The sequence below is a fragment of the Mobula hypostoma genome, chromosome 17, assembly GCF_963921235.1.
Source record: "Mobula hypostoma chromosome 17, sMobHyp1.1, whole genome shotgun sequence".
Classification (NCBI taxonomy): domain Eukaryota; kingdom Metazoa; phylum Chordata; class Chondrichthyes; order Myliobatiformes; family Myliobatidae; genus Mobula; species Mobula hypostoma.
The window spans coordinates 45,905,161-46,193,518 of NC_086113.1; the positions used below are offsets into that span (position 1 = coordinate 45,905,161).

Below are 288,358 nucleotides of genomic sequence, written 5' to 3' on the forward strand. Positions count from 1 at the left end.
GTAACACCTAAAATAACTAAAATACCTTTGGGTAACTTATCACTGCAGTGAGATCAATGAGTCACATAGCACTATCACTGCAATCTATCTACCCTTCCCTGTGTGCTCAGTGATTCACTATTTTTGAGCTCTTTTCCTCCTCTGTGGAAGAACAGCTGCAGCACAGAGGCGATTCCAAGCTATTTCCTCTTACCAAGCGCTCGTTCAGCACCTGAATTTCTCCACGTCGGTGAGCCGGCTGAAATTCGCACATTGCTGCTGCATTACCACAGCAGCCTCAGCCGTCTGGCTCTGCAGAAATTCTTGATTCCGTCGCACACAAATCTCTACCTCCTGAGCCAGCGTAACCTCATAATCCTTCTCTGTGCAAAACAAGGCAGCATGCAAGTGCTTTACACTGCTGGGCTTCCATTCTTATCCTTCATCTATAAATATCACTGCGTCCTGGAAACGTCCCCTGGGCTGTTCATTCAGCCACTCCCCTAATGCCCATACACGCACATCCGCACCCCCTTGCTCATCTGTACTTTAATATCCACCCATCGGCATCTTGGTGTTCTTTAAGCTGTCTGTCAGCATAACTAACATGCTGCAAGAACCTACTGGAGATCAAGCAATGACCCTTATGACTAGGTACTGTTATATTTGTTATGAGCACAACAATTTTATTAAATAAATTGCATCCAATACTAAACAAAGGTAATGGTCATAATCTGTTCCTTGAATCTTCAGAGGATTATACTTTGGGACACTGTGGTGTAAGTCTCTTTTCCTCCAACTTTGTCCTGTTGACTGCAGATTTCTCTTCCTTCTCTCTCTATCTCCTGCTCACAATCCTTCTCCCTATAATTCTGTACATCATACCTCTTTCTCTTTGGTCTTACATACTTTTACCAGTTTTCTGAAGCAGACGGATAGCCTGGGACTGAACCACTGTATTAACTGTATATTGTTCTATGTCCTATGTTCTAACTTTACCAGAAACACATTAAGAAGAATAGCATACCGACCTTCACACCCACACACAAAGCGCTGGAGGAACTCAGCATTTTGTGTGCATTGCTCTAGATTTCCAGTATCTGCAGAATCTCTTGTGTTTATGATTCACTGACAGACCTTGAATGTTATAATGGTTACCTTTATACATATTGTCCCTGGTCCTATCACAAAAGTTGCCTTCTGCAGCAACATGCCCTTTTGAATATTTCAATTTCTCCTTTATTCTCACTATCTCTTAATCAATGCTCTAGACCTGGTTGCTTCAAATACTATGCTTCTTAACATATTCTTGGCAGGCTTAGGCCGTTGTTCCAGGCTATCTGTTTGATTCAAACATAGCACCACTCTCTGAGTTAGTGCCCGACTTTCACATACAGCAGCTTTCAAGCTTCATTCTAATTTGCCATAATCTTTGCCGTTATCGTTATTTTTGTGATTTACCTGATTGTCATGTTTTGCAAACCTACGCCATTTTAAAACGGAGTTAATACATGTTCTATTTGCCTTAACAATCTAACCAATTTGATAATCTTACAGCATTGTTCCATTATAGAAATAATATTTAAACACTAGGACAAGTATATTAAAGCATTTCAATATTCATTTTAATTATTTCATATGACTACAAAGGTTAGTATGAATATTTTATATAAAATACTTTTACTTTAAAGGGTGCACAGGTAGGCATAGTAGCATAGTGGTTAGCACAATGCTTTACAGCACCAGCTATCTCGGGTTCAATTCCCACTACTGCCTGTAAGGAGTTTGTACGTTCTCCCCGTGACCATGGGCGTTTCCTCAGGGTGCTCTGGTTTCCTCCCGCAGTCCAAAGATGTACTGGCTGGTAGGTTTAATTGGTTCATTGTAAATTGTCCCGTGATTGGGTTAGGATTAAATCGGGGGATTGAAGGGCAGCACAGCTCAGGGGCCGGAAGGGTCTACTGTGTGTCAATAAGTAACTAAAGGTCACCATCAAAGAGACTTAGTCAGTCTCAGGAAAAAAAACTGCAGATGCACAAAACCTAAAACAAAGACAGAAAATTCTGTGAAAACTGCAGGTCAGGCAGCATCTGCAGAAAGAGAAATAGTCAGTTTTTCAGGTCTGCAACTGCGGCTCTAACAAACAGTTGTAGGCCTGAAACATTGGCTGCTTCTCTTTCTATGGACGCTGCCTGGCCCGCCGAGATTTCTGTTTCCTGTTTTACTCAGAACTCACTGTTTTTACACTGACTGGTCGGAAACAGCTGGGTAGGGTGTCTATAGCAATCTCAAAACAAATAAGAAATTTCTTTGTTCAGAGGTGGGTGAAGGTGTGGTGATTCTGACCCTAAGTATACTCAAGGCAAAGTTTAATATTCGTTTAGACGTTAGTGGAATATTAGAGGTCGAGAGCAAGAAAATGATGCTGTGGTGAAGGAACAGACGTGATTTTATTGAACGGTGGAGCCTGTCCATTCCTGCTTCCATTTCTGATGATTCCTTATGATTATGGATATATTTGCCAGTTACTCTTCCTGATGTTACTCTTCCTCTCTCACTCAAGAAGGGAGGAAGACAAAATGCAGGAGGAAACTATAGACCAGTTAGTTTACATGATGTAGAGTCATTGATTAAAGAAGATATAGCTCATAACTTAAGAAAAATTAATCATTTAATTTAACCAAACCAGGTCAACATGGTTTTGTGAACGGCGAGTTCCATTTGACAAATCTGCATGAGTTCCTTGAGCATGTAGCGGGGATAAAAAACAGAGGAGACCCTATCGGTGCGGTGTATTTGGACTTGCAAAGAGGCATTTTACAAGATGCTACATTAAAGGCTGGTCCGCAAGTTTGGAGCTTGTGGTAAAGGTGGAAATCCATTAGCATGAATTGAAAGGTAGTGATCACATAAAAAAAGAGATTTATATATAATCAATTTTTTAATACATCTGTAAAAGGAATATCAAGTTCAAGTTCAGTTTATTGTCATTCAGTTGTGTAGTGCATTCAATATTTCAGTAATATTTGAGTAATATTTTAAATATATGGTTTGATTCAGCATTCTTTGTTTGTTTACATAAGTCAATACGGATTGTATGTAAGAAGTACGTCAATAGCATACATCATTACCCGGAGATGTCATCTGTGAGAACATCATTAAAAGTAAAAGAAAAACTAAGTACACAAACATATCCTGGCTGCTGCGTTTTTCGTTCGATTAGGTTTTTGGAGTTACAAGACATAACAGTGGTGACGAATTAGTTTTAAAATTAAGCTGAGATGACTACCTACCTGTTGAAGCGCAGCATGTTTAACTTCAGAAGGGGAAAGAGACATCTGAGTTTTTAAAAAAAGGCAGAAAGCAGGTGAAATTAACAAGCAACAAGTATGGCCTCATGTTCGGGTGATAATAACAAATTAAAAAGAAGCAGAAAGAGCTAGCTACATCAGAATGATAGGCTCACTCGACTGCACAACAGATAACCAGATGATTTATAGTGAACAAATTGAGCTGTAATCTGAAGCAAATGAGATGAAAAGTGAGTGTCAGTGTTACTGAGTGCTATCGGTGAAAAAGAATACAGTTGGCTTAGACATTTAACTGTTCCAACCAAACCAGTCAAAATGAGCTTTGCTGATATCGTGAATGTAACGCAGGAACATTTAGTACCAAAATCATTGTTGATTGCAGAATGCTATAGGTTTATAGGCAGAATCAAAAGGAGGGGGAGTCCATTTCAGCTTACATGGCTAAACTGAAGAAATTGCCTGAACACTGTCAGTTCACTGATGGGCTTAATGATGCACTGAGAGTTCCTTTACTTTGTGGAATCTTTACAAGAAAGAATTCAAAAACAGCTCCTAAATGAGGTACAATTCATATTTAAAAATGCAGTTGAAATCGCAGTATCAATAGAAACAGCAGTCAGAGATGCAACTGAGTTGCAGTGAGGAATGAAAGTGAGTGTGAACAAAATTATAATGCCTACACAGAAACCATCCTGGCTGAACTAATTGCATTACCATTGTGGCAGGGGCTTACACGCACCAGTCCAATGCAGGTTTAGAGGGGAAAACTGCAGAAAATGCAAGAACGTAGGGCACATACAAAGGATTTGTCAGGCAGACAAAATAAATGGATTGTACAGAAAAGAGAAAAAGATTAAAAGTCAAGTTGCATTTTCAAAAGGAGCAATAATCTGCATGCTGTTGATGAAAAGTTTGATAATGATGAGAGTGACACTGGGTTGAGTAGCCTTGAGATTTACAATGTAAAAACTAACAGGAGACCAGCAGATCATAAATACAAGGAAGTCGGCAGATGCTGGAATTCCAAACACACACAAAATGCTGCAGAAACTCAACCAGTCAGGCAGCATCTATGGAAATAAACAAACAGTCAACGTTTCCGGCCAAGACCCTTCTTCAGGATTGAGTCTCCTTGTCTCCTTCTTCAGGAGACAAGCAATATGGCTCACATCAAGTGAACAGCAAATTAATTAAAATGGAAATGGACACTGGCTCAGCTGTTTCAGCCTTTCCAGAAAATGAGTTTGAACGGCATTTCAAAGATGCTGAACTGAAGCCTGCAGGTATCCAACTACAAACTTACACTGGAGAAAAGGTAACTCCTGTGGGAATGTCATTCGTAACAGTGAAATTCAGCAAGTAACAAGTCACATTGAGCTTCTGTGTGGTAAACACGGTGTTGATTTCTGTTCATTTGGTCTATGTAAGTATTTAGTCAGCATGCACGTGAGGGGGTAAGAGGGGTATTGTTATATAAAGATGGCAGTCCTCATGTCTTCAAAGTAGATGATGAAAGTAAAGTTGTTCAAATGAAGGAAAATCGTGTCTTTGCTGTTTGAGCGTTAACAGTGGGAGCAGAGGATGGTTTCCAGTTATAGCATTTGCTGAGAACAGGCTGGTAAAATGAAAGTAGAACATAGACTCGTGTAATGGAGCTCAAAAAGAACAGTGTCGTGCTGTCGCCTTCAGGAACCGTGAGAGGGACTGTGATGGGAATTTCGGTGGAGGACTTGAAACAAAGATGATGGCATGAAAATGCTCATAAATACACTAGACTCTGTTCTTCTGAAGGAAGAAAGGGTCAGATTTATGAGGCATATTCAGACTTCAACAAAATTTCCAGAGACAATTCTCTAAATATGTCTGATTATATTACTGATTTTGACCAGAAATATAGTCGCATGCGTCAGTACAAAATGGAGCTTCCTGGCGCTGTATTAGCTTTCAGATCGTTGGATACTGCATGTCCAGACATAAAGGACAGACAGCTGGTGTTAACTGCAAGCACAGAACTTACATTTGCATCTATGAAATCAGCACTGGAGGATTTTTGGAGAAAAAGCACTAAGACAACAGAAGGAATTAGTTTGAGTCAGGAAATGGCATCCTTTACTGAGCAGAAACAAGAATATAGCACAGTACAAAAGTAAGTTTTATTATCAGAGTAATAATAAAAGTAAGTTTTATTATTTCTGTACACGTTACCACACACAATCTTGAATTTCTTTTCTCTGCCAGCATGCTCAGCAAATCTATAGAATAATAACTATAAACAGGTTTCAATGAAAGATCAAGTAGAGCATAGAGGACAACAACTGTACAAATGCAAATATAAAAAACTAATAATAAATAACGAGAGCACGTAATAACAAGATAGAAAGTCCTTAAAGTGAGATCATTGGTTGTGGGACAACTCAATAGACGAATGTAATTATCCTCTTTTGTTCAAGAGCCTGCTGGTTGAGGGTTAGGTCCCAGAGTGACCAGACAAGAGTACCATTACCTGGCACAAATCCAATAAACAAGTATGGCAGGAGATTGAAATGTGTGACTTGTCAAAGAATTTACCAATGGGCAAGAAACTATTCGCACAAAACCAAACCGGTTAGGCTAACTAAAGAAAATAACAAATCTGAAGATATAGAAGAGTGCAATATCACTGTTTGCAAAGGAATCCCTTACTAAAGCAGAAACATTTGAGGCAAAGGTTTTGACGATTGAATCTCTAGGATCTGCTGTTATTGACACAGCATGCACAAGCACCGAGTGTGGAAGAAAATGGCTTGAAAGCTACATAGGTGAACTAACCCAGAATGAGGTGCAGAAACTGGTGAACACAGATATACCCAGTTACAAAGTAGTCAAATTTAGAGATGGAAAGATTATGCATTCTATCAAAAGAGTGAAAGTTCCTGCAAATATAGAGCAGACAAAATGTCATATCGAAATGGAGGTGGTGCCAGTAAGTATGCCAGTACTCTTGAGTAAAACTTCCCTAAACAAAGTGGGGCAGTATAGGATATGAAGAATGACCCAGCAACGACGTATCAACAGCCAGTGTCTCTTCAGCTCACTTGCTTTGCACATCAGTGTGTGAACATTCTAGATAAAGACCCCAAATGAGAAACGACAAGTGCTGCTTAAACTTCAACACTTCGACTGATAGACGTCAGAAACTACTCAGGAGCTCAAGAAACACAGATGCAGACTGCTTTTTCCATTCTAAAGCTGATCATTGACAGTTGCGAGACATGCCAAAAGTTTGGAAAGCCCAAACCCAAGCCTGTAGTTGGTCTGCCACTAGCATCTGAATACAATGAAACTGTAGCCGTAGACCCCCATGAACTGGAGCAAGGAGTGTGGTATCTCCACATCATTGATGAGTTCACACGTTTCAGTGCTGGTGGCATCATAAATATAGAGACCCTCAGAGAGAGTAGAAAACTTCATCCATTCCTGGAAAGTGTGCATGGCAAAATTTGAATTGACTTTATTTCTTACATCCTTCACATACATGAGGAATAAAAATCTTTATGTTGCTTCTCCACCTAAATGTGCCATGTGCAATCATAGTAATTTATAGCAATTTATAATAAATAGAACAGTCAATGTAACATAGAGTACACTCAAATCAGTGTGAGTTCATCAGTCTGATGGCCTGGTGGAAGAAGCTGTCCCAGAGCCTGTTGGTCCTGGCTTTTATGCTGCGGTACTGTTTCCCGGATGGTAGCAGCCGGAATAGATTGTGGATGAGGTGACTTGGGTCCCCAATGATCCTACGGGCCCTTTCTACACACCTGTCTTTGTAAATGTCCTGAACCATGGGAAGTTCACGTCTACAGATGCGCTGGGCTGTCCGCACCACTCTCTGCAGAGTCCTGTGATTAAGGGAGGTACAGTTCTCATACCAGGCAGTGATGCAGCCAGTCAGGATGTTCTCAATTGTGCCCCTGTAGAAAGTTCTTAGGATTTGGGAGCCCATACCAAACTTCTTCAACCGTCTGAGGTGAAAGAAGTACTGCTGTGCCTTTTTCACCACACAGCTGGTGCGTACAGACCATGTGAGGTCCTCGGTGATATGAATGCCGAGGAACTTAAAGCTGTTCACCCTCTCAACCCCAGATCCACTGATGACAATAGGGGTTAGTCCATCTCTATTCCTCCTGTAATCCACAACCAGCTCCTTTGTCTATGTGACATTGAGGAGAGGTTATTTTCTTGACACCACTGTGTCAGCTTGATAACTTCTTTGCTGTAGGCTGCCTCTATTATTTGAGATAAGACCAATCAATGTAGTGTCATCAGCAAATTTAATTAGCAGATCAGAGCTGTGGGTGGCAATGCAGTCATGGACATACAGGGAGTAAAGGAGGGGACTGAGGCTACATGCACACTAGACCGGATAAATCCGTAACCGAAGCTTTTTCTCTTCGTTTTGACCCTCTGTCCACACTGAAACAACATTTTCCTCCCCCGAAAATGGAGTTTTTCTAAAACGCTCTCCAGAATGTTTAAATCTGAAAATGCCGGTTGGGTGTTGTAGTGTGTATGGTTTAACCAAAGGATTTAAAAAACCTGTTGTCCCTTAAATCGGTGAAGAGACTATGGCTGTAGGAAATGTTTCCAGGGTGACCCCTCTGTGGGAGTGGGGAAGATGTCGGTGGGGCCACCAGGGGTCTGTGTAGCTATTGTAGTGGCTGTGAGGATGGTATTGTGGCGGTGAAAAGTACTGGGGGGGGGGGGCAGGGTGCCATTATATTCCTCATCATTGCAAATCCCTCTGCAACTGAGTTAGTCAGTTTTTCAATGTTTGTCGTTAGCCGGGTCATACTGTCCCTGTCGGTTGCCTCCATACGTTCCAGTATTTGTTTTTTCAGTATTAAGTCCTCCTGCACAAGAGCCAACAGCTGTCCATCGTTTGGCAATTTCCTTTTAAGTTTTTCTAGTCTGTAACTGGACAAACGCGCACCAAGTATACCATTTCCTCTTCACTTGTTTTCTGTAGATGTGTCCTGCACATGCCCAGTAGGAGGAGATCTTCCCAAATACCCATTTTAATGTGGACGGAGGTATTTTCAAAAACGCCTGGTGTGGACGCCTATCGTTTTTACACAAAACCGGCATTTTCTAAATTATCCGGTCTAGTGTGGACGTAGCCTCGTACACAGACCTGAGGGGCTCCTTAGAACTTTAACATTGAAACAAAGACAAAAGCGGCATATAGTCCTTGGAGTAATGGACTTCTGGAGTGACGCAATCAAACGCTTACTGAAATAATGTTGAAGGTAAAGAAAAGCAATGGCTGTGATTGGAACACAGCCCTGGACTGAGCCCTTAAGGTGAAAAATACCATGCACAATGTACATGGCTTTAGCCCATATCATTTGGTGTTCAGCCAGAATCCAAACCTTCCCTCTGTACTGGTTGACAGAACACCTGCTCTAGAGGGCACTACAATGAGTGAGTGGGTTGGGAAACATATTTCTGCACTGCATGCATCAAGGAAGCCTTTCACTGAAGCAGTGTTCAGCGATAATTTGAAGAGCATTGAGGGTACTGGTCCATCCTACAAATGACAAATATGACACAGGGGACAAAGTGTATTACAAAAGAGCAGACTGTACAGAATAGAAAGGTCCTGGTCAGGATGGAGTTATGGTATTCGTGAAACATTGGAGGTACATACGTGAGAGTGCATCATTCCAGACTACGTACAGCACAAACTGAAGACTGTCAGAAATCCGTGGCGAATGACACAAAAATGAAAAGCACTTACCTGGCACAAAGTCACATAGCACAGACAGTGCTGAAGAGACTGCAGCTCAGGACCCAACAGAGATGTTCAACATTGGCACAGACAGTGCTGAAGAGAGTGCAGTTGGGGACTCAACAGCGTTGCCTGAACAGAAATTATCACAAGTCTGAAAACAACATGGAAGCTTCATTCTAAAAACAGGGCAAACTGTGAGATTTGTAGACCAAAATACCAGTATCTCATACAAAGCTGAAGTCTTAGGACAAGCAGCCAAAGCCACTGGGAGAAACAAAAGTTGGCATGATTTGAATTCCCTCGAACCAGTCACAGTCAGTGGCACTGCAGGGTCAGACAACATGTCACGTGTAGACAGACTTCATATTGAATCATGTATACATCAGGCTGGACCATCTCAGAAATATCAAGATGGAGACATTCTAGCAACTAAGGAGGTGTTGTTTGACTCTGAAAAACAGAATGAACTCAATAGTTGGAGAAATAATGAAGTGTTTGAGGAAGTCAAAGGCAATGGCCAAAAGACAGTGTCTACAAGATGGGCATGCACCCTGAGAGGAACCCCAATAGGAATTACACCAAAAGCTCACCTGGTGGCTGGAGATTTTGAGGAACTGAACATAAAAGAACTCCAAAGAGACTCACCAACCTGTGCATCAGTGTTTTTTTCCAATTTCTTCTCACAGTGCTACGTCAACCCCATTCCATGGACACAAAATCCGCAAGGAATGAATCTGTCACGTGGCATTTACATTCAACCCCCGCCTGAAACCAGGAGTAAAAGAACACTATGGAAACTCAAAAAATATGTGTATGGTGCTTGCATCACTCTACTGATATAAAAAGGTCGAGGAAAAGATGTTGAAAACAGATGGAAAGATATCAGAAATGGATCCAGCATTACGGGGCTGTGAGTGGCTGAGACAATGACAGATTGATTGAAGATTCATCCACCATTTGTATGCAATGTTCTGTGCAACAGAGTCAACTGAAAGAAAGTTAAGACAGGAGAAAATCTGCGAATGCTGGAAATCCAAGCAGGTACTGGATGATGTCACAGCAGTGTTCAAGGATGGTATTGAGAAACTCAAACGTATCAAGGGTAAAGTAGTGTTAAATATAAAATGCCACAGCCAAGTTTTACAAAGTCTGTCCAGTTCCTTATACCATCCTTGATAAAATAGCCAATGAGGTAAACTGCATGGAGGTTAAACAAATTTTTTCCAAGGTTGAGTGGAGCCCATTGGCAACCCTAGTGGTCTTAGTAGCCAAGAAGGATGGGTCTGTCAGGATCTGTAGTGATCTTAAGATCACCATCAACCCAGTACTGAAAGTAGATTAATACCCTCTGCCCAGGATAGAGAATATCTTTGCAAACCTTTCTGGAGGGTAACATTTCAGCAAAGTGGACTTAGATGAGGCCTACTTCCAGATGGAGATGGAAGAAGAGTCCAAATTATTTCTCACCGTAAACACTCACAAAGGGCTTTATCGCTATAATAGGTTTATTTTTGGAGTAGCGCCTGCACCTGCACTCTGGCAGAAAACTATGGACCAGGTGCTGAAAGGCAGCCCAGGCACTCAGTGTTACCTGGACGACGTTATTATTACTGGTGAGGATGACAAGGAACATCTCTGAAACCTCAAGACAGTATTAAAAAGATTAGAAGATAATGGTCTCAGAGCATGATGAAACAAGCGTGAATTCTTTAAACCGAGCATCACTTACTCTGGTCACTTTATTGACACACAAGGATTACACAAATGTGCTGAGAAAATACAAGCTGTGGTGGATTCCCCAAGATCAAAAACATGTCATAGTTGTGGTTCCTTTTAGGATTGTCAATTACTCAAACAGATTCCAGCTAAACCTGACTCTTGTGCTTCATCCCTTGAACTCATTACGACTGAAGGGGAAGAAATAGCATTGGACAAAGCAGTGTGAGGTGATTTTCAAAAAGGTAAAGGAAACGGTGACATCAGACACTGTCCTCACACATTATCATCCACATCAATCAGTGAAGCTTGCCTGTGATGTTTCATCTTATGTTATAGGTGCAGTCATGTCGCATGCTCTGAATGATGGAAGTTAACACCCGATAGACTTTGCAATACATTCCCTTACGCTGCAGAGAAAAATTACACTCAGATTGACCTTGAGAGGCCTTCAGTCTGGTTTGAATGTAAAGAATTTCAGCGAATACCCGAATGAGAGAGAGTTTACCCTCATTACTGATCATCAACCACTGGAGTCCATTTTCAATCTACAGCAGGGAGTTCTACTAATAGCAACAGCAGGAATGCAGAGATGGCCTCTGTTACTTGGAGGACACAGTTACAAGGTTGAATTCAAGACGACAACTTATCATGAAAATGCTGATGGATTGTCCTGTTTATCTTGGAAATGGAACTAACTCCTCTTGACACGTCCTACCTAATGCAAATTGAAGGTCTCCCTATTACTGCAGAGATGATCCAAAGGGAAACCAGAAAAGACCCCACACTGTCTCAGGTCTACATGGCCTCTCAAGATGACTGAAATGTGCAGCAGAAATTCCAGTCTTCCCATCTTTATCAGCTCCAGGATGAACTTGCTCTTGATGGGTCTTGCCTTGTATAGGGATTGAGAGTCGTTGGTAAAGCAAATTGTGCAGAGGATACGGAGAGTCTGCAGAGAGGTATAGATAGATTAATTGTGTGGGCAAGGGTCTGGCAGATGGAGTACAACGTTGGTAAATACAAGGTCATCCACTTTGGAAGGGAAAATGGAAGATCAGATTATTATTTAAATGGTAAAGAATTGCAGCATACTGCTGTATAGAAGGACTTGGGAGTGCTTGTGTATGAATCACCAAAGGTTGATTTGCAGGTGCAGCAGCCTATCAAGAAGGCAAAAAGAATGTTGGCCTTCATTGCAAGAAGAATTGAATTTAAGAGCAGGCACGTTATGCTGCAACTATACAGGGTACCGGTGAGGCTGTATCTGAAGTACTGCATGCAGTTCTGGTCTCCTTACTTGAGGATGGATACACTGGCTTTGGAGGCAGTGCACAGGAAGTTCACCAGGTTGATTCCAGAGATGAGGGATTAGACTATGAGGAGGGATTGAGTCACCTGGGACTGTACTCGCTGGAATTCAGAAGAATGACAGATTTTATAAAAACATATAAAATTATGAAAGGGATAGATAAGGTAAAGGCAGGAAAGTTGTTTCCACTGGTAGGTGAGATTAGAACTAGGGGACATAGCCTCAAGATCGGGTGAGTAAATTTAGGACAGAGATGAGGAGGAACTGCTTGTCCCAGAGAGCAGTGAATCTGTGGAATTCTCTGCCCAATGAAGCAGTGGAGGCTACCTCAGTAAATATACTTAAGACAAGTTCGGATAGATTTTTGCGTAGTAGGGGAATTAAGGGCTATGAGGAAAAGGCAGGTAGGTGGAGATGGGTCCATGGTCAGATCAGCCATGATCTTATTGAATGGTAGAGCAGGCTTGATGGGCTAGATGGCCTACTCCTGCTCCTATTTCTTATGTTCGTACGTTCATCCAAGCTGAGAAGCTACGTGACAGTCGTCAAGGTGTGGTCAAAGCAAAAGAGTTGGCGAAGAATCTTGTCCGGTGGCCTGGGATAGATCAGCAGATCGAGCAGCTTGCCACGCTCTGCTTGGGATGGCAACATGCCCAGAGTCAACTCCTGCAACCACCGTGCAGGAAGCCTCGCGTGCTGAGATCGTTTCTCAGCCACAAGTCTCACCTGCCAAGCAGAGTGATCCTCCGGCCTACCCCCGTCAGGAATAACTGGACAGCATTCCATATTGAGTTGGATTTTATAGCTAAGCAGGGAGGAGTGTAACGTATTTAATATTTCAGTAATATTTGAGTAATTTTGCACATATTTTGTTTGATTATGCCTTCTTTGTTTATATAATTCATTATGGGCTATATGTAGAAAGTTCGTGAAAGGTCTACATCATTACGCCACCTCGTCCATATGTGACCACCTCAATAAAAGAAATACCAAACATACCCCGCGGGGCTCCCGTGTTTTTCCGTCAATTAGTGTTTGGAGTCACAAAGCATAACAAGCCATAAACATGTACACATCCAAGCTCCTGTTGTTTTATTTTGGAAGCACGTGGAATCAGTATTCATGTGAATCACCTTGAGCCTGGGCAGAAAGTCAGGTACTAGACATGAAAGTAGGAGGAAGGGTGAGGCTTGGTGATGTCATTGTGACCCTACAATGGGCTTTAGATTGAGTGAGTGGGTGAAAACGTGGCACGTGGAGTTCAATATGGGGAAGTGTGAGGTAATGTACTTCAGCACAGGCAGATTACATTCAAAAACACTGAAGATGAGTGAAGTACAGACAAAATAGTTAAGTAGTTAAGAGGGTAAATGGCATATTCCTGAAGTCGGATCTCAAGCCAAAACGTCGACTATCTATTCATCTCCACAGATGCTGCCTGACCTGCTGAGTCCCTCCAACAGTTTGTGTGTGTTTCTTTGGATTTCCAGCATCTGCAGACTTTCTTGTGTTTGTTTATAAATGGCATATTGACTTTTATTGCAAAAGTTTGGAGTTTAGAAATAGGGCAGATGTTGGAAGGCACAGAGTTTTAGTCACCTTACTTAAGCATGTGTCATTTGAGAAAGTCCAGAGAAGATTCAACCGCCTAATTCCCGGGACAAGAGAACTGCCCTATCAGGACTGGCTGCGCAGGTTGAGCCTGCGTGATATGGAGTTTAGAAGAATGGAGGTTGATCTTACTGAAAAGTAAAATATTTTAAACAAGAGAAAATCTGCAGATGCTGGAAATCCAAGAAACACACACAAAACGCTGGAGGAACTCAGCAGGCCAGGCAGCATCTGTGGAGAAGAGTACAGTGGATGTTTCAGTCCAAGAGGGCTCAACAGGGTCGATGTTGAGACATTTTCACTAATGGGAGGGACTCGTATGAGGGAACATTGTTTAAAGATATAGGGCAAGCTATATAAAAGCAAGGTACATTACATTTCTTCTTGCGAGATGTCATGAATCTGGAATTTTTTGCCCTGGAGTGTAGTGGAGGTTAGATCATTACCTGAAGTGGACGTAGATAAATTATTGAAAGACTGGGAGTTGAAGGCCGGGTGGATCTGGCACAGATGAGGATTATTAGCCCAGGGGAGATCAGTCATGGTCCTCCCGAAAGGCAAGGCAGGTTCCAAAAGCCTGGTGGTCCATTCCTGGTCCTATTTTCTTGCATTCTTGTGTGTGACTAGGCTATTCCACCAAAAACAGTATTTTGTGTCAACTTGTTGTAGCTCCGATGGAATCAATCTCCCCTTGATCATATTCTTAATAACCTTCTACGTCCTTTCCATGGCTAGACCCACAGACAGTGTGCTGCCTGCATCTTCAGTAAATAAATACATTTGAATCTTCAATCTTGAACCTTCAGTAAATACAAATAGCATAAACAAACAGTGAAGTAATGAAATTAGCAACATTGGGAGTCACAAAGAAGTCATGGAGCAATAAAATAATCTTGAGGCTCTGAAGTGTACCAGATGCAGTAAATGCAGAGGGCAATTCTGCCTCAGATTTAAACTCTTGTTGAAATGTTGAGGTAATAATTTCCCTCCTTGCATCCACGAATTAACCATGTCGCATGCGGCAGAATGAAGTGTGAGATACACTTTGTTTTGAACCTCCTGTAGGTAAGGTCAGTAAAATAAGATCTTTCTCACAACAATTCTCTGAAGTGGAAAATGCGCAACACTTTCCTGCCAGCGAGGCTTGTCAGCCCACATGTACAGGACCTCTGCACTCAAAGTTTCCTCCCTAGGGGATTTCCTCGGTAACAACTAAGTAAAAGAATGCACAACTATGCACAAAATTTCTGATAACAGGATTTTGCATGAACGTCTGTTGAACTTACAATAAACTCTCAGAACAGTACTCATTCTTGACACAGAGATGAATATCTACACATATTCTGCTGAAGAAGAGCTTGTTTGTCTTCCTAACATTGCTTGTATGTTCGAGGGGCTCAACGTCCTTCCTTGTGCTTTATATTCAGATTATACTTGGACGAAGCAAGCCGCTTACATTAGCTGTAGCTCGTGTACTGAGAGCACATGCGTTCAAACTTCTGTACCCAATAAAAAAAGTTGTCAAGTTAGTGAGAAACTGTCAGCTCTCTGGGTTTCTGTTTGCAGCATAAATATTAGACTGTGCTGAACAAGTTGCATTGGAAACTCCTGCTCTGAATTTGAAAAGCCATCTACTTAACCAATGAAGTAGCATCAACTCACCATCAAAGATGAACATGCATGCATCATTATTTTTGACTCTGCAGGGCCAGAAGAAAGGAGAATGGGTCCCCGAGTGCTGGAGGTGTTAGCAACTTCATTAAATTACATGGAGTTGTTGAGTCAAACAGCACAGAAACTGGCTGTTTGGCCCATGGTATTGATGCTGCCTATCTACACTTATCCCAGTTTGGTTTTTACACAGAGTGGTGGTCTGAAATGCATTGCCGAGAGTGGTGGTGGAAGCAAGCACAACAGAGGCATTTAGGAGGCTCCTAGACAGACAAGTTGTCAGCGTCCGGGCAAACGCATTCCATAGTGAAAGGGCGGCACGGTAGCGTAGTGGTTAGCACGACGCTTTGCAGTGCCAGTGACCCGGGTTCAATTCCCGCCACTGCCTGTAAGGAGTTTGTACGTTCTCCCTGTTTCCTCCGGGTGCTCCGATTTCCTCCTAACTCCCAAGTCGGTTGCTAGGTTAATTGGTCATTGTAAATTGTCCCATGATTAGACTGGGATTAAACCGGGGGATTGCTAGGCAGCACGGCTCAAAGGGCCAGAAGAGCCTATTCTGCACCATATCTCAACAAAAAAAAAATTATTGTGCAGAGGGTATGGATGTTGTGTAGGCAGAAGGAACTAGTTTAGTTAGGCACTGAATTACTAGCTTAATTAGTTTGGCATAACATTGTAGGACGGAGGACCTGTTCCTATTCTACATTCTATGTTCATATTAAGACTGAAATTATGCAAGATTTATCCTAATTTTCAAATATTTGAGGTGAGGGGAGTAAGCATGCAGTTGGAATCTGTCAGCCAATAATAAAGGGTTAAAAAGCGAATGGTGCTTGGAAGCTATCATCCTTGATTTATAATCACCTCAACGAGTTTACTACAACTGATCTCTCAATGCATTGTAAATCATGTTGGACGAGCAGGATAGACAAAGGAGAATCGGTTGATGTTGTGTACTTGGATTTTCAGAAGGCTTTTGATAAGGTACCACACATGAAGCTGCTTAACAAGTTAAGAGCCTGTGGTATTACAGGAAAGATTCTAGCCGGGATAAAGCAGTGGCTGCTTGGCAAGAGGCAAAGAGTGAGAATTAAGGGAGTCTTTTCCGCTTGGCTGCCAGCGACTAGTGGTGATCCACATGGTTCTGTGTTGGAATCGGTTCTTTTTATGTGTAATGCCCTGGTTCATAATTTTACTATTATGCTGTATGTATTTCATTTTGGCAGTTCTGTGAGAGCAGTCTGTTCTGTTTTCAGCTTGTTTGGGTTATTGCTGAAGATAGGGGATGGTGCGGAATGTGTGCCATCCAATTAGCGGGACGTTTTCGTGGTGAGGAACAGTGAGGCTGGGCTTGAGGCTTCTGTTCAGCAGGAGATGAAGAGTGAAGATACTGGGGAGAACTGGTCATAGCATACGATCCGGTGGGAGACCCGTTAGTTCGAGATGGATTGCGAGCGACGTTTGGAAGGTGTTGCGGGTGTTTGCGCTGACCGAGGGCCCAGCTCGTGAGTGACAGAGAAGTTCAAGGTGAGCTCCAAATTGTGCACATTTGACTGTTTGATTAGAATGGGCCCTTTGCTTTTCATTATTCTTTACTAACCCTTTAGTTAAGTTAAGATTCATAAATATAATTCCTTTAATCGTATGCAATGTACTGTCTGTTAATTCGTGGCACTAACTTGTAACAGTGTAGCAAATTACACAGCATCCACACTAACCGGGGCTTGGGCTGGGACGAACCATCTCAACATCATGAGTTCGTCAGGGCTTGAGAGTGTCTTCCCTAGATTTACGCAGCCATGGAAACCAGGGTGTTTCATACGTTATATGTCAATGACTTTGATGATGGAATTGATGGCTTTGTTGCAAAGTTTGTGGATGATACGAAGGTAGCTATTTTTGAGGAAGTAGAGAGGCTACAGAAGGACTTAGACAGATTAGGAGAATGAGCAAAGAAGTGACAGATGAAGTATAGTGTTGGAAAATATATGGCCATCAAGTTTGGTAGAAGAAATAAAAGGGTAGACTATTTTCTAAATGGAGAGAAAATTCAAAAATCTAAGGTGCCAAGGGACTTGAGCATCCTTGTGCAGGATTCCTTGAAGGTTAATTTGGAGGTTGAGTCTGTGGTGAGGAAGGCAAATGCAATGTTAGCATTCATTTCAAGAGAACTAGAATATAAAAGCAAGGATGTAATGTTGACTCTTTATAAAGCACTGGTGAGGTCTCACTTGAAGTATTGTGAGCAGTTTTGGGCCCCTTATCTTAGAAAGGATGTACTTGCACAGGGGAGGGTTCAAAGGAGGTTCTCGAAGATGATCCCAGGATTGAATGGCTTGTCATATGAAGAGTGTATGATGGCTCCGGGCTTGTATTCACAAGAATTCAGAATAAGGAATGACCTCATTGAGATCAATCAAAAGGTGAAAGGTTTTGATAGACAGGATGTAGAGAGGACGTTTCCTATGGTGAGAGAGTCTACAACCAGTGGACACAGCCTCAGCATAGAGGGGTGTCCTTTTATAGTAGAGATGAGGAGGATTTTCTTTAGCTAGAGAAAGGTGAATCTGTGGAATTTGTTGCCAAAGGCGGCTATATGCGTCTTTACGTACATTTAAGGCAAAGGTTGATAGATTCTAGATGCATCAGGACATGGCGGGATGCAGGGAGAAGGCAGGAGACTGGGGCTGAGAGGAAAGATAGATCAGCCAGATGAAACGGCGGAGCAGACTCGATAGGCCAAACAACCTAACTGTGTTCCTATATCTTATGGACAATGTACAATCAGAATCAGATCGATTATCACTGTTGTATGGCATAAAATTGGTTACTTTATAACAACAATACAGTGTAAAGACATAGAAGCATATAAATTATGAAAATAAATAAATAATGGCAAAAAAGCAGTGATGAGGTAGCCTTCATGGGTCATGGACCATTCAGAAATCTGGTGGCAGAGGGAAAGAAGCTGTTCCTGAGTTATTGAGAATCGTATCCTTGCACAGTCTAAAAACGTACCAGGTAGGTTAAATCGTCATTGTAAAGTGTCCTGTGATTAGGTTAGGGTTAACTGGGTTTGTCAGTGGACTGAAGAGCCTACTCTATGCTCTATCGCTAAACAAAAAAATAAAATGGGTCTTTTGGCTCCCTCATGGTGGTAATGAGAAGAGGGCCCGTCTCAGATAGTGACGGTTCGCAATGATGGATTCTGCCTTCTTGAAGCATCACTTCCTTGAAGGTATCCTCGATGTTGGGGAGGATTGTGCTCATGATCGAGCAGACTGTGTCTAGAACTCTCCACGGCCTCTTGTGATCCCATGTATTGGAGGCTCCATACCAGGCTGCAATGCAATCAGTCAAGATGCTCTCCGCCGTACATCTACAGAAATTTGTGAAAGTCCTTGATGAAATACCAAATCTCCTCAACCTCCTAATGAAGTGGAGCTGCTAACATGCATTGCTCATGATTGCATTGATGTGTTGGGCTCAGGACTGATCCTCCAAGGTACTGATGCCCAGGAGCTTGTAGATGTCTATCATTTCCATGGCTGACTGCTACAAGTCCGCAGTCAGCTCCCTGATGTTGCTGATGTTAAGTGCAAGGTTGTTGTACCGACACCAGTTAACCAGCTGATCTATCTCACTCCTGTTCACCTCCTCATCACCATCTGAGATTCTACCAACCTCAGTGGTGTAGTTGTGTATTTATAGATGGCAGTTGAGCTGTGTTTAGTGACACACTCAAGAGTGTAGAGAAAATAGAGCGGGGGGGCTAAGCATGCATCCTGGAGGTTCACCTGCATAGATAGTCAGCTCAGAGAAGATGCTATTACAGATCTTCACTGTCTGTGATCTCTCTCTATAACAGGGGCTGGGGTCCACAGACCCCTCGGTCAATGGTAGGGGTCCATGGCGTAAAAAGTTTGGGAATCCCTGCTCTATAAAAGGATCAAAGAACCAGTTGCAGAGGGGAGGACAGAGGCCGGGGATTGAAGCCTGGTTATTAGTTCTGAGGGAATGATGGAGTTGAGCATTGATTTGTAACTGATAAACAGCAGAGTAATGCATGCCTTGTGATTGTCTAGGTGCCCAAGGCAGAGTGGAGAGCCTGTGTGATTGCACATGCTATAGAACTGGTGTGGTGATAGGCGAATTGCAGCCGGTCCAAGAACTTGATCAGGCATGAGTTAATTCTTGCTGGGACCAACCTAATGAAGCTCTTCATTACAGAAGTTCTAAATCCTACCAGTCGTTACAGAAGTTCTAAATCCTATAGTCATTGAGGAAGCTCACCTTGCTCTTATTGAGCCCCCAAGTGCTTGCTATCCCTTTGAGTCAGGTGGGAATCTCAGACCACGGCAGTAAGAGGTTAAAAATGTCCTTGGACCCTCCAGTCATTTGGTCAGTCTAGATACGCTGTCAGAGCTTGACATCTTGCAAAGGTTCACCTTCTGAAGGATGTCCTGATATCAGGCTCCGAGGCAGAGATCACGGGATTGCTGGATGCTGTGGGGATTCACACAGTGTTACTAGCCCTTTCAAAGTCTGCGTAAAGGGCATTGATCTCATCAGCAAGTGAAGCACCACCCATCCACTTTTGCAGTCAGGTTTAACTTTATAGGAAGTAATGGCTTGTAAATCCTGACACAGCTATTGTGCATCTGATTGCGTTTCTAGCTTCACACGGAACTGCTTTCTCACGTCCACAATCCATCATCAGGAACCCCCACCACCAGGACGTGCTCTCTTCTCACTGCTGCCATCAGGAAGAAGGAGCAGGAGCCTCAGGACTCACACCACCAGGTTCAGGAGCAGTTATCACTCCTCAACCATCAGGCGCTTGAACCAGAAGGGATAACTTCACTCAGCTTCACTCACCCCCAACACTGAACTGTTCCCACAAACCATGCACTCACTTCCAAGGACTTTCTCATCTCCTCAATAGTTAATGCTTATTTATTTATTTATTATTTCTTTCCTTTAGTATTTGCACAGTTTGTTGTGTTTTGCACATTGTCTTTCATTAGGTATATTATGGATATTATTCTATTAAGGGTTCATTGAAACTGAATCTCAGGGTTGTATATGATGACATTTCTGTACTTTCCTTATAAATTTACTTCGAACTTTGAATAATAGCTTTCAGTAGGTCATTCTTATAAGATTCAAGATTCAGCTAATGTGTCAGGTTAAGTAAATTGGTGATTCTTCTCTAAGAAATGGTAATTTTTAAATCAAACGAGATCTTGACACCGATGGAATACTTGAGATGCAAATTACTTTAATTTTATATTGCCTGGTATGAATAGATCAATTCAAGCTTGGAATTTATTTGAAAAAATAGAAAGAGATTATGATTATATAGCTCTTTTGACACTTCTCAAAGCACTATGGCTAATTAAGTATCCCTGAAATGTGCAATTTGTGACCTTGCTCTCTTCAAATTGCTCAATACCTTTCCTGCATTTCAACACTTAAAAGTACACAATGGTCTTATAAGTATTTTGAGTGATTCTGAAATGGAAATGAAAATGTAAGCATTCTCCCTTTGTTGGACTGATCCAGCTTTCCGCTCAACTCTCTCCTTTAGTCCCCTCAACCGCACATAAACCCTAAATCGTCCATAGGATTTATTACTGACCACCTCACATTTACCTCCTTAGTCTCAGTTTAACCTATAAGTTGAATCATTGAGGAGATACCAGAGTTAGGATGACCGTAAAATTGTCACCTCTAACACACTGCAAATCACATTTAGTTTAATGTGGAAATCCCAAGACGTTGCTTCAGATCTGTGTCATGGTCTGGGCTGTTGTGTGTCGTTCCCCACCAACTGGGCAAAATCACTAAGACTGCGAAAATTTCGAGTACTTGCAAACCCTGCAGAGCACTATCAAATCTTACATTTACGTTGGTTGTTTAACCAATAATTATAATTTTTAAAAGACTTTCATCCCCCCCCCAAAAAAAATGAGGTGCGTGATAGATCCCACTATTAAAAATGGTGATAAAGAAGGCGTAAGGCGTACTTGCCGTCATTGGTCAGGGCAAAGAGTATCACTGGTATCACAACAACGAACCTGAACTCGGTGTCAGCAACACCGAAGAACTGACTGTGGACTTCAAGAAGAGGAAGTCACGATGAAGTAGGGTAGAAAGAACCTTTTATTCGGGGTAGAGATGTCAAATACTTCAGCATTTAAGGTGAATAGGGGGGAATTTCAAAGGAAATGTATGAGGAAAGGGGGGAATTTCAAAGGAAATGTATGAGGAAACACAGTTGTTTTTTTACACAGAAAACAGTAAGTGAACAGTAATAGAACCTTTTAGGAGGATTTTGATATGAATAGAGGAGTATAGTTCTAAAACGTATTTTCTGTTCGGTGGCATGTTGGAAATATTAGCTTGGAATTTTTGCTTCCTCATACACTTCACTGTCTCTGAGGATTCCCCGGCGCTCTGCGAGACTGAGGACATCATTAATGTCCAGCAGGCAACCTCTTGAAGAGACACCTGACAGAAACCAGCAGGAGAAAAGGGGAAATCCGTGCTCAGAAATCAGCCAAGCGTTGCAGACTGTTTGTTTCAGTTCATGTGGTGAGCAAGAGCTCAGAGGTTTCACCACTTGCTGCAAGAACTCATGCCATGTTCTGGCTTGTGCAAGGTGATGGTGCAGTACAGAAGATATATGGCATGCTGACCTTTATTAGTCATGTCATTGAACTGAAGAGACAGGAAGTGAAGTTGCAGCTTTAGAAAGTTCCAGTTAGGCTACAGTTGAACTATTGAATTCAATTCCGGCTGCCCATTATCGGTATAAAGTGGTGGCTTTGAAGAGGGTGCTGGAAGGTTTTACCGGGATACTGCCTGGGTTAGAGGGCACGAGATATAAGGAGAGGTTGGATAAAGTAGGGTTGTTTTCTCTGGAGTGGCGGAGAGTGAAGAGAGTCCTGATGGACGTTTATATAAAGCCATGAGAGCCATAAGGAGAGTAGACAGGTTAGTATCTTTCTCCCAGAGTCAGAACCTCTGATATTAGAGGGCAAGCAAGGTGAGAGGGCATAACTTCAAAGGAGATGTGAAGGGCGAGTCTTTCCACGGAGAATGGTGGGGCCTGAAGTGTGCTGCCAGCGGTGGTGGTGAGGGCCAACATAGTAGAGGCTCTCACTTGGGCACATAAATACCCATTGAATGGAGGGATGTGGACATTGTGCAGGTAGAAGGGATTAGTTTACTGAGGCACTTACTAGATTCATTGGCTTGGCCGGCCCAACATCATGGGCCATAGGGCCTGTTCCTGCCGTACTGATCTATGTTATACCATAAGACCATGAGGCTTAGGAACAGAATTAAGGCCATTTGGCCTGTCGTCTGCTCTGCCATTCAATCATGGATGCTTTATTACCCCTCTTAACGCCATTCCCTTGCCTTCTCCATTTGACGACCTGACTAATCAAGAACCTATCTAACTCCGTTGTAAATATACCAAAAGACTTGACCTCCACAGCCGTAGATTCATAGATTCACCATCCTCTAGCTAAAGAAATCCTCCATCAGTTCTGTTTTAAAGGGATGTCCTCCTATTCAGTGGACATGCTGTCCGGTCCTGGACTCACCCACAACAGGAAACATCCTCTCCACATCCACTCTATCTAGGCCTTTCAACATTCAATAGTTTTCAATGAGATCACCCCTCATTCTTCTAAATTCCAGTGAGTACAGGCCCAGAGCCACCAAACACCTTTCATATGTTAATCCTTTCATTCCCAGAGTCATTCTTGTGATCCTCTCCAATGCCAGCACATCCTTTCTAAGATAAAAGAGGCCCAAAATTGCTTACAATGCTCCAAGTGCTGTTTGACCAAGGCCTTAAAAAGCATCAACATTACATCCTTGTTTTTATATTCTTGTCCTCTGAAAATGAATGCTAACGTTGCGTTTGTCCTCCTTACCACTAACCCAATCTGCATGTTAACCTTACTTTTGAATCCAGCACAAGAGCTCCCACGTCCCTTTGCACCTCAGATTTTTCAATTTTCTCCCGGGTGAGAAAATTGTGTAAGCTTTGATTCCTTCTATCAAAGTGCCGGACTATACACTTCCTGACACTGTATTCCATCTGACATTTCTTTGCCCATTCTTCTAATCTGTCTAAGTCCTTCTATAGCCTCGCTTTGCGTTCTCTGTTCTTCGTTTATGTCCTATGTTCTTTCATCTACTATATCAAACTACTTTTTCACAACTTCTGTAAGGTCACCAATCATTATTGTCGTCCAGAGCAAAGATCCCAGTCTGTTCAATTACACCTCTATTTTTGTCCTTGCTCCATAAAGACTGGGGGTGCAGTGGTAATTTTATTACTAGCCTAGTAACTCAAAAGGCTGGACTAACCATCCAGCCATGAGTTCAAATTCCACCAGGGCTGCATTCAGTTAATACACTGGAATTTTGTAACTAAAAGACTAGTTGTTTGGGTGGTGCCATGGCACAGCTGTTAGTGCTGCTACCTCATACTCAAGAGACATGGGTTCAATTCTCACCTCGAATACCATTGGTATGGAGTTTGCATGTTCTCGTGGCAACAAGGCTGCTGGGTACTCTACTTTCTACTCACATCCCAAAGACAGGCTGGTTGCTACAGGAACCAGCTCTGGTGAATTACCTCACTGTAGGTGGGAGGTAAAGCATGTGGGAGAGAATAGGTTTCAGGAAACTAACTGAAAGTTGTGGGACAGATTCAATGACAACATTGACTCAAGCAAGCCAACATTGACTCACCTATGTCACAAGCAAATATGAGAAATAGCAAAGATGACCATGAAGATGTTGGATTGTGATAAAAGGCCTTCAGGTTCACTATTGTCCAACCTGCCAATATGTGACAAAGCAAATAGGACAACCTTCTTTTGGTAATGTGTTTATTCTTGTCTCATACCGAGATACAGTGAAAAACTGTTTTGCAAGCCATTCAGACAGATTCACACCAGAAGTCAAAGTTAAATCTAGCCTTATAGTCAAAGTTATAGTATGGTGTGTAGGCACGTAGCCAAGTGGTTAAGGCATTCGGCGAGCGATCTGAAGGTCGTGAGTTCGAGCCCCAGCCGAGGCAACGTGTTGTGTCCTTGAGCAAGGCACTTAACCACACAGTACTCTGCGACGACACTGGTGCCAAGCTGTATCAGCCCTTGCCCTTCCCTTAGACAACATCGGTGTCGTGGAGGGGGGAGACTTGCAGCATGGGCAACTGCCGGTCTTCCATACAACCTTGCTCAGGCCTGCGCCCTGGAGAGTGAGGACTTTCCAGGAGCAGATCCGTGGTCTCGCAAGACTAACGGATGCCCTTATTTATAATCTATTATTATAGTCAAAGTACGTATATGTCATCCCTTTTCCCTTTATTAGGGAGAGAGAGGGAGCCTGTGGTATGTCAAATACCGGGTGAATGAGTAGTCTTTGGGGTACTGCAAGTCTGTGTCTTTATTGATGCTTTGCCACACACTTGGGTGCTCGGTGGGGGGGGGGCAATGCTTTTTTGCTGGTGGGGGTGTTGGTACTTTGCTGTTGCTTATGCGGGGAGGGGGAGCTGGGGGGGTAGCTTTAGGGTTCTAACACTTAACTGTCATTCATTATTTGGGACACTCTGTTTTTGTGGATGTTTGCGAAGAAAAAGAATTTCAGGATGTGCTGTATATTATACATATTTCTCTGAAATTAAATGTACCTTTGAAACCCATATATAATCCTGAGGTTCATTTTCCTGTGGGCATCTCAGCAAATCTATAGAATCGTCACTATAACAGGATGCAAAAGACAACAAACTGTGTAAATGCAAATATAAATAAATAGCAATAAATAACGAGAGCATGAGATAGTGAGATAAAGAGTCCTTAAATTTTAATCATTAGTTGTGGGGAAACATCCCAACGATGGGTTATTGAGTGTAGTTATCCCCTTTCATTCAAGAGCCTGATGGTTGAGGGGTAGTAACTATTCTTGAACCTGATGGTGCGAGTCCTGAGGCTCTCGTACCTTCTGCCTGACGGCAGCAGTGAGAAGAGAGCACAGCCGAGGTGGTGGGGATCTCTGATGATGGATGCTGCTTTCCTATGACACCAAACGTGAGTACGTTGAGGTGGTACAAAGGGAAAATCAAATGCAGAATGCAGAACATGGTTAAAGCTTCAGGCAACAAATAAATCTTAGCTTTGGTCCCCCAGGAGTGGGAGAGGATGAATCAATGAAAGAAAGAATGCAAGTGAAATAGAAATGAAGAAAGGAAGAAACCACATCTAAAAGCAAACGAAAAGTGACTACATTGAGTCTGATTGTGAGGTAAGTAAAGAGGAATGTATCTGACTGATGTTTCCTCCACCCACACAATGAAATGTGGTTAGGTTTCACTAACTGAACCATGGGACTATGTTGCTGCTTTGTCAATCTCTCAAATGTGTAACTAGAGTGGCATTTGTAAAATGCTTCTTCAACCCACTGCTTGCCTATTCAGTCAAAGCTAACACAATGAGCATCACTGCACTCTTTATTTTATTGAAATTGACATCTTTCATTAATTTAAAGATTATGTCACAAGGCTGAAATCCTGCTGGCCAATTAGAAGCCAGTGAACTATATGATTGCAAACAGGGGCCCATGAGGATTGGTGAAACAGGTGGGCTGCACTCACCAAAGAAAGGCGTCTAATTAACAAAAGCAGAATTCATTTGAAGAAGTAAATGTTGATGCAGCTATTAGAGCCATTGTCAATTCCCCAATGATGACCATCACCCCTTTGGACAGAGAACCCTGCACCTAGTATCACTCAAGATGCAGTATATAGGGGTACACAAAATTATGAGGGGTATAGATAGGGTAAATGTACCCTTTATCAGGACTTGGCCCGAAAAGATGACTGTTTATTCATTTCCGTGGATGCTCCCTGACCTGCTGAGCTTCTCCAGCTCTTCGTGTGTTTTGCGCTGGCCTTCCACCATCCGCAAATTTTCTTGTGTTTGCTTTTCCACTGAGGTTGGGTGGGACTACGACCAGAGGTCATGGGTTAAGGGTGAAAGGTGAAAAGTTTAAGGGAAACATGAGAGGAAACTTCTTCACTCAGAGGGTCCTGAGAGTGTGGAATCAGCTGGCAGTACAAGTGGCGCATACAAGCTTGATTTCAATGTTAATGTTTGAATTTGTTGCCACGGGCAGCAGTGGAGGCCAAGTCATTGGGTGTATTTAAGGCAGAGATTGATAGGTATCTGAGTAGCCAGAGCATCAAAGGTTATGGTGAGAAGGCGGGGGAGTGGGACTAAATAGGAGAATGGATCAGCTCATGATAAAATGGCAGAGCAGACTCGATGGGCCGAATGGCCTACTTCTGCTCCTTTGTCTTATGGTCTTATTAAGGTCTTATGGTCTATGAGAAGTTTGCATAGGTATATGGATGGTAGGGGCACGGAGGGATATGGTCCCCGTGCAGATCACTGGGGGTAGGCAGCTTAAATGGTTCGGCATGGACTAGATGGGCTGAAGGGCCTGTTTCTGTGCTGTACTTCTCTATGACTCCATGACTCTATGAAATACTTCCAGTCAAGTTGGTGTCTGCGTACAATGCTCCTTCAGTCAACACATCTCCCGGATAGATCATGAAACAATATATTTCACTTCTTTTATGACTTTTACTTTTTTTTCATCTTGAATGGGATTCTGGAGCTGCTAGAGCCTGTGATTTGCTGTTTGGAGATCGTTTGGGTGTTCCAGTGCTCGGCAGGCTCTGAGCGGGTTCCGCGAGGCAGAGGCAGCATGCAGAGCCTCTTGGCGGACAGGCTGCCAGCTGATGTTCAACTCCATTTCGCCGATTAAAGTGATGAGGGAGAGTGAAGCATCGAGGCGAGTGTGGAGGGAGCATGGAGGGGAAAAGAGCTGCCACTGGGCCCAGAGAATTTTGCCCTGGTTTTCTGCATTTTGGATGTGGACTTGGACTGTAGACTTTTACCATTTTATATATTCTGTGTTTTTCACCCAATCTTTCTTGTTTTTGTGCAGAGGAGGGGGATTTGGGGGTTGATGTGCCTGTTCTGTTTTTGTTCTTTTTTTTTGTGCAGGAAGGGAGGGGATTTGGGGGGGGGGGGTGATGATCGTGCTGCCTTCCTTTTCTTTCTTTATTTCATGGCTACTTGGAGAAGAAGAATTTCAAGTTGTATACTTTGATAATAAGTGAACCTTTGAACATTTGAAATGAAATCAATGCCTGTAGATCAGCTAATCTTCTGTATATACAGCCACCCTCAGTTACTTGTACATTATATTTTATATTTACTACTGCTTTTAGATTTATATGTATTGTGTTTTTGTGTCTTTTTCTTGAGTTCCTAATGCTTACTGTGATTATTTATTCAACATCAGATCCAGAGTAACGAATATCTTACATAGAAACATAGAAAACCTACAGCACAATACAGGCCCTTCGGCCCTCAAAGTTGTGCCGAACATGTCCCTACCTTAGAAATTACTAGACTTACACATAGCCCTCTGTTTTTCTGAGTTCCATGTATCTATCCAAAAGTCTCTTAAAAGACCCTATCGTATCCGCCTCCACCACCGTTGCCGGCAGCTCATTCCACGCACTCACCACTCTCTGCGTAAAAAATTACCCCTGACATCTCCTCTGTACCTACTTCCCAGCACCTTAAACCTGTGTCCTCTTGTGGCAACCATTTCAGCCCTGGGAAAAAGCCTCTGATTATCCACATGATCAATGCCTTTCATCATCTTATACACCTCTATCAGGTCACCTCTCATCCTCTGTTGCTCCAAGGAGAAAAGGCCAAGTTCACTCAACCTGTTTTCATAAGGCATGCTCCCCAATCCAGGCAACTTCCTTGTAAATCTCTTCTGCGCCCTTTCAATGGTTTCCACATCCTTCCTGTAGTAAGGTGACCAGAACTGAGCACAGTACTCCAGGTGGGGTCTGACCAGGGTCCTATATAGCTGCAACATTACCTCTCGGCTCCTAACTTCAATTCCATGATTGATGAAGGCCAATGCACTGTTTGCCTTCTTAACCACAGAGTCAACCTGTGCAGCAGCTTTGAGCGTCCTATGGACTCGGACCCCAAGATCCCTCTGATCCTCCACACTGCCAAGAATCTTACCATTAATACTATGTTCTGCTGTCATATTTGACCTACCAAAATGAACCACTTCACACTTATCTGGGTGGAACTCCATCTGCCACTTCTCAGCCCAGTTTTGCATCCTATCAATGTCCCACTGTAACCTCCGACAGCCCTCCACACTATCCACAACACCTCCAACCTTTGTGTCATCATAAAACTTACTAACCCATCCCTCCACTTCCTCATCCAGGTTATTTATAAAAATCACGAAGAATAAGGGTCCCAGAACAGATCCCAGAGGCACATCACTGGTCACTGACCTCCATGCAGAATATGACCCGTCTACAACCACTCTTTGCCTTCTGTGGGCAAGCCACTTCTGGATCCACAAAGCATGTCCCCTTGGATCCCATGCCTCCTTACTTTCTCAATAAGCCTTGCATGGGGTACCTTATCAAATGCCCTGCCAAAATCCATTTACACTACATCTACGGCTCTACCTTCATCAACGTGTTTAGTCACGTCCTCAAAAAATTCAATCAGGTTCGTAAGGCACGATCTGCCCTTGACAAAGCCATGCTGACTATTCCTAATCATATTATACCTCTCCAAATGTTCATAAATCCTGCCTCTCAGGATCTTCTCCATCAACTTACCAACCACTGAAGTAAGACTCACTGGTCTATAATTTCCCGGGCTATCTCTACTCCCTTTCTTGAATAAGGGAACAACATCCACAACCCTCCAATCCACCGAATCTCTCCCGTCCCCATTGATGATGCAAAGATCATCGCCAGAGGCTCAGCAATCTCCTCCCTCGCCTCCCACAGTAGCCTGGGGTACATCTCATCCGGTCCCGGTGACTGATCTAACTTGATGCTTTCCAAAAGCTCCAGCACATCCTCTTTCTTAATATCTACATGCTCCTTGTTCTCCTTTACAGTGGTGCACTGAAATATAATAATAACCAGTCTTGAATCTTGTTTGATTTTCTTATATTTAGCAGGAAAACAAATCAAATAATCTGAAGCTATTGTCTTCTACCCAGCGCACCAAGCCCAGTTATCGATCTCTCCCTTCCTTTCTTTCTCAACACGACCTCTGTGCTCTGAGCTATACGCACCTTAGTTTCAGATGCCACTTCTTGAAATTCCAACGGTTGCTCACATCCACTTCCCTAATTTACACCTGTGTGTTCTACAATCCCCACAAACAACTCTGATTTTTCTTTAACACTCACAACACGCTGGAGGAACTCAGCAGGTCGGGCAGCATCCGTGGAAAAGATCGGTCGACGTTTCGGGCCGGAAGTTGTCTCCTTCCTCTGATTTTTTTTTTAACCATTTATGAAGAGGTCCATGAAGAGAGGAATTTTCCAGAGGATTTGTTGCCTTCTGGAATTTTGTTCTGTTTATTTTTGCATTTCCCAGGAGATTTTCCTGGCTACAGAGGGAATGGAAAGTGTCCAGTATGAAGTGCTGGCAGTAATGAGTGAGGGCATTGGGGTAGGGCAAGGGCAGGTTTCTTTGACCAGATAGGCTTTCAAATCCAGCCCATAGGCCGGGGTCCTCGTCCACGGGGGCACACCTGCAGCGCACCATCTCTCAGCACCACAATGCCTGACGACACTTCATGTTGAAGTCTCTGGAATCAAGTTTGGAAACTGCTTGATTGGGAAGTGAATGAACCACTCAGTGAGCTATCGATAGAACCATACTGGAGCTGTGAAACAGCAGTATAATTGTCTGTGCCTGCTTTACACCATCCCCACTACAGCAAAACCTTCTACCAGGATGAGACCACAAGTCTGAACTGGTGATGTTCCCATTACTCATTACGCCACTTCCCAGCTGGTGAAAGAACAGGAGAGTTCTCTGTCACATACAGTAATACCCTGGAGACACAAACACTCAGTCCAACAAGTGCACACACTAAACTCTGAGCAGCCTGGGAAATGTGTGGTTTTCCTCTTTATTCACATTAATTTTATCTAACCACAGCCACAAGAAATACCTGACCTCTACAGAAAATGAGATCCCCTCTCTGCTCCCAAGAAGCCATTTGCAGTTAGGGGAGATCTTATAGATTCAGAAGGATGAGAGATCTTATAGATTCAGAAGGATGAGAGGAGATTTTATAGAAACATATAAAATTATGATAGGGATAGATAAGATAGAGGCAGCAAAGTTGTTTCCATTGATAGGTGAGACTAGAACTAAGGGTCATATGCCTCAAGATTTGGGGGACTAGATTTAGGACGTAGATGAGGACGAACTGCTTTTCCCAGAGAGTGGTGAATCTGTGGAATTCTCTGCCCAATGAAGCAGTGGAGGCTACCTCAGTAAATATATTTAAGACAAGGTTGGATAGATTTTTGCGTAGTAGGAGAATTAGGGGTTATGAGGAAAAGGCAGGTAGGTGGAGATGAGTCCATGGCCAGATCAGCCATTGAATGGTGAAGCAGGCTCAACGGGCCAGATGGCCTACTCCTGCTTCTATTTCTTATGTTCTTATGTTCTTTTGAGGCCAAGGTACTACTCTAAAGAGATTAAATGTTCCTCCTGGTGGTTGTGGACAATGTTTAACCCTCAAATATCAAGGAAAGTGGTTATCTGGTTATTCACAGAGGTCTCTTGTTGGAACACATAAGTTGATAACAAAGGGGCAAGAAACTAACGCAACATCAGTGCAGAGAAAGAGACAGAATTAACTGTTCAGTTTGGTGATCATTATCAGAATTGCAGAAGAGAGAAAACAGGCGTGTTTTAAGTGATAAAGAGGGGGAGGGGTGGGGAGAACAAAGAACGCCTATAACTGGGTGCAGACCAGAGCTGTCCAGGTGATGCAAAGCTTTCGACATTGTCTGGCTAGCAGAGTGATTGGGCAGGTGGAGATAATCAAAGTACACACTGGAACTGAAGCTTTCCGCAGATCCTGTGTGAGCTGCTGGACAGTTTCACCATCTCCATATTATCACAGCTCCAACCCTGAAAAGTTAACTTTGTCTCTCCATGGATGCTACTTGACCTGCTGAGTGTTTCCAAAATTTTTGGATTTTGATTGTTTATAAACGGACCTGGTTGCAAGCACAGTTAGTTGTATCAATAAGTACACATTGAAACTCTTTGGGACTTCCTGAGAGTGTTAATAATTCAATTCAAGTTTAATTGTCATTCAACCATCTATGAATACAGCCAAATGAGACATCGTTACTCTGGGGCCAAGCTACAAAACACAGTACCAACAGTCACACACAGCATAAAGCACACATAACACATACAAGATAGCAAACGCATGTAAGATGTCAGTAAGAAACAGCCACACAAAAAAAAAGTCCAGGCCCTGATTTTAGGAATGCTGCAGAAGTCTGCAAAACAGCTTGCCTTCTGCCGAGACACTGGGGTGCAGCTCCGACTCTAGCCTTAGTGGTGCTCAGCACCAGCTCCAATGCCTCTCTCCTGAAGACTGTAAATGTCCATTTCATTTCACAAAGTCCTGTACAAAAAGATTAGTTGCAACTGATCACTGGGATGATCCCAATCAGACTTCTGTTTTCACCTTTCATGTTTACCATAAAATGGAAACAATAGCTAAGTACATTATTCAAAAGACAATTATATTGAAAAATCTCTATTACTGTTTATAATTCAGCATCACACCTGCCCGTTGGACTGAGGCCGCTGTTGTCTTGGGGCTTTTACTGACTGGCTGAGGCTGGCACTCTCATCCAGCCAATGAAGTTCCCAAGACAACAGCACTATGTTGCAGTCTCCAGAGCTGTCATATAACAGGAGTTCTTCCTGAGTTAGAATTGTTATACAATTCTGCAGAGAATTTTTCATGGAATCTTGTATAATTTAACACGAGGGAGGCCATTCATAAGGAAACCAATGACTGCATTCAAATCAGAAGAATTTCCTTTTGCATAAGGCTGGAACAACATTTATAAATTGGGCTTGATGTTCATTAGTCACCTATGTTGCCAACTTAGAGAGGGAACTTATTTCAAAATTAGCTCCATTGAATTGATGTCAAAGACAGAATCTGATAATATAGTCCATTACTTGACCAGGTATACTTCATCTATACACAGAGGAGAGCTTGATTTGTCAATTATATATGAGGTGTTCTCATTTCTCTGGACCCATCCCAAACCTGTTTAGAGCTACCCTGTCTTTCAAGGCTGCTGAAACTCAGGAGCTACCCACAGAGAAAAGGATTGAGATTAACAGATGGGCTGCAAAGAAAGGTGTCATCTTCCATTTGGGGTAAAAGATGGCATCTTTCCAGCAGCTCGCTCTGTGAAGTGCAATCTTTTTCTTCCTGGACATTCTTCCATGATCGACATCTATTTGCGGGGTCTGAGGTGACTGGCGAGGTCAATCTGGAAAGCACAGGTGAGAATTCCAGGGATGGGGTAGAACACGGGTAACACAGTGAAGCCATTGATGATGAAATTCTCCGTTACCTTCAATGTGCTAAATTGCAAAATTGCTAAATTGCAATTTGCTCAATTGCAAAAAAAAATGGATAGTTGAAGATCAAGACTACAGACACGGCACAAAATTCAAGGCCAACAGCACTGACTCCTGCTTTTATATGTTAAGTGCGATTATCCACTCTTCCTGTCATCAAATTGGCGAGTGGACATCCGGTTAAGAACTCCTGCATCAACAGAACAGCTTGCAAATGATAGCTAGAAAAATACTTCTCATCTGTTTCTCTTGGCAATAATTTCTGCCCTCTGGTTATTCCAGTGAAAACAATCATTCATTCCTTTCTTAACTAATGTGTTCAATAATTTCATACTTCTCTGCTAAATCTCTCCCTCAGCCATTCTAGGGAGAAACATCCAAATCTTTAGAGTCCTTCTTTAGACAATCAGCTTCATATGGGCTGGAACTCCTGCACTCCTGGCAGAATTGCTATAGTAAAACTAGATAGCTGAACACAGCTGGTGAATGATCCCAACCTTGGGTCTTCCCTCATTTCTCTCATGTATTGTGGCACCATGGCAATCTCGCAAACTCCGTGTCACATTGCAGCTGTTGCTAAAACCCAGTAGGATTGAGCTGACTATTCAGCTAAACCAAATCTGGCCTTGTTAAAAACTGTAGAGTAAGAAGTGACCTGATATCTTTAGTTTAAATGCAATGACTCTTCCTCTGAGGAAACAGCTTCACCTGCAGTGCCAAATTCCAGTTGTTGTGGAGACAAAGGTCTATCGTCATGAAATTTTTGGAAAGCTCTTATTGTCTGAGGAGGATGAAGTTAGTCAGTTTATTGTGTTTCCAGTTTTATCCTAATTTTTTTGTGATTAGTGCCAGCAATCACAGCAATAAGCACTCCCTGCCTTCTGTGGATCTAAAAATCTCTCCCCTCGCCCCCCACCACCAAATCCTGCTGAGACTTAATCAAATGCACACATTGAAAATGCTATTCATAGGTGTTTGTTAGCTAAAAATGTCAATTGAGGTGGAACCCAAGTACGTAGGTGGATTGAGTAACAACTCAGTCAACTGTGGAACTACCTTGAGGAAATGATTGGCTTGTTCCTACTCCGTTGTTAGTCCCCATGAGTCAAAATATCAGAACTAGAATCGGGTTTAATATCACCGGCATATGTTGTAATGTTTGTTAACCTTACAGTAGCAGTACAACGAAATATGTGATTAATAAATATAGAGAAAAAAACTGAATAACATTCAGTTTGTATATGTTTATTAAATAGTTAAGTTAAGTAATGCAAAATAAAATAGTAGTGAGGTAGTTCATGGGTTTAATGTCCAATTTGAAATCAGATGGGAGAGAGGAAGAAAATATTCTTCAACCATTGAGTGAGACAATTTGAGTTTATTGTCATATGCACAAGCACTGTGAAATGTACTTACTTATTTGCACCACTGGTGTTTAGGGCAGCAATGAAGGTCCTCCATCTCAGTCTGGCCACACAGTCGCACACGGATAAAGAAGGATTCATCATTGCTGTTTCCGTAACGAATTTTTTTGACCCTCCAAGGTTGTTAGCCCTGAGCTGATCCCCTAGTACCTGGAGGAGTGGTGGCCTCTACACTTTGACCTTTTTGGCATGAGTGACCCTACCAAGAGGCAAAGCACAAGGCCCTGACTCCAGCCAATATAACTCTCCAGGTCATTAAGGCATGCAAGCCTCCAGAAACCCAACGACAAATTTGTCTTCTTGGAAGATAGTGAAAGATAGGAACAATGGAAAACTTCCTTACAGCAGCATCACAGATATGTAGGTTCAGAGAATAGAGAACGCTCAAGGAAATTGTAATTAAATTGTATAAGACAATGAAGAAAAAAAGACAGTGGTCCACGAAAGTCAAAGTTGAGTTTGTTGTCATATACACAAGTATATTACGCCCAGATGCAGTGAAACTGCATAACAGACACATAGCATAATATCACCAATATTCTCACGCAAAGTATAAACTGAACATAAATTATACACTATTTTTGCAAAGAACTCGGTCGTGCAAGAGGCGGTCCGTGGTGCTCAGTTGCTTGGGTAGAACGAGGATCAAGAAGCTGGTGGTGGAAGAAAGTAGCTATTTTTGAACGTGGTGGTGTTGGCTTTCAGGCTTCTGTACCTCCTACCTTCGAGCCACAGTGAAAAGGGGAGATGATGTGGATGGTGGGATCTTTGATGATAGACATCGCCTACCTGAGGCAGTGCCGCCTGTTGTCAAAGTACATGTGTGTCATCATATACTACTCTGAGATTCATTCACAGTAAATACAAAGAAACACAATAGAATCAATGAAAACTATACACAAACAGAGACAGACAAACAACCAATGTGCAAAAACAACCATTTTTTAAAATAAATAAATAACTATATATACCTATAGACATAGATATATATGGGGCACAAGCCTGGGCAAGGTTGTATGGAAGACCGGCAGTTGCCCATGTTGCAAGTCTCCCCTCTCCACACCACCAATGTTGTCCAAGGGAAGGGCATTAGGACCCATACAGCTTGGCACCGGTGTCATCGCAGAGCAATGTGTGGTTAAGTGCCTTGCTCAAGGACACAACACGCTGCCTCAGCCAAGGCTCGAACTAGCGACCTTCAGATCGCTAGACGAACACCTTAACCACTTGGCCACGGGCCAACACATATAGATCTATAGAAACATAGAAAACCTACAGCACAGTACAGGCCCTTCGGCCCACAAAGCTGTGCCGAACATGTCCTTACCTTAGAAATTACCTATATATACATTAAGAACATGAGTTATAGAGTCCTTGAAAGTGAGTCCATAGGATGTAGAATCAGTTCAGTGTTGGGGTGAGTGAAGTTATCCCCCTCTGGTTCAAGAGGCTTTTGGTTGAGTGCTAATAACTGTTCCTGAACCTGGTGGTGTAGGACCTAAAGCTCCCATACCTCCTTCCTAACAGTAGCAGTGAGAAGAGAGCATGATGATGGTGTGAGTCCTTGATGATGGATGTTGCTTTGCTATGTCAGCACGACATGTAGATTTGCTCTGTGGTGGGCAGGGCTTTACCTGTGGTATACTGGGCCGCATCCACTACTTTACATAGAGTTGGGGAGAACATTTAAAACTCCAAATGGATAGCACCAGATAGCAGGATTGAACCCTGGAGTCTGGAGCTGTGTGGCAGTAGTTCTACCGGCTGTGTCTCTGGCCTGCTCCACTGGACCATCCAGCAGGATCGGAGTAAGTAACCTCTCTCACTGATTTTATTCTACTTACATCAACACGATGACAAACCTTTGTGTAAGTCTGAGCTCATTTCTGCTGCAGCTAGAATTAGGATCATTTCGAAGTATCTAGGGCACAGAAAAAGCCGGCAAGAATTTCCTGGGGTCATCTTTGATGCTGTAATTCTGCTGTGTGTGCAGCACAAACAGGATCACACTCAAGCAAAGATACATTCCGTAATATGCATAGGAACATTGGGAATAGGAGCAGGAGGAAGCCATTGAATCCCTGGTGCCTGCTCTGCCATTCAATGAGATTTTCACTTCCCTTTTGCTTCACTCTCATTTTGCTGCACTCAGCCCTTAACCTTCAATATCTAAAGAATCCAAAGGGCTCCAAATCGAATGTGACGAGAGACCCAGGCAAGGATGGTTTGGCCCCAGGTGCCGGAGTATTCGAGATTAAACGTGGACAGGCCTCTAAAGTGGATGCTAGGCGAGAATCCACAGTTGAGCCGATGACTGAGCAATGAGAACCTCAGTTCAGGTGTCCTGTAAATATTAAAGTCCCGGCCCAAAGCATTGCCGACAGCTCGCGGGGCGGGTCTGGATCTTCAAAGGGGCTGCGCAAACTATCCATATTCCGGACAGTGGGGGCGTCTAAACCCCAGAACCTGGCGCAGCCCGGTTCATAACGGCATATCGAACAACTTGTCTTGATTTACTGCTCTCTCTGGATGAAGAAAACTCTCTGCTCCGAACAGCTGACCCATGGTTCTTAATACTCCAGCCAGAGGCAACATCAAGTCTGCATCTACCCCGCAATGGTTGAAGAAGGTATTTCAAGAGCAAATAGGAACAGGCCATAAATGTGGTCTGTTAAAATAGTAAATCTGGTTTAAAGGAATAGTTATTGAATGCAGAAAACTGAATAAATGGAATGGTTTTCATGATATGTAATGAGAAGGAAATGAAAGGCCTACATTCTCTGGTTTGTGAGCCAGTGAGAATAGGCGAAAGTGGAAGAGTGGTAGCACTATCATTAAAACAGTTAGTTTGCAAATGAATACTCCACCATAAATACTGGTGGCAACAGAGACCAAGGACAAAATTGTGAATGGATTTGGAACAGAGAAAGATCCCGATCTGGAAAACAGGGACCACGAGATTAATTTTTGGATCGCTTTACTAAATAACTGGAACCAACACTTGCTGCAGTTTTTCTCCTGTTTCCCAATTCTTACTTGGTAAATCAGGATCAGTGCACAGAAACATTCTGGTGGCAGCCATTTCTCTGGGTACTACTCGCAGGCGTGGTACTTCAAATAGGCATCAGAGCTGTGCAGACACATCGGCTGGAGTGAATGGTGAAGAAAGCCGCGTTGGTAAAGGTGATTGCAAACAGGAAGTGTGCAGAGCGACATTGCAAAGCTCTGCAGTGTCAGAACCCAATACTCCTCTCAGTGTCTGCCTCATGTCACACAGCTGAATACATACTGGGCGGCAGAAGGGACACAGTACTTGTGTTTTCACTCCAATCTTCGCTGTTTACATTTAATTTCTACGGCCCGTGCTGCCAAGGTTTAGACCTTTCTATAAGTTACTACATGGGATAGCTGTGAGGCAGGTGCTGACTGCAGGCTTCAGACCAAACCGGTTGCCTCCAGGGCATATTGAGCAAATTGATGGGGCTTCCCCTTCCAATACTGCCTAACTGGGGAGGTGAGCAGAGGTTATACAGAGTTTCGGTACAAAAGAAGGAAAGGTATAGGGGAGTAACACACTCAAAATGCTGGAGGAACTCGGCAGGCCAAGCAGCATCTATGGAAGAGAGTAAAAACTCAATGTGTATAAGACGATGAGAGGCATTGATGGTGTGGATAGCCAGAGGCTTTTTCCCAGGACTGAAATGGCTAGCACGAGAGGGCATAGTTTTCTGGTGCTTGGAAGTAGGTACAGAGGAGATGTCAGGGGTAGGTTTTTTTACGCAGAGTGGTAAGTGTGTGGAATGGGCTGCCAGCGACAGTGGTGGAGGCAGTCACAATAGGGTCTTCTAAGAAGCTCCTGGATAGGTACATGGAGCTTAGAAAAATAGAGGGCTATCGGTAACCCTAGGTAATTTCTAAAGTAAGTACATGTTCAGCACAGCATTGTGGGCCAAAGGGCTTAGATGTTTAGATTTAGACTATGAGGACACGCAGTCCTCTTTTATTGTCATTTAGTAATTCATGCATTAAGAAATGATACAATTTGTTCCTCCAGAATGATATCACAGAAACACAAGGCAAACCAAGACTAAAAAAACTGACAAAAACCACATAATTATAACATATAGTTACAACAGTGCAAAGCAATACCGTAGTTTGATGAAGAACAGACCATGGGCACGTAAAAAAAAGTCTCAAAGTCTCTCGAAAGTCCCATCATCTCACGCAGACAGTTGAAGGGAAAAACTCTCCCTGCTATGAGCTTCCGGCACCGCAAACTTGCTGATGCAGCATCCTGGAAGCACCCGACCACAGTCTGACTCTGAGTCCGTCCGAAAACTTCGAGCCTCCAACCAGCCCTCCAACACTGAACACCAAGCACCATCTCTGCCGAGCACTTTGACCCCGGCCCCGGCAACAGTCAATAGGCAAAGCCAAGAATTTGGGGCCTTCCCCTCCGGAGATTCTCAATCGCACAGTAGCTGTGGCAGTGAAGCAGGCATTTCAGAAGTTTCTCCAGATGTTCCTCCATGCTTCTTCACATCTGTCTCCATCAAATCAGGAATGTGCACGGCATCCTACTTCACAAATATGATATCAATCGGAGCAGCCGCGTGCGCTGCGTTGTGCCGCCATCTTCTCCTCCCCTCCCCTACAGCTTGTATTGTGCTGTAGGTTTTCTATGTCTCTATGTTTTGTTCCAAGACCCTTAATGAGTCCTGATGAAGGGTCTCGGCCCGAACCATCGACTATCTATTTATTTTAATTGCTGCCCGATCTGCTGAGTTCCTCCAGCATTTTGAGCATGTTGCTTTTCAGTACCAGCATCGGCGGGTTTTCTCATGTTTGAAGACATAGGGGAGAGAGTTTCCAGCAGAAGGCTGTTCGGAAAGTATTTCCCATACATGAAACTAAGCAAGGAACAGCTTGCCCATTCTGTAAGGACATCCTCACTCTGCTGCAGACACAACTAGGTCTTTAGATCAGGTGTCAAGATTATTACTGCATGCTGTGCAGCTTTACTGTTATGTTAATCTGATCAACGGTGATCCGGGGAACGCTGAAGATGGGGAAATTCCCTGACAGCAATGCCACTAAATGTCAAGAGATGGTGCACTGGCTCTCCCTTATTGGAAATGGTCATTACAGGTGGTTGTCTGGCATGAGAAGGCTTTGGCATGTAGGATTAAGGAGAACCCCAAGGCGTTCTATGCGTATGTGAAGAACAGAAGGATGACAAGAATGAAGGTGGGGCCACTAAAGGATAAAGAAGGCAACATGTGCCTGGAGGCAGAGGAGGTTGGGGAGTGAATACTTTGCTTCAGTATTCACAAGTGAAAAGGACCTTGATCAGGGTGAGGTCAAAATAGAACAGGCCTGCGTGCTGGACAATGTGGAGATTAAGGAAGAAGAAGTGTTGGATCTTCTTAAAAACATCAAGGTTGATAAGTCCCCAGGGCCGGATATGATATACCCCAGGCTGCTGTGAGAAGTGAGAGATCGCTGGAGCAGTAGCTATGATCTTTGAATCCTCTTTGGCTGCAGGGGAGGTGCCGGAGGACTGGAGAATGACAAATGTAGTTCCCTTGTTTAAAAAAGGTAATAGGGAGAATCCTGGGAACTATAGACCGGCGAGTCTTACGTCGATGGTTTGCAAACTATTGGAAAGGATTCTTAAGGATAGGATCTACAAGCACTTGGAGAAGTACCGTCTACTCAAGGATAGTCAACGTGGCTTTGTGAAGGGAAGGTCATGCCTCACAAGCCTAAATGAGTTTTTTGAAGAGATAACAAAAGAAATTGAAGAGGGTAGGGCGGTAGATGTGGTCTACATGGATTTTAGTAAGGCATTTGACAAGGTCCCCCACGAGAGACTCATCCAGAAAGTCATGAGGCATGGGATCAGTGGAACCTTGGCTGTTTGGATAAAAAAATTGGCTTAAAGGAAGAAAGCAGAGGGTAGTAGTGGAAGGAAAGTATTCTGCCTGGAGGTCAGTGACTAGTGGAATGCCGCAAGGATCTGTCCTGGGACCCCTGCTCTTTGTGATTTTTATAAATGACCTGGATGAAGAGGTGGAAGGATGGGTGAGTAAGTTTGCGGACTACACGAAGACTGGACGAGTTGTGGATGGAGCTGTAGGTCGTCGAAGGCTACAAGAGGATATAAACAGGATGCAGAGTTGGGCAGAAAAGTGGCCAATCCGGATGTGTGAGGTGATGCATTTTGGAAGGACAAACCATAAGGCTGAGTACAGGGTTAATGGTCGGTTACTTGAGAGTGTGGATGAACAGAGGGACCTTGGGGTTCAAATCCATACATCCCTCAAGGTTGTTGCACAGGTTGATAGGATAATTAAGAAGGTCTATGGGATGCTAGGCTTCATTAATAGGGGGATTGAGTTCAAGAGTAGAGAGGTCATATTGCAACTCTACAAATCTCACCACACTTAGAGTATTGTGTTCAGTTCTGGTCACTTCATTATAGGAAGGATGTGGAAGCTATGGAGAGGGTGCAGAGGAGATTTACCAGGATATTGCCTGGATTGGAAAACAAGTCTTATGAGGCAAAGTTAGCAGAGCTGGGACTTCTCTCTTTGGAGCGTAGAAGGATGAGAGGGGACTTGATAGAGGTCTACAAGATTATGAAAGGCATAGATAGAGTAGATAGCCAGTACCTGTTTCCCAGGGCACGAATAGCAAACACCAGAGGGCATATGTACAAAGTTAAGGGAGGGAGGTTTAGGGGAGACATCAGAGGGTAATTTTTTTTTGCACAGAGGCTTGTGGCTGCCTGGAATGACTCGCCAGGGATGGCGGTGGAGGCTAAAACATTTAAGAGCCTCTTGGACAGGCACATGGATGAAAGAAAAATAGAAGGTTATGAGGTAGTGTGGGTTTAGTACTTTTTTAAGGGATATATGGGTCAGCACAACATCGAGGGCTGAAGGGCCTGTACGGTGCTGTAGTATTCTAGTCTGTAGTGTCTAGAGTCGCCACTTACTTCCCCACACCTGTATTGTGCTGCACGCTGGGAACGGGCTGCTTCATTTGCTGAGAAGTTGCAAATGGAATGGAACATTGTGCAATCAACAGTGAGCAGTCCCACTTCAATTATTATGAAGGAAGGTTATTGATTAAACTGCTGATGATGACTGGCCAAGGATACTGCCAGAAGAGCTCTTCAGTGAAAAGACTGACTTCAGACAGGCCGAACCATCTACTGCAACAAACAGCTGGTGGAATTCAGCAAGGCAGACAGCGTCTGTGCAGGGATGTTGACAGTCAAAGTTTCAGATCAGGCCCCTTCGTCTGGACCTGAATATTCTTCCTCTGCTCTTTCAGTCCATTTCAAGGGTCTCAAACTGAAAAGTGAGCAGTGTGTTTTAAGTTCTAGTGAGGGGTGGGGTGGAGCTGGCAGTGAGGATGTTGGTGATAGTGTGCAGACCACAAGGGGACATTGCCTGCAATTGTTAAATTGAGTGTTAAACGCCAAGGTCTCCAGCATTCCCAGAGACTGGATAAACTGGTACATCAGAGATCTTGTTTGGAGGAATAAGTGTGGAGCAGAATGAAACAAAAAACATAGAAACATAGAAAACCTACAGCACAATACAGGCCCTTCGGCCCACAACCCTGTGCCGAACATGTACTTACTTTAGAAATTACCTAGGATTACCCATAGCCCTCTATTTTTCTAAGCTCCATGTACCTATCCAGGAGTCTCTTAAAAGACCCTATCATATCCACCTCCACCACGGTCACCGGCAGCCCATTCCACGCACTCATCCTCTCTGCATAAAAAACTTAACCCTGGCAACTCCTCTGTACCTACTTCCAAGCATCTTAAAATTATGCTCTCTCGTGCGAACCAGTTCAGCCCTGGGAAAAAGCCTCTGACTATCCACATGATATAGGAGAGAATACTTCTGCTCTTCTTAAAAAAAAGCAACAGAATATTTTCCAGCTAGCTGAGAGAGAAAATTTACAGCATGCATGTATGATATCTCCAATGGTGCAGCACTGTTTCAGTTACCCAATGGAGTGTCACCCGGAATTCATCCTCAATTCACTTGAATGCTGGAGGTCCATGAGCCCGTCCTTATTAGGGACCAGAGATGGAGAGGATCAGTGGCTTTAAGTTCCTTGGCATTACCCTATCAGCGGATCTGTCCCGGGACCAGCACGTAACTGGCATCACAAAGAAGGCACGACTGTGCTGTACTTTCTTAGAGGTTTGCGTAGATTTGATGTCATCCAAAACTTAGACAAACTTCTATAGACGCACAGTGCAGAGTATCTGAGCTGGTTGCATCACAGCCTGGAACAATGCCCAGACACTGAGAACTCTACATACAGTGCTGTGCAAAAGTCTTCAACACATGTAAAAACAAATTCTGTAAAGAGAAGATGCTTTCAAAATCACAAAATTAAAAGTTTCTAAATATCAAAAACTTTACTATAAAGAGTAGTAAACAGCAAAAAAAACCCTAAATCAAATCAATAGTTGGTGTGGCCACCCCTCGCCTTTAAAACGGCTCGGAATTCTCTTAGGTATGCTGTGTGCAGTTTTACAAGAAAATCGGCTGGTATGTTGTCCTAAGCAGCTTGGAGAACTTGCCACAGCCCTTCTGCAGACTTTGGCTGTCTCGCTTGCCTCTGTCTCTCCAGGTAATCCCAGACAGCCTCAGTGAAGTTGGGATCAGGGCTCTGTGTAGACCGTGCCATTTGAAATCATATAAAAAAATCTAGGATGCTTAAGGCTTTTGCATGCTACTGTAAAGTGGAGGAAACAGCCCAGTCCATCACAGACAAAGCTGTCCCCATACAAGGAGCACTGCCATAAGAAAGTAGCATTTATCATCAAGGACCCCCACCGTCCAAGCTATGCTCTCTTCTCACTCTTACTATTCAACAGGAGGTGCAGGAGCCTTAGGCCCCATACCACCAGGTTCAGGAACAATTATTACCCTACAACCATCAGACTCCTGAACCAGTGTGGATAACTTCACTCACCTCGATGCTTAATTGACTCCACAACTTGTGGACTCACTTTCAAAGACTCTACAACTATATTTATACTATATTTATTTATTATTTGCACAATCTGTTTTCTTTTGAACATTGGTTGTTTGTCAGTCTTTGTTAAGTATAGTTTTTCATAAATTCTACTTTTTTTTCTTGTAAATGCCTGCAAGAAAATGAATCTCAAGGCAGTATATGGTGACAGAGGTTGTATACAGTACAAGAAGGGCCAGAGTCACCTCTACTTCTTGAGGAGTATGCAGGGCTCTCCTCCATACGTTCTACCAGTCGGTTGTACCAATCTTCCATTGTGGTGGTGTGCTGGGGCAATGGCATCAACATGGGTAATGCCAACAGACTCAATAAACTGATTAGAAAGGCTGGCTCTGTTATAGAAGTCAAACTGGACACACTGGAAGCTGTAGTGGACCCTTTGGAAAATCCTGGCTATTCTGGACAATCTTTCTCATCCTCTGCATGCCATCTTGGCTGAACAGAGAAGCACTTTTAGTAATAGACTAAGACAATTGTGCTGCCCCAAAGAGTGCTATATGAGGTCGTTCTTACCCTCAGCCATTAGACTCTATAGCCGGGGAAGTGATGACCCCCTCCTGTTAGACTGTTTGAGGTAACTTATTTTTTATTCTTTCTTACTTCCCTTCTAATATTTGTATAACTGTGCACTTGTAACGCTCATGTGACACAGCAATTTCCTTTGGGATCAATGAAGTAGCTATCTATTGATACATAGTTTGATCATAAATTTGCTTTGAACTTTCCATGGGGATTGAACCTTGAACCTTCTGACTTAAATGCTCTCAGCTATGGCAGCAAGAATGTTCATTTTAAGTCCGTACGTGCCAAAGTCTCGGCAAGTCAAAGTCAAAGTTGAGTTTATCAGCAACTGCACAAGGACATGTATGGGCAGGTGAAGTGAAAAATTCATTTGTAGCAAGCATCACAGGAACATAACATCAGGTACAGAACACTGTCAAGATAAACATATACTGTACATAAACTATACAAGAAATAATAAGAAAAAACAAAGTCCATTATAGTGCAAAGTAGTTATAGTGTTGCTATACAGAGGCGGTGATTAAGGTTGTGCAGGTTAGTTCAAGAACCAAATCATTGAAAAGAAGTAGCTGTTCCTTAAACTGTTAATGTGGGACTTCAGGCTTCTATACCTCCCTGTGAGAAGATGGCATGGACCATATCATGGGGATCTTTGTTGAAATGAGATCCCATTCAAAGGGGAGGTTAAACCAATTGGGTTTAGGTGCTGCAATTGGAATGCCTTTTTTAAAACAGGCCAGTAAGTGAGCACACTTCATTTCCCCAATCACAGTAAATAAACATAAGCAAGGCACCCTTTTTGAGAGGGCACAAGGAATAAGAAATTGATCTTTAAAAATAAAGGAAACTTGTACATATCAATATAATCATGTTGTTCTTGGAGTTCACTATATACACCAGCCCCTCCAATGCCTTCTGGTCCGGGAAGGGTTCAAACGCATAAACCCTCCCCAAGCTCATGTACTGTAGATACGCTGTGCAGGGGAGGAACAGCCGGGCTGAACAATCATCCAAAGACTCCGTGTCACTTTAACTTTTCCATCTCCCTCTGCACTAGAAGGCGGAGTCTAGAAATGCGATGAAGGCGACTTCTTAAGGTTAACAAAAATTTAAAGATAATCGCTTCTAGTTCTGAAAAGTTATAAGTTGCCTGGGAGTCCACAAAGTGAAGCTTTCTGAACCCCGCAGACTCCATGCAACGTTCTACCACTCTAGATCCTCGATGGCGCAAGAGAAGGCTCCCAAACAGACAGCATCTGCAGGAGGCAAGATATACTTCTGGAGGGAAGTCATGTGGGAAAGTTCAGTAGGAAGATGTCTGATGAAAAGAGCTGCAATTGGATATCAACAAGTTAAATGAGAATGCAAGATGGTTACACATGATGGAGAAAAACAGTGAAAATACTGTAAATACTAAGAAGACCAGGCAGAATCTGTGCAGAGATAAACAGTACTTTTAGAACTTAGGGCTTTTATTCCCAATAGAGAGAATAAACACAGACACAGGCCCCTCAATGTACTGAGTCTGTGCCAACCATCAACGTCTCGTTTGCAATAACCCAACACTATTTCTGTCACAATGGCGGGACATTGGGAGCAAGGGTGGACCCAAATGCAAGACACATCTTGTGAGGTTACTTAGGTTTAGTTTATTGTACGATACCAGGAGAGCAAGACAGAAGCAGGAATAGCGAACAGGATAAGGACTCAGGACTACGACTAGGCTGCGACCAAGGGTCTGGGCTGGGATTCGGAATCGGCTCCCAGAACTAGAGGAGACATGAAGAGGCTAGGGTATGGACTCCAAGCCAGAGACTGGGCAAGGACCCAGTACCTGGGTCTTGCCTCCAGCTCGGACCCCAGAACCAGGCATGGACTTGACATGGGCTAGGGAGAAGAGGAACATGGAAAACAGAGCCTCGGTCTCGGGAGAGCAGGTACATGGAATCTTGGACACATACACAGAACAGAGAGCCGGGACCCCTCCTTGGGTACAGGACATAGGGCCGGGACTCATGACCCTCCGCGGGGCAACGGCAAGACGGCCTGACTTATCCCACGGAGGTGAGGACAAGAGACGACAAGACATGGCCCCCCGCGGGACAACGGCAAGATGGCCTGACTTACCCCACGGAGGCGGGGACAGGACAAGACATGACTCCCCGCGGGGCAACGGCAAGTTGGCCTGACTTACCCCATGGAGGCGATGACAAGACAAGACAAGACCAACACGAATGAACACCAGACAGTACCTATCTAGCTCCAGTGATGGAACTAGACCGAAGTGCAGGCGGGGGCTGCAGACGAAGGCTAGAGGCGAGAGGGGCAGAGAAGGGATTCAGACAGTGGGGTAGGACAGGAATCACAGACCGCCAGGGCCAGGACATGACTCAGAACTGGGAAGCCGCCAGGACCAGGACTTGACATGGTACATGAAGTCCGCCAGGGCCAGGACTTGACATGGAACTTGAATGCTGCCCAGAGCCAGGACTTGACTTGGAGCCTCCGGGTAGTGGCGAGCTCTCGACTCGGCCCAGGAACAGTGGACAGTGGATCTTGATTCCCTCCAGCGGGTTAACTGACGGACCCACCTCGGTAAGGAAAATTTGCAGGCTCGCTTTGGTGAGGTAACTTGACAGGGTTGCTCCGGTGAGGAAAGGCGAATTACCGGCACTCGCTTTGGGCGGAGACTAGGCTTGCTCCGGCCAGATGACGTTGGCACGCCGTGACTTTGCAGACTTTGCAGACGTTCCTGCACCGAACGGCTGAAAGCTGGAGACTATAAACTACCGGTTCAGCCGAGTGTTAATTGCCTCTAATCACTAAAGTCGAGGGACACGGGAAAACAGGGAATCAACGGTCCGGATCGTAACATAAACAAGCTAAATTTAAAGGGACCCCGATCCAGACCATGACAATTTCCACTTTTTTCTCCTCACATACCTATCAACGTCCCTCACGGCAACACCCTGGGAAAGGTTTCTCTGCTAACGTAATGGTCTTTCTGTAGAAGCAGTGTTTGGGTTATGGTTAGAGATAACGGGTGCTTTGGAATGTGAGCCATTCAATGACGGGAGGGTGTTTTTGTGTTGTGTGCCTGACACCGGTGTGTGAGCTGGGTCCTTTGTTCGGCGGGACAGAAGAGGTCGTAGGACTCAACCCCGAGCGGGGCCGTGATCTGACGAAGCCCAGGGAGATCGAAGGAGGATCGGCGAAGGGGAAACCGTGAGCTCCAACTTGTGCACATTAGACTGTTTCATTAAAATGGGCCCGTTTCTTTTTTTTTCACTTTTTCTTTACTAACTCTTTAGTCAAATTAAGAATCAAAAACCTAAATCATTTAATTGCATGCAGTGTACTCTCTGTTATTTTGTGGCCCTTATTTGTAACAGGGGAACGAGTCACACAGCATCCACACAAACCAGGGTTCAATCTCCCACGTTAAACAGGGCCAGACACCGTCTTCCCTAGACTTATTTGTAACAGGGGAACGAATCACACAGCATCCACACAAACCAGGGTTCTGATAGGCTTGTGCTTCAATCTCCCACATTAAACAGGGCCAGACACCGTCTTCCCTAGACTTACGCAGCAGACTGTACTGGAGTGTTTCAACACAATGGACTTTTTTTCTTCCAATTGTATTCCTCCTTGTAAAGTTGTGCATAACATGTTTAATTTATGTTTTTTTCTTGCGAATGCTGCCGCAAGTTTTTCATTTAACAGACATTGTTGTTGTTGTTGTTGTTCGTCCTTCATAGTCAAAGATGACCATGGCTTCAAAGTCAGATGGGAGATTGGTGGCTGTGGGTCCAGAGGTGACTGATGAGGCCAATCCGGGCCCTGAAGGCTCGCCCACATGTGGGACACAAGTGGGTGGGTGCTGTCGTGGCAGTGGATGCTGCTCGGGCCTTGCGCACAGCACACTTTTGTTGCGCCTCGATGATGCACCTGACTTCAGCTGCACGGGCTTCCTGTGGTGATCTTGCTGTGCCAAGCTGGACGGTCGAGGGCAAGCGTCTCCCACGTGTTGATGACTTGGGTTTGAAGTCATGACTTGCACTCGACTTGGATTAAAGTGAGGGAGAGTTGCGCAGGTCGTCAGCCTCACTCTCTCGTCCCGGCCTATCTGGACCCAGTGGCAAGACATAGTCGAGACGGCTGGAGATAGGTCAGGATGCAGTGGATGGCCAGCAGTGTTCTGTGTGTGTCTCACTGTGCCCTCTTAGCGCTCCACGACGCATTGCTGAGAATCGCCTTTCTGCCCGTTGAACCAGTGATGGCTTCTTCCGCGCAGTCCGCCGAATCCAGGCTTCACACGCTAGGTAGACAAGCCCTGAGTGTTGTGGGTCTACGGCAGTTCTTGCGGAGTGCTCGCAAGCTTCCCTACCCATTGTTGGGCATCCTCATCCGCCTTTGCAGCCATTGGGAGATGTCTCCTCTTCCGCCCGCTCTGCCGTTGGGATGAACACACCTTTAACAGATTTAACAGACATATACTGTATCTTGCACACGACAATCAGCTTGACTTTGGTTCTACCACTCACCTGCACATGAGGGGTGATTTACAGAGGCCGATTCATCTATCACTAAGTATGTCTTTAGAATGTAGGAAGCGACCAAGGCACGTGGAAGAAACCCGTGCAGTCGCAGGGACAGCATGCAGACTCCGCACAGACAGATTCAAAAGTCGGGACTGAACCATGTGCCAACAGCTCTGTTAGTTGCCACACTGTGATCCCCAGCAGGGTTAAGAATAAATCTATTGTCAAAACTAACCCTCCCCAATGCAGCTATCAAGCTATTTTGCCCTTGCAGAATTCATAGAAATTTGAATAGATACATTAACAACTAATTCCTTTGCGTACTCCACTGATGATAAGTTACACACCTGGAGTCATAATTATACATCTTGCACAGAGGCCTACTGTTCAATGTGCTCATGCGAACCAAAATGCCTCCCTGGCATGGCTCTATTTGCCTGTATTTCAATAGGTCAATAGGTTTCAATAGGTACATTTAATGTCAGAGAAATGTATACAATATATATCCTGAAATTCTTTTTCTTCACAGACATCCACAAAAACAGAGGAGTGCCCCAAAGAATCAATGACAGTAAAGACGTTAGAACCCCAAAGCTCCCCCCCCACACACACACAAGTAGCAGTAAAGCAACAACCCCCCTCCCCCACCGGCAAAAATGCATCAGCACCCTCCACCGAGCATTCAAGCGTGCAGCAAAACATCAATAAAGACACAGAATTGCAGTACTCCAAACATTGCTCGTTCACCCAGTATTTCGACATACCACAGGCTCTCTCTCTCCCTAATAAGGGGAAAAGAGATGTCCCTATTTCACAGCGAGAGGGGACACCATAAAAAACTACTCGCTGATTTAAGATGTTAAAAGTCTGTTGCATCGCTTTTTTCAAGCTCTGCGCCCAGAGTTGACACCAAAAAGGCAAGGCTCTCTGGACACACAACCCCCGGCAGCTAACCCGCTGCTCCCGACGTTCCGTGTTCTCCTGTGACGCCTCAGTCGGGGGCATCGGCCTAGAATCAGCCCATCTCCAGAGCCATGAAAATCCAGCATCCTGAAGATGTGCTCATCTTCCGGGCTGCGTCCTTGGGATATCAAAGGGCAGCCAGTCATGAGGCCCCGAGAGCGGGTCCCATTCCTGCAAAGAACCAAAGTCGGAGTGTAACTCCCGATCAGGGTCTTCAAAAGAAGCCCCCATTTGACCAAGACTCCCCCTAAATGTTCACCATCCATGAAAATATCTAAATGTCCTTTAAACAGTATACAACCATTTCCATACTGACAGCTTGTTTCATGTACCCACTAAACTCTGTGCAAAAAATTTGCCTCTCAGGCCCCCTTTCAGCTTAAACCCATGCCCTCGAGTTTAGACTCTCCTACCATGGGAAAAAAAAGACTGTACCCATCATCCTTATCAATGCTCCTCTTGATTTTATCAACCTATGCAGGGTCACCCCTCAACTTCCTTCATCCAAGATAAACTTCTAGTCTATCCACTCTCTCCTTGTACAACAACCCCTCCAATCCCAGCAATGTCTTTGTGAGTCTTTTCTGCACCCTCTCCAGGTTGATCACAATCTTCCTATAGTTTGGCATCCAGCACAATATTCCAGGTGTGCTCTCGCCAATACAACTGTAAGATTATGCCCCAAATCTTGTGCTTAGACCTCTCTTTTAAGAGCTCAAGACTTGGGTCTTAGCACAGCGTGGCTTATGTAGGAAGAAACCAGCAGCTAGTCTCAGTTCAGTGTCTGAGACATACTGTAAGACAGTTAAAGGTGTTCATAACTTCTATATTTTCTGTCTCTTGACCTTAAAGTTAGAGTAGTTTCACTCCCCGACTTGGTGTCTTCACTAGATATATGGTTTTCCTTCAACCTATCAACATCCCCTTACAGTTTTTATATCAGCTACCCAATCTTCAAAGTTTTCTTGCTTGGTATCCTTGCTTCTATTTTGTTATGTCAATCAATAGTCTCTAGGTATCTTATTGAAAGCCCTTCCTAGGTTTCTTTAAACTATAACCGTTTTATCGTAACACAGGGGACGTGAGTAAAAACCTCTATGCAGGAAACAAACTATTCTGTTACAATTTTTTTTTTAATTTTACAGGAAATCACTGCAATTGAACACTGTTATGTTACAAACCTTAAAAAATGTGAGACAACCACAGAGATATTTTAGTATATTTTTAAACGTGCTCAGAAGAGGCTGCTCACTCTTCATGACAATAAGATGGCTCTCAAAGTTTAGCTATTAGAGTCTATTACTCTATGTTTCTGTTTGCAAGGTTACAATGCTTATAAGTTTCATTAATGTTCTTGTCCTCCCCCCCCCCCACAAACAATAAAAAAGAGGTGTACATTTTGTTGTCTGGTAGATATCCATTAGCATTGGTTGACCACTGGTCTTTGAAGGCTAGTTAACCCACAAGTCCCTGACATTTAATTGGGGAGGAATTCAGGGAAACTCAAAATACTAAGGAGGGTGAGAAAGGGGTTGGTTAGTGGTGACGTTGGGGAATCACTGGATTAATAATAGAAACCTTGATAAATATTCAGGAAAATAAATGCTTTTCTCACTAAAAGTCAGTGAAAGGCTGTCGCAAATAAGAGAGAACATTGAGTTGTTGGATTGTTGTCAAACACCATCTAGTTTACTAATGTTCTGTAGTGCACAGTGTCTTTTGTTCCTGCCTAGCACAATTTTTCCATGATTCCAGTGCTAAATAATGCAGTTAACTCTTAACTGCCATTCACCTGCTTCCAAACAATCTTTCCTGGAGTGACTAAGGATGCAGAATAAATGACAGAATGAATAATCTGTGAGATTTAGATTTCCCAGATATTAAACATAATTATATCATCAATCATAACACAGTGGTATGGACCAAGGCCAATCAAAAATTTTAAAACTGTGAATGATATTTTTTACTGGCAGAGGATAAACTTTTTAAAAAGTTATAAAATGAAAGCCAGCAGATGCAACCAAGATATAGATGAAAAGTCATCGGATGGAATGGCAGAAGAAATGAGAGCCTTATAACCTCATTCTTATTCTGATGTTTTGAAGTGCGTTTTAGAACCAATGAGAGTCTGGAGCACAATTCACTCCCCAGTGAAAAGGATAAGCGGGATTTCTTGGGAGGCAAAGAAACTACAACATTTTAAAACAGATGTTGTATTCATCTGACTAAATACTGATACACTATAGGGAACTGACAAGCAAAACCAAAACTGCTCCAAACAAGTTTGCTCCACCTGCTGAGCAAACAGTTCCCAACACTGCATCAGAACTGTTTAAAATATGTTCAAAATTAAATAGCAGGGAGACTTTTACTGTAGAATGTCCAAAAAAAAGGATTAATCTGAGTGCGATCATAACAGAGGGTAGTGGATCTGTGCATAGATTAGCTTCAGGAACACACCAGGATTACTACTGAGAAGCTTCAACCTATGATATCATGACTAAGCCATGTACTGGCAATAGAATGAAACCAGATGTTGATCACACAGCCCACAGCAGGTAGAGGCGGCTAGATCTCTATTGTCTGTTGTTTTTTTTTCGGTTACATTTAACAGCACCAGACAAATTTCACAAAGCAAGCCACTTGCAGTGCTATTCAGTTGCGCTCTTGCAGTTACATGGAAAGCCCCTAAAGATAGGCAGCAGTTGGCAGGACAGAACAGGGGACCAGGAAGTTACAAAGTGAAGGATCTGCTCAAAATGCTAGAAGGGGAAGTATCCTCATCTTGTATCTCAGATCCCCATGTCTTAGAATATTGTTTGAGTGCAATAGCTCTTCTCTAACCTTGATATCAGCCTCACATACAATTTATAACTCTGATCTTTTCAAGCACACAAGATATGGCTCAGAACACAAGCAGAATACCAGGAAATGTCTAATAATTTAGAAAACATTGAAGCAACTTAGAAAATATTGAATTGTTTGGTTGGTTTGGTAATAGCAAATGTTTCACAGTCACACATTTAAGGATTAAATATGCTCACTAGGGGCTTGGTCACTGAATTGAAGATGAAGGAAGCAATGCTGGCAGGGATCTTTTCTGTCCTCTCAGTTGGCTGTGAAGAGTAAGAATTTCAGGTTGTATACTGCATACATTCTCTGATATTAAAATTAAACTTTGAACCTTTGAATAATGAACTACATGAATGTTTTTTGGGGCTGCATTCATCCAGACAAGTGCAAAAGTATTCCACACCTAACTTATGGCATGCCAAGGGAAACATCAGGAGATGAACCACTAACTGCAAGATGCACAACTTCAGATCTGATCATGCTATATGGAAGCGACATGCCTGGTTCAGTTGAGCTTCTGGTTAATGGCAACTCTCTCTCCGGAATATTGATAATAGTGGATGCCAAGACGAAGTTGTTAGATTTTGAATTGTTGGAGATGGTCGTCCCATGGTAATTATGTGATGGGAAAGTTATTTGCTATTTGTCAGCCAAGTCCGACTGGTACTGTTTCGCAAATTGCAGATATATATGATAAGTTGTCTGATTTTTATTTCTTTGATCATTGACTTACAGAGGACCAGCTCGACTTACTTTGAGTCAGTGTTGTGCTGCTTATTCCATCTTTATACTTCATACTTTATTGTCGCCAAACAATTGATACTAGAACGTACAATCATCACAGCGATATTTGATTCTGCGCTTCCCGCTCCCTGGAGTACAAATCGATAGTAAATATTAAAAATTTAAATTATAAATCATAAATAGAAAATAGAAAAATGAAAAGTAAGGTAGTGCAAAAAAAACCCGAGAGGCAGGTCTGGATATTTGGAGGGTATGGCCCAGATCCGGGTCGGGATCCGTTCAGCAGTCTTATCACAGTTGGAAAGAAGCTGTTCCCAAATCTGGCCATATGAGTCTTCAAGCTCCTGAGCCTTCTCCCGGAGGGCAGAGGGACGAAAAGTGTGTTGGCTGGGTGGGTTATGTCCTTGATTATCCTGGCAGCACTGCTCCGACAGTGTGCGGTGTAAAGTGAGTCCAAGGACGGAAGATTGGCTTGTGTGATTTGCCGCGCCATGTTCACGATCTTCTGCAGCTTCTTTCGATCTTAGACAGGACAACTTCCATACCAGGTTGTGATGCACCCTAGAAGAATGCTTTCTACGGTGCATCTATAAAAATTAGTGAGGGTTTTAGGGGACAGGCCAAATTTCTTTAGTTTTCTCGGGAAGTAAAGGTGCTGGTGGGCCTTCTTGGCAGTGGACTCTGCTTGGTTGGACCAAGTCAGGTCATTTGTGATATTGACCCCGAGGAACTTAAAGCTTTTGACCTGTTCCACTTGCGCACCATCGATGTAAATTGGGAGCATCTCCCCATTTCTGAACCTAGTCCTTGTAATTCTTCAATCCCAAGGATTCATAAATAAGAACTCTTTTCGATCATTCCTGATTCAGGCCAGGTTCTGGCCTGGCTGAATTCTCAAGGCCTTGTACTTTTCACAAATTTTAAACAAATCTACATTTAGAGAGAACTCACGTGCATGGCGCCAGATTCATAAAAAAAACATCCTTTTATGACCCCAAGACAGTTTACAGCCAGAGGCATAGCCAATACCATAATGAAGGAAGTCCAGCTACTCATAGAGGAGGAGGAGGAGGAGTAGTAGTAGTAGTAGTAGTAGTAATAGTAATAATACTACTACGTCGACTCAGGCCTAGGGGGCCGGCGTCGGGCACGATGACGGACTCTCCACTTCTCCCTCTCCCTCATCAGTGTGTTCAGTTCATCTATATTAGCCATGCCACTGACTTCTCCGAGTGTGTTGACCCTAGTCTTGGGAGGGTGCCCAGGATTCACCCTCCCATGCTTGGGCTCCCATATGATGACTAGGCTGGCAGGTAGCTCGGGGTGGCGTAGACAATGCCCCCCTAGTTGCAGTCTTCTCACCTCGATTTTAGTAGAGAGCATCGGTAGGTCGTCATAGAGCTCGACATTCGTCATGTGCTGTTGCCAACTCACGTCAAGAGCCATCTAGAGCATTTTTGTATAGCAACCATCTAGAGACTTTCGCATAGTCTTGGTGAGTGTCCACATCTCGCATCCGTACGTGAGAATGGACTCTATGATTGCTATGAAGATCCTCTTTTTAAGCCCTCTAGTCAGGTTCAACTTCCAGATTTCCTTCATGTCGTTGATAGCCCTCCACGCCAGCGCCTTCCGTATCTTTATGTCCTTCTCTGAACTCATCATTCTTGACCTGAGGTACTTGTAGTCAAAGACTTTCTCAACGGTATCATTTACAGTCTTGAGAGTACCTTCATCACAGTTAAACATGTAATGATAACCTATTATTATAGTAAGAATAGATGGAGAAGTGAGTCAGTTTATGAAAATCAAGAGAGGCGTTAGCCAATGGTGCATTTTCTCCCCTGATTTAATGTGTACAGTGAAACAATATTACAAAAAATAAGAGACATCGTGGGAATCAAAGTTGGCGGTGAAAACATCAATAATTTCAAATATGCAGATGACACTGTGTTAATTGCAAGTACGGAGGAAGAACTCCAAAACTTAATTGATATAGTTGTTGAAGAAAGTGCAAAAATGGGTCTATCTATCAATTGCAAAAAAACAGAATGTACGGTGATATCCAAAAAGGAGGAGAATCCTATCTGCAGGCTGAGAATAAACGGGGAAGACATAAAACAAGTACAGAATTTTTGCTACTTAGGAAGCTGGGTGACATCAGATGGCAGGTGCGACATGGACATCAAAAGAAGAATAGGGATGGCAAAAGACACCTTTACGAGAATGAAGAGTATAGTGACCAATACTAAACTAGGCATGACAACCTGCCTCAGAGTACTGAAATGTTACGTTTATCCAGTTACGTTACATGGATTAGAATGTTGGACAATATCTAGTAACATGAGGAAACGAATTGAAACAGCAGAGATGTGGTTTTTGAGGAGGATGTAAAGAATATCATGGACGAAACGTATATCTAAGGAGGATGTCATGAACAGAGCAAACAAAAAAAGAGAAATAATGTATGAAATCATGAAAAGGCAACGTAACTTCATTGGAGATATGATTAGGAAAGAGGAGTTAGATTATGAGAACACTCAGTCCTCTTCTATTGTCATTTAGAAATGCATACATGCATTAAGAAATGATACAATGTTTCTCCGGAGTGATATCACAGAAAACAGGACAAACCAAAGACTAACACTGACAGAACCACATAATTATAACATATAGTTACAGCAATGAGAAGCAATACCATAATTTGATGAAGAACAAACCATGGGCATGGTAAATAAAGTCTCAAGAGCCCCCGAGTCGATCAACTCTTGAGTCCCCGATAGCTGGCGGCAAAAGGGAGAAACTCCCTGCCATAAACCTCCAGGCACTGTCAACTTGCCGATGCCTTGGAAGCAGCCGACCACAGCCGACACTGAGTCCATCCGTCCGAAAACTTCGAGCTTCCGACCAGCCTCTCCGATACAGCCTCCCGAGCGCCATCCTCTGCCAAGCGCCTTCGACCTAGCCCTGGCTGCTGAAACACACAAAGCCGAGGATTCTGGGGCCTTCTGCTCTGGAGATTCCGGTTACCACACAGTAGCAGCAGCAGCGAAGCGGGCATTTCAGAAGTTTTCCAGATGTTCCTCCATGCTCTCACATCTGTCTCCATCAAATCAGAATTGTGCACGGTCCCCTATTTGACAGATAAGAGACATCACCACCAAAGTGGCTGCACGCGCTGCCGTCGCACCGCCATCTTCTCCTCCTTTCGAGTTAGAATGCACGGTAATTATGGGAACGATTGAAGGGAAGAAAGCAAGAGCAAGACAAAGACAAATGATGATAGAAACAGCAGCCAGAGAACTACAAATGAATACCAGTGAATTGATCCACTTGACCCGAAACAGGAGTGTGTGGGCCATAGCAGTCAAAGATCAAACTGGGCATGGCACCTGATGATGATGACAATGATTATTATAGTAACAGTGCTATCCTTAACTTGGCAATTATGTCTAATAATTTATTCATTAAGATGCAAACCAATGTAAAAAATTCACCCAAGTTCTGGTTACAGCTCTGGTTATACCAGCAAATTCATCTACTGATCAAAATAACCTGAACTGATTTATTGATGGAATGGGATTTAAACTGAATTTCAGAAGCAAGTTTATTCACTGTACTATTCAGGAATACCTTGAATGATATTGTCCTTTCAATCTTTCTATTTATTACTTGATTTACTCTTTAAAATATCATTAAAAAGCTGTGTGAGCAACTGTCGCTTCTTAGAAACATAGAAAACCTACAGCACAATACAGGCCCTTCGGCCCACAGAGTTGTGTCAAACATGGCCCTACCTTAGAAATTATTAGGTTTACCTATAGCCCTCTATTTTCCTAAGCTCCATGTAATTATCCAAAACTCTCTTAAAAGACCCTATCGTATCCGCCTCCACCACCGTTGCCGGCAGCCCATTCCATGTACTCACCACTCTCTGCGTAAAAAACTTACCCCTGACATCTCCTCTGTACCTACTCCCCAGCAGCTTAAACCTGTGTCCTCTTGTGGAAGGAAAAACGAAGCAGATTAAATTCGTTTGGTGTTTTGATAAAACTTAGAACTTGATCTGATACAAGGGGGCATTTGAGGTGCTAACTCCTAGCTAGGATTTAATTTTTTACAGCTGCAATGACCTTTGCCAGGTCCCGAGCTCACTGAACAGAGGCCCTAGATCCTTCAAAAACGCAGTCAGAGTTCTTTGCATAACCGATATTGTTATCTGTTAATCAGTGATTAGCTGAAGTGCAGTGCTATTTGAGAAGGAATTTTGTACACGTAGAGCAAATTTCCTCAGTTACTAAGCATGTAACAGTATGTCTATTGCCTACCATAGTGCTTGGGATCTCCTGGTGAGTGAAGGAGATGGCAATGTGGAATGTAAATATCAGAAATAGTTTATTGGCTACGACGTAGCCCAGCATGTGCAGAGACAATTGTGTTTAAAAAAGATAGAAATAGTGGAATTCAGTGTTCATAAACAGAGAGTAGCAGCTGATGATAATCATAAAAAGAGCAGAAATGGCTGGCGACATTGGAAAGATACACACTTACCACTTACCCCAGCTGTTCTTCAATCAACCATGGGATCATTCACAACCCTCCTTCAGCTAACATTCTCTCCTCTCCTCCCCATTCTGACAGCCAGATTCCCTCTCTTCCCCATTTTTGTATGTTTATTATTTACATAAAATTTGAGTAACCCTGTATATATATACTAATGAAGCATTCTTGTTTGTTTAAATAATTCATTATGTTATATGTACAAATACATGAAAGATACATGTCATCATGCTATGACATAATACGTGTGTGTCTCACTTAAAGTAAACTCGAAGTTACACTCACATTTTAGACTCCCATGTCTTCCTTTAAATTAGTTTAATGTCTTGAAGGTATTGATCATAATATTGGTGGCAAGGTATTTTTAAAATGAACCTGAGGCGTTCGAATTAAAAAAAAATGAAGTGAGGAACAGTAAGTGAAAAACATAGCCCAGCATGTGCAGAGATAGCTGAGTTTTTAAAAAAAGACAGCAACAGAAGAATTCAGGGTTCATAAACAGTGAGTACTAGGCAATGATAATCATAAAAAGAGCAGAAATGGCTGGCTACATTGGAAAGATAGACATGTTTGATTACACACAGATAACTGGATATTATATACTGAACAAATTGAACAGTATTTTGAAGCAAATGAAGTAGCCAATGAGAAACGAGTATCAATTTCGCTCAGTTTAAAGGCATACAGTTCAAACGTAGAACATAGAACAGTACAGCACTGAACAGGCCCTTTGGCTCACAATGTTGTGCCAAACCAACTAAAAAGCAAATCAAGGACACCGAAACACTAATCCCTCCCATCTACACAATGTCCATATACCTCCATTTTCCTCACATTCATGTGCCTATCTAAATGTCTTTGACAAGCCTCTAATGCATTTGCCTCTAACACCATACCAGGCAGCACAGTCCAGGCATCCATCACTCTCTGAAAAAAAACTTACCCCTCACATCCCCTTTGAACCTACCCCCTCTCATCTTCAATGCACACCTCTGGTATATGACATTTCAACCTTGGGAAGCAGATAATCCCTGTCTACTCTGTCTATGCCTCTCATAATCTCATAAACCTCTATCAGATCTCCTCTCAGCCTCCACCACTTCAGAGAAAACCACCAAGTTTGTCCAGCCTCCCCTGATAGAACCTGCCCTCTAAACCAGGCAGCATCCTGGTAAACCTCTTCTGCACCCTCTCCAAAGCCTCAACATCCTTCCTATAGTGGGGTGACCAGAGCTGTATATATTACTCCAGATGTGACCTAATCAAAGTTTTATAAAATTGCAACATAAACTCTTGATTTCTGAAGTCAATTCTTTTACTAATAAAAACAAGCATTCCATAAGCTTTCTTAACCACCCTATTGACCTGTGTAGCCACTTTCAAGGAGCTCTGAACTTGGATCCCAAGGTCTCTCCACTCAGCAACACTGTTAAGGATCTTGCACTTAACAGTGTACTGTCTTCTTGCATTTGTCCTACCGAGGTGCGACACCTCACATTTATCTGTGTTAAACTCCATTTGTCATTTCTCTGCCCATATATGCAACTATCTATATCACGGTGTATTCTTTGTCAATCTTCTAAGCTATCCACAACTCCACCAATTTTGGTATCATCTGCAAACATGCTAACTTACCCATCTACATTTTCATCCAGGTCATTTATATACATACAAACAGCAGAGGTCCTAGCACAGACCCTTGCCGAACACCACTAATCCTCCAACTCAGATAAGTCCTTTAAACCACTACACCCAGTCTCCTATGCACAAGCCAGTTCTGGATCCAAACAGCAAATTCACCATGGATCCCTTGCATCTTAATCTTCTGGATGAGCCTCCCATGAGGGACTTTGTCAAACGTCTTAATAAAGACCATGTAGGCAATGTCCACTGCTCTACTTTCATCAATCTCTCTCACCACCTTGTCAAAAAACCCAATCAAGTTGGTAAGATGCGACCTGCCACGCACAAACCCAAGCTGGCTCTCCCGAATTATGCCACAGGTTTCCAAATGCTCATATATCCGATCCTTAAGAAATTTCTCCAGCAATTTCCCTATAATTGACATGAGACTCACTGGTCTATAGTTCCCAGGATCTTCCCTTGTTCCCTTCTTAAATAGAGGTACAACATTAGCCACTCACCAGCCCTCCAGGACCTCGCTTATGCCTAGAGAGGACAGAAAGATACTGGTCAAGGCCCCAACAATCACGTCTCTTGCCTCCTTCAATAACCTAGGGTAAATCCCATCAGGCCTTGGGGGCTTATCCACCTCTAATACTCATTAGGAGGCCCAACACTTCCTCTTCTTTGACCTCTAAACGCCCTGATGTATTTATACACTCAGTGCTGATACCTGGTCCTCCATATTCTTTTGCTTGGTAAATACTGAAGCAAAGTGCTCATTAAGTACCTCACATTCTCTGCATCCAAGCAAATGATCCCCTCTTTATCCTTGAGTGATCCCACCTTCTTCTTAGTTATCCTCTTGCTCTTGATGTATGTATAGAATGTCTTGGGATTCACCCTAATCATACTTGCCAAGGACTTTTCTTGGCCCCTCCTGGCTTTCCTAATTCCCTTCTTTAGTTCTGTTCAGGTTTCTTTATACTCCTCATGTGCTTCGTTTGATCTGCACTTCTGAAGCTTTACATACTTTCCCTTTTTCTTCTTGACTAAATTTATCACCTTCTGGACATCCAAGGTTCTCTTATCTTACCATCCCTGTCTTCTTTCTAACAAAAACATACTTTTCCTGTACTCTGTCCAATTAATCTTTAAACACCCATATAACCATATAACAATTACAACCATCTCGGCCCTTCTAGTCCGTGCCGAACGCTTACTCTCACCTAGTCCCATCTACCTGCACTCAGCCCATAACTCTCCATTCCTTTCCTGTCCATATACCTATCCAATTTTTTTTTAAATCACAAAATCGAACCTGCCTCTACCACTTCTACTGGAAGCTCATTCCACACAGCTACCATTCTCTGAGTAAAGAAGCTCCCCTTCGTATTACCCCTAAACTTTTGCCCCTTAACTCTCAACTCATGTCCACTTGTTTGAATCTCTCCTACTCTCAATGGAAAAAGCCTATCCACGTCAACTCTATCTATCCCCCTCATAATTTTAAATACTTCTATCAAGTCCCTCCTCAACCTTCTATGCTCCAAAGAATAAAGACCTAACTTGTTCAACATTTCTCTGTAACTCAGGTGCTGAAACCAAGGTAACATTCTAGTAAATCTCCTCTGTACTCTCTCTATTTTGTTGACATCTTTCCTATAATTCGGTGACCAGAACTGTACACAATACTCCACATTTGGCCTCACCAATGTAATTTTAACATTACATCCCAACTCCTATACTGAATGCTCTGATTAATAAAGGCCAGCATACCAAAAGCTTTCTTCACCACCCTATCCACATGAGATTCCACCTTCAGGGAACTATACACCATTATTCCTAGATCACTCTGTTCTACTGTGTTCCTCAATGTCCTACCATTTACCATGTATGTCCTATTTTGAATAGTCCTACCAAAATGTAGCACCTCACACTTAAGGTATGTCACCAAAGACTCTCACAAATTTATACAGATGTACCGTGGAGAACATTCCAACTGGTTGCATCACTGTCTGATCTGGAGGGGCCATTGCACAGGATCAGTAAAATCTGCAGAAAGTTGCAAACTCAGCCAGCTCTATCATGAGCACCAGCATCTTCAAAAGGTGATGTCTCAAAAAGATGGCATCCATCATTAAGGACCCTCATCAACCAGGACATGCCGTCTTCTTATGTGACCATCAAGGAAGAGGTACAGGAGTCTGATCATAAATGAGATGTCTGATGAGGACTTGCCAGAAAACAGGCGTTCCTAATTAACTTCTCACAGTTCCTGCCTAATATCCTAGAAATTTGGCCTACTCCAATTTAAAACTCTCCCTCAAGGACCATACCTATCCTTCTCTTTATCTATAGCAATTCCTTCACTGCTCACTCACTGAAAAGTCAATCACCTGGCCAGGCTCATTACCCAACACCAGGTCCAGTACAGCCCCCCCTCTCATTGGACCATCCACATATTGATTCAAGAAATCCACCTAGAAACACCTAACAAATTCTGCCCCAGTCAAAGTCCTTTGCAAAAGACGGTCCCAGTTTATATCAGTTTGCTTCAAAGTTTAACTTCTCCAACCAATCCAGCAGAAATTAGTTTTGCTGATATTGTCAAAGTTATGCAGGAACATCTAGAGCCAAACCCATTGTTGATTGCAGAATGTTTTAGGATTCATAAACAGAATCAAAAAGGAAGGAGAGTCCATTCAACGCACCCAGCTGAATTGAAGAGATTGTCTGAGCATGGTCAGTTCGGTAATGGTCTTAATGATGCACTGAGAGATCATATAGTTTGTGGAATCTTACACAAAGGCATTAAAAAACGGCTGCTAACTGAAGTGCATCTTACATTTAAAAGAACAGTTGAAATTGCTGTTTCAATGGAAAAAACAGACAGAGATACAACTGTGTTGCAGTCAGGAATGAAAGTGAGTGTGAACAAAATTTCAGCATCTAAAGAGAAACCAACCTGGCCAAACGAATTGTGTTACTGTTCTGGCAGAGGCTCACATGCACCAGATCAATGCAGGTTTAAAGATGAAACTTGCAGAAAATGCAACAAAGTAGGACACATATAAACAGCATATCAGGCAAACAAAAATAAATGGACTGTACAAAGAGAAAAAGCTAAAAGGTCAAGTTGCAGTTTCAAAAACAGCACTGATCTACATGTTGTTAATGAAAAATCTGATAATAATGAGAGTGACACAGGATTGTGTAGCTTTCAGATTTACAATATGAAAACTAATAATATGCAAGCAATATGGCTTACACCAGAAGTGAATGACGAATTAACTAAAATGGAATTGGACACTGGCTCAGCTATTCCAGTCATTCCACAAATTGAGTTTGAACGGCACTTCAAAGATACTGAATTGAAGCCTGCAGATATCCAACTAAGAACTTTATACCAGAGAAAAGATAACTCCTGAAGGAATGGCATTCATAGCAGTGAAATACAACCAACAAGTCACATTGAGCTTGTCTGTGGTAAGAACAGGAGGACCAGCATTGGAGATCAATCCACAATTTACACATCACATCCACTGCAATTAAGCCTTCTGAAAATGAATTAAGAAAGGCACTTGATGATACACAACTTTGTTGAACACCATGAATCATTGCCCACTGGAGAACAAATAGGTATTGGTGCCAACCTCGGTGTCTCAGGGTGGAAAGGATATTGGACCAAAGAAGGACCATGCTGCTCAGAGGAATCGTGAAAATGATGAAAGCAGTGGTCTGACCACAACAGTTTTTGTAGGCAACAATTCAGAGGAAACTTCTGATATGTTAATCAGGCAGTTACTTGTGAAATGTGGCTTCATTTTAATCAGAAAGAGAGCTCAAGGAGTTTCAAAAAAATTGCAAACATTCAGCTTTTGTGAGTAAAAAGAACCAGAATCTGCTCTACGTGCATTGAGGTTATTGCATGAACTTCAAGTGGGAGACAAAAAGCTGGTTGTAAAAGTAGATGTGAAAACCACAGCCCAGCTGGTTGAACGGAAGGCCAAAAAGAAAAGAGTCAATGGAAATACAAAAACAGAGGATTTGTCAGATGCTGTTGTGGATAAGGAAACGAAGAGGAGAGATCAATCATAAAGGGAGCAATAGAAGGATTAATGAAAGAATATTCCAGTGAACTAAATGGACCTTCTCAAAATCAAGATGCTCAAATTAGAAGAAGAAGGCAGGAGAAGAAAGGTGTCCTGGGCTGTTAGAACCACTTCTTCATGTTGCAGAATCAATTCCCACAACCACCACGGAGGAGACCCCAGAACATGATATTGTTTTCATGGCCACAAGTCTCGCCTGCCAACTAGAGTGATCCCCCTTGTCAGGAAAGACATTATCCCACAAGAATAAGAAATGTTTGGGCCTGAATGAGACAATTTAAAACTTACTATGCTGTGGACGTCTGTATTTGTTAGTTGTATATATAATATACTGTGTATATATTTGAGATGCATTCTCTGTTGAGTTGGAATTTATAGCAAAGCAGGGAGAAGTGTTGAAGTTACAAAACATAACACTCCTTCTGTACAATTCTCTGCTCTCCCAGCTCTCCTCTCCACCCAGAGAAGGAACAGACAAACAGGAGAGAAATAGACCATGTGCAGTTAGATGCATTTAGATTTAATTTGTTTTGTGGATAGCACAAACATCATGGGCTGGAGGGCCTATACTGTCTGTTCTACATTCTTAGATGGATGTGCAGGATTCAGGCATTGAATTGCCAACTCGTGATCTTTTGTTGACAGGATTCACAGGTGCAGGAATTCTGATCTCTCCCTCATTCCTCACAGATCCTTGTCCTTACAGAACTCTTTTTCCAGGTGCTTTCCCAATAAAAAGGTGGATGCAGGGTTAACATGGCAAGAGGGTGGACATTCTGCCTGTCAGAATCTCACCCACACCTCGCTCTTTGCACTTCCCTTTCTCCAACCTTACTTGCTGCTAACCCGAGGCATTCACACTAAAAAAACGCAATGAGTAATGGCGAGTGAGAACTGTAGCCCAGCACATGCAGAGACGGTTGAGTTTAAAAAAGACAGAAATACAATAATTCAGGGTTCATAAACAGTGAATATTAAATGATGATCATCATAAAAAGAGCAGAAGTGGAAAGACAGATGTATTTGATTACATAACAGATAACTGGATTTTGTATACTGAACAAATTGAACATTATTTCATAGAACATAGAATAGTACAGCACAATACAGGCCCTTTGGCCCACAATGTTGTGCCAACCCTCAAACCCTGCCTCCCATATAACCCCCCACTTTAAATTCCTCCATATACCTGTCTAGTAGTCTCTTAAATTTCACTAGTGTATCTGCCTCCACCACTGACTCAGGCAGTGCATTCCATGCACCAACCACTCTCTGAGTAAAAAACCTTCCTCAAATATCCCTCTTGAACTTTCCACCCCTTAGCTTAAAGCCATGTCCTCTTGTATTGAGCAGTGGTGCCCTGGGGAAGAGGTGCTGGCTATCCACTCTATCTATTCTTCTTAATATCTTGTACACCTCTATCATGTCTCCTCTCATCCTCCTTCTCTCCAAAGAGTAAAGCCCTAGCTCCCTTAATCCCTGATCATAATGCATACTCTCTAAACCAGGCAGCATCCTATTAAATCTCCTCTGTACCCTTTCCAATGCTTCCACATCCTTCCTATAGTGAGGCAACCAGAACTGGACACAGTACTCCAAGTATGGCCTAACCAGAGTTTTATAGAGCTGCATCATTACCTTGCGACTCTTAAACTCTATCCCTCAACTTATGAAAGCTAACACCCCATAAGCTTTCTTAACTACCCTATCTACCTGTGAGGTAACTTTCAGGGATCTGTGGACATATCCCTCTGCTTCTCCACGCTACCAAGTATCCTGCCATTTACCTTGTACTCTGCCTTGGAGCTTGTCCTTCCAAAGTGTACCACCTCACACTTCTCCGGGTTGAACTCCATCTGCCACTCCTCAGCCCACTCCTGCATCCTATCAATGTCTCTCTGCAACCTTTGACAATCCTCTACACTATCTACAACACCATCAACCTTTGTGTCGTCTGCAAACTTGCCAACCCACCCTTCTACCCCCACATCCAGGTCGTTAATAAAAATCACGAAAAGTAGAGGTCCCAGAGCCGATCCTTGTGGGACACAAGGAAATGAAATAGCCAATGAGAAGCGAGTATCAATTTCGCTCAGTGTACTGGGTTTAAAGGCATACAGTTCAAACGTAGAACTTGGAACGGTACAGCACAGGAACAGGCCATTCGGCCCACAACGGCATGCTGAACCAGCTAATATGCAAATCAGAAACATCCAAACACTAATCCCTCCTAACTACACAGTGTCCAAATCCCTCCATCTTCCTTACACCCATGTGCCTGTCCAAACATCTCTTAAAAGCCTCTAATGTATTTGCCTCTAACGCCGTACCAGGCAGAGCATTCCAGGCATCCATTGCTCTCCAGTAAAAAACTTACCCCTCACATCCTGTTTGAACCTACCCCCTCTCATCTTCAATGCATGCCCTCTGGTATGAGACAAATCCTGGTCCCTACACAGAACTCTCTCTTCCCAGGTGCTAAAAAGGTGGATGCAGGATTAGCCTGGCAAGAGGGTGGTCTTTCAGCCTGTCTGTCAGAATCCCACCCACACCTCGCTCTTTGCACTTCCCTCTCTCCAGCCTTACTCGCTGCTAATTAGAAGGAAGAAAATGGTCTGAGAATTTTTTTTACTGTGGGGAGGGTTTGAAATGTAGCATTTAACCTTCACGCTCCCGCACTAACAAAACGACTCGTTTTTGCTGGCAGAGGCGCTGCTATTCTGTCCCGTACACACTTGGTACGCGCTCTCTCTCTCTCCCTCCTGTACTGTAATTGCTTCTTGCCCAGTGAATCCACCCCGATGATTGATTGGAGGAGTCTATTTTTCTCTCGCTAGAAGCCCAACCCACCTTCTGAGTTTGAAGTTTCCTGTTCCCTTAAAATGCATAAACCAGTGACTCATCGGCGGATTTTGACTAAGACAGGAGCGAACTTAGTGTCGCGACAAGGCGGCTCAAAAAACAACTTCACAAACTTTTTGTTAGCTATTCGCTTCATCACTATCAACCATTCCCGAACGGGATTATTAGACTACGAGACTGATGGATTCCCTTTGGGTCTTCCCTTTTTTTACAGCATTGGAGTTTTCCGGCGTTCTCCGAGTTTGCGGTAAGTTTGCTTTGGGCACTACAGGGTCCTCGGGGCTGTGGAACGCCGGTCGCAGCGCTCACGGTCCAGGCTGGAGCAAAGCTCAAGAGGTGGGAGAGCGGAGCGGCACCGGGCTGAATTTGACAGCCATCAAGTGCAGCCTGTAAACACAGCAGGGCGTAGCCCCACTTAGTCTCTGGGTGAGGGGGATGGAGCCGGCTTCAGTCCGGACACTTAGATTGGTGCAAGGGGCAACCCCTGCCCTGAGCTGGAAATGTGCACCAGCGTGGTGATGCCTGTTGGGGGCGGAACTGAGCAATGGAGTGTGTGTGAAAGTGTGTGAGTGTGTGTGTAAGGGGGCATTTGTAAAGGCGGGCTGCATTCAACAGCAGAATTGTAAAAGTGGTTGAGTAATCTTGTTCAGTAGTTAAGATGGTCTGGGTTACTTTGCTGTATTAATGTGTTGTTTTAATAATCGTGTGTGCTATAGTGAAGGCATCTAGGACCAGAGGGCACAGCGTCAGAAAAGGATGTCCCTTTGGAAAAGAGACAAGGAGAAATTTCTTTAGCTAGAGGCTGGCGAATCTGTGAAATTCATTGTCATGGACAGCTGTGAGGGCTAAGTCACTGGCTACACCCAGAGTAGGGGTTAATAGGTTATTGATTAGTAAAGGGGTCAAAAGTTGCATGGAGATGGCAGGAGAATGGGGTTGAAGGAGCTAATAAATCAGCCATGATGTTATGGCAGAACAGACTCGATGGGCAGAATGGTCTCATTCTACCCCCCATGTCTTATGGTTGCACTTATTGGCACAGTTGTAATGCTGAGCTGGTTTTGGATTTGTAGTAGAAGTGCACACTGCTTTCCTATCCACACTTTAAAGGTGAACTGTGTTTATTGTGCGCTGTGTAAATGTAGGCTGTGTTGCACTTTGCCTATTAACCAAAGCGGACTGTGTGGGTGCAGTAGTAAATGTGTTATTGCAAGAATTAAAATAGGCAGTTTATTTGGGCTATTATAAACATGGGCTGTGTGCATTGGTGCAGGAGTGAGGGTGGGCTGGATGTATTTTTAAAGGAACTTTTTGGGCCATGTTTGTTTTATTGTGGAAGTGTGCAATACCAAAGATGGGAAGTATATTAGATCAGTAGCCGAGGTGGGATGTGTGTTACTGCAGCTGCAACAGTGACCTGCACATAAAACCACTCCTGCGAAGACACCCTGCCCCTGATTCAATGGTATAGGGCAGGGAGGCTGTTGTTTCAATATCGCTTTGCTTATGGGGTGGGCATTTTTGTAAGGCTGGTCTGTTTTGAGCAGTCAGATTTCTAGAATAGTTTTCAAGGTTCATCTAGGTGACTACTGCAAGGCTTTGCATTCTTGCACTGCCTCAGTGATTTTTTTTTTGAGGTTGAACTTATGCCTTGTATATAAATCAGAAATGGAAATTGAAACGAGAGCAAAACAATTTGTGTGTTTGCATTTCATTAATTTATTCTCAAACATAATTGTATTTTTCTAACTGTGTACTCTGCCTCCAAACAACCAATTTGGAAGGGTTACAATTTTACCACAGAAAGTATATTCTTCCCAAAAATAAATGTTGGATGAGATGATCACTGACAAAGGCATTTAATTTGGAATACACTCGCACACTTTAGGTTATGTATCCTGTGCAAAGCAAAATAACCAAGTGAGGAAATAAGTTTATTCCAGAGATCTGACATAGAAGGGAATGAAATGTGGTTTTCCTTCCAATACTTGGAAAACTGGAAGAAGTTTACAATTCATTTTTAAAAAATCCGCTCTTCAATGAAAATCTACATTGGATCCATTTAAGGCAATCAAAATCAAAAGTCCAATCAATTCTAGTTTGTGTTTTTAAAGTAAATGAAGAGAATTTATAGCTGCATGTCAAGCACAATGATGTCTTTGTAGATTGAAGTTTTTTGTGCGATCAGAGAACTTTTCCAATGTTTGAACTTCTCGTTTACTGCGATCCGGATATGTGTGTCAGGAGTAAGCGTGGTTAGGTTTGACTTCATCTGGGTCAAGAGCAACTCTGCTCCAGTCAAGCGCCTCTATTTCTGTCACAAACAGGAGAAAATCTGCAGATGAACATAGAACATGGAATAGTATACACAGTACAGGCCCTTCGGCCCACAATGTTGTGCCGACCCTCAAACCCTGCCTCCCATATAAGCCCCCACCTTAAATTCCTCCATATACCTGTCTAGCAGTCTCTTAAACTTCACTAGTGTATCTACCTCCACCACTGACTCAGGCAGTGCATTCCATGCACCAACCACTCTCTGAGTAAAAAACCTTCCTCAAATATCCCTCTTGAACTTTCCACCCCTTAGCTTAAAGCCATGTCCTCTTGTATTGAGCAGTGGTGCCCTGGGGAAGAGGTGCTGGCTATCCACTCGATCTATTCCTCTTATTATCTTGTATACCTCTATCATGTCTCCTCTCATCCTCCTTCTCTCCAAAGAGTAAAGCTCTAGCTCCCTTAATCTCTGATCATAATGCATACTCTCTAAACCAGGCAGCATCCTGGTAAATCTCCTCTGTACCCTTTCCAATGCTTCCACATCCTTCCTATAGTGAAGGAAATCCAAGCAACGCACACAAAATGCTGGAGGAACTCAGCAGGCCAGGAGGCATTGATGGAGAAGATGCTGCCTGGCCTGCTGAGTTCCTCGGGCATTTTGTGTGTGTTCCATGTATTTCTGTGTTCATCTGCAGTTTTCTCCACCTGCTTGTAAACCCCACTGCCTACCTTCACGCCTGTTCATTGTGATCCCTATTTTAAGAGCTCTCATCACTTTGTTGCTCTTCTGCTCTGTATTTTCTGCCACCCTCCTCTGCACCGAAGCCCCAATATCTCCTTTTCCAACCTCTTGACCTTTATTCCATTGGCTGTCTTCAGCAGCCTGTGCTTCCCTAGGGCAAAAGGAACTGCCTTCACTGGGGTTTGCTTTGCATCAGTATTTTGCCCTGAATGAGGATTATCATTCACTTTGGGTTGCGTTCACAAGCAACCTGGCTCCAAGAAATCGGGGGCCCTACTGCCCCCACCATCCAAAGGCTATCGAACGCTTCAAAGTACTTTTCGACTTTCTCTCAAACCACTTGTTGACTATCGATCAACTTTTGCCCGGTCCCATTGTTGTGAAGCACCTTATCACATTAATGAGAAGGTGTATTAGTAAGAGTGTTTGTTGGTGTGGGGTATCCCAGTGACTGCAGTCTCCTAAATTGTTGTTTCTTCCACGCAGTTGTTGCAATGGTAATCCCCAAGTAAGTGCTAAGACCAGCGAAGCTTAGATTGGTGCCTTGAACATAACAGGTTAAGGACAGATTTAATACATTCAATCATCATTATGACACACAGAATGAATAGAAAGAAATTGTATTCAATTTCAAAGCAAAAGAAGTGCAGAAACATTAATTGCTAGGGGAAATGGGTAACTGACAATCTGCTCACTGGCGTGTATTCGATATTTGTAAGACTTTTGGGGTAAAGTAAGGGAGGTGGGTTAAAAGAAAAATCAGCACAATGGCCCGAATGTGATTAGGTGTTGATAGACATCTTTCAGGATTACTGAAGGAGAACCAAAATTGTCCCTTTCAGCATGTTTACTGAGGGGGTAGGAAAAAAGTCTTGTATATTTTTGAGAGCCAAGCACTGCTTCAGAATAAAACAAGAGCTGTCTTGTACTGGCTGAGGAGTCACAGTTCACTTGACACCCTGATTCACAAAGACGTTTTGGTTTTGACATGTGGACACATATTAACATTGATGTCCCATGGAACACCAGTCTGCTGGTTTACACTGGTGCATGGTCTGTGGTTAACAGGGAGCTGTTCGTACTTCCACATTGTAGGTCTCTGAGGCATTTAGCTGTATGGAACCTCCTCCATTTCTTCCAAGTTGCTTTAATGTTGGGGCCTTCAGTGGGAGTGGGAACAGGACCCCCCCCCACGCATACACAATAAGAAAAAAATTAACAGCTGTTTCAGCCACAGTCCTTTAGCCAGCTGTCTCAGTTGTCAAAGCAGCATTCAAAGATATTGACATCTTAAATTCAAATCATAAAATTCTCAAAAGCAGAGCACTTTAAAATCTAAACATCTAGATTTAGAACGTGCTTAATTTCAGACATGCCTTGTTTCCTTGCCTAAGTAAGTTTAGTTTGTCTGTAACGGACTTGAGCAGATACCCAGCCAGCGAAGGGCAGAGATTCCTGCAGCATGCTGTCCCTTGTTAGAAATTGTGTGGAAAAGGTGACATTATCCCGCAAAATTCGAGCCATTTCCTTTTGAGAAGTCGTGTTGTACAATGCACCATAGTTCAAAATTGTGCACGCTTTCTTCCTTTTTCTTTAACCTCTGGAGGTCCAGTACAAACGTCAGGGCCCTCTGTGCTCCTCTGATTCTGGTCTCTTGCTTAGATTTTAATCAACCTCCCAGTGGTGGTTGCTCTCTGTTGTTTAGGCTCACTCCGAAAGAATTCTCTGTGTAGTTGTCGCCTTACGAAAGTTCTTCCTAAAAACTGCCTTGGACTAAGTTTTAATCACCTAATCTGGTGTTCTCTGTTAAATGTTGTTCCCATCAGGGTCTTGTCATGTTTTCCAATCCCAGTGTAAGTTGTCACTCTGACATAATGCCTTTTCCAAAACTGCCTTTCCAATGGCTCCACTCTGGAAAGCACTATAGGGCTATTAAAACAAAAACTTCATGCCATCTTAAAAGTTTCTTTCCCCAACCGTTCTAGTTAGCCCCCTCGCCCTCTCTTTCTGTTACCCCTGTTGCACTGCACCTTAAACACTTTAAACCACTTTTGTAATTCCATTTAAATTGTACATACTTTCTGGTATTTGTGGTTGTGCTCATTTTATTCCATATCTGTATTTCTAATTTTGTAGTTAAAAAAATCCTTGTTCTTTATAATTATTGAATGTCATTTTTTTTTGCTGACTTGTTTTTTTTTGTGTGGCATATCGTGCCAATCACCACAGCAATTTCCTGATGTATACAGCAAACAAAGTTAATCTGTGTCTTTAATGTGTTTGAAATTTAGTCAGAGAAGGCAGCAGTGCCCCCTTAAGACAGATATCCTGAAGGAGAGAGGCAGGTGAGCAGGTTCAGTCTGGGAGCTTCTTTATTTGACTTTTTTATAAATAAAAACACGTAATTATTCTTTTGGACATGGGCCCATTTTTTCAGAACAATCCTTATTGCCCTTGCAAAATGGTGTTACAGTTGAGTAGTTTGATAGGCCATTTCTCAGAATAGATAACCATATTGCTGTGGGACTTGAGTTGTGTTTTAAGTTTAAAAAGACCAACAGATTCCCCCTTCCCTATGGGCTCTGGTGAACCAGTTTGAATCTTGACAGTACAATATCTTTACAGCTGCTTTAAATGCTGCTTATTTTTAATTTCAAACTTATTTTAAATTTTGGATTCAAATTCATAATTGCCAGGGAAGTTGTATTATTAGCCCAGGACTCTGGATTGCTTGTCCAGTAACCTGAGATCCAATTCAATGACATGCCACCGCTCGATTTCCCACTGTCTGGCCTTCAGTCGGCCTGGTACAGCTGCCACTAGCAAGCCATTGCAAACCATGTCCATGGAGATGATGGATGATCGGTAACTATGTATGTATTTTAATACTTCACATTGTCCCTATTTTTTTCAGACCCGTCTGTCCTGTTGCATGTATACTCCAGCTGAAATGCTGCCAATCCCACCCACCCAACCCCTAACTTCTGCATTTCCCAGGCAGCCTAAGGGACAACGGTAGACACCATCAGTCCAGAAATGCGTCCCTCGCTCAGGGTAGGGGGAATTAGCACTGCTATTCATCAGCATAATAAACAGCAGTACCAGTAGTTCTCCTGCTAATTGTTGGTTCCACAGCAGGCCCTTTCTCTGTACCTCTTCTTAGCATAATCAACTGGTCCACATGATAGCCCATTGACATTTTAACCTTTCTAGATGTTTATCCTGAACTTACTAGAACTGTTTCTGCATTCCCACGTGCAATATCTTCTCTATTGGATCATTTCATTAAACAACAAAGTCTGTCTCCACTCCATCTGAAGGCAGTGCAATCCAGATTCCAACATGCCCATATTTTAAAAAAAACAATTCCCTCATATCACTATAATTCTATTATTTATTTCACACCCGGAAAGTCTATTCCTCGACCTCCCACTATGTACTGTGTACAGACCATGCATCCGTTTATATGGACCAGAAGACTATAAAATACAGGAGCAGAACTGGGCCATTTGGCCCATTGGGTCTGCTCCGCCATTTCATCATGGCTGATCCACTTTCCCTCTCAGCTCCAATCTCCTGCCTTCTCCCTTTCACTCCCTGGACATACTTCGATTAAGTATCCCCTTGCCCTTCTCTGTGAAGAAAACAGTTCTGGTCTCAGATGCTGAGGAACTACATTTCCGTAAGTCTTCAGAGAAGCCTCCCTAATGCCTTAATATTTTCACTATAATGTGGCAACCAGCATTGAACATGATGCTCTATTTGGGGTGGGGTGGCAATGCGACTTTCCTGCTTTTGTAGTCTGGGCTGCAATTAATAGATTGTGTTAACCGTTCTCTCAATGTGCTCTGCCACATTCGTTGACTTGTGTGTCCAACCTCCAGGTCTTTCTTTTCCTGTGCTCCGTGTGCACCGCTGAAGTTAAGACCTGATCCAATGGAAGGATTCAATAAAGTAGACAATGCTTATGGGAATGCAAAAATCGAGGAGTTCCAGTGAGTGGGTCAGGATAAACCCACAGAAAGTTTACGACGGCCTTGGGATTATCATGTGGACCAGTCGATTAGCTGGTGTTTGGAGGTGGAGAGAGGTGGGAGCTGAATGAGCAATTGAAGAAATAGTTTTGAAGAATAAGCAATTGAAGATGGCTTTGAGGAGGTATCTATGATGGATTAGAGGGCTGAAAGACCTGTTTGTATTGCATTTGTATAACGCTATTGCAGCACCAGCGATCGCCAATAAGGGTTCAAATCCTGCCACTGCCCGTAAAGGGTTTGTACGTGGGATTCCTCTCGGTGCTTTAGTTTCCTCTCGGGTTCCAAGACATACCGGTTGGGGTTAGTGAGCTGTGGGCAGGCTATGTTCGCACTTGAAGTGTAGTGACACTTGCGGGCTACCCAGTACAATACTTAACGATTGGATTTGACGCAAACGATGCATTTCACTGTAAATGTTCCAATGTACATGTGACAAATAACGTGAATCCTATCCATTGGTGATGCCAGGAGGGTGCCAGTAAAACGATATACCAATCCCAATTGCGCTTAGTTTCACACAAAGCAGGCCTCAAAGCCTGTATAGTACTTGGAAAATCAAAATAACTTATAAAGGAAATTGAAATCTTTTTTTTTATATACGAAAAGAGGACACCTTCTGGAAAACCTGGGTGTAGTCTAAAAACTACTTATAATCAACATGGGCACACATCAAGGATGAGTACTTGGCCTACTTTTCTACTGTGCCGACGTTCAGCGCTGTGTCCCGAGGGACATCGCAATAACGATCTACATTTCGGCAGAATCTCGGAGGGTGACGAGGAGGCGTACAGGAGTGAGATAGATCAGCTGGCTGAGTGGAGTGGCAACAACAACCTCGCCCACGGTGGCAGTAAGACCAAGGTGTTGACTGTGAGCTTCAGAAAGGGAAGGTCGGGAGAAGACTCAGTAGTTCTTATTGAGGGGTCAGTGGTGGAAAAGGGGAGCAGCTTCAGGTTCCCCGGGTGTCGCCATCGCTGAAGATCTATCTTGGGGCCCAACATATTGATACAACCATGGAGAAGTCACACCAGCAGCTGTATTTCATTAGGAGTTTGGGGAGACTTGTTATGCGTCCAAAGACTCTTGACAAATTTCCACAGATGTACTGAAAATCATTCTGATGTGGAGGCAGCAGTGCTCAGAACTGGAGGAATCTACGGAGGGTTATAATCTCAGCCAGCTTCGTCATGGCCACTAGCTTCCCTACAATCAAGGACATCTTCAGAAGACGGCCTCAAGAAGGTGGCATCGGTCATGAAGGGTCCTCACCATCCAGGACGTGCCCTCTCTTGCCGTTACTGCAGAGGGCCTGAAGATGCACACTCAGCACTTTAGGAACAGCTGCTTCCCCACTGCCAACAGATTTCTGAACGGTCCCTGAACACTGCGTTACTATCTTGCTCTCTTTGCACCATTTCTCAATATTGTAATTTATAGTAATTTTTATGCACTGTACTGTTGCCACAAAAGAACAAATTTCACACAATATGTCAGTGATAATAAAACCTAATTAATTCCGTTACTGGAAAACCAGTTTCTCCTTTATTTACTCAAAAAAGCTTCCGATTGATTTTTTAAAAATCATTTGCTGTGCTGTTAATCACTGCGAGTAATGACTGAAAATACCTCCCGCTTTTGTTTACATGTTTATTTTGCCTGGTTATTGTGTGATTTGAAGAGTCTTCCATAAGTAAATCATTCTTGTTTAACAGAAGCTGTAATATTCTCCAGTGAATACCCTGTTTATTCGACCGTGCTCCAGTTAATATTTTATAATTGTATCTAAACCACTCTAAGTTAATGAGTATTTAGCAATTCATAATTTTGTCCATGTCTAGTCATTCTTTGGTGTGAATGACATGGACATGCATCATACGATGTGTGGAGTCCTGTTCCAATCCCTGTGTAGGCTCTGCATCTTTTTTGATCGTTCCATTTGCATCAAAATAACACGATAACATCTAAAGGGTCAAAAGTTGAAGTAAATTTTATTTTCAGAGTACATATATGTCACCACATTCAACTGCGAGATTCGTTTTCCTGCAGGCAAACTCAGCAAGTCTATAGAACAATAACCATAATAGGATTCAAGAAAAGATCAAATTGTAGAAGGCGACGAACTGGGCAAATGCAAATATAAATAACAAGAATATAAAATAAAGAGTACTTAAAATGAGATTATTGGTTGTGGGAGCAACTCAATTGATGGGCAAGGGAGTGTAATTATCCCCTTTGTTCAAGAGCCTGATGGTTGAGGGGTGGTGGCTGTTCTTTTCACCTGGTGGTGCGGGTTCTGAGGCTCTTGTATCTTCTACCTGATGGCATCAGTGAGAAAAGAGCATGGCCTGGGTGGTTGATGATGGATGCTGCTTTCCTTCAACAGTTTTTAATGTAGATGTTCTCAATGGTTGGGAGGGCTTTACCCGTGGTGTACCGGGCTGAATCCACTACCTTTTGTAGTATTTTTCCATTCAAAGGCAGTGGTGATCCCATACCAGGCCGTGTGGCAGCCAGTCGATATACTCTCCACAACACATCTATAGAATTTTGTCAAAGTTTTATATGTCATACTGAATTTCTGCAAATTCCTAAGGAAGTGGAGGCGCTGTTGTGCTTTCTTCGCAATTGCACTCACATGCTGGGTCCTGGACTGGTCCAGTGAAATGGTAACACCCAGGAATTACCATTCATTACAGGTCATTATAACTTTAAATTTCTTAATAAAGCTATCGTTCCTGATGTTGGGTTTCACTTGACCTAAGACCAGCATTAAAGCTGAACCTTTTAACCAAATTGAGTAAAAAGCCTAAAACTATAGATGCTGAAAATCCTGAAGTGGAATGAGAAAGTGATGGAAATACTTGGCATGTCAGGCAGCATATGTCCAGAGAGAGATGTTCTTCCAGGAGGTTTTCAATGCATCCTTGCTACATTTCTTTGTTTACCTTTGCTGTGACAAAGTTTGTATCTGTTTTGAATCTTCTACTGAGGGAGTGCTACATTCACTTTGCTTCAGAAAGCTTGTCCTTGTGGTATGGGCTACTTTGAGGTTGTTGCCTTCCGTTGCAATATGGATCAAGCCAGGTCTGAGCTGGAATATTCAAGTACCTGCATCTCTAGTGAGCCTTCTGGGTGTGGAAACATTTATCTTACTGACTTATTGATCTTCCTGATTTTATCTGTGCACCTGTGACAGCACATGCAGAGGATGACTCTTGCTTGAACTTAAAAGCAAGGAAAAATTCAGACTGAGGATAAATATACCATTCCAGGTGGATTTGAGTCGCCCTGTACGCTTATTAAATCTCAGTTATCCAGTCACCTCTGTGGGCGGTATACTTTTACTGTGATTAAATACAAGAGATTCTGCAGATGCTGGAAATCCGGAGCAACACAGACAAAATGCTGGAAGAACTCTGCAGGTCAGACAGCATCTGTGGAAATGAATAAACAATCAATATTTCAAGCTGAGACTCTTCAGGACTGCTAAGGAAGGGGGACGAAACTTTCTTTCCAGTCCTGATGAAGGGTCTCGACCTGAAACATCGACAGTTTATTCATTTCCTCAGATATTTCACTGTGACCCATTTTCTACAAATTAGATAAGGATTGGCTTAGCCCTGACAATTAGCATTTTGCCAGTGTCGGCTGGTGATTGTTGGTGCAGTATGGGTTCTGTGCAAGAGTGCTTCATTAGCAGCGTGGGGTGGGTGGGCAGCACAGAATACCACAGACATGGGGGGGAGGAAAAGGAAGTAAGTTGTGGACGCAGAAAGCTTCCAAGAGGGTTTCCATCAGAGTTTACTGCCAGAATTTGTTTCTTTGACCAGCATTCTCCTAGTTGGTGCTTTTGTGAGTGTCCAGATAAAAGGAAAGGTTTTGGTCGTACCAAGGATGGAATTGTCAAGTCAGTCTTGATAGTTTTGCATTCAGCATTTTCTTTCAGATCTTCTAGAAGTGTATTTGATGACAAATACGAAAGTTATTCCATGTCCAGTAATCACAAACTGTGGCTCAGAAACTTCAAATATTTGGGAGACGTTACAAGATGTTTAGTTCATAAATGAAAACTGTTCGAAATAATAGAACCACAATTTATTTGTGCAACTGTCTAGATTCAGCGTGTTGCCCACACGTGTAGATGGAGGTGACTGCTGGGTCTCCATTCCACTGCTGTTTTTTTCACCCAGTGTGTTCCTATGTGCCCTTAGATATGTATATTTAAAACAATAGATGAATTGTACCTTCCAGTGATACTTCATTAGCCTCCAGCCTTCCATCTTCCACTGTTGATTCACTTTGAACTTTGATACAGTCTCACTTGCCCATCATTTGTACTTGTTAACAACGTGGACTCCTGGTTCACCAAAGAATTTGCCTTCAAGTTTGCTCAGGCCCTGCTCTGCTCTCTCTTTGTGACTTTGTCTGACTCTTTAAGTTTCTGAGGTTTTTAGGTTTCTCTGGCACATTTCCTGCACCTCAGTGCCAGTGACACTGGTAGAACTGAAACTCAAATGCTTTGTCTAAAGATGTTCAGCTCGCTCTGTTCTCTGCTTAAAATATTTCTCGAACAAAGTTTCTGTCACATGGCCTAATGTGTCCTATTTCAGCTTAGTGATGGCTTCTTGTCTGCGTCCCTTTTGAAGCATCATTTGGACGCTGTCGGTGACAATTACCACAGTCCAAATTAAGATTTTTAAGCACTCTGCAATAAATGAATTGGTAGTATAGACCTTCCTAATTAGAACTGTTGCTTCATCTATTCAGGGATGAGACGCTTGGTTAACATAGAACATAGAACAGTACAGCACTGTACAGGCCCTTTGGCCCACAATGTTGTGCCGACCCTCAAACCCTGCTTCCCATATAACCCCCCACCTTAAGTTCCTCTATACCTGTCTAGCAGTCTCTTCAACTTCACTAGTGTATCTGCCTCTACCACTGACTCAGGCAGTGCATTCCACGCACCAATCACTCTCTGAGTAAAAAACCTTCCTCTAATATCCCCCTTGAACTTCCCACCCCTTACCTTAAAGCCATGTCCTCGTGTATTGAGCAGTGGTGCCCTGGGAAGAGGCGCTGGCTGTCCACTCTATCTATTCCTCTTATTATCTTGTATACCTCTATCATGTCTCCTCTCATCCTCCTCTCCAAAGAGTAAAGCCCTAGCTCCCTTAATCTCTGATCATAATGCATGCTGTCTAAACCAGGCAGCATCCTGGTAAATCTCCTCTGTACCCTTTCCAATGCTTCCACATCCTTCCTATAGTGAGGTGACCATAACTGGACAAAGTACTCCAAGTGTGGCTTAACCAGTGTTTTATAAAGTTGCATCATTACCCCGCGACTCTTAAACTCTATCCCTCGACATGTGAAAGCTAACACCTCATAAGCTTTCTTCACTACCCTATCTACCTGTGAGGCAATTTTCAGGGATCTGTGGACATGTACCCCGAGATCCCTATGCTCCTCCACACTTCCAGGTATTCTGCCATTTACTTTGTACTCTGCCTTGGAGTTTGTCCTTCCAAAGTGTACCACTTCACACTTCTCTGGGTTGAACTCCATCTGCCACTTCTCTGCCCACTTCTGCATCCTATCAATGTCTCTCTGCAATCTTCGACAATCCTCTACACTATCCACAACACCACCAACGTTTGTGTCATCTGCAAACTTGCCAACCCACCCTTCTACCCCCACATCCAGGTCGTTAATAAAAATCACGAAAAGTAGAGGTCCCAGCACCGATCCTTGTGGGACACCACTAGTCGCAACCCTCCATTCTGAATGTACTCCCTCCACCACGACCCTCTGCTTTCTGCAGGCAAGCCAATTCTGAATCCACATAGCCAAACTTCGCTGGATCCCATGCCTTCTGACTTTCTGAATAAGCCTACCATGTGAAACCTTGTCAAATGCCTTACTAAAATCCATGTAGGTCACATCCACTGCACTACCCTCATCTATATGCCTGGTCACCTCCTCAAAGAACTCTATCAGGCTTGTTGGACACAATCTGCCCTAAAATATTTTTCCTTTGGGGTATTTAAACAAGCTTCATTATTGCAATGGATTAGCAATGAGTTTTATTAGAAAGTGCAGTTTAACTTGTCACTTCATTGAAACAGGTTCTTTGTGTATTGAGTCACTCTGAACCAGGTGATCAATCTTGATGGTAGCACCAAAGAGAAGATGAGAGGTCAGCAAAGGTGAAGAGAGAGGTGATTTTAAAAAAGGAAAAGTTCAGGAGACAAATAAATGGTCCTAATTGATAATCTGATATTGAAGGACATTGTTCCAGGAATCACTATTATAATTCTGCCTTTATTACAGCAATTTGGCTTTTGAAGGACATGTATATGAGTTTTTAATAATCTGTTAGATTTGAGAGTTAAAGACTTAAAAATATCTGAAGAGCCAATATTTCTGTCCAGTTGTGATGCCCCTTCAGCTGGTTAACCCAGCCATACAGAACCATGGTGCATGAAAACGTGCCACAATCAGTGACGTACAATCAGAATTGCGTTTAATATCACCGGCATGTGTCGTAAAAAGTGTCACCCTTGCGGGAATGGTGCCTGGAGAGGATGGCCCCAGCTCTGGAGCCCTGACCCCACCTTTAGCCCCGTTATCCTGGAGGTCTTTAGAAGGTGACTGGCTGGCTGCTTATCGGCCCACGTGTTACACTTTAATCACCACATAACGTTTGCAGGCCGGTCACTGAGATTGCCCCACGCTTGTTATAGCATAATCCCAGAATTCATCTGCACTTCCTAGAGACGCCAGGCCAGAGATGGAAGGGTGCCAATTCTATACTTATCACAGTATTTATTAACTCTCCAGAACCGAGCGTAGGTTAGATGAAGAGGCAGAGAAGCAGTAATAATAGGTTTTCTTGGTTTTTTTAAATGGGCATCATTTCCACTGTTCTTTAAATAGTCTGTGCTCTTGCCTCAATGTAGTAGATAAATCCACTTTTTATAACTTTTTGAGTTTAAAGTTGGCAATCAATGGCATGAAAAGTGAGTCAGTGGCATTTAAATTGCAAGACCAGACAGCATTCTGTGGTGAGCCTGCTGAATAAATTGGAGAGTTTCTGGGAGCAAGAGGCTGGTGTGGTTCAATAGGAATGTCCTGCTGACTGAATTTGTGCCTTGTCAGTGCTGTCAGCGTACAAGTCAATTTAGATACAAATGTGGATAAAGGTCCTTCAGCCCCCTAGAGTCATACTAGCCTGTTTACACTAATTCCACTTTATTCTCCCCACGTTACCACCAACATCTCTCCGGTTCTGCCAATCAGTTGCACACGAGGGGCATTTCACAGCAAGTCTAACATTTAGTCTGTGCCCACTTGAGGTATACTGGGTTCTAGCTCATTTTCTTTGTTTTCATTCATTCTCTCTTCCCCCCCCCCCACCAAACTAGCTGTCTCTTAAATCTCCCCTCAATGCGGCCGCCCCTCCCCCCGCAAAACATTCTTTCCAAACCCTGAGCTGACTACCACATGTGGAAAGTGCCAGTGCAGAATACAGTCCTGCTGTACCCTGTGAGTCACATACACATCCTTCCCGGGCTTGACAGGATTGCCTTTTCACAAAACTAACACACACAGAGCACTGGAGGAGCTCGGCAGGTCAGGCAGCATCTGTGGAAATGAGTAAACAGTCGATATTTTGGACCGAGACCCTTCAGGACTGGGAATGGGGGAGATGCCAAAATAATAAGCCGGGGGGAGAGGGGAAAGAGGCTAGCTGGAAGATGACGGGTGCAGCTAGGTGGGTGGGAAAGGTAAAGGGCTGGAGAAGGAAGATCAGAGTGGGTGGGGGTGGAAATTTGCTCAGCGGAAGGAGAAATCGATATTCATGCCATCAGGTTGGAGGGTCCCCAGAAGGAATGTAAGGTGTTGCTCCTCCACCTTGAGGGTGGCCTCATCTTGGCACAAGAGGAGGCCACGGAGCGACACGTCGGAATGGGAATGGGAATTATGGTGTTTGGCCACCGAGAAGTCCCGTTTATGGTAGATGTTGTGGAGGTGCTTGACAAAGCCATCCCCCAATTTACGACCTTTCACTTCTTCTCACCTGCCTATTACTTACCCCTGGGTCCCTTTCTCCTGTTGTGCACTCCCTTCTCCCATCAGATTTTCACCTACTACCTGACCCGCCCAGTCCCTCCAGCTTTTTGTATGTGTTACTTTGGATTTCCAGTATCTACAGACTTCCTCGCGTTTGGGTGTTTTTCACAAAATCGGAGGTTTTTCTTGTTATTTCCACCCTTGCTTGCCTTGCCTCTTTACCAGCATTCTTGTAACATGCAGAAAAAGTGGGAAGAGCTCAGCAGGTCAGGCAGCATTAGACATGGGAGCAGAACAAAGTCCTTCAACCCATCGAGTCTGCCGTTCCACTGTGGTTGATTTATCATCCCTCTCAACTCCATTCTCCTGCCTTCTCCGTCTATGGAAAGGAATAAAGAGTCGGTGGTTTGGGCCGAGACCCTTCATCAAGGGCTCCGTTTCTTTATATTCATTTCCATGGATGCTGCCTGACCTGCTGAGTTCCTCCGGCATTTTGTGCGTGTTACTCTGGATTTTTGGCAAATGCAGAATCTTTTGTGTTTACTCTTTCTTCCTTGCTGGTCTGATGGTGGTTTTCATTGCTTCACTGACACACAGTATGGTGTGACATTTGTTATTTTGCTGCAGCAGTACAGTGCAGGTCTTAAAAATTAACATGAGTTGCAAAAAAAAAATTGCAGAAGATGCAAGGGTGTTCATCAGCTGTTCAGAAATCTGATGGTGAGGGAAGAACATGTTCCTGGAATTTTGAATGTTAAGTTATCTTGTGCTTTCTCTTCCCACTTGCCCTATTTTCAGATGTTTTACCAAGTTTATTTCTGCCTGCGCTGCCAATTTGCATAAAGTCGGCACCAGTAAGTTGGCTGAAGAGACCCAAAGCACTTTTTTCCCCACATCTATCTCTGGGCAGTCACTTATTGATGGAGACGGGGTTCGGTGGATAATTAGATCAGGCTTGCAGTTTGGCCTCCCTTTTGAATGCCATATGTTGTGTTTTGATTTGCTGCTTTATTGAGGTGGCACAGTCTTGCCGCTGGTACAGCTGCTCTCTTGCGACGTTGAAGACTCGGGTTACATCCTCACCCCGGCTACCATTATGTAGTCTGTATGTTCTCCCTGTGCTGGCATGGGTTTCCTCTGGGCTCTCCAGGTTTTCTCCTGCATCTCAGAGGTGTGTTTGCTTGGAGGCTGGATTGCCTTAGTTGGTAGAATTGTGGGGAGTGAGGTTGGTGATGAGAATGTGTGGAGATTAGTGTAAGTGGATAGTTGATCAATGCAGACACAATCTGCTCAAGGCTGTATCTCCCTATGCAGTGGAAACTGTTCATGTAAGTTCATGACTGCAAATTTTTTTAATATAAATAGGTTACTGTAGCACCACCACAGGCAGGAGGATTTCATTACAATGCAACCAGGCAACTGGGGCATGGGAATTCATATTGTGAGATGCCAAGAGTGGCAAGACCAGATACTAAGTTTTGAGCTGTCCATTAATTATGCAAGGCCTCTTAATTTCTTATAATTGGACACAAGCTAAGGAATAATTCTCTTGTTGGATTGACCTATGACAGTAACAATAACTTTGTCTGAAAATGGATGTGACTTCAAATGGCCAATTATGGAATTCAGATTTGTTTTTAACCTTTTTTTTGAGGTGTAATTAATCCCATTAAATACTTGAAGAGAAAAACGGTGTGTTTACAAATTGCCTCTTTGCAATCTCAATACATTTTACAGTTTTGTCATTTGGTTGTTGTCAGTTCTCTTCCTTGTTTTTAAAGCTCTCAATTGTCCACATCACATAATCACTTTCTTTTATAATCTTGCACAAGCTCTCGGGTCATCTTCTGCCGGTCCCTTAATTTTACACAATCTGTCTTGAAAGATAATTAGCAGGTCAGCTTTTTTGAACTATGCTCCAAAGCTGTGGAACTCAGTAACTAAAACTATAAGGGATGCCGTCTCAGTTAACGCTTTTAAACACCAGCTCAAAATCTATTTATTTAACCTTGCTTTTAATGAACATCTTTTGTCTTTTATTTTTATGTTTTATTTTTATTTTATTTTCATGTTTGCACTTCATCCCATCGTAAAACACGTTGAACTATATCAAAGTTCGTGGGGTGACATGGTAGGGTAGTGGTTAGCACAACGTTTTATGGTACAGGTGACGGGGTTCAATTTCCACTACTGTCTGTAAGAAGTTTGTATGTTTCCTCTGCGTACTGTGTTTTCCTCCCACAGTCCAAAGGCGTTGGTTGGTCATGGTAAATTGTCTTGCGATTAGGTTCAGATTAAGTCGGGCAATTGCTGGGCAGCGTGGCTGAAAGGGCCTATTTCGCACTGTATCTCAATAAAATAAAACTTTTAATAATTTGTATGAAAAGTGCTCTATAAGTAAATTGTTGATGTACTTTGCCCTCCAGATTTTTGCCCACTCACTTAACCCATCTGTCTGTAGCCTTTGTACAATTTGTTCTTCGGCTGAATTTAGTGTCATCACCAAACTTGGTATGCTGAACGCGATTCTCCTCTTGCAATTTGTTCATATTCATGAACAATTACCAGAGGTTCGAGGAATCGATGTTCATGCAAACAGGTTACGGGTTACCCAGACGGAATATCTCTGAGTTCCTCCAGCATTTTGTGTGTGTTGTTCGGATTTGCAACTGTCCCTTTATTGAAGTAATGAAGCAAACCTTTAATAGTCATACGGCTATGTCAGGAGCAGCCCTTGTAGTAATTATCGTTGGTCATTAACAAAATCAGGAGATGGCAGATTTTCAAGAATTTGCAGGAGTAGTTGTAGACACATGACTGCAGATGCTGGGATCTGGAGCAAAGAGCAACAAAAATATCTGTAGCAAAGGGACTTGGTGAAGCAGTGCCTGTGGAGGCAAAGGGATGGGTTGGTGATTTGGGTCAGGACGGGGTGGGGTGAGGCAGAGGCTGGCAGGCGATAGGTGGAATTTGGTGAGGAGTGAGTAGATGAGCAGATGGGGTGAGGTAGATGTGGGCGAGGGTAGTTGACACACGAGATTGCAAAGGTTGTCATCTTGAGCAAAAGGGAATAAAAAACTACTGGAGGAACTTGCTGACTCCGGTTTTATGTACATTGGCAGCTTGGTTCCTGTTTAAAGTGCAAATTTCAACCAACTTTATTTTGCAGAGTTATTTTGTTTATTACCTTCTAGGTATTTTTTTTACTCTGCTGACTTCCCCACAAGGATATGCATGAACAAATCTGTGGTTCGGCACCTGGCAATGGGCTGGTTTCCAGCTCGAGATGCATGGAATGGGCTCTTGTGAAAGTAACTAAAATATGTATGAGTGCGGGTATATATATATATATATATATATAGCCACAAGGCATTCATTCCACTGCTGTGTTGAAGCTAGTTAGTGCTCTCCTCGCCCTTCCTGGAATCTGTGCTGGCTTGTTTGCCGATTGCTGACTCTGCTCAAACAAGAGACGGCTTCAGTAATCTCTTTTGAGTGGCACTGGGAATGCAAGCAGAACAGAATGGACTCGTTTGTCCGTCTCTGCCTAAAGTCCTAGGGCCTGTAATGAAGTAGGCACTGTTCTTTCCCCAGTAACGGCCTTCCTGCCCACCTCCCTGCCTCCCCGCCTCGAACGTGCAGGCGCTTTTGGGGAAGGTACTGATCAGTCGGAGAAGGTGAGATGGGGAGGCCTCTGTGCTGCTGCTGGCAACAGTTGGTCAAAGGGAAATGACTTCAGTTCCAGGCATCATCAAACTGTCTGTTCCTTTAAAAGAGTTAACCCATCAACCACTCCTTCTGAGCTGGAGTAAGCACCGTCTGATGTTAATCCAGGCCAGAGCAGTGCCAAACCCCAGATTCAATTGCCTGAGGTGAGTAGGGGAGCATTCTACTTTTTTCATCTCAAATTGGCATGGGATTTCATCTGCTTTTGTTTTACTGCATACAGGCAGGGGGCATTGAGTGATATTTAACCTTTGTGCTGCAAGTGGTCCAGGCAATGGCCATCCCAATAAGAGTCTAACCCCGTAAACTTGCCTCCAAGAGGACCACAGCTTGTTGTAATTTGGAGGTCTACGTGCCTCAGTGACCTGGAGATCTATGATGGCTGGTGTCGGGGCCTTGTGTTTCAGCTCTTGATAGGGTCAGCCAAGCCAAACAGATCAAAGGGTAGAGGCCAGGCTAAGAGTGATCCAGCGGTCCTCCGGGTTCAGGGGTTCAGCTCGGGGCTAGCAAACCTGACTAGTCAAAGAAATGGTTGCAGAAACAGCAGTGAGGAACCCTTCGATACCAACAGAGATGGAGGATCTTCACTGCTGCCCTAAATGCCTGCGGTGTAATGGGCAGAAAGTGCATAACCTTGGCAATGATATGAACAGCATGCCGGCGTAGTGATTAGCACAACGCTTTATACTACCAGCAATTCCTACTGTTGCCTGTAAGGAGTTTGTACATTCTCCCCGTGACAATGTGAATTTCCTCCAGGTGCTCAGGTTTCCTTTCTCAGTCCGAAGACCGACCAGCTGGTAGGTTGGTTGGTCATTGGAGGTGGAACCGTGATGAGGCGAGGGTTAAATCAGGGGTTGCTGGATGGTGTGGCTCGAAGGGCTGGAAGGTCCTATTCCACACTGTATCTCAATCAATAAAATTTAAAAATAATGCCATTGAATATCAAGGCCCCATTTTCACTATTTTTGAAGTCGTCGCTGATCAGAAGCTTGACTAGATCAACCAAAGAAATACCTTGGCAACAAGAGCAAGGCAGAGGTGGGGAATCCTTTGGCGACTAACTAATTTCCTGACCCCTCCACGCCCTTGCGTCATCTCACGGGCACAAACTCTCCAATTGCAAAATTTCCTCCTCTTTCTGAAGGTTGATGCCATCTAGGAGAGAACAGCCTTTCAGCCACTGTGGACATCAATAACAAATCAGGCGTGATGGAGTGGCAGAGCAAACTCGTTCGGCTGAAAGGCCAATTCTGCTCCTATGTCTTGTGGTCTTGTGATTTTCTCCATCAAGGGTGAGCAAAGGCTGCAGTGTGTCCATCTACAAGATGTGTAGCAGTTTCTTCAAGGACAATGAGCAACACGGCCATGTCAGGTCGTTATAGAGCCTTCTGCTGTGAAGGCACATTTGATGGTTGGTGTTCAAGAACACAGAGGAAGCTAAGGAACTGGGCAGATCGAAATAACATTTGAATTGTATTCATATCAGCCTAGACCCCTGGGTGCACTTTCACTTTCATATCTGAGACTACATTGAGTTTGTGCTGCATAGATTTGAGCACCTTAAACGAGGCTAGTATAATGTAGCTGAAAGGCCTCGATAGAGTGGATGTGGAGAGGATGTCCCCCACAGTGGAGAGTCTAAGACAGAGCCTCAGAGTAGAGAGGCGTCCTTTTAGAACGGAGATGAGGAGAAATTTCTTCAGCCAAGGAGTGGTGAATCTTGCTGTGAGCAGCTGTGGAGGTCAAGTCATTGGGTATATTTAAGGCAGAGGTTGACAGATTCTCGATTAGTTAGTACGTGCAGGGATCCAGGGAGAAGGCAGGAGATTGGGGCTGAGAGGGAAAATGGATCAGCCATGATGAAATGGTGGAGCAGACTCGATGGACCTTATGTCCTAATTCTGCTCCTGCATCTTATGGCCTTGTGTACAGCTGCACCATCGAAGATGCTTTATTTACTGATGAGATATTCAAACCAGACCTTGTTTAAACTTGGAACTAAACGTAAGAGATTATGGCATTATTCAAAGCAGAGTATGTTAATTTTTTGGTGACATGGATGATACGTTTCCTTCTATCAATGATACTTTTGTTATTATTACATCACCACGTGTGGAAAAATGATAAATCGAAACAGAAGCTGCAGGTGGCGGGAATCTGAACTAAAAACAGTTCAGGGCGACATCTCTGGAAGAAGCAACTTGGTTACTTTACTTTATACTTTATTGTCGCCAAACAATTGATACTAGAGCGTACGATCATCACAGTGATATTAGATTCTGCTCTTCATGCTCCCTGGAGTACAAATCGTTTCAGGTTAACTTTCAGGTTGAAGATGAAGAAACATTAATCCTATTTCTCTTTCCACACATGCTGTCTGAGCTGAGCTGTCTGAGGAGAGTTTTGGCACTTCCTGTTTTTTATTTCAATTCCCCCGTGCACGTTGACTGCAATGTTCCCATGTTGCAGTCGTGAAGACGCAAAAGTATTTTGATTGACAGTGAAGAACTTGAGGCCACCCTGAACTTATGAGAAGGTCTGTTAGAAAATATTTCCAACAAATGTTGGAGATCCAAGCAATGTGCACGAAATGCTGCAGGAACTCGGCAGGCCAGGCATCATCAATGGAAAAGAGTAAACAGTCGACGTTTCGGGCTGAGACCCTTTGTCAGGAAAATGTTTCTGTTCCTTCCTCTTGCTTGTGCTCTCTTGTAGGTAGTTGTGTGAAGACCCATTGAAGTATTTTGTGGATGTTACACTTATTGAGGAGTTGCAAATAACTTGCAGGAACTGTGATCTGTTGGAAGAGAATTTGCTTGGAATGGAGGAAATGTCAATGAATAGGAAAGATTTGGAGGGATTTGGGACTATCTCAGTTAGTAACTTGGCTGGCATGTTTTATGTGTTGTATAACTCTGCAACTCTGATCTAATTTAACCCTAAATCTGCAATTACAACACTTTTAAGTATTGTACGAACCACTCAGGGTTCATGAATTTCGTTGGGCTGTTTTACCCATTGGGGTCTGGGTTTCTCTGAAGGAAAGCTGTGCTTTATATTGTTACACAAGTTGGAGTGGTCTCCAGTTAATCCTGACCGATAATCCTTGCATGTTCAGTTGGTGAACAGGAAAGAGGACTGAACAGTTCACACAATCAGCAGAAGTATATCTACCCACCGTTCCAACACGCTGCACGCTCAGCTATCTGCCCGCTGGTTGAAGCTTAATCTCGTGTGCTAAGTACTCGAGGCTTCACACTATGTGGCCAAGGAAGCAGCATCATCTTGAATCACAAAACCAACTTCTGGTTTGGATCTCAGCAGGTCAGCAAAGGACCACGCGGAATGAGTGCAAGTCACGAGAATTGACTTGACCACTGAACCCTTGTCTATTAAACGGCACTGGGAATTGAGCTGTGGGAAGGTCTGGACTGTCGAATACATCAACTGCACTTGTAGTTTAGCACTGCACAATAGGATTATGACACAATGTGTACTCGTAGGATGATTACTGTCATAAGGCAGTGTGAAATAAGGTCCCCAACTGAGTAAAAACGGTGACCAAGAACTAAGATATCACAGAATCTTTTGCAGACCTCTGTCACTTGTCTTTTAGTGGATGAAACCCAAAAAAATATAGTGGAGAATTCCCAGTATCTCCAAGGTCATTTAAAGGGTACCTTGAAAGAAGCCAAACTCTATGACTCGAGCAGATATTCCTGTATATCAGCAGTGAATGAACTGCCCTTGGATCCTGCTTCTTTCATTGAGATTATCTAAAGAATCACTGCAGCATTTTTGGATCTGGGGGTGATATTTTCCAGTCAAAGTGACTCCAGTAAAGATGTATGTGATTTAAGCACGTAGATGTAGGTGACAGTGCGACTTTACTTAACTATGCTTCCAACCTTTTTTAAAAATTACTCCGAAACAGACTCGTGAATATGTTTTGCTGTCCTTCATAATAATTGTGCGTAACCGGGCTTTAAAAAAATACACAGTTGAAATAGTGCAGATCCTGTGGCAGGAGTATGAATAAACAATAACTGCAACTCTGTTGGTTAAAACTCTGACCAGCTCTAACTTTTGATAATTGTGCCATGGTGTGATTACAGCATTGAGCCTTGTACACTGTTGAGGCTTTGGCCTCTTGGTAGTAAAGTTTAACCCATCTTTGCCCGAGGCAAACTGTGAAGCATTGACTCTAATTGTTTCTGAATTTTAGAAATCTGTATTTTATCCAGCTCTTGTAATTGTTTGTATGAATAACCTAATTACACAAGTAGTGTGGGTTAAAAGCATTCCAGCCACTGAGGGCTTTATGAATCTACTCAACTGAGAACAGAAAATATAAGCTGATAATATTCACTTTTTCCCACTCCTTTTCCCTCTCTCACATTATCTCCTTCCCCACCCATGGCTTCCTTCTGGTGCTCCTCCCATCTTTTTCTTCCTTCCACGGCCTTCTCTCTCTTTCACCAATCAACTACTTCCCAGCTCTTTACTTCATCCCCCCCCCCCTCCAAGTTTCACCTATCACCTGGTGTTTCTCTGCCTCCCCACTGCCACACTTAAATCTGCTCCTCAACTTTCTTTTTCCAGTCCTGCCTGAAATGTTTCGGCCTGAAATGTCGACTGTACTTTCTTTTTGCATAGGTGCTGCCTGGCCTGCTGAGTTCCTCCAGCTGTGTGTGTGTGTCAGATTTCCAGCCTCTGCAGACTTTCTCTTGTTTGTGAGCTGATAACATCAGCAATGTTTTACCCACCACATTGATAAGAGGGGGAAAATGCACATCTGCCTGCCTTATAACAGGTGAAAGGCATTTCTCATTTTGTATAAAGATCCAACTGGAAGAGTATTTTACCAGTGGAGAAAGGGATGCTATTGCCTCCTATCATCTAATATGATAAACATAACATTCATTGCTTAAACTTGCTCAGTTTGCTGGAGGCATAGCCTCCAGATTCGGGGGAGTAGATTTGGGATGGAGATGAGGAGGAACTGCTTTTCCCAGAGAGTTGTGAATCTGTGGAATTCTCTGCCCAATGAAGCAGTGGAGGCTACCTCAGTAAATATACTTAAGACAAGGTTGGATAGATTTTTTGCATAGTAGGGGAATTAAGAGTTATGGGGGAATGGCAGGTGGGTGGAGATGAGGTCCTGGCCAGATCAGCCATGATCATATTGAATAGTAGAGCAGGCTTGATGGGCCCGATGGCCAACTCCTGCTCTTATTTCTTATGACTTTTTTCCCTGGATTTTCATCCATGGCCTTGACTCGTAGTATCTCTGTAATCCTTGCCTGTTGGTCACTGTCAAATTTAATTATTCATGACCCATGATTTCCCTTGCGCCTGGCTCTTTTACCCTCCTTTCAGGCATTCTGTAAATCCCTCCCCTCTGACCAAAATCTGCCCAAAATTTTCTACGTCTCTATTAAATTTGGCTTGATAAAACTCCTGTGATGCTCCTTGGGTTATCTTGTTACATTGAACGCTTGTGTGAAAACGAGTTGATCTAGCAGTTTCGACATTCAGAGTATGCCAAAGGCACAGGGGCCATGATTTTTTTTTAGTTAGAGCCGTGCAGACTGACATTCAATACGGTATTGGCAAACTGAGCTCTGTTGTGAAAGGATGTAATACCACTGGAATAACTCAGTGAGACCTAGCCTAAATAAAGGTTGCATTTTTAAATTGATGACAAGTCTCTTATTTGAAAGTGGGGTTTTGGTTTGGGGGTGAGGGAGGGAATAGAATCTAAGTTTGCCATTGTGCTGGAGGTGAATGAGTCATGATGCCTTCACGGCATTGGAGTGCCAGGACACAGACACAGTTTTGAAAAGCAACACACATCAAAGTTGCTGGTGAATGCAGCAGGCCAGGCAGCATCTATAGGAAGAGGTACAGTCGACGTTTCAGGCCGAGACCCTTCGTCAGGACTAACTGAAGGAAGAGCTAGTAAGAGATTTGAAAGTGGTAGGGGGAGGGGAGCACTTGAACACTTCTGTTTTTAAATTACCACCAGAAATTGATTATGCTACTCCATATCTAGAATTCTTTTTCTATAAAGTTATTGCAAATCTTCTTTATCACTTTTTTTTAAAAAGCTGATTATTGAAAAATTATGGTAAATTTATATAAAGTGGATATCTTTCATGGATTTTGGCTGTGTTAGTGAAACAGAATTATCAGTCTAAAATGTATCAAACATTTTTTTTAAAAGTTTAATACGGTTCCAAAATTCTATCCGGTTGCTTTGTGGCACGGGAAATGTGCATTCTGAGCAGGCACCAATTTAGGATTAGTAATTGCACCAGTTATTTAGACTCGGGGTGAATCTGTAACCGAAAAGCATTGATTTAAGATAATTTGTTAAAGAATTTGTTCTGGAGAATATTTAGTTTCAGTTGACTTGTTGGGAGTTGTAATGCATTGTCTGAAGAGATGTTGTAACTACATTCAGTACAGATTTTTAAAAAAGTATTGGCTGCAGCAGACAGGCTAATGTTGTTAACTTTGATTATTAGAAGGCACATGAGGATGCTAAACAAGGTGAGAGCCCGTGGTATCACAGGAACAATGCTAGCATGGATAGAAGATTAGCTAACTGGTAGGAGCCAAAGAGAGAATAAAGGGGCTCTTTTCTGGTTGGCTGGTGACTAGTGTTGTTCTGCAGGGATCAGTGTTGGGACTGCTGCTTTTTATTTTATGTCAATGATCCAGAAGACAATTGATGACTTTGTGGCCAGGTTTGCAGACGATACAAAGGTGGGTGGAGGGGTAGGTAGTGTTGAGGAAGCAGGGAGTCTGCAGAAGGACAGATTAAGAGAATGGGCAAAGAAGTGGCAGATGGAATTGTGTGGGGAAGAGTATGATCATGCGCTAAAATAGAAGGAGCAAGGCGCAGACTATTTTCTCAATGGGGAGAAAATTCAGAGATGGGGACTTGGAAATCCTCGTGCAGGATTCCCTGTGGGTTAATTTGCAGGTTGAGTCTGTGGTAAGGAAGGCAATTTGAGCACTTGTTTCAAGAGGACTAAAGAGCAAGGATGTGATGTTGAGGCTTGATAAGGCAATGTTCAGACTACATTTAGAGTACTGTGAGCAGTTTAGGGCCCCTGATCCTAAGAAAAGTTGTGCTGGCATTGGGGAGGGTCCAGAGGAGGTTCATGAGAATGATCTTGGGAGGGAAAGGGTTAACACTTGAGGAGCTTTTGATGGTCCTGGGCCTACACTTGCTGGAGTTTAGAAGAATGGATGGTGAGGCTCTCATTGAAACCTATTGAAAGGCCTAGATAGCGTGGATATGGAGAGGATGTTTCCTATAATGGGGCGGTCTAGGATCAGAGGGCACAGTCTCAGAATAGAAGAGTGTCGCTTTAGATGAGAGATAAGGAGCAATTTCTTTAGCCAGAGGGTGTTGAATCTGTGGAATACATTGCCACAGACGGCTGTGGAGAACACCATTGGGTATATTTAAAGTGGAGGTTGATAGGTTCTTGATTAGTAAGGATGTCAAAGCTTACAGGGAGAAGTCAGGAGAATTGGGTTGAGAGGGATAGTAAGTCTGCCATATTGGACTCAATGGGCTGAATGGCTAATTCTGCTCCTCTGTTTTATGGCCTGTCTTGAGCAGGACAAATTTGCATAACGTAGGAGAGAGGGATTGTTTCAAACCCAGCTCAGACACCTCCTTCATTGCATCTATAAAACTATTCCTCCCAGATTTAAGCAATTAGATTTGTATAATGTGGGTTCCCCCATTATTTTTAGCAAGAAAGGGCTGACTTATTCTGAAAGATTAATTTTTGTTACTTCCTTTTCTCTTTTCCAGGGAAACAGAAAGACAGTCCTTTCAGTAACATGTTGCATTTCAACGAACTTTGCCGGTTCTGTGACATGGAACCTACCAATTGCACCAATACTGGCTCCTGCATAAGTAACTGCAACAAGAGCTCCATCTGCGAGAGCAGGGATGAAGTGTGTGTCTCAATCTGGTAATGTCTCCCCTTTCACCCTTTCTTCTTGCTTTCTGACTTTTCTGTAGTGAGAACTTTCATCACTGAGGTGTTACTTGAATTCCAGCTTTCAGATCTCTGATAACCAGTGATTGAAATAGTAGATACACACAGTGTGCTGGAGGAAGCTTGGCAGGTTAGGCAGCATCTAATGGGAATAAATAGTCAAAGGTCTGAGCTGAGACCCTTCATTCACGAGTCCTGATGAAGGCTGTCGGCCCAAAATCTCAACTGCTTATTCCTGTCCATAGAAGCTGCCTGACCCGCTGAGCTCCTCCAGCACAATGCCAAATCAAAAAAATTCAAATTAAATCGATTTCAAGTTCAGGTATAATTATCATCCAACCATACATGGACACCGCCAAACGAAACAGCATTCCTCTGGGGCCAGGATGTAAAAACATACACAGCACATTCAAAATAGCATATTCAGAATTGTGTGTTGCTCTAGACTTTCAGCATCTGCAATACCTCATGTCTGTTGAAACAGAAGACGTGGCCTCTTTTTTTCTCTCTCCCATTGCTGTTTGAGGATGCTCAAAGTATTCCCCATATTCCCAAGATTGCAAAAATATTTAATTGCCTGTAAAGAGTTTTAAGCAACATAAATGGCAGCTCCTTCCTTGGGAATTATTATTAGTCTCCAGTAGGAGGTAATTATTGGATACTGCTTGCCAAGTGATCTTCAATGGTAAGGCTAAGGCAAGATGCAAGTCGTAATTGGAGATTTATTCATCCCTTCTTAATTGTTATTTGATTAATTGATCAAAAATGGTGAAAGAGCAGAAACTATCATGTCATTCTAGGGAAAAAATATTTTAATTGCATAAAAGCCTGCAGACCTTTTGAGATTAAATGAGCTGCAACGCCAGTGTCATATTATATTGATTATCCCTCAATCTTCCAAACTCAAATGAACATAAAGAGAAGTATTTAAAGCTGTAACAGATTCCTAGAGGGTAAATCCAAAGATACACTCCCTTCCAGTGCTAGAATCCACAACCAGGGCGATAATGATAAACTGAGTGTAACTTGGAGTGAAGTTTTCCCCGCACGTGTTAGAAGAAATTTGCAATCCTATGTCTTGTCTTTCACCTCAGTACCATTTGTCTGTATCTCCTCCATACTAGTTGGTGACTTAAAGTCTATCATTATGGAGAACTCTCCTAGAACCAGCATTCATTGCCGTTCAGGGGAGGCGGTATGCAATTTCTATAACTTCCTTGAAGTTTTTCCAGCGGTCCCTTTGGAGTGCCTGATTTTAATTTGAACATTATAGCCTTTATTATGGCTACTTCCAGCAGATTTGTTTTCATGGACAGGCTCGAAGGGCCGAATGGCCTACTCCTGCACCTATTTTCTATGTTTCTATATTAAAGTGAAACCCAAGACCTGTAGAGATCATTGGCAAGACCTGGAAAGTAATTGTATCGAGCTTCACAATACTTGCACATTGGATCTCTTTTCGTGTTTGGCTTGACCTATTTTAAAGGCTTCTGCTTTCCCTTGACCTGCAGGAGGAAGCAAGATGCCAATGTGACTATAGAAACTCTGTGCCACAATCCAGCATACCCTCTGTATGGACACGTGCTGGATGACTACAATAATACAAGATGTGAGATGAAAGAAAAGAAGGCTCGGGGTTCTGTGTTCTACATTTGCTCGTGCTCAAAGGAGGCAGAATGTAATGACAAGCTGATATTCACAGATGGTGAGTTGCATCAGATAATGAAATGTTTGGTGATGTGATTTGGAATTTTGTTCCTTCTTCAGTCTCGCAGCTTTTGGAGATCTCCACATCTCTTTCCACTTTGCATACCCAGTGTTTCCATTTCAACTTCTGGAATTCATGCTTTGAAATGCCTGGGGCTACACTCTCTGGAATTCCTTTACAAAACCTACTGCCTCTCTACCTCTGTCAACCTCTTAAAACATTCTGTTCCAGGCCTTGGATGTTTTATTTCACCCAAATCTGTCGTCTTCATCACCCCCACCCCCCCAAAGTTAGTTGTTTCAATATTGCCAGCAGTGTCTTCAGTTGGTCAGAACCATGACCTTGAATTTCATCTGAACCTTTTTCAGGAAGGATATTTGTTTAAAAACCTCTTTGACAATGCATTTGTTTATGCCATTTCCTAAAGTAGTCTGTGGAAATTCTGTTCAGTAACATTCCTGTGCAGTGGCTCAGAATGTTTTGCTATCTTAGAGATGGAATATATTCTATTATATTTCCTTTGGTCCTGGGTATAAATCAATTTAATTGTTTGGGTTTCGGGTTTTGGATGGCAGTCTGCACCTCCTTTTGTCACTGTATTGGTTGTCAGAAAACCTGGAAGCCTTTCTATAGGTTTTAATCTTGCTTACAGCACCAGATGTAAATTAACTGACAAATTTATGTAACAACACAATCGATTTTATTGCGATCTGATACCTTGAGACTGTGAATGCTTCTGACTGCCAACCCCTCCTTGGTACTTGCCTTTGTTTGCAGGTAGCTATGAGCTTAAGTTATTGTCACAAAAGGAAAGAATACTCAAGTTATCAGCTTGAATCTTTTTATTTGGAGGTCCCATGAATTTGTTAGAAAGCGATGCTACTTTAACTTGGGAGTGAAGGCACCTTGACCTGGGGTTCCAGCAGACATTGGGTTATGTTGTAAGCCTATGTGTAACTGAGAATGAAAATGGGTTTTCTGCTCAGGTCAGACATTGTCTTGGAGATTTTGTTAACTGAGTGATCAATAGTAAAAAAATTGGGAGCAGTAGTTGAATAGTTCACTCTTTAGGTTCCTTCACCATTCAATGAAAGCTTGGCTGGTATAAATATTCTCATTCTATCCCAATACCCCTTGATGTCTTTTAATGTCTAGAAATTTGTCTCCTTATGTTAGCTCAGTAGCATTTTTCCCCTCAGATTCACCATCCCTTGTGGGAAATAATTCCTTCTTGAAAACAAAACCATTAGACTCGAGGACAGCTTTTATCTCACTGTTATCAGACTCTTGGTTGGATTTCTCATCTGTGAAAGATGAACTCTTGAACTTCTCACCGAAGCCCTCACATTTTGCTTGTCTACCAGCACTGCACGTTCCCTGTAACTGCAACATGATATTCTGCATTCTGCTTTGTTTTGACTACCTTCATGTCATTTTTTTTAATGGCATGATCTTTATGCAGTCTATCACTAACCTTGGTACACGTGACAACAATTAAATCAATACCAATGTCTGCCCTCCTCATCAGCGACTTCAGTCTTTGGTTTCTGTAGTATCCACCAGCCTACTGACCAGGGAAAACATTCCCCCCGCCCCCTGTATTTAGTCTGTCTAATTCTGTCAAAACTTTGTTAATTTCAATGACATCTCTTATTCCTCTAAGGTAGTGGATTCAGCCCAGTACATCACAGGTAAAGCCCTCCCAACCATTGAGCACATTTACATGAAACGTTACTGTAGAAAGACAGTATCCATCATCAAAAATCCTTACCACCCAGGCCACACTCTTTTCTCACTGGTGCCATCAGGTAGAAGGTATAAGAGCCTCAGGACTCTCACCCCCAGGTTCAAGAACAGTTACTACCCCATAACCATCAGGCTCCTGTTGAAAAGGTGATAACCACACTCATTTGCCCATCCATTGAGGTGTTCCGACAACCATATCCCACTTAAAGAAATCCTTATCTTGCTGTTTCATATTCTCCTTATTTATTGCAATTTATTTTCATTTGCACAGTTTGTTGTCTTCTGCACTCGAACTGATCTTTCATTGATCCTGTTATTGTTAGTATTCTATAGATGTGCTCAGTATGCCTGCTGGAAAATGAATCTCGTGGTTGTATATGGTGACATACATGTGCTTTGATAATAAAGTTTAATTAGAACTTTAAACTCGAGTGAATATAGGGCCATTCAACCAATATCATTTTAACAATGTTGCTATCTCCAGAATCAATTTGAGGCTTTGTACTGCATTATAGCAAATATCTCATCCTTTGAGTTAAGAAGACTAAAGCAGTACACAATATTACAATGTCCCTGAAGGATCCGAGCTAGTTACGATGACACTTATTTCCAAAATGATGACTGTAAATTTATTATCAAAGGACATATAAATCACCATATACAACCCCGAGATTCATTTTCTTGTGGGCATACTCAGTAAACCTAAAGAATAATAACATTACAAAATCAGTACAAGGCCGCCCAACTTAGCAGTTCAGCCAGAGTGCAGAAGATGACAAACTGTGTGCGAGTAAAAAAAGAAAGAAATAATAAATAAATAAATAAACAAACAAACAAACAAACAAGCAATGAATACCAAGAACATGGGATGAAGAGTCCTTGAAAGGGAGTCCATAGGTTGTGGGAACTTTTCAATGATGGGGCAGGTGAAGTTGAATGATGTTGATAAGTCTGATGATTGAGGGGTAATGAATGTTCCTGAACCTGGTGGCATGAGGCCTGAGGCTCCTGTACCACCTTCCTGATGGCAGCGGTGAGAAGAGAGCATGTCCTGGGTAGTGATGATGGAGCCAGCTTTCCTGTGACAGGGTTCCATGTAGCTGTGCTCAATGGTGGGGAGGGCTTTGCACGTGAAGGATTGGGACACATCCACCACTCTTTGTCTGATTTTTTTCTATTTAAAGACATTGCATTTTCCACACCAGGCTGTGATGCAGCCAGACAATATACTCTCCACTACACATCTATAGAAGTTTGTCAAAGTTTTAGAAGTCATGCCGAATCTCCACAAACTCCTAAACTGGAGGTGCTGCCGTGCTTTCTTCATAATTGCCCTTATTGCCCTTGCATGCTGGGCCCTGGCTAAGTCCTCTGAAATAACAACACAGAGGAATTTAAAGTTGCTGACCCTCTCCTCCTCTAATTCTCCAATGTGGACTGGCTTGTGGACACCCCCGCCCCCTCCAGTTTCCTCCTCCTGAATTCAATAATCAGCTCCTTGGTCTTGCTGACATTGAGTGGGAGGTTGTTGTCATGGCACCAGCCAACCAAATTTTCAATCTCCCTACTGTATGCTGATTCATCGCCACCTTTGATTCGGCCTATGACAGTGGTGTCAGCAACAAGGTTAAGTATGGCATTGGAGCTGTGCTTAGCCACACAGTTGTAAGTGTAAAGTGAGTCGAGCAGGGGGCTAAGCACACAGCCTTGTGGTGCACCTGTGCTGACGGAGATTGTAGAGATGTTACCAGTCTGAGTGAGACCTATTGCACATCTTGATCTACTGAGCCAAACCATTTTTTTCCCTAATGCTCTGATTTTACAAGGAAGGCCACCCGACTTTTTTAGATGTCATTCCAAAATATCAAAGATCCTTCAGCATTCTTCTCCCTTCCTTAGTCGCCTTGTAGCCATGATTCTGTGATTGGAGTTGTATCAGTTTACAATCTATCTTCATTCTCATGTTCAGGTACAGCAAATTTCATTGTTGTCTCAAACATTTTTTAACAAAGTTTTTTGTAGCCATATTTGCCTTATTCCATTTTTTTTTATTTCTGAAGCCTATGTATTGGTGCAGTCCTTTCTTTGTGTTCTCTATCCATTCCTGGTGTAATTTGGTTATCTTTATCCAAATTACTCTCCTACTCTGCCTGCTTTCGCTTTCTTTTCAGCGTTCTAGATTCCCCTCTGCCGATCTCTTCCTGGTGGAGGTGACCATTGTTAACAGGACTGATAACTGGGGGCATTTCTAAAGGGGAGAAGAACAGGAGCTCGACACCAGGTTCATAGAATTTGAGAGCTGTTGGTGTGTCGGGCCATGCTATTCGTGTTGGTGCCACTTCTCCAAGCACAAGGTTCCCCCCACACCGTACTTCTCCCGTTTCTCTTTCAGTCCTGTAAATCCTTTCCTGTGCTCTCCCTATCTCGTTTGAAAGCTGCAGTTGAATCTGCCTGCATTGCCAGCCCTGCTAGTGCATTCTGGACTCCAAATACACTGCGTTTTGTTTCAGAAAGAGTTCACCTAATCTACTTTTTGGTTCTTTTTGCCTTTATGCCCTGGGAATAAGTTCTCTCCATTCACCCTGTATCAGATCCCCTCTCAACTCCTCTGCTACAAGGGCAGTTCCAGTTACTCCACTCTTTCTCCAGGTGACTAAGTTCATCTCTGGAATCATTCCTGTTGGGATTCTCCTGCACCCTGTCTAACCCTTTCACCTTTCCTAAAGAGTTGTTTCTGCAACAGGATACAGTACTCTGTGGTTAACCTAGCGTTCACCATGCTCTCATGCTATGCCTGTCTGTATAAAACCCAAGATCCCATGTGTTTTGTTTTTAATAAAAAACCAGAACTATTTTCTCTCCCATCAGGCACCCGTCTGCCCTCTTCTTACAGCCTGCCTGTATCTTGTTGAAGCCCATTAATATCCTCCAATCGGAGGCCGGGATTTAAACAGTTTGTTTTCTGCCTTTATTTCCTGGGAGAGAGACTGAATTGGTGGCTAGAACTTGATGGTTTGTGGTGGGGAATTGAAGGCAAAAGTCACTGGCTCCCCAGTGTTGAGGGAAATTCCTTCTCGTCCAGTGCTGGATGTGGGACAAGCAATCTGGCCAATCGGACATTGGGATTACAGTTGGCTGCGACCCGTGGGAAGGCCATTACTAAACGTTGGCAATCCCAGGAACAGACTCAAAGTGGAAGGAGGCTGCTTTCTGTCAATTTAACTCCTCAAAGGCCAGTTTTGTTTTTAAAATGCCCCAAAGTGAGGTGGAAGGCACTGGTTAATCGCCATTTGACAATCCCAGCTGTCCTCCCTCTTCCTAAGTGAAAACAGACTCTGCAGCTTGTGTTGCGCACTGCATCTGTGGTTGGAGGCAAATCGTACGTCTGATCTCAGACATGTGGTTTCCTGTCTGTGTTTAAATTTACTAGCACATCAAAGCCTGCTACCACTCGACCATGTTTACAAGCAGATAATACTGTCTCTCATTTATTGTGGGCTGACTGATGTCCAACTCCAGTGTCTCAAAAGTTGGCTCTTTCTGAACTTTTTTATTGGCTCCTTTAAAGTACAGACTGAACTTGTTATCTGTTGTGCACAAGTTGAAACTCAGTAAGCTGCTTCTCAGTTCAAGATATTTCTTTTCACTCGACCAGCCATTCCTGCTCTCTGTCCACTATTGTCCCCATATAAATAACACTGCTGTGTAGCATTTTCGTATTTATCAATTATTATCACCAGCTCTTTTCCTTCCTCACCCCCTCCCCCCTGCCAATTTATACCTAACCTTAATCACAACCACAACTTAAAAGCTCTTGCTGCATTTACCAGCACAATAGATTTTAGAGAAAGTTGCATCCAATATAAAGATGTAGCACATAACAAGGACGATGGTCACAGTCTGTTCCTCAAAGCTCCCAAGGCTCACCTTCAGAAACTGTTTCTTTCCCCCTTCCCACTGTGTGTCTGTTGCCTTGGCCTCAGTCTGGTCACAATAGCCTTGCTCAATTTTGGTCCTAGTTCCACATCAAACAAATGTCTGTCGGACTTTTTAAAAGTCTGATTCTTTCGGGAAGTCTGTGGTGCTTTGTCTGAACTTCCTCAGCCCCCTGCACTGGAATGTATTGCAAAGCACGTTCACCCTCTTCTGGAAACCAATAAACAGTCTGACTTAAAATAAGCTCAGTTTCATTTGCTTCTGACAGTTTGTTCTGCTGTGCTTTAAATTGACAATAGGCAGCAACCCAGGCTGACTTGAAAGCTCTGGGCTATTTTCCCACACCTTTTGCCTGTTGCCAAAATAAGTCAAGCCTCGTGAATAGGGCCAGGGAGTGGTTTAGGAATGCATCCTCCAAAGACTCCCAGCATTTGCGCACAAATCCTACAAACCTAGCTGGCCCCCTTTTTGGCAAAGAGTTTGGGCCAGCCCTTTTTTTTAACAGTGAGGTGTGTGTTATTTACACAGCTGTCCAAACACGCTTGCCTGAAGTGTATCTGTTGTGACCAAATATTACTGTTGCTAAAAGGTTGGGGCTGATGCATCAAGGACATTTTCTACCATCATTGCCTAGCCTTGGCTCAGTGCTGTCCCATTTGCCTTTTGAGTAAACGCATGGTTTCAAGGTCTCCTCTCGACCATACCGCCCAAGTTTGCTTCCATCGCAATACAGAGGGAGTCCCGTGTAACCAATGGTGTCATTGTACGAAACTCTGTCTGTCATGTACCTCTACAGCACTATTTTGAAGAGCAAGACTTTTCTTGTCAGTAGTGTGGCTGCTACTCCTGAAACAGCATCTCTGACTGAGCAGATGATCTGTATTTTTTTATCACATTACTGTTTCTGGGACCTTTCCCTGTGTGAACTGCTCACTTGCTTCCAAAGGTGCACTAGTGAAGACAATTGAAAGGTTTGCTTGCACATTTTGCAGGGCTCTAGATTTTAGTAAAATCCTGCCAATCTGAAGTTGGAGACTCTTTGCCTCCCTGAGCAAGCCTACTTAGTCTAGCATTTGGTTCCTTGGTGCTTAAGGCAAAGTGATGCTCAACTGTTGTTACTACCACTCTTTGCTCTTGGGTGACCTGCTCTGCACCCAATGCACCTATTGTGAAATTCCCACTTGTGTTCTAATCCTCGCCCCCCCCCCCCCGTAATGGGTGTGTTTAAAAGCGAAAGACAGAACTTGAATCACAAGCACCCAGAGTCATAGTGTTATACATCATGGAAACAAGCTCTTTGTCCCAACATGTTGCTGCTAAACAAGCTGCCTTCCTGAGTGAATCGCATTTGCCAGCACGGCCCATGTCCCCCTCCTGTCCGGACAGCAATAAGTGCTGTAGTTGCACCTGCCACTAAAACGCTCCCTGTCCCCACAACCCTCTGGGTATGTTATTTTTTTTTAAATTGCCCCACTCATGTTTTAGGATCCCCTGGCCTGGGAAAATTACTGTAATTATGACCCTTGTGATTTTATGAACATCTAAAAGGTCACCTCTCAGCCTCCTTTAGTTTTAGGGAAAACAGGTATAGTGTTTAACTCGAGTCCTCCAGACCCTTTTCTGCACCCTCTCTCGTTTAATCATGTCATTCCTATGGTGTGGCTGTCAGATCTACACACAATACTCGAAGTACGTTCTCACCCATCTCTTGTAGAGCTGTGACTTGATTTCACCCAAATCTTGTACTCACTGCCTCAAATGGTGAAGATAAGTGTGCCATACACCTTCTTCATTGCCCTGTCTGACCGTGTTATCACTTTCAAGGAACTACCTACATGTCCTCCGTTCTCTCTCCTATACAACACTGCCCAAGGCCCTGCCATTCACTGTGTGCATCCATCCCTGATATTATCACTTTGCACTTGTCAGAGGTGAATTCTATCTGCCATTTGCTTTTGCCCACTTTCCCGGTTGGTTTGGATCCTTTTGCAATCTTAGACAGCCTTCTTCACTGTCCACTACACCACCTATATTGGTGTCACTGCAAAGGTATTAACCGTACCATCTGTATTCTTGTCCATATAGTTAATAGATGTGGCAAACAGGGGATCCAGCATTAATCCCTGCAGCCTACCACTGGTCCAGACCTCCAATCATAAAAAAAAACAGACCTCTACCACAGCAACACAAACAAAATGCTGGAAGAACTCAGTTTGGGCAGGCAGCATCTGTGGAAATAAACAGTCGACGTTTCAGGCCGAGACCCTTCCTAACATAAGAAATCGGAGCAGGAGTCGGCCATCTGGCCTGTTGATCCTGCTCTGCCATTCAATAAGATCATGGCTGATCTGGCCATGGACTTACCTCCACCTGCCTGCCTTTTCCCCATAACCTTTAATTCCCCTACTATGCAAAAATCGCTCCGGAGTCCGGCTGGTGGCACAGTGTCATCAGCGCCAGACTTCGGAGCGAAGGTTCCCGAGTTCAAATCCAGTCAGGCCGCTCCCAGGCACGCTTTCCATCCGTGCCGGGTTGAGTATCGAGCTTGCAACTCGGCCTCGTAAAAAAAAAAAGACTGCGCTGTGAGAAGGATGTGGGGGACCACTCACAGAATCTTTCCTTTAAGACAACCACTTGAAAAAGTGGTCGCCGAGGCTCTGGCAGAGTATGGCACACAAAAAAAAATGCAAAAATCTATCCAACCTTGTTTTAACTATATTTACTGAGGTAGCCTCCATTGCTTCATTGGGCAGAAAATTCCACAGATTCACCACCATCTGAGAAAAGCAGTTCCTCCTCATCTCCATCTGTTCCCCTCTATACACTGCGCTCGTTATATCCTCAAAGAACTCCAGTAAGTTTGTCGAACAGGACCTGCCTTTACTGAATCCATGCTGCATTTGCCTGATGGATCCATTTCTTTCCAGATGCTTCGTTATTTCTTTTTTAATGATAGCTTCAAGCTTTTTCCCAACTACAGATGTTAAACTAATAGTTACCTATAGTTACCTACCTTTTTCCTACATCCTTTTTTGAACTGTGGCGTGACATTCACTGTCTTCCAATCTGCTGGGACCTGCCCAGAGTCCAGAGAATTGTGGTAAATTATCACCAAAGCCTCTACTATAACTTTGACCCATTTCTTTCAGTAGCCTGGGATGCATTCCATCAGGACCAGGAGACTTGTCTATCTTCAGCCCACAAATTTGGTCAGCACTACCTATTAAGTGAATGCTATTGTATCGAGGTCCTCACCTCCCATCGTATCCATAACATCTCTCTTTGGCATGTTAGTCGTGTCCTCCACCGTGAAGACCGACCCAAAATAGTCATTCAAAGCCTCTGCCATTTCCTCATTACCCAATATCAATTCCCCCTCTCCTCCTCTAAGGAACCTATGTTCACTTTAGCCACCATTTTCCACTTTATATAATTATAAAAACTTCTACTATCCGTTTTTATATTTTGTGCTAGCTTACTTTCAGAATCTATCTTTCCTTTCTTTATTGCTGGCTTAGTGGTTCTTAGAATTGATTTTAAGATTCTCCTGTTTGTTTATAAAGCCCTAAATGGGCTGCCCCCCCCCATCACAGACCTTCTAACCCCTTATTCTACTTCCTGGTCCCTCAGGTCAGCTGACTTGGGGCTCCTGGCTGTCCCATGATCTAAACTTAAGCTTGGGTGACCGTGCCTTTGTGCTATTGTAGCCCCTAGACTGTGGAACAGCATTCCCCTCCCTATCAGATCTGACCCCTCCATCGACTCTTTTAAATCCAGGCTCAAAACTTACTCTTATTCACTAGTGTTTGAATCCTCCTGATGTGGCTGATTTTTGACTTGTGCCTCGGCCCTGGTGTTTGTTTCTTTTGTGCCTATAAGCTGTTTGCCTTGTTGGTTATGTCTGTGTTTTTTGTATTTGTGATTTTAGCTATCTGCTCTGATCTGTACAGCACTTTGGTCAACGTGGGTAGTTTTTAAATGTGCTACATAAATAAATTTGACTTGACTTTGTCGCTTTTTAAAGTTTTCCCAAACTTCCAGTTTCCCACTACTCTTGGCGACTTTGTATGCCCGAGCTTTTAGTTTGATGCCTTCCTTTATTTCCTTAGTTATCCATGGCTGGCTCTGCCCATCCTTTACTGTCCTTGCTTTTAACTGGAATATACTCTTGTTGAACACCATGAAAAATCTCTTTGAAAGTCTTCCACTGTTCCTCAACCATCCCACCATATAGCCTGTGTTCCCAGTCTACACTAACCAAATCCTCCCGCATCCCATTGTAGTCTCCATTGTTTAGGCATAATACACTGATTTTAAATTGAACTATTGCACCCTCCTTTTGTATGAGAAACTCAATCATACTGTGATCACTCTTTCCAAGAGGGTCCCTAACTACAAGATCACTAATTTTACCTGTGTCATTACTTAAGACCAGATCCAAGATAACACGTTCCCTTGTTGGTTCAGTAACATGCTGTTCAAAGATGTTACAGAACTGAGACATGAAAACATAGAAAACCTACAGCACAATACAGGTCCTTCAGCCCACAAAGCTGTGCTGAACATATCCTTACCTAAGAAATTACCTAGAGTTACCCATAACCTTCTGACTCCTTCCTCCAAGCCAATCTTGCATTCAGTTGGTTAGCCCCCCCTGGATCACAGATGTTCGAAATGTTCAGACCAGCCTATCATGTGCGACCTTGTCAACAGCCTTGTAGACACATAAGTTGTTCTACTATTATCAGTCACCTCTTCAAAAAAAAACACACACACACAATCATGGCACTGTCACTCGTGCACAATGCAATGCTGACTATCCTAGTCAATCCTTGCCTTTCCAAATGCGGGTAGAATGCCTTCCAGTAAGTTATCTGTCACTGATGTTGGACTCTCAGGCTGGTGGTTCTGTGGTTTGTGCTTACAGTCCTTAAATACAGACAGAACTATACTCCCATGTCTTTTTGGTCAGGATAAGAGCATGGGGGACTGTTACAGGATATCTGCTTCACAGCAGGTGAGCTGAGGACTCCATTCCAAATGTGTAATAAATTAGACTCGGTTCCTGATAGTAGCCCATGAGAGATTACTACCAGGAGTAAATAATTTGCTGCAGACAGTGTTATTTTTCACTGTTCTCATTAATTTGCAGACAGCATTCACCCGTGTTGGCCCATCAAGTATAAATACAAAAGTAAGGTGTTTTTTTTAAATAAGTAATGGTTCACTGGCAAAGTACAAATCAGGTGGAAAACATGCAAGGCTTTATGCACTGCTTACAGCTCTGGAGAGGATATTGCAATCTCTGTGCTGCGCTTGTGTTACAGTATCTATTGCAGTTATCTGCCTGGGCTGTTTAAGAATCAGTCATTCCTTTAAGCCTTCTTGATTTGCATAAGACAGAGGAGCAGGTTTGAGCTGTTTGGCCAATCGAGTCTGCCCCAGCATTCCATCATCATTGATTTATTTGCCCTCTTAACTCCACTCTCTTGCCTTCTCCCTGTAACTCCTGATGCCCTTACTAATAACCTACTGTATCAACCTTCACTTTAAATACACACAATGACTTGAACTTCACAACCGTGGCAAATAAAAATTGCACACACTTGCCACCCTCTGACTAAAGAAATCCCTCCTGATCTCTGTTCTAAAGGGATGTTCTTCTTTTCTGAGGCTGTGCTCTCTGATCCTAAACTCTCCCATTATTGGAGACATTCTCCTCACCCCTACTCTGTCTGGGCCTTTCAATATTCGATATGTTTCAATGAGAATTCCCAGCCCCCATTCTTCTTAACTCCAGTGAGTACATGCCCAGAGGAATCTAACGCTAATCATACATTTGCAAGCAAAAGTTTGTGAACCTTCTGCAATTACCTGCATTAATTACTCATAAAATGTGGTCTGATCTTCATTTAAGTCACAATAATAGACAAATACAATCTGCCTAAACTAGTAACACAAACAATTGTACTTTTCATATCTTTATTGAACACATTGTTTAATCATTCACAGTCCAGGCTGGGGTACTGCAAGTCTGTGTCTTTGCTGTTGCTTTGCTGCACGCTTGAGTGCTCGGTGGTGGGCGCCGATACCTTTTTTTTTTGCTAGTGGGGGAGGGGGGATCTTTGCTTGCTGCCACTTGTGCGTGGGAGGGAGGGGAGCTGGGGGGGGTGCGATTTTGGGGTTTCAACATTTAACTGTCATTCATTCTTTGGGGCACTCCTCTGTTTTCGTGGATGGTTGCAAAGAAAAAGCATTTCAGGATGTATATTGTATACATTTCTCTGACATTAAATGTACCTTTTGAAACATATGTGAACCCTTGTATTTAATAATTGGTAGAACCTCCTTTAGCAGCAATAACCTCCACCAAAAGTTGCCTGTAGCTGCTGATCAGACTTGCACAATGGCAAGGAAGAATTTTTAGACCATTTCTCCATACAAAACTGTTCCAGTTAATCAATATTTCTGGGATACGTTGCATGAACATCCCCCTTCAGGTCATGGCAGGGCATCTCAAGTGGGTTAAGGTCTGGACCCTGACTTGGCCATTCCAAAACACACATTTTCTTCATTTTAAACCATTCTGCTGTTGATTTACTCTTGTCTTTTGGATCATTGTCTTTTTGCATCATCCAACTTCTACAAACGTTTGTATTAAGCTTCAGGTGACAGACTGCTACCCTGACATTCTCTTGTAAAATGTCTTGATGCAATTTTGAATTAATTGTTCCCTCAGTAATTGCAAGCTGTCCAGGCCCTGAGGCAGCAAAGCAGCCCCAAACCATGATGCTCCTTCCACCATGCTTCACAGTTGGGATGAGGTTTTGCTGTTGGTGTGCAGTGCCCTTTTCCCTCCAAGCGTAGCAATGTGCATTTCTGCCAAGAAGTTCAACTTTTGTCTCATCTGTCCACAGAATATTGTCCCAGAAGCATTGTGGAACATCCAGGTGATATTTTGCAGACTTGAGATGTGCAGCAATGTTTTTTTTTAGAGAGCAGTGGTTTCCTCCATGGTGTCCTTCCATAAACATCATTCTTGTTCAGTGTTTTTCTTATAGTGGACACATGAACAGACTTCAGCAAGTTCTAGAGATTTCTGCAGGTCTTTTGCTGTTAGCCTTGGGCTCTTTTTCACCTCCTTCAGCTCTTGTGCTCTTGGTGTGATCTTTGCAGGATGCCCACTTTAGGGAGAGTAGCAACAGTACTGAATTTCCTCCATTTGTAGACAATTTCTCTTACTGTGGACTGATAAATGCTCGGGTCTTTAGAAATGCTTTTGTAGCCTTCTCCAGCTTCATGCATCTCTACAGTTCTTCAAAGGTCCTCTGAAAATTGTTTTGATCAAGGCTTGGTGCATATAAACAGATATTTCTTGAAGGGTAGGCTCTGCCAATAACCTGACTTAGTGCGTCTTTTTTATAGGGCAGGGCACCTCTACAACCCACACCTCCAATCTCATCTCATTCATTGGAACACCTGACTCCAAATAGCTTTTGTAGAAGAGGTTCACATACTTTTTCGAAACTAGGCTGTGATTGCTTAAATGGTGTGCTCAGTATTGATGAGAAGAAGTACAACTGGTTGTGTTACTAGTTTAGACAGAGTGTGTTTGTCTATTACTGTGACTTGGATGAAGATCAGACCACCTTTGATGAGTAATTAATGCAGAAAACCAGCTAATTGCAAAGGGTTCACAAACTTTATCTTGTAACTGTACATTAACCCTGTTATCTTTCCTGTGATGCCATGAGTTCTTGTTTAGCAGCCTTAAGTGCGACACCTTGTCAAAAGCCTTCTGAAAAAACAAATAACCAACATCCACTGACTCTCCTTTGCCTATCCTGCCTGTTATTTCCTCAAAGAATTCCAACAGATTTGTCAGGAAAGATTTCCCCTTGAGGAAACCATGCTGACCACAGCTCATTTTATCATGTGCCTCCAAGTACCTCTACTTCATCCTAAATAAAGGACTTTAACATTTTACCAGCCACCGACGTTGGGCTACCTGGCCTATAATTTCCTGTCTTTTGTTTCCCTCCCTTCTTAAAGAGTGGAGTGGCATCTGCAATTTTCCCTTCTTCTGGAACCATTCCAGAATCTAGTGATTCTTGAAAGATCATTACTAATGCCTCCGTAATCTCCTAAACTACCTTTTTGAGAGCCCTAGAATGAGCGCTATTTGGTCCACATGATGTCTACCTTCAGACCTTTCAGCTTCCCAAGCACCTTCTCCTTATTATTAGTGATTACACTCACCCCGTCCCCGACACTCGAATTTCTGGCACACTGCTAGAATCCTCCTCAATGAAGACTGCCGCAAAATACTCCTTCAGTTCATCTGTTATTTCTTTGTCCCTTCAGTACTACCCTACCAGTGCCATTTTCCAGCTGTCTGATGCCCATTCTTGTCTTTCTTTAACTCTTTATATCTGGGGGGGGGGGGGGGAGAAAAACTTCTGGTGTCCTCAGTAGTATATATTATTGGCTAGATTACCTTCTGATTTCAGCTTTTCTGTCGTTATGGTCTTTTGGTTCCCTTCTGGCTTTTAAAAGCTTCTCAATCCTCTCGCACTCCTGTGAATTTTTGCTATTTTACTTTTATACTGGCTTTGACTTCCCTTGTTAGCCATGGTTGCCCCATCGTTCCTTTTCGGAAGCTGCTGCTTCTTTGGGGTGAACAGATCCATAACTTGTACTACTGTTCGAAACTCTGAAAGTCCTTTGTGATTCATGTAGTACCTACATTTGTCCTGTGAAGCATAGTTGGTTTGATTCCTGGACTGTTTAGCTCCATTGAAGGTTGAACACTCTGAGCAGTGAGAGTGGTGAGAGTTGCTGAGTACACACGTAGTCCTTCCCACACACTTTTACAGGAAATGCTTTCCTCTTTGTTGTACCTTCTTGGGCCCATAGGATCTCCCAGGCACCTTGCACTCAATGAGGTCCCTTTTATAGATGATAGAGAAAGGTACCTACACTGCATGCAGCCAGATGTTGCGAGTAGAAATGTGATAATGATCTGATAACATGGATTAGATGCTGGCTGATACAAGAATGAGGGCTTGAGGATTGAGAGGCTTTTAAAAGAATGAGACCCTTGACCTTTGAAATACTCCAGCGAAATCTTTTCACTTTAGACAAGCATTTAAAACCTCAACTGAAAGAAACTCCTTCTGACTGCCCAGCACTCCCACTTTGCCATGTGGGAATCTTCTCCCAAATTATGTATCCATGCCTTTTTGGCTGAGATCTTAAACCCATAACTTTCTGACCTCAAAGCAACATGGTGGCCCATGAAGACAATGGATGCAGAAGAGCGATTGATGAGATGTAATGGTTCCTTAAGTTCAGGGGAGCTAGTTGGGATAAGCTCCCACTACCCATTAAATGCGCCTAATGGTGTATGTCTCAAACAGCCTCTGACAACCAAGTCCAGTTCCTGGCCTTCACATGCGGCTTAGCTACTAAGCCCGGGGGAACCATTTCTACTGACAGGAGAAGGGGCAAATGCGGGCTGTTAGCATCTTAAAACCAGTTGCCTCAGGCTGATGGGGCTCGTCAGCCATGGTTGGCATCTCGTCTAGGAAAGGGGAAAGCTCTGATCTCAAAGCTCTGCTGCCTTGCGGTTATACCCACCTGTGGGGATGGCTGCAGGAGTAAACCCAGAGGAAAAATCCTGAGCAGCAGTCCCTGAGGCAGTCCTACAAAGAGTACTGCTCCGACAGGCAACTCCTGCGACGCCGCCAGTGCCAAACTATACCGGTTTCTGTCGTTCCCTTGGATTCTTCAGCTGTGTGGGGAGCGGGAGCCTGCTGCATGGGCAACAAGTTGCTCTTCATGTCAACTGGCCTGGCCTGCGTGTGGACTGTGTATCACGTGGACAGCTAAAATGCCATAGCCATGATTGACCCCCAACTAACGGGCCTCATAATCTTTCCCGAAACCAACTTCATATTATAGACTGAACAAAGTTCCGAAAGGTTATTGGAAAATTTAACAGTTAAGTAGGCGCTGACGTGTTCATCTGTGTTAACTGTCAACATTTAAAGGTAAACAGGGAAAAACCATCACTCTCCTAAAAAGGAAGTAAAGTTTCCCCTTCTCTATCCCTAAAGAGCCCAGGGATTAACCAGTTAGTGGTCAGTTGCTGACAGCAGCTAGAATGCTCCACTGATTCTTTTCTGCTCGAGTGCTCCAGAGCTGGTCAATATTGATAAACTCGGATCCATTCATAAGATGTGTGATTTGTTCTTTCTTTTGATATATTGTTTCTTCAGGGGAGATTACCCAGAAGTGGGATGGTTAAATTCTGGGCTGTGGTTTCTGTTTTTAATATTCAATTCAAGAGGGTGATTTTGAGAACTGATTGTGGTGCCTGTGTTTTCTTACAATTTTGCTGGTATCCGTCTACTTTAGATATCCCAGTGGATGTGGAATCTATCACCAAAGTGATCCTTGTCACTCTCATCCCACTGCTCGTCATTGCTTTCGTGGTGACCCTTGGTTATTACTTGTACCGGGTCCAGAGACAGAAGGCCCTGAACAGAGAGTGGGCAAAGGATCAGAAGGTCAAGAAAGCGGGTCATCGGATCCGGGGGCCGATTGACCGGAGCGAAGGGTGCGCCATCCGCCTGGACGACGACCAGTCTGACATCAGCTCCACCTGCGCCAATAACATCAACCACAACACTGAACTGCTGCCCCTGGAGCTGGACGGCATCGTGGGCAAGGGCCGCTTCGCTGAGGTCTACAAGGCCAAGCTACGACAGAGCACCTCCGAGCAGTTCGAGACTGTGGCCGCGAAGATCTTCCACTTCGATGAATACGTGTCCTGGAAGAACGAGAAGGAGATCTTCTCTGATGCCAACCTGAAGCACGAGAACGTGCTGCAGTTCCTGACGGCAGAGGAGCGGGATACAGAAATGGGCAAGCAGTACTGGCTGATCACCGCCTATCACCCCCAGGGCAACCTGCAGGACTACTTGATGAGGCACGTTGTCAGCTGGGAGGATCTGTGCCTGCTGGGAGGGTCGCTGGCCAAGGGGATCGCCCACTTGCACAGTGAATACACCCCCTGTGGCCGGCCGAAGATTCCCATTGCCCACCGGGACCTCAAAAGCTCCAACATTCTGGTGAAGAACGACATGACCTGCTGCCTTTGCGACTTTGGCCTGTCCTTGCGGTTGGAGTCGTCTCTGTCAATAGATGACTTGGCTAACAGCGGGCAGGTAAGTTCAAGTTTTTATCTCTTCAAACTATCAGGTATCTCTGCTCTGAATCTTCACAATAGACAATAGGTGCAGGGGTAGGCCATTCGGCCCTTTGAGCCAGCACCGCCATTCACCGTGATCATGGCTGATCATCCACAATCAGTATCCAGTTCCTGCCTTATCCCCATAACCTTTGATTCCACTATCTTTAAGAGCTCTATCCATCTTTCTTGAAAACATCCAGAGACTTGGGCTCCACAGCCTTCTGGGGCAAAGAATTCCACATATCCACCACTCTCTGGGTGAAAAACCTCCCTACCAATGCCCTAATACCTCAGATACGATTCTATCAAATGAGTTTTAATTGTGCTCCTGCAAAACACATTAAAATGCAAGGCTGGCTTGTAACTGGCTCATTGCTGTTGGATTAATTAACAAACACTTTCCATTAGGTTTCTATTATTTTTGTTATTTGGAATTCAGTCTAACTGCAAAGCTGTCGGGAGCCTGATTCCACACTGTAGTTTATACCCTGTACAATTTAGAGATACAGTTACAGTACTAATCCTGTCCGTAATTCTACAGCATTAATCCTCTCCATTAACCTCCTGTTCTAATACAACAGGAGTAACTCTGTCCCTACTGTCAGTTGAAAACCTTGTGGACCAGGAGTAATCTTGTCCATAACCTCAAAGCCTAAATCAGCAGGACTCCACAACCATTCCTTGCCGTTCTAATCCTGCCCCTAGTCCCAAACTGCTTTATTCTGCTGTTTGTGGGATTCTTGGCTTGGAATGCTTTGAGCTTGTAGTTTTCAGGTTGCTGGCTTTGCCTTGGTTCATTTTGTCCCTTGGCCACAGTGGAAGGTCACCTGTTTCTCCCCATCCACATAGCTTTGCACTTGCAATACCCCGTCATCGGTATCTGCCATTTTGCGCTCGCTTCTGAGCCACAATGCTGACTGAAATGTATCCTGCACCTAATCTAAGCTACTACTGCAGTTCTTGGGCCTGCCTATTTTTAGACTTGTCATTAGCTCCTCCGGAAGGATTTGGCATGTGTTAATTAGGAGCCTGACACCTGCAGATAAACTTTGGGAAAAGTTGTGTTGAGCAAAGCAGGTGTTTGAACCTGTCCAGGGTTCTTCAACAGTTCCTGTAGTCTCTAAGGAAAAGTCAGCTTTAAAAATAAATTTAGGCAAACTTCCTGTGGAAATAGGTGAATAGGTGGAAATAGCATCCTTCCACCCAACACCCCCCCCCCCCCCCCGGTCAAATGATCACAGAAACAAAAACTTCTGATTCTTTGTGTGTGTGAGATCTCTGTTCCATCTGTTTTTTTTCATTTACGTCATCACCATCAAATTTCCTTTCCTGTACCAACTCTGTTACGTGCCAATAAGGACAGGGGCTCCTTCCTTCACGCTCCTGCAGTACCCATTTTTGTGACTGACTAAATCACTGGAGAAACTGGTGGACATGAAAGACTTTTTTCCATCATGACAGACATTCTCTCGGCAAAGTCTTCCCAAACTTGTGGTACATCAAGGTTTTATACTCTTAAAGACAATACAACTTCAATAACTTCAACGACATTATTTCCTTCAGCATTCCGTGCCTGACAAGTGGTTCAATTGAAGTACATCTTCACAGTGCAAGCACATTCTAACTGATCAGACACCTCTGAAGGTTTGAAGTCCTTTGTTGAAACAAACTAATTCACACAGATTGTCTAAAGGCCTCTGAGGGAACTAGATGCCCAGGATTAGTGTTAAGAGGGTTAACTCTCCAAAGTCACCTTCAGTCCAAGGAATGTGTACCCAGCCCATCCAGCCTTTACTTGTATATGAAGCACTTCAACCCCTGCACCCTCTCCAATGCAATCATATTCTCACCTGACCTGAATTGTACACAGTACTCTAGTCGTGGCCTAAGCGGTGTTTTATACCATGACTTCTCATGCTCTTGTGTTCTACGCTTGTTTAATGAGTATATCTTGCCTACATGCACTACTACATCTAGAGATTTCCATACTTTTCACCCAAGGTTCCTCTGTTCCTCAGTACTCCCGGAGGCCTTGCCATTCAGCGCACACTTCCGAGCCCTGTTACTCATCAGAATTAAATTCCATTAGGCATTGCTCTGCCCATCTTACCAACTGAGTGATGTCATTCTGTGTCCTGAGGCTCACCTCCCCACTATCAACTGCACTATTGATTTTTTTTTTCTTTAATCTCCTCCGTGAAATTAACTGTACCGAGATGTCTCCACACTAGAGTCAACATTCTGGCAGATCTCTTCTGCGCTCTCTCTTGAGTCTTTCAAGGGTCTGGTGTTCAGTACTGAGCACAGTATTCCATCTGGATGCAATCTGTCTTTGAGAAGGGCACTTACATCCTATGCCTCAGTAAACAGACTATAGACTAATTGCCCCTACTTAACAAGTTATCCTACCACCTACATTCAATATCATGATGCATTTTATAGTTTTCCTTATTCTTACTGAATGGACCAACCCAACTCATTTATGTGTCTCTTCCCTTCTCAAGATGTTCTTGCTATGTATGGTGTTTTTTTTTTGCAGACTTGTAAATGATATCCTGTTTTCTCGGTGTCTTGAGAGACCAAAAAGAGCAGTCATTCTCATTCTGTCAAACGCTACTATAAGTCTCCTTTCAGCCTGAGAACAGCCGTCCACCACCTCTCCTGTCCCTTGGCCAGATTCATATCCATGTTGTCACAGTCCATTTCATTCAGTTGTGCTAACGTGCCTATGGTGCTGGTGCCACGAGAAACATCTCTGAAAGCCACATGCACAGCATATTAAGCATTGCTAAAAGGCTGACTTCGTCTGGTGAGGGTTTTGCTATTTGTCACTCAATTAATGTCACTGCCTTGCGTTAATAAATGAGGGTAAGCAGGCGTTCAGCCAGCAGATCGATGCTATTTAATAGTCTTGGCGTGTGAATGAGCTGCTTGTGTTACTGGTGTGGAACTTGTCACTAGTTCAAAATTAAGTCATCCATCCTGAAGTAAGCAAGCAGGAGATCTTTCAAGCAGTTTTTAACTGTCACTGTAGATTATTTGTCCGTGTATGATTTCATTACGATGTATACATTTTCTTCAGTTATCGTTGTGACATAGAAGTAGATCTTAGAATCATAGAGCAAAGGAAGCAAGCCTTTTGGCCCATCAGCATTTTAAAACAGTTACCTCTATTGTCACACAGACTGCCTCTCCCACAAGGCTGAGGCTTTTTTCTGTTTTAAGTTACACATCCAATTAAAACAGAAAAAAGCTGCAGCCTGTGACTTATCAGTAAAGGGGGGGGAGGAAGAAATCAGATTCAATAGTAACTTTCAGAACAGAAGTTACACATCCAATTCTGTTCTGAAAGTTATGATTGAATCTGATTTCTTCCCCCCACCCCACTCCCCAGCCTTTTCTGATGGTCCATTTCAAATAACAGCAGGCCACTTGAGTTCAAAATATTCTCCTGTCCCAGCTGTGTCTGTGGCCACCTTGCCACGCTGTCCTCCATCTGTCCATGGAAACATTCCCTCCTTATGAAAACATCTCGTGATAACTTCTACCAAATCTGTCGCCAGACTTTTACTTCCTCGTTCTCTGCTTGTTGGAAAGTTGGTTCCTCTTTACTGGTGGGCAAGAATTTGAAGGGCAGGGGGGTCTGAAGAATGTCCAACATTGAAAGGATGACCAAATGGGGGTGATTGTTTAGATATATTGGGCTTGCAATATTGTCACTGAAGTGCTTAGTTACAGGAGTAAGCGTGAGTGCCATCTTGGACGTACGTACACAGGGTATACATGCCACGAAAATTAACTCTTTCAGCAGCACCTTGTATTACAAACGCAAGTTAACAAATTTAAATGAACACAAGTTATGCATGACCTGCACAAAATAAACATAATGACCTGGTACAATACTGAAGGGAGGAGAAATACAGTCCAAAGTAGTTTAAGGGTTTTTCAGGCCGGGAAGAAGCTGACTAACCTACCATCTGAACTCAGTTTTCATGCCTTGGCTCCATATCCCTTGATATGCTTTCCCAGCCAAGCTCCTCCTGCCTCAGCTCTGCCTTTGTAGATTGCTCTTTATAATCTCAGCACATTTGATGCGAGTGAAATGTTTTGAAGTGCAGTGGATTACATCAGCCACTTAATTGGAACAATGCTTAAAGAACAAAAACTGATTGAGTAAATAGTATTTATTTGGGACACTCTGAGGTTTAATTGGGCCAGGAGACTGTGCTGAACAGTTTCTAACTAGCGTCAGACGCGTGCACTTTTGGGGCCCTCAGACACTAAACTGCGCTTAGGGAGAACAGTTTTTAAATCGCATCATTTTTGTGCTCTTGCGTTCAAGAAGCAGTGATTTTTGTGATTGATAGTTGTTGAGAAATGAGCAGTAAGACAAATCAGAATTGTTTTGCTCCCTGCGGTTTCAAGCATTCAGGCTTGGAGATGCCAGAAACACTGTAGAGTGAAAATGTAACAATTTCACTCCTTCAGATTAGGAGTTACAAAGAGTTTGAAGGTATCGGCAATCATCTTGAATATGACAATGAAAATGAAGATTGGGAGGATGTAATCACTGATGGCATTGTATGAAGGCAGTCTGTTATCTACACCAAGTGTCTGCACTAATTTTGTACAATTGCATTTAGTCAAAAAAAAATGTGGCAGCATACAGGTACACTGAATGAATTCCTCAATCGATAACAATCAGGATAATTTTATAGTACTGTACAAGTCGTCATTCACTAATCCGATTACCTGTAATCCGGTTCCTTCGATAATCCACACTGATTTCAAATTTTCTGTGCAACTGTAATTTCAAATTTTCCGGGCCACTGTACCAATCTGCTGCACATTGTTTTGGTTGCGCTAGATCTGTTCATGTGTTGATGGGTTGGTCTGCCTACGACCTCAGATCAGACATGGTGGCCCGCTGAATTTAAGCATGTTACTAAGCGGAGGAAAAGAAACTAACAAGGATTCCCTCGGTAACTGCGACTGCAATGTAGTCTTTGGGGTAACTGCAAGTCTGTGTCTTTGCTATCGCTTAGCTCATGCTTGAGTGCTGGCAGTGGGTGTGCTTTACTTTTTGCCGATGGGGAGGGGGAATTTTTGCTTGCTGCCTTACGCGCTGGAGGGAGGGGAGCGGGGAGCAGGCGCGGGGAATTTAGGGGTTCTAACATTTAACTGTCATTCATTCTTTGGGACACTCCTCTGTTTTCATAGATGGTTGCGAAGAAAAAGCATTTCAGGATGTATATTGTATACATTTCTCTGACATTAAATAAACCTTTGAATTCTTTGAATCCTTTGATATTTTAAAGGTATGATGAGGCGGTTAGCTATTGCTTAATGTGATCCTTCTGTAATTCGGCATTTTCACTAATCCAGCACTCCTCAGGTCCCAATGGTGCTGGATTATAGAAGGTCGACCTGTAGTAGGATTGACAGTGTTCTAATTTGTTCTGTATTTCATTTAAATACATATTTTGTTACTCAGTTAAATGGTAGCTTTTTAAAATAAATCTTTTTAGCTAGTCCCATGAAACTTTGAGTAATTGGGCAGCCGTTTAATTGGACCAAGATGTACTGGACCTGATGTGTCCCAATTTACTGGAATCCTCTGTACTTCAAAGTCTAGTTTGTTATCATATGCACAAGTACTGTACATGTATACACAGATGTCATGAAAAACTAACTTGACAGCAGCAGGGTAGGCACATAGCATGATATAAGCAGTAGTCATAAGAAAGACATAAATTTTAAAGCTGATCACAAAGCAGCAGAGAAATCATTTGAGTTCGCAAAGCATTGCGGATGAAAATCTAACACCAGAACAAGTCTACAATGCTGATTGGTTTTTATACCTTACATAAAACCTTAAGGTAAAATACAGATAATGCACTGTAACCTTTCAATCAAAACACGTATCGTAGGTGCAGACTGAAAGCTGCCGTTGTTTATTGTTGTTTAACAGCTGATTCAGGTATTCTCCCAATGCTGTTGTGTTGCTTTTGTTAGCCTGCACACGTTCTATTTGCATTGTATTAATGGTGTGTAATAACTTTTACTGTTAAGTACATACGTGTGACTGCTTAGCACATAAATACAGAGTCAGAGTCAGAAATGATGGCAATCCCGAGCTATCTCACTACATGTTCCAAAACAGTCGAAACACTTCCAGCCCCAGGCATTTTGGATAAGGGCTACTCAACCTGTACTGCTATCTTTTGACATAAAGCAAGTTTCAGCATACAACATTTCAGCAATGATCTGAAAAGCTTCCTCACTTGTTTGAGACAGAATGTGGCAGAGCGTGGGTGGTCTGCCACCTTCCAGTTCCCTCCCTGTGAAAGAAAACCGTTGGCCCTGAACTTCCACATGAAATGAAAGGCAGATACCTGGCCTAAACTCTCCATTGGTGTGACAATTCCCCATTTAGCTGTGACCACTCCACCAAATGTCTGGAGTGGTGCCTGAACCCACAGGCTCCTGGCTAATATTTTTTTTACTGCCTCCGCTGATTTGGTGAAGCCAAGACTTCCAAAGTACTGACAGTATGGATCTCCTCATATCCCGCTGACGTGAACAATATAGTCCCCTCATGGCTGGCTTTCTCCCTATTTTGTTGCTGGCACGTTCTCCAACAGAGTGGAATATGAAACAAAGCACATAAACCTGAGCTCTAGCCTTGCAGCCCCGAGTGGCATTAACGTTACACTTAGCAGCTATGTGTCGGACCAAATCTGTCTTTTTAAAAAAAATAGCATTCATTCTGTGGATTTTAGCTAATACTTTTTAATAATGAGTCATTGACTTTCAAGTATGCTAAGCCTCTCTGTGAGCCTATGCTGCAGACCACACACCCATCCCATCCTCTTTCCCCTGCACTGGTCTCAGAAACCACTTTTGCTACAGTGTGCGGACTGTGGAAATCCCAGAGTATTGTTGTGGTGTGATTAGACTAAGTGCAGAAACAGGTTCGATCGTCATTGTATACAGGAAAAAGACCCTGTTGATTTCAACTCATTGAAGAGCAGTGGAGTTGAGAAAATATGATACCGCTAATCCCAATGATTTGGCCTCCCTCGCCCCATGCTTTCCCTCCCACTTCTTCTTTGTTGGCCTTATCACATGCCGGAATCAAAACAAAACCACATGACATGGAATCTCAGTGATGTAAAGCACCCTCTTCTCATTGTTACATCAGGCTGGAGGTGCAGAAGCCTTAAAGTCTGATACCACCAGATTCAGGAACAGCTCTTTTCCTATAACCACCTGGTTCTTGAACCCTAACTCTACCTCAACAGTGGAACACTAGATATCACCTCGTGCATTGACGTATACTTGTCTCTTTTTTTTTGCACTGAAGTTGTGCTTTAGCACAGTTTCTGCTCTCTTTTTTCAGCGCCATGTATAATTTATGTGTAATTAATGTTGTTTATATCTACAGGCTTCTGATGCTACTGTAAGTAATTTTTTCATTGTCCCATGTACTTCACCATGCCTGTGCTCATGAGAATAAACTTGACTTGACCAGTGGGTCTGTTAATGGTGTACAGAATGCAGATCCCAGACCGCAGTCCCAAGTCAGTTCTTTACTGTGGGTCATTTACTGGTGTACAGACTGTGCACTGATGGTTAGGGTGTGTACTGTTCCTCCACTGGCCCGCATGTAGTTAGTATCTGCAGCCACCGACTCTGGTCGGTATCAAGTCACAGCTCGAGAACTAATTTCTGGGCCGCAGGTCCTTTCAACCGTACCAGAACTGGAGTTGGTGATTAGGTAGTCAGGTCTGGTCCATCGCTCACTCACAACTTGGCAGATCTGTAACCTAACTCCCCATACCTAACTTCTCCCCCATGATTTTGGGTATCAAAAATAAACCAAGCCAGGAGTTGGAACTAACTGGGTCTCAGTTAGTAGGACTGTTGTGAATCTCTGCCAGCCTTTGCACGTTGAGGTGTTTTTGTTTTGGCTTCAGTCTTGAGGCAAAGAAGTTTACGTTGTCTGCTAAACTTCCAATCTAACAAAAATAGGCTCTCTCTATTTACCCTTCTGGTTTCAGTTATAATCTCAATCCAATCTGAATTTTGGGGATTATCTTCATATTTATGCATGCAATCCTTTCTCTAACTTAACCCTTTGATTTCAGGTAAAATCTACAAAATATTCATTCTAAGGGTTAAGAGAATAGATTGCATGGATAAATGTGAAGTTAATCCCTGTCTGTGGCATCCAGTGTGAATATAATGAACATCTTAAAATGTAATTTTAATGTAAGTAGTCCGGTGTTCTTAGTGTGATCCAACTAGGGCTTCATTTACATACCCTGCATCCTAAAACTCTATCCTCCCAGTACCAAGGCCATCCTGTCTCCATATGGCACAACTGAACTGAAATCTGTAATGAAAACTTGAACATTGAAAGCAATGTTGAAATGTATCAATATGTGCTGAGTTCTCCCCCAACACTCATTGACCAACACACATCGCAGATAAGCTGAAGGAATAGTCTCTTAAGCATTTTGAAATCTATATGTAATACTCTTTTTATAAAAGTATATATAATTGGTAGTCAGAATCCTACCTGGTTGACACTGATCTTTCAGCTTGAAGCTTGATCGATCTTGGCCTGTGAGGTATGGGACACTATTTTCTATGAGACAGAAGAATTTAAGGGTTTTTGTGTGTGCATGTGTGTCTCATCTAAAACCCAAATACCCAAATCTTAAGCCCTGCTCTTTTACTCTTTTTTACTTTTTAGTGGTTTTAACTAAATTTATCTTTGTATTTTCTGTGGTTTGATAACCTGTGCTCGTCTGTTTCCTGTGGCATTTCTAACAACACATCAATCTGAAAACCACGGCAGGGTAAGGACAGCAGGTTGCTCAGGTGAGATGAACATTGTCCCCCTGGCACACTTGCCTCCTGTTACATTTCAGCAATAGCACCATTCGAATCATTCTGGGCAATACCACATGGTTCTCACAGGAAGCATATATTGCATACGTGTTTTTCTTTATCAGGGCCAGATTCCTTTGACCCTTGAAGGTTCCTTCTGTAACTCCCGGTTGGGGCCCTTCAGGAGAAAGGCTGGACCTCTGATTCACAGTGCTCCGGCCTGAGCCTGGAGTTCTGTGCGTTTACTAGCTGAATGCTGTCCTAAGCATTCAAGGTCCTTGTAGCCGTCCCTTCTTAGTGGTGATGTTTTATAAGGAGCCCTGCCTGCATGCACCAATCACAACCCAGAAATGTCCCAGTGCACTGCAAATCCAATTAAGATGCAAGTATTTTCGAGTACTGATGTAAACATGGCAACTAATTTAAACACAGCAATATCCTGAAAACAACAGTGGAAGGTATCTTCAAGCAATACTTTAAGTGATATTGTTTAAAGATTAAATGTTAACTACAGCATTGATGAGAAGCGCGTCAACCCCGCTCTTCCAGAAAGCGTCAAGCGTTGCGGGTTTTTCTAGCTCAGAGAACAGTCATGATCCTGGTTTTTCAGTCTCCCTCAGGAAGTGGGTTTTGCTATTGGTTCAAAGAATTCTTTATTTCAAAGATAAACTTTAAATCATCATTTAATAGTAATACAAAAGAGGAAATAGTCCAAAACTTCTATATTTTTCATTAATAGTAGTGTTGACTTTTTCAAACCACAGTACCATTGCTACTTGTGTGGCTCCCTGAGGTGATGTGCCATTTCAGTGTTTGACGTGCTTCCCTACCCAACTCAGCCGTTCCAAGTGTTGAAGAGGAAGGAGCATAGACTGCGGTCCTTCCCCACTGAGCCATTGCTTTGGCTACACAAAGCTTCAGTGCGCATTTTCCTCGAACCTGGAATGTACCAGATGGTAGCATGCCCTAATGGACATTTCACGGTGTTGGAAATCCAAGAAGTTTTGGGTTGACCACAGGGTGTTCACAACATGACATCTTAGTTCAGGGAGCTAGTTTATCGCACTGTTCTCACAGCATTTGATATCGATAGTCATGAGGAGCCTGCCACGGTGTTGTGTAACCACATTTAATTTCAGTTGTAGTCTTTGTGAAATTATACTGCTAGTCATCTGAGTTTAACAGCTTGTGCCAATAATATCACAAAAATAGTACTGTGTAAACTCAGTTATGGTAAAGTAGAATTGAGTTTGCATTAATGGAGACGCAAAACTACTGGGAGTGTGGTAATGCCAAGAGAAACCAACTTTGGGAGAACTTTTATGCAACTTTCATGGCTGTGCTTCAGACTGAAAGGTACGACCCTGTTAATGTGGGCAGGGTTGTGGTGTCTGCATGTGAGCTTGTGAAATATAAAACTGCTTGCTCAAGCAAAAGCGTCCAGAAGCTTTGTAGGTGGGTGGGTGGGGGTGGGTATGCTTTGCCTTAGTAAGGAATTCCTTTACAAACAATGAGAAGTTGGAGAGCAACACACAGTCTGCTAGAGGAATGCAGTGGGTTAAACTTCATGGGGGGTGTGGGGGAGGAAATAAATTGTCACCGTTTCAGATTGAAACCTTGCATTATGACAACTGCTTGACCCACTGACTGTCTGTTGCTCTACATTCCTGCATTTGTAGGGTCTTGTCTCCAGTAACAAGTTGTGAGTTGGATTTTACATCGATTGAAGCTTCTTTTTGGCCAACAAATTGGGAGCCAGTTCATTCGAAGAACTGTTTGATGTCCTCCCTGTTAAAATGTATCTTTCTAGAAAGTGGACATTGCCTGTAAAAATGTGTGAAGCAGTCCATTTGACGCCTTTTCACTTCTAGTTGGTGGGCTCACCGTTGTTCGGTATAGAAGTAATGAGGCCCATTGTATCAAGTACTATAGGCAAGAACATAAGAAATAAAAGCAGGAATTGGCCAACTTGTCCCTGAAACCACCTCTACCATTTACTGAGATCACAGCTGATTCAAACATGGCTTTAGCATCACTTTTTTTTTTGCTTTCTTCCCATACCCCTTGACATCTTTGCAGTTCAAATATATTGATTGATTCGTCTTTTACAGCTTCTCAGGGTAGAGAAGACTTGAAATTCACAATCCTTCAAGACCTCTTGCTCAAAAACTGTCTTCTAGTTCATAATAGCTGCACTAGGGGAGTCTCCCTGCAACCAATTCTCATTCTTCTACCAAGTCCAATATGAAGGAGATACAGTCCCAATGAGGGGGAAAAGTATTAATTGCTGTGTTTGCTAATCACTCATCAGCTTGAGTTTCCTCTTTCCAAAACTGAATTCCTGCTGAATGTTTAATATTGATTTGTTTCACCTTTACTGTTGGACAGTTTTAAAAAAAAGACGAGGGAACTTTGGATAGCAGCATTTCATAGTAATGTCATTGTTAAGGAAGTCATTTATGGGCCAACTGAAAGAAGATTGTGACTCTGGAGAATAGATTAGATATAAAAGATTCACAGGTACATATCTAGAATTTCCTATCTAACCATATTGATAATTTAAAAATTTGAAATTCATTTTATTTTAATTCACTACCTTTCATTTTGTTTTCCTTCTTTGCTCGAGGTTCTTGGCATTCTAAAAAGTCCAATGCTGTTGCATAATAACCTTGGTCACTATCCATTGTTACTGTAATGTATTCAAATGGGGGCTTGTCACATGTCTAGACAAGAGGATTCTGAGCTGGATGCAAGAAGCCTTTGGTTTCACCACCTAAGGAAATCTTGCTCCTTAAAACAGCCTATACTGCTGAAAGAGCTTACTTAATGTATAGAAATTATACATTGACCCCGTTCAAAGTCGGCCTATTTTACTAATTGGTTTATGTATTTAGAAATACAGTGCAAAATAGGCCCTTCCGGCCCAATGAATTGTGCAGCCCAGCAACCCTAGCCCAATCATGGTAGAATCTACAATGACCAATTAACCTACTGGACTGTGGGAGGAAACCAGAGCACCTGGAGGAAACGCGCATGGTCACAGGGAGAACGTACAAACTCCTTACAGACGACGTCTGAATTGAACTCCAAGCTCTGACACCCAAAGCTGTAATAGTCGCGCTAACAGCTCCGCTACTGAAACGAACTCGAAGTCTCGGTCCAAATTGAAATCTTTCATCAGTTTCCTGCAAGCCATTGTAATTGGATACAAAGGAGCCATTTGACTTGATTTTGAAATAGTCAGCGGGAGCAGTGACATATTTATTTCAGGGAATATAACATGGACACACATCAACACCCAGGCAATGATCAGCTGTCTTACCTGGTCACCCCGGATTGAATGCCTTTCAGGCCATGACCCACACCCACACCACAAGAACGAGAACGCAGAAAGTCCTAGTGGAATGCCTCCATACAGTTAACTAGTGTCTGGTTTTGCACAACTCTCTCAATAACAGTGGATCAGGAGACCAGATTTGATGCAAGGACAAAGGAAGTTGGTCAAGGTTATGAATAAACTTTTATTTAACTGAAGACCTTGGTAGACCATAAGTTAATTTTAAATCAGGGCATTAGTCGTATTCGGTTTCCGTCCACTTCTTGTAAGTTTTATGACATTCCAATGACCAGCATGACAATTTTTACCCATTTTATGTACCTTGTAGGTTGGCACAGCCAGATATATGGCCCCTGAGGTGCTGGAGTCGCGCATTAATTTGGAGGACATTGAAGCATTTAAGCAGACGGATGTGTACTCGCTGGCACTTGTATTGTGGGAGATAGTATCGCGATGTACAGCTGTTGGCGGTGAGTGGCTTTAAAACTCTTATCGTAAAACCTCAGAGAGACTGGCATTTATAACAAAGATCATGTGTCTCCCTGTGATCTCCCCAAAAAGGAGAAGCTATCATTTGTATCAATAAAGGTTCAGTTGGTGATTCTCTTGGCTCTTTGGTAAAATATGAAATGAGAACCAACACGACTCCCTAGATCAATGTAAATCCTTTTATTATTTCCACCAGTTGAGGAATTTGGTCAGTATATTAATTATCACAGCACTTTTTGCCCCTTTGTTTGGTTAGAAAGACTGAACATTGCATTTCAGCAGATACTAATCTAAAACTGCTTTTCCAATGGCAAGTATTTCTTTGAAGCCATGAGTACCATTTTAGAAATATAGAAAATCTTCAGCACATTAGAACCATGTAACCTATTCTAGAAGCTGCCTAGAGTTTCTCTACTGCATAGCCCTCTATTTTTCTAAGCTCTATGTACCTATCTAAGAATCTCTTAAAATACCCTATTGCATCCATCTCTACCACCATCACTGGCAGTGCATTCCACACACCCACCACCCTCTGTGTGGAAAAACTTGCCTCTGACATCCCCTGTACCTACCTCCAAGCACCTTAAAACTGTGCCCTCTCGTGTTAGCCATTTCAGCCCTGGGAAAAGACCTTTGGCTATCCACACTATCAATGCCTCTCATCATCTTATACACCTCTATCAGGTCACCTCTCATCCTCCGTCACTCCAAGCAGAAAAGGCCAAGTTCATTCAACCAAGTGTTAGACAACAAGCTTATGCAATCTGTCTGTAAAAGAAGTACTGAGGGCCTATTGGATAATGACTAGAATATGGCTAAACCAAAGTCGGGGAGGGAAGGTGCTATTACTGTTCTGAGTGTGACTTGTTCACCAGACCAATAACTTGCTTTTCCCGTGTTGACTGTGCTCTTTTCCAGCCAAGTTCTATTGTTACTGATATTTGTGTACGGTGAGAAATGTTATGTTTAATCTCTTTCTAATGCAGTCACAGAATGTACATCTTTATTCCTGCGTATGCAGTATACAGACAGTGTTGGGACGTGGTGAAACTGGAATATTTAAGAATGAGAAAGATGCATTTCAAGGGAAGCTGGAGAGGTTCATGAAGGAAATGGAAGGTGGGGTTTGATTGAGCGGTATGGGAAGAAAATTGAGTGGTCCGTCTTTGTGCTGTATGTGGCACTGAAGTGTTAACTGGGTACAAAAGTGTGCAAAAATAGCACTGATTAAATGAAATCTGATGTTGTGTTGGTAGGACATGGAACAGTATAAGTCTTTCAGCCCATGATGTTGTGTTGATCTATAAACCTACTCCACAGTGAATCCATCCCCTCCATCCTATATTGCTCAGAACCATCCATTTTTTCTTTCACTCATGTGCCTATCGAAGAGTCTCTTAAATGTCCCGAATGTATTAGCCTCAATCACCACCTCCAGCAGTCACTCTAGGTACCTGCCTTGCTCCCTGTGTACTATTTTAAAAAAAAATCTACCTGTGACATCTTCCTAAACTTTCCTCCACTCAACTTAAGAAGATGTCTTCTTGTATTGGCCGTTGCTGTCCCGGGAAAAGAGTATTGACTATCCACTCTGTTTATGCTGCTTCTAATCTTTTACATCTCTATCAAGTCACCTCTCATCCTCCATTCCGAAAGGGAGAAAAGGCCTTGGCTCGCTCAACCTCTCCACACAAGACACATTCTCCAATCCAGGCAGCATCCTCGCAAATCTCCTCTGTGTCCCCTCTAATGCTTCCACACCCTTCCTGAGGCAGCCAGAACTGGACGTGGTATTGTGAAAAATTCAGGGATAAGGCTCTGGTGTCAAGGAAGCTGCTTCTGAGCAACAAATGTCAGTGGCCCGCTGTCTTAAACCGATGCTACCTTGTAAATGGAGGCGCTGACACTGCACAGAGCAAAGGCTGTAGCTATTGTTAAGTGGGGGCTTTCAGTGACTAGCCGTGACGGAACTGGAACTCTCTGCTTGGCACTGCGTTTTCACTGCTGTTTACTCAGACACTGAACATTAGAAATCTCTTACCAGGGCCACCCACTATCGTGAGTTAAGATCTCCCCTTAATCCATTTGTTCAAGTTGAATGGATTTTATTAACTGGATCTGCCTGAGGGCATTTTCCCTTTTTTAAAAAAAATATTTCTTTTTTTTACCAGATTACTATGTAGTTATCAGTCAACAAAATGTGTGCTTGTGTTTCAGTATTACACCACCTACTAAATTACATTGCAGATTATAGGTAGCTTGTGCCTACGGCTATATGGAACCAAAGGACACTTTATAACAGAAACAATTATGCTGCTAGTATTGAATCAAAATTGCCTTGATTCCAGGACTATCTCCTACGAGCAACAATAAAAAAAACACGCACACACACACACACAACGTCTGTTTCCTGTAGTTCTGGCATTGCAGCAAATAAACTTCCGTTCCTGTGATGTCTTTCTCCCTGCTGTCTTATCAACTAATCTAGTTTCAGACGCACCCGTCTGGGACATGTCCAGACATGGGGTCGGTCACTGCAATCATTTTCTTTGGTGGTTTTTTAAACTTTTCAACATTTGATTTTTTTTTTCAACATGAGGCAGTTTTAAATTGCTTATTAAATGTGTTTTTTTTTACACACACTGCTGCGTTTTATTTTTGAAACAGCAGTTGGTCCTAATAAGGAGCAAGGTGGTGTTGGCAACATGACAAGGAAAGGAGTGACTTGTCAGAGTATCTGTGCACTTAACCATTTTTGTCACTTGAGTAACTACTAGCCTGGTTTTAACAGTTCACAACATTGTGTTCAGATCCCTCCATGCAGTTGCTTCTTGCTGCCTCTATAACCTACGGCCCTCCAAGGTCCTGGCGAAGGATCTCTACCCAAAAATATCCACGCTTTATTCCCCTTCATAGATGCTGCCTGCCCTGCTGAGTTCCTCCGGCATTTTGTGTGTGTTGCTCTGCGTCCGTAGAATCTCTTGTGTTCGTGATTTTTTTGCCTCCTGCAGTCTTTGTGACCCTTCAATTCCACATACTGTGCTTGCGTGTTTCGTATTGCTCTGTCTGGGCAACCGTGCCTTCAGTCACCCAGACTGCCGAGTTCTACACCTGCTCGGGTCATGGGAATTTGGCCTTTCAGATTTTATTTTGTGGGGAAGGGAGGGGGGGAGTGAAGAAAATAAACAAATATAAAGCATATATAGAGAACAAAACTAATTTACCAAAGGTGATGATTGCAGGCTGCCAATTCACAGTGGGAGGCCACTTAAGGGATTCACTTTGATAACTGTTAGATCGGCTTTTTCAATTCATCTGTAAAATACTTGTATGCTACATTATCAGACAATTTAACGCCCACTTCAGGTTCATGAAAACAATAACTCTTTCGCTTCTGCCTACAATATGGTCAGATTTCTTTTGCCTGAAGACTGCGCCACTTAGAGCATTACTGTTGGAGAGATTACCACCCTTATGGACATTCAAAGAGGGGATAAAGGGTTTGTTGTATGGAAAAATGTGGAGTGCACTGTAATCTCTGCAGTTTTCTGGCTAAGCATTTCTACCTGACTTTCTTCCTTAAAAACTACTTTGAACGTACCTTTCAAGCTTTGTTATGAAGTTGTTTGATGGCTCTCCTGTACACTACTGTGGGAGAAGTCACTACATTGTAAACCGTGAATAAATGGGAGTTATTATTGTCGCAGATTGGTAGTGCTCTCAGAAACAGATAAACTGAAATATTTCCATGGGTTTATTTAAGAGTAACATTTTAACACTTATAAGTAACACTTTAGCCCTTTGGAATCTATAGCAGCAAGATAGCACTTCCATGACAGTATGTAAACAAGTTTTTTTTAAAAAAGAGAGGATGGCCTATAACGATAAGATCGTCCTTTAATGCAATTACTAAGGATATTGGCATAGATGACAAATTCCTGTTCATAACCCGATAACACTGTCTTCTGTTTATCAGTATACACAGGAAGACAGATGCTTCAAAATATCTTTAAATTTTAAAAAAACACACACACACTTTAAAATAATTACACGAAAAAATATTAGAACTCTTCCTCCTCTTGAACCTCTGTTGAACACCAGCAAAAATAGATTGTAGAATTTAACTGGTAAGTGTATTCTATTCGAGTGCTAGGTCCTCAACCAACCCTCTGTATCTGCTTTTTTAACTTCGTCCTTCCATTTTCTGTAGTCATCCAAACTTACTCCATTTTTGAATGTTTGATACAAGCTCCCCTTACTTTGCTTTACCCTGTTATATTTCTCCATCCTCAACATCCACGGTCTAAAACTGGAAGATTCCTCCAACTCCTTTCCTGTTTTGCAATGTGATTAGTTGGAATTTCATCCACTGCCCTTAAATGGATTCATTTATTTTAAGTTCTAATTCAGCCTGTTAATATTTCTCCAATTTGAGCCTTAACTCCTGGTCTGCATTTGCGTGCAATAAGCCCTAGAGGGTGCGTTTGGAAGAGCATAGACCTCTAGGGGGTTTGTAAGGCTCTAGAAACTAGACAGACGAGGTGGAAAATGCCAAAGAGATTTGACCAAGGATGGTCTTTTTCAAATTGAGACTTTTGGTGAAATGAGTAAAACGTATGTCGGTAGCACAGAGTTAGGGACAAGTAGGATTTAGAGAGCATTAAAATACAACCGGCAATGTTGTGGATCCAGAGTGGTTTGAGCAAGCCTTGCTGTTATGACGAACAGTGTGTTTCAAGTTTGTGTCCATGTAGGATGACTCTCTTGACGTTCTGTAGTTACAGGGAGAACGCAGGAGAATGGGGTTGCGAGGGATAAGAAGTCAGCCGCGGTTGAATGGTGGAGAAGGCTCGATGGGCCAGTAGCCTTCTGCTCCTGTATCTTGTGATCCACGGGTCTCTTGTGTCCTGTTCTGAAGACGTTCGGGTCGTATTATTGAGTCGTGCGTCATTTGTTTTGTGCCTTGCCTGTTGGTTTACCAGAAGGACGTCTCCATTTCCAGCCATCTCTCGTACTGTGGGAGATCTGCCCTGTGAGATCTCTCATATCAGTTTTGCTCTGCTAGCTTTTCCTTTTATGCTATGTTTTGTCATTGGTATCAGTTAAATGCAGCACATTTTCTGTGGCCTCTTTAACCCATGATGGTCCTCACTGAATCCAGAGTTGTGTGGTAAAGAACATGGAAATCTACAGCACATTACAGGCCCTTCGGCCCACGATGTTGTGCTGACCATGTAACTTACTGTAGAAGCTGCCTAGAATTTCCTTACCGCATAGCCCTCTATTTTTCTAAGCTCCATGTACCTATCTAAGAGTCTCTTAAAAGACCCGATTGTATCCACCTCCACCAATTACCAGCAGTGTGTTCCATGCACCCACCACTCTGTGTGTGGAAAAACTTAACCCTGATCCCCCTGTACCTACTTCCAAGCACCTTAAAACTACACTCCCCCGTGTTAGCCATTTCAACCCTGGGAAAAGGCCTCTGACTATCCACACGATCAATGCCTCTCATCATCTTGTACACCTCTGTCAGGTCACCTCTCCTCCTTCAATGCTCCAAGGAGAAGTTCACTCAACCTATTCTCATAAGGCACACTCTCCAATCCAGGCAACATCCTTGTAAGTCTCTGCACTCTCTCTCTGTAGCATCCACATCCTTCCTGTAATGAGGTGACCAGAGGATTTTAAGGAACAGACACAAAATGCTGGAGGAACTCAGCAGGCCAGGCAGCATCTCTGGAAAAGAGTATTGTTGACGTTTCAGGCCGAAACCCTTTGGCAGAACTGGGAAGGAAAAGCTGAAGAGTCGATTTAAAAGGTGGGGGGAGGGGAGAGGACACAAGGTGATAGGAGAAACCTGGGGGTGGGGGGGTAGGGATGAAGTAAAGAGCTTAGAAGTTGATGGGTGAAAGAGACAGAAGACCATGGAAAAAAGAAGAGGGGGGAGGGACACCAGAGGGTGTCGATGGGCGGGCATGGAGATGAGGTGAGAGGGGGAAAAGGGAATGGAAATGTTGAGGAGAGGGGGTGTGGGGGTCCATTACCAGATTTTAAGGAGGTTGTTCTCTATAAATTCCAAAACAACTGCTCACTAATGCACGATCCCTATTTCTCACTGAACCAGCCTTCAACAAAATAGTTGTGACTTCAGTCGCTCCCGGATCTTTGGTCTGGTATGTTATTAATGTTCAGCAGGAGGCCCGAGAGTTCCAGAAACAAACTGCAGGAACTTCATGGTCGTGAGTTCACATTTAGTCAGGTGGAGTGCTGGTGGGGGGCAAAGGGAGAGGAGGTTGATAGGGAGGGGTCTGAGTTCTATCCACTTGCTTTCCCTAAGAAAAGGACTGCAATATTTTAACACGCGTCTATTACTGGTTGAACGATGAATTAGTGGGTTTATTGTGTGAAAATACTGGATTGACTTTCTATCTACTTGGGCTTGGGATACATATTTATTAACTTGCTTCCTGTCTTATGAAAGACCACCAAGACCCTGACCGGTTAATGATATTTGGAACTTTGGGGAAAGTGGCAAAGGCTTTTCCCAATTCTGGATTCGCTTGAGCTCCCAGTAGTTCATAACCAATCTCTAAACATATACCAAGGTGTCTCTGCCAATACCTTGGGCCAGAGAAATGGTGTGGGAAGCCTGTGATATATAGCAGGCCCCTCTGCTGGAATGCAGCGGATGGTTAACAAGATATCCTGCAGATAAAATCGCTCTCTGCGGCAGATCTTCTCCTTGCCCTTTTACTGTGCCAGTCACCAGCTTCCACGCCTCCACAGGAACAGAGTTGCGCGAGGGTGAGGCTGTTCGGTAAACCTGCCCAAGGTGCGACACATGCAGCCTTACTGTCTGCTTTGGCCAAAGTACAGCTGGGAGTCAAACACAGTCGTGGAGGGCAGACGTAGGGCTTTGCGGGCAAAATGGGGAGCGAGTCATTGAGAAGCTCTTTCAAGTATCTAGCACTGGCATGATGGGCCAAATAGCCACTGACTGTGCTGTTTGATTCTTTGGGGGTAAAGTATATATCAGTCTTGTGGTTTGGGAGGCGCTTCTTCAGAGTGAATTTAAAGTGGGTGAGGTAAGGGAGTTTAATCCTCTGTTGACCTCTGGCAGGAAGGGGTGGGGATGGGGTGGGGGTGAGGGGGAAGTGGCCAGGTCAGCACTGATGGTCCAAAACAGGAGAGTTCTGCACCCAAGAAAGCTCTGTCTCTGTAGTTTTCCTTAACACATGCAATAGTGTTAGGTCCTTAAATCAGTTCCTTTACTAAAATCAAACTTTACGAGTCCAAGTGTGCCCTACCCATTCATCACATCAGTACAGAGCTAAAAGATGTTTCCCTTTTTAATGTTCCATGTCATTTTTTTGTGCTCATTCCACGCAGCCAAAGCCAATAGTTATATCTTGAAGATCACACAGCAAATGCTTCCCATGTAATCCCCTGGGTCGGCAGCAGTGTCCTTGGGAAAAGGGAGTGGAAACTGGGCCAGATCGGAGGGAGCTTACGGGAAATGGCAGCAGTCTGGGCAATCTATCTCAGCTGTTTCCTCTGGATGGAATAGTTGGAAATTACTCATCTTAATCGAGTAGAGCCAATATCGCAGTCACGAGTTGGTGACGGCCAGATTAGTGGAGCTGATGTGACCTGGAGCGCACTCTGGAGCAGAAGGTAGAGCCGTTGCCTTTTGGCTCTAGTGAGCTGAGCTCAGTCCTGCCCTCTCTGCTTGCCTGCTGGGCATTTACTTTTTCTCCCCGTGACATTGCATTCCCCCCCCCCCAGTGCTCCGGTTTCCTTGCCCCATGCCTGAGACGGGGGTTGATAGATTAATTGGCTACTGCAAATTGCCTGTAGTAGGTGGATAAGGGGAAGAATCTGTCGGACGCTGATGGGAATGGAGTAAGAATGGGTTATATGGAAAACTAAAGGGGGGATGGGATCACATCGTGATTCAGTATAAGACTCGATAGGCCTAAATGACCTCATTTTGTTTTGTAAGGAAATATGTAAAATGTGCAATTGTTCCCTATGGACTCTGTTTCAGTTGAAAGCTAACTGTGCTGTGAAAGGAACATCATTATATAAAATTGCACAACTTATTGAACTGGCAGCGGGGAAAGCGATTTCCCAACCCATGATTCATGGACCCTTTGAGCATCCCAGCTTTGGAAATGGTAGGAGCTGGGCAAGGCAATTCAGTCAGATAGTCTGCTCCACCATACTGTCAGATCAAGGTTGAAGCTTCACCCCGGCTTAACTTGGCACCCCTTGACCTGGATGCGGTGATAAGACCAAACATTGGCCTAATTCTGTTCCTTTCAGCCCACTGGGTCTGCTCTGCCATTCCATCATAGCTGAACCTGGATCCCACTCAACCCCATACATCTGCCATCTTGAGATATCCTTTGATGCCCTGACCGGTCAGGAAACAATCAGCTTCTGCCTTAAATATGCCCACGGACTTGGCCTCCACCGCAGTCTGTGGCAGAGCATTCCACAGATTCACTACTCTCTGGCTAAAAGAATTCCTCCTTACCTCTGTTCCACAAGGTTGCCCCTCAATTTTTGAAGCTGTGCCCTCTAGTTCTGGATACCCCCACATTAGGAAACATCCTGTCCACATCCACCCTATCTAGTCCTTTCAACATTCAGTAAGTTTTAATGAGATCCCCACACATTCTTCTAAATTCCAATGAGTACAAGCCCAAAGCTGCCAAACGCGCCTCATATGTTAACCCCTTCATTCCCAGAATCATCCTCGTGAACCTCCTCTGGACTCTCTCCAATGACAACAGATCCCTTCTGAGATATGGGGCCTAAAACTGTTGACAATACTCCAAGTGCAGCCTGACGGGTGTCTTATAAAGCCTCAGGATTATCTCCTTGTTTTTATATTCTATTCCCCTTGAAATACAAGGGGTGATTGATAAGTTCGTGGCCTAAGGTAGAAGGAGCCAATTTTAGGAAACCTAGCACATTTATTTTTCAACGTAGTCTCCTCCTACATTTACACACTTAGTCCAGTGGTCATGGAGCATATGGATTTTGGACCTCCAGAAAGTGTCCACAGCAGGGGTGATTGATAAGTTATACAGCTATATATTGTGAGTTATACAGCTTTCGTTACATGCACTTGCAGTTCAACTCTTTGAGTTATTATGCAGGAAGTTTGAAGTTAATAACTCAACAGGGGTGATTGATAAGTTTGTGGCCTAAGGTAGAAGGAGATGAGTTATTAACTCATGAGAGGCCCCTTATCAAAAGCCTTCTGAAAATCCAAGGAAATGACATCCACTGCCTCTCCTTTGTCCACGCTGCTTGTTATTTCCTGAAAGAACTCTAGCAGATTTGTCAGTCAAGACTTCCCTTTACAGAAACCATGTTGACTTTGACTTATTTTATCATTAGTCTCCAAGTACCCCGTAACTTCATCCTTAATAGTGAACTCCAACACTTTCCCAACCACTGAGGTTAGGCTAACTAATCTCAGGCTATAACTTCCTTCATTTTGCCTTCCTCCCTTCTTAAAGAGTGGAGTGACATTTGCAAACTTCCAGTCCTCTGGGACCATGCCAGAATCAAGTGATTCTTGAATGATCATGACCAATGCATCTGTTATCTCTTCAGCAAACTCCTTCAGGACTCTGGGATGTAATCTATCTGGTCCAGGTGACTTACCCACCTCAAGACCTTTCAGTTTGCCTTGAACTTTTTCCTTTGTAATAGCAATGGCACTCACTCCTGCTCCCTGACACTCACAGACCTCTGGCACACTGCTTGTGTCTTCCACAGTGAAGACAGATGCAAAGTACCCATTAAGTTCATCTGCCATTTCTTTGTCCCCCATTACTACCTCACCAACATTATTTTCTGGTGGCCCAATATCAACTCTCACCTCCTTTTTACTCGTTACATAACTAGAAAATCTGTTAGTACCTGCTTTATACTACTGGCTAGTTTGCCCTCATGTTTAATCCTTCCCCTATGGCTTTTTTAGTTGCCATTTGTTGGATTTTAAAAGCTTCCCGATCATTCAACATTCCACTCACTTTTGCTACCTTATATGCCCTTTCCTTGGCTTTTATGCAGTCCTTAACTTCCTCTGCCAGCCACGGTTGCCTACCCCTGCCATTTGAGAACTTCCTCCTCTGTGGGCCATATCTATCCTGCACTTTGTGAACTATTCCCAGAAACTTCAGACACCTCTGCTCTGCCGTCATCCCCGCCAGTATCCTCCAATTCACATGGGCAAGCTCCTCTCTCGTGCCTCTGTAATTCCCTTTATTCCATTGCGATACTGTTACATGTGACTTGTGCTTCTCCCTCTCAAACTGCAGTATGAATTCAATCATATTATAATCACTGTCCCCTAAGGGTTCCTTTACATTAAGCTCCCTAATAAGATCTGGGTTATTACACAACACCCAGTCTAAGGTGGCCTTTCCCCGAGTTGGTTCAAGCACAAGCTGCTCTAAAAAGCCGCCTTGTAGGCATTCAACAAATTCCCTTCCTTGCGGTCCGACACCAACCTGATTTTCCCAATCCCCTTTCATATTGAAGTTCCCCCCCCCCGTTAAAATTGTGTCATTACCCTTATTACATGCCTTTTCGAGCTCCCTTTGCAATTTCAACCCCACATCTTGGCTACTATTTGGAGGCCTATATGTGATACCCATAATGGTTTTTTTTACCCTTGCAGTTTCTTAACGCCACCCACAAAGATTCAATATTCAGCCCGAAACTTCTTGTATTATTTATTTCTAAAGATGTAATTCCATCTCTTACCAACAGAGCCACACCACCACCTATGCCTTCCTGCCTGTCCTTTCGATAGAAAGTATATCCTTTGATGTTAAGCTCCCAACTATGGATTTCTTTCAGCCACGACTCAGTGATGCCCACAATGTCATACCGACCAATCTCTAATTGCGCCACGTGTTCGTCTACCTTATTCCGAACGCAGCGCCATTTCGTTAGCTGTGTCCATCGAAGATCTTCTCTGGCTCTACCTGCTCTGCTCCAGTCATCCCTGCCATACATAACTTGTTGGAGGAGAGGGGGCCAGACAACAACCTCCCTTCCTGATTCTGCACCGAAATGGACTTGATGGTATTTCAAAATAAAGTACCACCGCCAGACAAAAATGATTACCTGTTTCCACCTTCATCTGTTGTTCAAAGTTGTAAACATTTCTTTTCCTGCAGAAGTGAAAGATTACGAGCCAGCCTTCGGTTCCAAAGTCCGGGAGCATCCGTGTGTGGAAAGCATGAAAGATGTTGTTCTCAGGGATCGGGGCAGGCCGGAGATCCCCAACAGCTGGCTTAATCACCAGGTACCCAAAACTGTTGATGTGATGAGTAAATGATCTATTAGTCAGTGGTTAATCTGCTTTTAATATTTGTGTCTACAAAGAAATGCATTCACAAAACAAGATGGTCCGTTTCAGCCCCTGCACCTTTACTAGAACAGTGACTCAGGCTGGGTTAGATAAGGACTTCAGTACCAATGGAAACTGAAAAGCAAGTGGCAGAGCAATTTTAATGCCAGACTCGGCAACAAAACCTCTTTCCACGCACCTTTGCTCGGAGATGTAGCTGGTCGTGGGGTTATGCTCTTGCAAGGTTCTGGGCTTGTCTAACTTCAGGGCCTTATGACCGATCGCTTAAGTGCAGTATGGAGAGACTGTTTCACTGTCAGAGGTGCCGAGATGACATCCCAGCTACCATCCAGGGTGAGAGAAAACGTTTGGCCCCACTTGGAGAAGATCGAGGAGCCCCCCGATCCTCTGGATGGTATTTATCCGTCAGCTCCCCTCCCAAAAACAAATTTCCTGATCATGTCTTCTCGCTGGTGGTTCTTAGCTGTGTATAAATTGACTATCTGACTGAATCCCTGAAGCCAGCACAATTTTTTAAAAAAATCACATTGGTGGTAAACCACTTGGGAGGTTTCTGAGCCTGTATAAAGGCACAGTGCAAAAAGACTTTATTCTGTGATAATACTTCTTCAGAGTCAAAAGGTTAGAGTGTTTTACAAGACCTAGAGATGGGAAAGTTTATAAGATCATAAGGCATAGGAGCAGAATTAGACTATGTGGTCCATCAAGTCTGCTGCACCATTCAATCATGGCCGATTCTCATTTTCCTCTCCTCAGCCCCACTCTCCAGCCTTCTCCCCGTAACCTTTGATGTCGTGTCCAATCAAGAACTTAACAAGCTCTGCCTAAAAAAAACACCCAATGACCTGGCCTCCACAGCTGCCTGTGGTAACAAATTCCATAAATTCGTCACCCTCTGGCTAAAGAAATTTCTCCGCATCTCTGCTTTAAATGGACACTTGTGTATCCTGAAGCTGTGCCCTCTTGTCCTAGACTCCCCCACCATGGAAAACATCCTTTTCACATCTACTCTGTCTAGGCCTACAACATTTGAAATGTTTAAGTGAGATCTACCCTCATCCTTCCAAATTCCAGCGGGTACAGACCCAGATCCACCAAACGTTCCTCATATGATAACCCTTTCATTCTCGGAATCATCCTTGTGAACCTCCCCTGAACCCTCTCCAATGCCAGCTCATCTTTTCTTGGATGAGGAGCCCAAACTGTTCACAATACCCAAGGTGAGGCCTCACCAGTGCCTTGTTACGCCTCAGCGTCACATCCCTGCTCTTGTATTCAAGACCTCTTGCAATGAATGCAAAGTTTGCATTTACCTTCCTTACCACTGACTCAACCTGCAAGCTAGCCTTCTGTGTGTTCTGCACAAGGGCTCCAAGGTCCCTATGCATCTTAGATTTTTGGATTTTCTCCCCATTTAGAAAATAGTCTGCACATTTATTTCTACTACCAAAGTGGATGATCGTGCATTTTCCAACATTGTGCTTCATACAGTACTTATGTGAAAGCTCTGTCTCTCGGGTGATACTGTGGTGCAGTGGTTAGTGCTATTACTTGCATTTCCAGGGACCCAAGTTCAATTATAACCTTGAGCACTATCTGCATGAAGCTTTCGGGCACCATCCTTGACTGCAGTGAACCCTCCAGGTCCTTGGGGCTCCCCAATCATCCCAAAGTGTGCTAACTGCTTAGTGGGCCACTAAAGATCCTCTTTTGGTATAGCTAAGTGGGCTTGAAGCCAGAAGTAAACGTAGAAACATAGAAAACCTACAGCACAATACAGGCCCTTCGGCCTACAAAGCTCTGCCGATCATGTTCTTACCATAGAACTACCTAGGGTTACCCATCGCCCTCTACTTTTCTAAGCTCCATGTATCCATCCAGGAGTTTCTTAAAAGACCCTATCGTTTCCGCCTCCACCACCGTTGCTGGCAGCCCGTTCCACGCACTCACCACTCTCTGCATTTTAAAAAAAAAAACACTTACCCCTGACATCTCCTCTGTACCTACTTCCAAGCACCTTAAAACTGTGCCCTCATGTGCTAGCCATTTCAGCCCTGGGAAAAAGCCTCTGACTATCCACATGATCAATACCTCTCATTATCTTGGACACCTCTATCAGGTCACCTCTCACCCTCCATCACTCCAAGGAGAAAAGGCCGAGTTCACTCAACCTATCCTCATAAAGCAACATCCTTGTAAATTTCCTCTGCATGCTTTCTATGGTTTCCATGTCCTTCCTGTAGTTTTCCTTAATCCTGTCCACCAAGACCTTGTCATGGCTCCTTCTGGCTCTCTTAATTTCATTCTTAAACTCCTTCCTGCTGTCCTTATAATATTCTAGATCTCTGTCAGTAACTAGTTTTTTTGAACCTTTTGTAAGCTCTTCTTTTCTTCTTGACTAGATTTACAACAGCCCTTGTACACCACGGTTCCTGTACCCTACCATCCTTTCCCTGTCTCATTGGAACATATCCACGCAAAACCCCACGCAAATATCCCCTGAGCATTTTCCACATTTCTTCTGTACATTCCCTGAGAACATCTGTTTCCAATTTATGCTTCCAAGTTCCTGCCTGATAGCCTCATATTTCCCCTTACTCCAATTAGTTTCCCTAACTTGTCTGTTCCTATCCCTCTCCAATGCTATGGTAAAGGAGGTAGAATTCTGATCACTATCTCCAAAATGCTCTCTCACTGAGAGACCTGACACCTGACCAGGTTCATTTCCCAATACCAGATCAAGTACAGCCTCTCCTCTTGTAGGCTTAACTACATATTGTGTCAAGAAACCTTACTGAACACACCTAACAAACTCCACCCCATCTAAACCCCTTGGTCTAGGGAGATGCCAATCAATATTTGGGAAATTAAAATCTCCCACCACAACAACGCTGTTATTATTACTCCTTTCCAGAATCTGTCTCCCTATCTGCTCCTCGACGTCCCTGTTACTATTGGGTAGTCTATAACAAACACCCAGTCGAGTTATTGACCCCTTCCTATTCATAACTTCCACCCAAGAGACTCTGTAGACAACCCCTCCATGACTTCCTCCTTTTCTGCAGCCGTGACACTACCTCTGATCAACAGTGCCATGCCCCCACCTCTTTTGCCTCCCTCCCCATCCTTTCTGAAACATCTAAACCCTGGCACTTGAAGTAGCCATTACTGCCCCTGTGCTATCCAAGTCTCTGTAATGGCCACAGTATCATAGCTCCAAGTACTGATCCATGCTCAAAGCTCATTCGCTTTGTTCATAATACTCCTTGCATTAAAATAAACACATCTCAAACCATTGGTTGGAGCATGTCCCTTCTCTATTACCTGCCTTTCCTCCCTCTCGCACTGTCTCCAAGCTTTCTCTATCCGTGAGCTAACTGCCCCTTCCTCCCATCACTTCAGTTCGGTTCCCACCCCCCCAGAAATTCTAGTTTAAACTCTCCTCAATAGCCTTTGCAAACCTCTCTGCCATGATGTTGGTCCCCCTCAGATTCAAGTGCAACCTGTCCTTTTTGCGCAGGTCACACCTGCCCCAGAAGAGGTCCCAATGATCCAGAAATCTGAATCCCTGACCCCTGCTCCAATCCCTCAGCCACGCATTTATCCTCCACCTCATTCTATTCCTATACTCACTGTCATGTGGCACAGGCAGTAATCCAAAGATTACTACTTTTTGAGGTCCAGCTTCTCAACTTCCTTCCTAATTCCCTGTAGTCTGCTTTCAGGACCTCCTCCCTTTTCCGACCTATGTCATTGGTACCAATATGTACCACCACCTCTGGCTGTTCTTCTTCCTACTTCAAGATATCGTGGACACGATCAGAAACATCCTGGACCCTGGCACCTGGGAGGCAAACTACCATCCGTGTTTCTTTCCTGCGTCCACAGAATCGCCTGTCTGACTCCCTAACTATGAGTCCCCTATCACTGCTGCCATCTTCTTCCTTTTCCAACTCTTCTGAGTAAGTAGATGGGCAAGTGACAGAGAACAATTTGCAGATTACTGGGGGGGGGGGGGGCGGAAAGGTCTAGGATAATGGGACTGCCAGGAATGCTCTACTGGGAGCTGGTCTTATAAACATTTCCTGAACATAGGACATAGAAATTCACAGCCCAATTAAGGCCCTTCGGCCCACAATGTTGTGCTGACCATGTAACCTACTCTAGAAACTGCTTAGAATTTCCCTAGCGCATAGCCCTCTATTTTTCTAAGCTCCACATACCTATCTAAGAGGCTCCTAAAAGACCCTATCGTATCCGCTTTCACCACTGCTGCCAGCAGCCCAATGCACACACCTACCACTCTCTGTGTGGAAAAACTTACCCCTGACGTCCCTTCGGCACCTATTTCCAAGCATCTTAAAACTATGCTCCCTCGTGTTAGCCATTTTAGCCCTGGGAAAAAGCCTTTGGCTATCCACACGATCAATGCCTCTCATCATCTTATACACCTCCATCAGGTCACCAATCATCCTCCGTCGCTCCAAGGAGAAAAGGCCACGTTCACTCAACCTATTCTTATAAGGCATGCTCCCCAATCCAGGCAACATCCTTGCAAATCTCCCCTGCACTCTCTCTCTATAGTATCCACATCCTTCCTGTAGTGAGGTGACCAGAACTGGACACAGTACACAATGAACATAATGACATTAACATGAGGAGTAATTGTCTGCTGCATTAATGAGAATAGACAGCTGTTATCGTTGGGCACCTGTCCTGCTGATCACTAAAGAGGTGAAAGTCTCTCTCTAGTTACTTCAGTTTCTTACAGCGATTCAAGACGTCGAGCATAGGCCCATGAGGCAACTGTGGTATAAATGAAACTTGCTGTGGATTTCTTCACGAAAGTCATTGGCCAAATGCTTCACCCTGCCTATTAGAATGCCAAAATGAAACCTCGGAGGAAGCTAGTTTGAGAAATAGTTTTTGATGCAAAGTAACCGGTGGTTACATGTGGTTACATGAGTTTTCATTGGAGCCAGTATATTGGGTTCAGGTAACCATTGTTCTCTCCCTCTCTCTCTCTCGTCTTTCCAAGCTCGTACAGCAGGTGTGTGAAATTATTGTGGAATGCTGGGATCACGATCCCGAAGCCCGGCTCACCGCTCAGTGCATAGTGGAACGTTTCAATGATTTGGAACAAATGGACAAGCTCTCTGGTCGGAGCTGCTCTGAGGAGAAGATTCCAGAAGACTGCACTGTCAGTGAGACCAAGCAGAACCTGAAGGCAGTCACCGTGGTGTAAGACCCTGTAGGCAGTCACCAAGGTCAGCTGACTGAGTGGGAGAAACAACCCAAAGCAAATAACAAGGAATTTGTACCAGAGGGGAGAATTTGATGTCCCGCAGAAGCAATTCTGTGCCTCTTGCTGACGGACATGTAATTCTTCACAAAGACAGTGGAACTCTGGGAGCAGGAACCAAGGCCAGAATTTCTGACTTGTTACAGCCATATTCTGATTGGTCACTGTTCAGGAAGCCAAAGATTCCATCTTGTAACCATTAATTTTGCACTTTATTAATATATGTGTGTATATATAAAGTACAGGTATATATCTTGAGGAACTTTTTTATATACAAAGTATCATAATCATGTGTGCCTGTTAGAGTTGTATGCAGCAATATGGCACTTGTAATTTCTATTCCCTCAAAAAATCATATTTTGTTCTTTCCTGCATTGGATTTTGTACAGTGTAGGAACAAATGGAAATAGGAATCAAATACCAAAAAAAACAACAGATTGCTGCTAGATGGATGAAATTAAGCAAGGGGTAGAGATCATGGAGGGAAGGGGAAGTCTCGAGGAACAAGCCCTATATATCCGGGGTGTGAAAGCGGGTGATCAGGCCTGCCGATGGCCTCTCACTGGAGAGTGGGACTGTTCAAATGTGAAATAAAACCAGACCTCGTTCCGTTGGAGAGTTGGGTTGCAATGGCATCAGCAGTTTAGCAGGGAGGACTGATTTACCTAAAGTGGTGGGAGGCAAACCTCGGCATGATGGTAGTGACATCAATGCTTCTATTTGAGTGTCTCTTAAACGTGGGTCTGGTGCGGAGTCCGGGACAAGGTTTCACCTGAAGACCCACAGCCTCAGAAGCAGCGAGCTGTAAGGTTCTAGATATGAAAGGAATCGGGTGCAGAGAGTGGAGTGGCTTTGAGGTAAAAAATTAGCTGTGATTTCATTGAGCGACGGAGCCAAGTGGTTTTGCTATTTCTTGCGCAGCCAATTGTTTGCTCTGCAGCAAGAAAATACAGCAACAAATTGGAAGCCCCAAATGCCTACTGTAGACATTAGGCAGGTGAGGTTGGGTCACTCAGACAGACGGACTGCGTTGTTTTTTTTTAATGCTACAACTGGCTTTGGCATCTCTATGCTGTGGTGGGGGTGGCGCGGGATGTGTTGGGGGGGTGGGGTTGGTGGGGTCCCTGAGCCAGACAGGACTAGATTTCAGTTCCCGCTACTTTTAAGTTTCCTGCAGTGTGCGCGCTGGGTTAGCCTGCTTTTGTTGTCCGGCTGGAGTTCGCCTGGGTACAACTGAAACCCAGAGGTGGGTAGTTGGAGGGGTTCACTGGCCACTAAATTGCTCCTGTTGTGAGGGGCGTGGGGAGAATAAGAATGGGATTACTGTAGGATTGGTGTAACAAGGTGGTGATGGTCAGTGTGCACTTACTGGGCTGATGGGCCTGGTTTCATGGCGTATCTCGCCGTGACTGTTAAGAGTTGGCCACACTGGTGTGACACTGCAAGTACCTTCCTGGGTGAAGAGCAGCAAGTAATATCCTTCAAAAACGTTGGTGAATCAGCGCAGATTTGACGGTAATCCTACAGCTTCACAAGTCACTCAGCACTGAATAGCTTTAGTGATGACTCTTTTATTTGTCACAGGTGCAGCTGGCCAGTGTTGTGGCCTGGAGGAAGCTAATGCCTTCAGGTCCACACTAAAGCACTTAGAAATTGCACGTAGAAGGGGAGGGAGAAAGCTAAGAACTAACTCCAACATCGCACCCTCACAGATATGTCGCATTGGTATTTGGTTTCATAGAGTACCCAATGATTGCTCAGTAACCAATCAGAATTGTAGGGTTTTTTTAAAAAAGTGCTCAGGTTAATGAACGTACCCAAACCTCAAATGATCTGAGATCTTCTGAAGAAGATTTTGCAGATGCTTGAAATCTTGAGCAGCAGACACAAAAATGCTGAAGGAACTCAGCAGGTCAGGAGGGGAATAATGTTTTGGGCCGAGACCCTTCATTGGGACTGGAAAGGAAGGGGACAGAAACCAGAATGAGTTAGTAGGGAGGGGAGAGAGGGAAGATGTTCATCCCAGTACATGAGGTGGTGCAATAGAGCACCTGACTTCTAGTCTTCATGAGAATGCATTCTCATTCTAATTGGCATTGGAATGTGGTTTGTATCATGTTTTACTGTATTATCTACAATTGGTCACATTTCTAAACTTTTTAACCCGGTGTATTGAACAAAAAAAAAATCCAAATTTCCCCATTTCCATAGTTCTAGTTGGCCAAGCAAAGGGTATCACCAGAAGCTGAGATGAGCATCTTAGAAAGCTAGCCCCAGTTTGGTATTATGTGGAGAATGTATAACTTTGTGAAGTATAAACAACCCATATACCAGGGCCTGTTCAGTTCTGTGATCATGTATTACTCCGCTCAAACTAATAATGTTGAAGTACTCTGGTGTGAATTGATCAACAGGTCACTAGAGCAATAATAGTCCAGTAAAACCAGTAGTTTTCTGGTGCAACCAGGTCTTAAAATAGAAAAAAAAAACTTCATTAATAAAGCATAGTCTTGATGAAGTGTCAGGATCCAAAGTAGGGATGGCCCCATTATTCTGGTCCCCACAAAACAGAGTAATATTTTTTGGAAGTTTTGCTGACAGATTCTTGTCAATCAGTAATGGATGAAAAGGGGAAAGTACTGTGCTGCTTGAAGGGGCAACATGGTAGCTTAGTGGTTAGCATACTGCTATCACAGCGCCAACGACCTGGGTTCGATTCCCGCCCGTCTTGTACTTTTTGCAGGTTTCTCCCCACGTTCCAATTGATGTGGTTGCTAAGGTAACTGGTCACATGGGTGTCAACGGTGACAACCTCTGCTTCACTGGACTATGTGAATAGCATGGGCCAATCTGGAATTGCAACTGAGGAGAGGAGAGTAATTCAGGTCTCAGTAAGAGTAAGATATGCAAGATGCTGATTGTATGTTCTCTGAATTACCAAAATTTATGGAGTAATCTCATGCAGATGGTTAAAAGATTGGATAAGGTTAAGACATTCCAACTGTGTTGGGAGAATTCAGGAAAAGCTGCTATTTGTACTAACATCAGAGCTAAGCTGTTCAGAATTATCAGGAAACACGCTGTGTACACAGAGTGGTGAAAATCAAAGGCTTGCATAAAGCTGCTGAGGTTATACCCACTGAAAACTTTTTTTTGGGTGATGGTATTAAAGGTTTAGGAATGAAGGGAAGTAAACGGGTTTCATTCCACATTCAAGGAGAGTTGATAGCACAGGCTCAATCAATTGATTGGCATTGTTGTCTTCCTATGTTTCAAAATTCAATTAAAGTTGGTTGTCTCACCTTCTGCCCAGGAATGTACAAGTTGTATTAATATTTCTTAGAACTCAAAGTTTATTTGGAACTTCACAGGTTTTTAAAAAAATATTGCAAAACATGAGCTGCACGTTCATTACACAAAACTGACCATATAAATTACCACCATTATATTGGCTTTGTGGGCCTGGGAGACAATTTCATCGTTTCGGGCATATAAGTTGCTTGAATGTATTTTTTTTAGAAAATTTGTTACTATATATAATCTTTTTATATGTTTTTGTAAATGCTGGAGTTGTCAACTTGCATTAAAACTATTTTATATAGCACTTAATATAAGTGACATTTATATAAGGAGGTAATGTTTCATAGGATAAAATTATCTAACAGCTTTTTTTGAAAGTGTTTTCAATAAAAATGGTATTAAAGGGATTTCACGTCAATGTCGGGACAAAAGCTATTGTATCCTGTTGCCTCTACATAGCAGGTTTTGTATGTTGACTGATGTATTTTTTTTTACGATCTTCAATTGTCCTAATAGGAACATGTGCTATTCATTCTTTGGTACAAGGAATCTGGTCTTCAATATCCACCTCCAAAAGTGAGGCAGAGTTAGTATGATCAAACATGCGCCATAATTTCTCATGTTGAGTGTATGCATTGGCTGCTACTTTGAACGCAACTTCATTAATCTGATAGCAATCTGTCTCTTTCCATTTGAAGCGTCAAGCTTTGGTATGAGCCATTGTAAAACACCTCGCCAAGTGACAATAATCCTGGGCCACTCAGTGGAAGGAGAACTCTCATCTTTTGTATTGATTTGCAAGCACAATTTGATAGTTTGTATGATGCTTTTCCCAACTCTGCATAAGACTGTTTCACTTCGATCCTCCATAAGCCAGTCATACAGAATGCTGCTGCTTGTGTGTCCTAATGTGTCCCATCTTGTTCTTCCATCTCCCTATGCTCATTTACCTGTGTTGCTCCTGAGTTAATCAATTTTTAAAAATTCCCATCCCAGTTTTTAAACCCCACTGTGGCCTTACTCAACTCATTCCCTGGAATCCAACAAGCTCAGTCTCATCCAGGGCAAGATGACAGCTTCGGTTGTTACTGTTGTACATCCACCATTCGTCCCCTCCATCACCGGCAGACATACTGTGACCGCACAACAGTTCCTCGCCTGGTTGACAGTAACGGCAACTCCCCAAACCTGTGTTATCTGTGACCAAAGAGGTCCATGGGGAGACCACCATCTGCAGGTCCCCCACCAAGACTTGCACCATCCTAATTTGAAAAACTGCAGCAGTTTGAGGGCAGTCAATGATGAGAAATCAATGCCTTCCTCGCCAGTGATGTCCAACTTCTCCAGTTCTGCTCTCTTTATCATCCGTAATTTAATCCTTCCACTACTTAACTTTTCTGGAATTCCCGACCTAAACTCATCTCTGTACAAATCTTACCTTTCTTTACAACATTCTCCAAATATTGACTTTGGCCCTAATATTGCAATTGACTTGGTATCAAATGTTGCTTGATAATGTTCTTGTGAAGTGCCTTGGGACATCCAGGAACTCTTGTATACCTTACTGTTGGTGGATCTTGTACTAAATACAAATTGAATCTGTAATAATGTGTATGTTGCTATGACTTGGGACTTCAGTCCATTAAAAGGAAATGAATGTAATCTGATGCAGTGCAGGGAAACAGAAACCTTTATCTGAATGATTAACAATATATTTTACTCATTTATAAAGTATAGCCAAGCTTATATGTACATGTGTGCAAAGCCACACATTTATCATCTTTGCAATGTAAAGACTAATGTAAGTATTTAATAAAGAAATTATAAAATGTTACTTTCATCTGGTTATTGACAACATTCTAAATTCCCCATTGCAGCATTTACTTGTGCATACTGTACATAGTGGGCACATGGCTAAGTGGTTAAGGCATTGGACTAGCGACCTGAAGGTCATGAGTTCGAGCCCCAGCCGAGGCAACGTGATGTGTCCTTGAGCAAGGCATTTAATCACACATTGCTCTGTGATGACACTGGTGCCAAGCTGTATGGGTCCTAATGCCCTTCCCTTGTCCAACATTGGAGTCGTGGAGAGGGGAGACTTGCAGCATGGGCAACTGCTGGTCTTCCATACAACCTTGCCCAGGCCTGTGCCCTGGAGCGTGAAGACTTTCCAGGTGCAGATCCATGGTCTCGCAAGACTAACGGATGCCTTTATTTTACTGTACATACCATCTGACACATGGACTGACTGAAGTCTCCCTTTTCTGATGTTTTTAACATCTGACGTGCCCAGAGAAATGGTAAAATTTACAGTCATTAAGCAAATTAGGAAGGGCTCTTCCAATGGCGCTGTGGCAGTTCTTGCTACTGCCTCAGAGGTCCAGCCACGACCTTGTCTTCTGGTATTTACATGCTCTCTCAACACAAGTTTCCCCAAGTGCTTTAGTTTTCTTCCACATCCTAAAGTTGAGTCTGATGGGCTTTCCTCCATCTCCCCCTTCTTCAAGCGGTGACACCCACCAACCCTCGATTGTATCCTCATCTAATCAAGCAACAACTTACAATGACCAATTAACCTACCGACCGGTACGTCTTTGGACTGTGGGAGGAAACTGGAGCACCCGGAGGAAACTCTTGCGGTCACTGGGAGAATTTACAACTCCTTACAGGCAGTGGCAGGATTAGAACCGGGGTCGCTGGTACTGTGAAGTGTCATGCTAGCCACTACACTGCCGTGCTGCCTCCTGGTGGGTGAATTAGCTGCTGCAAGTTGCCTCTGCATTGTAGGCAAGTGGGCAAAGAATCACAGGGGAGTTGATGGGCACGTTCAAGAGAACAGGTTGCAGGGGTACAGGAAACTTTGGGACTGGTGGAATTTCTGCTCAGAGCCAGCACAGGCCCAATGACTGAATGGCCTCCTATAGGGCAATAAACAATAAATCTTCTGTCAGGATTGCAAGCACCTGAACAGAGGGTCTGTGGACAGACTCTCTTTGTGGACTTCAATTCTGAAGGCTATTTGTTTTTATTGTCTGCATGAACTGTTTTTTTTCCCCTCTGCACATTGGGTGTTTGATAGTGTTTTTTAATGGGTTCTTTTGAGTTTCTTTGCTTTGTGGCTGCCTGTTAGGAGACCAATCGCAAGGTTATATAATGTATACATACTTTGATAATATACTTTGAACTGTATGAGGAACAGATTGTGTGCAGGTCAGTTTATAAAGGGGCTTTGAAGGGACTTTCAGTTGATGTCAGGACACAAGACACTTGTCAAAAGCCAATTTCTAACAGATAGAAATTGATTTGTATTAGAACGTGATTCTGCTACAGAGGTGCCATTTAACTGCTGGGCAAAAGAAGGTGACCTAGCCTTTATGATTCCACCCATAAATTAGGACATAGCTTTACCTGGTCTGAACATCTCTCAATTTAAATAGTTACTATACCATCGATAATTGTAAAAAGGATGACATTGGTATACCTCAGCAATTGCATCTGCCTTCCTCAATTGTGTAGTATGCCAGTTCTGTCTTCTATCACAATATGCAAACGGCAATAGCAAGGCACAAGGAAATGAGCAGTCTTAGCTGTTACCAAAAGTATGATAAACTTGATTGACACTGGTTTGCCCAGGTCCTGCAAGGAGGGGATGACCATTGTGGGAAGTGAAGACTTTGGACACTAGTGGCAAAATGCTATGGGTGCTGGAAGTCTGAAATGATAACAGAAAGTTTTAGAAATACTCAGCACGTCGAGCAGCATCTGTCGTGCTGGAGATATCAAGGTTTATTTTTCTCAAAATCATTCTTGGTTTCCAGGTAGAGTTAATTGTTGCCGCCTTGACTCAGTATCATGAATGTGGGAATTGGTGTTGTGAGTGGTCAGAAGTTCTTCTGGGAGCAGTTGGGAGGCCATCCCTTGTTATCGTCTATTAAAGCTATTTCTGGACAAAGGGAAACAAACAAAGCTATCTAATGACTATTTGCCACAGCCTGTTTCTGGGTGAACAATGTTATTTATGAGCCATTGTATGGAATGAGTTAAGAGCAATTGTAAGCCACTGTCTGGAAGATATGGAATAGAGGAGTTTATATATAGCTGGGGTAAAACTTAAATCTGGGATACTTCTGATGTGGAAATTTTAGATTGAATGGCATGGGAAAAGGATTGGGAGCTAGAAGTCACTGAACAGACTACCTCAAACTTTCCCATTTTGAGTTGCATGATCTTCTGGTTCATCCAGGAAGAGGAAACATTGCTGGCAAAACTACATCTAGGATATTTTTCAAACCCCCAATGATATAAAACCTACAATCGTTCTGCACATAAAAAGATGTGTGAATGTCATTTTGGTTTGCAACTTTTATTTCACTACGTTAAATACAGAATTTTGCTTTTCATTTGACATTAAAACATAAGTTATCACCTTATCTAATTCAAGTATATTTAGCTCAATATGTTGAATATAAAAAAAAGTCTAATTTCAGCGACAGTTTGATGTACTGGTTCTATTTTAAATTTAAATGGTCCAAAACACCCACAAAGTTGCGTAATGTAAAACAGTGCAGAAAACTCACTCCAACTAGTAAATCCATGGTATTTGGCATTTCACTAGAGAAGCATCATGTTGTGGACAATTGAATTATACTACAAAGATAATAGCACTGCAACATTTCTTTCGTTAAGATAAACAGTTTTGCTTTCATGGGCAATGTTGTACACTATTTTCTAGTGACAACACCTCACTGATAAAGCAGCACACTATACACTTGAAGCATTACAGAAATCAACACGACTTTCTATAAAATAAGTGCTCAGGTCTGTATTTGCTCAATTGGTAATTTTTCCAAGTTTTTAAAGCAATATTGCTCGGTCGGAGGTGGACAACAGGACAAAATGTCTGACCAATTGGATAGGGCAATCTCTGCTGACATTTAATTATGAATGGCCACCTTCTGCAAGCTGCTCATACAACTGTCACTGGCTGTCCTCATCACTTCCCCACCCTGCTGTCCACACTTACTTCCTGGCCAATTGGAAAATGAAAAGACACTGCAGGACCAAAGGAAATTTCCTTATTGGAATTTGGATGGAGTGATAAAAGATGTTCTTCAGATCTTAGTTAAAATTTTAACAAAAAAGAATGATTAGAAATCATCTAACTAGCAAAGAAAATGTAGACCAACAAGTGCTTTGCTTAACAGATTAATCAATGTTCTGTCAAAATATTATCAATATATTTTACAGGGAAAAGAAAAAAATATGGACTGATTTGTCTTTTGCCTCAAGCCTCAATACTATGAATATGCAGATAGCCATTTTATTACAACAAATCCTGATGCAAATCATCCAGCAGTAGTCACAATCTCACATCTTAACAAAAGCGTATCAGTCAATAAACAATGACAGAATAATTTTGTGTGGGAAAAACGAGTTGTTGTGTAGTTAGTTACTAATGGAGATTGTTATCTTCCAGATATCACTATCTTTCCCACTGTTATCCTGCTTTGCTTGTTCCTTTCCAAGCCAAAATGAAGTTTCTCCAGCCTCTTAAATACAACGGCTGAAAGACTTAAAGAGAGTCTATTTACCGTTACATAGAACTGAAGGTACTACCTCCAATGTAAATTATTCTGAATTAGTGTTTTGGAGCAAAGTATTACAGGAATGTTAAAACCAGATTTAAAATACCCAACAAAGTTTTAACCTAGTGTCTGAAAGCTTGTGGATCCAGGTAATTAAATCAATGAAGAGTGTCCTTTTAAATTTATTTTAGAGACACAGTGTGGGAATAGGTCCCTCTGGTTTGAGCTGCACCACCCAGAAACCCCCAAATGGACGACCTGAGTTGTAAGGAAGGATTGAATAGGTCAGGACTGTATTCTTTAGAATGGAGAAGATTGAGAGGAGATTTGATAGAGGCAACCAAAATTATGAGGGGTATAGATAGGGCAAATGCAAGCAGGCTTTTCCCACTGAGGTTGGGTGAGACTACAACCAAAGGTCATGGGTCAAGGGTGAAAGGTGAAAAGTTTAAAGGGAACATGAGGGGAAACTTCTTCACTCAGAGGATTGTGGAACGAGCTGCCAGCGCAAGTGGTGCATGCGAGCTCGATTTCAATGTTAAAGAGAAGTTTGGCTAGGTGCATGGATGGTAGGGGTATGGAAGGCTATGGTTCTGACGAAGGTCAGTTAGAGTAGGCAGTCTAAATGGTTTCGGCATGGACTAGATGGGCCAAAGGGCCTGCTTCTGTGCTGCGCTTCTCTATGACTCTATGATCAGCGAGTTAGCCAGCATCTGCAGGCAGAGCAACAAGGCTAAAGTTTAAGATTCAGTACTTCCCATCGGAAATGTGCCTGATGAAGTATCGCTATTCTGAAACATTAAATGCTGCCGTACCTGCTGAGTAGTCCCAGCATTTTCAGTTTCAGGTTCAGATTTCCAGTGTCTGCAGTATTTAGTTAACGCTGAACGGCTGACTAGACTGCTTCCGAGGGGACTGAAGCATCAGCACTTGGCCGGGAATCAGGAGTCTTGATTAAGCCAGACCAGACAACCTCAGCAAACATTAGTGAAGCTGAAGCACTTTGTTAAATTTACAGTAAGTTCTCCAGCTACTGACTCTTTTCTCCCCAAGTTGCACAGATTGCACCTCAAGCCTTTGTACCTTAGTCTACTGACTTAACTACAATCCTACTGCTGGATGTACTGTATTCACTCAAATTCCTTTCCTAGTTATTAAACTTAGTATCATGTTTTGACACTTCACTTTATTTAGTAAGAATTTTTTTTGATAAATTTAGCAACATCCATTCTGATTTTTACACTGGCAGCCATATTTGTGCTTTGAACCACACAAATAACAACCCCACCCTCACAACATCTCATGGAGTGTTGACTGTTGTACATACAAGGAAAATCCTGTCAGGAAGCATGGAACTGGATGTCTGTGGGGCAGGGAATCAGCTGCCTGAGACCAGGATTCTCAGAAATGATAATTATGTTTATAGAACAAATTCTGCACGACACACGTAAAATTTTACACTGTTTAAATTACCAGACAGCAAATACATTATTTAAAAATTTTTTTTAACCAGAGCTCAATACTCAGTTTTCTACATTAAAGAATTCAGCTCTGCAGTAAACAATGCAGCGCTCTGAAAAACATTGTTAAAAAAATGTAACTGTAATATTATAATAAATAACAATGCCTGTGGAAAATAAAAACATTGTTCAAACAAAACAAAGAACTCTTCCAAAAGTAATCAGTGTGAGGCCTTGTCTTTTCTAAGCCTGCCTTGCTATAGCTGGGAAAGTCTTTACACAGAAACAGAAACCAGCTCGAGGAGAAAGATTGCCTGGAACATTTCATCACCTTCCTTCTGACCCACCACAGTAAATGTTTTGGTATAACCTAAAGCCTTTATAATGATCTTAGCAGATCAAAAACGTGTAGCTTAGCACTAGGCAGTCAAAAACTCCTTACAGAATTACGTTAATATAGAGACTACTTTTTTTTTAAAAAGGGGGCTTTTGTCATCCTACAGAAAGCAGAAATCATCATTATGCAAACACTGTAATTCAATAATCTATCATAGCAGCACTGTTAGCCTGGAGTGCTCTTTCCATAAAATGCTACTTGAAAGCTTTGAAATATATATTCTAGGTAAAAAGCATGCAGTTCAAAACCTTCATTAGTACCATTTGCGGATTCCTAGGTAGGCACTTGGGTACCTTTGGGTGGTGGGGAGAGCCACAATGGTGTTACTTACAAAATGAAATTCTGGCCTTGGTGACCATAATAGTCCCATTTTAAGAGTTTTTTTAAACTTTGTTCTTTCAAAATATACATATGCAAAGCAAATTGCTCACTTTAAAATACCTTGTAAACTGCAGGAATAATTGCAAGAATTAAATGAAGCTAAGTTTACTTCCACTATCAGAATAACAGCACTAAACTATATGTCATATTAACTGCACACAGCTGTACCACTCAACACACACAAAATGCTGGAGAGACTCAGCAGGTCAGGCAGCATCCACGTAAATGAACAGACAGGTGGCAATTCAGGCCGAGACTAGTCCTGAGGTGCAGTCTCAGTCCAGCATTTCGTGTGTATGTTTTAGATTTCACGCATCTGCAGAGTTTCTTGTGTTTATGAACTACTTAATATTGCGCACAGTGAACTCTTAATTGTTCTTGCTGTCATTTAGCATACAGATCACAAGTTAGCACGGTTAGAGTAAGTCTTGTAACTAGCAATGCGCAATATGCGAAGCAGCAATTTTTTAAAATGTTATCAAATGCTCAACTGATATTCAGACCGAATGAACTTTTTCCCCCTGTATCAGTAATATTAGTGACTGCTTTTCCTGACTTGTGCCAACTTCTGTCCCTCTGCTGAATTAGTAGTAGGATGGAAGATGAAGATGCTTTACACCCTGAATTTTCCATACAACAAAATAAATTAGTCTTTGTCTACCCTCTCCCATGTTAACTGCAGCCTGGAAGGAAAATGCCACAGTTGGAAAGAAGGAAAAACCTGACTCTTCTTTCTTGATCCTTATTTGCCAGGTCACGGAGCTAGGGTGGGAATTTAACTTTATAAATTAATGTGAAAGCAAATGGAAGCTAAATGTTTTGTCACTGAAGCTTGGTCACTGTACAGAATTAAAATTTTGAAGTGTATCTGCAACAAGAAAGAAATTACAGTTCAAGCTTTTATGTTTATACTTTCAACTTGTTCCTTTTCGCGCCTTGTGCCATTTCCGCTAGCAGTTGACTTTTTTTTAAGAGGCTGAGTTGCTAGCTTAATGCTCAACCCAGCACAGATGGAAAGCGTGCCAGGGAGCCGGCTGGATTCAAACTCAGGACCACTTGCTTCAAAGTCTGGTGCTGATGCCACTACACCACCGGCCAGCTTCTTATGACTTTGCTTCAAAATTACTGATATTTGGAGTCAAGATAGCCCCAGCAAACAAACCATTGTTTCTGGTAATGAAGCTGAGCAAGACAAGATGTAATGCTGCAGCAAGATGTTTAGATAAGCAGTAGCCAACCTCTGAAGTCGTTTGTTTTTACTTTAAGTTTCGACACACCCAGGATGGCAAAGATATACATCATCTCTACGTCTGCTAAGACGCTTACAGTATAAGACCAGCTATCTGTAACTGAACATAAATACAAAGTACTTCACTAAGCCTCGACATTGTTCTGTAAAATAAGTTTGTGTTCTGCTGAGTGAAGGATAATTTTGTTCATGCTAAAATTGAGTACAGTACAAGTTAGTGCTTATCCATTTTCTAAGCTAAAGTCTGAATATTTTAAACTTCCTAGTAAACGTGATAACTGTAAACATATCAGCTACACCTTAAACTAAATTATAAGTCCTTCCCCAGGCTGTCGATCTCGTTGAGAATAAAGTCCATATCCTCACGGCTGACGAGGGGGCTGATGATGATTTGACGGAAGAAATTGACTTTGTCGCGATGAGGCTGGTAACCCACCATCATGCTGCCTTTCTTCATCATCCGCTCCTTAATGACTGGTGCAACCTGTAACATCGAAAGGGAATGAGTTCAGACAAAGTGCCAAGAAGTATAGTTGAGAAGGCAACATGCAAGATTACTTTCTCTGTAAGAACATGGTCATCTAGTACTTTTGTTTCTTCACAATGCAAACTCCAGGGGAGAAACACCAGGGAAAAGGATCACCAATAATTTAAACTCCAGTGAGAGCAGGTGGTCAAGAAAACCTTGGAATCATTTGAATATTGAGAAATGGGTTTTCACACCTATTATTGGATCAAACAGTGTGGAAAGAAAAAAAAACAGTTAGCCCAATGGGTCACTTTAATGGTCTGCATGAGTCTCCTCCAATTCTTCTTCACCTTCCTCAATCTGCATATCCTTTTTCAACCTTCTCATAATTTAAACAGACATACCAGCTGTTAGGTTCATTGGTCATTGTAAATAAGGCTAACATTAAATTGGGGGAATGCGGATCCACATGGCTTGAAGGGCCTATTCTGCATTGTATTTCAATAAATAAACCCTTATCCATATTAACAACACTTTTCATCACCGCTCGCTGTGGCACCAAGTCCCATGGTACAAATTAATTCCCACCTGCGTTTACTGGTGAAAGTTATATATCTGAGGTTCTTTCAAACGCTCTTTCCAATCCTTGTTAAACGAAGAAATACCAACATTTGTTAGAAAGTCCTGTGGGTTGTACTTGCAACACCCACCACTCACCAGGAAATTACACAGTAAAATGAGCCAAGTCAAAAAATTACCGCAGTATTCCCTTAGGTGCATCCGTGCTCTTATGGCATGTTAATATGCTGTATGATTATTAAACGATCTAATATAACTGTGCTAGTCACAGATACCACATGAAATATCAGATTCATTACAGGACTGTTCTCAGATTGAATAACTGTACAGCGACAGCCATTAAAAAGGAGTCACAGTGTCATTGCTGTGTCGACTATTATACCACACTGCTGTTTACTATGAATGCTGCATCCTGTCAATATCCACATGGAAATTGAGAATGAAATTAAATTAATTGCAAGTGGCACAGTTACCTAGAATTGCTAACACGCATAGTTTTTGAATAGTTATTTGTAGGATTTATAGTAGTAATTTTGATTGGAAGGACGGATGGGGCTTAACACACGTCTATATTTATTATGATTGAAGACTATATTTATCACTGAACTATGACAGTAAAATTTAAAGTACTTTAGTCAATTCATCCTTTAACAATCAGTTGGCGAAACTCCAGCAAGCGAAAGTCAGAAATTTTTAGTGCAAACACTGGTCATTCCCATTCACAATGTCACAATCTGTGAAGTACCTGGATGTATTTAACAACTCTCCATTTTCTACCTGGAGGAGAGTATTACATTCTCAAAATTCCATGTTGTGTTGAACAACTCTCCTTACCCCCTACCCCACCCCCAAAGTGTTGGCACCTCTAGAAATGTATGTTTCCCGTTAACATTAGGACTGAACATGAAAACTGGTATTAGATTAGTTCTAGATTAGTTTCAAATGCTCACAGTAACATCCATCACCAGTAGCAAACCATACCCTGGTCTGGCCTCATTTAGACTGCTGTGTTGGTTGTGCAACATTCTAAAGGGTTGGATAACAATGCCAGATGTTATCACCATTATGTGAGTTTTGCTCTGAATGCTAAGATTTCCCCAGCTTACTTTTGGACAAAGAAATACTAATTGCTAGTTAGAAATTGTTCTAGCATGCTTTTCTATACCAAGATTGCAATACAAGTAGTCATGATTTAGCATGGTGGAGCTTTATTGAAAAGATTAGATTTTAGGATGTGGCATTATATTTTCCCCTACTAAATGCAATAAGGCTGTACTAACAGTAAATCATGTTTCTTTAACCCAAGGGTGATGTTTATATAAAGCAACTTGGTGTCTACAGCTAAACAGAGCACATGGGACACTTGGATCTCATCCTGAGATTATGGAAAATGGAAAACAGTCGAGTGTAACTGTTGGTCAAAAAGTTTCTTTTGGCATCTATTATTCCTAATGTTTTTCTTTTATAACATGATGTTCACACACGTCTGTTTCTTGGGCGGTGTTCGTGTTTATATGAGCGTCAGTGTGATATGCATTACAAATTAGATTTGAACAATATAATTTTCACCCAGGAACTTTCTGCACTAAATACAAATAAACATGATCCACATCATACCTCCAAGCATGCAGTAACATCAAGTAGGTAAAGCAAGCTTTTCACTGTGAGAAAAGTAAAGCAATACCAATATACCTGAAATATAAGAGATACTTACACTCCAATGTAAAAAAAAATAGTATTTACTAAAGTGGGAATAATAATTTATTGAGATACAGGACCTTCCAGTCCTTGTGAGCCACACAGCCCAGCAACCCTAGCCTAATTACAGGAAAATTTACAAAGACCAATTAACCTACCAACCAGTAAGTCTTTGGACTGTGGGAGGAAACCAGAGCACCCAAAGGAAACCCACATGGAGATGGGGAGGACGTACAAACTCCTTACAGGCAGCAGCGGGAATTGAACCCAGGTCGCTGGTACTGTAAAGCGTTGTACTAACCTCTATGCTGCCATAGTTCAAGAAGGAAAATAAATAGTTCAATAAAACTTTAAAACCATCATTTAGCAGTGGGTATAAGACTGCTGATTTGTCTTCCTGACAGTGGTATTGGACCTGATTATTAACTAGAATGCCACTGACGAAACAATGCAACAATAAATGCAAAAGTATAATAAAAAGGAAACATTTTACAATATATTATAGAATCATAACTTATAAATAATCTGCTTTCAAAGTTGTGCGATTGTGGATACAGCTATACTGAAACCTCCATGTTTGCCCTTTTACACACTGAAGGCTACAGACACCATGCTACAGATTTGATAAGAGGTATTGACCCGAAACCTTAACTGTTTCTCTCTCCACGGATGCTGGCTGACGTGACAACACTTTTTCACTGCTAAAATTGGAAATAAGGTGGGGTTCAATTCCAGTTCCTTGTTATTTTTAAAAACAAGCCAGTCTCTCACAAGACACCACGCACACAATTTGAGGATTTGCTTTGGCCCAAACTCGTTGGGCAAATGTGTGGTAAGAATGGTGTCAGTGATAATCCTTTGTTTAATGTCCAACGTCGGTGACACCAAGGAACTGCTTCCGTGGAGCCAGATACAAATGAGAGTTACTGTACCATCACTGCTAGTGTCTCCACTGTCAACTCGCCAACTCTCTCAAGGGAGGTTGGAATGGTTCCCAGAAATAAGTAACATCTGAGGTTAGCACCAGGCACTGCTGGATCATATGCAGGAATCTGCATGTAGGTAATTCATGTGCCAAACAATACAACTTCAGTACAAGTGATGCTGTAGATTTTCCTGTCTCTGATTAGTATTTTGTTTAAGCAAAGATTTGTAATGCTTTGTCTTGGATATGTCAAGACAATGAAAATTGTTCCATGGGTTTGTAATTAGAAATCTTTTTTTTAAATGGAAACTGGCCCAGAATTTCTTAGAGCATGGTGCCTGGTGTGTCATGAATTAGATTTAAATTCACTCTTTAGCTCCAACAAATGTTGATGTATGCTCTGTGATGAATGAGAATTAATAACGTATGTGCAGTTTCCAAGTCCTCCTGAAAGCTGGGCCCAACAGTCTCATCTCCTTGACTCTTGAGATTTAAGATCGGGTGTATGACAGAGAAAGAAGGTCAATTACAATCAAAATCGATTCAGAAAGAGAAATAGAGTATGAAGCATGAAGTAAGAGAGAAAACTGTGGTAGTTTTATTAAATGCTACATTTTGAAAAGCTGGTGGAGACCAGCTCCTCACCACATTCTGTGCCCCTCAGGCTGAGTATCATAAATCACCTTATGTTGATGCAGTGAAATGTCTGTACTGCCTATCCGGTGCAAGGACATTTGTGCTACAAATACCACAAGTTCTTGACACTCGTGGGGTAGTTGACAGGGTAAGCTCAGGTGTCTGAGAAAGGCTCAAGGCAAAATGGTGCAAATCTACCACCAAGTAATTGCTCACACACAATGAACTGCATCGCTGCAGCCATCGTCTTGCGTCTGGGTCAGGAAGTCTCCACATCAAGACACACACCCAAGTCATGTGTGCTGAGAGAGTGTAGAACTGTTAAACGTGACTCCTTTCAAATGAGCCTCATGCATCTCTTCTGCTGAGTATCAAAGATCCCATGTCTCCACTCTCTCTGCTGTTTTAACTGATATTAATCCTTCAAACAACGTTACTGAAAATAGCCTAAAGTTGGTAATGGATATGGGTAAAAAAGCCAAATCAGCCAGGATCTCACTGAATGGTAGCATGTGCCCGAGGGACCAAATAGCCTATTCCTTCCTGTAAGTTCCTAAAAATAGATTTAATAGTCTTTATCATATCACTCTTTGTCTATATTTTGGCGGCTTACTTCCTAAGTTACAATTGTGACACCCACTTTAAAGCTTAATTTAGTACAAAGCAAACTGAGTAGTCCTGCAATGTGAAAAGTGTTCTCTTCCTGAAAAAACAAAACGGAGAAACTACTTTGTTCCTTTAGAGTTGTAGAACACAGCTGAACCAAAACAGGCCCTTCAGCCCATCTAGTCCATGCCACTATTCAGCCTCGTCCCACTAACCTGCACCCGGACCATAGCCTTACATACCCCACCCTTCCATGTACCTATCCAAATTTCTTTTCATTGCTGAATTCAAACCCATAAACTCTACTCCTCTGGCAGCTCGTTCCACACTCTCATCACCCCCGAGTGAAGAGCATCCCCCTCGTGTTCCCCTTAAACATTTCACCTTCCATCCTTAACCCATGACCTCCAGCTCCAATCTCCTCCAACCTCAATGGAAAAAAGCCTTCTTGCATTTACCCAATCTATATCTCTCAAAATATATATGTTTGGTCTACACTACTTTGTGTTACATAATTGCCTTAATATCTAACAACGATGCTCAGGTGACACAATATGCATTCAAAATACCAAAAAAAAAAGGAACCAAGAGTTATGAGATTATGTGTAGACCAGCGGTCCCTAACCACCGGGCCGTGGACCGGTACCAGGCTGCAAAGCATGTGCTACCGGGCTGCGAGGAAACAATATGATTTGGCGATATAAGTCAGCTGCACCTTTCCTCATTCCTTGTCAAGCCCACTGTTGAGCTTGAACGCACGTTATCCATGTCAGCGCGGGAAGGAGATCAACTCCTCGAGCTTGCAAATGACGGCGGGCTGAAAAGCATGTTTGACATAACATCTCTGCCGGCATTCTGGATCAAAGTCAAGGCTAAATATCCTGAGATAGCCACGAAAGCACTGAAAACGTTGCTTCCATTTCCAACATATCTCTGCAATGAATGCAACGAAAACTAAATTGCGGAATAGACTGGACATAAGGAACCCCCTTCGAGTATCGCTGTCTCCCATCACTCCTCGATAGGACCATCTTGTTGCAGGAAAACAAGCCCAGGGCTCCCACTGATTCAGCAATATTTTAGTGTGTTGCAATGATTTTATATGTTCATACAGGGAAAGTATGTGCTGTGTGTTTAATATCCAAACGTTACTTAAAATGTTATGATGCTATTGACTTATATAACCAAATAACAATTACAGCACAGAAACAGGCGATCTCTGCCCTTCTAGTCCGTGCTGAATGCTACCCTCACCTAGTCCCACCGACCTGCACTCAGCCCATAACCCGCCATTCCTTTCCTGTCCATATACCTGTCCAGTTTTTCTTTAAATGATAATACCGAACCTGCCTCTACCACTTCTACTGGGAGTTCGTTCAACACTTACTTCAAGCTCCCCTGATAATTGACTTATCGCTATATTCATGCGAGGAAAATATGCGCTGTGTGTTTAATATTAAATTCATTAGATAAACCCTTTTAGAAACGAAATTGAGTGTATTAGCCACTTATCACCTATATTGCGTTCGTGATTAACACCCCGCCCCCCCCCCCCAGTCAGCCGGTCCGCAAGAACATTGTCAATATGAAACCGGTCCACAGTGCGAAACAGGTTGGGGACCCCTGGTGTAGACATTAATTCAAACAAGAACCAGTCTTCAGTTGTTAATGTAAACTGTTAGCAGTAATCAGTTTAAAACATAAGACAATGGGGTTAGGTTAATTGGCCTGTACCTAACCAGGTAATATGAGCCATGTTATTTTGGGCCCACGGTGACAGAGTTCATGGAAGCTTGCAGAGCAGACACGTGTTGTCACTACACACATCAACAAGGGTCACAGGAATATTTTACCTATCAAGAATAATATACTCAGAGTCGGCCTTGACAACACTAACCTTGGGCATCTGGGTTCTTGGTCTTCAGAAGCTTTTAGACTGTCCTGTGGATAGTTTACCCCAGCAAAGATATTTGAACATTCAGGAGGAGCCTCCTATTGTAGGTTTGTAACTCAATGGAAGCATTGTTGGACTCAAAATATTTAAAGTCAATATTTGAAGTAAATTTAACTATTAAAATTGTATTAAATCACCCTTAAAGGTATAAAAGATATGATGTATTTTGAATTTGGGAGATTCTACCAAGGCAGCCTCCAGAGAATGGCTGCTTGTCACAATGAATAAAGTTTGATTTATAATGTTTTCCCCAATTTTATTTAAAAGTCATCAGTTTGAAATACTAACTCTACTTCTGTCTCTACAAAGGCTGCCTAACCTGCTGAGTATTTTCAACATTTGCTGTTTTCTTAAACTATCTTTCTATGTAAAGCCATAATTTAGAATTTTAAAAATTCATCATTTTCAGTTAAACACAGAAACAGGCCATTCGGCCCACAATGTTTAGCTGAACCAGCTAAAAGGCAAATCAAAACCACCTGAACAGTGATCCCTCCTACCTACACCATGTCCATATCCCTCCATTTTCCTTATATCCATCTGCCTATCTAAACATCTCTTAAAAGCCTCTAATGTATTTGCCTCTACCACCATACCAGGCAGCGCATTCCACCACTCTGAGTAAAAAAACTTACCCCTCACATCCCCTTTCAACCTATCTCCTTTCAGCTTCAATGCATGCCCTCTGGTATTGGACAATTCAACCCTGGAAAACTGATACTCTCTGTCCACTCTATCTAGGCCTCTCACAATCTTGTGAACCTCTATCAGATCTCCCCTCGGCCTCCGCTGCTCCAAAGAAAACAACCCAAGTTTGTTGTTGTTGAGTGGCTCGCCGAGCTGGCTTGTTAGCTCGGAGACGTTTTGTTACCCAGCTAGGCAACTTCATCAGCGCAACTTTGAATCAGACAAGCCACTCAACAACAGCATCTTCAACCTGAGCTACAAATCTTTCCCGACATCTTAAAAACCCAAGTTTATCTAGCCTCTCACGATAGCACATGCAGGCAGCATCCTGGTAAGCCTCTTCTGCACCCTCCCCAAAGCCCCAATTACTAAATATGATCCAGCAGCAACAGTGCCCAATTTGCTGTGTTTTTACAGAGTGTTTGAAGCAACAAAGGACAGAAGTCCCTCACCACAAACTCTAAATGAGAGACGTATTTTATTCTAGGGAATGGAAGTTGCATATCAATACTGTGTTCACCATAAGATGAAGGATTTCAACAGAAATTGCGATAAAGGTTAAATATCATTTAAATCTTTGTAATCAATTCCTAATGTAGCCAAATCTCTTGTGTATCAGTGTATTGTGTTCTCTTTCAGTTATACACTCAGAGGCCTCTTTATAAGGTACACCTGCTTATTTTTGGAAATAACTAATCAGCCAATCACGTGGCATCAACTCAATGCATAAAAGCACACAGACGTGGTCAAGAGGTTCAGTTGTTGTTCAGACCAAACATCAGAATGGGGAAGAAATGTGATCTATGTGACTTTAACTGTAGAATGATTGTTGGTGCCAGGTTTGAATAGCTCAGAAACTGCAGATCTCCTGGGATTTCAACATATAGCAAGAGAATGGTGCAAAAAAACAAAAGTGAACGGCTGTTTTGTGGGCAAAAACGCCTTATTAATGAGAGAGGTCAGAGGAGAATGGCCAGTCTGGATCAGCTTGACAGGAAGGCAATAACAACTCAAACATCTATGCATCATAACAATGGTGTACAGAAGAACATCCCTGAACGCACAAAACATTGAACCTCGAAGTGGATGGGCAGAAAATCATGAACATACACTCAACAGCCACTTTATTAGGTACAGGTGGCACTCAATGAAGTAGCCACATATAATGCACTATCTGATTATAGTATCATTTGGCATTATCACATTACACAGTGTCCACTGTTGCCTCTTGCCAACTGAGCCGTATTGCCTGAGATCAAATGTGCCTTTCAAATCTTAAGTATGGGGGCTGTGAACCTCAAGCTAATTGGTACTCATTTAAAAGCTGAATGCTCAGTAGTTTTTTTTTGTTGCTTAAAAAGATCATTATATTTTGGAAAAAGAACTGTTATTAAGTAAATTGGCACTTGTACATTTCAAATGAACAGATGAAATACATTTTAGGAAATTGGTCAGAGGAGAATATTTTCCTCACCTCCCTTTGCTCATACTTGTCCATTTCCATGCACTCATCTAGATTGATTTGTACCTAACAGCACACTGAACATTAAGGACCCCCACCAGCCAGGTCATGCCCTGTTCTCATTGTTACCGTCAGGAAGCAGGTACAGGAATCTGAAGGCAACACACTCAATGATTCAGGGACGGCTTCATCTGATTTCTGAGTGGACATTGAATCCAGGAACACTATCTCACTACTTATTTAATTCTGTTTTTGCACTACTTATTTAATTTAACTACTTACTGTAATTTGCAGTTTTTTTCTATTGCATTGCACTGCTGCCGCAAAGACAACCAATTTCATGACATAAGCTGCTGATATCAAACCTGATTCTGAATATGATGCTGACGTGTTTTCCAATCCCCACAATAACTGAATAATAATAATAACTGAACTGATTAACAGCTACATCGGCAGCTTTGAAAGGAAAGAAATGCACAGAACTGTAGACGCTGGAAACTGGAGCAACACAAACTGCTTGCGGAACTCAGAAATTCAGGCAGCATCTATGGAGGGAAATGGATGGTCAATATTTTTGCCAAGACACTTCACCAAGACAGAAGATTGAGGAGGGATTGCTGGTATACAAAGATGAAGAAAGAAAGGTAATTTTTTCAATAATTAATTAATAGAGGTAATCTTCCCACCTTCAACTAGCTCTTGCTGGTGTAAATTACTTTATAACAAATATGGAAGCATAAATCAGGGAAATGTACAGAGGAAATGTGGCAAACGTTCACGGGATATTTGAGTGGAGTTCTGCAAAGGTACATTCCAATGAGACAGGGAAAGGATGGTAGGGTACAGGAACCGTGGTGTACAAAGGCTGTTGTAAATCTAGTCAAGAAAAAAAGAAAAGCTTATGAAAGGTTCAAAAAACTAGGTAATGATAGAGATCTAGAAGATTATAAGGCTAGCAGGAAGGAGCTTAAGAATGAAATTAGGAGCGCCAGAAGGGGCCATGAGAAGGCCTTGGTGGACAGGATTAAGGAAAACCCCAAGGCATTCTACAAGTATGTGAAGAGCAAGAGGATAAGGCGTGAGAGAATAGGACCAATCCAGTGTGACAGTGGAAAAGTGTGTATGGAACCGGAGGAGATGGCAGAGGTACTTAATGAATACCTTGCTTCAGTATTCACTATGGAAAAGGATCTTGGCAATTGAAGGGATGACTTGCAGTGAACTGAACAGCTTGAGCATGTAGATATTGAGAAAGAGAATGTGCTGGAGTTTATGGAAAGCATCAAGTTGGATAAGTCACCGGGACCAGACGAGATGTACCCCAGGCTACTGTGGGAGGTGAGGGAGGAGATTGCTGAGCCTCTGGCAATGATCTTTGCATCATCAATGGGGAGGGGAGAGGTTCTGGAGGATTGGAGGGTTGCAGATGTTGTCCCCTTATTCAAGAAAGGGAGATAGCCCAGGAAATTATAGACCAGTAAGTTTACTTCAGTGGTTGGTAAGTTGATGGAGAAGATTCTGAGAAGCAGGATTTATGAACATTTACAGAGGCATAATATGATTAGGAATACTCAACATTGTTTTGTCAAAGGCAGGTCGTGCCTTACGAGCCTGATTGAATTTTTTGAGGATGTGACTAAACACATTGATGAAGGTAGAGCAGTAGATGTAGTGTATATGGATTTCAGCAAGGCATTTGATAAGGTACCCCATGCAAGGCTTATTGAGAAAGTAAGGAGGCATGGGATCCAAGGGGACATTGCTTTGTGGATCCAAAACTGGCTTGCCCACAAAAGGCGAAGAGTGGTTGTTGACGGGTCATATGGAGGTTGGTCGCCAGTGGTGTACCTCAGGGATCTGTTTTGGGATCCCTACCCTTCGTGATTTTTATAAATGACCTGGATGAGGAAGTGGAGGGATGGGTTAGTAAATTTGCTGATGACACAAAGGTTGGGGGTGTTGTGGATAGTGAGGAGGGCTGTCAGAGATTACCACGAGACATTGATAGGATGCAAAACTGGGCTGAGTGGTGGCAAATAGAGTTCAACCCAGATAACTGTGAAGTGGTTCATTTTGGTAGGTCAAATATGATGGCAGAATATAGAATTAATGGTAAGATTCTTGGCAGTGTGGAGGATCAGAGGGATCTTGGGGTCCGAGTCCATAGGACATTCAAAGCTGCTGCGCAGGTTAATTCTGTGGTTAAGAAGGCCTTCATCAACCATGTGATTGAGTTTAGGAGCCGAGAGGTAATGTTGCAGCTATACAGGACCCTGGTCAGACCCCACTTGGAGTACTGTGCTCAGTTTTAGTCACCTCACTGTAGGAAGGATGTGGAAACCATAGAAAGGGTGCAGAGGAGATTTACAAGGATGTTGCCTGGATTGGGGAGCATGCCTTATGAGAATAGGTTGAGTGAATTCGGCTTTTTCTCCTTGGAGCGACGGAGGATGAGAGGTGACCTGACAGAAATGTATAAGATGATGAGAGACATTGACCATGTGGATAGTCAGAGGCTCTTTCCCAGGGCCGAGATGACTAGCATGAGAGGGCATAGGTTTAAGGTGCTTGGAAGCAGACACAGAGGAGACGTCAGGGGTAAGTTATTTTATGCGGAGAACAGTGAGTGCATGGAATGGGCTGCCAGAGACGGTGGTGGAGGCGGATACGATAGGGTCTTTTAAGAGACTCCTGGATAGGTACATGGAGCTCAGAAAAATAGAGGGCTATGGGTAGCCCTAAGTAATCTCTAAAGTAAGGACATGTTTGGCACAGCTTTGTGGGCCAAAGGGCCTGTATTGTGCTGTAGGTTTTCTATGTTTCAATGTCTCTAAATAGATCACCATAAAAATGCAGTTGCTATAGTGATATAGAACTGAAAGGAAGAATGCACTGGCAAAAGTATCTATCACTGAACCAGCACTTTGTTTGTGGCATATTTATTCCTTTGATGTCACAATTAAGAACTTTTAGTCCATAAAAATCAGGTCCCCTTGCAAAATGCTCAGCAAGCACTTGAAAACAGCAGAACCAACATGTATCTTCCAGAGGTAGTACATCCCCAGGAGTTACACAGGAGTTTTCAAACACAATTGGTTTCAAAGTTTTAGGGGAATATTAAGCAGCTTAACCAAAAAGTAATTTTTAAAGAAGTTTCTGAAACATTTAGCTAAAGTGGTGGGAGTGGATCGCAATGCAGTGGTGCATTTCTCTGGCAAGATGTGGGAGACCTTGGAGACCTCCAGTGTCCCTGCTTGCTACATTGGTGAGAAGTACATCTGGGTGCAGCTCCTCACTGGCCACGCTATGGAACTGGAGCTGTTGCTGGATGACCCACCGTTCATTCAGGAGAATGAAAAGTGGAGAGGTAGGAGCTACAGAGAGGCACTCACGTCTTGGTTGCGGGAGGCAGGTAGCTGGATGGCTGTCAGGAGACGGAAGGGGAACAGGCAGGAAGTGCAGAGTACTCTTTATGGCTGTTCCTCTCAATAACAAGTGTTTTGGATACTGTTGGGGGGAGGTCCTACCATGGGAAAGCCACTGTGGCACTGAGTCTGGCTCTGTGGCTGAGAAGGGAAGGGGGAAAGAAGAAGAACAGTAGTAATACTCAGTCGCAGGACACTGCAGAGAGTGGTGTGGACAGCCCAGCGCATCTGTAGATGTGAACTTCCCACTATTCAGGACATTTACAAAGACAGGACTGTAAAAAGGGCCCGAAGGATCATTGGGGACTGAGTCACCCCAACCACAAACTGTTTCAGCTGCTACTATCCGGGAAACAGTACGGCAGCATAAAAGCCAGGACTAATAGACTCCGGGACAGCTTCTTCCACCAGGCCATCAGACTGCTTAATTTATGCTGACACAACTGTATTTCTAGGTTATGTTGTCTGTCCTGTTGTGCAGACTATTTATTATAAATTACTATAAATTGCACATTTGGTCGGAGATGTAACGTAAAGATTTTTACTCCTCACGTATGTGAAGGAAGTAAGAAATAAGGTCAATTCAATTAACAGAGGATTCAATAGTTAAGGTAATCCATGGATGATGTGACCAATCACCTGGCTGGGAGTAGAAGTACAGCGTATAGGCAGAGAATAAAGACCACAGCACCAGTGGTGAGGTCCAGGGAGGCGGAGAACCACTTACGGGACTGCTTTGAGCCAGTAGACTAGATAATATTCACGGATTCATCTTCGAGTCACCGACTTCATCAAGACCTGTGTGGATGAGCGCTGTTCCTTTTCGTGCCTTGTGTCGCAACGGGCAGCATCTCCGCCATTACGAAGCCCAGTTGCTAGCTCGGCACTCAACCCAGCACGGATGGGAAATGTGCAAGGAGCCGGCCAGATTCGAACTCAGGACCATTCGCCTCGAAGTCCGGCACTGATGCCACTACACCACAGGCAGCTATGTGGATGGATGTGTGCCTTCCAATAATATACGGGACACACCCAAACAAAAAGCCATGGATGAACGAGGAGATTAATAGTCTGTTGAGGGCTAGATCTGTGTGATCGAGAATTCTACAAGTCCAAGTACAATCTACTGACTGCCACTTTAAGGGTAAAACAATTCTGATTGAGGTTAGAGATGGAATCAGGTACGCTTCAGCTCTGGCAGCGTTTGCAGGCCTTTACCTCCCACAAAATGAAACCTAACATCATGAATAGCTGTGGTGCTTCCCTCCCTGATGAGCTCAACACCTTTTATGCATGCTTTGAAAGGGAGAATAAAACTAGATCAATGCAAATCCCTGCATCACCTGGTGACCTTGTGATCTGTGTCTTGGAGACCAACGTCAGAACGCGTTTCACGAGGGTGAACCCTTGCAAGGCATCAGGCCCTGATGATGCGCCTGGTAGGGCTCCGAAATCCTGTGCCGACTGACTGGTGGGAGTATTCAAGGACACCTTCACCACCTGCTTCAAAAGGGTGGCAATCCCATCTATGCCCACGGAGAGCGGGGTGAGCTGCCTCAAAGACCATTGCCCAGTGGCACTCACCCACTGTGATGAGAGGTTAGTCATGGCTAGAATCAGCTTCTGCATAAGCAAGGAGCTGGATCTGCTGCAATTTGCCAATCGCCACAACAGGTCCACAGCGGATGCAATCCCACTGGCTCATCACTCACCCAACAATCGTACCCTCAGTTCGCATCAAAAAGCTCCAAATCCTGAACCTCCGTACGTCCCTCTTCAACAGGATCCTTGATTTCCTCAGCGGGAGACCACAGTCTATGTGGATCGAAAATAACAACTCCTCCTCCATTGACAACACCGGCGTACCTGAAGGCTGCGTAATGAGCCCACTGCTCTACTGCCTCCACACTCACAACCGCGTGGCCGTTCAACCTCCAATTATAAACTTGCTGATGACATAGCTATTGTTGGCAGAATGTCAGATGGTGACAAGGAGGAGCTAGACGATCAGCTGGTTGAGTGGTGTCACAGCAACAACCCTGCACTCAACATCGGTAGAACCAAGGAACTGATTGTGGACTTCAGGAAGGGCAAGTCGAGGGAACACACACCAGTCCTCAGCGAGGGATGAGAAGTGGGGGAGCAGATTCAAGTTCCTGGGCGTCAGCATCTCTGGAGCTCCATCCTGGGCCCAGCATACTGATGCAGTTGCAAAGGAGGCGCGACAGCTCAGGAGTTTGAGGAGATTTGGTACGTCACCAAGGACACGAGCAAATTTCTGCAGATGTACCGTGGAGCGCACTCTGACTGGCTGCGTCACCGGCTGGTATGGAGGGAGGAGCCACCGCACAGGATCAGAAAAAGCTGCAGAAAGTTGGAAACCCAGCCGGATCCATCGTGGGTACCAGCCTCCCCAGCAACCAGAACATCTTCAAAGGACGATGCCTCAACAAGCTGACATCTGACTTCTAAATGGACAATGAACCCAAGACACTTTTATCTCTCTTTTTGCACTACTTACTTAATTTTTTATATCTGTATAAATCCATGCACTGCAATGTACCGCTGTCGCCAACTTCACAATGATACTAAATCTGATCTTGTCTCTGAGTCCCAGATAGTAGCCCCCCAGGTGCCAGGATGAGAGACGTCTCAGATCAGGTGACCACATTCTCTGAGTGGGGGAGATGAGCAGCCAGAAGTCTCGGTTCACGTTCTCAGCGAGAAAGGTAGGATGAAGAGCGAATATAGGGAGCTCGGTAGGAAGCTGAAAAAAAAGGACCACAAGGCAATAGCCTCTGGATTGCAGCCTGTGCTGCACAGGACAGTAAGGGTAAGAACAGGATGTTGATGTTGTGGGTTGAAACCCTGCATCAAGATGTACAATTGAGAGCAGAAGACCACAACGTTATGGAGGTGCAATAATACTGTCCAGGAGAACAGAGTGATACTCAAGGCCACAACAGTACTTGAAATCCAATTCAATGTTGAAGGACCAGAACAATAAAAAGACGAGATGAGTACGGATAATGACAGCAGTCCTGGGAGGACCACCGGCAGACCGTAGCAAAACCTATGGAAATCGCAGCAATCCTGTAAGATAACCGCAGTGCTGGGATCCTCACTAATAAAGCGCGACCACAGTAATACCACAGAACTACAGAAGGTTTTTAGTGCTCACAACTTATACAAAGTACACATCTCTGACGCATCATTGCCATGAGCTTTTAGACCAAATGCAATCCAAATTCCAATCACTGATTGTTTTTACTAGAACCTGTGTGGACTTGGACAGAAATTCCACTGGATTGTGGGGTTGGATGAGACCCATGAAGAGACACAAGATCCATGAGAAACGAAAAACAAACATTGAAAGAAAACACACTTTCAGACTTCCATTGACGCTACCTGACCTGTTGAGTTCCTCCAGCGTTGCTTTGGATTTCCAGCTCCTGCAGACTTCCTCATGTCGCTGTTCATTTTTTTAATATAACAAAGACTCATCATTGCCATCTGCTGGTATTGTAGTTCTTCAACCAGCAAACCAAGACCAGTCAGCTCACTCAAGGCTAGGGTTGAGAAGTATTTGTGTACCAGTAAACCTAATTAAAGTGATGATCTGACTGAGCCTGTGTAAACTTTAAGGGGTGATCTCAGGAAGTCCCCAAACCTCCCGTTAATCCCTGAAAGGCCCCAGCTTTTCCTCTAAGTCAATTGATTTTTATATTGCTGTGTAGATTATTGATGTGAGGGTATTGTGAAGCTGGAGTGAGATGGAGCAGAGCTGAGGTGGCAGGGAATGAATGTCGAAGAGGCAGAGAGAAAGGGAGATCAGGGGAAGGGAGGTGCGTTGGATGGAAGGGTGATGATGTTGGGGTGGAGAGAAGGAGGTCGGAGAGAAAATGAGGAATGGTGGGGTGATGAAGAGATAAAAGGAAAGCCAGATCAGGTGGAAGAGGTGAAGGTGAGGTGATAGTGGGGGAGGTGGCGAGGATAGGGCAGTCCAGTGGAGGTGAGGAAGAGGGATGAGGTGAGGAGAATTATTTTTGAAGAGGCAAACAAAAAAGAGATTAGATGGAAGGGGGGGTTGAGGATAGATGGGGTGGGTGGAAATGGGAGGTATGAATGATTGGGTTTGGTAGGGTTGGATGGAAATGGGGGGGTTGAGCTGGAGGGGCTAAGGTAGAAGGGTGAAACATGATGGGGCTGAGGGAGAGCAGGGATGAGATCAAAGGATGTGAGATGGAGAGGGCGAGAACAAGGAACCTGAAATGTAAGATGAGTGGGGTAGTGAGGTTGGAAGGTGAGTTAGTTGGAACAGGAGGTGGCTTTAACCTCTTTTTTAGGTCATTGGCTTGTTTTATTTATAATTTTAATCATAAAGGACTCACCTAGAATACACTGTATATCAACTAGAAAACAACATTTCCATTATTGGCTGTAACAATTTTAAAGACTTGCGGGCATTAACAGCTACATTGTCGGGCTACCTTTGACCACTATCACAGGTCCCTTGTGGCTAAGGTTGTTCTCGCAGGATTTTCTGAAATATGGGTTGGTCTCTGGGAGAGATAACATCTGGCGGAACCTGAACACCTGAAGCAATGTTCAATGAGCTGGAACACACATCTGGATACTTATGCAGTAGCAGATCTCCACAACACTTGTGACACCTGCCTCATCATTACCTAGGAGTCCTACCTTTATCAGGACCCAGGCAGTCCAGCCTGGTGCAAACGGCTCATCTTAACAGGGATTTCCTCCAATGCAACGTTTAACTGTGTGGCAGGTCATCTACAATGCCTTAGATCTCATAATTTACAGAATTTTGCAGTGACAAGTCCTTGAACAAAGCCTTGCTGTCCACTAGACTTCTTCAAGCTGCCAGTTTAAGCATGTCAGCCTCTAATCATTTTGTGCATTTTCACTGGGTTACTCAACTTTGTCTAAAATTCATTTCTAGAGTCTGAAGGAGAGAATAGCAAAGCTTAAAACATGTTTTAGCTGGATTCCTTGCGATGGTTTCTAATTGACAACCTCAAAATAGATAGCTTGTATTTGAGAAAGTAGAAAAGAAGGTCCGGTTCACTCACAATTATGGAGGTAATTTTGGCCATGAGCTGGATCAGGGCCACCCATTAAATACATATTATGGTTTTTATTGCCATTAAGTTCAATTGAAATGAAGATCAGTGATGATAAGTAAGAGGCAACTAATCTGATGTGATCTATTTTATACCACCTGCTGCTGAAATGCACTCCTTTTTCACTCTGATGATCTCTAAGTCACCGGAGTCAATGTTTTCTGAAACCCCTTGTGCAAAGAAGCCAATCCGGCCAATCAAATTCTTTGAAGACGCTGCCACTTTAACAGCCCCACCTCACATGAAATTATGCCAGCCTTAGTATTTATGATAGATATAAAATGATGTCTGAGTACAATTAAGGTCTAGAAGACTTGATTATGCATAACCACTCACGCTGTGAAGTTTCTTCCAGAAATCCTGGTCCTCAGGGACACCCCTAAGACTGGGTGGTATGTACCAAAAGCAGACGTTTGTGTATTCCGGCTAAAGATGCAACAGGACAAATATGAAGTGAGTGATTTGCTCAGCAACAAAACATAATATTAAAAAAAACATAATTCAAGGTGTTTTTTAAAATCGCACAAATGGGTCTTAAAACTATAGGAGCATTCCAAACCTCATAAATAAAAACCATTTGGAAACAGAGGAAAAGCTTCAATGTTCCATGGGCAAAAGCTGCTGCCTTTTGTGTTGTTGTGGTATTTCAAAGATATTTATCTCCATGGAATTAGATTGAGAAAATGTCCTTTCCAAATCACATGAGCATACATTTTACCTTGTTAAAAATTCCCTCTTCCTAAAGAGGCGATTAAAATGGATCTACAGTAGTTTATGCTCATAAAAGTGAAGATGGCCACCAGAGCTTAATCCAGCCGGCATGAATGGAAAGTAAAGTTGGGGGTGGGGCGTCTCATGGGCAGCTGATCAACGCTCTGCTTCGTACTGACCTGTTCAATTTAAAATATCCCACTCAAAGTTTGAACAAGCTTAAATAGTGCAGTCAAGGTTTCCGTTTCTGCCAGGTGATAACACACTAAAACCCAGCCCTGTTACCAGTAATAGTCACCAGAAGATGTTTAGGAGCGAGGGATGCTTTATTCTGCTTTCCTCCCACTGTGCCGCCTCATTCCAGCTCCAAGTCTTTAGTGAGCTGAGGGTTCTCCTCAATTTCAGGCTGGCCTCTAACAATATCTGCTTCTGAGATGACAGCAATAACTGCAGGAAAGCGTGGCAGTGCAGCAAGTAAGAGCTGTTACTACACAGCTTCAGTGACCTGGGTTTAGACTTGACCTCGTGATCCGTCTGTGCAGTTTGCTTGTTTAACCTGTGATTGCACAGATTTCCCTTCCCCCGTGTCTCCTCCCACATTACCAACACCGACAGCATGGTAGGTTGAAATTACTGCAAGCTTCCCCAAGAATGTAGATAGTGGTGGAAATTTGGCTGGGGAGTTGTGGTGGGAAGAGTTGATGTTGAATGAGTTGAGGAGGTGAGATTCCTCTGGAAGCTGGCACAGACCTGATAGGATGAATGACCACCGGTGTGGTCAGGAAATATACAAATAGTTATTTCCCTAAACAGAGATAAATTAATAATAGCTCCATGGGGACAATTTCCACGGGAGAAATCAAAGTTGAGGATTAGAATAACATTGCCTACCTCCAAAATCAACCTGAATTCATTCCTCTTCTTAATTTCATCAGCCAAATACCTGCAGAAAGAATCAAATGATTATTTTCCAAGGTCAGAATGTATCACTATTAACTTACTGACATTAGACTGCACTTGCAAATATCATACACAAGAGAAAACTCAGCTAGTCCAGTACCGGATTGAAACAGAAACTGATCTATGAATGGAATCTCCTGTACTCATTTTGCAAGCCGGAATTCTTAATGGCAGCCTCTATGTTCCAACCCATTCTGATCTAGTGCAAATTGTTCCCTAGCCCTACCTTTCCAGGCTCACAACTGGTATTCAAAAGATTTATCGCAAACAGTGCAAAAACTATCACAATTTAGGTTAAAAGGATGCAGGTATATGCACTGTGGACATTTAGACCACCAGTTTCATAAATGTGGAAGTCCTGCTGTGTAGTTCCCAACACCCAAGGTGAATATTCAAACTAGCAACTCTTTTCATTGACCACACAGATGCAGGCTCAACTTGTGAAATGAATCTGCCTTGCCATCTCTAACACTGCATTCAACTCTGTATCACATCAAGAGTTGCAGAGCCTTTTTCAATCTGTCCTAATTACCACTTATTTTTTAAATTCTGTGTACTCTCATTACAACTCATCTTATTATCTGTATTTGTGCCATCCGCAAATCTGGTTGCTTCCTTCCTCTTCAATAGATGTTGCAAATAGTTCTTGTTCTAGCATTGACCCTTGAGTAGCTCGCTAGTCAAAGGCTGCCAACCCAAAAATGAATGCCTTGTCCCTGCGCACTGCTAGTCAGTCATCTGTCCATGTCAATGCATTATCTCCAGCACCGTGCATTCTGAGACACACCCTTTTGGAAGGTATCTTCTGTTAGTCCAAACACAATCTATCTACCAGTTTCCCTCCATCTACTCCTGTCAAGGCATCCCCAAAAATTCTAAATTTGCAAGACACAATGCCCTCTCCATTGCAACACTAATTCTGCTCAATTGGAGTATGATTTTCTAAATGTGCTGCTATAAATTCCTTAATAATTGATTCCAACAATCTTTCAACTACAGATGTTAAAGTAATTGGCCTAAGTTACCCACTTTATATAACATATTATAAAATTATACATAATGTATCCAATATCCTGATAGCCACTTCTTTTATGATCCCAGGATACAAGCTGTCCTGCCTAGGGAACTTACTAGCCTCATCAATTCAAGTAACACCAACTTTGAGTAATAGCAATCATTCACTCTTGAAGGTCCTCCACTAGTCTTGAAGTCCTACTCTAAAATTACACAAACCGGTCCATTATTATCAATATCCTCGCCGAAAACCTACCACTGAAATCTAAATTATAGTCAGTTTATTCCAATGTGTAGGTCACAGTTTTCACATACCTGACACCAGGTTCCCAAAACAGATAACCTACCAAAAAAAAACCAGCAGAAGCTGGAAATCCAAGCAACCAGCATGCGCACACACACACACACACACACACACACACACAATGCTGGAGGAACTCAGCAGGCCAGGCAGCATCCATGGAAAAAGAGTACAGTTGACATTTCCATACGTGCTGCTTGATCTGCTGAGTTCCTACAGCCTTGGGTGTGTGTTGCTTGAGTCAACCATGAGCTCTGTAATGGCAAGAGGTTATCAGGCGAACAGAATAAGCAACTCAAATACATTCTCAAAGCTTTTCTATAAAGTGTAACACTTCGCCTGACCTGTGAGAATGCCATGAACACCTAAAACAGAGGATGACTTTGAGAGCTACGGGTCCTTCGTTGAGAGTCCACTAATCCCAAGGCAAAGTAATAGCAACATTGGAGCATTACAGCAGAACTAGAAAACCATGACGTTATGGAGGGACAATAATACAGTCCAGGAGGACGAAGTAATACTCAAGGCCACAACAGTACTTGAAATCCAATTCAATATTGAAGGACCAGAACAATAAAAGTGACAAGATGAGTACGGATAATGACAGCAGTCCTGGGAGGACCACTGGCAGACCATAGCAAAATCTACAGAGAATCACAGCCGTAGTGCTGGAAGCCCCGGTAATAAAGCAGGACCACAGCAATACCACAGAACTACAGAAGATTTTTATTGCTCGCAACTTACACAAAGTACACATCATTGCTATGATCTTTCAGACCAAATGCAGTCCAAACTTCAATCACTATTTGTTTTTACTAGATATCTGCTTTACTTTCTTTGATTTTTTTTAACTCTTTCATCTTTTTATAATCTCATCCTTACATATTTTCTAAATTCTCTATATTTGATATCTATCATTTGCATATTCCCCTCTCCATCTGTAACGCCAACTGTTTGCTTTCATCCTTTGATAAACAAACACCACTGGTGTTTTTGAAAGTACTCAGTCTCTTTCAACACCCAACTGAATGCCAATTACAAATATGTTTTTAATGCCGACCTCAATGTGCTGCTTGAAAAGACAGTTGAATAAAGTCATGACTAACTCAAAAAGGAATTGAAGGAGGAGGAAAAATTATACAAGGCTGCGAGAAAAAGAGCAGAGGTGTCTGACTAACGAAATAGCCTTTTCAAAGTGCTGACACAGATCCAATAGCAAAACAGCCTTCTGTACTTTCATGATTTAAAGAATTTAAGTAGGTCACTTCCCCTTGGATCCCCTTCTCCTATTGTCCACTCTCCTGTCCTATCAGATTGCTTCCTCTCCAGCCCTTGACCTTTCCCACCCACCTGGCTTCACCTGTCACCTTCCAGCTAGCCTCCTTCCTCTCCCCCAACCTTCGTATTCTGGCGTCTTCCTTCTCAGTCCTGAAGAAGAGCCTGAAGCATTGACTGTTGATTCACTTCCACAGATGCTGCCTGACCCTGCTGAGTTCCTCCAGCATTTTGTGTGTGTTGCTAGGTAGATTTAGTATCACAGTGAAGAAAGCTCCACATTTCATGTGGGTACTTTTTTCCCATAGCCGGAGGGTGATAGTGGGGATGAGCTCCCACTACTAAGCAAATGCTCTTTATGGCGTGCGTCTCAAACAGACTCTGACAACCAAGTCCAACTCCTGGCATAGTTCTTATGCCCGGCGGAGCTGTTCTCACTGACAGGAGAAGGGGCAAAGGCGGGCCACTGGTGCCTTAAAACCAGTTGCTCCGCACAGATGGGGCTCGGTAAGCACGGATAGTACCTCATCCAGGAGAGGGAAAACTCCGATTTCAAACCTCCGCTGCCTTGCGGCTATGCCTGCTCACAGGAAAGGTTTTGAGAGTAAACCGCAAGGAAAAATCCGGAGTCGGAATCCCGAAGGCAGCTGACTGCTGTACCCAGCACCGGCACGGCAACTCCTGCGATGCTGCTGGCACCAAACTGTATCGACTTTCGTCGTTCCTTTGGACCTGTCGTCAGCATGGGGGGGGGGGGGTCCCACTGCATGGGCAACAGATGGATCTCCACATCAACTCTGCCCTGGCTTGCGCCTTGGAGAGGCCACTCCCCAGTGACTACCAGGGGTGAAGTATCCACGGTCGACCACGACCAACAGAGGCCACCACCACTTTTTTCTCTAAACATGGTTCAAATGATAGCTCTGACAGGGGTCCTCCACTTGAAGTATCAACTGTCCCTCCTTCCACAGATGCTGCCAAACCCTCTGAGTGTTTCCAGCATTTTCTGGTTCAGGTTTTCAGTGCGTACAGATGTAACACCCTGGTAAAGGTTTCACTGCTGACGTTGTAGGGTGTTTCATGCAATAGCCTTTCTGTAGAAGCAGTGTCTGGGTTTCTGTGGGAGGAAGGGGATGCTTAGGAATGTGGGCCACCCAGACAGGAGGGTGGAATGGGGAGAAGGTTCTAGAGAAGGCTGGGGGAGTGGCTTTGTGACTGACATAGTGTGGGTCTTTGTCCTTGTTCGGCAGGAGATGAAGAGAGAACTGGTCGTAGGATTCGATCCGGTGGGGGAATGCAATTCGATGGAGCCTAGGCACGGGGGTCAGCCGAGGATCGGTGAATATGGCTTTTGGAAGATTTGAGCTCCAACTTGTGCACATTTGACTGTTTAATTATAATGGGCCCTTTTTGATTTTCTCTCTTTTCGTTTCTAACTCTTCGGTTAAGTTAACGTTCACAAATATACTTCTTTATAATTGTATGCAGTGTGCAATCTGATTACTTCATGCTGACTGGCGATTGAAGGACAGTAAATCACACAGCACTCACGCAAACCGGGGTTCCGATGGGCGACACATCACAACCCCACGGATTTGGCAGGACCAAAGTCGTGTACTCCCTAAACGTACCAAACTGGAGAAAGGTGGGTTCTTGGCACGGAATCCAGTGGCTGTCAGCAAGGGGCTAACGAACCGCAGAGGAGCAGAGTCAAAGAGGGTTTCACAGAGATTTGACCGTTCAAAGGATGTATGTAATCCAACAAGGCCAGAATTGGAAAGCTCTGGACTAAACTGAAATCCAATTGTTCCTCACCATTTACGACTGCACTGACATAATGGCCAAAAGGATCAACTTCAGTGCTGTGTGATTCTATGCGCAGTTATGTTTAGCATACAAGAGCTCTGAAGTTTGGTAATGTGCCACATATGTACATGAATCAGTAACACGATTCTTTTTCAAGTCACACTGGTTGCCCCGGTTCAGCTAGCATGGTTAATGTCTTACCTGGCAGACGCGAAAGCACGATTGACCCTTTCCTCCAGCCCACTTGATCCAACAGCCTTCCAAGTTAGCCAGAATTTGAACGAATCAGCCCTCCGACTGCACTGGATTGACTTGTCACCTTTATCATATTCAACGTTGTAAAACTTATCCTGTTGGAATAGGTACATGGCCTGGGCACAGTGGCATTTGTCTATCAAGCCCTGTAAAAGAGAAGAGAGTACTATTGGTTATTTTACTGAATAATTCAGTGCACCTGAAAACACTCCAGCATTTTACCAACTCCAAAGTTTGTGGGTGCTCTGCTGGCACACCAGGTTGTTACTTTGCCCGACTGTATACTTGCATCTAGAGTATGAATCCTTTGCAATTCACCCTAGTTCCATTTGATTTTCCTAATCTATTCAATAACCAGCAGGGCAGATATCTTATCAGCCCTTTGCCAATGTTCTAAAGTTGTACCTGCACCAAATTTCCCCCAAAACATAATCAGAGACTCCAGAAGTTAAGTTTTTATTCTACTTTAATTTGAAACCAATGTTCCATCCCTATTGTCACTCTTATCTTATTATGCTATAAATTGTTGTTTTATTGCAAGCAACTTGAATTAGTTCTGTGAACACTGTAATGTTAAACAATAAACCACGGCTGACAGGATGGATCAGTCCCTGTACTTACTTAACTCATCTCAGTTGGAGGCCAGAATAGAGAACGTGATAGAGAACTTCCGACAAATATGCTTTGTTAAAGAGAACAAAGCCTGAGAGATTTTTTGTTTATATTCATTTGAAACCAACTCAGGCTGGCTGTTATAAAAGGAAGGGATCGCATTGGTAAGTGTACACCTAGCCTGCTTGGAAACACCCACAATGAGAGCTCTAGAAAACTGGGTGTGAGTGCCAAGGAGTAATTGTAAAAGGACAAAAAGGAAAGAATGAACACAAAGACCACAATGATTTTATTCTTTAAGTGAAAACGGAACACTTCTTCTTTAAATACTAACTTGCAAGATGTTTCTAAACTCATTACAATTTATTTAACTTGCAGCTGATTGAGCCTGGCATGAGTTCAAGATAGAGCCAATGTCAACCTGCTCACTTTACAGAGACCATGGGCACGTGCCTGAACTTACTGATCTATGGCACCGCTGATTCAAGTTAGCATCAAGTTCATGGTTAAAATTTAATTGTCAAATAATAGAACTAATATCTATTCCCTATCTCAATCTTGCACAATTTATCTTTTGGATAATATTGGCATGCTTGCATTTTACTGTGCAGATAGGTCAGGTGGGTTAAGATGTGGCTTTATTTCATGCTCACGTTTCAATGGATACCATCCACAATTGATGAAAATCCAGTGGCCATGGGAAAGAATGGGCTTCCTTCCTTCCTACCTAGTATAAGGAGCCCCACCTGAACCCTGTATATGTATTAAACTTCACACTTGATAATTGGGGGGGGGGGAAGAAAAGGATAGACAAAATTTGAAGTTAATGATACCAGAATTTCCCAGCATCTGGAATGACTCAAATGGGAAAAACAATACACTCCATGATCGGTGATGAAGTTCCACAGTTTATTGTCACTGTTCACTACATGACTTCTCCTTACCTTACAATAGCTGCTAAAATACCAAATTTAATGAAAAACTCACCAACAGTTACTAAGGATTTAATATGCAACTGTTTCGTACAATTATGTGAAAGTTAAGGAAATATGAACTGTGAATCTTGGCTCTTTTCTCATGAAAGAAATCCAATGCTTTCAAAAATATTTGACAACTAAAGGTATTTGTCAGCTCTCTCAAAATTCCCTTAGGGCTGCAATGAGTTTCATATGCTTTTGTTCGATGCAAATGTGAAAGAATACTTACGGTATTGTCCTTCAGAAGAAATGCACAGCACTGGATACCAGCCATCAGCATCTTGTGTGGATTCCACGCAACTGAATCTGCCCTAAAGGGTGGAGATAAAGAAGGTGTTTCAATACAGAGGGAGTAAAAGCTCTGCTCGTGCCTAGATTGAGCTGGAACCTTCCGAGTAGATCACTCTTCCAGCAACTTTAAAAATGGTAACGTTCTCACCGTTGTTTTCAAATTCCCTACACTCTGATCCCTTCTTGTCTCTGCAATATTCTCTACTCCCACAATCACATAGCTGTGTATTCTCACAATTTTCCCATCCCAAGTTTAACAATCTATCATTATAACTTCCTACAGTTACATATCTCGGTATTCTTACAATTTTAATAATCTATCGTTATGACTAGACCTCCAACTCTCCCCCTCTCTGACAGCTTTTCTGAACTTTCCTGATGTTCCTTACAGGGATTGGTATTTTATTTCTATTCGACAATATTCATTTTCAGGTATCTCAGAATGTTTTACTACATTAAGTGTGCTATAATAAATGCAAAATGGTGCTAGCAGAGGAAGCTAAAGTTAGTCAGATTTTGTGCAAGGGAGATGGATGGAACTATGGATTTGAACAGTCAGCCGATGCAGTGTATCACCCAAAATGTGAACTATCTCTTTCTCTCTGTAGATGCTGCCTGACCCAGTGTTCCTCTAGTAGCTTGTTTTGAGCTCTAGATCCTGACACCTACAATCTCTTGTGTCTCCAATTGATGGTTGTGTTTCAGTGGGGCATTTGGAAGGGTGGGTGAAGTTGAGAGAGAAAGCCAAGGCTAGAAGGTTAATGGAAGTGAGGGAGAATGAACATGTAGAGATTAAAGTTGTTAAGAAGGAAGATTTGCCAATGAAGATCTGATAGCTTGGATGAAAGAGATGTCCTAAAATCTAGATGTATAATATAATAACAACCTGTTTACAGAGAGAGCACTTTTCATACAGACGATGTAGCCCGAAGTGCTTTACAATCAGATAAAATGCAAACATAAAAGTAAAAGACAAAATGTTCTTAGTTAAAAGCAGGGTTAAATAAATAGGCTTTGAGCTGGCACTTAAATGTGTCAACTGAGTCTGCATCCCTTATAGTTTTAGATTTAGAGATCCACAGTTTGGGAGCATAGTTAAAAATTCTGACCTGCCAATTTTATCTTGAGGGAGATTGTTTCAGATCAATGCTAAAAGATACAGGAAGCCAAAGCAAAGTGGTTAGGACAGGAGTGATATGCTCCCTCATCCCAGTTTTAGTTAAAAGTCTAGCAGCAGTGTTCTGAATGTGTTTAAGTTTGTCAATAGATTGTCATGGAAGGCTGGAAAAAAAGTGCATTGCAGTAATCCAGTCTATTCAATATAAAGGCATGACTCAGTTTTTCAACATCATTAGATGACAGTATTTCCTAAGATCGTCAATACTTCTAAAGTGTGCAAATGCTGCTCTGGTCACTTTATGGGGGATTTAAAATTCAAACCAAATTAACTGATGAGGAAACTCTTAGAAAACAACTAAGTGGAAGGAACAGGAATAGAAAAAGGCTAAACGGCTCAAACTTTTGTCATTCATTAAGTAACGCTATGCTTTCAATGCATCTCCACTTTGTGTTTGTATCTCTATATGCCATGATCCTCTAAGTGTGCAAATGATATTGAATAGACTCTACAACTAGGAACACATTAACTCTGTGGGATTCAGAATTCCAAAGACTTAGAATGTAGAGAAAAGGAATTTCCCCTCATCCCCAGCCCTGAATGGACAAACTCTGTGATCCCCTAGTTCTAGATATCCATCATGGAGAAATAGCCTCACACCATCTCCCATGTCAAGTTTTCAAAGAAACATCCAGATGAAGGCTCTTGGCCCAAAACATCAACTGTTTATTCCTCTCCATAGATGCTGCCTGACCTGCTGAGTTCCTCCAGCATGTCTGTGTGTTGCTCCAAAATTTCAAAGCCTTACACCCGTTATTTTACTGATCATCTGAGAACATGGGGCCTTACTATTCAATGCCTCCATGATCAATGAAATGAATGCTGGTTGTAGTCTATGATTCCACTAGACTAGACAATACTCTCCATTGCCATTTAGCAACACACACAGAAAATGTTCTGTCCATCCAGTGAAGTTCATGGAGATAAAGTGGAAAAAAGCAGACAAGTAGGGTCCAACTCAATAAAATTCTAATAATTTATACTCAATTGACAAACATTCTAAGTATATAATATGCAAGACAGAAAAAGTCATTGACCTGAAACATTGACTTTCATTATTTAATACATTTTCAGTCTTTATTAAAGATTTCTACCAACTGCAGTTTTTCATTAAACTTCTGTAGTAAATATATGTAATAGCTGAGTTTGGAAAAGTAGAGAGGACAAGAGTTAATCATTTGATTCTAGTCAGATCAGCAAATTCAAAAGCTGACGTCATCAAACTTTGTTCCCAGCGATGATCAATTCCTTTGTGGCACTTCGCAAGAGAAAAGCAAATCATAAAAAATTAAAGTTTGCACACTTACAGGCAAAATGCCCAAACCACTGCTTTGCATGACAGAGATCAGTTATAACGTTTAGAAGTGATGGAATACCCACTTTGTATTTACCTGTGGATACCATTCAAAAGAGTACGATGTTTTCTGGATATCAGTGCACTGCCTCCCCATGATGCCTTGAAGAAAACAAAGGTATATCACATTAAAAAAGCAATGTAAACACACATTATAAGGTGAATATTTCCTGATAAGACCTACCCCAGATTACTGATTTACACCACCTTATTGCCGATGATGCAGAGAGATTAAAAGAAGCTACAGCTTTCAATTTATTCCCATTTATCAATCCAGTTTTTACCTACTCCTGAAATACATACTAACATTTAAAACAGAGTTATGTTATTGTTCTAGATATGTGGCAGCGTGTTTGTGCCCTTGAGCAAGGCACTTAACCACACATTGCTCTAGTCTGTGCTAGGAGTGGCGCCCCACACAGACTTCCAACCTGCGCCTTGTAAGGCATGAAAATGCCCGACGCAGGCCTCTCATGGTCTGAGTCGATGTTCCCTTCCCTATGTTATTGTTCTTGTAACTGCTGACAGAGTGAACACTTTGGAACAGATCTGCTCATTACCGGTAGCCACTGCATCATTCCCTTTAAATATTTGACAAAACATACACACCTGTTGCGTGACTTGTGTGAACTGGAAGATATGAGTATTTTCCACACTAGTGAAATCCTCATTGACATGTAACTGAAAGCTGTTGGTATCCAAAACTATGAACAAATCCAATTTGAAGGAAATGTACGGGGTCATCTGATCTCATGAGCACATAAATGTCTTCATGGTTGGAAACGGCCCGTCGACCAAACCTGTTTCTATTCATGGCTATGAAATTTATTAACTGGCACACTTCTGAAGTAAAAATCAAGTAGCTCTATTAACTTATTTGAAAGCTCCAGTGTTTCTTTGCAGCACTAGCTACTTCCAGAAGAATAGCTCCTGCTTCTTTTTCCCCACACCCTCACGTGTTTTATAACAGTGAATAATTGAGATCACAAGACAAATCATGGGAAATAGTACATTTTTATCGTCGTTACGAAAACAGCTCACATGGAAGTTTGTAGATTTTCTAGCCATTAAATATGTTTAATGCTCACATCAACGTGGAACCAGATTCCGTGAGTTTCACAGATGTCTGCAATCTCATTCAAAGGGTCAAATGCTCCCAGTACTGTTGTTCCCGCCGTGGCAATAACTACAAAGGGCAAAGCCCCCTGTTGGAAAGATTGCAGGGAAAAACATTTTAGTTCAGGAGGTTAGGTGGTTCAAAGTGAAAATAAGCCTTGCATTTATAGCATATAGTGTTAAAATGGCCCTTATTTTCCACAGAGATTGTGGTAGGATATAGATGGTTTTCCAGTTGATTAGGTTAAACCGGATCTCACTGTTTTTCTCTGTCAGCAATGCACTACGGGATTACAGAAGAAATCTTGTGAAATCTCAAGGCCAGCTTCTACTAACGACATCTCAAAAGGCATCTCACACATAATTACTGCAAACTACCCCCTTCCTTTGTGCTGAAGTGAACGCAGCAAAAAGATTTATATCTGGAAGACTACATAAAACAACAAGAGATAGTCACAAAATAATCAACTTTAATATCTGTGCTAGGTAACTTCAGACATTTTATTAAAAGGAAAATTTCCGGCCAGGAGATGACAACTACTAATTAATGAACAAGGATTTCCTTCAAGCAATGACCCTTGTTTTGCCATAACTTCTAGCATAACGCTTCACAGATCTGGGTGTAAGACAGGGGGTCAATTCCTGTTGCTACCTGTAAGAAGTGTGTGGGTTCTCACTGTGACAACGTGGACTATGTCAAGGTGCTCCTGTTTCCCCCCACATTGCAAAGGCATAAAGTTAGGCTTAGTGAGACCGCTACGTTAGCGCTGGAAACAAGGCGACACCTGCGGGCTTCCCCCATCACAATCCTCGGACTGTATTGGTCATTGACGCAAACGATGCTTTTTACCGTACATGTCAATGCTTGGATGTACAGTACACGTGACAAATAAAGCTAATCTTTTAAGAACACTGTTAGCACGGAGTCACTTGTGGAGTCTTATCACAGGGTTGGCGGTGGGACAGAGAGAAGACTTTTAAGCATACATTTCACTCTAGCAGTGCACAGTCATTAAATTATTCCCATCATGAAAAGAAATCCAAGCCTACCTTAATAAAAAGAAAATGATATTTCCTTTTGTTTAAACTCCGAACCGGGTTACATAAGGACAACCCAAGTCATAATTATGGGAACACTAAAAAGACAATTACAAACTTCTATAATTATATTTTTCATTCTCATCATAAACCACAGTCTCCACTGTAGAAACCCCTGTGTCCAGCTCCACTCTTGTCTATAAATCAAAATATATCAGGGGGGCAGTGCTTGAAGGCACGGGAGACTTTTCCTCCAAACAAAGTAATTGGTAATAAACCCCAAATCCAGCTATACTCATTTTTGTACACATTCAAGTTAACTAACGATGATGTTTGTGAATGCATCTTTTGTGATTACTTGCAGTGATGATGTGCATTCACAACTGGAACTGTACAAGGGAGACCTGAGATCACAGAAACTGGAATCTAGAGCAAAAATGAGCTGCTGGAGCAACACTGTGGGTTCGGCAGCAATTTGGAGGAAAACTGACAGTTGACATGTCGGGTCCAGTCTCCTCGTCTGGCTGAGTTCCTCCAGCAGATTACTATTTGGTTTCTGAACCGTACAAGACACTCACTTCTTTCTTGGCTCTTTGAATTTCTTTCTCCAGTTCTTCTGGTATCATCTTGCCTCTGAAAAATATTATTATTATATTGTGCAGGAAATCATTGCATCTGAAGTTATTGTGCAACAATTTATGAAAGCAGCCACTTTATTTATGCACTAAGACATGCCCCTATTACTTCGCTGGAGGATAATCAAAAAGAATTGATACTGAGGAGAATGCAATTAATACCTTAAAAGCAGAGGAAAGAAACAGAAAGACAGCGATGGAAAGAGGAAATACTCGAGGCTTAGGATCTGAGCCAATTTCAACACAGTCCAGTAGTGGACTGGTAAGAATTAGGTATTTGCAACAAGCCAGAATTGGTAGAGGCTCAGAGATCTCAAAAGAACTACCAGGACTATACGTTGCAAGCGATCCCACAGACTCACAGATGAAGAAACATAGCCTACACCTCTCTGCCTCTAAAAAGCATTTCTGTTGTTATCAAACACCTTAGACTTACAGTAAATATAAATCTCTATGCTTTATGTAATAAATATTAGATAGCTGTTTAATAAGAAAACATGAGGTATTTTTAATGCTACTGCCATATTTAATTTGGACGGTTATTAAATCTTTCGAAAAAGGCTCAGTAGCAATTGCCAAATAATTTAGCTGAAGCACAGTATCCACTTAACATGCTTTTTTAAAGCTCATATCACCATCACAATTGTACATTTTCCCAGAGGCTGGAGTCTTTAAGAAAAAATCTCTTTCCTTTTTGCATTATATGCAAACCGTGCTAAAGTTTCTTTACTGTAGAACTCAAAAAAAAAGCAAAAATAATAAATTGGTTGGTTTTAATTCAAGACTACTATCATTAAGCCAAGTCTAATGTCTGAATATGTGTCTAGGCAACATGTAGATTTTTTTTTAAATTGGAAGCAAAGTTATTACGTGTAAACTGTCTGGAAAATGGTGCCTCATATGCCAGGATGCTTTATATTGATTTCAGCTCAGCGTTTAACACAATCATCTCTCAGAAGCTGGTGGGTAAACTGTCCTCGTTGGTTCTCAACACCTCTCTCTGTTAACAGGATCCTGGACTTTGGGACAGAAAAGTTGCAGTCAGTCCATTTTGACAGAAACACCTCTAACACCAATGCGCCGAGCACTGGCGCTCCCCGGGACTGCGTGCTCAGCACACTGCTGTTCATGCTGTTGATGGATGACTGCATTGCTAGATCCAGTTCAAACCGAACCATCAGGTTCACTGATAACACGTCAGCGGTTAGCCCCATCAATGACGACGCCAACTAGGTGGCATACAGAGAGGAGGTAGAACAGCTGGTAGAATGGAGGGAGCACAACTTGAGTCTCAACGTGGACAAGACCAAACAGGTGATTATGGACATTAGGAAGGTGCAGGCTGGCCGCTCCTCACAGCACATATACGACTCCTCTGTGGAGAGAGCTAGGAGCACCAAGTTTCTGGGAGTACCTGGTCCCTCAATGCCACCTCTTTGGTTAAGAAAGCACAGCAGTGTCTCCGCTTCCTGAGGAGATGAGGCAAGTGAGGCTACTCCAACACCTATTTTATCCAATTTTTACAGGAGCACCATCGAGTGTTTCCTGACCAAATGGATTACAGACTGGTACAGGAATTACAAGGCATCTGAACGCAAGTCCCTACAAAGGATGGCGAGGTCTGCTGAGAGGCTCATCAGGGTCTCTCTTCCACCCATTAGAGATATTTATCAGGAGTGTTGTATATGCAGGGCCCTTAGCATTGTCAATGATCTCTCCCATCCATCCAACAATCTAGTTGACCCCCAACCATCAGGCAGGAAGTACTGTTACATCAGGACAAGAACTGTTAAGATGGGAAACAGTTTCTTCCCCCAGGCTATGAGACTACTGAACACCTCACCACCAATACAAATCTCATCATATGGCCTCATCATGTATGCAGCGCCAATAGTATTATACTGCTTACTTTTCAATATGCACCTTATTATTTGTGGTAATATTACTTTATGTGTTATGTGTGTGAGTTATATGTACCTTGGTCCAGAGGAATGTGTTTCGTTTGGCGGTGTATATGGTTACTGTTAAAGGACAATAAATTGAACCTGAACTTGAGAGGGACAAGAATTGATAAATTTAACTCTTCGCCACCAAAGGTTCACTTTACCTTAACTAAGGACATATTGCTCACTGATAGAAATTGATTGCCATTATTGGTCAATATCCCTACTAATGTTGCATCAAATCTCTTCTTCAGCAATCACTCAAGCCAGAGACTGACTTTGCTTCCATTCCAGTTTGGTAGGTTCATCTTTAACCACCAGGACGCCGGCAAACCAGACAGTCATTATTTTTCTGTCATCTAGAAATGCCTATGTTCCTGTTTACATGACTAAGCAGGGAGCAATGGACCTTATTCACAAATAGCAGAAGAGGAAATTTCTTCCAAAGAATTTTTGACGTACTTAACTGCCGATGTCAGGAGACTGATCAGCAGAAAATGCCAGCCTTGTGGAAGGGTAGTGGACCAAGAACGGCAGATGCCATTAACTGCTCCAAAACACAACTATTACAGTCTCTGACCACTGCTCTTACCTTTTGTCCGCTTTCACCACATAAACATTGCGGGTGCCAATTCCAAGGAAGGAAGCGGCTTTCTTCACTGAATAGTGACACTGAAAAACAAGGGGACATCCTGAATAATGTCAAGCAGCCTCAGACACACATTGGTACTTAGGTACAACTCAATGGCTTGGAGTTCTTATCAGAAAATGTTGCTTCAGACAGTCAAAAGTAAAGAAACAAAACTTTGCTCAATTATATTTTTTTAAAAAACACAGGAAATCTAAAAGGTAATACTGTGAGTACTTCCGTCAAATTATGCAAGAGTGAAAACCATGGGGGCATCATGACCTCCCCACCCTTCTGTCAAACCATTCAATTACTTCATGGATAATTTACACCTCAAATACATTCTTGGGTCCATATTTCTGAATACTCTTACTGAAAAACACTTCAGTCCTGCATTACAAGGACAGAATTACAATTAAACACTTTTTATACTGTCCACTTCCCCGTGTGTGAAGATACGCTGCCTAATGTTGTCTGTGAATAGCTATAATCACCATAATCATGTTCCTATGTCCTGGATTTCTCCCTCAGTGAAAATCATTCCTTTTATATTTTGCTGGAGCTGCCTGTATCAGAACATGAGACCACCCTTCCTTTCCCCCCCCCCCCCCACATGCTCACTGAGACTCGTTTACATTGTTCCCTGGGCTTATTTTAAATTCCATGGGAAATGAACCTGTCATAACAAAAGTGTAGTTAGCAGCAATACTATATTCAGGACAACATTATAAAAAGTTCAAACAGCAAGCTAGGTTTTGTTTTGCATAGCGGGGGAGGGAAAAGAAATCAGATGATGGAAACATTCCCATAGTCTCTTTTTTCTCAGGATCTCAGAACTCTGGAAATCCATATCTGGCCCTGTTTTCCTGCCCTCCCACAAACTAAAGGCTGTTTGTTAACGATGATACACCCAAGGAAACAACGCACTAGGGAATTATTTTGATCGTGTATGGGAAGATCCACTCTAGTTACTAAGAGTTGCCAGTAAAAACTGGGAGTTCTTCCACTGAAAAAGAGGGGTCAGGAGGAGGTCAGCTAGCAAATAGTAAATGTGAAAAAAGGACCACTTGCAATAGTTGGTTGCAAAAGAGCAATAAAATCAACAGAAGAGTGAAGAGAAAGTTCAGGAGACGGTTGTAGCTACACATATGACATGTTCAACCATTGCAATTGTTGAATCATAATACTTAAAATTTTGCCGAAAGGAAGTGGATAAACGGTCGTAGAAGAAATAAATGACTGGAAACTCATCTTAAAAAAATATAAAGGCCAAGTGCATACTTCTTTCAGAAAGCCAGCATGAGTTGAGTAGCCTCGTTGTATACAAAAATTCTTTTTCTGCACAGGTCCTTCAGCTGGGTTTTTGAATGCAATTCCACCTTGACCCTCACAAGTTATTAATGCATGTTGGAACCGGACTGAAATACATGGTTACCATACAAATAGGTACCTTATGATGAGAGCTTAAACATCTGTTGTTGGACAAAGAACATTGATCCCCCATTATTCATCCATTTTCATTTTTTCCATCTGTACAAGATGGATAACTTGCTTAGAAAAGGCATCGATGGATAAGGTACGGAGGCAGGAAGATATAGCTGAGATACAGGTCAGTCATGATCTCCCATTCCTGATATCCCGATGCTTTCAGTCCAAATTCATCCCCACCTCTCAATAACACTTGAAAACATCTGCTATTCTGATAATATGCAATAAGTAGCTCCAATTTTCCCTAAACAGTGGAACAATACAAGTCAACAATACCTCTAAACCTTTAGCCAAATTCTAGCCACGTACCTCCTCAGATGTAAACATTGCCATACGGGGTGCACCGGCTAACCCAGTCTCCTTCAGCTCTGGAAAGCACTTGTATCGGGCCAGATTCACAGCATACATGTTGGAAACGGAGCCTCCTGTTCAGGCAGAGAGCAGAGCAAGTCATTACTGGTTGAGAGGCACTAGGCTGGGAAATGAGCAGTTCTTCTATCACAGCAGCGCAGTGTGGCGGGATAGACAGGCAATTAGTGAAACTTAGATCATACTAGGTTGCCCATTTTTACTTTCCTTCAGCTCACAAACAAAAAGGAAAACGATTATCGAAAACATCATTGAAATATTTTCTTTCTGCACAATTTAAAAATACTGGTATTCCATTATTGTCTCATTAATTAAAACTGCAATTAACTCATGATTGTTTATATTATAATCACATGACTGGAATGCTTTAATCACTCAGCAATATACTGTTATATTAAAAGCCAATAGTGTACGACATTATAATCTCAATAATGAATGCAGGCACCGATGACACCTTATTTTGCACACAACAGTTAATAAGTTGGCTGAGTAACTGTACCTTTCTTTCATGATAATGCATTATTGGTATTTTTTTAAGAACTTGTTTTTAGAGTCATGGTTCAATATTATAAGGGTTGAAGCAATTCTGAAGGATTTCAAAGCTCTTTATGATAAGTTGTGCACAAAGACAGTTGATGGGTCTTGGATGAATTTCATTGTACCCATGGAATAAATTGTTTGTGAGACTAATCAAGTGTCCTGTTAGGACAGGAGGTTAAAAGCAATCTGGCTGTTCATGATCAAACACATTGGGCATTTAGCTTTGAACCTGCCTTTGCAAGGTCACATCAGAGAAGTAAATGAGCACAGATTATTAACTGGAGCCAACTGTTCTTGATGAATGCATTTAGAGTTGCAGTGCATGGCAATTCCTTGGTTCAACAACATTTATCAAGTTCCTCACTGACAATTTATATTCTTCAAACTGATTCCTACAAGTGTAATTTGTTAAATGAATCAGGTATCACAAATCTGGCAGATAATGCTGCTGCCTCTCAGCTCTCGGCATGCAAGTTCTGTCCTGACCTTGTGGGAGGGGGGGTGAAAGTGTGTGTGTGTGTGTGTGTGTGTGTGTGTGTGTGTGTGTGTGTGTGCGTGTGTGTGTGTGTGTATATATGTGTGTCTATGTGTGTCTGTCTGTCTGTGTGTCTATGTGTGCCTACACAGGTTCTCATCACAATTGTGAGCTCTAGTTTCTTTCTACATCACAAAGACCAGCTGAGTCTGCTAAATTACCTCAGTGTGGATTAATGGCCAAAAAAAATTAATCAAAAGAGAGTTGATGGACATGTGTGATAGAGAAAATGTTGCAGGGGCAGAGGAAAGTTTGGAGAAAAAGGAGCTAGCATAGTCCACACAGCAAAGGTATGTGATAAGATTAAAGGCTGGAAATTCAAATAATTGCTCCAAAATACAAGAGAATGGTTCAGAACCTTTAACTGCATTATATCTCAGTATCACTTCTACAGATGTACTGTGGACAGCATCCTAAATCACCGTCTGGTATGGAGGGAAAGGATCAGAAAAGGCTGCAGGAAGTTGTAAGGTCAGCCAGCACGAGCCTCTGCAGCACTGAAGACATTTCCAAAAGGCAGCATCCATCCTTAAGGAGCCCCATTGCCCAGGACATGCCCTTTTCTCATTGCTACCATTAAGGAGAACATACAAGAGCCTGGACACACACACACACACAAAATATCTTAGGTACAGCTTCTTCCTTCCTGCCATCGGATTTCTGAATGGACATTGAACCCAGGTACACTGCCTCACTATTTATTTTGCTCTCTCTTTGCACTGCTTATTTATTTTTAATATATATTTCTTACTGTAATTTATAGTTTTTATTATGTAGGATGTATATGCCGGTGATGTTAAACCTGATTCTTATTCAAATAATTGCTCCTAAATATAAGAGAATGGTTCAATAAGTTTAATTGCATTATATCTCAGTAAAGTTCAATAAAAAAAGAATTAGTGCATTTGTCTCTTACCAGGACTGAAGATCCCATCCCCATCTGGCCAGCCTATGAGCTCCCTCATCTTCTTTAAGACAGCTTCCTCCATGAGGACAAATGTTGGTGCAACTTCATAGGTATAGCTGCAATCAAGATCATTGATGAGAAAATAAAGCAGGAAAGAAGGGGAGTCCTGAAATAACATGGGACTTTTCAAACCCACAGGACATCCCAAAGTGCTTGATAGCTAATAAAGTAGTTCTCAAATGCAGCCATGGCCTTATTATCGGACACAGAGCCACCAATCTGCACACAGCAAGATTCCAGTCCAGCTCTCTTTAATGAGGAATATCATATAACCTGCTTCAGTGAATGCTGCTTCAGAAGCCACATTAACAATGACTCCCTGTTTTTCTTACATTCATCTTTTGTGTTTACCTGAAAGGTAGCATCACTAATGGGCATATGCTGGGAAGCACCACTGACAAAGCAGCATTTTGTCAGGACTACAATGAAGTATCTGCCTGGAATTTCCTACTGAGCCACTGCTGAAGGGAATGAACTTGGCGAGGCGATATGTAGGTTTGCGAAATGCATCAACTTCCAGCAAGATGGCGCCAGTGATCAATGGGGCCATCCTGCAGACAGCTTACAAAACCACCGGATACTCTTCTTCCAAATATACTTGTCCTTCTGCTTCTTCTTATGATCTGTGATCAATTGCAGCCTGCAATTTCCATTGTACGAGTATATTTTTGAGCTGACTGAACGAACTGAGGCCTCTGCGATCTCCTGGAGGATTTAGCACCCAGCAAGACTAAAATCGACCATGGTGGGAACAGAACCCTGGTGGGCGTCCAGTGCCACCTGCCTGCGCTTGGACGGTCTCTCCCTCACTCCCGCTGGCGGAAGGGGCCTCATGCTGCCGGCTCATGGCTGTGGGCTCAGCTTAGGCTGGGGTTTGAGGTTTGACATTGTCAGCTCTGAGTGCAATGGGGGGTGGGGGGCTTCGGCGCTGGAATGGGTCTGCGGCTGCGGCCTGCAGCCATCAACCTGGTGCTGAACTGACTGACTCAGTGGCTATCAGTTCCTGCATCAGCGTCACTCACCTCAGCGGCTTGTAGCCGTGGACTCACTTTTGGGAGTGTCTGCGGTTTGATGTCTAACGTTCTGTGTGCTGCTTACTTGCTTTGTGCTGTTTGAGCAATCTGTTCTTTTTCCCCACGTGTTTGATGGTCCTGTGTGGGGGGGGTCGATGGGGGGCGGGAGGGTTCTTTGTTCTGTGGCTGCCTGAAAGAAGACAAACCTCATCGCTGCATACTGCATGGATAATAAATGTACTTTGAACTCTCGTTTAAAACGTTGATACTTTGAGTGCTGTTGTCAGCTGGTCTAAAAAATTAAACCAGCACTCCAGTAGGTAGGTAAACTTAGGAAAGTAATCCACATTAAATCGCTCCCTTTTACCCCACTGAACTATCTTCTTTAAGAAAGGGTAAGTTGCCACAGGAATTCTTAACAGACTGGTTAAACATTTGCTGCTGTAAATAGTTACTAGTAGTAATCAACCTGGCAAGCTTTCAAAAGTCTTTTCTGAATGGCCTATTCCCTGCTTGTCTGGCTTGGGACATCTGATACAACAGCCTCCATACTGGACAGTTTGGCTCGGTATCTGATTGCAATGATCATCGCTACTGTATTTCAACACCTACATACTGTATATCAAAGATAACCTCAGGCAAACCTGACCGGATACTGTCCATGTGCAGCAACAATAAACACGAAAATTAAACCCAGCCGGCTGTAACGGGACCTCCTGTTGACTCCATATTTAACCGAAGGGCAGCACTGGTTATCATGTTGTAACAGTTTCAGGTGAATCGATTATCATTTCCAAGCAGACCTGTTTCTTTCACAGCTTACAACAGTTGAAAATTAAGGCAAAGGAAATGCAAAGCCATACTGTATACTGGCTAACAACAGGAATTCTGCAGATGCTGGAAATTCAAACAACATACATCAAAGTTGCTGGTGAACGCAGCAGGCCAGGCAGCATCTATAGGAAGAGGCGCAGTCGACGTTTCAGGCCGAGACCCTTCGTCAGGACTGTATACTGGCTGTTGTCTTCTCAGTGAGAAATGATACATAGGTAGAACTTAGAGGACATTAAATATCCTCTTTGAGGATATAAATGTGGATGTATCGGCAAAAAAATAGATACTCAAAAACTAAGCAAACTGTATCATGACTATCATCATCACCTTGTGTAAAAAAAAATCATTTGAACCACTCACTCAAAATAAATGGACTGAAAAATCCAACCTGAAAATTGTTACTGAGAGATCATTTTTTTAAAAAATGAACAAGCAGTCATTAAAATAGTTATTGACGGCTGAATTTGACAAGGGAGTTGGTGATATAATTGACAACTCCGGCTTTGGAACTTGAAAAAAAGAAATTCAGGTTCAGTCCTTCTCAACACAGCAAACCTCGGGTGAATAAAAAAATATCTCAGTTCCACCCCACCTGGAAATTGCTTCAATTTTTCTGGGAAAACCAACATCAAAATGACAATGTGACAAAGAGAGATTATTAACTCTAAGTACTGAAAGAGTGGAACTTATTCTCCCTGGTATAATAGGTAATTTCAGACAGCTTTAAGTCAGAGCCAAGAGGTATCAGGTAGAAAGCCCAGATGACACTTAACTGCGTGGAATAATCTATTCTTTCTTTTTGACAAGCTGCAAGGTCACGCACTGCAATGTCAAGCCTTAAATATTAATCATATCCACATACTGTACCTTAGAGATGTCCTGTAATTGCATATTTCTAACTAGAACTCTATGGCAAGAAGATATCCCCTGTTTATTGGTGGATTTTGGATTAGATGGAGAAACGTATTTAAAGCACCTATTGTAGCAAAGCAGAGATTTAAACTAATTTGCTTGTATATCAGTACTACAGTACTCAATGGAATTAGAAAATCCTGCCATACGGTGATATGGGTCAGCTCTATTTTGGGAAGCATTCCTGTCAAAAGACCGAAATATAATTGCTATTCTGGTACTGGACAGAGTGTGCACACCATAAGATTCTCATAAACTTCCACTCCGGTTCTGTCAGTTCCGAGGTGACTAATGAGGCCACCGTAGGGAACGGTGTCTCTTCCAAAGACGGGTGGGTATTTTGAGAGGCGGTATGCTCCTCCCTCCATTACCTGGCTTCTGTAGGCTCACAACACAGAACAGAGGATTTCATTATGGTCCTGAGTGATGGATATTCATTGTCTAGGGCTGGGGGAGTGGGGGGACTTTTTGCCAAGCTTAGCTTTCTAACAGCACTGTCTATACAGCTCAGGCTGCTGGTCCCAGCACAAAGCTGATTGCTTAAGAGATGCAGTATAAGACAAAGGGGTTATGCTAATTGGCTTGCATCAAACCAGACAACACTGGCTAGGTTATTTAATTCAATAAAGCTTGCAGACCATCTAGGACATCAAACAGCTGATCTATTAATGGCTGGAAGGTTTGTGTACCCAAGCAGCCAGCATTCACAGCACTAACTGTGGGTAGCTGGGAACTCTGTCCGCAGAAGTATTTAGACCACCTGTGTGAAAAGGTATCTGAAACAGATAATCACGTCTGTAAAGTCACCCAAGTGGCAAAACCAGTACAAATGTAAGAGAGCAGTCAGGCTTGTTAGGAATGGTCAAAGAAATTCAAGAGGAATGACACAAAGACGGGGAACTAGAATCCACCCATTTCCAACTTCAATTTCAGCAACAGACGATTCATTTATCGGCAACTCAATCTTTTTAGCTTACCAGAATTGCATCAGTAACATAGAGAGCTTCTGTGTTTTAGAGATCTTTTGTAACTTGGAAATCTTTTATAAGGAAAATTATCTGTGAGTTTTAAATGAGTTTCATTGAAAATAACCAGGCTATCCTGACGAAGGGTCTCGGCCTGAAACATCGACTGCACCTCTTCCTAGAGATGCTGCCTGGCCTGCTGCGTTCACCAGCAACTTTGATGTGCAGGCTGTTTTTAAACTACTTTGTTAGCTGGTAGAGAGGGGAGAGCCTTCTGCTTAGATAGTGGGCACTGGCAGCTAAACTCGCCATGGAGGATAAAGAGGGAAGTGTACTAGATACAGTATAACCTGTCTTTAGTGAGGGTACCTGTAGTTATCTACATCGGATAGGTCTTAAGATCTTCGTTTGAGCTTAGAACTTTGTGCTCAGCAAACCCTATACCATCACACCATCTTTATTTTGTGCAGTAATGCACTGAAGATCTTTAGGTGTCAGTGGAGATATTGTAATTTTTATAGGAGCCTTGGGAATATCATTAAATAACTTTCTCTGCCTGCATGGCAATTCTTTCTTGTGACACAGCTCAGAACTCAGTGTCTGTTTCAGGTATGTAGTCAGGTATGTTGACAATGGTACCTGTCCAGCACAGCTCACTGAATGCAGTTAGGATGCCAGTGCTGGGGATAAAAGTCTGGGAGAGGACACTGACATTGGCTCACTTATCCTTCCAAAGTCAGTACAAAGTGCTAAATACTACATTGGTCAGTTAATCTACAGTGAAAACAATACTACACTCAGATTTTATTGACTGAATATTATGCAAAATAATATTTTCTGTGCTCTCTCCAATTCAATCAGGCCTATATTTTTGGTACTACGTCTATCTTTCTGGCTTATTAAATCCATAGAGAGTTATCCAGAATAAAGAAAACAGAAAGGAAAACTCAAAGCTTTAAAACGTCTGATTGTGCAAGAAGATATCTAGATTTTAAAGAACTTTTTTATTTCCATCTCTATTGTGTACTGAAAGATGGCACTTACACACTCTTCCGATTTCATAGGGAAGAGTTCACAGATTGTATCTCAGTAGATGTCATGAACTTTGTTGGTGTGAAGTAGCGATTAAAGCACCCAAGGATCAGGTTAACATTAAATATTACACCAGTAATGCTCTGTCACATTGTGGAATAAAAGGTTGCCAGCAACGGCCCTAATTTCCCTATTCAACATCTTGCTGAATAGTGGGTTGGTGCCTCTACAAGATGAAGTTAATCAGAGGCTTCTCATAATGCAAATTTGTGGCTAATCCTAACATCTCCCTTTTAAACTGCTGTGGTATGGTCTGTAGCAAGCAAGAGGGAGAAGATAAAACACATCAGGATAAACGAGAAATATATTAAACATCAAATAATGTAAAGAAGCTATGCGATAAAGAAAAGTTAAGAAAACTACTCACATGCTGGGATTGAGAGCTTCGGTAATAAAGCGAGCAACAAGAGAATAGTGATCCATTCCCGCGTATAGCTGGTTATAGAACCTTGGATGACCTATGAAGTCAGAGCAAAGAAACAATCTCAGAAAACTGCATTCATGGACCTCCTACCTCTGCTTGTTGCTGCTGATAGCCAAAAGAAGAGAAGGCTAAGTTAGGTATGTGTCTTGTGGGGAGGGGGGTGGAGTATGTCTTATTCTGATTGTCAAAAGTCGCCTCCATCATGATTGGGTAGTTTAGAAACTGCAGCTGCTTTTCCCCCCCATTGGTTAGCTGCCTGGTGTCCAGTTTCAAATATCCTGGCTATATAGAGAGCATGTGTGAGAGGTTCTGTCTCTCTTCCTTTGTTTAAGGCAAGTGATGCACATGACCATCGGGAAGGTATGCTCTGCGCGCGCTTTTAGCTAAGTTTGCTTGTTGAATACTCAGCGTTGTAGTTTCTGCAATTTGGGGAGCATGGATGTTTAGTCGAATTCTTACTGCTTGTAAATAAATGATTAATATACCTATTCGCAGTCAGTGTTTTCTGTCTCACTTGCCAGACTCGTGAACCTGATTCAACATTACAACATGGTACCGAGTGAGCTGGAGATCACTGTTCCCTCTAAGCTGTGTGGGTGCGTGCCCGTACAGTAACCGAATTGTTCCCAAGCACATGGCACGCATAGTAATTTTTCATTTATATTTTAATTAAGACCAGGATCCAAACCTTTGTTGTTTCCGAAGATGCACTGTGCAGTCATGTACACAATGAGTACACATCTGGATCAATGGTAGAAAACTTGAAAACTATGACAATCTATAACCTGGTTTAGTGAAGTGTGGGGAGAAAGCCCATGAGGTCGAAATCTAGTGTCAGAGGTTTGGCGACTGTGGAGAGGTTGGAAGGACTTGGATTTTTCAGCCAGGAAGGGAAGCCCAATGCTAGGAATGCACGTAAAGCTTGCACGATAAATTAAATTAAATAGCAAAAGTGCAACCGGGGAAATGGGTTCAAACTGGTAAAAGTTCATTTTAGAACGAAGGCAGGAAAAACTACAAACGTTCCTGTAACCTTATGACTGATAATTCAAGCTCAATATTTGGATCTTTCAAGGAATGATAAATTCGTAATGGATTTGACACCTAGGAGAGAGGGTAAAAAAAGGAAAAAAATATAAGCGGGAAATATATACCGAATTTAAAAAATATCTACCAGAACCTACTATGTAATGCTGAAAAATCAATTTTCTTTGGCTTTTTAATCCTAGATGGTGAGAAATTATTCAAATATTCTGCAGGGATTGCAGTATTAGATCTATTTTTACTCTTTTGCTTTGTTCAGGAGATAGCATTACACCACTGGTTCACAGGATAACAGATGTTGATGTCAGATCTTGTGGAAAATGTGAGGAGTGCGAAGAAACCATTGTTGGGAATTGCTAAGTGACACTCACAAAGCCGAAGTGCTTCATTTCAATTACCTGGCAGCAGTCCAGTGACAAGTACAGGTAGCTTCGTGACCCTTCACTGCAGAACAGGAAAAGCTGGAATTTAAGCCCACGCCCAGCTTCACCACCGCCACAATTCCCACATGAGCTTCATGACCCCACCTGCACTCCTTTCCTGAAAATGATGACTCATTCTAAAGTAAATTGGTTTGGCATGTCCCCCTGTATGATTTTTCAGGTGTGAGTCCCATGAGCGTGAAATAACAACCTGATAAAGGATCGTCACTCGTTAAGAAGATCAAGAGAGAGATCTTGTGTGGATTTTTCCTTCCCATCGGTACTCTAATTAACTAAATATCTTACTGGAAATCTGACTGAGATTAGCTACCTCATGCAAACTATTATTTTCTCATGCCTGTACAAACAGATCACATCAGGTTTGCTGAATGGAGTCTCTTGGGATTGAATGAGTCAACGGGGCCAACGGGTGCATTCTAGATTTCCAACATCTGCAAGTCCAGTCGGCTACTCCTCACAAAGTGCTGCTTACGATTGGCATGTCTGGAAAATCTTCAGCCTTAAACAGGGGTCAATGAAGATTTTCTGTAGGTGGGATTTGTTGCCATAGCTCTACTCTGCAGTCCAAAGTACCTCTGAGTCAATTAAACGTAAAAGCTCTGAGGTACGGCAACAGAGGAAGTGAACAAGCTAACAAAGGAGAGAATTTCAGGAACACATGAAAGTAATTTGCCGAGTCAGACATGACCCCCTTGCATGTCAGCAGAAAGTCGGCCACTGCAACTCAGGGAGGAATTGCCAGTTTTGAAAGATCTCCGCATAGACCGAATTACACCAAGCCTTAAACAGGGAAGAGGAAACCAGTTACAGCAGTAAATTTTAAAATCATTTGAAAAAGCACCACTGCTCAGCTAAAATTCAAAGTCAATTTATTATCGAAGTACGTAAATGTCAAAGAAATTTAGATAGTGTGAAAATAAGATTATTGCCTTCTGGACATTTCCCTGGGGTTCTTGCACTACAATGCAAAAGAGTTTGTTGAATGCACTATAACATAATACAGTAAACGGCTATAATTATTTTTCTAGGGGTGTAAAATACTCTTAACTTAATTCTCCCATATTGTCTAGTGTTCTAATGAAGATATTGGCATAGTTGTTTCATATTCATTCAGAAGCGTGTTCAACTACTTTCAAGGATTTCACCTTCATTGTTATCTATATGGTAGGATGCTCAATTTAAATACTGGCCTAAAATGAACAGGGAACCCAAGTCAATATCCTGCTGCTGGACACCCATCTTAGCTGTTTTATAGCTCAAACCAGAAAACATAGAGTTGAAAGACTCCCTCTCTAGAGCTGTGAGTCTCACTGTTAACATGGTCTCAATTTGATATGGTATTTGCAAGGAGAACAGGTGTAAACAGCTGACACAGGGGTCAGTGCGCTAGTCCACTTTTTCTTTTCATTATTCAGCCCAAGGCTATCAGAAAGCTTATGTTCAGCACATTTTTCAATCAGATATGCAAAAAGGATTTGCCCTTATGCCATGCCGATTACACCTGTTAAACAACCTCACAACAAGCCTGCTGTCATGTTTTCCTCGAACACTGAACAATGCCTCAGCTCTGTTGAATGAAACACTACAAGTGCGGAATGCTGGAGGGAAGCCTAGTGGGATCCCTTATTAATTTTCAGATTCGCATTAGTGCAAGGGAATTGGGTTTGCTCTTTCATGTGTTTCTTGACTGGCATCTGCATTTTCAGTGTTCTTTACAAACAGTTGCTGGTGGAGTCACAAAAATGACACTCAGCTAAAAAAATGCAAAGGCATGTTTGGTAAAGCAGTGACGGCAAATGCATAGATTTTATGTTTCAAAGCAGTAGAAGAAGGATGAAAGCGGGAAGAAAAACAGACACTTATCAGGATTGTACAGACAGTTGGGTCCGAGTGTGTAGATTGGCCAGAGAGGCAGATAATGCTTGGTACTATAGTCGACACAATGCTGGAGGAACTCAGCAGGCCAGGCAGCATCCGTGGAAAAGAGTAAACAGTCGACATTTCGGGCTGAGACCTTTCAGCGGGACCTCCTGCTGAAGGGTCTCGACCCGAAACATCAAAGGTACTCTTTTCCATAGCTGCTGCCCGGCCTGCTGAGTTCCTCCAGCATTTTGTGTGTGTTGCTTTGGATTTCCAGCAACTGCAGATTTTCTCTTGTTTGGTACTATATCCCTCCAGCTGGACTGTCCTATCATTCAATGGCAATAACTTGACTTGTAGGGAAAAAAAAGCTGCATTGAATTATAATTTCCAATTATCATTTCACTTGCGTGCTGTGAGGTCAGCACCACAGCTAAGCCTGACCACTGTCTCAGAAAGCTTACCTTGTTAACCGTAGCAAAAAGCAGACATGAATAAAAGATGGATTTCAGTGTTAGGAAACAGCAGATGAATTACATTTCCTAATTCTAGCATGGTCATTTCTAGGTCTTCAAAATCAAATATAAAATGGGAGAAAAACTTAAAGGATTTGTTAAAGTCACCTTTCAGTTTTGTTACATGACAATATCAATTGAATGTACTACAACTCTAATAGTCAGAATAAACACTGCATCACAGGAGACATCCAGTGTTATATCACATCAGAGATAAGCCAATGCAGCAGAATTAGGCCAACTGGCTCATCCAATCTGCTCCACTATTGAATCATGGCTGATTTATATTCCCTCACAACCCTGCTAACTTTTGACACCCTTAATAATCAAAAAACCTGTCAAACTCCATTTTAAATGGAGTATACTCAGTGACTTGGTGCCCACTGTCATCCATGGCAATGACTTCCACAGATTCACCATCCTCGTGCTAAAGAAATTCTTCACCTCTGTTCTCGTGAGACATCCTTCTATCGTCCTTCTCTCCTGAGACTGTGCCTTCTGGTCCTAGACTGCCCCACAACAGAAAACATCCTCTCCGCATCCACTCAACTGTACCTCAGCCTTTCAATAATCCATCGGTTTCAATGATATTTCCCCTCCCCCCACCCCCTTCATTTGTCTAAACTCTAATGCAGAGGTTCCCAGCCTTTTCTTATCCTATGGGCCCTACTATTAACCAAAGGCTGAGTATATACCAGAGCAACCAAATGCCTCTCATACATATTCCATCTGCTACTTCTTTGCCCATTCTCCTAACGCTCACGGTGACTGCAGCCTGCCAAAAACTGCTGAAAGAATGTCTAAGGAAGGGTGAGCTGGCATCGGAGAGGGTGCAGAGGAGGTTCGTGAGAATTAATCCGGGAATGAAAGGGTTAATGCATGAGGAGTGTTTGCTGGTTCTGGGCCTGTACTCACCAGCAGAATGAAAGGGAATCTCACTGAAACCTATTGAATATTGAAAGGCCTAGATAGAGTGGATTTGGAGAGGATCTTTTCTACAGTGGGGTCTCTAGGACCAGGGGGCACAGCCTCAGAATACAAGGATGTCCCTTTAGAACAGAGATGAGGAGGACTTTCTTTAGCCAGGGAGTGGTTAATCTATGGAATTCATTGCCACAGATGGCAATGGAGGCCATGTTATTGGGTACACTTAAAGCGGAGGTTGATGGTTTCTTGATTACTAAGGGTGTTATGGGGAGAAGAAAGCAGAATGGAGTTGAGAGGGATAATAAATTAGCCATGATGGAATAGCAGAGCAAGATCAATGGGCTAAATGGTCTAATTCTCCTCCTATGTCTTATGTTCTTATGTTAACAGTCAACCAATATTGTTGAAGGGCTGTAGTCACATATTGTTGAAGCATGAGAGATATCATCCATTGGATAAATTTATGACGTATATTAAAACAGTATTTTTTTTCCATTCAGTTCCGTGACTATGCCAACCATTTATGGCATCCCAGATGGGAATACCAATGGGATTATTTTCAAATGAGAAAGAAAAGTATTCTTAATGCAAAACCATTTAAAAGGAGGATCACCTACCTGTTTTAACGCTGTACTTGATAACATCCCGACATCGTTGCAGCAGTTGGTGATGGGATTCTCCTGCATCCCTCAATTCCAAGTCAAGGAGCTTCTTAAGCTCTTCAGGAGGCTGCCACTCACATACCTGCAAAACACATACAAAGTTAGGAATACCTAGTGTGCACTAAAACCTCCAGTGGTCGGATTCAAAGATTTAGGTTGGTGAAAATATATTACTCATATGGTTTATTTTTATAAAAATATTGTCTTTACTTCTTTTATTGTATTACTGATGATAAAACTACAAATTTAGATCAACTACAATCGATTTTCTTGGAGCATTACAGCTACACACACACAAAATGCTGGAGGAACTCAGCAGGCCAGTCAGCTTCTATGGAAATAAGTACAGTCGACGTTTCGAGCCAAAACCCTTCACACCTGCTGAAGGGTCTCAGCCCGAAACGTTGACTGTACTTTTTCCATGGATGCTGCCTGGCCTGCTGAGTTCCTCCAGCATTCTGTGTGTGTTGCTTGGACTTCCAGCGTCTGCAGATCTTCTCTTGTTTGTGAACGTAACCGTTAGCTATCTTATTGGATGGGAAGACAGAAAACTAGGTGGTAGCATTGAAGGTACATGTGTGAAGTTTACACAAGTAGTTTCGACTATAACAGTGAAAAGACAGGAAATACATGCAGGAACACAAGTTATAAATAACCACATTTACTTTAAATAGGTTACCTTAAGTAACAAATGAAAAATTATATTTTCACTATATTATAACTTACAATCATCTTATTTAAGAACTGTTTTCTGACTATATCTCAAAATCATAGAAACAGGGTCAGATATTACAAAACTGACAACTTTTCAGAAATATTTTTTCACCCTGGCAGCAGAAGCTGTTGTAATAGTTGTGCTGGCAATCTAGTTATCTGTAAGGCTTCCAAAACCAAAATAGGATGAAAATTAATAAAAATACTGCAGTGAGTGATAAACAGAAAAGCTAAACATTGTTCTTCAGAAACTTGATTGAGGGACACGGTTGAATAATATAAACACCAGCGGATGTTGAGATAGGAAAGATGATTAAACATTGTAACCATTTCTAAAGATGCCTAACTAGTGCATAAAGTAACACAAGGACCTGGCAGGATCAGGCTTGTGTAACATCAAGGAATCTAAAGACTGATTCAACACAATGTTATTCAATGTTAAATTACAATCATCTAAATCTACAGACAATATCCTATCTTATGAATAACAAACTGTTCTTAGATCCTTGAGGGATTTGCTGATAGTTGTTTATTCACAGACACAAAATAACCAAAACTGAAAAATAACATGCTTGTTCATTTCGATGCCTTTTGTAGCTGGGAATTAACAAGTCCCACTGTAGCTCCAGCTCAGTAGCTAATGCTTATCTGATTACTGCCTTAGATAAATCATATTTATAGCATCGGTAATCAGAGGGTTTGTACCTTCTCATTAACATCAGTGGCTTTCCTTACAGCCTCTTCCATGATGATTGGGAATGCATCTTCAACGAACTTTTCGCCTGCTTTTGCGTCCAGAAGAGGTCCATTCAACACCACCCCATCCACCAGAATTGCACCCTTCTTAAGAAGTTGGTCCTTTTTTAATTTGTCTATATTAAGAGATTGCAGGACAGTTTAGAATTTAGGAGTATGGCACCTGTCGTACATTTCCATACAGAAAACAACTCATTTTCTTGATCTCAATCAACAGTAAAACTACAACATTCAATGAATTCGCCTTCCCTGTTGTAAAAACTTATTCTACACAAACCAACAATTGCCAAAACTAATACTTACCCCGAGAACTACACACATCAAAGGACTTGAGAGAAAATAAATTCTACCTCAATCAATCTTACTTACAATGGTTAAAACTGGGTTGCATATTTCCCTACAGGAAATGCTGGGAGCATACTAAAACCGTTGTTCGCAATTTATTTTTCTTCCTCTACAGTGCCCGGTTCTGACCTCGTATTCGCCTTCAGGTCTGTCAAATAAAGAAATTAAGCTTCAAATCTGATCCAAGCTTTAAGCAGATATTGGCATTAACTAATCACGGATGGCTGTATCAAATAGTAGAAGCGTTCTCGCTGGCCCTCTGTGCATTAGCAGCTGAGCTCGGTTCAGAAATGTCTATGTCTGCTGCCCAGTGCATGACAAACTGTTGCTCATAATTTCTGGTGCGTTGAGGTGTTGAAAAGATTTTGTGGCTACCAAAATCAGCACTGCTTATATGGGGATGAAGTAAAGCCTAAATTACAATGTGTTAATGAGGTCAAGATTTCCAACAGGTAACGTCTCTCAACTCAGAATGGCCCAAATCATATTTTAAATGGCTGATGTTATGAATAGTGGAAGGAGGTAGTATCAAACAGTAAACAAAACTAGCAAGTAATTGGGATTAGCTCCAGTAAACCGCTAACAGACAAAATGAATCTACAAATCTCCATGTCTGTAGTGAACGTCCATGTAGCAATGGTTATAAATTATCATGTCTGAAGTCCATTCGTACTCAAATAAACATTGGCTAAGTGACTAGAATACAGAATTTCAAATACAAAAAAATGCAGCCAAACTATACAATAAGAGGTGATTACTTCAAATTTAACGCATTCATCCTAACCCACTCTATATATTCTAATATAATAGATTTTATTATTTGACACGCCTGTGTGCCCAGTGCACTTCTGGTGCAGCGGGATATTAAGGCCAACCAGATTAATTATAACTGTAAACACGTTGAGTAACACATGTTTGTGATGCAGACATGTAATTACTGAGATGAAAATTGAAGCTGATGTAAATACAGGGGGCAAATGATGCAAAGTAATACTCAGCAGATGTTTTAAGCAAGCAGTGCCCCAATGCAAAGACATTGTGCGGTTGGCAGTATTATAAATACACTAGTTTTATAAGCAGTCATATGAAAATTGGATTAAATTAAGCAAGGCAGAAATATATGATGTGACTTGAATTACATGTCCTTTTAGAAATGTGAACCTTCTAATCAGATTCTGTTAGACCTGACAATCAGTGGCTTTCAAATAGTATTATAAAATATAAAATAATTTAAATAGTGAACACTTCGATTCAGTAAATCTGAAAGATTTAATTTGTTTTTCATCTGGTATATGGGGAATGGAATGCATTAAAACAGGTATGAGAGTCACTTGGATATGAAAACCTGAGAAATGAGATTAAAACAGTTATATAGACATTAATTTATTAATTATAATACAGTTTAATTCATTCTGCAGAGTGAATCTCTGTTTAACATGTTCCAAAATGAACAAAGTTTTAATCATTGTCCAAAAAAGTTTTTGATTGACGATAAAGTGTGCATGTTAAAGAGACGATTAACTTTTATTATAATTTCCTCTCATTTTCTCTTTGGTTCTGGGCAAACCAAATCAGGATGCTTTCTATAAGACACCCAAAATACATTCTTCATGGGAAGAAGATAAGAAGATTAGATTAATGTGAGGTAGTCGGGGCCGCAGCAGCAGTATCTGAAGAAAGGCCTGGCAATCTACTTCTGCATCTTGCCACAAAAACCTTACGGACATCTACGCTATCCACAGGGTCACCATGAGTCGACACGACTCAACGGCACTCAACAACAAGTAAGGAGAACCCAGTCATTGAACTTTCTGAACTCTTTGAACCATATGTGGTGATGCGGTTACATATGTAACCTCACTACAAATAAACATGTAATCTGAATCCACTTCAGAAAATCACGCAACTCAGATAAAAGGCCAAAAGGGCTTGAGTGCGACTGACAGGTCTTTTAAAGATTAATGTTATTCATTACCCCCCTGCTGCTTTGCCCCACAGTTCTTTTTAAGCATCTATACAACTCTACCTTGAAAGTTACTACTAAATCTGCCTGCACTGCTTTTTCAAAGAGTGCACACCAGATCATGACAACTTGCTGTATTAAATAAGAAACCTCACCTTCCCTCCTATCTTCATCGCGACCAAAAAGTGTTGACATTTGTACATTTAAGAACACAAAGTTTGAAGTAAATTGTTTATCAAACTACGTACATATCACCATATTTAAAGCTGAGATTCATTGTCTCGCAGGCATACTCTATAGAACAATAACCCTAAGAGAATCAATGAAAGACCACATAAACTTTGGCGTTCAATCGGTGTGCAAAATACAACAAACTGTGCAAAAACAAAAAGAAATAATTATAATAAATAAATAAGCAATAAATATCAAGAACATGAGATTAAGAGTCCTTGACAGTGAGTCCATAGGTTATAGGAACATTTCAATGATGGGGCAACTGAAGTTCAGTGAAGTTATCTCCTCTGGTTCAAGAGCCTGATGATTGAGGGGTAATGACTGCTCCTGAACCTGGTGGTGTGAGTCCTGAGGCTCCTGTATCTTCTTCCTGAGGGTAGCAGTATGAAAAGAGCATGATCTGGGTGATAGGGGTCCTTGATGATGGATGCTGCTTTCCTGCGACAACACTTCATATAGATGTGCTGAATGGTGGGGAGGGCTTTACCTGTTGTTACGTACCCCGTAACTGGGTTGCCAAACCAGCAGAAATGGATCACTCAGTTGGAGTCTGGAGTACTAGAACTAAGAAAGTTTTATTAAAGAAACAAGCAACACAGTAATCGAAAGGATAATAAATGCAACAATTCAACAATGATAACCACACATGTGCACAGAATTAAGATAACAGCATCAATCAAGCTCTATCGTTGTCTAGGGGTAAATGACCAATTTCAAAATGACTCAAAGTTCAGTCCAGTTTGTAGTTCAGTTCGCAGTAATCGTTGTCATGGCGATGGACAAGGTGGGGGAAGAGAGACAGAATAGGAACAACTGATCATTCAGAACACTGCTTCACTCACAGACCAGCGGGATGGCTCACAAACAGCTTTTGGGCAGGTCCTTGGTGATGTCACCTGAGGTCACCGACTGTGACCCCTCCTCCAGATGCGGTCGATCCTCTGCAGTGAACCCGGCACCCAGGCAAGGGCGGACACACACCGGGTTCCCGCTGATCGTACCTTTCCACCCACTCGTGAGAAGCGTACCGCTTCCAGGGTCTCGTTACCTCGGGTGGCGTGTGTGTCTGTCTTAGCGAACCTGTCCCTTTTTATCCCCCTGCTGGGGTATCGCCTGTCCATCACTTCAAACAGTTCAGGGTTCAAAGGGGGGAGCCGCTCCAGACAGCTCTTCCTCCCACATCCCTTCATTACACATCTCCAGACGCTGCTCCATTGTTCCTTATCTCTCCTTCCCCTGAGGGCAGGTGGCAGACCAACTGCTGATGCCACTGATGCTAGCCCAGGCCAGCAAACATCTTAATTTTATGTGTATTCTCGTAACACTGTAATGGACTGGGCTGTATCTACTATTTTTTGTATGACTTTCCACTTAAGGGCATTGGTGCTTCCATACCAGGCTGTGATGCAGCCAGTCAATATACTCTCCACCACACATCTATGGAAGTGTGTCCAAGTTTTAGATGTCATGCCAAGTCTCTACAGACTCCTAAGGAAGTAGAGGCACTGTGGTGCTTTCTTCATAATTGCAGGTGTGCTGGGCCCAGGACAGATCCTCTGAAATGATAACACCTAGGAACTTCAAGTTGCTGACCCTCTCTACCTCCGATCCTCCGATGAGGACTGTCTCACGTATCTCTGGTTTTGTCATTCTGAAGGCAATAATCAGCTCCTTGGTCTTGTTAACATTGAATAAGAGGTTGTTGTTGTGGCACCACTCAGCTGGATTTCAATTTCCTTCCTATGAAACACCTTTGATTTAGCCTATCACAGTGGTGTCTTCAGCAAACTTGAATATGGTACTGGAGCTGTGCTTAGCCGCACAGTCGTAAGTGTAAAGCAAGTAGAGCAGGGAGTTAAGCACACAGCCTTGTGGTGCACCTGTACTGATGGAAATTGTGGAGGAGATGCTGTTGTCAATCTGAAATGACTGGGGTCTGGAAGTGAGGAAATCAAGGATCCAATTGCACAAGCAGGTATTGAGGTCAAGGTCATAATTCATTTTACTAGCAGCAATCAGAAGCATAATTTTCTACACTACTGCCTTTCACTCAACAAAGCACTGGTATTAGTATCATTTTGTTATACAGAACACAATGTATCGACCTACCAACCAAATGGATTGTTCTTGCATACTGAATATAAGAATGCCACCTACATCTTAGTACGTTACCCCAGTGATTTGGTCAAAATATTGAAACCACCAATACAAACTGCTTAAGGATTACAAATCGCAATTCATCCATCTCTGTACCTGAATGGTGAAAAAACAAATAAGTCCTCACAATAAAGGAGAGTGTTTTCACTAAATAAATAGAAAACACTGCATCAAAGCAAAATTGGAGGGGAGAGGTGTAAATTTAAAATCCAACAGGAGCTCAAAAGAGACAATAGCAAATCAGCTGCCCATTGTGCATCCAAACAATTACCTTGACTATTGGCTTCAATGGTGTATAATGTTTCATCCGCAGGTGTCCATTTTGCACATCTGCGGATTAACCATTTGAGAACAATATGCTGAAAATGCACTATAAATTTAATAGCAAGAATCAGTAGGCACCTTTTATCCAAGCAGAACAACTAATGGGTTTTACAAATTAATTAGCAGTGAAATCTACAAATCCTACAGGAAATAGGGAGAAGCTGATCAAGACAAATGCCTTAATGTACAGAAATATATTCAGAGAATATACTGAAAGGCAAAGAGACAAATGGAAAAATACAAAGCTCGTCATTAAGTTGCTCCAGTGGGTAACAATGAGAGTGCATGCTGCAATGAAAATAAAAACCGCGTGAAACAGAGAAGACAGTCATTAGGAGTCATTATAATTATTTCCTTTAATTATTTACAAGGAAGTAACTTACAATTTGCCCTGCCCATTGTGCAAGTAAGGTGAACATTTTCTCACAACAAAAGGTTGCAAACAAATTATTCCCAGGAATAGTGCTTTTTCAATCTGAAGCACTAATATAAACACAAGAGGTAATTTTAGAATCATTTTAGATTGACACGTCAGAATCAAAATCAGGTTTAATTTCACCAGCATATGTCGTGATGTTTGTTAACTTTGCAGCAGTAGAACAATGCAATACATGATAGATATAGGAAAAAAAACTGAATTACGTAAGTATATATGTGTAAGTGTGTGTGTGTGTGTGTGTGTGTGTGTGTGTGTGTGTGTATATATATATATATATATATATATCATTGGAGAAAAAAATAGCTTCACTGGGAAAAATGCATGCTTTTGCTTTTTGACATGTTATGACATGTAAGAAACAGGTGCTGATAAAATCCTATATTACTATATTTCCATGTTATACAAAATGTAATGACTTGAACTGCTTCTATATTTTGTCCATTGTTACATGCTAAGGACCTTTATTGATTTCATTATGAATGTCGGTGTGTTCCTGGATGAATTGAGCAAGTGTGCTGCGGTGGAAGGACTGTTCAGTAAAAAGGATGCAAGGGTAGATGGTGATGGGGATAATTCCTGTGGTGGCAGGAATTGGGCAGGTGAAGCAGGTTTGGTAAGCTGATTCGGTTTCATATTAAGGTGGAATTTCACAGTAACAGGGACTCCCAGCAATGAAAGTGACTGGTCTGTTAACGGACCTTCGTCCGCCTGCTCCTTCTCATCCAAAGATGTGATGAACATCTTTGTTCTCCAACTGCAAACCTCCTTGCAGAATCTCTCTTTCTGGTGCATCTGCTGATCCCATAATGCAACATGTATTTTTAAATGTAAAGCAATAAAGTTTAAACTGCACAGAAAATGCTTGAGGAACTCAGCAGGTCAATCTCAGCCTCTCTAGAGAGAAATAACGAGGAGACATTTCAGACCAAGATCTAGCTCTAACTCTGTTTAACCTGTCAGTTCCCAATTCATCAAGAAAGCCATCATGCTCACTTTGAGTTAAGTTAAGAAACACAAAGCTAACATTCAACAATCTCTAAAGAGAACTCTTTGGAGCAAGTTAGATTTCATCATATGGGATTCCAAATATGCCTCCTTTAAACTGGGAAGTGGGTGCTCTGGCAAAAGGCTACATTCCTGTTTGAAGCTAAATTTTAATTCTCCCCCCCACCACCATTCCTCAGAGTTAGAATTCCTCCCTCTTGGCTTGAAAATTCAATGCAAATTAGTCAAGATTTTCGGAGAATACCAACCTATCAGAGTCATTTGACATGTAGCTCAGAACAGAATTAATTTGACAAAATCAGTATGTGGGCAGAAAGTAGCAAATGAAACATGATATGGAAAAGTGTGGAGTGCTGTTAATGGGAAGGAAAATGCATGCCATACATAGTCCATGAATGTATTGAAACAGCTGAGGAGCACTTCAGACATAAATATTGAAAAGCTTAGGAAAGCCCAGTGTCACTAGAAGGCACAGGAAATCATCCCGAACTCGATTATGCATCTCAACCACATCTTCTGTATCTTGTCAAGTTCTAAGTGACTGGGATATTGAGGTAGACATTCAAGCAATCTTTATACAAAAAGTAATCAATGCTGAGAAAGAGTTCCTTAAAAGAGACTAAGATTGTGGAATTATTTGTGGAGAAACTAAGTACCATATTGGATGCTTTAGAATCATCAAAGACTGAGCTTTCACCTGCACCCATCTGTGTGTTAAACATAGGCATAGAAAATAGGTGCAGGAGTAGGCCATTCAGCCCTTCGAGCCTGCACCGCCATTCGGTATGATCATGGCTGATCATCCAACTCAGAACCCTGCACCAGCCTTCCCTCCATACCCCCTGATCCCCGTAGCCACAAGGGCCGTATCTAACTCCCTCTTAAATATAGCCAATGAACTGGCCTCAACTGTTTCCTGTGGCAGAGAATTCCACAGATTCACCACTCTCTGTGTGAAGGAGTTCTTCCTAATCTCGGTCCTAAAAGGCTTCCCCTTTATCCTCAAACTGTGACCCCTCGTTCTGGACTTCCCCAACATCGGGAACAATTTTCCTGCATCTAGCGTGTCCAATCCCTTTAGGATTTTATATGTTTCAATAAGATCCCCCCTCAATCTTCTAAATTCCAACGAGTATAACCCTAGTTCATTCAGTCTTTCTTCATATGAAAGTCCTGCCATCCCAGGAATCAATCTGGTGAACCTTCTTTGTACTCCCTCTATGGCAAGGATGTCTTTCCTCAGATTAGGGGAACAAAACTGCACACAATACTCCAGGTGTGGTCTCACCACGGCCTTGTACAACTGCAGTAGTACCTCCCTGCTCCTATACTTGAATCCTCTTGCTATAAATGCCAGCATACCACTCGCCTTTTTCACCACCTGCTGTACCTGCATGCCCACTTTCAATGACTGGTGTATAATGACACCCAGGTCTCGTTGCACCTCCCCTTTTCCTAATCGGCCACCATTCAGATAATAATCTGTTTTCCTGTTTTTGCCACCAAAGTGGATAACCTCACATTTATCCACATTAAATTGCATCTGCCATGAATTTGCCCATTCACCTAACCTATCCAAGTCACCCTGCATCCTCTTAGCATCCTCCTCACAGCTAACACTGCCGCCCAGCTTCGTGTCATCCGCAAACTTGGAGATGCTGCATTTAATTCCCTCATCCAAGTCGTTAATACATATTGTAAACAACTGGGGTCCCAGCACTGAGCCTTGCGGTACCCCACTAGTCACCGCCTGCCATTCTGAAAAGGTCCCGTTTATTCCCACTCTTTACTTCCTGTCTGCCAACCAATTCTCTATCCACATCAATACCTTACCCCCAGTACCGTGTGCTTTAAGTTTGCACACTAATCTCCTGTGTGGGATCTTGTCAAAAGCCTTTTGAAAATCCAAATATACCACATCCACTGGTTCTCCCCTATCCACTCTACTAGTTACATCCTCAAAAAATTCTATAAGATTTCGTCAGACATGATTTTCCTTTCACAAATCCATGCTGACTTTGTCCGATGATTTCACCACTTTCCAAATGTGCTGTTATCACATCTTTGATAACTGATTCTAGCAGTTTCCCCACCACCAATGTTAGGCTAACCGGTCTATAATTCCCCGGTTTCTCTCTCCTTCCTTTTTTAAAAAGTGGGGTTACATTAGCCACCCTCCAATCCTCAGGAACTAGTCCAGAATCTAAAGAGTCTTGAAAAATTATCACTAATGCATCCACTATTTCTTGAGCTACTTCCTTAAGCACTCTGGGATGCAGACCATCTGGCCCTGGGGATTTATCTGCCTTTAATCCCTTCAATTTACCTAACACCACTTCCCTACTAACATGTATTTCCCTCAGTTCCTCCATCTCACTGGACCCTCTGCCCCCTACTATTTCCAGAAGATTATTTATGTCCTCCTTAGTGAAGATAGAACCAAAGTAATTATTCAATTGGTCTGCCATGTCCTTGCTCCCCATAATCAATTCATCTGTTTCTGTCTGTAGGGGACCTACATTTGTCTTAAACAATCTTCTTCTTTTCACATATCTATAACTTTTACAGTCAGTTTTTATGTTCCCTGCCAGTTTTCTCTCATAATCTTTTTTCCCCTTCCTAATTAAGCCCTTTGTCCTCCTCTCCTGAACTCTGAATTTCTCCCAGTCCTCAGGTGAGCCACTTTTTCTGGCTAATTTGTATGCTTTTTCTTTGGAATTGATACTATCCCTAATTTCCCTTGTCAGCCACGGGTGCACTACCTTCCTTGATTTATTCTTTTGCCAAACTGGGATGAACAATTGTTGTAGTTCATCCATGCGATCTTTAAATGCTTGCCATTGCATATCCACCGTCAACCCTTTAAGTGTCATTTGCCAGTCTATCTTAGCTAATTCACGTCTCATACCTTCAAAGTTACCCTTCTTTAAGTTCAGAACCTTTGTTTCTGAATTAACTATGTCACCCTCCATCTTAATGAAGAATTCCACCATATTATGGCCACTCTTACCCAAGGGGTCTCTCACGACAAGATTGCTAATTAACCCTTCCTCATTGCTCAATACCCAGTCTAGAATAGCCTGCTCTCTAGTTGGTTCCTTGACATGTTGGTTCAAAAAACCATCCTGCATACATTCCAAGAAATCCTCTTCCTCAGCACCCTTACCAATTTGGTTCACCCAATCTATATGTAGATTGAAGTCACCCATTATAACTGCTGTTCCTTTATTGTACACGTTTCTAATTTCCTGTTTAATACCATCCCCAACCTCACTACTACTGTTAGGTGGCCTGTACACAACTCCCACCAGCGTTTTCTGCCCCTTAGTGTTATGCAGCTCTACCCATATCAATTCCACATCCTCCCGGCTAACGTCCTTCCTTTCTATTGCGTTAATCTCCTCTCTAACCAGCAATGCTACCCCACCTCCTTTTCTTTCATGTCTATCCCTCCTGAATATTGAATATCCCTGAATGTTGAGCTCCCATCCTTGGTCACCCTGGAGCCATGTCTCTGTGATCCCAACTATATCATATTCATTAATAACAATCTGCACTTTTAATTCATCCACCTTGTTACAAATGCTCCTTGCATTGACACACAAAGCCTTCAGGCTCACTTTTACAACTCTCTTACGACGTCAGTGAGGACCCCAACAATGGTGTTGAGACTAGCGCGTGATTTCGATTTAAGTGAGGGAGAGTTGCGCAGCGTCAGCCTCACTCTCTCTTCTCAATTCCCATCTGGATCCAGTGGCAAGACAGAGTCGAGATGGCTGGAGATGGGACTAGGCGTAGTGGATGACCAGGACGTCTTCTGTGTCTTGTCCTGCTCTACACATTCCACAACACTTGCAGAGACCGCCTTCTTGACCATTGGATCTTCCATTGGTCTCGTCCGCTCAATCTGCTGGAGTCTGTCTTCACATGCTGGGATAGACAACTCCCTATCTCACTGAGGGTTTGAGACCTGTCAGCTACCCTCACCTGGTTTAACCGGTTTGTCGAAGCCGCTGCCCAGGGTGTGGCCGCTGTCACATGCAAACGGCTATGGGGAGCCACAGGTGACAGCTGAGTGCCAGGTGGGGACCAGGTGGGGACCAAAGGTGGACTAACCGCCTTGAAAAGGACATGTTCCCCCACCAGAGGTGCTACCCCTCCCTGACACCCCATACACCCTGACATCCCTGCACCCATCTACACTATTCTTTGATACACAACAATAAGGAAATGATCCAACTTTAATAATTTTGCCTAGTTAGCAATGTTGATTGTGGTTGATTGTGGTAAATCTGATAAAATGCATTTACAGTTGTAGCTTGCTATGAGATGACAGATTCCTGTCAATTCTACCTGAAGTTAATAGTTTTTAGAGTGATCTAGTTCAGGGCTGGAAAAATGTCCAGCTAGTTCAAAGTGGTAGCCCTTCATTAAAATCTATTGCTTTCAAATGGCTTTCAAATCATTTGAATCACGCTATTGAAACATACTCACAAGTAATCAACTCACTTCATCCCTATTCCATACTGATCCTGCTAATCATTGTCTTAAATCCTTTGGAACATATATCTTCTTGGATGTTTATAAAGAAAAAGTGCAGATTTAAAATAGTATTAAAGCATGCAGGATATTTGGATAAATATTCTGCAAACATAAATTATTCCTCATTTTAAAGCAATACATTCTGCCACTATGTTTACACTGCAAGTGCATTGTAAATTCTTATGAGTACTGCTTATGAACTTTCTACCAGCAATGGTATCACAGTAATGGCACTGCTGGGACCATTCACAATGTGACCTATTCATAAGTGGAGCTGTTCTACGGAACTGGAAGAGTGGTAATGAAGGGTAAAATGATTCATATTTGTACTCTCCGATGACATTGACAGTGAGCTGTGCATGGTTTCTGCATGTAGACAGTAGTAGGTGGTGCTGGTTGCTTTCCCACCCTCAGTGTGAGTACAGAGGACAATTCCTTAATGACATATTAAATGGTGTTTGCTGTATCCATCATTTTTCAGGACATTGAGAAGCAGGGACAGGGGGTGTGATGTGGTTGCCAGATAACAATAGGTGGCCCAAGAACTAGTGAATGTGATGGAGAGAACAAAGCTTGTCCTTGACTGATAAAGTCTGCCGTAGCTGGGAGGCTTGCTTTTTACTTTGCTCCTGCTGTGACTCCCCGTTTATCATTCTTTTGAATGTACATTGTGACAATATTATTTTATAATTTGTTCAAAAGCTCTGACTAACATTACAAACTGCATCAAATGATTCAAAGTAGATGACAGCAGCCTGGATGCCTGTGACAAAATACTTCTTTAATGTACTAAAGACTCTGAAATCTGGAGTATAAATATTAAGTTAATGCTGAACTGTAATTAACTATAATGCAAGGATACAGTAAAATTACAAAAACAGACTTTTATCAATATACCACTTACACTATTTGACTAAGCCAGTAACTCTCCAAAGTTTGATGTAACTATTAATGTTGGATCAGTTCTTTTTACTCTGTATAGGTTTGCCATTTATTGGAGTGCAGTATGCTGAATTTTTAGATATGTCCCTTGATTTGAGCAATTTGTGTCCCTCTGCTCATGATTACACAACCAAGAAGTAATTCATTACAACCAGTGTTGCGTCAAACCGTATGATCAGAGCAATAGGCACTGGACTGGAATATTCAGCCAGCCATGTCTAACATTGTTACCTTTTGTTCATCAACAAAGTAAGAAGCCTTTTTCACCGATGCATCACAGTATTTGTAATGAAGAAAGCATCATCGACTTTACTGGGACCAGTTAGATTCCTGCTCCAGGAGGACATTGTTTTTCCCCCAACATCTGGCCCAGGGGCATAGTGTTCAAACAAACAAAAAACAAAAGGGGTTGGATCAAAATGGTGTGATTGCTGAGCAGATTCAGATTAGGAACTGAATTGGCTGGAGACTCTCAAATCTGAGCCTCTATTCCCTGGGCACTGCACGTCAATATCAAGATTGCTGCAGTCAGGGAAAATACCTTGATAATATTCTGTATCAAAAGAAATGCTGAAAATGAATCATAACGCAAATTTAAATCTGCCTTTGATTCAGCAAAGAAAGGCACAGCATTTTTGTACTTTACTTTAGTTATTAGAATTTAATTAGGTAGCTCAGCTTTCTGCCCTATTAAGTAGGTTATGGTTTATTACGTAGTCCAACAAGACTTTGGAATTGGAATCCACTGAAGTAACAATCAAGAGACTAGCTCTTGACGCTGGGAGTACCCAAGCAACATATTCTTATAAATATAACACAGTAAAATTAGGCCTCTCAACTTGTGTTAAATGCAAAATTAATCATTCGAAAAATCTGAAATAAAACGCTATTTAGAAGTTTATATAAGGAAATTGAGTACATATTATTGAAGTAATTCTAGGGGGTAGGAGCCATACTTTTATTATCTTGCTGGCCCCATTATTAATTTGATCCGATCAACTGAGAGCAACAAAGGAGAAAGCAGACAAAGAGTGTGTGGGGTGGGGGTGGGGGGGGAGAGAAATAAGGTATCCGTGAAGGAAAACGGTCCACGAAGCTAATCCATACCACAGGAATCCAAAGGCCCAAGTACCTCCTCCTATTTCCCTTGCCCCCTTTTTAAACCATTGACTATCAAGACAGAGTCCTCTTAATCAATGTACATGTCTTCTCTCGCGCTGAGTCAAATCGATTGCAGTTCTGCCCAGCAGAAGTTTGTAATGAGTATAAACGAAAGCACAATCGGTTAAAAACAGCACGAAGACTCCCCCCGACCGCCCCCCTCCAAAAAAATAGGTATTTAAAATCTCCTCTATTGGTCCGTGGAGCTGCAATTATAAATTAGGGCATTGTTTCCTAATTCTATTCACTCTTCTTTCAGCAAAGCATCGCAGCAACGTTCTCCGGTTCCTGAGAGAACGACAAAGCCAAGGAAACATTTTTTTATATATTGTACGTAGGGTGGAGTTTCCAAATAACGGACCGCCTCTTCTTGTGAATTGAGAACAACTGAACTCCAATCAGTAAAATGGTAAAGTAGAACAGATCATTTTATACACTAATTGTTTCACCAAAAATAAAAAGCACACCTTCTTAAAAGTGTAATGGTTTTTAAGATGTCTGTTAAAATCTGGACTGCTACCGATCCGAATTACAGAAGAGGCGCAATGATGAAGTAAGGCTTCTTCCATGCCGCGATTTGCAGCAACGCGCCAGGCAGTTGCTTAAGCAACGCCTTCAATCTCTATGGCGACAGCGACCCATCTGTGCGTTTGAAAATAGCGGTGGAATTATGCCTACTGTGGCTGATCCCCCGCAGTTCGAGGGGAGGGGACGGGCGAGGACGAGCAGCTGGAGCAGAGGGGCTTCTCAGTTTCACACGCCTCTCGAAATGATTGTTTCCCCGCACATCCTCTCGCCTCCCAGCGAACGCAGATGTAACAAGCACCACCTTCGGGTCGGTGTAACACGAGAGGACCGCATTGTGCGAACCGGCATGGTGTTATCAAAGAAGCGGCCCATACACAATGGTCCGAATGGCCTCTTTTCGTGCCGAGGTAAAACAGGCTCAGGGGGCCAGGGAGATCCGCCTGCCTTGAAATCGACGGCTCGTTTACTAAAGACTCAATATTTTCTCTGACCAGCAGATTAAATGCAATTACATTTATTTCAATTCGTGAACGCACACCGTCCCCTGAAACATCTGAATGTGAATTCAAAATCGGAATCAATAAAATACCCAGCAGCACATTACCAGCATCTTCAGGGTTTTATTTCAGACTTACAGCATCCGCAGAATTTTGCTTTTGTGCCAAGTCATGAGTATGGTAACAATCATTTTTTAAATATCTCTGAATTGCCACAATGCTTTTCACTGAAAATAATATGCGGAAAAAAATATATAGTGCTCTCCCCCCCACCCCCCGCCACACACACACACACACACAACCCGAGCGCTGTGTTGCATTGACACCTGTAACAGGGATACAGTTGCTGCGGCAACATTGCAAATGAACCTACCCGCAGTGGAACCGCCGCTTGCCTGACAGTCCATCATCACGACGTCGTCCCTTGTGTCTCCCATTGAAGCTGCTCCCTGCTTGCGGTCTCCGTCTTGACTCCTTCACTTGGTCGCTAACAAGAGAAAGGAAGGGAGAAGGTGGAGTAAAAAGAAACAGAGAGAGGGGAGTGGGTGAGCAGCGGAGGAGGAGTCAAAGCGAGCGGCAACTGTGGCTGGCAGCAGCTCTGACGTCAGGTTGGGAGCCACAGTCAGTGGAAAAGTACTGAGCCTCAACTGGGTGACTCTAACATAAATATATATATATAAACCTAGTGGAAAAATACAGAATGTGAAACACAGAACTGGATACGTTACATGTAAATTTATATTTATATCTAAATCTAAAACACACTGTGGAAAAATACTGACAAGCCTAGACAAGGCTTGAATACAATACATCTGAAAATTTATTCTGATATGCAGTTATAAAACAGTATAGCACAGAAACAGGCCCTTCAAGCCAAAATATTGAACTAATTAAATTAATATTTAAATGCCAAGATCAATTAACCCTTTCTGCTACATAATGCCTGTGTCTCTCCATTCTCCTACAATGGAACAGACAGGATTTCAATGCAGTACTCCAACCAAAGTTTCATAAAGCTTTTACAGAACCTCTTAACTCAAACTCATTACCCCAACCAATACAGGCAAGCCTGTTATACACCGTCCTTGCCACCCCATCAGTAAGTGGAGCCACTTTCGGGGAACAATGGATTTGGTCCCCAAGATTCCCCTGTCTACTAACAGTGTTAAAGTTATTGGTATGACTGTGTACTGTCTCTTACATAAACACATATGCATTCAGTAGCTACCTTACTCAGTACAGGAGTGGTACCCAATGTGGTCTTATGCTGCTGCAGCCTGTCCACTTCAAGGTTCAACTTACTGAGATGCATTCAGAGATGCTCTTCTGCACACCACTCCTGTAAAACCTGTTATTTGAGTTATTGTCACGTTCCTGTGAGCCTGAACCACTCTGGCCATCCTCCGCTGACCTCTCATTAGCAAGACGCTCTCGCCCGCTGGACTGCCACACACTGGATGCTTTTTGCATCATCCTCTGTAAACGGGGGGGGGGGGTGGCTGTTTTGTGTGAAAGTTTCCGGATATCAGCAGTTTCTGAGATACTCAAACCATCCCGTTTGACAGAGTCACTTAGGTAACATCCCTTCCCCATCCTGATGGTTGGTCAGGACAACTGAAACTTGTGACTAATCAGCCAATCATGTGACAGCATAAAAGCATGCCGACATGGTCAAGAGGTTCAATTGTACAGAAGGCATCTAATAAATATGTGTATTAGGTATAGCGTGTATATATATGTGTGTGTGTGTATGTATGTATATATGTGTGTGTGTGGATGTGTGTGTATATATATATATACAGTATATCTATATATATAAATAACACGCACACTCACACACACACACACACACAGGATAACACAACACACTGTAGTTGGTTGTCATCCATCTGTCTCGAAGGACAATGGGTGATGATCATCATCACCACAAGCCTGGGCGGAAGGTATGGAGATCCTGAGATACCCAGTCATCAAGATCCCCCTCTCAGCTTCACCACTGCAGTCCAAAGGAAAGCTTACGAAGCAATACGTTTGTCACCAGTTTGGCTGCTGAAGCTGCTGGAAGGATGTTCAATGTCGTCCAGCTGCCTTAGGGGCTCCACTCCGGATTTGCTGTCTGGGTTTACTCCCGTAGTCTTCGTCTCTCCTGAGGCTGTCCACAATGCAGTGGGGGCTATTTACCTGTAGCTGGGGATCTGGTTCACGAGCAGCAGGGCGTGTCCACACACCGGTGAGCCTGTGTGCTATATGTGCAGGGACCAGACCTCCTTCCCGTCCTCTGTAGTTCAGCCTGAATCCAAAAGTTCCGTTTCCATGTGTCGCCAGCGAGGAGGCACTACATGAGGCTTGGGTTGGAGAATCTGTGTACTGGCAGGGAGAGACTTACACATTCAGCATCTTTTCATGATACTGCTAGCCAGCGGAGGAAGCTGACAACGAGAGTGAGAAGCACTATCCACTACAGTACCACACTCGACGCATCACAGCAACCATAACATACCATAACGGACAATAATGTATCACCAACAGCAGGAACCCAGCTATGGATCCCAGTGGAACACCACTAGTCACAGACCTCTTGAATCTAAAGAGCCAAGTCACCATGGATCCCAAACATCTTAATCTTCTGATGAGCTTACCATGAGTGGTCTTTCCAAACGCCTCACTAAAACCTACGTAGGCAACTTCCACAGGTCTACCTTCATCAATCATCTTTGTCACCTCCTTGAAAAACTCAATCAAGTAGTAAGATAAAGCACAAAGCTATGCCGTGGTTGGGAAGGCCCTTTGCTTCAGTGAAAGGGACCTCGATGAACGTGTGAATGGTGTAAAGCAGACTAACATGCCAGAACAGACTGACATTAAGAAAGAGGCTGTGTGGAACTTTTGAGAATCATTTGTTGACGCTCAGTTGTTTAGTCGAGTCCAACCCTTCATGACCTCATGGACCATAGGATCCATAGGGTCTTCATGGCAAGATACAAAGTAGATTGCCAGGCCTTTCCTCCGTGCAGATACTGCTACTGCCCAAGTTGGGACCCGGCTGGGTTTGATCTCAGGACCATCTGCCTGGAAGTCCAGTGCTGATGCCACTACACCACCAGCTGGCCCATTAGGATATAATGAGAATCATTAGGATATTTAAATCCACAAGGTTGAATGGGATATGTCCCAGTTTACTACAGGAAGCTTGGGAAAAGATTCTTGCACCTTTAGCAATGGTATTTGTATCCGCACATGTCACAGGAATTATACCAGATGATTGGAAGTTGGCAATATTCCTTTATTCAAGAAAGGGAGTAGGGACAAACTTGGGAATTATAGATCCATGAGTCTTACTCCAGTGGTGGGCAAATCATTGGAGAAGATTCTTAGAGACGGGATTTACAAGCATTTGGAGAAACATAGTCTGATCGGGGATTGTGAGCAGGGCTTTGTGAGGGGTAGGTCATGCTTCACAAGCCTTTCGGATTCTTTGAGGATGTGACAAAGCACTTTGATGAAGGCAGAGCAGTTGATGTGGTGTATATGAATTTTAGTAAAGAACTTGATAATGTCCCCTATGATAAGCTCATTTCGAAAGGCAGGAGGTAGGGGTTCCAGGGAAACCTAGCTGTGTGGATTCAGACTTGGCTTGACCAGAGAACGCAGAGGGTGGTAGTAGATGGACTGTATTCTGCCTGGAGGTTGGTGACCAGTGGTGTTCCACAGGGATCTGTACTGGGACTCCTACTCTTTGTGATTTTTATAAATGACTCAGATGAGGAAGTGGAGGGGTGGGTTAGTAAGTTTGCAGATGACACAGTGGTTAGTGGAGTTGTAGATAGTGTAGAAGATTGGCGTAGCTTACACCAGGATGTTGACAGGGTGCAGGGCTGGGCTGGGTAGTGAATTACTTCACACTTGTCCAAAGGTTGAGTTCAAGCCAGCAAAGTGCAAAGTGATTCACTGTGGAAGGTCTAGTCTGAAGGCACAATACAGGGTTAATGGCAGGAACAGTGGACCTTGGGGTCTGTGTTCACAGATCCTTCAAAATTGGCATATAAGTAGATCGGACTGATAAGAAGGTATGTGGTGTGTTGGCCTTCATTTGTTGGGGATTTGAGTTCAAGAGCCACGAGTTAATGTTCCGGCTCTATAAAACCCTGGTTAGACCCACTTGGAATATTGTGTTCAGTTTTGGTCACCTCATTAGAGGAAGGACGTGAAAGATTTAGAGAGGTGCAGAGGAGATTTACTGGGATGCTCTCTGAATTAGAGAACAGGTCTAATGAGGATAGACTGAGCAGACTAAGGGTTTTCTCTTTGGAGTGAAGGAGTGTAAGAGGTGACTTGATAGAGGTGTATAAGATGATAAGAGGCATAGAGAGAGACTCTTCTCATGGAGGAAATGGCTAATAAGAAGGGGCATAATTTTTAGGTGATTGAAGGAATGTATGGGGATGTCAGAGGTAGGTTTTTCCCCCACACAGAGAGTAGTGGGTGCCAGGGGTAGTGTAGAAGAACACTTAAGAAATTTAGAGAGGCGCATGGGTGACAAAAATGGAGGTCTATGTAGGAGGGAAGGGTTAGATTGATCTCAGAGCAGGTTATAAGCTTGGCACAACATCATGAGCCGAAGGGCATGTGGTGTGCCCTACCTTTCCATTTTCTACAATGGAGTTTTGTGTGACCATTTGAAACAAATGTGCTGTATAAATAATTAAACAGGTAAATGGAAAAAGACACAAGGATGTGTTTCAATGTGGGTGCATTTGAATAACAAGCACATTTTTATACAAATCAAGTGGCATGGTACTGAATCAAACATATCCATCTGTCAACCAAAACTAATAAGTAAGATCGGAGACCGTGTCTGCCTACGTATTATGAAAACATACAAGCCTGGCTAGAAAGTATGTGTCACCTGTGTCAGTATTACTTGAAAGGTATAGAAACTTGCTCTACCTACTAAAAGCATACAACTATCTGTAAACGTGAAAACCTGCAAATCTGTCTGGACAAGCTCTAGGATACATCCTGGCATGCGCGTAAAACATGCCAAACAGAAATGTGTGAGAGGATACATATCTATTTATAAACATGCATGCAAATAAACCTCATAAGACGGAACTAAGAAAATATTACATCCATCCAAATGAATGTGGAAAAATACGACAGACTTTTGCTTCTTCACAGAACAATTACATTATTCCAAGGGAAATATATTGAATTCCACTTATGTCTATAAAATAATCAATAAATAACATCAGTAAAATACCACTGTGACGCACTTTTGTTCATACACCTAAAAATAGATTATCCTAATTATCTTGAAAATCTCTGGGATAAATATCTACAGCTTGCTTTTGATCTCCGAAAAGACCAGCAGCAAGTCAGAAGAATAGCTTCATCATACGTTACTCTGCACTTTGCCAGTCTTCCAAAGTTCTGGTGAGAGATGAGGAGAAGCCCCATGGAAAGCCCTGGTTGACCTGCCTTCATGCATCAGCCAAACCTGACTGCCTCTTATCATTTGCTTGTGTATTATTTTGCCTTTTCTTATTCATAATGGCTTTTGTCTAAGTGAATCTGTTACACTATAATTTACAATTTGGCACTGAATGAAACAGGGCCAAATTTCAAAGCTGTTTTCCCAATGCAGTTTTTCTTATAACTAACTTTTCCCTTCAGCTAGCTGAATATGGTACCTAATTCTTAAACAATATGACCTGCCGCTCAAGTGCAGTGATTTCACACATATTTGCCAAATGCCCTGTGATTAGGCTAGGATTAAATCGTGCAATTGCTGAGTGGCGTGGTTCGAGGGGCCGAAGGGCCTATTCTGTGCTGTACCTCAATAAATACATAAATAAATCAGGGCCTCATGGTAGCATAGCCTACCGGTGCAGGTTACATTACAGCATCAACGGCATGGGTTCGATTCCACCATCTTCACTAAGAAGTTTGTAGGGAAGGGTCTGTTACTATGCTGTTTCTCTAAATAAAAATGGATCACCAGCAATGTAAAGGTGTGCATTGCTTTTGTGTCAATCAGTTGCTCAGCTTGTACTGTGAAGAAGCAGCTTTGCTCCAACCAATGCATCCACTTTCAAAATAGCAATCGATAATTCCATTTCGCTGCAGAACAGATTACAGAACAAAACATACAACAAGAAGGGAAGAATGTAGTCCTTAAACTGGGAATAAATTAGAATTCTTTGTCTTAGTTCAATTATTGTTTGAGCTCCCCTGCGGTTCTTTCACGCCTGTTCCAGTCATTGAGCTGTTTATGTATAATGCCACCAAGATCTTAATAGAGTATTTAATAATTATGCGTGCTAAACTCACATTGTAGCATAATCTCCAAATGTGATGGGAAAGCAGGGACTAGTGACATTAAATAAACACGTAAATATTGGAAACAATAGCAGGCCAGGCAACAGTTGGCCAGAAAGGAACAAATTTGGACAACATCTCAGGCTTTCATTCCAAATGTGATGGATTTGCTGCTATTGACTATGAATGGATGTAAAATAGTTATTAGAACTATTTTTAGTAATATCAATTTAGTGTATAGCTCAAAGTTTATTTCATTTAGTAATGATACTTTCAATACAGGAAAAACCCTAAGACTGATAAACTCATTAAAGATATCAGGAGGTCTTTTTTCCTCAGGGATATGTAAATGTGAGACACAGGGGTTTCTGCAGATGCTGGAAATTTTGAGCAACACACATAAAATGCTGTAGGAAATCAACAGGTCAGGCATCACCAATGGAGGAACACAAACAGTTGGCATTGTGGGCAGGGAAGAGGGAACAATGGATTTTTACAGGGGTTTAAATCTGCGGCAACATTTTTCCTTTCCTCAGGTCCAGATACAACTATTACAGTGGGAGCGCCTAGAGCGAAGACCAGGTGCCTGGAAAACCTCCTGTAACCCTTCTTCCCACCTGAACATATTCCTTTAACTGGAAAATAGAGAATTTGGTCATAGTAATAGTTTCAATAGTGTTATGTAACTATCAGGAAAACTTCAATATACTGCATTTCAAAAACATTTTTAAGCTCCATGTTCAAAGCAGTGCAGAAATTATCAAGATCTCGTCAGTCAGGAAGCGGTTAGTCACAACAGATGCAGGTTCTGCCTCAGGAGCTCAAAACATAAAGGGATCCAAATAGATAAGATAGGCATAGCAAATTCAAATATAGAATTCGGGCTCATAGAGCGAATAAGGCAGAAAATATGGATGTACTACAGAGTAAAACAGAAATAAATATAAATGATGGAATGGTGGAATAAATGGTAAAAGGACTTGCTGCAGAGCTAGCAGCATTAGGACGACTAAAGGGTTAAAAGCAGCATTAAAAAGAAACAGTACAAAACAGACTGGCCAAGTGGTATTATTCAGTTCAATGAATTCTATACAATAACCATAATATCCTCTTCACACCTTTCTGATGACATGTTTCTTTACTCTCCACAAACAACATGATCAAAAGTTCACCTATTCTTTGCAAATTTGACATTTCAAAAATCATCTAAGCATATGACAAAACTTCAATACGAGATCATTATTCAGAGGTGGGGTTCCCTGCCAGGTATACAGTACCTAGCCTGAATGTTATTTTTAAAGTTCAATTTCTTTCATAATTAGCTTGAATTGTTCGGATGTAGTGTGGAATAGAAGACTGTTTCAGAGCAGCCAGCTTTGACTAGCTGTCAAATGCAGCAGTTGTTACATCTGATGTATGCGTTATCCCCTCAATGCTTAAAATATAGAGAAGTAATTTTAAACCTGTGAGCAGAATGTCACAGAATGGAGTATGGACAATAACATAACCCTGTTAAACTATAACACTGGACAACCACTTTTTTTCAAAAATGTTGCTTCCTCAGAATTTTTTTTGTTTATGATAGGCCACTTGAAGTTAATCACATATCTAATTTCAGACTATTTGTATCACATAGCAATTTGGAGAAAAAGAAATTATCTTTTATTGAATATAATGCATTTAATTGCATGACAGTACTGACACTTTGCAATAGTTCAACTAAGCTAAAAATGTTTTGTTGGTGATTTTCATTTGTACTCAGTGTCTGAGGCTTCTCAATTAAATGCCCAACAATAATCAGCCAGCATTGATGGATTCCAGTTGCCCTGATACCATTTCTCCATTTCCACAACATCCTGGTGAAACCTTTCACTACATGCTCGACACTGACAGCACCAAGATTTGCAGGGAAGAAGTCTAAATGGGAATGCAGATAATGAATCTTTAGTGACATGTTGAACTTTATGGTTTTGCATGCTTGAAGCATGTTGTCAACCAGCTGCACATAGCTTGGAGCACCGTAGTTGCCAAGAAAATTTTCCAGCAACATCCTTGAATGCCTTCCATGCGATTTTCTCTGGTCCCACTAGAAGTTCTTCGAATTGTCTGTCCTTGGTTCGATTCGTGGACCAACAAAAATGCCTTCCTTAATCTTGTCATCAGTTATTCTGAATTAAATTATGAATTGAGATAACAAATATAGGCAGTTTCCAAAAACTGGCTGGTGATAGGGAAATTTCATGGCGATTTTCATGATCAGCAGCCCAAAATCTATAAGACACCCAAAAGTATTCAGGAAGCAAAATCTTTGTTGTCCAGTGTAATGGCTTCCATGAGGCTAAGGGGGATCCCTTATTCTTCCTTCCACTCTTAACCTTCCACCATGATAAGGAGAAATAGTTAGAAATGTAATGCTTGGCTGGAGAAAGAGAGGCAGGGCGAAAGGAATGGATAGAAGTATCTTCCTGGAATAAATGATTAAAATGAGAAATTGGACCATCAGAAGGAAGGTACCAAAGTGAGGAATGGCTGTGGAAAAATTACTGTATGACCTGAAATATGTAGGTTTGCATTAATATTAAGAAGCAGCTTTCAGCTTGAAGGACAGGATAAATTGGGCACTCATAGGTATGTGAAGACACATTTTACAGAACCCAACAATCTAGGCCTATGTGATGAGGTAACAACCAAGATATATGGTAAAATACTCGATGGTCAGGACATTCATGGTGAACCAAAGGGTCTGTTCTCACCCTGAATGACTCTATAGTTTTGTAACATGGCCTGGATGCACCACGTGCAATTAAATTACCAGAAGAGTAAGTCTTCACTGGAGAGCCAGGTGGCTGATCCTACGCATACCACAATTGACCATTAGGCTAGAGATGAATAGTCAGCATCCAGGACTATAGATGGAACAGTCTGACCGTGATCCGTGGCCGTCTGGATCCATGGCCAGAGGGATCCAGGACTGGGGCTAGAGACAGTTAGAGGTGTAACTGGAAGCAGGCAAGTTGCAGTCAGAGGAGTTGCCAGTCTAGTCAGTTGACTTGAGAAAGTTTGCTCAACTCAGGCTATCTGTCTAAGGAATGTTAGAATGCTTGGAGGATCTGAAGGTAGAATAACTTACATTAGCTTAACGTTGAATGTTGATTTGCAACAGTGCTATTGACGGTATTTGTAGAAGGTATGAGGCATAGCCCTGTATTTGGTTATGGACTCTTAATCCATCTTGTACACTGCCAACTCAAATCTCTGTGACAGAAGAATGGAAAAGACCAAGTCCGAAAGTTTACAGAGACCCTGAAATGTCTTGAACCCACATGTCTGAGTCACAATAAGTGCTAAACTTCCAGTTGTGGATTTTTTAAAAAAGATTATTTCCAGTAGCAAATATATTTTGATTAATTGGACCATAACCTGCTGCAGCTGTTATCCAACCACACTCACCACTGACCCATGTGGTAAATATAGACATAACTTTAGGGGATCCACTAGTATTGGCTGGCTGTTCTAAACCAAATAGTAAGGCTCTGCATTGGGTCTTTTGCAACATAATGGCATCACATGCGTGGGGTAATTGAATTGAATTGAATTGACTTTATTACTTACATCCTTCATATACATGAGGAGTAAAAATCTGTACGTTACATCTCTGTCTAAATGTGCAATGTGCAATTTATAGTAATTTATAATAAATAGTATGTACAACAGGACAGTCAATATAACACAGAAATACAGTTGTGTCAGCATGAATTAATCAGTCTGATGGCCTGGTGGAAGAAGCTGTCCCGGAGCCTGTTGGTCCTGGTTTTTATGCTTCAGTACTGTTTCCCGGATGGTAACAGCTGGAACAGTTTGTGGTTGGGGTGACTCAGTCCCCAATGATCCTTCGGGCCCTTTTTATACACCTGTCTTTGTAAATGACCTGAATAGTGGGAAGTTCACAACTGCAGATGTGCTGGGCTGTCCGCACCACTCTCTGCAGAGACCTGCGATTGAGGAAAGTACAGTTCCCATACCAGGCAGTGATGCAGCCAGTCAGGATGCTCTCAATTGTGCCCCTGCAGAAAGTTCTTAGGGTTTGGGAGCCCATACCAAACTTCTTCAAGGCTCTGCATTGGGTCTTTTGCAACACAATGGCATCACCTGAGTGGGATAGTAAACTTGGCCAATGTGGAAAGATGAGAGGTTATACACTTCGGTATGAGGAGTTCTGAGCCAGGCTAATAGCCAAATGGAGAAAGGCTGCAGGTGAGTGAAGTAGAGACAGAGCAACACGTTCTTGTGCACAATTTGCAGAACAGTTGGCAGGAAGGTGCAGCAAGTGATTATAGGAGGGCAAGTAGCATGTTGGCCTTTATCACCAGAGGGTTAGAATTTAGAAATATTGATACACTTACGAGCCCACACCAGGACTACTAAGCATTTTTGGCTCCTTATTAATGAAAGGACATACTGAAGTCGGAGACCGCCCCGAAAAGATTTACTGTGCTAGCTCCAGAGATGAGACGATGTTCGCACCACAAATAGAATTTAGATCTATGTTCTTTGGAGTTTAGGAGAATGAGAGGCACAGAGGCATAGCAGTTAGCGTAACCCTATTCCAGTGCCAATGACCGGGGTTCAGTTCTGCCTCTCTCTGTAAGGAGTTTGTACGTTCTCCCTGTGACCGCAGGTTCTCCGTTTCTCCTCTCCCATTCCAAAGACATGCAGGTCAGTTGGTCACATGGGTGTAATCGGGTGGTATGGACTCACTGAGTCGGAGGAGCCTGTTACCCTGCTGTATCCCTAAGTAAAGCCAAGGAAATGATCTGATCGGAATATGCAAGATGCCTGAGGGCGGGGTAATGAACTTTAGATGCTGGCACGTTTGTGCAAAGCAGAATCTCGAGTGTGGTGACATAGTTACAAAACTGGGAAGTGGTCGTTTCAAACTAAAACGTGTAGGAACAACTTCCTCCGGAGCGTGTGAACCTTTGGAATTCTCTGTTCTAAAGGATTGTGGCGACTACATCGGTTGGAATATTTTAAGAGGAAGTAAATACTTCATTTGAAAGATTGGGGAATTGAGGGCTTTGGGGAACTAGCTCAAGATAGGAGATAAGGCTTGGGGACAGATCAGTCATGATCATATTGATGGTGGGCAGGTCCTGAAGGACAAAATGACCCACTCTTTCTCTTGTTTATTCAAGTCCTTGTGTTCTAATTTGAAACCAATCTCAAACAAACTGTACAGATACATTATGGAAACAGATTGGTGAGATTTTCTAGACTAACACCTGGAACAGGCAAGTTAAGACCATAAGACCACAAGACAGAGGAGCAGAACATGAAGAAGCTCTCAACTTGACAAATCTACAATTCCTTTCTCCCCACAGAGTGAGATTATTAACTGAAACATATAAGACTTTCAGGGATCATGTCAGGATGGATGGGGAGCGAATCTGGCACCAGAAGGCACTGTTTAAAAATAAGAGATGTCCCTTTAAGGTAGATATAAGACCCTTCTTTTCTCTCTCAGAAGGCTGTCAATCTTTCTTCCTCAAAGGATGGTGGAAACTGCATCTCAAAACATTTTTAAAACCTAGTCAATAAATTCTTGATAAGCAAGGAGATGAAAAGTTTCCACAGGCAGTTAGGAATACACATTTGAGGTTACAAACAGGTAGACAATGATCTCATCAGGACGCAGGCTGGATCTGAGCAGTCAGATGGCTGACAACTGCTCCTAATTTGTACATTGAAATGTTCACCCTCCATGGCCACCTACATCGGCCGACATTCCAGGACCTCCACCAGCCTGCAGCAGCCACTGAAGCACAACAGGTAAAAACGCCAATAGGACAATGTCATGGTCCGGTCCGTGAAGTCTGCATTCCGGTTCATGGTCTGGTCCTTGTTCCGGGTTTTCCTGTTTTCTCCCTTGTTCTGTTAAGTGCCTTAATTGAGGCACCTGATTCTCATTTCAGTCTGGCACATAAATACCTCTGCAAACCACGGATTGTTTGTTGGACTGTTCCCTTCTGCCTGAAACCTTGTCAGTATCTCTGTCAAGTTCAACTGCTGGAGTGAGACCAGAGCCTTGCCCCGCCAAGATAAGGAACTATCTATCGTTGAGTTTGGAACTGTCTCTTGGTGCTCCCTGTTTAGTGTCTGTGTCTAAGATGAGTCCTGTTCCCAAGGAGGGGTCCTGACTCTGTGTAGAGCCCCGGCCCTATGTCCTGTGCTCCCCAAGGAGGTGTCCAAGGCTCTGTGTTCCTGTGTTCCAAGACCAAATCCAGGTGCTGTGTTCCAGCCCTGTCCAAGTCTGAGCTTCGTGTCACTGCCCAGCCCAGGAGTATCATGCCCAGCCCAATGCTGGAGATTCCTCATCCTGTGCTGGATCCGCATCCAAATCCTCAGCAGTTCCCTCGGCAGTCATCCCGGCCCTGCGTCCTAGGAAGGGTCCTGGCCCTGCGCTCCAAGAAGGAGTCCTGGCTCCGTACCCAAGAGCCTAACCAAGCCGAGTCCAAGAGCCGAGCCAAATCTAGTTCAAGAGCCACGTCCTGTGCTGGAGATTCCTCACCCAGCCTGGTGTTGGGGTCCCCTCGTCCTGTGCTGGAGTTCCTTCCTCCTGTCCAGAAGTCTCTCGTCCTGTCCAAGCCACGATCTAGAACCTTGTCCTGTCCTAGTCAAGGCTCTGTGTTCTCTCCTGTCCATGTGTCTTGTCCTGTCCAGTCCTGTAGCCTAGCCACATCCAGTCCTGTAGCCACGTCTCGTCCTCGCCTAGATCCAGAGTCCAAGCCCGAGTCAAGACCCAGGTTCCGGGTCCCTGTCCAGTCTCCGCCTCGGAGTCCTAGCCCAGGGTCCGAGTTCCAAGATCCCTGTCCTGGTCCTGTTTTCCTTGTCTTAGTCCTACACCAGGCTCAGTGTCCTTGTCTTGTCCAGGGCCTGTGTCCATGTCCAGCGTCGTTTCTTCCTGACTCCCCTTGTTTTTGTGATACACCTTGTCCTGTTCCTAGTACTTCAGTGTCTGTGTCTTACATTTGGGTCTGCCCCAATGTCCCCTTATGACAGACAAGCACAAAACAAAGACACAAGGCCAAGAAGATGTGCTTTCCTTTGGTTTTAGGGCTTGAGTGGTAGATGAGGCGTGTCAGAATATTTTGTTAAGTTGTTTTAAGAAATGCTGTGATCATCAGAGATGGAGGGGTGATAAGGAGGGAACTGCAGCAGGGGTAGGTAGAATATACTGCCTCTCTCTGCCCAGAGGGAAAGAGAGCTGACTATTTCCTTCCCCACAACTGCTGGCAAAGGCTGAGCCTGGGTGACTGCCAGGATGTGGAGGATGCAAAGTTCCACACTGAATCATAAGAGGCTCGCTTTCTGAAGCACCTGCATGGGGCATGATCTGCATAGCCCATAGCATCACGGAAAACTTCCCATCCAAACGCATCACAGCTTGCTGAGAAACCACAGAGAGTTGCAAACACAGACTTCAGGAAGAGGGAGGTGTGCAGTGCCCGTGCTCCCGTCTGTATCAAAGTTCAAAGTGCATTTGTTATCGAAGTGTGTATACTGTGTACAGGGGGCCACAAAACAAAGAAATCCAACAGAATCCATTTAAAAAAGACAATCAAGCAGACAATGTACAGAAAAAAAACAAATCATGCTAATAATGAAAACAAGCAAATGATATTCGGAACTGAAGCCCGCAAAAGTGAGTGCACAGCCACGAAGCCAGTCATCACTGTAGCCACCGCAACCTCAGTTCAGCTCAGAGACAAGAAAACCTCTCAGAACATTGAGTTGAACTGGCCTGTCCCTCACCCCCGGTCATGACACCCTGACCTTTTCGATCAGTCCTGGTGCTAAAATTGTCCAAACCTCGGGTCGACCCTCGCTCTCGGACCCGGGCCCTGCTGCTTTGATCCGCTCTTAGTCCAGTGGCCTCACTGTCTCAAATTCAGCCCGTACTCGACCTTTCCAATTCAGCTTAAATGAGTCAAACCTCAGTACCGGGGCCCCACCACTTTACCTCTGCCTTGTCTCCACTCACCTCCCCCGGATTCTGCCACATCGAATCGCCTCCAGGTCTGCTCCAGCAATGGCAAAACGATGGCTCATTCCCTGCCCTGGGGCCCGGGCTCCACCACCTCAGTCCAGCCTGCGCACGCCAGGCCGTAGCCATTCTGCACCTTCGAGGCTTCTGTGCACACCACAAACATGCCAGGACATACAGGCGGTTAAAAACACAACTCCGAAAGGGAAATGACGGGTTATTGACTGCAGTGATCGTATCTGAGAAAAAGAGTGATTAATACAGTAATTTATAGTTTGGTTTGGTTTTGGTTGTAAGCAGCTAGTTGTTGCTGCGAGTCGCCAGCGCCATCTTAAACCTTATCAACTACGTTGAAGTTGAGAGCCTCAACGTCTTACGAGTGAACATCACCAGTAGCCTGTCCTGGTCCAAGCTCGTTGATATCATACCCAAGAAAGCTCATTAACACCTCTGCTTCTTCAGGAGGCAAAAGGAATTTGGCATGTCCCCGTCGGCTCTTACCAATTCATTACGAAGCAATCAGTCTGGGTGCATTGCACATACCACAAGGCTCAAGAGAATCTTCAACCCCACTGATAACAAACCTCTTGTACAATGAAATGGACTCGTGACCTCACAATCTACCTCAACATGACCTTCTAGAATTTATTCCGCATTGTTATTGTCTTACCCTGTTCTTCCTCAATGCACTGTGTAATGATTTGACCTGTATGAACAGTATGCAAGATAAGCTTTTCACTATATGTTGATATGGGACAATAATGAACGAATACCAATGTCAAACCAACCCCCCCGCCCCCACCGATTCTATCTATATTTCCTGCTGCTCCAGGAAAACAGGATCTCTTCCAAACAGGCCATCTTGGCTTCTCCATTTCCCTATTGGGCAAACGTGCGACCCAACCAGATTCAAGGGCAGCTTCTATTCTGCTGCTTCCAGACTCTGGAATGGATCTCTCATATGCTTGAGATAAATTCTTGAATCTCCCAATCAACCCAGTTGTGGCCTTTACACTAATCCACTCACCTGCACTGCACTCTCTCTATAGCTTCTACATTCAGTTTCCTTGACGTACCCCAACAGAAAATCAAAATGCTAGTCGTCTGCTTGACAATCCTGGTGCTGGACTTAGACATTTTGCCACAATGGTGAATTGTGCTAAACACGAACTAACTCAACTTTGCAGCGTAAGGTCTTGACTTTATCACTTTCTATCTTTTGTTACCTGAAGTATTCAGGCAAGTTCAATCCAAAGGAGTTAAAGAGCCAGTTGCCCTAAAATTCATGAAGTTTGCAAAGCTATACTTACATATCGTTTGATCTACCTTTATTTATTTCTCTATATATTTTCTGTAATTCTAATTCAGATCAATATATGAATTGGAATTGGAAAGGACTGCTCAATTCCTCATCCTGCTTGAAGCATAATCATTTATTTGTCTTATTCCTCTGCTTTTATATTCCATTATTTTAGAAATAAACAGCAGCAGGTTGTTTACATCATTGGTTAGTTGGCATCCATCTGTCTCGAAGGACAATGCGTGACGATGATCATCATCACAAGCCTGGGTGGAAGACGTGGAGGTCCTGAGATGCCCAGTCATCAAGATCCCCCTCTCGGCCTCACCAGTGCAGTCCAAAGGAAAGCTTGTGAAGCAATACATTTGGCACCAGCTTGGCTGCAGGAGCTGCTGGAAGGATGTTCAATGACATCCAGCCACCTCAGGGGCTCCACTCCGGATTTGCTGTCTGGGTTTACTCCCGTAGCCTTCATCTCCCCTGAGGCTGCCCACAAGGTTGTGGGGGCTATTTACCCATAGCTGGAGATCTGGTTCACGAGCACCAGGGTGTGTCCACACACCGGTGGACCTACAATCTACATGTGCAGGGGCCAGACCTCCTCCCATTCATCTGTAGTTCAGCCCGAGTCCAAAAGGAGTTCAGTTTCTGTGTGTCCTCAGCGAGGAGGCACCACATGAGTCTTGCTGTTGGAGAGGCGATGTATAGGCAGGGAGAGACTTACATATTCAGCTCGCCTTTTCGCAAGACTGCTAGCCAGCAGTGGAAGCTGAAAGTGCGAGCGACAAGCACTACCCATTACACTAGCACACTATCATACTAACACACCACCACACTAGACACATCACAATAACCTCATTACATCATTAATGTCAGGTTTATCTGCATAGCCAGTTCTACTGATTTTCCAATCAAGGTTCATAGTTCCTTTTCTCTCCTGCTCGGTTTTTAACCCTCTTACTTCCCCATCTAAAATTCATCCCTCTGTATAACATTTACCTTGAATCCCTTTGAGGAATTCCTCCAAGCCAGTTTTCTGTTTCCAGCTATCTTGAACATCTTCATCATTCATCTCTTGTCAGTTTTGAGACCAGAGACTGACACAACACCTCAGATAATGAAGCAGGACGTGAACAAGACTTTGATATCAGGCATAACTTAATGCACGGCCCAACATTTACATCAAATGCCAGGCAATAATAATCTCCAATGAAAGAGAACCTAACCATTTCACCTGGACATCCTTCTGTCACCATTAACCAGATCTGGCCTGCACTGGGTCAGTACGTTGATACAGTGGCAACAAGAACATATCAGAGACTGCATATCTGCAACGAGCAGCCTACCTCCTAACTTCCCAAAGCCTCCAACTACTCACAAGGCACTAATTTGAAGGGTAATAAAAATATTTTTCCCATGAGTGCATTCCAACTTGTTGGAACATCATCCACTGCTTTAAATATTTAAGTTCTCCATCACAAACTGACTCTCTGCAGAGTATACTATCTGCACAAATCATTTCTAGACCTGCTACCACCTGAAAGGAAACAAAGGTTCAACAACCTGACCATTCTACCAAGTTGCCACACCATCTTGCTTGGAAATATATTGATGTTTCTTCATCGTTGTTAGGTCAAGGAGATAGATTGCACCACGTTTTCAAAGACAATTAAGTATGGAGAATAGCTATTAGTTTTGCCAAGATTGTCTTTGTTTCGAGAACAAATTTAAAGCAAGGACATGCTTTTTCACCAGCTATCTTGAACGTCTTCGTCATTCATTTTCTTATCAGTTTTAAGACCAGAAATTGACACACCTCGGAAAATGAAGCAGGGCGTGAACAAAACAGGGTCACCAAAAAAAAAGTAGTCCAGCAAAAAAAATCTCCCAAAATCACACTGGAAGCAGGAATGAAAACAAAAGCATTCTGAAACAAGCGAAGAAATAAATGTTCCACCAAGCTCTGTGAATATCTCCTGTAGAAAACAATAAAAGTGCTGGGGATGCTCAGTGGGTCAGTCAGCATCTGCAGAGTGAGAAACAGTATGGACGCTGAAGGATGTCAGAATTGTCTCTTGTAAAGTTGCACCTGAGGTTAGTAAACCTTTTGAAAGGAAGTATCATCAGACTTCTTTACTACCTACTGGAAATGTTCAAGCAATTTGCCACAGAGTATCAGTTGCAACATTTCAAGTACTTGCCGCAGAGAAGGGAGACAGGCATTCAGAATATACTAATTCTCCACAATGTGTAACTCTTTCCAAGCTTCTAGCGTTGCTGGGTGAAGTATGAACCCCACGTAACTTACCATCAATTAATGTAAATGATGAAGCAATGTAATCAAATAATCAAAGATCTTGCTGATGCTCCCATCCCCAACAAATGATTGCCGTCTTCAGGAAGGGAAAGGAAGATGACCATGAGCCAATCTAGATTGTTGGATCAGTGGTGGAGAGGGTCAGAAGCTTTAGGTCCCTGGGCATTAACATGACTTGTCCAGGGCCCAGCATATGGACGCACACCCGCGACATTACTTTCTTAGAAGGTAAAGAAGGGTCTGCATTTGGGATATCTACAGATGTAGTGTTGGACGTATCCTGACTGATTGCATCATAACCTGGTAGAGTAATTGGAATGCACAGAAATATAGGCAGCAGAGAGCTATGGATTCTGACCAACACACCATCTACACCCGGCTCTGATTAATGAAGGGAACGTACTTCGCCAAAGATCCCCTCCATCTGGGCCACGCTATTTTTCTGCAGTTACCATCAGACAGGAGGTACGGAAGCCATGGGTCCCGGTTATAAACGTGGGTTGTGACCTAAGGAAAAAAATATCTGGGGTCACTTGGCACTTTAGTGCCAGGGTGTTCACTAGATGCGTCAAAATCAAACTTACAACAATTAGTGAAAATAGCGAAAAGAAAAAAATGGCGATATTTACAAAATGATATCTGCAAGAAAACACAATAATAGTTCTGCACTTATTGTTGTTTAGTGTGAACTCCTGGCACCCTCTATGTACTGAGGGCGATGAGCTCCTTTAAGAGCCTCTAGGACATGCCATCTTTAATTACCAGAGAAGTTAACTTCAAACTACACATGAATTAGAATCTGATGCAACCCACAATGTAAGTACAATCATATTACAAAATAAACAGAAGCATTTCCCTTAAATACAGACTACAAACAACATAAACACGCGTACACATCCCCAGTGTAAATGGAGTATTCACTGTGTATGGTGAGAAAGGTGTGATAAGGGCCAACCAGAGTGCATCAGGTCAGTGTAGCACCCCGCAGACACCACGTGACTGCTGGGAAACCACAGTGTGAAACAGCAGAAGGCTCAGCCCAGCTGCACACTCACGGCCAGCTACAAATAAAGAGTGAAATTAAACCAGACTTTGGTCTCTGACTCAGAGCGTGTGCTGCAATGCAGGGGGAAAGGGGTGGGTTATACCGGGAGAAGACATCGAAGTGCGTACATTCACCGGAACGACTGCAGGATGACAAGACGAAGTTTGTGTGCGAGTGGAAGATCGCGTGTAAGGAGCGTGTTTACCGAGTGCCGAACCACCACATTCAAGAACAGCTATTTCCCTTCAAACAAGTTTGCCTGTGAACCAGTCAGCACAACCCAACCACTGTCTTAATATAGCAACCCTATGGTCACTTTGACCACTTAACTACAATAGACTCATTTTGTTCTAATTGTGTCATTTCTTTCAAACGTATGCGTAATTTACGTTTTATGTAATGTATTTCTGATGCTCTGCGCCTGTGATGCCTCTGCAAGTGAGTTACTTTTACTGCACCCATGCTCACTGTACGTGACCTTCCGCAGATGACAATTAGCTCAACTTTGACACTGACACATGTTGGCAATTGTTCTTAGACCGAGCCTCTAAATTCAGCCTGAATCCTTCTGGGTGCGGCAGAATAGTCAAGGCTCAATTCCTGATATCAATTAAAAAGTTCATTATAAATGGATCAAATGCCACAGCTGTGAACACATAAACACAAGCACTGCAAACAATGCAACATAAGATATTGTAACACACACAAAATGCTGCAGGAACTCAGCGGGCCAGGCAGCACCTAGGGAAAAGAGTAAACAGTCGATGTTTCGGGCTGAGACCCTTCTTCAGGATGAGGATGATTCCGGGAATGAAGTCGTTAACATAAGAAGAGCATTTGGCAGCTTTGGGCCTGTACTCACTGGAATTTAGAAGAATGCGGAGGATTTCATTGAAACCTTCTGAATGCTGAAAGGACTAGATAGGGTGGATGTGGAGAGAGTGCTTCCTGTGTTGGGGGTATCCAGAGCTCGAGGACACAGCCTCAAAATTGAGGGATGAACTGAGGTAAGGAAGAATTTTTTTAGCCAGAGAGTAGTGAATCTGTGGAATGCTCCCTAGGTAAGTCCATGGGTATGTCTAAGGCAGAAGTTGATCATTTCCTGATCAGTCAGGGCTTCAAAAGATATGGTGATGTGTATGGGGTTGAGTGGGATCCGGGATCAGCCATGATGGAATGGTGGGACAGACTCAATGGGCTGAATGGCCTAATTCTGCTCCTATGCCTTATGGTCTTATGGGCTTATGGGCTTACTGGAGAGGAAGGGGAGAAGCCAGAGTAAGAAGGTGGGGGGAGGGGAGGAAGAAGTACAAGGTGGTAGGTGAAACTGGGAGAGAGGGAGGAGTGAGGTAAAGAACTGGGAAGTTGATTGGTGAAAGAGATAAAGGGCTGGAGAAGGGGGAAACTGATAGGAGAGGACTGGAGGCCATGGATGAAAGAGAAGGGGGAGGAGCACCAGAGGGAGGTGATGGGCAGGTGAGGAGCGAACGTGTGAGAGGGAAACAAGAATGGGGAATGATGGAGGAGGGGGGCAATTTACTTTTATTATATAAAATTACTGACCAGGTGGGTTTCCTCCAGGCAGCCGGTTACTTCCCACCTTCCAAAGACGTACAGTTAGGGTGACGATTAGTAAGTTATGGGCGTACTGTGTTGGTGGTGGAACTCTGGTGAGCTGTCCCATCACAATCCTCACTGACCTGTTCTGACACATTCCACTGACGTTTCGATGTTTCAATGTACTACATGTGACAAATGCTGTAAATAAAGCTCATCTCTAAAGGTGTAATGTGAAATACTACAAACCAGCTTACTCTAGAGCTTTGATACATAGCTCAATTCACAGGGGTCAGTTTTATTTGTAGTTTCCTTGTGAGCTGTTTTTTTTAAACTTTAATTATTTCCTACTGTTTAACCCTAGACAGAACTCACCAGAGACCACTGAGAATGTAGACCATTTCTCTCTACATCTCACTGCCATTTAGACTCCCCCCCCACCCCCTACCCCCCAAAACTTCCTGAAGCCTTTCTTGCTTTATAATTCAAAGATCACACCTGGCCAATTTGATTGACAGATCCTCACGTTTGATCATAATGTTTTCACTCTGCCCGCTACAAGACTAAGAAATAGATGAAACAGGAACGTTTGATGTCCAGCCATTGGAAGAAGAAAATGCTTTGAAGGAGTGAAAAATCAGAGTTTATTACCATTTTAAAAATTGCTAACATGTTTTTTCCCGATATTTAGACCCGCAAATTTCTTTGAGGCAGACCCAGCCAAGCAAGAGCCATTTTGTAATCCATGCAATGACTTGTAAATTTCATTGTCACACAGCGGACTCTAGAGGAAACCCTAATGTTTGTGGAAAAAAATTCTCCAGGATTTTCTGCCCTGTTTACAGCCTGGAGTCACCAGTTTCCCCAAAGAAACCTGGGGTATAAAATGGAGTCAGATTTGGTTCATTGTAACCAATGCCTGCTTGTTGAAAACTTGCCTTCCTCCACGGTGGAAAAAAAATCAATATTGACACATATAGCAAAATGCAGCAATGCAGTAAATAATGTTATCACGAGGAAATCTGCAGATGCTGGAATTTCAAACAACACACATAAAAGTTGCTGGTGAACGCAGCAGGCCAGGCAGCATCTCTAGAAAGAGGGCCAGTCAATGTTTCGGGCCGAGATCCTTCGTCAGGACTAACTGAAGGAAGAGCTAGTAAGAGATTTGAAAGTGGGAGGGGGATGGGGGAGACCCAAAATGATAGGAGAAGACAGGAGGGGGAGGGATGGAGCCAAGAGCTGGACAGTTGATTGGCAAAAGGGATATGAGAGGGTCATGGGACAGGAGGCCTAGGGAGAAAGAAAAGGGGGAGGAGGGGAAGCCCAGAGGATGGGCAAGGGGTATATTGAGAGGGGCAGAGGGAGAAAAAGGAGAGAGAGAAAAAGAATATGTGTATATAAATAAATAAATAACGGATGGGGTACGAGGGGGAGGTGGGGCATTAGCGGAAGTTTGAGAAGTCAATGTTCATGCCATCAGGTTGGAGGCTACTCAGACAGAATACAAGGTGTTGTTCCTCCAACCTGAGTGTGGCTTCATCTTTACAGTAAAGGAGGCCGTAGATAGACATATCAGAATGGGAATGGGACGTGGAATTAAAACGTGTGGCCACTGGGAGATTCTGCTTTCTCTGGCGGACAGAGCGTAGGTGTTCAGCGAAATGATCTCCCAGTCTGCGTCGGGTTTCGCCAATATATAGAAGGCTGCATCGGGAGCACCGGACGCAGTATATCACCCCAGCCGACTCACAGGTGAAGTGTTGCCTCACCTGGAAGGGCTGTTTGGGGCCCTGAATGGTGGTAAGGGAGGAAGTGTAAGGGCATGTGTAGCACTTGTTCCGCTTACAAGTATAAGTGCCAAGAGGGAGATCGGTGGGGAGGGATGGGGGGGGGGAAACGAATGGACAAGGGAGTTGCCTAGGGAGCGATCCCTGCGAAAAGTGGGGGGGCGGGGAGGGAATGATGTGCTTAGTGGTGGGATCCCGTTGGAGGTGGCGCCAGATTTTCAATATATTGTCAATAAGCCTCATTATGCCTTGTTCCATCCTACTGATTTTTATACCATTCACTGGGCAATTGTTTTCTAGATTTCATCTAAATTTACTGATCTACTCATATGTACTATAGATCCTTCAAACATTTACTTTCTCCTAAAGATTAATTTGAGTTATAATTAATCACTTGATTGCAGAGCTATAGTTTATGCCCAGATAAATTCACTACTACTTGGTTCTCCTGCTTAAAGTATTATGACTCGCTCCTGTCCTGAGAGCTTTATAAATAATTAATTATGCTCTTTTTCTTGTTGGCCTTCCTACTGCTTTGCCCCATTGATCAATAAGGAGATTACGTTTATTCTCTGATGTTACTATAAAGGATTTGCTTAACAATTCTACAATTAGATGAATTATTCTTTGTGTTGATATATTTTATTTATATTTTCCAGTACCGAGAACCAGATGTGAAGAGTTCAAAAGGCCAAAGTCAAACAAGATCAAATAAAAGTTTGGAATTCAAAGACGTGACAGCCTACTACACAAGACATGCTCAAATGAGAGCCTAGTGGAATATTTGAACTAGTTCGAGTTTAAATAATTGAGCCTTCATCTTCCACTTTGGGATTTCTTGCACTTGTCATTGATTGACTCGATATTTAATATTAATTTCGGTGGACACAGAGAGGCATAATACCATAGTTTTACATCATGTTGATATGAATCAAAAGAACACAGCACATTGTAGATGCAGTCACTTTAATTCACAAAGAGTGACTTGATAGGGCCCCTGGTGACCAGGCAGTCTAATTCCTTGGCAGAATATAGTCGCCAGATAGCAGTAGCCACAGCTGCCGAGAGAACCAGCACGAAGGTACAAACGTAGAAGATACTGGACAACAGAGCATAGACCAATACCGGAAGTAAATTCTGAGTCGAGAAATAGAAATGCAAACATTGAAACCATTGACAAAGTTATCTTCTTTCGCCCAAACTTAAGTGGTCCGAGGAAGATCTTTCCATTTCTACAGTCCACATGGTAAAGGTCCTCCCACTGCGTTGCCCCCCCGCCTTAGAATATGAAACATTTCAGCATAAAAACTGCCCCTTCAGCCCACGAAGTTGTGCAAAACTAATTAAATGCCTAAGTTAACTAATTCCATTCTTCCTCCACAACGTCCATATCCGTCCACTCTCTGCACATTCATGTGTTTGCCTACATGCATCTTAAATGCCTCTATTGTATTTGTCTCTTTACCACCCCTGGCAGAGACACACACCATTCTCTGAGTGATATACTTACCCCTCTCAGTTTAAATGCATTCCATCTTGTAGTAGACATTTAAACCTTGGGAGAAAGATACTGGCTGTCTACTCTATGCCTCTCATAATCTTGTCTCCTCTTAGTCTCTGCTGCTCCAGAGAAAACAACTCAGGTTTATCTAAACTTTCCTTGTAGCACCTGCCTTCTAACCCAGGCAGCAGCCAAGTAAACATAGCCTCTGTATCCTTCCTGTAATGGGCTAAACAGACGCAGCCAAACCAACGTTCTACGAAGCTGCAACAAAATGTCCTGAAGCTTGAACTTAGTGCCTCGACTGATAAGGCATGTATGCTATTTGCCTTCTTGATCAGCCTATCAATACATGGGGCCAGTTTCAGGGAGCAATGAGCGTAGAACCACCCCCCCACCCCAAGATCTTTCTGTACATCAACACTGTTAAGCTCCTACCATTAACTGTGTACCATCCTTTGCAATTGGTTCTTCCAACTGCAACACCTCATACTTGGCTGGATTAAACTCTATCTGCCACTTTTCAGGCCATAGCTACGTCTCACTGCTTCTTTTGGCAATCTCCTACATGTCCACAGTGCCACTAATCATTGTATTGTCAGTGAACCTATTAACCACCTGTCCACATTTGCATCCAGATCATTTATATATACAGTATCATGGACACCAGAGGTCCCAGTATGAATCACTGGAACATCACAAGACACAACCTTCTAGCCTGAATCCTGCCCATTGACCACTGTATTCTATTTTCTGTGGGCAAGCTAATTCTGAATCCAAACCTCCAAGTCACTGCAGATCTCTTTGCCTTTTATGTGCTAATTAAGTTTCTTCTGAATACCATCAATCCTTTTAAATATTGTTGGAGCCGTACTTCCCCAGAAAACTGAAGAATATCACACACAAACTGCTGAGGGAGCTCAGCAATTTGAGGAGCATCTATGGACGGGAATAAACAGGCAAGGTTTTGGGCCAAGACCCTTCATTGGGACTGGAAAGGAAGGGGGAAGAAGCCAGAATAAGAAGGTGGGGCGAGGGAAAGGTGTCATAAGGCGGTGGCTGGGAACGGACCCAAGTGCAAGACACAGACACTGAAGGACTAGGGACAGGACTAGGATACAGGGTGAGAGCAAGGACATGGACACGAAAACCAGGAACCTGGAACAGGACTGGACAAGAGAGCTAGGAGCCTGGGCTTGGACTCCGAGCCAGAGACTGGACAAGGACCCAGTACCTGGGTCTTGCCTCTGGCTCGGACCCCAGGACTAGGCAAGGACGAGGCTTGGCTGACAGGCAGGATGAGGCTGGAGTCTTAGAGACTTGAGGTGAGGCTTGGCAGGAGGCAGGAGACTCGACATGAGGCTTGGCAGGAGGCAGGAGACTCGAGGCGAGGCTTGGCAGGAGGCAGGAGACTCGAGTCTTCAGGCTTGAGACTTGAGGCGAGGCTTGGCAGTAGGCAGGAGGCTGGAGACTTGAGGCTTGAGGCTAGAGGCCAGAGACTTGAGGCGAGGCTTGGAAGGAGGCAGGAGGCTGGAGTCTTCAGGCTTGAGGCTTGGCAGGAGGCTGGAGTCTTCAGGCTTGAGGCTTGGCAGGAGGCTGGAGTCTTCAGGCTTGAGGCTTGGCAGGAGGCTGGAGTCTTCAGGCTTGAGGCTTGGCAAGAGGCTGGAGTCTTCAGGCTTGAGGCTTGGCAGGAGGCTGGAGTCTTCAGGCTTGAGGCTTGGCAGGAGACTGGAGTCTTCAGGCTTGAGGCTAGAGACCAGAAGCTAGGCTTGGCTGGAGGCCGGAAGCTAGAGGCTTGGCTGGAGGCTGGAGGCTGGAGGCTAGAGGCTCCTCCTGGGCAGGGTACGGTACTCCTGGGCAGGGCGTGGATCACCACCCGACAGAGGCAAGGAACAGGAAGGGACAGAACCAACTGCAGGTAACGGCAGGACGGCCTGGCTTACCTGGGCGGAGGCAAGGGACAGGAAGGGAGCTAGGTACAGGGTGGCTGCAGGACAAGATTGCCGGTGAGACGAGGCGAGAGTTACCAGCAAGACAAGGCAGGGCTTCAGGCGAGGAAACAGAAGGCAGAGGAAGAGACACAAGGAGTAAGGACAAGAACAATCCAGCAGCCACACCCTGGTCTCTGAAGGTATTTATGCAGCCAGCCCCAACGAGCATCAGCTGCCTCAATTAGAGCTCAACAAGAACAGAAACCGGGTAGACAGGAAAACCTGGAGCAAGGGTCGGTGGACCGGACTGTGAACCGGAATACGGACTTCACGGACCGGACCATGACAAAAGGAGAACAAGGTGGCAGGTGACAGGTGAGACCAGGTGAGGGGGGAAGGTGGGTCAGTGGGAGAAAAAGAGGAGATAGGTGAAAAAGGTAAAGGGCTGAAAAAGGAACCTGATAGGAGAAGACAGTGGACTATGGAAGGAGGAGGATCACCAGAGGGAGGTGATGGGCAGGAGAGAAGAAAAGGGTGAGAGGGGAACTAGTATGGGGAATGGAAAAAGTGAGAAGGGAGGAGATGGAAGAAATTACTGAAAGTTTGAGAAGATGATGTTCACGCCATCAGGTTGGAAGCTACCCAGATGGAATATGAGAAGTTGCTCTGCCTGAGAGTGGCCACAATGTGGCAGTGGAGGCCATGGACTGACATGTTGGAATAGGAATGGGGAGTCAACAAATTGGAATGTGTGGCCACTGGGAAATCTTGCCTTTTTGTAGAGGACCGTGCGAACAGGCTTGACATAGCAGTTCCCCAGTCCCCCAAAGTGAAGAATATCTTATGTTCTTGACCTGGAGAAACAGTTAGAGGGTCATTGATGATTGCACAGTGTTTATTTCCATGTCAAGGATTGTATTGCCACATGGAATCTGAGTTGTTAACAAGTATGAGTACTGGGAAGTGAACATCTTCACCTAGAGAGGGTTCAACAATTTACTCAATTCATTTGCTGTAGCATCATTGTCAAAGCAACTGAAGATGTCCTCTGTTTCTGCTCCATCTCATCATTTGTAGTATCAGGAGACGTGTCTGAAGTAGCATCTACCATCAAAGATCTCCGAAACCCAGGCCATGCAGTATTTTCACAGTTATCATCGGGCACACCACCAGGTTCAAGACCAGCTACTTTCCTTCAACCATTTGGTCTTTGAACTGACTGGCAAAACCCTAACTACGACAGTTTAGCAACATTATGTCTGAAAATGGAGTTTGACTTTTTTTTTGTTCTAATTCTGTTTTCCTACATAAACTGTGCATAATTTATGTTTAGTGCATGCTTTTATTGCGAATATGAGATGCTGCATGTTTGTGATGCTGCAGCAAGAGAGCTTTCCACTGCTTCTGTGCATCCTTGGGTATTGCATCTGTGGGTTAAGGGTGGGAAAGGAGTTTGCTGTGGTGCTGTTGCTTGTTGTATATTGGCTGCGTGCTGTTGCGCTGAACATTGCGGGCATGCAGTGGTGGCATCGGAATGTGTGGCGACACTTGCCGGCTTCCCTCAGCGCATTCTCAGATCGTGTGGGTTGTTACTGCAGACAATGCATTTCGCCATATGTTCTGACATGCGGTGTCTAATGAATAAAATAAATCTAAATAAGCTCATGCATATGAAAATAAACTTGACTTTGACTTTGATGACTTGACGGAACTCATGCAGCATTGCTTTTAGCCCAAGATGATTGTAATCAATTCATTGCACCAACTATTTGTATTCCAGTCAGTGGAGGCAGTCACCGGGTTGCATAAGGCTTCTGTCTGTTTCTGAGCACCATCTGGAAGCTGATTTCTTCATAAGTCAGAATGTCAGTTTTCTATAGATACACATATCATACCGATCTGCATATACCTGCTATAATTATTTCATTTCATTGAATAATCATCCAAACATTACCCATGTTTAAACTAAGGCAGTACGTGTATAACCATGAATCATTTCACTATCCCCATTACTAGCTTGAAGAGTGCTTTAAAACTTGTATTGAGGGTTTATATAAAGCTGGATTTTCATAAGTTAGCTCATTGCCTAGTGCTTATCTCTGATTTCAACTGTCTAAATTTTACACAGGCTCCTTGATCTCACATTCAAATTCTTCCCAGATTTTCCAGTCTCCAAGAAAATCTCCACCTTTGACCACATTTACCTACTTGCTTATCACAACAAAGGAGGATACTCAGCCTGCAGAGTGCATGCAGACTGTCCGAATAGTCACATCATCCCTGTACTGCACTTTTCAAGGCACCTGAATGTCTGATGCCATTTTATAAAACATGTAACATAAGACACAAAGAAAAGGAAAATGGTGCAAACACACATGACTCGAGCAGCATATGTAGAAAAGTTTCCAGTATTTTCATTTTTAACCTCAGACTCCACACAGAATTGTTAAGGCGTATTCTGGGGTTAGGATATATAATACGTATTAAGTTCAGAAGCAGCCATTTTTCAGACCTGAACGTGGATTCTAGATTAAATTTAAGATGCAGCCCTGAACAATACTATTCCTGGAGCTGTGGGCTGGAGTTGGTTGCAAAGCAGACAATGCTGATTAACATTCATTTTGGGTGTCTGGAGTGTGGGAGCGAAGAAGGTGGGTGAAAACTATATGTAATTCAAAGGAAGCATTGTAGCTATGGAATTGTCTTGCTGCTACCTTTGATCTTTAACATATAAAATGTCATGTAAAATTGGGTCAAACAGACCTCTTCTCCAAGAGGGTGTCAGTATGATGCCCGCAGCTCATTTTTGCTGAATAAAACACTTCTCTATCCACTGGCATTCGGTGTCCCTCCGGCGACTTTGTTCATGCTACAACAACTATGATAGTGACACATCATTTTTTATTAGCAAATACAGTCAAGGAAAATATATTGGTTATGAAACAAGGGAGAAACTTCCTGCAGTTTTGGAAATAGTGCATGAAATTTTTTATACCTCAAAGGCAGCCTCGAAAAAGATCTCAAGAGCAAGATTAAAACTCGGACACCTGACTGAAGTAGTATGGTGCCATGTAATATAGTGGGACCTCACCCAACGCCAGAAATGCAACAATATAGGACGTGTGTATTATCAAGAACAAACACCTGCAGAGATACAGGCCTTTGTCACAGAGGGGGCAAGGAGCAGGTATGCCTCCATATCAAGGAGAGCCCAATAGCTATCACACTTAGCATCACTAGCTATGGTTATGCGATTCTTACCGCATGAACACACATTGGTTTACACCTATATGTCAGACACTTTCCCTTCCTTTGAGCATACCGCCTGATTCCATCTTTCACAACATTTACATTTTCTACTGTGCATCAACATTATGTATTTTTTTTTATTTAGAGATGCAGCATGTTGACCAGCCTTTCCAATAAGCCCATGCCATGCAATTACACCCACGTGACCAATCAACCCACTAACCCGCATGCCTTTGGACTGTGGGAGGAAACCAGAGCATCCTGGGGAAATCCACGCGGTCACAAGGAGAACGTACGAACTCCTTACAGACAACGGCGAGAAGTGATCCCAGGTCACTGGACCTGTAATAACATTATGCTAACTACCACAAGATACCCTTCCTACCTTTCTTTCTCATCTTCTACACTGTGGACTTAGATGATTCCAGTCTCCAACTCAGATCCCTATGCCCTCATCTTCCTGAAGTGATTCTTCCCTTTCCTACATTAAGTTCTTTTTTATAAATTTAGTAAAACATATGGCCTGGCTACGCAATGTGGCCTTTCTGTTTTCATGATTTTGATCACAAGAAGAATCACTCCTGACTTCTTTGTGCCTTTCACTATTTGCATTCTGTAATGTCCTTCCAAAATTGTTTTTCTAAATCTGCATTCAAAAAAAGGCTCCTTCCAAGTGATTTACAATTGTGCTTCAACTCCTATTGTCTAGACTTTGGCCTTGTGGTTATTATTGTACATTAACAGCTGTCATCCTGTTTAATCACAAATTCCACCTGCACCTTTGATGCCTTGGACCAAAATAAATTGTTTTTCTTTATTTTGAGCACAGCCGAAATGTTTACAAAGTGAAGTAAGACATTTCCTCCTCTAGGTGGAGGCATAGCTTCCAGGACCTAAAAAGAGTCTCCGGGGTGAGAATTCTTGGATATGCTAGTAATATGTCAAAACTGGTTCCACCTTTTGTGTTTATGGCTTCATTAGTGTTTGGGGGAAGAAGTTGACTGAGAACTGCTGCGGGGACAAAGACCACATAGCTCCAGAAAGTTGTCCCAAAGCTTTGACCACACTTCTTCTGTCTTTCTTCTCCCAGGAATAATTTTTGTAAGTTGTTCTCATCCCTATCTAGCCCTGAATCTCAGGTGTATCAATGATAACTGGTTAAATACAGCATAAAGTCATAAATTGATAAAAATTTTCTAAATATTGTGTTCTAGCATACCTAAAGATCTTCATTTGTGACATATTCAGCAGGTAGGCATGAAATAAACATAAATAACAATGTTCTTGGTAGATATGTATACACCTGGAAAACATATTTATAAACATAAATAATAGACTATGCATTCATTAAAATATTTCCATGTAGAAGGTAATACCAAGTGATGATGAAGTAGAATGGTATAAGACTATTCCTGCTTGAGTGGAGCCAAGAGCCCGTTTTCCACTTCAGGTACAGTACCACCATCACCACAAGTAGCCTAAGGCATCAAACTAATACTATGGAAACATTTACTAAGCACATGCTGATTACAGATAATACATGTGTAGCTCCCTGTTGTGAACTAATTTCTGTCACTCAAGATTGCTTTAATTTTAAGGTTAATTGTTCAACTGCTTTAAATTCCAGATTCTATATATCTACTGTATATACAAATACTATATTTTACAAGACCTTCTTAAAAATAGGATTGCTGTCAATGATTAATTCATTTTCCAGACATAAAAATCATTGTGATATTCAGAATGAAATCACTTTATACAATCTTAATAACAAAGGAGTCAACACTTGTTTAGTACTTTGATTTAATAAAGTAACGTATATTTAAATAATACTGGACAACAAACTTTTTTTGGAAGTGTTGCTTCCTCAGAAATGTCTTTGTTTATGATAGACTGAAGCTGAACACAAATACCTAATTTCAGACTACTTGTATCGTGTAGGAATTTGGAGAAACAGGAAATTAACTTTTATTGAATATAATGTGTTAATTATATGATTATGAGGACACGCAGTCCCCTTTTATTGTCATTTAGTAATGCATGCATTAAGAAATGATAAAATGTTTTTCCAGAATGATATCACGAAAATACATGACAAACCGACTTAAAAACTAACAAAAACCGCATAATTATAACATGTAGTTACAACAGTGCAAAGCAATACCATAATTTGATAAGAACAGACCTTGGCACAGTAAAAGTCTCAAAGTCTCTCGAAAGTCCCATCATCTCACACAGACGGTAAACCTCCAGCGCCGCCAACTTGCCGGTGCAGCATCCTGGAAGCATCCGACCACAGTCCAACTCCGAGTCCGTCCGAAAACCTCCAAGCCTCCGACCACCTCCCGACACCGAGCACTGAGCACCATCTCTGCCAAGCGCTTCGACCCCGGCCCCGGCAACAGGCGATATGCAAAGCCGAGGATTTGGGGCCTTCGTCTCCGGAGATTCTCAATCGCACAGTAGCAGCGGCAGCGAAGCAGGCATTTCAGAAGTTACTCCAGATGTTCCTCTGCGCTTCTCACGGCTGTCTCCATCAAATCCAGATTGTGCACGACCCCCTAGTTATACATATCGATATTCATTCGGAACGGCCGCACGCACTGCATCGCGCCGCCATCTTCTCCTCTTTAATTGAATTAATTAAAATGAATTAAAAACAAGTTAAGGCCAGAAACTTCAAAACTGCAATATGGGTTTATTGAGGATAGAGGAACTAGGAACGCAATTTTCACACTACGAATGCTTTCAGAAAGGGCAATTGAATATCAAAATGATGTCTTTTTATGTTTTATTGATTTCACTAAAGCATTTAACAAAGTGCAACATGAAAAATTGTTTCAAATTCTTGCTAAACTAAACATTGACGGAAGGGACCAATCACTGCTTCAAAGTCTATATTGGAACCAAATGGCGGCAGTAAAAATTGGTGATAATATAAACAGTTGGACTACAATTCAAAGAGGAGTTAGACAGGGATGCGTTGCCTCACCGGAATTATTTAATATCTATAGTGAAATGATTCTCAGAGAAATAGAAGACCTAGATGGGATAAAAATTGGAGGTGTTGACATCAAGATATGCAGAAGATACCACCCTAATAGCAATTGCTGCAGAAGACCCACAAATCCTCCTAGACAAAGTAGTGCAAACAAGTGCAGATTTTGGTCTAACCATCAATTGTAAGAAAACCAACTGCCAATTGTACATCGGTAACCAAGAGATTGAACAAAAGACCAGCTTTAATTACCTTGGTAGCTTTATATCACAAGATGCCAGAAGTAGAAATAAAAAGAAGAATTGCCATTGCCAAAACCAACTTCCAAAAAATGAAACCCATTTTTACGAACAGACACATTTCTATAAAAACAAGGCTTAGGCTACTAAAATATTACATCCGGTCAATCTTGCTGCATGCTTCTGAAACATGGACTATAACACCAGAACTCCAAAGAAACTTAGAAGCAACAGAAATGTGGTTTCTTAGAAGAATGCTGAAAATATCGTATAGAGACAGGGTAACTAATGAGACAGTACTCCAACGTGCCCATACAAAAAGATCTTTAATGGGAACATTAAATGAGAGGAAGCTTAAATTCCTGGGCCGTGTCATCAGAAAGGGAGAAATAGAATGCCTTACATTACAAGGCCGTATGCCTGGGAAACGTGGAAGACGAAGGCAAAGAAGAAAATATATGGACACTGTGAAAGAACTAACAGATCTAAGTGTACGAGATATCATTGATGCTGTGTGGGATCATTCGATGTGGAAAGCCATGATCGCCTAAGAGTGTAACGCCCAAGGCACATGAAGAAGTAGAACGTGTTAATTGCCTAACGGCGCTGATGCTTTGTAATAGTTAAAATACTATTGCTTTGCAGTAGTTACAGTACTAAGCTAAAAATATTTCATTGAAAATGCATCCAAAAGTATCCAGAAAGCAAAGTCTTTGTTGCCCGGTGTAATTTAGCAAGTGGTGTATTTCTTTGCAGCACAAATTGAGAAAGGAGGCACAAATTAGAAGCACAGCAGACCTAACATAGGAAAGATGATACAATTATAGCATGGCACTCCATTTCTCATTGGAAAATTTATACATTGGAACTTACAATTAAATTGCTATCAACAGATAATAGAACTTTGTGGAAGCACAGTGCACAGAGGCAAATGGTTTATAATAATCTGCATTTTTCTTTGTGTTGTTGAATTCTAAGACAATATCATTGCAATAATATTGTTAGAAAATTCTGTAATTTATAGTTACATATTTGTTTATATAAACTTCTAGCAGAGCTACATTTATTTTTAATTCTAGAGTGGTTTCCAAACCTGAGTTCTTCAACCACTTATAATTACTATTGGTATATATTTTCGAATTCATGGTTACTTATAAGCAGTTATGTTGTCAGATGCGGTCACTTATTTGGTCAATTACCCTTGCTGTTTACATTATTAATTTGATTTTTATAATTCTGACAGTTGAAACAATTTTTAATTTTTATTTAGTTGCAGTTGAAATGTCCTGATAAATATGCCATTAAGTATTTGGATACCTACCTTTAATGAAAAATGATGACTACATTTTTAAAACTATGCAGAGCAGAGAAAGGGATTTATTTTTTATTTGTATTTAGAGATAGGGAATCAGAACCCACTCACCAGGGGGATGTGTCCTCCTTCTGTTGGATTACTCCATTGGGCAGAATCCTGTTGAGAAGCAGAAAGAATGCTTTGCGTTTATTTCACACCATAGTTAATTAAGCCGTCTGCCTCTCTCAGATCGAAGGCTCCTGGCTGTGACGTAGAATGCCCTGTTACCACCTCGAATGGACTTAGCTTAGTTTTCCTGTCTGGGGTTGCTCTGATGCTACACAAGACCAGTAGGGGAGCTGTAGGCCACAACACACCTTCCTCGTGATATCTGGTCAATCATTGTTTGATGGTTGTTTGTTTGAATTGTCCTGATGACTTTGGGTAGCTGTGGACAATGAAAAGGCAACTCAATGTTCATCAGTCGACTTAATTCCTGACAAACACTCGCAGTGAAATGTGTCCCTTGGTCAGAGTCAATGTGACATAGCAATCCCCATCTCAGAATATAGTCTTTGATTGGAGTTGTTGATGTGTGAGTGGCAGTGACCTTCCTTGCTGGAACAGCTTCTACCCACCTTGAAAGCTTGTCCACTTTTCCCAGCACACCTGAGTGTCCTTGACACATCGGTAAAGAAATGGAGTCATAGAGTCATTGAAAATTACAGCACAGAAACAGGCCCGCTGGTCCATCTAGTCCATGCTGGGCCACTTAAGGAGTCTACTAGTTCCACAGACCTGCCCCCCCCCACCATAGCCCTCCATAGCCCTCCATACCCCTCCCATCTATGTACTTAAATTCCTCTTAAACGTTGAAATCGAAACGACATTCACCACACGCACTTGCAGTTTGTTCCACAATCCAACCTTCTTCAGTGAAGAAGCTCCCCCCCTCATGTTTTCCCTAAACATTTCACCTTTCACCCTTAACCAATGACCTCTATCTGTAGTCTCACCCAACCTCAGTGGAAAAAGTTTGCTTGCATTTACCCCTATCTATACCACTCATAATTTTGTTTATTTCTATCACATTTCTCCTGAATCTTCCACATTCTAGAGAATAAAGTTCTAACTTATTCAATCTTTCCTTATGACTGATGAACCTCAGTCCCTCCAAATTTCTCGATACTCCTTCAATCTTATTGACATCTTTCCTGTAAGCAAGTGACCAAAACTGCCCACAATACTCCAAATTAGGCCTCTCCAACATGTCTTACAACTTTAACATAATATTCCATCTCTGGTTCGCAATACATTGATTTCTGAAGGCCAACGTGCCAAACGTTTTCTTTCCAACCCTGTTTACCTGTGAGGCCACTGTCAATGAATTATGGACCTGTATTCCCAGTTCCCTTTGCTCTACTGCACTCCTCAGTGCCTTACCACTCACTGTGTAAGACCTACCCTGGTTGGTGCACCCAATGTGAAACACCTCATACTTGTCTGCATTAAATTCCATCTGCTGTATTTCGGCTGGTCAAGATCCCACTGCAAGCCTTCTTAGTCTTCCTCACTGTCCAATAAACTTTCAGTCTTGGTGTCATCCACAAATTTGCTGATCCCGTTAACTACATTATCATCCAGATCGTTGATATAGATGACAAACATCAATGGACCCAGCACCGATCCCTGAGGCACTCCAGTCAGAGAAGCAACCATCTACAACCACTCCCTGGCTTCTCCCACAAAGCCAATACCTAATCCAGTTTACTATCTCATCTTGAATGCCACGCGACAGAACCTTCTTGCCCAACGTCCCATGCAGGACCTTGTCAAATGTCTTGCTGAACCCCATGTAAACAATATCCATTGCCTTACCTTCATCAATGTTCCTGGTAACTCCCTTGAAAAAGTCTATAAGATTGTTTGGACATGAACTACCATGCAGAAAGTCATGTTGACAATCCCTAATCTGTCCCTGTCTATCTAAATACTCATATATCTGGTCTCTTAGAATACTTTCTAATAACTTTCCCACCACTGATGTCAGGTTCACCGGCCTATAATTTCCTATTATTCTTAGAGCCTTTCTTAAACAGCAGAACAACATTAGTTATCCTCCAATCCTCCAGAACCTCACCTGTCACTAAGGTGTCATGGTCCGGTCCGTGAAGTCTATATTTCAGTTCATGGTCCGGTCCATCGACCCTTGCTCCAGGTTTTCCTATCTACCCTGTTTCTGTTCTTGTTGGTCTAATTGAGGCAACTGATGCTCGTTGGGGCTGGCTGCATAAATACCCAGGCGTGGCTGCTGGATTGTTCTTGTCCTTACTCCTTGTGTCCCTTCCTCTGCCTTCTGTTTCCTCGCCTGAAGCCCTGCCTTGTCTTGCCGGTAACTCTCGCCTTGCTTTGCCAGAAGCCTTGCCTTGCTGGTAACTCTTGCCTCGTCTTGCCTGCAGTCTTGTCCTGGAGCCACCCAGTGCCTAGTTCCCTTCCTGTCCCTTGCCTCCGCCCAGGTAAGCCAGGCCGTCTTGCCGTTACCTACGGTTGGTTCTGTCCCTTCCTATCCCATGCCTCTATCGGGTGGTGATCCGCGCCCTGCCTAGGAGGAGCCTGCCTAGCCTCAAGCCTGGAGACTGCATCCTCCTGCCTCCTGCCAAGCCTCGCCTCAAGTCTCTAAGACTCCAGCCTCGTCCTGCCTGGTTCTGGGGTCCGAGCCAGAGGCAAGATCCAGGTACTGGTCCTTGTCCAGTCTCTGGCTCGGAGTCCAAGCCCAGGCTCCTAGCTCTCTTGTCCGGTCCTGTTCCGGGTTCCCGGTTTTCGTGTCCATGTCCTTGCCATCGCCCTGTATCCTAGTCCTGTCCCTAGTACTTCAGTGCCTGTCTTGCACTTGAGTCCGTTTCCAGCCACTGCCATATGACATAAGGATGATTTAAATATCTCTGCTAGGACCCCTGCAATTTTTGCACTTGCCCCCACCCCCCTTTAGGGTCCAAGGAACACCTTGTTAGGCCCTGGGGATTTATCCACCCTAAATTGCCTCAAGACAGCAAACACCTCCTCCTCTGTAGTCTGTATATGGGCTAACGTTGTTAATGCCTTGACTCACTTCTAAAGACTCTGTCTGTCTCCCAAGTAAATACAGATGCAAAAAAAATCCATTCAAGATCTTTCCCATCTCTTTTGGCTCCATGCAATGATTACCCTTCTGTCCCTTGCAATCCTTTTGCTCTTAACATACCTGTAGAAGCCCTTGGGATTCTCCTTTACCTTGTCTGCCAGAGCAACCTCATGCCTTCTTTTAGCCCTCGTAACAGTTCTCTTGCATTTGTTGTACTCCTCAAGCACCTCATATGTTCCTACCTGCCTCAACAAGCTGTGAGCCTCTTTTTTTTCTTAACATCTCTTGCAAACCAAGGTTCCCTAAACCTGTTATCATTACTTTTTATTCTGACAGGCACATACAAGCTTTGTCCTCTCAAAATTTCACTTCTGAAGGCCTCCCACTTACCAAGTACATCTTTGCCAGACAACAGCCTGTCCCAGTCCACACTAGCCAGTCCCTTTCTGACACCATTAAAAAATTAGCCTTTCTCCAATTTAGAATCTCAACCCAAGGACCAGACCTATCCTTTTCCACAATTACCTTGAAGCTGATGGCATTATGATCACTAGATGTAAAGTGCTTTCCTACACAAACTTCTGTCCCCTGCCTGATCTCATTCTCTAACAGGAGATCAAGTATTGCACACTCTCTCATTGGGACTTCTATGTACTGACTAAGGAAATTTTCCTGAACACATTTGGCAAAGTCTATTCCATCTAGTCCTTTCACAGTATGGGAGTCCCAGTCAATATGTGGAAAGTTAAAATCACCTACTATCACAACCTTGTTTCTTGCAAAGTCTGTGATCTCTCTACAAATTGCTTCCCCTAAATCCTATAGACTGTTGGGTGGTCTACAATATCGCCCCATTAATGTGGTCATACTTTTCTTATTGCTCATTTCCACCCATAACGCCTCACTAGACGAGTTCTCCAGTCTGTCCTGACTGAGCACTGCCGGACATTTTCCCTGCCTAATAACATCACCCTTCCCCCTTTAATCCCTCCCACTTTATCACATTTAAAACAGCAGAACCCTGGAACACTGAGCTGGCAGTCCTGCCCCTCCTGCAATCAAGTCTCACTAATGGCTACAATGACATAATTCCACGCGTTGATCCATGCCCTGAGCTCATCCGCCTTTCCTACTATCCTCCTTGCATTGAAATATACACAGCTCAGGACATTACTCCCACCATGCTTCACCTTTTAATTCCTGACCTGGTCTGAGGTCTTAATAGCATCTGTCTCCACAACCACTCTATTACCTGTTCTGGCACTCTGGTTCCCACACCCCTGCAACTCTAGTTTAACACCACCCGCCCCCCCCCCAATCCCCGTGCAGTACTAGCAAATCATCCTGCTAGGATATTAGTCCCTCTCCAGTTTAGGTGCAAAGTGTCTCTTCTGTACAGGCATCACCTTCCCTGGAAAGGAGCCCAACGAACCAAAAATCTAAAGCCCTCCCTCCTCAGCCACGTGTTAAACTGTATGATCTTCCTATTGCTGTCCTCACTAGAACGTGGCACAGATAGCATTCCTGAGATCACAATCCCAGAGGTCCTGTCCTTTAACTTAGCACCCAACTCCCTGAACTCACTTTGCAGAACCTTGCCCCTCTTCCACCATATCGTTGGTACCTAAACGTACCACAGCTTCTGGCTGCTTACCCTCCTACTTAAGAATGCTGGTATCCCAGGCCCTGTCCCCTGGGAGGCAACATACCATCTGGGAATCTCACTTTCATCCACAGAACCTTCTTTCTGCTCCACTAATCCCCAATCAGCACAGCTCACTTCCTCTCCCCCCTTCCCCTCTAAGCCTCAGTGCCAGAGACCAGACCGCTGTGAGTTTCCTTTGCCAGGTCACCTCCCCGCCAACAGTATCCCATACCTGTTGTTGAGAGGGATGGTCTCAGGGATACTCTGCACTGGCCATTTAATCCCCTTTCCCCCTCCTAATTGTCACCCCGTTTCCTGTGTCCTGTATCTCAGGTGTAACTACCTCTCTATATGTCCTGTCTATCACGCCCTCAGCCTCTCGAATGATCCAGAGTTCATCCAGTTCCAGCTCCAACTCTTTAACGCGGAGGGTTAGAAGCTGCAGCTGGATGCACTTCATGCAAATGTAATTGTCAGGGTTAATGGAGGTCTACCTGCTTTCCGACATTCCGCAAAAGGCGCATTCAGCTATCTTGCCTGACATCCCTACAGCTCTAACTGTGCAAATATAAAGAAAGAAACAATAAATAAACTGAAAAGAAATCTGCATACAGCTGTTCACCTTCTCTCACTGGAGCCTCTCCTCGCTGAAGCCTCAAAGCAATGTAGACCACTTGTAATTGTAAAAATGGACCAGGTGGGGCAGGAGCACTTTCTTGTGGCAGCTTTTCCACTGCTCCAGGATTCTTTTGTCGAGTTTGTGTTCCACCACCTCTGGCAGAATCTGTCAATCATCTTTTGCACTCCAGTGTGTCCTAGAGAGTATATTTGCTGGGCCAGATAATTGTGTATGTTCATCTGTGATACAGGGTTCAACTTTTTTTCCATAAGTCTAGTGTCAGCTTCACTGTAAATGTTCTTCATACTTCTTTTACTTCTTCCCATGATGCCAATTTTGCAACTTCATCTGTAAATGCATTTCCACGGCTTTCCATTGTAGTCAATTTGGAGTAACTTTTAGATGTTAATACAGCAACTTTTGACAGCAGTTTTATGACATCCATAAGTTCTTATACTAGTTGGCCATTCTTGAATGGGGTTCGTACAGCCATAAGAAATCCACTTAATCTCCGTAAGCTTCCAAAAATCATGAATAACTCCAAAAGCATATCGAGAATCAGTGTAGCTATTAGCTGATATTCCTTCTGCCAACTTACAGGCTTCAATCAAGTCATTTAGTGCTGCCTACTGTGCAGAGGTACAGTGACAGGAGCCATGCTTCCTGATGCCAGCATTTCAGTTTCAGAAACAACTGCCCATCCAGCCATTTGAGTCCGTCTCTCAATTGTTGAGGAGCCATCAGTGTACAGAATCAGACCTGGGGTCAACAGAGGCATTTCCTTGGAATAATTTGCGTCTTCATGGCAGGTAAATGTTCTTCGACAATCGTGGTCATCGTAGTCTTCCATGTCCGATGGCAATGGAGTAGCTGGATTTGCTGGATTTGCTCAATGAATGATGATACTGGGTGCCACAAGAACAATGGACTACTTGGACCACCAAACGGCTGTTACTTGGGAGGCCCTATCCATAGTGTGTACTGAGTGTGGACTTCAAACTTTTAAAATCTGATCAAGCATGATGCTAGATACAGCAAAGACTGCAGATAGGTTGCCTGCACTGCTCATAAACATGGAGCCCAACCTAATGGTACATTATCCAATTTAGCTGAGTAATAGCCAACAGGACACTGTTGGTCTCCATGTTCTTGAGTTAAGAGTGCCATCATGTAGCCCTGTTTCTCATTTACGTGCAGCATAGGGTAAATGGTGTGCCCGTATTGGGGATTCCTAATGCAGATACAGTACACAATGCCGCCTTTAAAGTTAGTGAAGATTCTAGTTGTTCTTTATTAAGACTCACAGGGTCTTCTGAGTGCTTGCTGCCCCTCAGCAGATTGTTGAGTGGTTGAGCAGTAGTTGATGGCTCTGCCACTAACTTGTCAATACATTGACTAACAATGGTCTCCTCGTTAGTCCTGTGTGCCTTCACCCCCTTTGTCTTTACTGGAGCAAGCTATGACATAGCTGTCAATCTTATTGTTTCATCGCTGTCATCCTCAGCCGAGTCACTAGGCGTCACTGTAGAGTCTATGCCAAGTCCATCCTGTAATTCTTTGTTCAGATAGCGTCAATGTATCAGGAGACTGTCTAAAGTAAATTGCAAATTTTTGGAGTTTGTCTCAGAAGACTGTCCGATGTAGGCTGTAATTCTCCAGAGTTCAAATGGTGGCCCTGTCTCTAGAGACAGACTGATATGGACTGCAATTCCTTGGGGGTGTGGGGGGAGCTTAAGAAGTAGGTGTAGGTTTCCCGGAGTGGATCTGCAGCAGTAGCATCACTAGCAGGGTCACTGGAAGTATCATGGGCATGACTACCCACTCGCAATCACAAACTGCACTTTTCACTGCTGTTCTAGTTTGCTTGTGAGCTCTGCACAATGCACTTCAATTGAATTGGCATGTTGCTTTTTCACTTGTATGGCTAATGCAAAGATTTGCTCTTAAGGATTTTTACTGTCTCTATCTTCTGTTTCGGTAGTCTAACACCAGCTTTGCATTTCTTTTGATTAGCAAAAGACTTCACTCATCCCATTAATTCTTTCAATCACTCACATATTCGATCAAACTGACCACGCAGCCTTATCTCTAAATCAGTAGCAGGTACTTACTGATTCTTAATGCACCCCTTCTTATTGTTAATAAACTTAATGCTGGTATATTTCATCCAGACTTTTTCATTAACTTTATCAATCTGAGATGTTTTATTCAGGTAAGAACTCTCAGAAGGTTTTATGACTTTGGCTATTGTTTTGATTTGATCTTAATTTGTACATACTTTTCATCACTTTGACTGCAATCTCAAAATAATAATAGATTATAACCAAGTAGGTTGTGCAACCAATGTTTTTACTAGGTACCAAAACAGATCATCATGTAACCAAAATAGATCGTAACCGAGTAGGTTACAACCAAATAAATTGTACAATCAATATTTTCACACCTACTTCTTTTTTTAAATAGCACCACAGCAGTCCTCAATCCTGATTTCCATGTGGTATTTGAAGCCAGAACCCCTTTTCTCTCAGATAACAGCGGAACAGAGGAAGTTTTTATCCCACTAAAAATTCCACTTTTGTCATCGAAATTTTGAAATCCTTTACCGACTATGCCATTGTTGGATTATGATGTCTTAGATCCAAGGTTAATTTAGAAGTCAGGAAAGAGGCACAAATCTTGTTGTCTCACAATCATTTTATTAAAAGTTGATAAAACAGGGGAATGTTGAACAGACGGTGATAGAGGTCTACCAGTGAAGAGAAAGCTAAGATTAAAAATGGTGCCCAGCATAAAACAGCTATTTTTATACCACAGAGGGAAAGAAAATTCCATTCAATTCTATGGATAAGAATTAACCAGTTAGAAATTACTTATTCAAAACTGCAGTACCAAGTTAACCAATGAGAAAGCACTTATTCAAGTAATGCAGAACAAAGAAATTTCCAGAGCTTTCCAGAATTATACTTTATATAACCACTGGAGGCATATTAATCTATTAAATGCATATAAAAACTGTGCTTAAAATACAAGCAGATAACTGTTAGACTGCAGCAAATAACAATTGAAAAGTCTAATCTAAGAATTAAACAGTCAGATCCAACAGTATCTAATGAAAGACATGTCAAGGTTAAAAAAAGACTTTAAAAAGAGTTTTTTCTCAGCACCAGCAGATCCCCAACATATTCACATACAATGAATTACTTCTGAAATATAATCACAGTTGTCAATGCCAGAAATGCAGAAAACATTTTGCACAGGAAATCCTTCGTCTATTCATTAAAAACAATATCAAGGCTTCTTTAAAGATTTCATGGATGGGCAAAAGAGGTGGGTTTTAGGAAATAGTTAATGTAATCTCTGATGCAATTGTACTGCAGGTGGATCATTTACAAACAACTCACATGATTTACATTTAAAGGAATGTCCTGATTTTGTGGACAGTGTTTCCTTCAGTAGGTCTTCAGTTAACGTTGCTGAGGGACTTCCCACTGTGAGGGCACATTCTGGAATTAAGGTATATAGCAAATATTAATTGCACCAGCAACCAATCTTCAGATCTGAATGTGGATTGCATATTGAACTTCAAAGGCAGCTCAGAACAACTAGACCTCAGGTGCCTGCATATGCATTAGTGTGGCTTAGAATCCATGGCAATTAATATTCATTCTGGATGTCTGGAATGTGGGTGCAAAGAAGAAGTTGTTTGAAAACTATATGTAATTCAAAGAAAGTGTAATGCACTGTGAGGTTTCACTGCTAATGTAATGGTTTTTTGTAATGTTCACTGCTGAAGTAACAGTTTCTCTGTAGCAGCAATGTTTGGGTTATGGCTGGAGATAACAGAATTGTAGATGCATGTTAACCAATCAGGATTTTTTGCCCTGTCTTGTGATTCTGGAAGCAGTTGATTTGACGGGCTTTTGCCTGAGGGAGAGAGAGAGACGAAGAGAGAAGACACGAATGGAGAGATTTACTCTAACCACCGGATAGGGTGGACTCGGAGTGGGGGTCCGAAGGGCAGTGACGATCGGAGGAGGTCATTGGGGACCAATCAGCCTATGTGTGAGCTCCAACTTTGTGCGCAGACTGTCTACTAATATTTGGGCCCTTTTACTTTTATATTTTGTTTCTCTACTAACCATATAGTCAAAGTAAGAGTTACAAAGCTTAATCGTTTAATCGCATATTGTGTTCTGTTTGTTATTTCAGGGTACTGCTACGAGAATACACATAAAATTAAGATGTTTGCTGGCCTGGGCTAGCATCAGTGGCATCAGCAGTTGGTCTGCCACCTGCCCTCAGGGGAAGGAGAGATAAGGAACAATGGAGCAGCGTCTGGAGATGTGTAATGAAGGGATGTGGGAGAGAGAGCTGTCTGGAGCGGCTCCCCCCTTTGAACCCTGAACTGTTTGAAGTGATGGACAGGCGATACCCCAGCAGGGGGATAAAAAGGGACAGGTTCGCTAAGGCAGGACACACACGCCACCCGAGGTAACGAGACCCTGGAAGCGGTGCGCCTCTCACGAGTGGGTGAGAAGTACCAGACAACGACAAGGGTGGAAAGGTACGATCAGCGGGAACCCGGTGTGTGTCCGCCCTTGCCTGGGTGCCGGGTTCACTGCAGAGGATCGACCGCATCTGGAGGAGGGGTCACAGTCGGTGACCTCAGGTGACATCACCAAGGACCCGCCCAAAAGCTGTTTGTGAGCCATCTCGCTGGTCTGTGAGCCATCTCGCTGGTCTGTGAGTGAAGCAGTGTTCTGAATGATCAGTTGTTCCTGTTCTCTCTGTCTCTTCCCCCACGTTGTCCATCGCCATGGCAACGATTACTGCGAACTGAACTTTGAGTCATTTTGAAATTTGGTCATTTACCCCTAGACAACGATAGAGCTTGATTGATGCTGTTATCTTAATTCTGTGCACATGTGTGTTTATCATCACTGAACTGTTGCATTTATTATCCTTTCGATTACTGTGTTGCTTGTTTCTTTAATAAAACTTTCTTAGTTCTAGTACTCCAGACTCCAACTGAGTGATCCATTTCTGCTGGTTTGGCAACCCAGTTACGGGGTACGTAACAGTACTGATTTGTAACAGAGGCCACATTGCACAGCATCCACCCAAACGAGATTTCTTAAGTTATCACCCCTATATTAAGCCGCTAGGCGAAGCGAGTGTTACAATTGTGGGGGCTCATCCGGGGTTGATTCCATTGGGTGCTATGTGATTACCCTGAGCAATGAACCAGTGGGGCAGGTATTTGTACTCTGGATGAATTGTTAATTCCACTGTTAAGTACTGTTAAAGTTGCGATTGTGAGCAGAAGTTTGATAAAATGGCGGGCGCAGCTCTCATTTTGATGCAGACCAGCGCTGAGGTAGCTGGGGGTGGAGATTTCAAAGACAGGGTTTCATCATTTCTGAGGAGTGAGGGGAAAGAGTGGTCTGATTTGAAATGTCTAATTAGTCCATGTCCCCCGGTGAAGAGCAAGAATTTTGAGGTAGTATCTGCTCTTACTTCTCTGGAGGATAAATGGAAAAATCAGATTCAAAGTCCCAGCTATGGCAGGCTCCGCCCATTCTCTGTAATAACGCCCACCCCTAAAGGGGGGGGAGGAGTATGAGATGTGGACGGAACGGACCTCTCAGTTGTTAGATGAGTGGCAGTGCTCGGATGGTGTAAAGCGACAGAGATTGGTTGAAAGTTTCAATGGTGGGCCGCTGACTTTGTCAGAACTGTCAGGTTAAATTAACCTGTAGTGACAGCTGTCAGTTATTTGCTAGAACTGGCCAATGCTTTTGGTCTGACTGGAAGCCCAGTGGAGCTCATGGTGGGGTTTCAGAACATGCGTCAGGAGAAGGGGGAGAAGCTTTCTGCTTTTATTTTTCGGCTGGAGAGGCAGCTAAATTGCTTGCGGCGCAGAGGGGTCAGTCAGGCGGTGAGGTGGATCAGTTAAGAGTGGACCAGATAGCCAGGGGTACCCAGTCCCATGACCAGATTGCATAGGGTCTCCGACAGTCTCATAAGATGCACCCTCCTCCATCTTTTATTGAGCTGAACAGAGAGGTACGGGAAGAGGAGAACGCAACGGAGACGTGGGAGGACTCAGTCAGCAGGGTACAGACCTCGGCAGTAGTACCCTGCGGTGAAGTCACCACAGATAGCCAACCCCGGGGAGCGGTAGAGGAAATTGTGGCAGAGTTGAGAATGGAGATACGGCGGCTGTTATCAGTGGGTGTGACCTCCCCCCCATATAATGGAGCTGATGGCAGGGTGGATTCCCCAAGGGGACGAACAATGCGGAGGGCTGCTGGCAGCAGGTGTCACGCCAGAAGGAGAGTGAGCCCTGGGTACCTCAGCAGGGAGAGTCATTGGGAAAACTTAGAGGAGACCCAGTGAGGGAACGGCCTGGTGTCTCTGGGGGATCACGTTCCCAGCAATGTACCAAGGAACTCCCAAAAGCAAAAGACCCTATTCCTGAAGGCTTAGTGGGACCACGCTCCAGTGTGTCGCTACGGATAGAGGGTACTTACGCTAAAGCCATACTCGACACCGGGTCACAGGTCACGTTACTGTACCATTCATTTTACAACCCGTATCTGAAGCATTTACCCTTGACACTATCCAATGCACTGGAGATTTGGGTCTCAGTGCTGATGATTATCCATATGATGGTTATTTGTCAGTGAAACTGGAGTTCTCGGAGGCCGATGTGGGAGTGTCTGAGGTTCTAGATACAGTGGTGCTGGTTTGTCCGGACCCTATTGGGAAGGGCGGCGTTTCAATTCTGGTGGGGACCAATACCTCTCTTGTGAGGACCAACACCCCTCTCGTGAGGAAGCTCAGGGGGGCCTGCAAGGAGAAGGCGGGTGAGAGCTTCTTGGGGATGTTGTCCGTGAACCCGGGGTTTCGAGCTGCTTTTGAGGAAGTGCTTGGAAGCATTGGGCCGGATACCGAATTTAAACTAGGGACTGTGTGGTTCACCCAGTCTAAGCCAATGGTAGTCCAGCCCGGGGAAGTAGCGAGAGTGATGGGGACCCCCACATTTCCCAGAGTGCCTGAGGGAAAAGCCCTCTTAGTGGATACTCCAGAAGACGACGACGGGGAGTCGGGATTTCCTGCTGGGGTCTGGTGAGGCCTGAATTGCAGAAGCCCTCGGTTGTACAGGCGAGCAGGATGGCAGTGATTGTCAGGAACACTATGAAGAGGGAGGTCACCTTCAAGCGGGGGATACCCCTCGCGCATTTGTTCCTGGTGATGGTAATGTCTAGTGCCCCCCGTGAGGCACGCCGGGGGGAAACTATTGGAAAAGGGCTTATGAATTGGCTGGGGTCATGGCCGCCAAGCAGAACTGAGGAAATAAGAGGAGGTATGATCAAAAAGTGAGTTTCTCCCAACTCCTGCCGGGAGACCAAGTCCTCATAAGGAATTTGGGGCTACCTAGAAAGCACAAGTTGGCTTGTGTGGCCACACCCTATGTGGCGGAGAGTCAGATACCAAACCTACCGGTTTTCCGGGTGACACCAGAGGAGGGGAATGGGCCTGTCAAGATTCTCCATCTGAACCACCTGTTGCCCCTGGAACAAGAGGTGCACGTAGACCCAGAGCCCGACTTGGAGCCTACACCCAGTAAGAGGACTCTGCAGTAGAGTCTGGTCCGGGCCCCACCCATGAGAGAAATACTGATTCGAAGGGTGATGATCTGGATGTGTGGTACATGCTGCCGTTTGCTGACTCCCCATTGATTGAGGCAGAGACTCCTGGACCTTCTCCCACTGAGTCAGGTGAAGTGGGGGGGGGGGTTATCTGTGGGCAGCCTCGGTTACAGCAGGAACCCTGAAGGAGAGGAAGCGGAGCCTGGACAGGGGACAGAGGGCTCCGAGTTGCAGGGGGGCATGAGTGATCGATCGAGGGAGGACTTGCCAAGTAGACCCGAAGTATCCCCAGTAACGTCTGATCCTGAAGAGTTAGGTGAGGAGGTACAGAGGTCTCAGAGAATTAAGAGACCACCCGATAGGTTGGCCTATGTAGCACCTGGGGAACAGGGCATGATCTCTACTGTTCTGGGGAGCTATGTCACTGCCTTTTACACCTGGATTGGGCTTTGTGTTTTACAGGAAGGGTTGGCGAACTATCTCAACGTAATGAGGACATGACTCAACTTGGTGGGGGGAGGGTGTAACGCGCTGTGAGGTTTCACTGCTAATGTAATGGTTTTTTGTAATGTTCACTGCTGAAGTAACTGTTTCTCTGTAGCAGCAATGTTTGGGTTATGGCTGGAGATAACAGGACTATGGATGCATGTTAGCCAATCAGGATTTTGTTGCCCTGTCTTGTGATTCTGAAAGCAGTTGATTTCACAGGCTTTTGCAGGAGGGAGAGGGAGCGAGATGAGGAGAGAAGATGTGAACGGAGAGATTTGGTAGACCGCTGGACAGGGTGGACTCAGAGTGGGGGTCCGAAGGACAGCGACAATCGGAGGAGGTCGTTGGGGGCCGATTGGCCTATGTGTGAGCTCCAACTTTGTGCACAGACTGTTTAATAAGATTTGGGCCCTTTTTCTTTTATATTTTGTTTCCCTACTAACCATATAGTCAAAGTAAGAGCTATAAAGCTTAATCGTTTAATCACATATTGGGCACTGTTTGTTATTTCATGGTACTGACTTGTAATAGGGAACACATCACGCAGCATCCACCCAAATGAGATTTCTTAAATTTGGCCGGGCAGGGGGTTATCACCCCCTATATTAAGCTGCTAGGCGAAGCGAGTGTTCCAGAAGCATTGTAGATACATTGTAACTATAGAAATTGTCCCACTGTTACCTTTGATCTTTAGCATATAAAAATGTCATGTAATATTGGGTCAAGCAGGCCTCTTCTTAGAAGAGTGTCTCAATATGATGTCTGTTACTCGTTTCTGCTGAAAAAAAACACACCCACACTTCTATATCCACCAGTTTTAGTGTCTCTCCGATGACTTTGTACACACTACAACACCCACCATACCTGATAAAAGCCATTTATTTTAAGTACAATGCCTATGGGACCTCATATTCGTTGTAGAGTAATACAGTGTAGAACCAGGCCCTTCAGCCCCACTTATTCATGCTAGTCCAGTTTGCCCACATTTGGCCCATATGCCTCGAAATGCCTGCTATCAATGTACTTATCCAAAGATATGTTGTCCAACAGACTTTTAGTATATAACAGTGTCAAACCATACTGCTATTTATTCATTATTAAACCTGTTAAGCTATTCTGTGAAAACAATGACTGCTCTTACTTTCTTAGGCATCACTACTTCTTGAAGAACATTTCTGCCATTATAGTAATATGAACTTCTAATTGTATGAATTTATTTTTATCAATTTAATGCACTGTACCATATCAGATGTTGACTTATACTTTTTAATCTTCTTTTTATAGCTGGCTGTTAGAAGTAGATTTCAGCTCCTTCAGCTAATTATTGTTGTATCTACTCTTGACCCAAAGTTGGTCAGTGTTACGATAGTCATGGGGGATTTCAGCATGCAGGTAGATTAAGAAATCAGGTTTGTGCTGGAACTCAAGAGAGGGAATTTGTAGAATGCCTCCAAAATGGCTTTTTAAAGCAGTTTGTGGTTGAGCCCACTAGGGAAAAGGCAATTCTGCATTGGGTGTTGTGTAATGAACCAGATTTGATTAGGGAGCTTAAGGTAGAGGAACCCTTAGGATGCAGTGTTAGAATTCACACTGCAGTTTGAGAGGGAGAAGATAAAGTCAGATGTATCAGTATTACAATGGAGTAATGGGGATTATAAAAGCTTGACAGAGAAGCTGGCAAAAGTTGATTGGAAGGGGACACCAGCGGGGATGCAGCAGAACAGCAATGACTGGAGTTTCTGTAGGCAATTCGGAAGGCATAGGATAGATACATCCCAAAGATGAAGGAACATTTTAAAGGGAGGATGAAGAAACCATGGCTGACAGCATAACAGGAAAAGAGAGGGTATATAAAATTGCAAAAATTAGTGGGAAGCTAGAAGATTGGGAAACTTTTAAAAACCAACAGAAGGCAACTAAAAAAATCACTCTCAAAACCCAAAGATACATCACATCCTTGTACCCTTAAGATTAAAAGTAACAGCAGGTGATTCAATACAATTTCAGTAGTTGCAATGACATCGATCACTTCAAAATTTTTGGTTGACAATGATATCTTTGAATTACATATCAATTGCCGGAGACACCTCTGAGTGTTCAAACATCTTTGTCACAAAGTAATTCACACAAATAGTCTGAAAGCTTCTGAAGACAGATAGCCAGACACCCAAAATTAATTATGTTAGTGCTGTCTCTGAGTAAACAAATATCATGAGAATAAAAAGACGATTGATCGCCTATACCTGTGACCACGCTTGATATGCTAAGTGACCGCATCAGTCTGGTCTTCCAGCTTGAACTCAAGTCACAATGGTGCAAATAACTTAACCGATTTTGCCTGGTGTGTTGCAAGCCAATTAACACAACCCCATTGTCTTAAGGTTTGGCTGCTACATATGCAAACATCTCATGATCATCATCTGCAAACAAATCTCTTACAGACAGTATTGTTCATTTGCAAAGGTGTGCTTTTACCTTCAAATTGCTGCTTGTAATTTTTGAGGAGATAACAGGCAGGATAGGCAAAGGAGAGTCAGTGAAGGTTGCTTACTTGAGTTTTCAGAATGGGCAAAGAAGTGGCAGATGGAATATAGTGTAGGGAAGAGTATGGTCATGTACATTGGCAGAAGCAATAAAGGCACTGACTATTTCCTAAATGGGGAGATAATTCAAAAATCAGAGATGCAAAGGAGCTTGGGAGTCCTCCTGCAGGATTCCCTAAAGGTTAACTTGCAGGCTGAGTCGGTGGTAAGGAAGGCAAACGTAATGTTAGCATTCATTTTGAGAGGACCAGAATGTAAGAGCAATGATGCAATGCTAAAGCTTTATAAAGCATTTGTTAGACTGCACTTGGAGTACTGTGAGATGTTTTGGGCCTATTATCTAAGAAAGGATGTGCTGGCTTTAGGGAGGGTCTAGAGGTAGAGGAAGTTCATTAGGGTGATTCCATGAATGAAAGGGTTAATGCATGATGAGCATTTGATGGCTCTGGGACTGTTCTCGCTGGAGTTTAGAGAAATGAGGGGGGGTAGATCTCATTTAAACCTGTCCAATATTGAAAGCCCGACATCAAGTGGATGAGGAGGGGATGTTTCCTATAGTGGGTGAGTTTAGGACCAGAGGGATAATAAATCAGCCATGATGGAATGGCGCAGCAGACCCGATGGGCCGATTGGCCTAGTTCTGCTAGTCTTATGTTCTTATGGTTGCACGATCTAACCCACTATGGAAATAGTATCAGACAACAAATAGGTATACATTTCCAAACATACCTGAAACAATTCAATGTAGTTCTCTGTGTACTTCAAAATAATTGTATTAAATAATGAGATCCCCACAAATCAAAGCTAAGAACTCATCAATGACAGTATCACATTTACAAACCAAAAAATTAAACTATTTAAAAGTTTTTAAAGTTCAATGTGTCTCTCCTAATGCATAATTTGAATTAAACAGAGCAGCAGAGGAATAAAAAAATTCCTCAGTCTAACTTCCTGAAATCTGGGAAGGGAGCTGTTGAGTATTGAGAAAATCTGCAGATGCTGGGAATCCAAGAAAGACACACAAAACGCTGGAGGATCTCAGTAGGCCAGGCAGCATCTGTGGAAAAGCGTACAGTCAACATTTCGGGCTGAGACCTTTCACTAGGAAGAGCATAGGAATAAGCTCTTCATCCCGTGATGTCTGTGTCATCAACGATGCCAAATTAAATGAAACCTATCTAACTGCATGTGATCTATAGCCCTTCATTCCCCGCATATTTTTCTGCCTGTATAAATGCTCTTCAATGCCAGTCTCGTCTGGTCCCACCACCAAGTCTACCAATCTCTGATAAAAACTTTACCCCGCACATCTCTTTTAAACTTTCACCCTTTCTCCATAAAGCCATGTTCTCTAATATTTAATACTTCTACCCTGGGAAAAAGACTACCTTATCTATTTTATAAACCTCTATCAGGTCTCCCTTCAGTCTTTGGCACGCCAGAGAAAACAGTGCAATGTTGTCCAAGATCTCCTTAAAGCTAATACTCCTTAATCCGACCTGTACTTTTGTGAACCTTCCTGTAATGGGGCAACCAAAGTGTACACTATACTCCAAAGGTGGCCTAGCCAAAGTTTTATACGGTCGCAACACGACTTTCTAACTCTTCTGCTCAAAGCCATAATTTCTCGCCCCCATGTTCTTCTAGCCTCAAGCCCAATAGCAATATATTTTTAAAGGTCAGACAATAGCAGTCTATTAGACCTACTGAGATCCTCCGGCATTATTTGTGTGTGTGCTGCATTAAACAGATTGATTAGTGTAGGATCATAACTTTAGAATGAAAACATTCTCCTCAGTCGAACTTCATGAAATCTGGGAAGGGAGCTGTTCAGTATTGAATACTAAACTAACAAAAGGTATTTGACAAGTGAAGGAGAATTTACTCATTCACAGGACCTGTAGGTGTGAATCATTGAGAGGCTGAAGGATCTGCCTGCCAGATTGGTCCTAGAGCAGCAAGTGAAAGGATAAACTTATTCATTTTCACTCCTCTGCAATCTATTTATGGCAGTTTTTGCTGGATTGACTACCACACAGTTTGTTGTTTGACTAGTCTGTAGAACAGCTCTTCTAATTCCACCCAACTCTAATTTTCTTCAAAAACTAATACAGGCAATGGCCATGTCCAACGAGAGAGACCAACTACCTGAATTCCTACATAAAGGAATCTGTGGCCCACCACATTTCAGAGCTAACATACTGCTCGTGGGACTGAGCATCAGTCACAAGAGCAGGCCACAGAAATGTAGCACATCATTTGACAAAACCTTGGCACCAAATTCAGGCCAAAAAGATGATGACATGCTCTTCACTAGCTTGGATGAGTACAGCAATGAAGATCAGCAACAGGCAGGATATGGAAGTCAGTTCATCACCCCAGCCTCTGTCTTAGGCATTTGTAATCTACTAATTGAATTTACTGGCAATCATAATGAAATGAAGAGTACTTGGCCATATGCATCTTCCCAAAGCTCCATGTGTTTTGTATGGAGAACTGGATGAGGACTGGAAGGGCAGCCCTAACCACTACAAGGTGTTGGAATGAAGGATAAGGAGACCTGTCAGTAGATGCCGTAAGGAGGCTGCAGAGATCTTTGACTTGTGGAATGAAGGATGCAAGTGTCACAGCACCACAGGGATTATGTTGACTCTTGGACTCAAAGTCGTAGCAACTGTAATTCTCAGAAACTTAAAGTTTGCCAAAAGTGAAAATGGTTACACTTCACAGTATTCAATGCACTTCCTCTTCAGGTATGTCTCTGCAATTGTATATGTTCTGAAGAATGGCCATGTTCCCTAGTAACAAAGAGGTCCAGCATTCCAACTGGAGCAGGGAACAATTAATAGTGTACACAATGCCTTGGAGCTTTTCATTTAAACTCTGAAATGTTCAGAAACAGGAAATAGTTTTATTCTGTCAGTATAAAGCTTTCCTACAACTACTGTAAATTTTCATTCAGATAAATGCCTGCGATTCAGAAGTCAATAAAAGTCAAAGTCGAAGTAAATTTTTTATCAAAGTACACATATATGTTACCATATGATAGCTTGAGATTATTTTTCTTGCAGTAATATACAGGAAAATAAAGAAATAAAATGGAATATATGAAAAACCATACGTACCTAAGTAAAGATTGACAAGCAACCAAAGTGCCAGAAGTCAAATTGTGCAAATAAAAGATAAATAATACTGAGAACATGAGTTGTGGAGACATTGGAAACGAGTCTGTAGGAGGAGTCAGTTCAGAGCTGTGGCGAGTGACGTTATCCACATTAGTTCAGGACCCTGAAGGTTGTAAGGTAATAACTGCTCCTGAACCTGCTGGTATGAGACCTAAGGCTCTTGTACCTCCTTCCTAATGGCATTAGTGAGAAGACAGCGTAGACTGGGCTATAGCCAACGCTTTTCCATTCCTAGGTTTAGTGCTTCCATACCAGGTCATGATGCAACCAGATAGGATACTCACCACTAAGCACATCTTTCCCTCCCCCCCTCTCTCTGCATTCCGCAGGGATCGCTCCCTACGCAATTCCCTTGTCCATTCGTCCCCACTGATCTCCCTCCTGGCACTTATCTGTGTAAGCGGAACAAGTGCTACACATGCCCTTACACTTCCTCCCTTACCACCATTCAGGGCCCCAAACAGTCCTTCCAGGTGAGGCAACACTTCACCTGTGAGTCGACTGGGGTGATATACTGCGTCCGGTGCTCCCGATGTGGCCTTTTATATATTGGCGAGACCCGACGCAGACTGGGAGACCGCTTTGCTGAACATCTACGCTCTGTCCGCCAGAGAAAGCAGGATCTCCCAGTGGCCACACATTTTAATTCCACATCCCATTCCCATTCTGACATGTCTATCCACGGCCTCCTCTACTGTAAAGATGAAGCCACACTCAGGTTGGAGGAACAACACCTTATATTCCGTCTAGGTAGCCTCCAACCTGATGGCCTGAACATCGACTTCTCTAACTTCTGCTAAGGCCCCACCTCCCCCTCGTACCCCATCTGTTACTTATTTTTATGCACACATTATTTCTATCACTCTCCTTTTTCTCTCTCTGTCCCTCTGAATATACCCCTTGCCCATCCTCTGGGTTTCCCCCCCCCCTTGTCTTTCTTCCCAGACCTCCTGTCCCATGATCCTCTCGTATCCCCTTTTGCCAATCACCTGTCCAGCTCTTGGCTCCATCCCTCCCCCTCCTGTCTTCTCCTATCATTTTGGATCTCCCCCTCCCCCCTCCAACTTTCAAATCCCTTACTCACTCTTCCTTCAGTTAGTCCTGACGAAGGGTCTCGGCCTGAAACGTCGACTGCACCTCTTCCTAGAGATGCTGCCTGGCCTGCTGCGTTCACCAGCAACTTTGATGTGTGTTGTTAGTGGTAATTTCAATAGGTTGCCTTACAATAAGATGGTTGTCCATTTCACAAGTCTGTGAAAGGCATCTTACTAGATGACAAGAGATACCTTCTGCCATAGTTGTTTACACTCTTGACTTTTTTCTGAATGCCCTCTCCTGCCAGAGCTTTACACACTCATGCGAAGCCTCCAGACTTCATCTGAATGTAACGAAACCCACTCGGAAATGCCATTCAGCAGAGAGTTGGGTTGCTCAAGCTGGGATGGGGTTTAGATGCCTTAGCAAGTCAGGAAGTGTCCCATTGTATATGTTGAAGATAATGCCAAGATATATGGTGACATGCTAAATAATCCACAGCCTGGGAGTCACGAAACAAGTCATTGCCATCAGACATTGAGTCAGGTGCCAAGTTGAAGGAGGAGAAAGAGCAGGAAGAATACCAGAGGGTTTCAGGTAGATGGCACGTGTTTGCAAGAATGTTCAGCGCCATCTAACTCAACTGTGCTTTGAATAATCTCCATCATTCAGGACCTATTAATCATACACATTCAATTCTTTTTCCCACTTCTCACTGAAAAACATTTTTTGTGTTAAACGCAGACGGAGGAAATGTTAGACAAATGTTGGTCAGGACACCTCTGGAACTTGGTTGCTTCTCACATGATGCTCTCTGTGGTATTTTTATCACTTCCAGCTGCACTCCTGCTGTCAGCCCTAACCATCGTTTCCTCCAATGATCGGATTCATGTCACGACAACCAAAATACATTTAAATAATTAAAATGAGTTTTAAAACATTAATCTTTTAAGAGACTCCTGGATGGATACATGGAGATTAGAAAAAAAAGAGGGCTATGGATAATCCTAAGTAATTTCTCAGATAAGGACATGTTCGACACAGCTTTGTGGGCCAAAGGGCTTGTATTGTGCTCTCGGTTTTCTATGTTTCTAATTTTTAAAATGTAAAACAAAAACTTTACTGTCTTGTTATCAAAGGTCAGTGATGCCTGGGGCTTTCCTAAATGTACGGCTAGTGTAAAGTTGAGTGGCAAGACATGAAGCACATCTGGCATCTCAGCACAGTGCAAAACACTTTGGACTCAAAGGCGGGTCTCAGGACAGGAGAGATCAAATGCCTTTCTGTGAGCAGCAAGCCCAGAATGCACAAATCACACTGATAGCTAGCTAGCTCTTTGAAAGGGAAATTCTGGCCTATTGTCAACATGATTTAGGCATTGATCGTGTGGACAGTCAGAGGCATTTTCCCAGGGGTGAAATGGCTAACACGAGAGGGCACAGTTTTAAGGTGCTTGGAAGCAGGTACAGAGGAGATGTCAGGGGTAAGTTTTACACTCAGAGAACAGTGAGTGCAAGGAATGGGCTGCCAGAAACGGTGGTGGAGGCAAATGCGATAGGGTCTTTTAAGAGACTCCTGGATAGGTACATGGAGCTTAGAAAAACAGACAGCTATGGGTAAGCCTAGGTAATTTCTAAAGTAAGTGCATGTTCAGCACAGCATTGTGGGCCGAAGGGCCTGTATTGCACTGTAGGTTTTCTATGTTCTATGTTCTATGATCTGGTCCATTAATTGCGCCATAAATGTAAACAAGAAAAATGAAATTCTGCTAAATAGGTAGGCAATAACTGCAGAAGTTGAAGATGAGTGTTGTGGTGTAAACTGACCAATTTAGGCCGGTACTCTGTGGAGTTTAGAAGAATAAAGTGTGTTCTTTTTGAAACTCCTTTCTGAGGGGTTTGACAAAGTTAGCAGGCTACATAGGCTCCTCTAAATCTAAAACTGGGATAAAGGGGAGCCACTTCAAACAGAGGTAAAGAGGATTTTCTCTTTCCCTCTGAGATGTTAGAGAGAAAATCCTTTAGCGTTCTTGGCCCCGTCACATGAGAATATTCAAGGGCGAGATTGATGGGCTTTCCAAACTTTGGGGGAATCAGGATTATGTAGATCAGGCAGGAGTGTGGAGTTGAAGCCAACAGTCAGAGCAACATGATCTTATTGAATTGGAGGAGAGCCTCAAAGAACCAAATTAATTTAAATTTGAATCACGAATCAGAGCAGAATTCCAGCAGTCAGGGAGTGCAGCGATGCTCAGCAAAATTGCACAGGTCTAAGGGCAGAATCCAGAAATACCAAATGGGAGAGTTGAAAAAGAACTATCAGTTGAGCACGGAATATCAGTTGAGTGAATGAAAATGTTAACTAGTACACTGCCAAAGTTCCAGAGCAGAGGTTGATTAACACACCATTCAGCAATGCTCTTCAAACAGACGGTGGCGAGCAAGGATCCTTGTCAAGTAGCTACAGTTGAAGTCAAAAGTTTACATACACCTTAGCCAAATACATTTAAACTCAGTTTTTCACAATTCCTGACATTTAATCCTAGAAAACATTCCCCGTCTTAGGTCAGTTAGGATCACTACTTTATTTTAAGAATGTGAAATGTCAGAATAATAGTAGAGAGAATGATTTATTTCAGCTTTTATTTCTTTCATCACTTTCCCAGTGGGTCAGAAGTTTACATACACTTTGTTAGTATTTGGTAGCATTGCCTTCAAATTGTTTAACTTGGGTCAAATGTTTTGGATAGCCTGCCACAGGCTTCTCACAGTAAGTTGCTGGAATTTTGTTCTATTCCTCCAGACAGAACTGGTGTAACTGAGTCAGGTTTGTAGGCCTCCTTGCTCGCACACGCTTTTTCAGTTCTGCCCACAAATTTTCTATCAGATTGAGGTCAGAAAATGATGTCAAGTCTGGTTCATCCTTGGGAGCAATTTCCAAACGCCTGAAGGTACCACGTTCATCTGTACAAACAGTAGTACGCAAGTATAAACACCATGGGACCACGCAGCCGTCATACCACTCAGGAAGGAGATACATTCTGTCTCCTAGAGATGAACGTACTTTGGTGCGAAAAGTGCAAATCAATCCCAGAACAACAGCAAAACACCTTGTGAAGATGCTGGAGGAAACAGATAGACAAGTATCTATATCCACAGTAAAACGAGTCCTATATCGACATAACTTGAAAGGCCGCTCAGTAAGGAAGAAGCCACTGCTCCAAAGCCGCCATAAAAAAGCCAGACTACAGTTTGCAAGGGCACATGGGGACAAAGATTTTACTTTTTGGAGAAATGTCCTCTGGTCTGATGAAACAAATATTGAACTGTTTGGCCATAATGACCATCGTTATATTTGGAGGGAAAAGGGTGAGGCTTGCAAGCCAAAGAACACCATCCCAACCGTGAAGCATGGGGTTGGCAGCATCATGTTGTGGGGGTGCTTTGTTGCAGGAGGGACTGGTGCACTTCACAAAATAGATGGCATCATGAGGAAGGAAAATTGTGTGGCTATATTGAAGCAACATCTCAAGACATCAGCCAGAAACTTAAAGCTAGGTCACAAATGGGTCTTCCATATGGACAATGACCCCAAGCATACCTCCAAAGATGTGGCAAAATTGCTTAAGGACAACAAAGTCAAGGTATTGGAATGGCCATCACAAAGCCCTGACCTCAATCCGATAGAAAATTTGTGGGCAGAACTGAAAAAGCATGTGCATGCAAGGAGGGCTACAAACCTGATTCAGTTACACCAGTTCTGTCTGGAGGAATGGAACAAAATTCCAGCAACTTACTGTGAGAAGCTTGTGGAAGGCTACTCAAAACATTTGACCCAATTTAAACAATTTAAAGGCAATGCTACCAAATACTAACAGAGTGTATGTAAACTTCTGACCCACTGGGAAAGTGATAAAAGAAATAAAAGCTGAAATAAATCATTCTCTCTACTATTATTCTGATATTTCACATTCTTGGCGTGGCCAAGTGGTTAAGGTGTCGGTCTAGTGATCTGAAGGTCACTAGTTCAAGCCTCAGCTAAGGCAACACGTTATATCCTTGAGCAAGGCACTTAACCACACATTGCTCTGCGACAACACCGGAGCCAAGCTGTATCGGCCCTAGTGCCCTTCCCTTGGACAACATCGGTGGTGTGGAGAGGGGAGACTTGCAGCATGGGCAACTGCCGGTCTTCCATACAACCTTGCCCAGGTCTGCTCCCTGGAAACTTTCCAAGGCGCAAGTCCATGGTCTCACGAGACTAACAGATGCCTATTACTATTATTCACATTCTTAAAATAAAGTAGTGATCCTAACTGACCTACGACAGGGAATGTTTTCTAGGATTAAATGTCAGGAATTGTGAAAAACTGAGTTTAAATGTATTTGGCTAAGGTGTATGTAAACTTCTGACTTCAACTGTATGTTGGATCAAGATCAATAAATGGAACAAAATAAAAACATTCACTTTTCATAGTCATAGTCATAGTCATAGTCATACTTTATTGATCCCGGGGAAAATTGGTTTTCGTTACAGTTGCACCATAAATAATAAATAGTAATAAACCATAAATAGTTAAATAGTAATATGTAATTTATGCCAGGAAATAAGTCCAGGAGCAGCCTATTGGCTCAGGGTGTCTGACCCTCCAAGGGAGGAGTTGTAAAGTTTGATGGCCACAGGCAGGAATGACTTCCTATGATGCTCTGTGTTGCATCTCAGTGGAATGAGTCTCTGGCTGAATGTACTCCTGTGCCCACCCAGTACATTATGTAGTGGATGGGAGACATTGTCCAAGATGGCATGCAACTTGGACAGCATCCTCTTTTCAGACACCACCGTCAGAGAGTCCAGTTCCATCCCCACAACATCACTGGCCTTACGAATGAGTTTGTTGATTCTGTTGGTGTCTGCTACCCTCAGCCTGCTGCCCCAGCACACAACAGCAAACATGATAGCACTGGCCACCACAGACTCGTAGAACATCCTCAGCATCGTCCGGCAGATGTTAGAGGACCTTAGTCTCCTCAGGAAATAGAGATGGCTCTGATCCAAAGACAGCCTCAGTGTTCTTTGACCAGTCCAGTTTATTGTCAATTTGTATCCCCAGGTATTTGTAATCCTCCACCATGTCCACACTGACCCCCTGGATGGAAACAGGGGTCACCGGTGCCTTAGCTCTCCTCAGGTCTACCTTCTTTAGCGTTAACTTTTTAAGTTGTATATTGGGAAAAAGAAGCTGGACTTTTATAGAAAGCACTGATGTGCAGAGTACCAGGCTGAACTGACCAGTACAGCAGCGCTGGAAATTACTATTTTTCTTCAAAAGTTCAAAGTTCAATGTAAATCAAAGCACCTATATGTCACCATATACGACCTGAGATTCATTTTCTTGCAGGCATTCACAGTAGAACAAAGAAATACAATAGAATCAATGAAAAACTACTCACAAAGACTGATTATTATTAGTTATATATGTATATATTTGCACAGCTTGTCTTCTGATTATTATTCTGATAATAATAATAATTATTATTATCAGAATAATAATCAAGATGATAAATGTAGAAAATGCCAAGGAAAAGCAGAAACAATCCAACACATTACAGGATCCTATAGCAGTTTAACACAATCTGATTACTTACACAGGCACAATCAAGTGGCAAACATCATTCACCAAAACCTTGCTTTGAAATACAAACTCATAAAATAAATCATACCTTACTATAAATACAAGTCTGATCCAGTTTTAGAGTCAGATTACCACAAATTATAGTATGACTGATCAGTTATTACAGATAGGGCAACCCATCATAACCATCCGGATATAATAATACAGGATAAACAAGCAAGGACAATTTACTTAATAGATATAGTCCTTCCAAACACACATAACATACATAAATCAGTAAGTGAAAAACACCAGAAATATGCTGAACTAAAAGAGGAAATTGAGAGACTTTGGAACATGAACTGGGTATACATTGTCCCGATAGTAATATCTACAGCTGGTGTCATCCCAAAGGCATTGCACATTAGTATTAAACAATTAGGGCTACACAGAAATAGGACTGCACCATCAGGATTCATATGTTACTCTGAATTCCACAGGCTCTAGCCCTGTTGATCAGCCTTCTGTGTGGGACTTTATTGAAAGCCTCAATCTGCCTCCAACTCATTTGCCAGGAGTGAGGGCAATTTTCTATTTATTTCAGCCATACGAACATGCAGTACCGTTCCACATCAGCAGGTGTCCCACTAACATCTTCCCATCATACAGCTGCAACTCATCCCACCAGTGCCCTCAGCTCCCATTATCAGTATAATTTCTGATTGTTCTCATGTTGTGCCATTTCATACGTTTATCTCTAGGCAGAGCCAAAACAAATGAAATTGACAATCCTCTTTATTAATATGTTACTCAATAGAACAAATACAAATTTTAATCAAAATTGTTTCCACCAAATTTCTTAGTTCAATGTTCCTCATCATACCAATGACTCTGCAACCAATATAATGGTGTTGTTATAAGTTTGTTGCACCCATTGTTTGATGAGGCCAAATTTAGAAAACACAGGACTCTTGCTACTGCTCGGGAACATAGGGGAAGAATAGGTTTTACCTTGGAGACACTGGAGAGTGTAAATGCCAGAATTCTGAAGCAATGCAAAAATAAAAAGCTGAAGGAAGTCATCAGGTCAGGCATCATCTATCGAGAGAAATGGACAGTCCACACTTTGGGTTGAGAACCTTCAGCGTCACAGTTTTTATTTTCTGCATCATTCCCTCTATGAATCTCTGCATTTTTCTGCTTTATTAGCAGTGCACTGTTATCTATTTAAATGTGGTATTTGCAAATCTTCTAACACCTTCTGGCTTAAATGATGGCAACTCCCACTTTCCTGAAAATTATATATCATCATTGATATAGCACCTGGAATATTCAGTTTCTTGTTTTGAGATGGAAGAGTGACGTGGAAAGATGCAGAAACAACTGGGTTGTCATAGTGGGGGATTTTAACTTTCCAAGTATTGATTGGAATGTCCCTAATATAAGAAGCTTAGATGGACAGGATTTCATCTGTGAATCCAAGAAGGGTTCTTGAAACAATATAGGGAGAATCCAACTAGAGAGAACTTACTGGACCTAACTTTGAGAAATAAATAAGGGCAGATTATAGATCTGATAGTGGGTGAGCATTTTGGGACAGTGACAACAACTCACAATGTTTTAAGATAGTTATGAGTAAAGATATAATGGGATCTTACTGGGAGCTACGAAGTTGGGAGAGGGGAAATTATGATAGGATAACACCGGAGCTAAATGTTGTGTATTGAATATTTCAGTAGTATTTGAGTGATATTGTAAATATATTGGATGATTAAGCATTCTTGTTCATTTAAATAATTCATTATGGTTATTTGTAAAAATAAGAGAATTGCATACATTATGGCTCTACCACATGATACATATGTGCCTCACTTAAAGTAAAATACAAACTAAGACTCACACCTCTCAGCTCTCTTGTTTTCCCTTAAACTATTTTTATGTTTTGGAGTTACAAAATGACTAACAGTGACAGTGAGATATTTTTAAAATGAACCTGAGATGGCTACCTACCTGTTGAAGCGCAGCGAGACGTTCGAGTTTTTTAAAAAAGCGCATTGAGAAACCATTGAGGAAAACAAAACAGCACAGCATGTGCTTCTTCAGGAGGAGACGTTTAGGTTTTTAAAAAGGAAGGAAACGTAAGAATTCGCAGGTTCATAAATAGTGAGTACCAGAGGATGATAATCATAAAAAGAGACCAAGTCCCTGGCTGCATTGGAAAGATTGACCCATTGATCATACAACAGACAACTGGATTTTGTATACTGAACAGATTGAGCAGTATTTTACGGCAAATGAAATAGCCAATGAGAAACAAGTACCCATTTTGTTGAGCGCATTGGGTTTAAAGGCATGCAGTTTGCTTCAAAGTTTAACTACAACCAAACCAGTCGAAATGAGCTTTGCTGATATCATGAAAGTAATGCAGGAACATTTATGACTGAAACTATTGTTGATTGAAGAATGCTTTAGGCTGCATAAGTGGAATCAAAAGGAAGGAGAGTCCATTTCAGCATACGTGGCTGAATTGAAGACGTCATGACACCACTACATAATACATGCACGCCTCACTTAAAGTAAAACATGAACCAGAACTCACATTTCTTGGCACCCTTGTTTTGCTTTGAATTATTTTTATGATTTGGAGTTAAAAAACATAACACTAAGGGGCATTGATTGGGAGCAGCTATTATCGGACAAATCCACATTTGACATGTGTAGAGAGTAAGGGCAAAGATCGTGAGGTAAGGAAACCTTGGATGACCTGAGAGGTCCTAAATTTAGTCAGGAAGAGAAAGGAAACATACACTGGGTTCAGGAAGCTGAATTCAGACTGGGCTCTTGTGGAACATAAAGATAGTATAAAAGATGGTAACAAGGGTAAGGGCAGATCCACTCAAGGGAGAAAAATTGTGCTTGGAGTCGGAGCCAGTGGCTGAGGTACTAAATGAGTAGTTTGTGTTGGCATTTACGAAGGAGAAGGATTTGGAGGATAATGAAGGCAGAGTTGAATTTGTTTATATGCTGGAACATTTTGAGATTAAGGAATTTCTGGGTTTTCTGAAAAGCATTAAGGGGGATATGTCACCAGGGCCTGATGGAATATATCGCAGAATATTGAAAGAAGCAAGTGAGGAGATTGCTGGGGCTTTGACAAAGATCTTTGTGTTTTCCCTAGCAACAGGTGAGGTCCCAGAAGACTGGCGAGAGGCAAATGCTATGTCTTTGTTCAAGAAGGGAAGTAGGGATAATCCAGGTAACTATAGGCCAGTAAGCCTCACGTCAGTGGTAGGGAAGCTACAGGAGAGGATACTAAGGGGTAGGGTTATTTACATTTGGAAAGACACAGCCTACTTAGGGACAGTCAGTTTGGCTTTGTGCAAGGCAGGTCTTCCTTAAAAACTTGATTGAGTGTTTTAAGGATGTTAAAAAGATACTTGATGAAGATGAAGCAGTGGAAATTATCTAGATGAACTTTAGTAAAGCATTTGATAAGGTTCCTCATGGTCGGTTGGTTCAGAAGATAAAAATGCATGGGATCCAGCCTGAATGCAAAGTTGGATTTGGAACTGCCTTGCCAATGGAAGACACAGCTGTCCATAGCCAGTAAAGTAGTTTTGAAGCATAGAATCAGTTGTAATATCACCAGCATATGTCGTGAAATTTGTTGTTTTGCTATAAAAAGCACAATTATAGTCACTGCTATAAAAAGTAAACAAGTATATAGTCATGAGCTCTAAATCCTTGATATTCCCAAAGGCTTATCCTCAGCTGATGTGTTTTGGAATTCCAAAACCTAATCAAAAGAAAAAATGCAGGAGCCATGGATACAGGTCTAATCAGAACCACAATCAGAATCAGAATCAGGTTTATTATCACCAGCATGTGATGTGAATTTTGTTAACTTAGTAGCAGCAGTTCAATACAATACATAATATAGAAGAAAAAAAAATAATAAATAAATAAATAAATCTTATTCTGTATACTTTATACAGTATATGTATTTTGAATAGATTAAAAATGTGTAAAAAAAAACGGAAATACTGTATATTTAAAAAAAAGTGAGGTAGTGTCCAAAGCTTCAATGTCCATTTAGGAAACGGATGGCAGAGGGGAAAGAGCCATTCCTGAATTGCTGAGTGTGTGCCTGTAGGCTTCTGTACCTCCTACCTGATGGTAACGGTGAGAAAAGGGCATGACCTGGTTGCTGGGGGTCCTTAATAATGGACACTGCCTTTCTGAGACACCGCTCCTTGAAGATGTGCTAGGTACTTTGTAGGCTAGTACCCAAGATTGACCTGACCAAACTTACAACCCTCTGCAGCTTCTTTCAGTCCTGTGCAGTAGCCCCTCCATACCAGACAGTGATGCAGCCTGTCAGAATGCTCTCCATGGTACATCTATAGATGTTTTTGAGTGTATTTGTTGACATGCCAAATCTCTTCAAACTCCTAATAAAGTATAGCCACTGTCTTTGCCTTCTTTGTAACTACATTGATATGTTGGGACCAGATTAGATTCTCAGAGATCTTGACACCCAGGAACTTGAAGCAGCTCACTCTCTCCACTTCTGACCCCTCTATGAAGATCGATATGTGTTCCTTCATCTTACCCTTCCAGAAGTCCACAATCAGCTCTTTCGTCTTACTGATGTTGAGTGCCAGGTCTAATCTTAGTTTTACTTTTAGTGAGCCACACACGTATGACATGGTGACATAATGGCATGTACCATTCACGTTCTTTTACATATAACCTGCAAAGAATTATGTAAACAACAAAGAATGCTTAATAAAATAACATATTTACAATATTATTCAAATATGACTGAAATATTAAACATAATACATGAGATCGCACCAAACATAAATGCATATCTAACACTTCTCATGCACAACCACTTTCCCTTTTCAACAACACATCCCAGTGTCCACTCTCTCTTATTACAGTTTCAAAATTTCAGCTGTGTTGCCTTTGAGCATCACTCATCATAACATTGCCGACTACCAAGAAAGTCAATCATATCCTTTCCTCCACCAGTAGTGCCCCAGTGCATATGAGATTCTAAAGCAGAAAAAGAAAGGATGAAACAGTTAATATTTCAGAGAGGTGCATTTCCTCAAACTTGTATTGAGCTCCATTAGATCAACGTGGATGTCCAAGGTCAGAGGTGGTGGGTAATGATGGATTAGTGAATCAAAATATCTAGAATCAGCAGCTTAGGGTCTCCCAGCTTAAAGGTATAGAGCTCATCTTTCTGTTGGCAGCTGAATGTCTTCTGACATTGGCATTAATTTTAACGATAATAGACATCCAGCTGTACAACTTTCATCACAATGGAGGAAAGTGGCAACGAAGGCTGAAACCACATACACTCCATCTTCTTCTTTATGTCTCGTTATCGGGTCAGTTTGCTGCCTTCAGATATTTTATCCTTCTGGTTCTTCACAAACATTGCTTTTTTTCTCTGATCCTTTTATTATGGCTCTGCACAAACTTTAAAGTTGCCTTTATGCTCATCTTCTTGAACCAAGGTTGTCAACCTGAAATGCACATCTAAGTTCTGCTCTCAACTGATTGTGTTTGATCTGATGAGTATTTTCAGCACTTTTAAATTTAAATATTCATAATCAAAAAAATCTTATGTTTTAGCAAATTACAAGGTTAGATTAGATTATGAGAACACTCAGTCCTCTTTTATTGTCATTTAGAAACGCATTCATGCATTAAGAAATGATACAATGTTTCTCCGGAGTGATATCATAGAAAACAGGACAGACCAAAGACTAACACTGACAGAACCATAATTATAACATATAGTTACAGCAGTGCAAAGCAATACCATAATTTGATAAAGAACAGACCATGGGCACAGTAAAAAAAAGTCTCAAAGTCCCCGAGTCCCCGATAGCAGGCAGCAAAAGGGAGAAACTCCCTGCCATAAACCTCCAGGCACCGTCAACTTGCCGATACCTTGGAAGCAGCTGACCCCAGCCGACACAGAGTCCATCTGTCCGAAAACTCTGAGCTTCCAACCAGCCTCTCCGATACAGCCTCCCGAGCGCCATCCTCTGTCGAACGCCTTCGACCTCTTCCCGGTCGCTGAAACACGCAAAGCCAAGGATTTCGGGGCCTTCAGCTCCGGAGATTCCAGTTACCACATAGTAGCATCGGCAGCGAACCGGGCATTTCAGAAGTGTTCCCGATGTTCCACTGTACTCTCACATCTGTCTCCATCAAATCAGAATTGTGCACGGTCCCCTATTTGACAGATTACATATATCATTCACCAAAGTGGTCGCGCGCACTGCCGTCGCGTCGTCATCTTCTCCCCACTTCCGGGTTGCTTGACGTTTATCATTAGAATACCTTTCCTGTTTTTAATATGTATCTTTCAAAGACTCTTCATCACATGTACTCGATAGTTAATGCTTATTTATTTATAAATTGTTGTTCCTTCTTTTTTTATTTGCATAGTTTGATGTTTTCTGCACTCTGTTTGAATGCCCTGGTTGGGCAGTCTTTCATTGATTCTGTTATGGTTATTGTTCAAAGGTCAAAGGTTAATTTATTATCAAAGTATACGACTCTGAAATTCCTCTTCTCCAGATAGCCACAAAACCAAGAAAGAAAAGAACGGCAGTGCAATCATCAACCTCCAAATCCCTCCTCCCCGCACAAAAAAATGAACAAAAACAGAACAGGCACATCGACCACCAAATCCTCCTGCCCCACACTCAAAAAAAATGAGAAAGATAGGGCGAAAACGACAGAATATAAAAAACGATACATCTGAAAAAAGTCCATCGTCCAAGTCCATATCCAAAATGCAGAAAACCTAAGTAACATTCTCCGGGAACAGCGGCAATCTATACTCAATAAATCTATAGAGTTCCAGATTTATTGACTGCGCTCACAAGAAAACGAATCTCAGGGTTGCATATGTTGACATAAGCATACTTTGATAATAAATTTGCTTTGAACTTTGATCTTATCTATGATAAATCCTCTTCTTCATGATGCTGATCAGCTCACTATAAGATGGGTCTTGTCTTTATAACATACATGGATATCTATTTCTCTGACCAGAATTTCTTGCCTAACATTTTTTATGTTAATCTAACACTTTAGAATCATACAGCTCAGACCTGGGTCTTTTAGCCAACTTTGTCCATGCCAGCCATAATGCCTATCTATACTAATCTCATTTGCTGGCATTATATCTTTTATTATCAAAATGCCTGTCCAAATGCCTTGTGAATGTTTAATAGTGTCTGCCCTTACCGCCCCCTCTGACAGTTCATTCCAGATAGACACCAACCTCTGTGAAAAACTTACACCTTAGATATTGACTAAGAGTCCCCCTCCCCCCAGAAACCTGTATCCATTAATTCCAAACACTCCTATCCAGGGAAAGAGACTCTGATTATCCATGCTTTCCATGCACTTCATAATTTTATAAACCTCTATAAGGTTGTCCCACAGTCTCCTATGTTACAGTGAGAATAGACCCAAACTATCCACTCCGTCCTTGTAACAGTATTCTCCATTCCAGGCAACTCCTTGGTGCACCCCTTGTATGATCCCTCTGCTGCTACCATGTAGGATGGTGGCCATAACTACATGCAATACTCCAAATGAGATCGCACTGATGTTTTATACAACTGCAAAATGATGTCCTAATTCTCCTCCTCGATGCCTTGGCCTACTAAGGCAAGCATGGCGAATGCCTTCCGCACCACCCTGTCCAGCTGTGTCATCACTTTCAGTGAGCTATGGACTTGCCAGGGTCCCTCTGTTTATCAATACTCCTTAAGTCCCTGTCATTTATATATCCTACTAGAATTTGACTTCCTTTTATCTACTACTTCTTTTACCTTCTTTTCTTGAATCCAGTATTTATTCATTGATAAATTTCCTTGCAAATCCTTGGACTTTACTTTTTGCTTCTTTTTACAAGCTTAACTTGCATCTATATCCTCTGATGTCTTGAACAAAGAGGACATTGAGAAGTTAAATTCTTTTTCTCTCTCTCTCCAATACTGCACAACCCATTATGATCAGCAATATTTTATTTTTGTTCCCAATTTCTTTAAATTCGCTCAGGATTTGTTTTCACATCATGACAATGTTATTTGTCATTGCACAGCTCTTCAAAGAACAGGGATTAAGTTTAAGAGTAGCCTGAGATGGCAGATTTAACTGAAAACTACCATTTGACTTCAATAATAAATTAACTTGCACATCTTAAAAGGATGTTGGACGTCGGCTGATTTTGGACTTTCGGACTGAATCTAAGGCTGTAACTCCCTTTTATAAGCTTACTGATTAACAGTCACACACTTTCCCTATCAGAGTATGCCTTATCATTTGTGAAAGTCCTATAGCTATCAAAAAAACTTGCATTTCTCTGGGCAGTGCTCCCCACTACATTCCAAACAAAACATTCCTTTGTACTTCCTCTTGCTGCCAGATTTAATTTGATTTTTCTCATAGCCTATTTCCTTGTTTGTCGGCAATGATATTAGATTTGTGGAATTCAGTTTCAGAAGTGTTCAGTGGTGGGATTTTAATGCACAGCTGCTCCATAGCGCTATGTTGCATATTCGTTATTTATTGGTTAAAAATACCGAGGGAGCCAAATAATTCAGGCTGTTTCTTTCTTATGTTCCATATACTATCCTACAACTGAATTGTGAAATTTCAAATTAAAATAATTTAAACATCTAACAGCTGGAAAAAGGTTCACTCATGCAAATTAGAGAGTGGATTAGAATATCTCTTTTTTTTAAAAAGGGAAAAAAAGGAGAAAGAAAATGTAATACTGTAGCTGATTGAAGCTACATTCATGCATAATATTCCTAGCAACCACTTAAAATAAACACAACTGAAAGGGATGTTATTGGCTTGTTTCTTTCGATTATTATTTCCATAAGGCCAGAATGCTGTGCTCAAAATTTATATGGAAAGAAATAATTGTTTTACGACTTAAACAAGACAACATGGATTTGAACATTTGGACAAGCTGGGTGCCAACTGCCGTAAAACAAGACAGAGAGAGAAAGGATTTGGACATTCAGTTGACAGCCCAATCTTTATATTGTAGCCTGGCTTGGCCTGGTACATAAGCATTACTCAACACACACAAAATGCTGGAAGTACTCAACCAGTCAGGCAGCATTAATGGAGAGGAATAAACAATTGATATTTAGGGCCAACACCCTTCAAAGAGCGCATTCAATGGAAAATACAGTGTGATAAATAACATATAAAATAATAATAGGTCTATTTTCTATATTATATTGTATATTGTGGATAGTCAGAGGCTTTTTCCCAAACTGAAATGGCTAGCACGAGAGGGCACAGTTTTAAGGTGCTTGGAAGTAGGTACAGAGGAGATGACAGGGGTAAAGTTTTTTACGCAGAGAGTGGTGAGTGTGTGGAATGGGCTGCCGATGGTGGTGGTGGAGACAGAAACAATAGGGTCTTTCAAGAGACTCCTGGACGGATACATGGAGCTTAGAAAAATAGAGGGCTATGGGTAAGCCAACGTAGTTCTAAGGTAAGGACATGTTCGGCACAGCTTTGTGGGCCAAAGGGCCTGTATTGTGCTGTAGGTTTTCTATGTTTTTATGTTTCTATTTATTGATAAATTCCAGTTTAATAGATTAGGGAAGACCAAGAATATCAGTCTAAAATATGTATCAGTAAGAAATGACTGAATATTAAGCTGCTCTTCTCCCAGAGAGTAATGTATTCCCAGAATGTGACCAACAGCTGTGGTTTATGCTAACTCCCTCAGATTCAGATTCATTTAACTTATCACATGTACGTAGAAGCACAGTGAATATGTCATTTGTGTTAACAAATAACACAGCTTAAGGCTGTGCCGGGAGCAGCCTGCAAGTGGCACCACACATTCCAGCACCAACGTAGCGTGCTCACAACGCTCAGCACAACAACACAGAGCACAACAAGCAACAAACCCATAACAGCAGGACAAGCTCGGCTCCTCCTTCTTACCTACCCATTCACATACACACACAGCCCTCCAACCTCAGGGCAGGCAGTCTCTAGCCTCCAGTGAACCCATGGACTCGCAGACGTTGGGTTTCCACCTCCCCAGAAGACTCAAACTCTCACAGACTCCAAGCTCCAGGCATTGTGCCTCAACTTTCAAACTTCTGATTGACCTTTGATCTTCTGTCTCCAGTATCGACCCCAAGATGTTAATATTTTTCTGCTTGGGAATTTTTGGATGCTCACAGTGTTGGTAAATGTGCGTCACCCATCACATGATGACTAACTACACTATTAATTTATATTATCCTCAAAAAGCCTTTAGGATAGTTCAAAGTTCAAATTTCACCATATACAACCATGAGATTCATTTCTTGCAGGCATACACAGTAAATTCAAGAAACACAGAAGAATCAGTGAAAGACCACATCCAACAGGACATACAAACAACCAAATTGTAAATTGCAAAACAAACTGTGCAAGTACAAAAGAGGAATTAATTATTATAATAAATATATAAGCTATAAATATTGAGAACATTAGATGAAGAGTTCTTGAAGGTGAGTCTGTAGGTTGTGGGAGCAGTTCAGTAATGGGGCGAGTGAAGTTATACCCATTGGTTCAGGAGCCTGATGGTTGAGGGGTAATAACTGTTCCTGAACCTGGTGGTGTGAGTCCTGAGGCTCCTGTACCTTCTTCCTGATGACAGCAGTGAGAAGAGAGCATTGCCTGGGTTGTGGGGTTCCCTGATGATGTTGCTGCTTTCCTGCGACAACACTATGTGTAGTTGTGCACGATGGTGGGGAATGCTTTACCCGTAAATCCCGTGATGGTTTCCATTCAAGGGTTTCGGTGTTTTCATACAAGGCTGTGATGCAACCAGTCAGTACACTCTCCATCACACATCTATAGAAGTTTGTTAAAGTTTTAGATGCCATGCCAAATCTCCACAAACTTCTAAGGAAGTAGAGGCACTGCTGCACTTTCTTTGTATTGCACCTTGAGACAAGATAGATCCTGTGAAAGTTCATCACTGAAGAAATTAAAGTTGTTGACCCTCTCCACCTCTGATTCCTTCTCTCCTCACCCCACCCCATGAGGAACGCCTCATGGATCTCTGCTTTCCTCCTCCTGAAGTCAACTGTTAGCTCATTGGTCTTGCTGACATTGAGTGAAAGGTTGTTATAGTGGCACCAGTACTACTACTACGTCGACCCAGGCCTAGGGGGGCTGGCGTCGGGCACGATGACGGACTCTCCACTTCTCCCCCTCCCTCATCTGTGTGTTCAGTCCATTAACCGCACCGCTGTAGCCAGATTTTCAACCTCCCTCCTATATGCTGATTCATCACCACCTTTCATCCAGTCAGCAACAGTGGTGTCATAGCCAACTTGAATA

General features: G+C 42.7%; 2 protein-coding genes across 2 annotated transcripts; one reads left to right on the forward strand and one right to left on the reverse strand.

Annotated features, from left to right (window-relative positions):
• Window positions 1-66,274: 66,274 nt before the first annotated feature.
• tgfbr2b (transforming growth factor beta receptor 2b) lies at window positions 66,275-142,303 on the forward strand. The gene is made up of 7 exons (XM_063069839.1): window positions 66,275-66,489; window positions 92,944-93,106; window positions 94,645-94,838; window positions 110,943-111,754; window positions 124,344-124,485; window positions 135,715-135,842; window positions 140,947-142,303. Exons 1-7 carry the CDS (start codon window positions 66,423-66,425, stop codon window positions 141,151-141,153), a joined length of 1,713 nt encoding a protein of 570 aa, XP_062925909.1. The 5' UTR covers window positions 66,275-66,422; the 3' UTR covers window positions 141,154-142,303.
• Window positions 142,304-148,829: 6,526 nt separating this feature from the next.
• On the reverse strand, window positions 148,830-218,045 carry LOC134357992 (acidic amino acid decarboxylase GADL1-like). Its single transcript, XM_063069840.1, has 15 exons — window positions 217,831-218,045; window positions 203,270-203,436; window positions 201,806-201,932; window positions 196,343-196,433; window positions 191,109-191,215; window positions 189,058-189,173; window positions 187,225-187,304; window positions 184,633-184,687; window positions 182,989-183,105; window positions 181,938-182,002; window positions 179,308-179,389; window positions 177,436-177,635; window positions 172,770-172,821; window positions 171,504-171,593; window positions 148,830-154,066 (listed from the first exon to the last, which is right to left on the reverse strand). The coding sequence occupies exons 1-15, from the start codon at window positions 217,892-217,894 to the stop codon at window positions 153,893-153,895; spliced, it is 1,587 nt and encodes a 528-aa protein (XP_062925910.1). The 5' UTR covers window positions 217,895-218,045; the 3' UTR covers window positions 148,830-153,892.
• Window positions 218,046-288,358: the final 70,313 nt, after the last annotated feature.

Coding starts and splice junctions, on each gene's coding strand:
- LOC134357992 (XM_063069840.1), bottom strand. CDS start 217,894: ATGGGAGACACAAGGGACGACGTCGTGATGATGGACTGTCAGGCAAGC. Junction 203,437..217,830: donor AAGCGGCGGTTCCACTGCGG/GTAGGTTCATTT, acceptor CTCTTAATATAG/ACAAATTAAAAAAGGACCAA. Junction 187,305..189,057: donor CAATGTTTACATCTGAGGAG/GTACGTGGCTAG, acceptor CTTGTTTTTCAG/TGTCACTATTCAGTGAAGAA.
- tgfbr2b (XM_063069839.1), top strand. CDS start 66,423: ATGGATTCCCTTTGGGTCTTCCCTTTTTTTACAGCATTGGAGTTTTCC. Junction 93,107..94,644: donor GAAGTGTGTGTCTCAATCTG/GTAATGTCTCCC, acceptor CTTGACCTGCAG/GAGGAAGCAAGATGCCAATG. Junction 135,843..140,946: donor ACAGCTGGCTTAATCACCAG/GTACCCAAAACT, acceptor CGTCTTTCCAAG/CTCGTACAGCAGGTGTGTGA.